This window comes from Thamnophis elegans, chromosome 9 (genome assembly GCF_009769535.1).
Source record: "Thamnophis elegans isolate rThaEle1 chromosome 9, rThaEle1.pri, whole genome shotgun sequence".
NCBI lineage: Eukaryota > Metazoa > Chordata > Lepidosauria > Squamata > Colubridae > Thamnophis > Thamnophis elegans.
Window position 1 is genome coordinate 23,413,152 of NC_045549.1, and position 288,358 is coordinate 23,701,509.

Here is a 288,358-nt window from a genome sequence, read left to right on the forward strand (position 1 = left end):
TACAGTCAGCATTCACAAGTTGGAAAGCCACATAAGTTATTAAAATGTATATAATACAAATAAAAAAGCATTTTCTAAAAGCCTTCAGCTCCAGAAATTTCAAGTTAACATAAATTATGGAGGACTGTCAAATTGGAGAAAAATGGGTAAAATTAATGTAAATTTAAAATAGACAATTGTTAAAATTTGCACCAGTACCTATCATCCTTGAATATCTAAATTTTGGATCCATGATAGATGTTTCCAAAATGCCAGAAAATAAGTAGGCTAATTACAGACTACAAAGAATTAATTAAAGATTATTTTGAAGGGTGGAAGCAAGTGATTCCATCTAGTGATAGGAAGGTAAGGACGCTAAATCTTTTTAATACCCTGGGTTCTATAATAACCATTGCCTCTGATTCCTCAGATACTGACAAGTTGGTCGTTGTAGCTAATATTAACAATTATCCTCTAGAAGAAAGATTTATTATGCTACTTTTGTGCTCAGTGGCGCCAGAGTTATGTTCTAAAAGTCAGGGAAAAAAAGAAGATAAAATTTCTCCCTAAAGAGAAAGGTGGAATCAGTGACTCATGCTAAAATCAGCTTATAGTGTTACTGCCAGGTAACTACATATTCACTAGAAAAACACGTCCTTTGATAGTTGAGGGAACATGCTTTGGAATACCTGGAGGATAAAAGGGATATCCATCTCTGTTTTGTCTAAGAATTATTTTTAATCTTACTTTTATATTTAGAAAAGAAAAAGAATCAGAGGTATTGAGGTAAGATGCATTGTATGCTTTGGGTTATCTAAGTACAGCCAGCACCATTTAGCTTTTGTATTGTTTAAGCAACAGGAATGAAATCACGGATTTTCCAGCTGCCTGCTTTAAACTTTTTAGGTCATTTAGAGTTAGGGTGGCATAACATTTAGAGCAGACTTAATAATCTAATATACTTCATTTAGCAAATTTCAGTAGATTTAGTCTAATAATGATAACATTTGAATCCTGCTCTGTTCTTTTTCTCCCCAGATCTGTTTGGAGATGAGATAGCATCTATATTTGTTTAGGCCTAGAAGAGGCCTAAGCAGTAAATCAACATTCAGTCAACAGCAGGCAGTAGTAAAACATGCTGAAACTTTTCCCAAACAGCTTTGCATTTTCTAAGTGTGTTCCTAAACCAATCCAAAGCTTTTAAAAATGAACTATTGAATGGGTATGAAATAGTTTTTCCTTGTCTTCATCCTATCTTAGCTTCCACAGGGATGGGATGTTGGTTGATAAAGGTGGACTGGACGAATGAAATCTGGGTTATTTTCTCCATTTCTCATACTTAACTGCTATAGTGAACATTCCCAATGTCCTTATAAAGCTTATTTTCTATTTAATTTTTATGAACCTGGCCTGAGGTTAAAAAAAAAAGCCAAGAGGGTAGTTTAGGCAGTTTTAATTATACATTTCAGTGGTGGGTTTCAAAAATTGTTAGAACTTCTTCTGTAGGTGTGGCCTGCTTTGTAGGAGTGGCTTGCCGGCCATGTGACCGGGTGGGCGTAGCCAACTTGTAAAATGTGGTGAAACTCACTTAACAACGCTCTTGCTTAGCAACCAAAATGTTGGCTCAGAAACTGGCATTTGAAGCACGCAAGTCTTAAAGCTGTCAAGTTACAAGACCCTTGCACCCCTAACCCTTTAGAAAAAAAAAACCAGGGGTGTTCAAACTTGACAGCTTTAAGACTTGTGGACTTCAACTCCCAGAATTCTTCCTCTCGCTCTTCATGATGTGTGGACGGGTGGGGGGAGGGAGCTGGAACTGGTTCTAAACGGCACTATAGATTTGTGGAACCTCTTCTATAGAAGAGGTTAGAACTAGCAGGAACCCATCCCTGATACATTTGTATCCCAACATTATTATATTGACAAATTTGAGTGAACATATCTAACACATCTTCCTTTCCCATTTTCCAGAAAACAATCCTGTGAGGTGGATTGGATTGAGAGTGTGTGACTGGCCCAAAGTCACCCAGCTTTCATGGCTAAGGCAGGACTTGAACTCAAACTCATGGTCTCCCTCTTTCTAGACTTAACCTTTACACTAAACAGGCTCAAACCCCCAAGACTCTGGAAGTGGACACATCTGAGTCAAATATATTTACATGGTGCAATAGGACAATTAACTAATATGTCTTTTATATCAGGGTCCCCAACCCTTGGGTGGTGGCCCACTACTGGGCCGTGGTCTATTGAGAGCTGGGCTGCACTTATGTGAGTAGAGGGTGCTTGCACTTTTGCGCAAATCTCCATTAGCGGCTGCACTCATAAAGAACCACCCCCCCCCCCCAATGCCAGCCATCAAATTGGCAAGGTTGGGGACTGCTGTTTTAAATAATGTCTTTATCTGAAAATGTAGATTCAGAATTGCTAATGCTTCGTGCAAAGTTAAAGAATGGATAATCTGAAAACTTCCCACGTTCAACTTCTCTTTGGAAACAGAATATTGACTATCAAAGTTTTGATGAAGAAAAAAAGTAAAAAGACTCAATTTATGGTAGATATTTGGCATTTTATTTTAATCTTTATTTTTTAATGAAATATTTAAACGTAAGTAATTTGTGCATGGGAAATAATGTTCACCATATCCAGTGGTACTCTTACGTGAGTGTCCCAAATTAATAAAATGGAAAGTTGCACCTGAAAAAAAAAACACCTGATGTGGGAGAAATAATCAATATAATGATGTTCCTTGAACCCTATTTTTTACACTGCCACTTAGATTTTTCAAATGATACATTATTTTGGATTGTAAAGGCTTTCTAATCTAATTATTACTAAGCACTGAAACATTGATTCTTTCATTCTTTCCATAAAATAAATAAAAACACACAATTTAAACTTGTTAAACACTTTTTAAAGGCAGTCTCTTAGTGAGAAAATTATTAGGTCAATTTCAATTTTTTGCACTGATGAGGATTCAGGGAACACACACACATACCAGTGGTTGGTTGCAGGCAGTGTACCAGGTACCGTTCTGGTACGGTGCTCCGGAGGGTCCACCCACCCACCTCAGCTCCTTACCTGTATTTGAGCTCTTCGGTGCTTCCACGCACAGAGCTTGCGTGATGCTTCATCAAGCAGCTGGAGCGTTGCGGAGGCATCACGGAGGTAAGGACGCATGTGTGCACTGTGTGTGTGTGCGGTGCGCATGCATGTGGGGGACGCTGAGTCCCGTTGCACCATATCGGTTGCAATGGGATCCGGAACCCACCACTGACACACACACATACACACACACTTTCCTCTCTTCTTGATTAGCAATGCTAATATTTACAGAAACAATATTTCAAATATAAGAGTTAAAAGTTTATTCTTTTACAAATAATTTTCAAGTCACGATATATTTAAATTTAACAGAATTAAGACTATGACTTATCATGACAACTGATGCACTATCACAGCTGTAACAAACAAGAGATGATTTAAGTTGTTTGGACATATTTCTATAAAAATATTTTGTTTAAAGATTCAACAAGCAGGTTCTGAAAGCAATTTCTGGTCTCCCTCTCCCCCCTTTACTTGATTTTAAATATTCCATGGTCTAGAAAAACTAGTTAAGTCAAACAAATTAATTCTTGAGGTGAAATAATTATATCTAAAATGTATCAGTCACTCAAATGATACTATTCATCCATGTAATTTCAAACTCATAATTTGAGTTAATAAGTGCAGATTTTATATATACAACGTTGTTTTTTCTCTTGCTGGATGGACAAATTTCAATTGATGATTTCCTAGAATTACATCATTTTAATGCTTTATAGCTTCTTCCAGTCAAAGTAAACTTCTGTAAAAAATAATAAATTGGAAAAAAAAACCACTGAACTGAAAAAACACTGTAAACAGACACAATATTTGAGTCATGAGCAGAATTAAAATGTTGCTGTATTCTTAAGAGTTTTTCAGAGAGCTAGAAGACACTTCAAGCTTTTCTGGTCATATTTGTGGAGAAGGAACTGTTAGAAGACCCGTTGGCTTGATTTTGTTAATGCCGCCATCCAGAATGCAAATTCTTGGATATTTTATTTTCACCAGATGAGCTGCGAACTGAAGTAGAAATATTTTACGTTAGAATGATGCATATATATATATTGTTTCAATACTCAACTTATGACTACAATTGAGCCCATTTTTGTTGCTAAGTGAGACAAGTGAATTTTGCCTCTTTTACAACCTTTCCTGCCAGTTGTTTTGTGAATTTTGTTAAGTGTTAATAGCACGGTTGTTAAGTGAATCTGGCATCCTCATTTACTTTAGCAATAGCAAGAGCAGTTAGACTTATATACCACTTCATAGGGCTTTCAGCCCTCTCTAAGTGGTTTACAGAGTCAGCATATTGCCCCCAACAACAATCCGGGTCCTCATTTTACCCACCTCGGAAGGATGGAAGGCTGAGTCAACCCTGAGCCGGTGAGATTTGAACAGCCGAACTGCAGAACTGCAGTCAGCTGAAGTAGCCTGCAGTGCTGCATTTAACCACTGCCCCATCTCGGCTCACTTGTGAGAAGATTGCAAAAGGTGATCACATGATCATGGGAAATTGCAACCATCTTAAATATGAATCAGTTGCTCATATTCATGATCATAAGTGGGGAAAATGATCATAACTCACTTTTTTCAGTGCCATTGTAACTTCGAACAGTGACGAAAGTAATAGCAATAGCAATAGCACTTTGACTTAGAAACCGCTTCATAGTGCTTTTACAGCCCTCTCTAAGCGGTTTACAGAGTCACCATATTGCCCTCAACAATCTGGGTCCTCATTTTACCCACCTTGGAAGGATGGAAGGCTGAGTCAACCTTGAGCCAGTGAGATTTGAACTACCGAACTGCAGCTAACATAGCAGTAAGCTGAAATAGTCTGCAGTACTGCACTCTAACCACTGTGCCACCTTAGCTCTTAACTAGTTATATGTGGAGAACTACCTACATGTAGCTATATAAGAAAGACTAGGGTCTAAGACTAAACTTATTAAAGCTTCTGCATTCTCCTATTATCAAAGAGCGATCTTTACTTACTAAATTATTTTCAAGTAATTTTTATGTTTGTTTTATATAGGAAATACTACAGGTTTACATACTTTTTTCAAACTGAACTGATTCAGTTTTAGCGATAGTCCTCCACCATCTTACTATCACCCCCTTTATCCATAAAGAGCACTTGTAGAGCAAGTGTGTTGAGTCACTTCCCACTTGAAAATTATCCTGAATGTTTAACGTTTGCATGTTAGGTCTGGGTAACTGAATTTGAAGATACATATTAATTTCTTTATTTGACTGATTTCTATTTATTCTATTAGAATATGTTAGTGCTTTTTTATATTTCTTTAATATTTATGTATGGATTTTATTTATTTATATCTCATCTTTATTATTTTTTAAATAACTCAAAACTGAACAAAACTATATTGTACTTCCCTCCTCCTATTTTCCTCACAACAACACTGTGACTGAGAGAGATTGATCCAAAGTCACCCAGCTGCTTTCATGTCTAAGGTGGGGACTTCTACATTCAGTTAAAAATAGGCCAACATCTTTATTTTCAGTGATAAATGTGTAAATTGCGAAACAACATAAATATTTTCTAGAGCAATGGGAATGCTACTGACTTTCAGATTTCACTTTGAGTCTTATAATTGCACTAAATATATATTCAATTGGTAGACAACATGTGTTATTACAGATATTTATAGAATTTTCATGAAGTATCTTTATAAAGTTAAAAGATAAACACCAAGCAGTACAAAAAGAAAGAAATTAAGAAAAAAGTGTTGAAAGCAATAGAAAGAAAAACAAGACAAAACAAAAATACTTAAGTGACTTCCAATATTCTTTAAAGCAGTTATAGACTTATTTGACATAGTTTTCTCCCTTCTAATTTAAATAACATGATTTTATTTTTGCCACATTAACCCCTCACCTATTTCACGAAAATAGTCTTAGTTTTTGCCTGAAAATCCTTCATTTGCTTAACCAAAGTATACTACAGAATGGAAAACCGATTCCTTGTAATTCTAGAATAAGCTCATGACGGAATATCTCCCATAACTATTTAATTAAGACATTACACAACAAATGCTTTATGCTTCCACTGTGATGCAACTACATGGATAACCATTTTAGAATTGGTCACACAACTCAGCTATGGTGTTAACTCATGTTAAATCATATTCTATAATATCGGTAGTATGTAATATTAAACAAAATCCCTATGCAGATCTGACAAAAGTAATACATGCTTGTTTAAACTAATAACAACAAAAATATTTTGACCTCAGCTGACAATTAAAAAGGAAAAGCAGTACAAAAACTACTGAAAATCTATGGTTTCTCGATCTGAAAACTAGAGATTAGTTTGCCTTAAACAATAAAGATATAATTTTGTAATGTTTCACAAGAAATATTTTTTGTGTTGAGCAAATACAAGATAACATCTATTGGTACATGATGAAAGCTAAAGGAAAAATCCTTTAAAGGTTTTCATGTAGGTCTTTGGGGACTGGAGATAGAGTACCATGATCTATATCTAGTTGTTACTTGTATAGGCAAGTAATACAGATATAACAGTCAGAGGTAATTGTTCTTAAAAGCTTTAGTGAAGAAGAAAGCCAAGGAATCTTGGCGTCCCTCTTCTCATTCAAGTGTGGCCAAATCATTACAGGATAAACACAGGACTTGTGCGGCCAATAGCAAGAAGAATCCCAGAAGATCACATTTGTGGGGATAGGGGTACAATACAGATAGGACAACCTTAGAGCTTAGAACAATTCTCTTGTTCTTTTGGTGAGGAGGTCATTCCTGTCCCCAAACCCTAAAACTATTTATGAAAGGTCTATTTGTATATATTGGGCATCAATATTTTAGGTCTATGATGTTCAACTATGCAGTTAGCAAGTTACATTAAGCCATAAATTGGTATTGCAGAGATAAGCAAGAAAGGCAACCGGTCATAGTAAGTAATGAGATAAATCACAGTACATATTTAATTCAGCAAATTTCTTTTGCTGTAGGCAATTCTGTTTGTTAATGGATGGACCATATTCCAACCTTTTGCTATTTTTGTGAGTCAATCAGAATTTAGCCACAATCCCTTGTTTTGCATGTATAATGCTGAAGTGAAACTGAATTTGGGGTTGTTCTTCCTTCTCCCGGTTGCTCAGGAGAAGAGAGGAAATGCAAGGCACTTAGATGAACATTTCCCTGATCATTCATATATATCATAGTTTAGTACAGCAAATCCAACCCAAGGCCTACTGGTTCCATTAGGCCCTGAACAGCTAGTAAAGTGACACCACAAGAACATAAACTTTTAACATTATATCATGGTTTAGCATGTCAGGACAAGGTGCCAGACACAGAAGTCCTCTCCAGAGCAGGCCTGCCATCAGTTCACACCTGCTGATGAAAGCCCAGACACTCTGGGCAGGCCATGTTGCAAGGATGCCAGACCATCGTATCCCTAAACAGATGCTCTCTGGTGAGCTGTCTCAAGGAAAGCAATTGCAGGGGGACAACAGAAATGATACAAAGACACATTGAAAGCCTCCTTCAAGTCCATGGAAAATGACACCACCTCCTGGGAAACTCTGACACAAGATCGATCAGCATGGCACACACTGATCCACCAAGGCTGCCAGACATCTGAGGACAGAAGAACAACCATAGCACAAGAGAAGCGAGCACTCCACAAAGCCAGAGCAGAAAATGTTGCAACAATGGTGCCCACACATGTCTGCCTGACATGTGGCAGAACATTTCATGCCCGTCTAGGCCTTACCAGGCACCTGCGGACACATCGTGGACAGCCCACAACCTGATAGATGTCAAGGTCTTCTTCGAACACTATGGACGAACATCATCATCAAAGGGACATCACAAGAACACAAACTTTTAACATTGTATCATGGTTTAGCATGTCCAACCCAAGGCCTACAGGCTCCATGAGGCCCTGAATAGTTAGTGAAGTGCACCACAAGATCGTAAACTTTTAACATTGTATGACTTTTAGTGATAGTTCTCATATTATATTTATATGCAGCCCAAGACAATTCCTCTTCACTTGATGTGGCCCAGGCAAGCCAAAAGGTTTGGCATGCCTGGCGTAGCATATCCCCCAAATACTAAGTTCTATTTACCCAAAAGGCAACTGCAGTTGCTGATGCCTCATAAAATCTATTGAATCTTGTGCTATGCTGTTGCTCTTTTGCATTGCCTAAGTAATTGATGGGGCTTTGACAAATGACCCTTTCAGAACTCCTGAGGAGATGATGAGCTATAACCGCCATCATGCTGGGAGACACATAGCAACAAAGCAGATGAGAATCTGTGACAACTGGTCAAATACGGTATTTGCTAGCTGGGTGGTCTGGAGAAGGAAGAAGAAATACTAAAGGTTTGATTTAAAAAAAAGAGACATAATTGAACATTTTGACAAAAAATGACAAGTCTTGCAAATACAATTCAGGAAAATATGAAGTTGGATGAACAGACATGAAAGAGTTTTGTATGCCTGTAGCTTTTTCATATTTTCATCTGGAAATGGGAAAACAATTACTACTAATATATATTAATGGAAATACCATTCCATAAAAAAGTAAACATAATAAATCAGATCAAAAAGAGAATTGAGACTTTTATGCATATACAACATTTCCCATTCAGATTTTGAGGGTGGGTGATGGGTAGGAAGTCACTTGCATTTTTATATCACCAAGTTTGCACATGGATGAAGGAATATATGCTTAAACACGAGAAACTGTCATCATAGGATGCATTTTTCACATTAAGATATTATCGGTATTTGTTATTATTTCTAATTTATTTTAATAGTTTTTATTCCAATGCATAATTAACTTTAACTTTTAATAGATTTATATGATATAAAAATCATTTATATAATGATTTATAGAATACTGGATATGATTTAAACAATGTAGAACCTAAAATCTGACATAAGGAAAACAACAGCAGTAAACAATATGTCTTTATTTCTATTCTATATTGAAAGGTAAATTAAAAACCAAAAAAGTTAAATGAAAACTAGGGCCAAAGGTAAATGTTCTCTACTGTTGCTAAGATATCTGATCGGCAGCCAAATTTCTGACAAGTTAAAGAGCAACAGAACATGTGAATAATCAGAGACTAAAATCAGAAATGATAGGTCATTTTCCAGTACTGTTTGATTTCTTACCTCCAAAGTCAGAACATAACTCTTACGGTGATTCTTTAACAAAACAAAAAGTTAAAGGATTATTTCTAGCACGTATTACCTCTGGCTGGAGGGGAAGAGAGAATCATTCCAAATATTTACACGTATTTCACTTTAAGTTTCATATATACCTCCCGTAGAGGGGAAGACCTTAGTTTTCCATTGCAAAATTATAGTAATAAAATGGAACTTTCCATTATAGGTGTGTTTCAAAGCAGAGGAATTTGAGTTTTGCATAAATAAAACGATTTCCCGAACCCATATTTAAATCATATCATCTTTGTAGACACAAAGGGACATAAAAATGATATCTTTCTCTTCAAACCCTCTAGATAAGCTAAATTACAGGTGGAGAAGAGAGGGAGAATTTTATCATCAAGTGTTCTAGCTTCTTCTTACAGTTACTTTTTTTTAATGAGCCCTTCCAATCATGTAGCTTTGGGGAAGAAATGTTGAAATAATATATTGCTTGCTAGGTTTTATTTCTCTAGAAAATGTAAGTATATTATGGCAGTCTATGAGACTGCAGGATGTAGTAAATGTATTTATCAACTCTGCATTCTATTATTAGCAGAAGAAATCAAATGCCTTAAATTAGTTTTCACTTGTAATTCATTAAATCCTGCAAATCCTTGTCTAGGGATTTATCTCTTAAGCTACCATGACATTCAAGCCTACCATGGGAAGTTATGAACAGAGAAAAATGAGTTGGTAGCTGCTGGGAAGGGAGTATACAGCTACTACTCTAAACTCCTAGTGCCAGAGATAGAATCAGAAAAGACATCAAAATTGTTTTAAAAAAGGATGTGCCCCTTTTGGCTTTTTAAAACTTCTGCATTATCTTTGGCACTGTATGTGACTAAACCTTCATATGGGTTCTACTGATGCATAAGGGAACAGCACCAAAATTTGGTTTCTTTTATTTCAAAGACAAAGTAGTAGCTCATTTATTTTTATGTTGCAGAGTTTATTAAGTTGTGTAAGCCATGTTGAGCAGTATTGAATGATGCTGAATTCAGTTAAATTGAATAGTTTATTTGGCCAGATGAAATTAGACACCCAAGGAATTTGCCTCCAGAAGCTTCAGCGTACATGCAAAGCAACAAAGTAATGTAATCATCATCATAATAATAATACCAATAAGAGGGTGGAGTAAAGAAGATAATACAACCATGCTAAATGTGTAAATACACATAGACTATAGACAGCACTATGACAATTAGGTCACAAGTCTATGAGCTGTGATGGTGCAGTGGTTAGAGTGCAGTACTGCAGGGTATTTCTGCTGACTGCTGATTGCCAGCAGTTCGGCAGTTCAAGTCCCACCGCTCATGGTTGACTCAGCCTTCCATCCTTCCGAGGTTGGGAAAATGAGGACCCAGATTGTTTGGGGCAATAGGCTGACTCTGTAAACGACTTAGACAGGGCTGTAAAAGCACTATGAAGCGGTATATAAGTCTAAGTGCTATTGCTATTCAGCAGAATGATGGCACGAGGGGAAAAAACAGTCCCTGTGTCTGTCATAGTTGTTTTGTCATGCAATGCCCTATAGTGCTGTCCCAAAGGAAGGAGTTGTAACAATTTGTCCAGGATGTGAGGGGTCTACAGATATCTTCTCACACCTCCTTCTGGCCTGTGCAATATACAGGTTTTCTATGGAGGCAGACTGGATGCAATTGTTTTTTCTGCAGTTTTAACCATCTGTTGGAATCGGTACTTGTCCTGTTTGGTTGATGTATCAAATCAGACATTTATTGACGTGGCCAATAAATTGAAGTAAACAGCAATTTTATTCATTATCAATATCATTATGTGTGTCTATATGTTTTCAAGTCAGGGTGGAGTCCTGGTGACTGCCTGGATTAGTTCCTGCAGTTTTCTTGGCAAATTGTTTCAGAAATGGTTTGCTATTGCCCCCATCTTATGGTTTAGAGAAAAACTGATTGGCCCAAGGTCAACCAGCTGGCTTTTGTTCCTAATGTGGAACTATAATTCATGGTTTCCTGGTTTCTACCCTGGAGCCTTGACCTCCTACATCAAATTGGCTCTTGCAACAACATTTATGCTTTGACCCAAATTAGCCGATTCTGTCAGGTGCACAGAGAAAACCAAAAGTACAATGGCTCAGCGTTAAAACAATGAACACAACACAATAGTTAAAGACTCCAAGTGGACTAGAATTATAAGCTGTAGCTGTGTTGCATTTATAACTGCAATTCAGTCTTTCCTAGTCCTGTCCTGGATTTTTTTGGTGTGTGTCTGTGCATCATTACGCTTATACAATAGTTTAGCTTTCCTACACCATACAGATGACTGTAAAACTGGTTTCACAGCTTTTCCCCATCTGAGGGTGAGGATGGGGATAACGCAAAATTTAAGGCTGAATGTAGACAACTATATGACTTCCAATTGCTTCCACAAGTTTGGAACTTTTGTTTTTACAAGTGAACTTAGAGGTGGAAAAGAAGCAACAAAAGAAATACTAATAGAGTTGACTATATGTGACATATTTATTTTTACATGCATAGTCAACATAGGATGCTTCCAAATTGGGCTTTCATCCTGCAATTATTATACCTCATGGATATGTTATAGAAGAATCTCTTCTATTTTAACCCTTCCCATCAGAGATGGGTTTCTGCCAGTTCGCCCCAGATCGGGTGAATGGGTAGTGGCAGCGGCAGGAGGCTCCCCCCACCCACCTGGATGCTTCTGCGCATGTGCAGAAGCACTGCATGAGTGCACGAGCGAACTGGTAGTAAAATAAATTGAAATCCACCACTGCTTCCCATGTCTTCTTATCTGTGACCCGTCAAAACCGCGGTCGACAAAACCGCGCTTGACGAAAGCGCGTACCTGACGTCATCAGCAGCGCGACGAAAAAAATTAAAAAATAAATAAAATTAAAATTAAAATAAAATTAAAGCAAGCCGATTCACATAAAGGTAAGGGTTAGGTTTAGGGTTAGGGTTAGGTTAAGGGTTAGGGTTAGGTTTAGGGTTACGTTAAGCGTTAGGGTTAGGTTTAGCATTAGGTTAAGGGTTACCGTTAGGTTTAGCGTTAGGTTAAGGGTTAGGTTTAGAGTTAGGTTTAGGGTTAGGTTAAGGGTTAGGTTTGGGGGGGTTAGGGTAAGGTTTTCGCTTTAATTTTAAATTTACCGCTCACAGCGCGATGTTTTTGTCGCGCTGTGATGACGTCACGTACACACTTTTGTCGAGCGCGCAATTGTCTACCGCGGTTTTGTGGTGGAACCCTTCTTATCACTTCTATTTCCACTTTCCCTCTGCCCGCTAAAAAAGAAAAGATCAGGAGAGCATATTTTGAACGGAAGCAACAGTAATCCTCTGTTTAGAAACATCCATAAAGAAAGAATGGCAGAATGAGAAAGAAACAAAAGTTAAAATAATAAAATCAAATTAATAACTTCTGCAATTGCAACTCTCCTCTTCTTAAAATCCAATTAATTTAAATTTCTAAAATATGAAATCAATCTAAGCAAATGGGGAAAGCTTGCAAGAACATTGTTATATACATTTACTTCTCTTTCCTGAATATGCCAATATCCTTTTTCATATATAATTCAGTTCAAAATACTTATATAGATGGTCTTAACTTACAACAGTTCATTTAGTAACCATTCAAAATTACAGTGGCACTGAAAAAAGTGACTTATGGCTATTTTTCGCACTTATCACCATTACATTTTGATGACTAGGTCATCAAAATTCAGATACTTGGCAACTGCCTCATATTTATGATTTTTGCAGTTTCTTGTTACTATGTGACCATCTTTTACGAAACAGAAAGCATTAAAAAGGTTTCTGAGATGTGGCTTGGAATTTAAAACAAGTGAAAGCAATCTAAAAGAGTACAACTCTACAAACATCAAGGTAATGAGTGAGATAAGTAGTAAGGAACAAACTATGACAAAAATGCACTATTTGTTCACTTGAGATAAAAGGAACATTCCCTAAATTCTCAACTGGTAAGGAATGTACCCCTTCCACTCTATAATTTCAAGTAGAAAAGGCAGGTATAAGAGTTCAGCTCACAAGCAGTTTAAAGTTCCTATTAATCTAGGTAGATGGCAAATGTGATAAGAAATAAACCTACCATACAGTACAGTCAAATATATATAATTTTAGATTTTGAGATCTACTTTATGGATTTATTTTCTTTCTTTAAAAGTAGACACATTTTCAAAATAATCACTCCTCTCTTGCGAAGCACAGATATCTCAACATTACTGAAGATTGCAATAAGTGCATTTTGTAACATTCATGCTATTTAGTTAGATAGAATGAAAAAGTCCACGAGTGTTTTTTAACAGGCTAAAAACACATCGTCACTATTATCAGAGGAGAGGGTTAACATATCTCCTTGTTGTCATTTCACTTACAATATACTTATGATGCTTGTATGACTATAATTGCAATACATATTAAACGATGGGAAAAAATAAAAAAGGCTGTTTATACCGTTTCTCATTTTAGCTTTCCATGATTTATTTTAACTCATGCAAATAATCAGACAAATTTCATTTTCAAAAATTATCCAAATTTTTTTAAACCTTTTACCAAATGCTTCCCGGGTTTCTTATCTGAGTAATAATGTTTTGGTAACTGCTTTAACTCATTGATCTGGCCAAGTGACAAGATTCATGACTTCACCTTGCCTATTTATGTGTCAACAGATAACCTATGTCCGAAACTTTACAAAGCTGTTTATCCCCTTGGGGACTTCTATACTTATATAAAAACAAATATTCCCTAACAACTAAATGTCGAATAATTAAAAAACGAGAACACATTTTGTGGAAGAACTGTGTAAACATCTGTACCACATTGTACAAAATTTGAAACATTTCTATTTCTTGTAGCATGTTCTTTTCCACTTTTTGGTTGATTTTCCTTACTGGTAAAAAAAACAACCACAAAAATAATTGTTTTGGTTTTCCCATGCTCAGCTATGAGACTATAATGTTCTATTTCCTAATTCTAACTCTGGGTTATCTCCACAATAACCTCTGTGAGACTGGGTTGGTTCCAGAGTTGGATTAGCTGATTTGGCATACACTAATGAACACTGCTATGGGTATCTACTGTGTAGTATTGTTGTTTTGGGCCACTCAGCCAATAACTTTCCACTGAAAATGTGCCTTAAAATGAATTTTCCAGTACTTATGATGTTTTGAAACAATCTTCTTTAGTTATCAGCCAAATGAATAGTTCCCACATGGAAAGGTCACCAAGCATATTTAAAAACCAATCCGTTTTATAGAAGGAAGAGATCCATGTTTAGGCCAGGAATGTGTCATCCTGCCTTATTTCATTATCAAAATTAAAAAAAAAAACCACATACATTTTGGGGAAGATGAAATCCCATAACTGTACTTCTAAAAATATAATACACTAGCAAGCATTCTGATGGGACAGTAAAATAATATAACCAAATTATTTTAAAATGATTCCTGTTACTGACTTAGAAACAGGTCATTCATTTTTACAGGGGAAAATAAATGAATGGTGATAAAAAGTTCACACTCCCTAAGTACTAACAGTTATAAAAACAGGACAAAGGTAAAGTTCATTTGTTTAATCCTCACTATATCTGGAATGGGCTTGAATTTAAGAACCTGTTGTTTCTAGAATCAAAGAACAAAATTTCTAAATGTCACTATCACCAGATTAATGAAATTAAAAACTGGCTACCTCTTTTAAAAGAAGAACATGTCTTATTGACAATCACATCAGAGAGAAGATGTGATTGCTAATATTATCAACCTGTTGAAACCGCTAAAAATAACAATTCCTTTTACCCAGTCATTCCTACAATTTCCTTATCATCATTTCAGGCAAGCAGAAACTATGTTGGAGTAAAATACTGCCTTTTTATTGTAATATGGGTTTGTCTCTTTAGCCTAGCCTTGCTATAAAACATTGCATATATTTTAGAGTATAAAACACCCTGGAATGGAATGAGTTAATTTGCCTGTTAATCAGATTCAGATATATTTCTCATGAGAAGTGAACCCGCCACTAATTTATTTGTTATTACATTATTAAACTTCCACAACTTATTGTAGATGATCAGAGTTATCGTAACCAGGCTGAAAGGATGATCTAGGCATTTTTACAAAAGCATTTGAACTCTCAATGTTTATGTAGGTATTACTTGATTTTTAAGGTGTCCACATAGTTAATGGTGGATTTGGGATATACAATTTTACCAGTGGTAGGATTCCAAATTTTTTTTTACTACCACTTCTGTGGGTGTGGCTTGATGGGCCTGGTAGGGGAAGGATACTGTAAAATCTCCATTTCCATCCCACTCCAGGGGAAGGTTATTGCAAAATTCCCATTTCCTCCCGATCAGCTGGAATTCGGGAGGCAGAGAATAGATGGGGGTGGGGCTAGTGGTGGGTTCCTACTGGTTCTCCGAACTACTCAAAATTTCCGCTACTGGTTATCCAGAACTGGTCAGAACACCACCTCTGATTTTTACATTTGTAAATTGTCTGTAAAATTGCAATTCAGGTAGTATTTGCCAAGCATTATTCTGAACAATATACATACTTTCTCCCTAAGCAACTTACCTGTGCTGCATTCTTTGACACATGTCCTACTATCACCACAACTCTCCCTTTAAAGCTCTGAAGTGTGGAAGTAGCAGGGCACTGGATGAATTCTCCTTCAGCAGTGAATGCTGACCCAAATGGGATATTGATACTTCCTGGTATATGCCCACGGTTAAAACTAGACAAAAAGATTTTTAGTTAAGGAAACTTAGAAGGAGGAGGAGCATAAGAACAAAACTAGAAACCTTATAAAGGCTCACAATTCAAAAAGAGCGTTGGTACCTATCTGATACGCTTCTTCTATTAGGGTGGAGATAGCATCCATGCATGGGTTGACACTGTCTGTGCTCTGATTGGACTGAGTCTGAATATTAATTAGCCAATGTACTATATGACCCACCCCTGTGAGTGTTACCACCCAGTTTCCGGCAAAGTAAATGAAGACACAGACTCCACGTGTTATCCCCAAAAAAACAATCTTTAGTGATACAGGTAAACAGAACAAAACCAAATGCATTCATCAACCATGAAAATACACCAACGGCAGGTAAAAGAGGTCGCCTCCAAAAAAGATAAGGGGCTGGATGCTATCTCCACCCTATTAGAAGAAGGTATCAGGTAGGTACCAACTCTCCTTCTCAATAAGGGTGGAGATAGCATCCATGCATGAAAACTCTGGAAGGATCCCTGTTTGCTTCTGATTCTCCTCTTAAAAACAGCATTTACATGTATTCTGGTTCATCAGGACAAAGATAGAAAAAGAAGCTATTTAGTGCCGTTATTCTGCAGTTATCAGTTATGGTTTTCATAGAATACCAGATAAGAGAAGCCCCAAGAAGACAAGTTCACCCAAAGTCTGCTTTAACCAGAATTATTTTTCTACAAATGATAAATAGAACAAAGGAAATTGTTATTCTAAAACAGGAATAAGGAACTCTGACATAAACCTGAGATTTGAGATTTCTTGTAGCAACCCACCTCTGATGTAACCCTAGAAATACTGACTTACAATAAATTCCGTGGATAATAATGGAGGTTTGTTTTCAATATTTATGCATAATATTCACTGTTAATATTATTAGGCTCTTTTTTATTATTATGTTAAGCAGAACAATCATGCTCTCCTCTGCATTCGTGCAAGAAATGTATTTTTTAAATACATATTACTAAATCTGATGTGTTTATAAAGTTTTTTTTAAATACCTACAGTTCAGCTTCATATTAAATGGCTATTAAAACAGGTTTTAATATTTTAATGAAGTTTTATTAATTGCATGCCATTTTGCATTATTATTCCTATCTGACTATAAAAACAAGAGTAGATTAATAATGCTTGGTGGAGCTAAACAAGTTCCAATTTCACCTACTGAGCACAAATGTTTGGTTTTCATGCTAAAAATCAAAGTAATGACTTTTCATTTAAGTTATTGCAACACTATGATAAATTCTAAAATCCCCTAGGAAGGCTTACAGCTAATCTAGGATTAATACTAGTTTGAATACCTCTTAAAACAACTTGCATAAGCAATTCCATTTGGATGACTGTCAAGATTATAACCATGAGAAGCATAACTGATACATTTTCTTGAGATCAACAAAAAGCTGACCCATCCCACTAGAAAAAAGATTTCATTAATTTCATCTAGCTCTGGGCTGTCAAACTCACGGCCCGCGGGCCAGATGTGTCACACGCTGGCCACGCCCATGCCCGGTTTAGCAAAGGGGGGAAAAGTCCTGATACATCACGTAACACCGCTGTGACAACGCAAGTTTGACACCCCTGATCTAGCTTGAGGTAATAATTACCTTTGACTTTGGACAACGATGGCAACATTTCAAATAAATCTACATCTTTATCATTGATAGTATAATAGTAATTAAAAGTAGGAGAGCCCTTTCTGGAAACTTTATAAATGCATCCTCTATAAAAAGAATATCATTTACGTTGGGTTTCGGCAATTGTTTTAGTATGTCATCATGCAGGCCTTTGAAATATTTACTCTAATCTTAAATAGCATCTTAACTATTCCAGAAGTGAGCTGACTATAAGTAGCAGAAATGGACCCAACAAAACTAGCTAATGTAGCTAATTTTACTAAGATCCTCAATCAAAGCATAAAACACTATTGGCATTTTTATAACATAATTAACAAACTCATTTTTTAAAGAGAAAACTGTGGACTATTACAAAAGCAAAATCACTTAAATGTTATGCTGTTATTTCACTTAAATGCTACCCTGTTACCCTATACCATGCCACCTTTTAACCTGAAGATTTTAACATTAAAAAAATCATTACAGCTTATAAAATAAATTTAGATTATTTTAGTTTAGCTTCCATAAGATTTTACATGGGAACCACCACTAAAATAAGAATAACTAGAAGCTCAAAGTTGCTAGATTTGGCCTAACTCTCCAATCAATTTGTTATTAATTATATTATTTCTAAACGTGCTGGATTGTTAGACGTAAATACGGGTATACCAAAAGTATGAAATGATGAGCACAACTAAACTCTAATCACAAAAGTCAGTGACAATGGCTCAAAAATAATGGCTAAATTATTTAACTGTGCAGTTTGCATAGAGGCACACCATAGCTGGGTTTCAAGTCTCTATATGAGCACTAGATGTAATAGTATGTTGGAAAGACACTGGCAGATAGGAGGAAGACCTACAGAGTAGGCAATGGTTAGGTACTATAAGAGCAGCTGAGATTGCAGAAGGAGTCGGGAAGTGGCAAACTTCTCAGGGGCCCAGTCTTTCCTTGAACTGTAAAGGCAAGGAGGTGGTGGTGGGGGGGTGTAGGAGACATACTTTAGACTTGTAAGACTTGTAAGATTCTCTTAATGACACCTTACAATAAAGATAGACCAAGTATTCCTCTTTCTGCTTCTTTTCTGGAGTACCTCAAAGAGACTAGATGAAAACACAGACATATAGGACAATTAGGCTCCCATCTAGTGGTTGACTAGATATGTGCAGTCTACATATGGTATCCTATAAAAACAGGTTTATGAGCTTTGGAATTGAAAGATTCTAATTGAATCTCTTTCTTCTTTTCCATGCAATTGCCTAAAATTTCATAATGCTTCATCACACTGAGTACTATTTAAACTGCTTGGAGTCTGTATAGATTGACGTTTCGCCTTCTGTTGTAGGTAAGCTTTTCATTTCAGTTGAATGAAGAAGCTTCTAGATAAAGCTTTTATTGTGAAATGACCTGCTTTTTCTTAATGGCATTTTATTTTAATTTCCACTGAATTAAGAGGCTTCCGGATGAAAGTTTTATTGTGAAATGACCTAATTGTCTCAATGGAATTTTATTCCAAAATATTTTTCTATTGCTTCTTCCATCTTTTTCCTCCAATAGATAGATAGATACCGAGTTTCCCCAAAAGTAAGACAGGGTCTTATTTTCTTTTGACCCCCCAAATAAGCGCTTGGCCTTATTTTTGGGGAAGGTTTTATTATTTTTGAGGTGCAGGAGGCGGTGAGTGTGGTCACCTCATGGCTGCTGTGTTGCAATATTTTCGGGGAGGGATTATATTCTGGGGAGGGCTTATTTTAGCACATGTGCTCAAAAGCCTCATTGGGCTTATTATCCGGGGAGGTCTTATTTTCAGGAAAACAGGATAGATGATAGATAGATAGATAGCTGCACAATACTTTTACATCAGTAAAATTAAATTACTCCTAAATCAGAAAATGTTTTAAATTCTGTTTAGACATATGCAAAATTATAATTAGGATTCTGGGCCTAAGAATCTGTAGGAGGGCCCTATTTTTGCGTTTGAACACAAAAGCAATTTTTCCCCACTACTGAAAACAGCACTTGGCTTTCAAATGAACTCCAGGGAATACATTCCAAAAAGTGGGAAGAGTTGGGAAAATTAATTAACATTTAATTTGGGTTAACTGAGCACTGCTGGTATGATTATTCCTTATATTTAATTAAATATAATTCATCAGAAAATAGGGAACTCTTGAGAGTTCCCAAGGATTGCAAGTTGTGGATTCTTGCTTTAAGTAGAACAGATTAACAGTTAATGAGAGAAAAACAAAGCAATCTCTGTGAACTGAGAAATGCTTTCTATGCTTGGGATATAGTTCTCCACTGACTATGGTACTAAACTCTCACAAGATACTGCTTCTTTTTGTAATACTTCCTATTTTGGGTATATTTTACTGATCTATTAAAAGCCAACCTCTGGGTTTAACAGCAAATCTTACAGATGAAATGTTATTAACTTTACACACCCGCTATCTTGGCAAGAAAAGCTGCCTGTTAATTTCAACAAAGAGTTTATTAGTAGCAGAACTGCTCACGTTTCTGCGACATTTTCTTAACATATCGTGCAGGCAAAATTAAAAGCTTTCCTTATAAACGAACCTGGCTTAAAAAGATTAAACTGCTGCCAGAGAAAAAGCTTCAGAAAACTAAATAATCAAAATAGATTTAACACGGTGAAGCTTGGCCTTGCAAACTTCAACAAGCACATGAAATTAATAAAGAAAGAGTAGTTACACTTGATCGCTGTTTCTTAAGTTAGATAGTAAAACATCTAACAGGGTTGGGTTTTGGCTTCTTTTCAAGTCATGGCAATTCTGTGTTCTCATAAAGGTGTGGCTAAGAAAAGGGTGTTTCAGTATAAAAGAAATTCAGTTCTAAATGTTTCTAAGTCGCTAGCACTGAAAATAAAATTATCAGTTCTAATTAATGATACCTGACAGAAGAAAGGACACAGGATTTTTCATTGGGTCTTACTGAAAAGCAGACATGTAGGCTTAGGGAAGATATGTTGAGTAATGGCAGCTATGTTGAATGAAGGAAAACTAAGTAACTTAATTTTAGAAAGATAATAGATAATCTATAACCTAGGGGAGAAATGAAAATAAATAGGATCATCACTTTTATTAATCGTTTCTTGGATAATATGAATTGCCCAAGAGTTTGGGCAAAGAGCCGAGGTGGCGCAGTGGTTAAATGCAGCACTGCAGGCTACTTCAGCAGTTCAGCAGTTTGGCTGTTCAAATCCCACCAGGCTCAAGGTTGACTCAGCCTTCCATCCTTCCAAGGTGGGTAAAATGAGGACCCGGATTGTTGTTGGGGGCAATATGCTGACTCTGTAAACCGCTTAGAGAGGGCTGAAAGCCCTATGAAGCGGTATATAAGTCTAACTATTGCTATTGCTAGTTTCATTAATCACTGTTGCGAGAGTGAAGGAAAGCAGACTTGTTAGCTATTTATACCTGGCACAGAAGGGAGCCTAAAATCTATTGGTAGTACTGTACGGACCTTGTCTTGAAACTTCCAAAACAATCCAGTTGTTAGACTTAGGGATGGAAAAGGCATCTTATTTGACATTCAGCCAAGGATTTCTACATTCATTTTTGCAAGCCACTATTTATGTATTTATTTCTCTATCACATTTACATAGGGTTTACACAGTGACTCTGGGCTACTGCTCGTCCCAATCTACCACACACAAGGTTAATAGTATGGAGATTAAAAAAAACAAAACAAGAAATACTTAATTTGGAGTTATTCCTGCTGTGGTCTGTTACGTTTTACTCTGTTGCAACTCGCTAGCACCACTGATACTAGGATAGTAATTTCTATGTCAGGCTGATAGGTCTATTTGGATTTTTTTGTCTGTTTGTTAAAAATGAACATAGTAAAGGTATATTGTCTTCTCCTTGATGTATGATTTTCTGGTTCCACCACAAATCCGCGAAGCCCTTATTCGCGGAGACATAAGCGCGAAGACTAATTCGCGCCATTCAAAGCGCTAAGGAAAAACGCGACCCTACTGCGATGACATAATCGCGGAGGGCAAATCCACGGATTCCCAAGCACTCAGTACCCTAACCCTAACCCTAACCCTAAAACAAACCCCTAAACATAATCCTAACCCTTACCTTAATTGAAATTGGCTTTCTGCCACGGCGCCGTTTTAAAGCGCCCTTCTGTTGCCGCGCTGTTGTTGCGGCGGCGATGATGCGTGGTGATGACGTCGCGGCTTTAGCGACGCGATTTTATTACCGCTATTTTGACGAGCGCGGTTTTGTCGTGCCACGTGATTTTCTAAGTGCTGATGTTTCCCCACCCCCGCATAATGGATTAAAGATAGTTTAGTCCTATGAATTCTGGTCAGTGATCTCCCTCCAATGAATGGAAGCTTTTCTCCCATTTCTCATAAAATACTTTCTCAAGCAGAAACTATGAGAAATGATTAAGCCACAACTTTCAGCAAAGAAGGATACTCCTCACTGTTCCGAATGTCAACAATCAGCAACTTTGGTTTGCTAGACTTTGTCTTCTTTGTTGGCGTTTTAGAATGGCCTGGTCCTGTCAGGTCACAGAGGTCAATCAAATCTTCAGCCGAGATCCGTGGTGACACTTCAGATTTCAGATCATTTAATTTGATAGAATCCCTAGACTTTTCGACAAAGAAAAGGAAGTGCAACAAAAGTTATTATTTGCATTGACCATTTCTATGAGTTTGTAAGGAAATATATTTCCACAACTATCTTGCAAGCTATTTGTCATGGCTGCCATTTTTCTCCAGTAGCCTTTTTCAGGAGGGGAGGCATGTCATGGCTGCCATTCTGCTTCTTGCTTCCCATCGCGTCTTACCAGCCTGACATTTGCAACAGGGGAGGAGAGAGACTGGAATGTGCATGGTTAAGGCGGTGTTGTGATTGGGATTAGTTCATGGGGCTCACAGGCCACATGGGGTCTGCAATACTCCCGAGTATGATCTGATCAAATAGAAATGCTACCTGTTTCCCAAAAATAAGACCTCCCCGAATAATAAGTCCAAATGGGCTTTGAGCGCATGCACTAAAATAAGCTTTCCCCTGAAAATAAGTCCTTGCCAAAAATATTACAACACAACAGCAGCCATGAGGTGACCATGCTCGCTGCCTCCTGCACCTCAAAAATAATAAAACCTCCCCGAAAATAAGACCAAGCGCTTATTTCAGGGGCAAAAGAAAATAAGACCCTGTCTCATTTTTGGGGAAACACAGTACTTGGAAATATTTAACAAAATAGAGATACAATAAAACATGGATATTACTAAATAATAATAATAATAATATATTTAGTTACCAACCAACATAAAGTTTGTGATGAACCTTGCATAAGTTTGGTGCCTTGGTTTAACTCAGGGGTTTCCAAACTTGGCAACATTAAGACTTGTGGACTTTAATTCCCAGAATCCCCTAGCCAGAGGCTGGGGAATTTTGGGAGTTGAAGTAACAAGTGATAAAATTGTCAAGCAGTGAAGATTGCTTGGCGCAGGCTAAAGAGATGTCTGCTATTAGCGGCAGCATTCAGGGAAGTGAAAAATCAGAGTAAGAAGTGAGACAACTGCTTTGTGCATTAATTTGATGGTAGGCCAGGAGAAAGAATGGTCGACACAATGACCCATGTATACACACAACCCATCCACACGCTCACATTTGGACCTACACCCACACAGACATACATAAATACTGAAAAAAATGAACACAACAATGTTTTTATATACTATTATATAAAGTTCCTATTTGATCTTAACATGTTGATGTATTAATTAAAAATGTATTTTTCTAAATCAATGTATAGTCCACAAAGTTTCTTATGTATGTTTAGTGGTTCCATTTTTATCTGAGTTTGACACCACTGTCTATATCCACGTGGCACGTGGAGGCATGTCATCTGGCATGTGCGGCATCACCGTTACTCTTCCGGGTTTCTGGTGTGCATGCATGCACAATGATCAGCTGGCCTTCGTCCGTGTGGCAGTGCCGGAAATTGGAGGAGCTGATCTTCTGTCTGAATGCGCATAGGCCAAAAGATTGTTGCATGCGCATCAGTAACCGGAAGACAACTTGACCACTGTGCATGCATGCGCTGGAAACTGGAAGTCAATTTTCCAGTGCCCGCATGCCCCCTGGGCAGTTCCACTTCCGGGTTGTGGAACAGATGAGCGTGTGCATGCTCCCTTTTGGCACTCGGTACCGAAAATATTTTGGGAGAGGACAATAATTCAGTAGAAGAAGATACCACTGAACAATAAAATTCTAAGACTAGGTTCTTGACATTTCAAAGTGAAAAAGCAACAAATCTTAAGTTTGTTGGTGATGCTAAAAAAATAGCAGGAAGACAATGAAAACAAAAAATGGGTTACTTGACCATATATTGGAACAAATGGTAGCTAAAACTCTGTGTAGAAGGTTCCTAGAGTGACTTCATTCTTTACTCCAATTGTAGAGAGGTACAATTTATATGTTATCATACTATAGAAGAAAAATGAGTGGGTATGTGACTTCATTCTTTACTCCAATTGTAGAGAGGTACAATTTATATGTTATCATACTATAGAAGAAAAATGAGTGGGTATGTGACTTTATTCTTTACTGCAATTGTAATGCAGAAAACAAAACTTTGAATAACTTGTTCACAGAAAGTATTCATAAACTCTGGAAAAAAAACTTATTTTTAGCTATAAGCAAATTTTGCAATAGTTACCTGAAAAATTGCAAGCTATTTAAAGTGCACTAAAGCCCTAATTAGTTCCCACTTAATAAGAAAGGAAACCACTTCAAGCATTTCTCATGAAGAGGTATGTGTTAGGATGGAGAAAGCCTCATAAAGAAACAAATATAAGAGAGTCCTGCTGCTGAAGCAGTATTTATTTTTCATCTGTATAACACCATCCACATTTGTTTTTCTCTGTGGTGGTAAGTCTAGGAGTTTACTTTAGGAAGCGATTAGCACACTGAGGAGAAATTCTGCTCGTGGCATGAAAGGTATTCTACATAATAAATCTAATACCACATTAGCAAAATTCAGAGTTGGTTTTTGATGTAAAAGGATTTGTGGATGATCACTGAAGATATTCAGCTGATAAGAATGTTATGTGTTAAAATCCTATTGCCTGTGGGCTTTGGTTATAATTCTGAGCATTTTGCTAGACTTGGAACTGTGGGACTGGCAAATGTGTACTTGCTTATGAGAAGAACGCAATATGAATTAAAACTTTCAGATTTTTTCCTAGTAATAAAGTATATCTATCTATATCTCCTTTTAAAAATGAAACTATTGCACCACTCAGATAATAACCTCAAAACAAGTGAGGCAGATTTTTATGAGAAAATAAGGGGCGGGGGACATGGAGATATTTCAGTGATTCTGAAAGATTTAGGGATACACACACACACACGTACACAAAAACACACATACATACATATTATGGAATATCTTCTGAATATATGCAATATTTGCTATGTAATTTCCATCAAAATTATAAAGTATGTTCCTCAAGCAAATCAATAATTTTAAACCATCATTAAATGCTGATGTTCATGTCTCTTAATACTGCATAAATAGAATAGATAGCAAATCAGTTCAAAGTTGAAAAAATGCACTACTTGAAACAATTTCTTTGTTTAAACTTAACTAAACTAAACTAGATTAGATGAGACTAAAATTAAACTAAACCTAAACTAAATTATTGATACAAAGGAGGAAAGAATGTTTAAGTCTTGTTAACATAATCATAATGAAGGTAAAGAAAAATTAGCATATTTATAAATTGATAGAGACAAAATTGACAAAAATGTTTCCATCAGATGCTCAGGTCATTCCCATAACAATATTTTTCCCAAAATGTATTTCCATTGGTTAATGAGATAACAAATATACCACTTCATACTAGTAACACATGAGCCTACTGGAATGACAAATGATGGACTGGCAATAATAAATTATACTGAAAATAAAATGTAGCCTTAAAAAACATTTTTCAAATTCTTCAGGAAGGGGAAATTAGCTCTTGGGGGGATGAAAAACTTACTTAGAAGCTCCATGATGAGACCCATATAATCTTGAACAACAAAAGCAGTAGAAAAATAGGGGTGGGGAGAAAACCTGGCACTAGATGAAATACTAATACTGGCACATTCTTCAGAAAACATTTTGGATTGAAATGATACTGAAATATAAATAAAGATCACATGACTGTAAGTCAGAAAATAGCTCAACAATTCAAAATGCTTAGTGAGTCGGGTAAAGCAAAGTACCACTTCCTAAAGCTATAGGTTATTAAAATACTTTGTGCATGTAAAACAGAGCTGTCCTTCAATTTGTAAACAGTTAGAAGCTAACATGAATAACACAGATATGTGGAAAAAGTGAATGTGTATTTAAAAAGTCAAAAGTCTGGCTATTGAGTTTAATTCAAGCAATTCCCCATTTCCCATCAATATTTTATTTCAGGGAAATTGAACCAGTGTTGGGTTCCTACCGGTTCAGCTGAACCGGTAGTGGTTTTGTATCCTGGGTCACTGGAACCAGCAGTGACCCAGGCCTGCCATGCTCCCGAATCGGTTCTCCGGGCAGTGCCATAGGCGCCATCTTGTTTTTAGCAGAACAATTTTTATTGCACTGTGCATGCCCATGCATGCGCACAGCGCACCCACGAGTGAACCAGGAGTAGTGCTTGCTGGAACCCACCCCCGAATGGAATGTGCATTATTATAGTCATGGCCCATGTTGTCTTTGGCAGGCTGCTAGTAATCAGTGTGACAAAACCACGGGGACAGGGGAAAAACACTACAATTGCTTAATTAAATGCAATTAGTTTTTACTATTCCCATGTATTTAACATTTTGTTTATATTTCATTGAAGCCAGAATTTGGTAACAATTTTAGAGTGGCCCTGAAAGTTGGACTCAAGACTCTGGATGGCTGGATAACCTTAAGTTCTCAAACTATCCACTCCTGGTTTAAACTGATTCTCCTCATCATAGGAGTTAACTAATTAATCAGACTGTGGGAATTAATTAATCAGATTGTGCTATGTTTATTAGAATTTAGTACCTTTGCTGCTATTTATTGCATATAAAGCAAAACAAGTGATGAGATGCTGCATGCACACAAACAATATGTACTAAGCTCCTTTAATTGTCATTTCTTGAACTCTGAATTCATACTTAGAGGATCAGCACTACACAATAACTCAGATTAGAATGTTTCAGAATTTAAGACTTTTCGGCAAGAATCTTGCTCATGCTGTGACATAGCATATGAGAAAGGTGAGATCTTTCCATCTGCCATAGAAGATCAAAATTGAGGTACTATCCTTAAATTCAAGCAAACAAAATGAATCTCTGTAGTCAGAGATGACTCATTAATCACACGACAGTAACCAGCTGTTCTTCACAGTAATTTCCATGGTCCATGTATGGGTGATTAACCTAATCGTACCTAAATGCAGGTAGCCTTGGATAATATAAGAATGTACTGCACTTCAGAGACAACATTCTGTCAGTCAAAATCTTGGCAGAATCACGGCAATAATGCCTAATGTTTGCAACCAGAATGATGGCTTAGTGAATCCCTGGAATAAATATATTCTTAAAATGCTACTGATACAACTACTGCTTGAATGGAATGTTCTGAAAGTGTTTTGCCAAATCGCAGACACTGTTATCTAATTGAATAAATATTGCAATGAAATTGGAAAGCCCTACTTCTGTCTAGCGTATACAATGAAGACGTTGTGGATATGAGAAAAAAGACACAAAAAAACAATCACCTTTTAAGAGCATGTAGAGAGTCCTATAGATGTGTCCTAAAAGAAAATGGGAAGGACCAGTTGCTGGTACACATAGAGCATCCTGGAGATAAATAAAACTATTTTCCCCTCAAAAATGGCACTAATTATTAGCAAAAGAACCAAACATTCAATCACCAACATTGATTGTTACCAATAATGCTACTGCAATCTATATTCCCCCACCATAGACTCTATGGTGGGGGGAATATAGATTGCATAGCTGCCCAATAATTCATAAAGTGTTACAAGCAGCAGAGAGACAACAAGAAGTTCCAATTTGAAACTGTGTGGTGGGCACATTCAGAAACAACTGTTAAAGCTTTTCAAAAACTGTTAATAGTTGGGTGAAGAGACAAAGTGGGAGGGAGACACACACACACAAACACTCATGGGGGGGAGGGGAAAGATGGATAGAATTGTGAAAAAAGCAGCTGCTGAAAGATAATACTTTGAAGACAAGAAAAAAAAGTTTCTTTTCCCTTATCATCAAGAACCTGGGAAGATCAGTGAAGAAAATGGATATTGTAAGCAAAATAGAAAATGTAAAACGTTGCTGCCTAGGCTTTCTGTGCTGGGGATTGTACTTACCAAAGAGGTAAAGGTCAGATATAAATAACACATGATAAATCTCAAAATGAGTAAACGTGGATGGAAAACTAAAATAGGAGGCTCCACCTGGCCAAAGACAAAAGAAAAATGCATGGCAGCATAGAAACACTGCCAGATTCACCAAACAATCAGTGCAAATTTCACCATGGCCATTAATCTTGGAAATGACCCTGGTGGTCAGCACCTTCAGGGGCCAAAGGTATATAAATGTGTACTTCTGCACAATTGGAAAGTACCTCCCAATGAGATGGCAGCAAGACTGCTTTTAATCTAATATTGTAAACATGAAGATATTTAACTGTTGAATGGGATAGTATTCAAATTATTTTACAAATGAACAAATAAATAAAGTCCCACCAGTAACAGATGAGGTAAGTATGTTACATCTTCACAGAGTAAAAATGTAGTAGTAGAACACATTGGCAAAATGCTGTTTTTATCACCAAATGAACAGACATTGGCAAATACACCAAATGCACAGTTCTGTAAGAAGGTTGAATAATAATACTAATTTTGTGCTATTTGATTTCTGAATTATGATGTCACTATTACAACGTCAATGAGGATCCTGACCTGCTCTAACTTGGGGAAGGTACAGCATATTAAACACTGCTGAGAATTCTAGCTGGTTGATATGACGTTTGTGAACCATGGAATAATGTAGTTTCTATAGCTTAACAATACCTCAACCATACTTCATGTTTTTGCAATCAGTGAAATAGATGGCATGGGGGCAAATAAAAAAAAGAAAGAAGAAAAGAAAAGTAAAAAGAAAAGGTAAGATAGCAGTGGAATAACTAGGCCTTGAGAGACTTCACATGACACCTTGAAAAGAGGCTAATGCCCAATTTGACAAGAATATGTACAATAAGCCTTGCATTAGTAGATAAGTGATGTGACATGAACATTTTCCAGAGTTATCTAAAAGATAAAATTATCGAAGTTCGAGAATTAACTTCCAGTTTGGCTGTAGGGCTGTTTTTTGCCCTCTGGAGCCTTCAGGGAAGCCTCCTGAAGGCAAAAAAACGGCCCTAAGGACAAACCGGAAGTCACTGTTCCCGAACTTCTGGCTTGCCCATAGGCCATAGGGTGAAAAAAGCGTGCGTGGGGTGTCTGTGTCACACTGGTCACATGCACATGTATGGGGGGAGGGTTCATGCATGCATGCACGCTGGGTCACACGCATAGCATTATGTGTGGGCACGCCCACACACAACCCCCCTGTGCTCCCCCCGCTTTTGGCATGTGATTAAAAAAAGGTTAGCCATCACTGACCTAGGCAATTTTGACAAGGATTTGATAGTCCCTTAGATAGGAGGCTTCTTAGTCTCACAAGAGAAGCAGAAAATGAATCTGATAACAAAATAATATCGAAAAGAGGGAGATGACCGTTATATGATAACAAAAAGTTATTATTCAATTAACCTTAATGCCTATTGTAAATGTGTTCTACATATTAATATACAAACTCAATCACTCTTGGAACTAACCTACTGGAACAGAATGATCATTTAGATTTTTGGAATAATTGTTAATGGAATGGTCTGGATTGCAACTGATGAAAATAATAATTTAATGGGATTCAATGGAAAAGATGGAATATAATTTATTCCTGCTGTAGGAAACTGTTGCTAGATTTGCCAGCAGTTCTCTTTCTGACTAGTTGTTGCTACCCAATGCCAATATGTTTGCCTATTGAATGTAACTTTTGCAAATTAATCTTCAGTATTATTGGTTTTAGAGCTTACTAAGTAATACATCTTCCATTGTAGGCTAACGTGTAAACCGGTATGCCAACTTTAAGATATTGAATGTATTTATCAGAAGTACAGGCTCCTGCCAAATACTCTACATACAGAATCTATATAAAACTATTTTCCATTTGAAATGCAAACTAAAGAAGGGCTGGGCTTTTTCCTTTACTCAAGCAACCCTGATATGATGGGATTTGGAGAGGAGGAATCAAACTCCTTCCTATACATTGTAAAAAATCTCTGTCCAATTCAAGGAAGTAACATTGACAAGAATTTCGTCCATGAATCCTTAGTCATTTTCTAAGAAACTCTGGGATGTGAAATGACATTGCTGCTGAACCTTGTATCACCTTGGTCTTCAAATAGGAAGAAGGGGTTGTTTTGGTTTCTCTGCCTGGTAAAGATCAAATATCCTCTGAAGGTAGAAGTTGGCTTGACCCAAACTCTTATTTCCTCAACAGCCACTACATAAATGTGTTTGCAAACTCACTCAGAATGTGTTTGATTTTGAAATCTTTCTTGTCATAGTCTTTTTATGATTATAATAACTATTCATAATTTTACAAGCAAATGATGTCCAACAAAAAATCAAGAGCCAAGATTTCCTTCATTTGGATATATAAATCAATTAAGAATGGAATATTCAGGATTTAAATAAATAATGTATGGTGTTACACATATATTAATTATATGACCTGCTAACACATTAAGTTTTAGAAGCACACAAACCATTTCAAATTCTAAATATTTTGGGTTTGGGGCAAATAGTTCCAGCGCAAATATTCTGATCCTCTTCCGACATTCCAGAAGTGTTCCAACCTTGATATGGACCAGCTGTTTCAAACTCAAAGCAGGTGTCCAAATGTTCTTCATACCACCATTTGGTTCCTTAAGTTTACATTTTGGTTCATTTTATTACACTCATTCACTATGATTAAGTATATCAACTCAACTCAATTCAACTCACTTAATGTTTGTATTTTTGCAAGAGGCAAAGTACAAGTGTAATTCCAACATTCTTGAAAAGATGACATATATAGATAGTGCCAAAACTTTATGCACTCCCTGGTTGAATCTTTGAGCTTATTATGTTTAATGATAGGCACACCCACTCATTTTTCTTCTATAGTATGATATCAAAATAGGAATAGGAATTAGTTATTAAGCTGTTAGACTATGAACATAATGTAACTAAGGTTCAAATCCATCTGTAGCAACAAAAATTTCATGGACAACATAAGCCATCACTATCTTTCAGGCTTGTGATTTGGAAGAAAGAGGATTTAAACCCTATGAATGAATAAATAAATGCAATTCTAAACAGACCTAAAATATTTAAACTTTCTATTCTGTTATAATGAAAGACAACTAAATAACTCACCAGGTCACTCCTGGATGTATCCTGATAGTCTGATGAGAAACAAGATATTAGACTTCTTGTAGAATTGCTTTCATTGGTTTGTTTAGGATGCTGGGCATATTGTCTGTATGTAGCACTTTTGGGAGTCCAGCAGAAAAGGTTAATTGATTCATGGACACACCGTTCAATATCAATTTCTGGAAATGAGACACCAATGAAAAAATGAAAGAAAAGAAGTGAGTATTCAAATAAGAACAAAAACTGTAGCTGACAAGCACATTTTAAAAGAACACATTATTCTAAAATAAATTCATTTTGTTTTTTTAACATACCTCGTAAATATGATAAAATAAGCATGAAACTTATTTCTCTTCTACTGCCATGTAACCAAGAGAAAAGAACAAGGTTTAAGATGAGGTATAGACTTTAAATTACAATATGTAATTACAGCTTCTGGGCATTCTGTAATGTTTTTAGGGTAAAATGTGGCAAAATCAGAAAAAAAAGGTTTAGGACAGGGGCCAGCAACCTCCAGTTCTGTAACCGCATGTGGCTCTTTCATCCCTATTGCGGCTCCCCGTTTTTGGTCAGGTCCACAATTGATAGGGCGTTCGGATAGGACAATAGAGGAAAAAGGATGCCGCGCGAGCAGGAGACTCTATGGTGGGGGAACCGGACTTCCGGTTAGCTCCAGAATTGAACAGGGGGCTTTTATTTAGGACCTTTGTAGCTCTTTGAGTGAAGAAGGTTGTCGACCTCTGGTTTAGGGGGAACTAAGTTAGAGAACTAAGAAATTGACAAAGAAATTGAAGTATGCTGTAAAGCAAAATTCTCTGAATTTTTAAGTCACCTAGAGTCACCTCCAGGAAGCATATAAATTGAATAAAGAAATAAAATTTGTAGTCAAGGTGGCTGGCTTTCACTACTTGATAAAATTGTGCAATAAAATTTGAAAATGAAAAATTGGAAAACTATAAACAATATAATATAATTAGCAACAAACGATGTTGTTATAATATTAGTAGGCCAAAAAGTACCAATATAAAAAAAGCCCTGAAGAGTGGATTAATTGTTGAGTATGAATGGTTAGAAGTTCTTACTGAAGTTTTGAAAATATTTATATAAATTGTAAAACCATGTTTCTGTCTCTTAATATTTATTTTTTTAAAACTTATGGCAATTTGTGTCTTATAATTTGGAGTAGTGTTGTGTCTTTTCTACAAAATTACTTTCCTGCAAAGTCACATATATTCCGTGTGTCTGAAATCAGGACAAAGACATATTAGAAGGACACCACCTTTTACGGTTGGGGAGAAGGTAGGATAAAAATGCTTAATAAAACCTTAGTAATCAACTTTCAACAAAATTTCTCCTTTACCAAATTCATAATTCATAGCAATCTAGCTTGAAAACATCGACAGGTTATTTATAAAAATTAAGGAAGTCTGGTTAATAAATTTACTTGCTGAAGATTTAATGATCTGCAGCAGTGGTGAGGTTCAATTTTTTTTTTACTACCGGTTCTGTGGGTGTGGCTTTGTGGTCCTGGCAGGGGAAGGATACTACAAAATCCCTATTCCCTCCCCACTCTCAAAATTTCCGCTACCGGTTCTCCAGAACCTGTCAGAACTGGCTGAATACCATCTCTGATCTGTAGTAAAAAAAAAAAAAACTACTGAATTTTCCAAAAACTTGTACTTGTATGCACTAGTAAGTTATTAGAGATAGGAGAAACTTGAACTGTGCATAGCAATCCATAATAATATATTAATTTTCAGAGGCTTTTCAAAGATAGTTGATAACACAAGGCAAACATAGATAGATAACAAAGGATACTTTTTTGAGAAAAAACAATCTTTCTGCAAAGACTGATCACAGGAAAAATAGTAATTTAAAACTGGCAAAATGTTATATGAATAGCACTGGAAAAAATGAACCATGCAGTCTCACATAAAGTAATCCACTTTAAAGCTTGCTCCTTTGAAATACAGGGGGAAATTTAGGAATGATCAATGGTTTGTCCATCTCAAAATTGGCTTTAAGAACTGGACTGACCCACAGCCTCAAACAGTTTATTTCCTAGGTTAGGTCACTCTCTATAGAACAGAAATAATACAGTGCTCCATAATAATAATAATAATAAAATGAACATATACATGACCTACAGCATAGCATATACATCCCATTGTTTTGGGATATTTAATTCATAATGTATCTGATTTTAAGCTGCGATCTGTCTGAAGAGATCCCATATATGCTCTATTATAAATCCAATTTTTTTTTCCAGTTTTGCAATTACTTTACTGCAAATACCTGTTTCTTTGGCTATACCTGTTTCTTTGGATGTATTGCAAAGGAAAACGAGTTTATAAAGCACTCTTCCCTTTGAAAATGATTATGATCTCCTCTGGATCAGAAGCTGCACACCAGACAGTCTGAGGAGCCAATGGGCAAACAGCCATTGGAACAGAATTGGGAGGCAATGAGGCTGAGCAGAAAGGGCTGACTAAGATAATGAGGGACCAGAGTCTGGCAGGATGCCTACCAGAGGAACATACTGGCAGCCACAGAAACCAAAACAAAGATGAGCTTCGTTGGGAGCAGATGACAACAAAAAATTCTAAACGAGTCTTTTGGACTGGATTTATAGAATAACTTAGGTAGTTCAAAGTTGGCCACTACTAATCAGATGATCTACATGAAATACAGTTCAAGGCATGGTTCAATGTGAAGGACTGAAGGAGAAATAATTCTCTCTCTCTCTCTCTCTTTCTCTCTCTCTCTCTCCCTCCCTCCCTCCTCCCTCTCTCTGTGAAGTTTTCTTGGAAGTAGTTTTCTATGTGTCTCTTTCTGAAGGTAAGTATGACTGACCCAAGGCCACCCAGCTAGCTTTCTGCCTAAGACAGGACTAGATCTCAAAGTTTTCCAGTTTGCAGAAAAAAAGCATTTAAGAAATTCACTAGAAATTGAGGTATAAGAAGTAACAGTATTGCTGCCAAAAGATTCTTAATCAGGTGCAGATGAAGAACCCATCACACTGTTTAAAGAAGTAGTTTAAATACTGCTTTGTGTCAACACCTAGAAAATAAAACTGTGGTGTGAAGATTGGGAAAGATCCCTATTCATATTCTAAAAAAGGGAAATATTTCCAAGATGATATGCAAACTATGAAACTATTGTAATAATTAAGAAAGAAGAACAGATACATACATAAACACAGAAATGATAGATGAACAAGCCAGTTTCATAAAAAAATAAGGGGAATGAGATTGTTTAATATCTTTAATAAGATGGATAATCGAGAGCAAGAGAACATAAGAAGGATTTTTATCTATGCATTATTGATTACAAGAGTTTTGGTTGGCAAGATCATACCTGAATGTAAAATATATTAAGGCATGTGTTTATTTTGATTCTTTCTTCTTAGGAATCATTATAATGGACAGAATGTAAGAACTGGATTTGAGAAAAACACACTGGTTGAAAACTAAATAAGGGAATGCGACACAATATGGATTTCCACCCATATCTGTTTAGCTTGTAAAGATTTTACAGCCACAATACAATGGCTGTATTGAAAGAGATGTCAGCTGAAATCAAAATTGAAGGACAAAACATCAACTGCCTGAACGTCTGTAGAGATTCTCAGTCATGCAGATCATGGTTGTCCCAAAGGGGCTTTTTTTAGGAGGCAACTGGACTTTCTTCTTCTTTTGAAGATGTTTGCTTCATATCCAATAAATTTCTTCAGCTCTGACAGGATAGTGGGGAATGGAAGGATTTATATTCCTTGCAGACAGCTGGTCATTTGCATCTTTTTGGAGCAGGGGTGTCAAACTTGCATTATCACAGCGTCGTCATGTGATGTATTGTGACTTTTCCCCGCTTTGCTAAATCAGGCGTGGGTGTGGCCAGCATATGACACATCTGGCTCGTGAGTTTGAGCTCTGTTTTAGAGGGTCCTTGAAACACTTGGAGGTTTATCTGGGTCCTCAGAGTAACCTGTTGCCTCCTGAAAAAGCATCTTTGGGACAACCATGACCTGAATGACTGATTGAAAAGTTAATCAGCATGGATTTATAAACATCATGCAGATCAGGTGGAAAACATGAATAATTACAAGAATTACCATATTTTTCAGAATATAAGATGCACCTACCCCCCTAAAAGAGGGTGAAAACTTGAGTGCGTCTTATACACTGAATGTAGCCCCATCCACCCACTGCCCCCAACCGTTTGGCTCCTGCCTCCCAGCAATTTTACCTCTTTGCAGCAAACGGGGACTTGCGGAGGCTTCAATAAGCTATAGCAATCCCTGCAGCCTGTAACAGCTGATGATCAGGAGAAACTAAAAGTGAAACTTCCTGTTTGCTCCACGTGGCAAATTGCTGGGAGGCAGATTTTTTTCTTCTTCTGCCAATCAGGCTGTTGGCTGCAAAGAGGTAAGTCAACAATTATAAATGCCTATAGCAGTAATGATGAACCTTTTTGGGCTCCCATGCCAAAAGTGGGGGGAGCGCAAGGGGGTCGTACGCAGATGTGCCATATGCATAATGCTATGCACGCAACCCCCATGCACATGCCCATATGCGCGCATGCCCATGCGTGCTCATCCTGCGCATGTGCGGGTGACACCCCCTTTTGGCCCGCAATAGACCTGTTTTTTGCCCTCCCCAGGCTCCAGAGACTTTCAAGGAGCCTGAGGAGGGCGAAAACAGCTTCCCCTGCTCTCCCGAGGCTCTTTGCTGTCTCCTGGACTGCACTGGTGGCCACTGAAGAGCCTGCTCTTGGAAATGGAGGCTGTGGCCGATGGGCTTGGCCCTGGACTCTTGCTCTGCCTGCCTGGGAGATGAAGCCCAGGGAGGAATATAACAGCCATTTTGGAGGGAATGGACTGAGCACCTTCCATTTATATCCACAGCAGCAGTGCCTGCCACTCCCTGTCGCCTTCGGAGGCAACAGAGACCGCTCCTCTTGGTGGGGTGGCTGAGCTGGCCCGCGCCGGGCCCCAAGCCTCGTGACCACTCCACCCAGTGCACAGACTTTGTTTCTATTGCGGCCTGCGAAGGCCTGCACTTTGGCTGGCCGACGCCTTGGGAGACCCATTTCCTGGCTCCATGTTCCCGACCTGGGTTATGAGACAACCCCTGGGCATTATCCTCCGCCCCCTACAATGCTATTGCCACTACCATCTCTGCCAGGCATGTTGCCTACGTCCATGCCACTGCCGCCTCAAGTCCCAGTAGTCATTCTGCCAGTTCCATCAGATGCACCAATAGCATCCGCAACCACCTCCCACACAGTGGCTTCTCCTTCTGGCTGCTCCAGCATCCCAGCCAGAAGCAGCACTGTGACCGCTGCCGAGGGCGAGGGGGCAGTGGTGGCAAGGATAGGCAAGGGCTTCCCTCCCTCCCCACCCAAGCGGGCTACTTGCAGGGCTCCAGCCGATGAGGATCCGCGGTCCGGAACGCTGCCGCTTCCAGCCGGGATATATTCTGCCAGGTCCTCGGCGGTGTCTTCATACAGGTAGCTTGCCTCCCCACCAGCAGCTCCTCCAGTGTCCTAGCTGGAAGCAGCAGTGCAACAGCCGCTGTTACAAGGGTGAAGGGTTGGCGGTGGTGTGAACAGGCGACCGCCACCCCTTTGTCCCTTCCCCAACAGTGGCTGTTGCACTTCCTCTTCCAGCCAGGATATTGGCGGAGTAGCTGCTGGCAGGGAGGTAAGCTACCTGCATAAAGAAGCCACCAAAAGCCTGGCAGAATATATCCCAGCTGGAAGTGGCAGCGCTCCGGACCACAGATCCTCAGCAGAGCTGTGGGTTGGAGCTGTGCAAGAAGCCTGCTCGGGGGGGGGGGGGGGAGGGAAGCCTGGGCCCATCTCTCCTTGCCATCACCACCCCTTCGCCCCTGGTAGCGGTGGCTGTTGCGCTGCCACTTCCAGCCAGGATATATTCTGCCAGGCCCTCACCGGTGTCCTGGTACCAGGGGCGAAGGGGTGGCAGTGGCGAGGACGGGCAGGCCTGGGCTTCCCTTCTTCCTCTCCAATTCAAGCAGGCTTCTTGTACAGCTACAGCCCGCGATTCTGAATGCTGCTGCTTCCAGCCAGGATATATTCTGCCAGGCCCTCAGTGGCGTCTTTATGTGGGTAGCTCGCCTCCCCATCAGCAGCTCCTCTGCCAGCATCCTCGCTGAAAGCGGAAGCGCAACAGCCGCTGTTGGGGAAGGGACAAAGGGGTGGAGGTCCCCCGTTCTCGCCATCGCCACCTCTTCGCCCCTGATAACAGCGACTGTTGCACAGCTGCTTCCAGCCGGGACGCTGGAAGAGCTGCTGGTGGGGAGGCGAGCTACCCTCATAAAGATGCTGCCGAAGGCCCGGCTTGCTGATGTGAGAGCAGCTGCGGTGCCTGCCCGGTCGCTCCTGCCTTCCCACTGTGACCGCAGCTGATGCTTTTCTGGGGTTGCATGGGGACCAGCTGGCTCTTCTGGGGCACCCAACCAGCCAGGCACTCCAGTCCATGGATCAATGTCAGTGCCATGGGCTGTAGCCGTGCAAGTAGCCTGCTCGGGTGGGGAGGGAGGGAAGCCCTTGCCCATCCTTGCCTCTGCCACCCCCTCACCCCAGGCGGCTGTCACAGGGCCACTTCTTGATGGTGTGGGAGTGGCTGCAGGGGCAGGCAGCCACTCCTGCTCTTCCCCTTGTGGCTGCTGCCACCACTGCTTTTCTGGGGTGCCCGAGCCAGCCAGGCACTTTGGACCGCAGATGAGACACGGTTGGAGGGCTGGGGCTACGCAGGCGGGGAGGAAGAAAAGCCCCGACCACAGTTATACTCCGCTAATAAGCGATGGCCAGGAGCCCCGCTCTGCGTCTTTTGGCATGCACGGTCGTTGCTCTTCCTGTTGCTGTTTTTTGCGTGTGCATGCGTGCCAGGAATCAGATCACCAAATGGTTGATGTGGATGTGCACCCTGGAAACAAAAAGATCATTTTCCTGGAGTGCGCATGCACACCGGGCGGTTCCACTTCTGCTTTCTGGCACACCAATGCCCGTGAAGACCAGCTGGCTGCTGCGCCCGAACCTGGAAGAGCAACTGGTGATGGCTCCACATGCCATAGGTTTGCCATCACGGGCCTATAGAATGTTCAAATTATTAGACTTATTTTTAAAAGATTGCTTTATTATTATTCTAGACAACTTAACAAAATGAAGAAGCTTTTTAAAATAAATGCTTGTTCTGAAGAGGCCCATGCTATTGTTTTAAAAAGTGCTATTCTTTTAAATAGCAGAGAATAACTATACTTCCAGAAAGCACATCAATTTTAACAGCATCTGTACAAGTATAGTCTGAAATATAACACTATAAACAGTGTATATTGTCTGTAATGTTTGTGGCAAGGAGGCAAATTGCTGAGAGGCAGAGGCAGATATTTCTCTCTTGTTTTCCCCCCCCAAAATCTAGGTGCATCTTATACTTCAGAGTGTCTTATACTCCTAAAAATATGGTATCAGCCTTAAGTTAAACGGCATCTTTTTTGCAGTTCATGGCATTAAAGAAACAGGTGTGTGAAAATAAATCACTTACTTTCTCTACCAAAGCCAAATTTTCTACCTCATACTTGGCTGCAAGCTATTCAATATTGGCAGCTATGAATAGCTTTTGTTTCATAATTCCCTTATATACCTTTGATGAAGTTTTGAGACCTGTTGTATAAACACATCTGCTTCTTGCTCCTAGTCAAACTCATCAGACATACGTAATTCCAAAATTCATAAGGATAAACAAAACTCTTCTACAAACATTCAGCTCTTATGTCTATCTGTGAAACAGAAATAGTAAAATCCTAATGTTCTGTGTTTATTTCTTTCATGAAGCACTGAGCTAGCTCCTTGATACATGTTCAGAAAACGTTAGCTCCATTCCCATTTGCTAATGGAACTGTTTACATATTTGAGCTATTTTTACTATCTGTACATGTCTTGATACTTCATGATGCAGTTGCTGCAATCTAAAGATGTTTTGGAACACATGGAGACACACCTCTTTGCCTTTCTACAAAGCAGTCATATCTTTTCATGGAACTATGCTACAGCTGTGAAAGACAGCTGCAGGTTTCTGGGAAGATATGAGTCACCCAGAGTTGGTTATAAAATGGGCATGGGGTATAAATATTTAACCAACCAACCAACCAACCAACCAGTGCTTTAAGGACCTGTAAACATATGCTAAATGCTTCAAATTACTTTTTTGAGTCTTTAAATTTTAAGTGCGCCACAGTCCTAATCTACATGTCTAGATCAAAGAAACAAATATTTTATTTTTTGGCCTATAAGACACTCCGCAGTATAAGATGCATCTTAGTTTTGGGGGAGGAAAATAAGAAAAAAAATTCTGCCTCTGCCTGCTAGCATCCATGGTATTCATCTGTTCTGTCAGTGTGTGAGAGAGTTGAGGACTGTTTGGAAACAAACATTATTTGCTGTGTCAGCAACAAGAAAGGAGACAGCAAGGAGCCAGGGCGTGGCTTGTTGTGTACTAAAGCTGCATGCTGTGCTGAATTCTGAAACTAAAACTGAAATTGAAACTTCTCTCCTCTGCTGAACTACCATGTTGGAAAACCTGCTTTTGGTATTGTATATTTACTTAATGTGTTATGTTATATATAAAGAGAAGTTATTGAATCCTGCTGAATGAGTTACACCTCCTTGCAGCAAAAAGCGAACAGCCAGGTCAGCTTCAGCATATTATTGCAGCCTGACTCAGCATGAGCAGCTGATTGGTGGGTTGATCGGCCTCCCGGAATACCGCCAATCAGCTGATCCAGGCTGCAGGGATTGCCACAGACCATTGCCTCCTCCGTGCCTTGCGTTTTTGGCTACATTCGATGTATAAGATGCACCCAACTTTTCACCCTCTTTTAGGGGGGGAAAAGTGCATCTTATATTCCAAAAAATATGGTAGTTTTAATCATCAACATTAGAAAGAAATACTTCATATTCAAAGGTAATCTCTTATTCCCTCTCTTTAATCGAATGAGCCACGGCAGGGCTTCCTTTTTCATAGGAAGCACCTGTGAAAAAAGTGACATTAGGAGAATATGTGTAATATTAGAATTGAGATTTACTAAAATGTCTCTCTTTTCTGGAAAACAACTACAACACAAACAAAACACTACCTTTTTTAAAAAGGTAGTGAGGTATTGTGGAAGGTCAGGTAACATGCTAATTAGGAAGTAGGGTTAAGGTTAGGGTTAAATTATCCATGCTGTAAGTAAAATATTTGCTGTTTTGCATAAAGAATTCCAGAGAAATATTTGATTCAGAAAAAAGTTCTTTTGTAACACTGTTTTAAAAAATATATAAGCTACATTTTATTAAATTCTGGGCTTTCTATGGAAAAAACACCACAAAACCTAATATTTATGTGTATACAGGTGAGTACGTGTGTGTACATGTCAATACAGCCATAGAAAGTGGATATCAGTTTGCAATCCCAGGATTACTTCAAATGCTGATGCAGTAAGCCTTTCAAGGGCTCACACTGTTCAGCTCAATACTTCCCTTGTTTGAAGCCTGCCTTTTTCTCACATCAAAGGAGAATCAGACTGAATGGCAATGATACAATTTTGATTACAGTGTGCATTTATTGCAACTGAATTTACCCTAGCTGCTGAACTTTGGTGACACAAGATACCGAGGACTTGCCCAAAGGCCTTCTTGAGGCCTTTTAAAAGGTAAAGGTTCCCCTCGCACATATGTGCTAGTCATTCCTCACTCCAGGGGGTAGTGCCATTTCAAAGCCAAAGAGCCAGCACTGTCCGAAGATGCCTCTGTGGTCATATGGCCGGCATGACTAAACACTGAAGGCGCACGGAACACTGTTACCTTCTCACCAAAGGTGGTTCCTATTTTTCTACTTGCATTTTTATGTGCTTTCGAACTGCTAGGTTGGCAGAAGCTGGGACAAGTAATGGGAGCTCACTCCATTACATGGTGCTAGCCGACCTTACTGATCGACAAGCTCAGTGTTTTAGCCACTGAGCCACCGCATCCCTAGCTTTTCCAGACCGCAAAATTAATATGGTCAGTCCTGGTTCAAATTGTATTTCTCATCTGGCCTTGCCAATGTCTAAAGTAAGTAGGAATTCTGAAAATTATATTTGTGCACACCTGGCAAGCAGCAGTTATTCTACACCGTGATCTGAAGTATATGCCACATCTCCTTTGAAGAGAGAATCTATGCAAACACTTAGGTATTTTTTTTTAATGACAGTTAAGGAGAAATCACTACAACCTACAACACAGACTACAACCTCAATTCAGTTACACATAAATTCACATAATGAACTAGTTCAGAACTCTACTTCAATTAAGAATGGTTCTTTAAAATCTTAGTTAGGAGCCGGTCCCAACCATTTAACAAAGATTCTTAGTTCTTAGATGGTTTTAAAACCTTTAGTTGAGATGCCAAGATTATTTAAATAAGATGTTAAAAAGTAAACCAGGGCTCACTGGAATTCTGGTTCTTTACCAAAAATAGAACTATTCCTAAAAGAGGCCCCTTAATGTCTGATTTTTTTTTCTGGACTATTATCTAGGGCATACTTCTAACCCAGTAATTTTCTCATGTAGTAATTTCAATTTGCCTTGCATGTTTCCTACAAACAAATCCAAGAACCTTCAACAGTCTATGTTCAGAAATTTCATAAGAAATTTGCAATCTGGTATGAACCATGGTTAACAAAATTACCCCAAAACATTACACAAACCACTCAGTTTGATGATGAGTTAGATTTCCATTGCTTGAGTGCCCTCCCTCCCTCCCTCCTTCCATTTATCTAGGAATGACTATGAGAGACAGGAGGGAGATCTCAGATTGGACATTCAACAGGTAAAAGATGTTTCAGCCCACAGAAGGGAAGATGGCATGGGAAACATTTCAGAAAAGACCTGCCCTAGATTTCCAGAGAGTAAAAAGAAAGGATGAGAGAAATACTTTCGGCCTTGCAAGATTCTTAATCGTACAATAAAGCTAGAGTTAGTACTCTTGGTTGTGCTTCTTGTCTGGACTACTTTGCAGAGCTAACAATTCTCACAGCAACTTATAGTGCCAGGATTATAGGTATCCCCAAACTCCTTTCATGCATTCCTTGGTGTCCTGTATTGGGGGGAAAATCAGCATTGTCTTTCCCTGGCATTTGAAGATAAGAAGCAGCATGAAAAGCATTCGTTCAGCCTGAAAATAGGCTTCATGTATCTCTATAAACAAAAAAAATGCTCACATAAAGAGGGCAAAAAGAAAATAATCACCCTGTTTAAGTATACAATACTATTTGCATCAGTATTCCACTCAATGTAGCATGGCTTTGTTTATCAAAGGGTTGCTTTTCCCTGCTGCATAGGATCAGATTCTATGGAGAGTTAACATATTGTCATGACTAGCAATCATGGATACATATAATTGATTCAGAAAATACACACTGCGAAAGTTTTAGCAGAACAGAAGCACTAAAATTGTAGAATTTATAATGGTCAGTAAAAAATTATGACTGTTAAAGTCTTTCCTCAAGAAATAGGATCTTGATCTTGCAGCATCCAAAGGTGAAAATGACTTGCAGACATGCTGTGCTTCTAAGATGGTAAGTGGAAGTACAGGGTGAAATGGAACTCAGAACTGTGGGAAGGGAAAGCAGATAATCCCAGCATCATGCTGCTCTCTTAAACTGCTTGGGAAGGCCTGGACCCAGTCAGATACGGATCAGCTGCTTCACAGACTTGAGGCTGGGCAGTGGAAGCTGTACTCTGAAGTGCTGCAATCTTCTCCAAATCATAAAACCAATTTTCTGGGAAGATTTATCTTTTTCAACTCCAAGTTCAAGAGAAAGCTGTGATTGTCATTTTATCACTGCATTTAATGTCAGAGCTTAAAATATCAATTGTGCTAATCAACCTAAACTCTGACAAAGTCACAATCTGCAGGAAGACTGACCCAATTCTGCCTGTTCAACACAGACTAAGGTAGGTAAGTAGAACTGTAAAACCCATATGACTCAAAATTGAATTACAAGAGGATGAATGGTCTTATATTTTGGCATATACGCAATTAATTCAGGTACCTCATATTATTTACATACATACGTATACACACACAAAAGTGCATAAAAAAGAACTGAAGTATACTGAAGTATATTTCCTGAAATGTACCTCTTTCAATTTAACAAAGGTTGCCTACAGCTAAGTAAAAATGTATCCAGTACAACATAATTACCTATTCACACTAATTCTTTCCTATTCAAATTCTAGAAATTAGGAATATCAGAACAAAGTCTAGCCAACAAAGGTATAAAACCGATAAAGATAATACTGTACCTGGTAAATCAGAAAACAGCAAAATGCACTCATTGAAGCCATTGGAGAGAAGACGATCCCTCAGCTGCTGTAGGATAGCCACTCCAATGCAGAATGGGAAGGAAGAATTTCCCAGTAGTAATGTATCCCACAGATGAAAGATTTTGTGCAAAGGAAAGACATCTGCAAGGCAGCCAGCAAAGAAATATCAATTGGGGGAGAATAAGTTTTCAAGTTTGTTTGTTTTTGTAAATAGGTAATCAGGCAACAAGCACAAGAGAGTACAAGACTTAAACAGATTTCTTTTTTCTTCTTCCTAGAATGCAGATGGCAAGAGGAGATTCCACAATGAGTATAAATGAGAAGAGCCTCTAAAGCAGGGGTCACCAAGCTTTCGGACCTCAGGGACCACTAAATTCATAATTTTAAATCCTGCAGAGCACTAATACGATCTGCCCAATGATTGGCTGGGTGAATGTGGCCAACTCGATATCACCCATGTCAAGGGATGCCTCGCCAGCCTCTGTCTGCCACTCCTCGACTGCCCGCCTGGGCTCCTTATTACCCCAACAGGAAGTAATTGCTGGAGCTAAGCAACACCATGAGAAGAATTGGCAAAACAGCCCAGTTCAAATTGGATCTGACTGAGAAAGAGGTTCAGCAGAAGCAACTCACTCAGGACTATGAGCATAAGCTTTCCAAGCAGAGGGAAGACTTGCGGGAGTGCAAGGCCAGGTACCAGCGCTTGGAGTTCCAGGTCATGATGCAGTCCCATTGGAACAAGGTTCTCTGGCTCTTTGCCACCAGTGGCACTTCCCCCCAGCCTTCGACCAGGAAGCCGAAGCAGACCGTAAGTCAGAATTTCTGCCCCCTCCAACCCACACAAAAAGACCCTGAAGGGGGAGACTCTCTGCAGCAACACAAACATTCACTGCACGTATCCAGCCCAGGAGCCGTAGTTTGAGGACCCCCAATTTAGTGCAATATAAAAAATGCAAATAATTTTTTGCGGACCATCAAAATTTTCTCGCGGACCACCAGCAGTTGGTGACCACTGCTCTAAAGCAGTTTCTATTGTGTATCTTATTTTAGATAGCAATGTATGGTACCATGCAAAAGAAGGGCCAAAGCATAAGGGTTTTAACAGGCATATTCATGAAAGCTATGGCCCAATCATATCTGAACTGCAAAATGTACTAAGGGATAGTTTTAGCAGGCAGCAAGGAAAAGAGGACTGAACAAACAAAACTTGGGTAAAAATTAAAAAACACAAAGCATAAGATAAAGAAGACAACATACTTTAAGAAAGACAGCAAATGTACATGTCTCAGGAAAATGTTGTAGGATTCTGTCGGTCATTGGGACCAGAGGTTTTGTCTTCTGAGCATTCGGATTTGTGCTCAGGGAACATCTCTCTACCAGAATGTGTCACAGAAGTTCCCTGAGGATGGGCTCCAGCACCAGACCGAAAGCTCAATGGTCCCAATGACCTACCATTCAGATTGAATCCTGCAACATACATTTCATCTATTCACCAAGTTTGAGTTTCAGTACAGTTCCATCAATGGCCAAAAAGGAGCATTTCATCTAGTTATTTATCATGTAGGCAAAAGCACATTATATCAATCTTTTTCTAGTAATTCTTAATGTGAAGTAGAGTAACACGAAAGAGCGTTGACAGGTAGGGCTGGGCAACTCTTTAGATCAGTAACTTGGAAAAGCTCCTTTTGGAATGGTCCCAAGAATGTGACAATAAGTATCCATCCAGGAGCACTTAGAGCTACCTCGTCTTCTCATGGGATCATGCAATGCCTTCTAAGGCTATCACCTTATCTTAAGAGAAGTCCTAGCTAATTTAAAGAGTTGCTTTTCCACATCTATTTAAGCTTCAGAGCATCTCTGTGAAATCTGGATTGAGAAACACTGCACAACCCATGTCACACTTCAATTTAGGCATGGCTATCAGTATCAGAAAATACCTGAATTACTATTTTTTGAATACTGAAGATTGTTAGATGGTCCTGCTATCTTCTTCCAATCCAGATACTTTGTTTAAAGTCAGTGCTACATTCAAGTAATGTGATTGTGTGTTTATTATTCTTTTTAATTTAAACTGATGCAAGGTTCTATCATTTCCTGATCTGGGCAATAATAATTATAATAATCAGTGGAATAGAGAAATCATTTGGAGGAATTAAATTTAATGTGAAAGACTTCCTTCCTAGTCCTCTGATATAGCTGGAATGAATTGTAAACCATATCTGCCCATTTCATCTAAACCAGTGACTTGCAGTTATTATCAGTTTTAAAAACCAATCTTGATACTGTTTGCTTATTTCATATGAAATCACAACATTGATGAAGAAAAAAAGCAGAAATACTAGCTTCTAAAATTCTTCTTTGGATAAAAATAAAGGGGAAAGTAGAAGTCATGGTTCAAACTCCTCAAGCACTATTTTTTAAATCTGGTACCCTCGGAACATGATGACATAAGCAAAACTGTCTGTTAATTCTGTATGTTGTAGCACAACAAAATACCCACTTCAATATTATTAATGAAATATATACTGCCACATACAGGCAGAAAGGTAGTGTGATCTGATAATCTCTCCACATGTTATTGGTTAAAATTAACATAACAAATAAATAGGGCCAAATAATTTTGTATTTATTTTAAAAATGATGTTCAATAATTTGAACCTCAATTCCTAGAGGAAGCCAAGAGGTTAATGTAGCACATTTCCTCTACAGCTGGTATTTTCTGAATTTAACTATACCATATTAGGCTAATTGTGATCAAGCCTCTGGGTAATGGTTACTTTATAATTAGGTATTTTAAATTTGAAATCATATCAGAATTCATAGTATGTGACAGTACTGTGTCATTTATAACAGTAGCTATTATAAAATTCACTTTTTATTTAGAAAAAATGCTTAGTTTAATGTCTAGACATACAAATCTCATGTTGTATGAGCCATATTCCACATATTTGTGGATGTCTGTAGGATAATATCTAAAGAATTGTACATAATTCATTATGTACAAGGAGCACAACACATTAACACAATTTTCAATATATATTTCTGAAGAACAAATTGAACATTTAACTGAACAGATAAAAGTAAGAATTTTGCGCAAAATGTGAATGGCAGATTGAGAAGCAAGAGGAGTATTCAGGGTGAAAATATATCATCCTGAAATGTATATATGACTGAAATAATTCTGTTTTGCACTAATATTGCTTTAAATGCACAGTTGTATTTATTCACTGGGTGAATAAAAAGCATCTTCAATGAGGGTTTAGTGTTTAATGATGATTATTGCCCTAAATTAGAGGCTGCCAAATAAAAATATTAAAAATTGCTTGCGATAAAGAAGCATATACTTGTAAATGAAAAATGAGAAAACATACTTACGTGTGAACATTGTAAGAAACCAAGGAATAGCATATAGCTATAACAACAACATGGGAGAAAAAAAAGAATATATTGTTAAGAGTAGATCATTGTAAATTTTCAATCACAGATTAGATTTGGAATTCTATAAATCTAACTTAGAACATGTATGAGAAGTTTAAATCAGTTTCAATCTCTATTATGATATCCCACCCAATCTAGAATTCAAAATTTTTGAACCAGAGTCTGATTATATTTTAGTGCTGCATATAAGATGGTCCTCACATAATGATCACTCATTCTGCAACTGTTTAAACTTAACTCTGGTGCTGAATTAATAAGTGTATTATTATAAATGCTTTTTCACAAATATTGTAATTATGATTTAAAAATTTATTCGCTTGAATTCGGAGTTTTTAAAATGAGCTTAAGCTTCAGAAGATCCATCCTATATCTAGATAGCCACTAACTGAGAAAAAGAGCTAATTCTGTTTATTCCATCCATCTTACTATTTCTACTTTCATCAACAATACTCTTTGGTATGGTGAGGACTTCCTACACTTTTCTTGGTGCACACTGCCCCCTACCTGTCCCACCAGGTATAAGCAAGTTAACAGCACTGCTCTCTTTTTTGCCACTTTGTTTAGAGAAAATTCCTCTATTCTCCACAACACAACCGGCAGTAATAAAGTGTGATCCATAATTAATAGAATACTTATATGCTTCTGCATTAGGATGTTCTATACACAACAATCCTGTGAATATTTTTTCCAAAATTGCTCAACGGAGAACAATTTGGGAATACAGAATAAAAATAAGTCTCATTTTATACCACTGTTTTCCTTCTGTATTTTTAATGGTTATATTTGATTTTTATTTTCAAGTGCAATGAGATCTCATAAAAGTCAAGAGGTAGTGCATGCCTGATCCTTAAATTAGGACTTCTTTCTTATAATTCCCAGGTCATTTTTAAAAAGAAAAGATTGGACACCCTGCCTAAGCAGGGGGCTGGACTAGAAGACAGACCTCCAAGGTCTCTTCCAACTTTGTTATTCACAGACAAAATTAAGTTGTAGGGAGCATACAGGGAACATCCTCTTCATGCAGGAGGAACCAACAAGATTAATCAGTGTTTCATATGACAGGATTAATTCTCAAGCATGAAAATAGTATTGCTAAGTGTATATACTTTGATGAATTCTGGAAATATTTTGTTGAAAATCCTATCAAATGGCACATCTTGCAGAATTTGACCGCTTGATAGCTGCTATCAGCATTTGGTTGATTCTTGCATTGAATTTGTTTTGGACCATGGTATGTGGATATAGATTATATCTATATTCGAGTTTTTCCCCGAATGCCATCTCTCTGCTTAACTAATTCCCAGAACACTGCCAATAATTTACTAAGATTGTATTACTATTATTCTTCTCTTCCATCCTAGTATCTATCTCTCCACACTTATGACTATAACCATATTGCTTGTATCTTTCAATTTATATTGTTTTTGTTTCCTAGTATGATTTGATAGCTTATTAGTAACCTTGATTATCACTAAGTGTTGTATCTTTTTATTCTTGATGAATGTATTTTATTTTCCTTATGTACGCTGAGACCATGTGAACCAAAGACAAATTCCTTGTGTGTCCAATCACACTTGTCCAATAAAGAATTCTATTCTATTCTATTCTATTCTATTCTATTCTATTCTGTTCTGTTCTGTCCTAGCCTATTATTAAACCTCCTGCTTTTTCTGCGTGTATTAAAATATATAAGCTGCAGTGGCGCACTGGTTAGAATGCAGTACTACTTCTGCTGATTACCGGCTGCCTGCAATTTGGCAGTTCAAATATCACCGGCTGAAGGTTGAGTCAGCCATCCATCCTTCCAAGGTATGTAAAATGAGGACCCAAATTGTTGGGGGGAAATATGCTGACTCTATAAACCGCTTAGAGATGGCTGTAAAGCTCTGTAAAGCAATATATAAGTCTAAATGCTATTGCTATAAAAAGCATTTGCACTTACATCTGGGATGAAACCTATTTCATTGAGGTGGTTACTCAGTTCAGGATCATGGAATGCAATCATCTGGGAGAATACCGTAAGATATTCTGGAAGAAAAATAAACAGTAAGATTATTCGGAAATGATTTCAGTAAGAATTCAGCCTCAAGGATTTTGCTTTATGGAATCACCGTTGCAGCAGAATTCCAGGAAAGAGTTAACAAACTCAAAATATTTACTCCTAAAATAATTCACAGCAGAGAAACAAAAGCACAACACCACCACAAGGAACACTATAAAAACTATGAATAGTAACACTATCAAAGTAAGAGATCAATGTGTAGCTTTATTAAGGAAATTCAAAACAAACTGTATGCTGCAATTCAGCAACTGCGGCTGTTTTAAGTTAGTAGTTAGATGCAGTTTTGGTATTTTAAAAAAAAATTGTGGCATGGTATTTTCCACTAGATATCAATGCAGATTATAAATTTAAAACTATAAAAGATAATAACATGTATATAGGTTTTTAAAGGCTTATTTTAAATGAGATTTATAGCAGAAAACCTACCTTGAATAACATGAGAATTATCCTTTAGAAAGAAATTATAGAGATATTTTGGTATAAAAGCAGACATGCAGGAATAGGCCAAAGCTAAAAAAAAGAACCAGAGAGTCAGCTTTTTATCCAACCATTACAATTGTTAGAATAAATTGAAAACAATGTTAATCTGTTCCTATTAAATAATTCTGTAAAACTTACAAATACAGGTATCCTTGAATTTACAACCATTCATTTAGTGATCATTCAAAGTTACTTCATCACTGAAAAAAGCGACCTATGACCATTTGAAACACTTGCAACTGTTGAAGCATCCTCACAGTCATGTGATCAAAATTCAGATTTGGCAACTTGCAAGTATTTATGATGGTTGCAGTGTACTGGGATCATGTGGTCAACTTTTGCAACCTTCTGACACAAAACATCAATGGGGAAGCCATAATTCTTAACAACTGTGTTACTATCAATCAATCAATCAATCAATCAATCAATCAATCAAACAAACAGAAGAGAGCTGGAAGTTAACAGTAACAGAGTTAGAAGTTACCTTGGAGGTCATCTAGTCCAACCCCCTGCTCAAGCATGAGATCTTATACCATTTCAGATAAATGACTGTCCAGCCTCTTCTTAAAAACCTCCAGCAACTATAACTTCTGTACTGTGCAAGCTGTTCCACTGGTTAATTGTCCTCACTGTTTGGAAGTTTCCCCTTAATTCCAGGTTGCTAACGTTGTAAAATTTCTAACTTAACACCTACAGTGATTTTACTTAATAATTGTGGCAATAAAAGTTGTAAAATGGGGCAAACATTCACTTAACAACTGTCTTGCTTAGCAATGGAAATTTTGGGCTCAGTTGGATTCGTAAGTCGAAGTCCACCTGTAATTTCAAAGATTAAGCAAACTTATAAATACCCTACAGTTGGATCCAGATTTAAATATATATAAAATAACAGAACATTTATACTCTTATCAGTAGAATTTAACAAATTTGTCTTAGTCTAGAGCCAAGTCCAGAAATCCATACTGGAATTGCAACAAATGTTTATGTAATACATAAACTACCATTCAGACCAAATATGAGAAAACAGCAATTAGCTGAAGTACAGATTTATCTGATTTATCTGTTCCTGTCCTTTATCTTCTGTCCTGTCCTGTCCTTCTCTTCTCTCTCTCTCTCTCTCTTTCTTTCTTTCTCTCTTTCTTTCTTTCCTTCCTGTCTGTCTTCAATATGGTCACCTATTCACTGAGTGATTCTGGGTAGCTAATTCAGAGTTAAAAACACCTGACTAACCTAAAGCTATCACACCTCACATGCTAAAAGGAGATCCAATAATACCTTGGCTCAATATTGGGAAAAGGACCAGGAATCTCAATTGGGGCAATCTGAATCTCAAGGGAAGTTCTCCCACACGGTGACAAAAATTTTCCTGACTTCCATAAGATGACCTTAGTTAACGAACTAACCCAGAGCATGCCAACCCTATTTGAATGTGTTAGGTGGGCAAGACAACTGGAAACAGACAGTCGTGCAGGTATCCCAGCCTTATGCCATGTATTGTGAGCAAACTCATGAATTGCTCTATAACAGAGCTGTCAAACTCACGGCCCGTGGGCTGGATGCGTCATGCCTACGCCTAGTTTAGTAAAGGGAAAAAAGTCCTGATACATCATGTGACGACACCATGACACCGCACGTTTGACACCCGTGCTCTATAATATGCATGAGCCTAGTGAAACGGAAACACAGAGCTAATCAGGATTTAATCACTGCATGCATGAATTCAACATTCATAAAGACAAAGCTTACCTTCATTGTTGAAATTCAGATACAGGAAAGGCGCACAAAGGGAATCAAGACCTACAAGGAGATATATTATGCAAAAATATTGCTATGAAAAAACAACAATCCACGGAGTTTAAGAATATCCAGAAGATAAAGATGCAATTATATAATCAAATATTTTGCAGAAGTTATTTACAGATATACCGTAGGCTACTTTCAAAACTATCATATGTGATGTAGTCACCAAGTAAATTGTTAAATAAATCCATGGGTTTGGAGGGGTGGCCATTTATGCCTACCTTCTGAAAAGCTTCATATATCAAATAAATCTAAAATCAGAAATTTGGAGCTCAGTCTGATCATACTTCCAAGAAAACTCAATGGTCTCTGTCATGAATACTAGAGCAGGTTCTTTGAAAAAAATATGTTTCATCCCAATAATCTGGATCATTCTTAGTTCTAAGCCGAAATGTGAGATATGGGGCCCTAGCCATGGGCTTGAGAACAGTTCTTCCAAGATATGCATAGAATCATATTCGGGTTATGTGGATAGAGTTATATTTCAATATTATTTTGTTTAGCCATTAAAATAGCACTACAGTTCTAACTAACAAAGAATACCTGCCAAATGTCCCCACTTATCAAGACATATGACTGAAACTCAGCATTCTTGGTGGTGGGGGGGGGGGAGAGATCTCCATTCCATAACGGCTCCCAACTCTTCCTGGAACAAGGGTAACTTCCACTCTGGGAAGCTCATGAAACCTCAGCTCTTCTTCAAGGCCTTTGGGATTTGATTGATGTGCAGCTTCTATCCCCAGAAATCTTATTATTCCTTAGCTTGATTGCATTCTTAACTGCAATTATATTCTATAATAGTTCTATTATACATTATTATTTTACTTTGAATGTTGTATGGACTTTGGCTGTTCCTCTTGTACACTGCTTAGAGTCAATTGACCAAGGTGGTCTATAAATCTATATACATCAATTATTAAACTTACTCACTGAAAGCAATGCAACCCCCCCCCCCCCTCTTTCTCTTAGAATGAATTAAGAGCAATTAGGAAAAATATATATAAAAAATATAATTGCTAGCCACAAGAGCCAGCTGAACTAACCTTGCCAGTATACAAGATCAGGATGAGAAACTACCCAGGCTTTCAAAACCCGCCTAAATTTTGCATGGCCTTCCGGCGATGACAGCAGTTCATCATACTGATGACAGCGAGGGATGTCAACTTCAATCTACAATGTAAGCAACAAGAAGGAGCATAGGACAAGCCATAAAAAGAGACTAGATGCCCAATCCCTCTGCATTTCTACAGTTCAAATTAGTGTGAAAGAAGGCTTATTCTAGGCACCAAATATCAGGCCTGGGAACATTTGGAAATGCCATTTTCTAATGAGTATAAATCCTTTAAATAGAAACACAAGGTAGGAAAATATAAATGAAAAGACTCACTACCCTGTTTTCCCGAAAATAAGACCTGCCTGGATAATAAGCCCTCCCTAAAATATTTAAACACATGCACAGCCGGTCCCCGCCATTTCCTGGGGGAGAAAGGGGGGAATATGCTCCACGCGCCCTGCATGTACCTGCCATCCACGTGGAATGGCCTCGTGGAGGCCACTCACGCAAACCCTAGCTACCACTACCCTTCTCTTAGTGGCGGCCACAAAAAGAGTGGCAGACCCAGCCACGGTAGGGCTGGCAAGAGTGTGCCAGAAACAGAACTGTCGACCCTCTCTGGATCAGCAGGCCAAAGTTAAGGGGCCTTCTGCACCTCAAAAATAATGTGACCTCCCTGAAAATAAGGCCAGGCGCTTATTTTGGGGGTCAATAGAAAATAAGACCCTGTCTTATTTTTGGAAAAACATGGTAAGTGTTCCTTGGATGCTAACTGGATGCTAACTGAATGCTGTAGTTTCATAGTTTACCTTGCAACAGTGCTCAACTCTTATTTTCCCATCAAGATCAATTTGTATTTCTAATCCTCATAGCAATGGACGTACAAAGGACCTAATAATGCTGTCCCAAACTCTCCATAAACTTGAAATATAATTACTAGGACATTTCCCTTGCCCCCAATTATAGATTGAATTGAAACAAGAGCATCTGAAGTAATAAAATCCTATTATATGCACTTGACAGAAGATCAAAAGGCAGAGTTCTGTCATAGGAGAAATATGGGAGTTTATTTGCCTTTCATGCATAATATTCAATTTTAAGATTAAAGTCATTACTATGGGGAAATAAAGACAACATGAAACCAAGTTTTTTTTCCTTTATGTTCTTACATATGGGGATGCAGATGGGGATAAGCTAGAAATAGATATAATTTCATGGCCATCACCATCATTAGTTTTATTACAGTCTTTCAACTAATAAGCTCAAGAATAAAACTTTGTAAATATATAATATATTGCAGGCATAGAGAAATATAAGTTCTCCATAAGTTTAACAAAAATCTGTTTTATTAATTCTATTCCTATAGGCTATAGCAGATCTTCCATAGCTAAATATTTAAAAAGTTACTGAATAAATGATACAACTCCAATGATTTGACTACATGTGATACTGTATTATAGAATGGGCTCTTACACAAAACATCTATAATACATGTCAACCTTCTGATTGTTTAAGAGGCGGTTATGGTGCTTCTCATTAGACACATTTTACACACAAGGTTCATTGATTACCACTCTTGATTCAGTTCAAAGTGCTGGTAATTATCTACGAAGTTGTTCATGGCTTGGGACCAGGTTACCTCCTAGTATTATCTCTCCATATTTATATCTCAGTCCTGTTAGATTTGACAGGACAAGTATTCTCCAGGTCCTGGTCATCAGGGTGTATCATCTGGAAGTGTTTCTTTTCAGTTTTGGCACTCATCTCTGGAACAAAAATCCGTCTAAAGACTAGACTTGTCTTGACCCTGCTAACTTTTCATAAATCCTTGAAGATTTGGTGTTGTTATGGAGTTTTGACTGGGTGGTTTAGCCTGTATAATGGTTTATTGTTGTGTTGGCTATTCTTTTTTCATTTTGGCTGCTGTATAAGTTTATTTATTAGTTAGGGGTGGCTATATTAATTTGAAAAGAAAGAAAGAAAGAAAAAAAGAAAGAGAAAGAGACAGAGAGAGGGAGGACTGGTTAGAGTACAAATGCACGGGTCATACCACGTAGTCCAAACTTTACCCATGTTTTCATTCCAAATATGTTAAACAGAGTAATAATAGTTCCGTTGTGATGGAATTTCTACAGTAGCAATGCTATTTTATTAATAAATAGTATTAAGTAGTATTTGGAAATAATTCAATGTGTCAGGCACAAAAAAATCAGAAAGCAAGATGGTTCAAATAACCCTCTCTACACGAATCTGAATTACTAATGGTCAAAGTAAATTGGAAGTAGATAAAAAGTCAACAGAATTCAAGTGGACTGGATTTGCATCTCTTGTGGGAGCGAAAAGACTTGAGACTGATGATGCACTTGACTCTTCCCTTGGGCTCAGCTCGGTTATCTCCTACACAATGATTCCAAAGGCTTATGACACTTACAAGTAACAAAAATCTTACCTGTCTGTCCGTAGGAATAGGAGTGTCCTTATCAATAGAATCATATTTTGCTTGAATATCTCCCTAAAATGAAGAAACTGTAAGTTTTAGTGTAACACTGCCAAACATTAGAAACATCTCAGAAACAACCTACAGCCTATGAAAACTACATAGCATCCCTGTAGCACACAGATCTATCAAAGCTCTACAGAACATCTTAATTAAAAAAAAAACCTTGTAGTCCAAGAAGAAAAAAACAGGAGTCATCTACAACATACAATGTAAAGACTACTAAGTAGCCACTATATAGGACAAACAGAGAGAAGGCCAGTAGTGCGTATTGATCAGCACAACTAGCAGTCAGACACCATGATGAAAACCTCCTTAATTTCACAATACATGGACCGAGTTAGTATAGTTTCAATTGACAAACTATGTGCAGCCTAGATCAAGATAATTTTTAAAATGCTAGATAATTCCTAGAAGCTTGTCACTCAAGATAAATCAGCCACCCACAGGCACATAGAGATAAACAATATGTACACATCATTCAAAATAGACAATTAAAAATGTTTTTTTTTAAAAGACCAGAACACTTCCACTCAATCAATCAACAGCCATATATAAGTGGGATTATCACCAGTTTTAACACCAAATAAATACAGTAGCAATAGCCTAATTAAGGAATTATCAACTGAGACAAAAAATCAAACAGTAAACAACCATCTACTCAAAGAAATACCAAGGAGAAGACAATTTGCCACCAACACTGACAGGGCAAGCAAATCTTTCGCATAGATGTTACCTAGTCAGGTAATGAAATGTCTGCAAGCAAAGCACCAAGCTCAGAGAGCACCAAGGACTCCACTGAAAGTATTAGTTAAGACTCTACTAAGAATTTTATTCATCCAGAGCTCAGATAGTACCTCACAGAAGAGATGTTAATCAGGAGTGCAAAACTGTAAATGTAGTTTAGATAAAAATTCAAAATGTCAGCTACTATCCCTACCTATGTTGTATCATTGCTACAGTCTCAGGCCAAAATTGCAGATTCTGCTTTTTCATTAATATTTTGTAGTCAGTTGTGATTTTATGTGTACAGGCTAATTTCCAATGTTTTGTAGAAGGTAGGGTTGGCATATTGCCTAGACAAGAGAACAAAAATCCTTGCATCTTTCTTACTCTTACCTCTACTCCAAGTAGTGCTGCCCAGGTTAAACCTCTCATTAGAGGTGGAATGTCAACTCTGGCTTCTTTCCAAATTTGATTTTTTTTATAAGGATAGGCCTAGAAATAACATATCGATCTTGTGTTAGTAATACTTCTATACTTTTAATAGGACCTAACATTTCAATGCTGTTAGCTTTTTGTATTTTATAATAATTTATATACATGCCGTGAAAGATTCTATAGATCAAATGTATTGATGGATATCAAAAGAAATACGAATATGGCTAACAAAATTCATGGCAAAATTCATCAAGGGAAATTAAATAGATAAAACCAAGATTATGATGGCATTTGAGGTTTTACTAAACTACACACCTTTAGTAGTCTGTCAAATAGGACAATCCTGTTTAGCTGATATTCAGTATCCCTCTCCCGAATAATAAGAGGAAGTTTGGCAGCAGCAGATAATTCGTTGTTACTATTTGAATGGGGTATATTTGACTGGCTGAAAAAACCCAGAGAAAATAGTTCTTAAAGTATTATCTCTAGACTTAAACAATAGAAGTAATCATAAAATAAACTAGGAATGAAATAATTGAAATCATCATCTTGTGTGGAAAACAAATCCAATTTTCTTTTTATGAACTAGAGCTTGATTAATTTATTATAAAATACCTTTGTATAAGAATATAATACAAATACACTATATTGACAAAAGTATTCGCTCACCTGCCTTTACTCACATATGAACTTACAGTATTTAACCTGTGATTATGTCTTCCCGACTGAATTGCTGTTAGTATTTTTTTCCCCTTTGGATTCATTGTTGAGTCACTGACACGGCATTAGTGCCCATAATGTGGCTAGATATTTTCTTAGTCTATTCCATGCTTCATTCATTTTTATTATCCTACAGATGCATATCAGCTATAACGTGACTTCTCCAAATTAATGACTTTTTAAATTATTCTTTGTGCTAATTATAGTTCATCTGGATTTTATCAGACTGATTTTCATTTATCTGTTCTGTATTAATATGAGTATTGGGTAGAGAATTTATAACAACATCCATTAGACATCAGTCAGCAGAGATCTGGAGCAGGTGGCATGTCCATATGGGAATGCATGGGGCAGGCAGAGGTTGAGGGGAGTAGGTAGTCCTGCAAGTAGCTCGGTTCTATGGTATCTAAAGCTTTAAAGGCAATAACCAGGAAACTTGCATTGCACCTGAACATCTATTGGGAGCCAATATAAGTTCATATGCAAGTAAAGGCAGGTGAGTGAATACTTTTGGCAATATAGTATACATTGTACTATGTAATGTTATAAAACATAATACAACTACAATTAATCACTGCTCATGGCTGACCTACAGGGATCAACAGATGCATTAATAAACTTTCAGAATTTCAATTTCTTCTAATCAGATTCATGTGACGCAGAAGCAGTAATGAATGAAGCCCTACTATAAAATATTTTACTGCTTCACAAGCCTGATTCTGGGAACAACATTAAGATACTTCTAGATTTCATATGAGTAAATGTGTATGTTGAAATTAACAAATTAATCTACACTGATTTGCAGTAGATCTACTTTAAACCACTCTGGAACCACTAAAGACTCTTACACATCTTATTAATTTTATCTCTAAGCTAGTATTTTGCTTCCAAAGGGTCACCAGTCTATTTCCTAGGAATCTGAGAGATTTCTATCCTCTCAAACAGAAAATTTGTTTTATATACTTACTCGTCTTCAAGCAATGGATAAAATGCTTCTCCACCAACATCTTTCAATCTCTAAAAATAATATAAATTTTCAATTAGAAAAATATCCATTTAACACAGCCAAGAATTAACAAAACAATGCTTTATTATTTATTTATTAAATTTATTTGCTGCCTGCCTTGTTTTGAAACTACTCTTTTAATACAGTAGTTTGATCTTGGTTCAAAAGGAGGGTTGGATTGTTTGTGGCAAACACAGCCAGTATGTATATGCAGCCTAGGTGGTTGAAGACGACTTCAGAACCTTTCCCAAAATTCTGGAGCTCATGCAAGGATCAGTGTAGCATATTTATTCCATGATACTATCAGTGCAAAAGAAGGAGACTTGAATGGGAAGATCTTGAATGGGAAGTACTTGTGTCTTGAAAAAATATAAATGTAGAAGGCAGGCTGGTTAGTCTGATATTGTTTATGAATAGTAGGAGGTTTAGGGTAGGGTTGGAGAGAAACACTTTGTTCTGGCCTAGGCTTTCCAAGAGCATGAAGCAAATACCTTGTCCTGACAAAAAAAAACCTTTTATTAATTTACTGTGAATTCTGCTCATTCACATTCGGCAAAGTCTTCCAAGGGAGGATTTATAGTCACAGACCTTATCTGGCTTGGAGAGCTGCCAGGCTGATATCTGCAAAACTTGGCAAGGAGTCTTGGCGAACCACGAACCAATTAAGCAAACTAATTGTCTCCTGCAAATGCCACTCCTCTTTTATTTCCTCTGGGAGGGGCTGTTCATCGTTCACCTGTGGCCTTACTCCCAAGTTGACACCTGTTCTTTAGCTGTTCCCTTCATCTGGCAACTCTGCGTGTGCGCACACTGGGAGCAGGCTCCAGATATTCATCTGCCTCACTGATGTCTGACTCTGAAGGTAGCTGATAGCTGGCATACGGCTCTGACCCCTCTCTGCCTCCAACACAGAGTCCTCATCAAAGCCTTCATCAGACTCCAGGACTGGCCCATGTTTCTCCCCCAACCTCCTCACTGTCCGAATCTGATGCCAGCTCTGCGGGCCACTGGTGGGCCATAACACACTTTTAGAAGGATTAGAATTTCAGCAGGCCCTCCATGCACTCCCTAAATATGCTGTGGATAAATATAGTTAAGATCTCAGGACTACGAAAGGAATGCAATGCAAAGATGAGTCTCGTTGTGCAAGGCAAAGACCATTCTAGTAATAATGGTTACAGAACTTAGTCAAACATACGTATTTAAAATAGATAAATGATCCATATTCTATTTCAAGGAATCATATCTTACATTCCTGAGCTGACAGAGTGATAGTGTCACAGTTGTATCATCCAAAAGGAAACTTCTGTCACGCCCTTGTCCAAAACTCTCCCCATCTTCGAACAAAAAACTAGGAGTAAAAAAAGAAAAGGAAAACAAATTTCAACAAAACAAGCAGTAGCTTACTTAGGTTTTTCCTTCCCCTCCGTTTCTAATAAAACTAGACTTTCATTATATTTGAAAGACTTGATCAGTCTGCAGTTTCGTATATTTAGGGATATATTTATATTTACTCTGCTTCTGCTTGTTAGTTAACATAATTTACAAATAAAAATAGTATATTTGAGAAGTTGAGGTGCTAGTCAAAATAAGTGCAGTTAATTTTGCAAATGCAAACAATGAAAAAGTAATACTGATACGCAAACCATTTTAAAGTGAAAAACTCTTGATTTTCACATCATGTGAAATTAGCTTTTGTTGTTACACGTCATCAAATAGATAGGTGGGTATTTGATTTCAAGTGGTTACTTACCTACAGGCATCTATATTTTAATTTTAATCAAATTGTTTAGCTGCATGATATTAAACAGGCAGCTAAGTAATTGACTGGGATGGGCGGCTATAGAAATGTAATTAAATAAATAAAATTAATACAATGAAATATTTAAGCTGAGGAATATTTTAACTGTGTGTGTGCGCAGAGAGCACCTCTGAAGACCTTTCTACAAATTCTCATTCATTTTGAAGGAAATAAAAAGTGCAAATGTAACGAATCAGGCAACTAGACCTTTAGACTATTGGCCCTTTTTCCTATTTAAAAGCCAGTTTCATGTTATCATTTCTATATTTCTTTCTTGCTTTTGTTCCCAAAAACAGAGTGTTCTCCTTCCCCTTCCGCCTGTATATCTTACATAGGAAGTGTGCAGATGGGAGGCTTGGAATGAATGATATCCTTGTTGACAAGCTCTTTCTCCAAGTCACCTCCAGCCAAACACCAGAGATAATACACTTCTTCAATTGTCCTTTCTGCTAGGTAATCAGAACTTTCCTCTATTAATAGAATTCAACAAAGACATCTGTTAAACACAATTATTGTATCAATTGTTCAGCAGCTTTCTTTTCCCTAGGTTGAAAATCATGTATTTTGAAAACTGAATGAAAAATTTTCAATTTTTTTTTTTCATTTTTTCATTTTTTTCATTTTCCCTTTATTTGTATGCCGCCCTTTTCCCTAGAGGGACTCAGGGCGGCTCACAGTTCAAAAAAAGGGGGGGGGGAAGGACAAACAGTTTCCAACATACAGACAATACAACATATTAAAAAACACAACAGCCACACAATTCGAGTGGGGTTAGAGTCTTAACCCCAGGCCAGCCGGGACAGCCAGATCTTTAGTGCGGCGCGGAAGGACTGGAGGGTGGTGAGGGTCCGAATCTCCACGGGGAGTTCGTTCCAGAGGGTCGGAGCAGCCACCGAGAAGGCTCTCCTCCGGGTAGTTGCCAGTCTACACTGGCTAGATGATGGAATTCGGAGGAGGCCTAATCTATGCGATCGTATCGGTCTAGTGGAGGTAATTGGCAGTAGGCGGTCTCTCAAGCACCCAGGTCCAGTACCATGAAGGGCTTTGTAGGTGATAAGTAGCACCTTGAATCGCACCCGGAGATCAACAGGCAGCCAGTGCAGCTCGCGGAGGATAGGTGTTACGTGGGTGAACCGAGGTGCACCCACGATCGCTCGCGCGGCCGCATTCTGGACCAGCTGAAGTCGCCGAATGCTCTTCAAGGGCAGCCCCATGTAGAGCACATTGCAGTATTCCAGCCTAGAGGTCACAAGGGCACGAGTGACTGTTGTGAGGGCCTCCCGGTTCAGGTAGGGACGCAACTGGTGCACCAGGCGAACCTGGGCAAATGCCCCCCTGGTCACAGCTGACAAATGATGTTCGAAAGTCAGCTGTGGGTCCAGGAGGACTCCCAAGTTGCGAACCCTGTCTGAGGGGCGTACAATTTGACCCCCCAGCCTGAGAGATGGGACACTTGGCCAGTTTGCGGGAGGGAAACACAGCAGCCACTCGGTCTTTTCTGGATTGAGCACAAGTTTGTTGACCCCCATCCAGTCTTTAACAGGCTCAAGACCCTGGCTCATCACATCCATCGCTTCGTTGAGTTGGCACGGGGCGGACAGATACAACTGTGTATCATCCGCATACTGGTGGTATTTTATCCCGTGCCGTCGAATGATCTCACCCAGCGGTTTCATGTAGATGTTGAAAAGAAGGGGGGACAGGACCGAACCCTGCGGCACCCCATACATTAGGGGCCTAGGGGTCGATCTCTGCCCCCTGACTAACACCGACTGTGACCTGTCCGAGAGGTAAGAGGAGAACCACTGTAAAACAGTGCCTCCCACCCCCACCTCCCGCAGTCGTCGCAGAAGGATACCATGGTCGATGGTATCGAAAGCCGCCGAGAGGTCAAGGAGCACCAGGATGGAGGCGTGGCCTCCATCCCTGGCTCTCCAGAGATCATCGGTCAACGCGACCAAAGCGGTTTCTGTGCTGCAGCCAGGTCTGAAGCCTGACTGGAATGGATCGAGATAACTGGCTTCCTCCAAGGACCGCTGGAGCTGAAAGGCCACCACCTTCTCAACAACCTTCCCCACAAAGGGGAGGTTGGAAACCGGACGATAGTTATTTAAAACGGCTGGATCCAAGGATGGTTTCTTCAGGAGGGGTCTCACCACCGCCGCCTTTAAAGCGGGGGGAAAGACCCCCTCCCATAGAGAGGCGGTAACAACCGCCTGGATCCAGCCTCGTGTCACCTCTCTGCTGTTTACAACCAGCCAGGAGGGGCACGGGTCCAGCACACATGTGGAGGCACCTACAGCTATCATCGCCTTGTCCACATCCTCAGGGGTAACAGCTTGAAACTCAATCCAGCGATGGCTTACCAGATTATCCCTTAGTGCCTCGGCTGGTTCTGCAGAATTGGAGTCCAGGTCCGCCCGGAACTGAGCAACCTTCTCTGCGAGGAATTGGACGTAATCCTCAGCCCTGCCCTGCAGCGGATCGCCCGTATCCCTCCTATTTAGGAGGGAACGGGTTATCCTAAACAGGGCGGCTGGGCGCGACTCAGCAGACGCAACCAGAGAGGCAATGTGTGTTCTCTTAGCCGTCCTAATTGCTCGAATGTATTCTCTGGTGCAGGTTGTTAAAAGTGCTCCATGCGTTATCAAATAAAAATATTATTTTATTCACAAAGCAGGGAAAATGTATAATAAAAGGAAACCAGCTGGGCAATCTATTGGCTGCTCCGTAGGAAGAATGTTAATGTTTCCATAACAATTTGTTAGCACTTCAATAAATACAAGAGACAGGACTCTGTTAAATACTTCATTTGTTCATAAAATGGGTTTTATCATCAGTCTCTTATTATATATAGCCGTGGTGGCGCAGTGGTTAGGAGTGCAGTACTGCAGGCTACTTCTGCTGACTGTCGGCTGCCTGCAATTTGGCAGTTCAAATCTCACCAGGCTCAACGTTGACTCAGCCGGAAATTCCATCCTTCCGAGGTGGGTAAAATGAAGACCCAAATTGTTGGGGGCAATATGGTGATTCTGTAAACCATTTAGAGAGGACTGTAAAGCTCTGTAAAGCGGTATATAAGTCTAAGTGCCATTGTTAGTGCTATATAAGGCAATATAATAGAATGCAGGATGAGTATTAAATTAATCCAAAATGTTTATGTCTGCTCCATAAACTATACTAAGAATAGTATTCTGCCCACTTCTCCAATCCAGTGTATTCAGAAAAATTCAACTTAAACCATCATTATCTTGAATTTAATGACTAATGCCCAGGATAGACAGGGACAGTAAGAACTATAGATCCCTGTGGAGGATGTCTGCCTAGATGCAATGCTTTAAGCATGTGTGCGCTACAAAATGTTTTTTACTTAATACATCTGAAAATCTATTAAAACAACAACTTACCAAACAGAATAGCAATAGCACTTAGATTTATATACCACTTTATAGTGCTTTAAAGCCCTCTCTAAGCGGTTTTACAGAGCCAGCATATTGCCCACAACAATTTAAGCCCTCATTTTACCCACCTCATAAGGCTGGAAGGCTGAGTCAACCTTATAGCTGTTGAGATTTGAACTGCCAAATTGAAGGCAGCTGGCAGTCAGCAAAGTAGCCTGCAGTACTGCACTCTAACTATTGCACCACCAAATAATGTAATTAACTATTAATTCATCTGAAGTAGCATTATTGAAAAAGTCACAACTCTTTCAGATCTCATTTCCCTATCTAGAATGTATTTAATTGAAAAGGCTGGGGACTGAACATATCACTCTGGAATCTGTTGGTAGTTATGTTTTTTCATGTATGCCACCAAGCAATCATTTTCCTTACAGTTGGCTGTAGTTGGCTAACTACATAGCAAATATTTCATTAAAATCTATAGCCAGGGATTTCCGCCCACAGAACTAGAAATGAAACATTCATGTTAGCATCTGAAATCTGGAAATTATCAGGATACAAAAGAGTTATTAGTTATAAAGGGTTATAGGTCAAAGAACTTTCAGGAGAAAGAGGACAATACTAATAAACATGGATAAAAAAGAGCATTTATTCTTATATCGACTTTATTATATTTACAAATAGCTAAAGGTGGTGAACTTATCCAACACTCTTTCCTGATAGACTTAGACTCAAAATAACTTTATTGTCACTTTGAGTGTATGCTAATCAGCATACATTAAAATGAAATTTTGTTGCATACAGATCTCAAAGGGCCTCCCTCCACCTCTAATATACACTACATAAACATGGCTAAATACATAAATAAATACATAAATAAATAAATAAATAAATAAATAAATAAATAAATAAATACATACATAAATAAATAAATAAATAAATAAATAAATAAATAAATAATGCATATACCCACATTATATGACATGGAGAAACAACACAGTCTAGTTCGGATGTACAAGGTGAGAAAAACGAATCTTACACGTTTATCATAAAGAAAGGGAAGAAAGCTGTTACAGAATCTGGTAGTCCTGCTACAAATACTTCGAAACCTCCTCCCCGAAGGGAGCAATAGAAACGGACCATGAAGTGTGTGCCTGGAGTCTCTAACAATGCTTTGAGCTCTAAGCACATAGTGCTTATAAGCAGTATTCTGAATGACAAGAAGCGAGCTTCCTACCATCTTCTCAGTTGTCCTTACCACTCTCTGTATGGACCTTCTATCTGAGGTACTGCAGTCACTTTCCCTACAACAGCAACCCTGTGAGATGAGTTGGGCTGAGAGGGAGTGACAAGCCCAAGGTCACCCAGATGGCTTTCATGGCTAAGGCGCGACTCATCATCTCCTGCTTTTTAGTCTGGTAACACTGATACTAGGGAAACAGCTGGGATCGCTTATCTTACCTTGAAATAGCTGATTAATATCCTCAGGAAGAGATAAATTAGCACATCTTAGATTAGGTGAGAAAAAACTGACAGGTGTATGGAAAGCTGGATATAAAGATGAGATTTCATTGAACACCGGATCATTCAACAATTTTCCAGGAGTAGGCCTGGTATATCAGAAAAAGGAAATAAAGGCAAAAGTATAAGAAAAATCCAAACAATGCATACTATATATACATTCATTCATACAGTCCTATGCACTTTTCCTCAGATGTAATATACATCTATATCTATCTATATACACACACACATACCCCTTATTTTTAACAAACTACACTTTCTGTTTTCACTGCATGTATTTAATTAGCAATTGAAGCAAATCCCCCAGCATTATATTTTGCAAACTCATAGTCAATCCTCAAGGACACATATTGAGCCATGTTCACAAGAATAATCCATTTGTGAATGCAGCATGGATCAAAATTAGACACATGACTCCTGCCTCAATGTCGCAGTAAATTAAAATTGATGGTATAATTTTACAACCCACCCCAACCCCCAATTCATGCTTTGCTGCCTCGTCATGGTTTGGCGCATATGTGTGCACTGCTACTGACGGTAATGAGTAAAAAAATGCCAGGAGCCCATTCCAAGTCTTCATCATATCAAAAGGGTCAGCCATAATGTGAAGGTCAGTCAGGCTGCTTAGCTAAATCAGGCAGACATTTATATTGGTCAGCAGTGATACAGGAAGAATTTGGGGGAAAGAAGATTACTTTTTGAGAACAGGAAAGAAATTTCATACTGTTTAAGAGAAGACCATGGTAAACTACTCCTGTACATTAAGAAAGCCACGCTGGAATAAAATATAAAATGACTGATGATCTAGGGGCAGATGTTGAGACCCTCAGTTTGGATGGCGCTTCACCTACTACTGAGGAAAGCTGAGGATCACTACTGTGATTATGATGTGTCTTGATTAAAGGCTTCAGGATACAATAATACAGGTAGTCCTCAAGTTATGACCACAATTTAGTCCAAATTTATGTTGCTAACTGAAACATTTGTTACGTGAGTTTGCCCAATTTTATGACTTTTCTTACCACAGTTGTTAAGTGAATCATTGCATTTGTTAAGTTAATAACATGGTTGTTAAGTGAATCTGGATTCCCCATTGACTTTGCTTGTCAGAAAGTCACAAAAGCTGATCACGTGACCCCGGGAAACTGCAACCGTCAGAAATATGAACCAGTTGCCAAGCATTTGAATTTTGATGACATAACCACGGGGATGCTTGCAATGGTCTCAAGTGTGACAAATGGTCATAAGTCACTTCTTTCAGTGCTGTTGTAGCTCTGAATTGTCACTAAATGAACTTTGTCAGTTGAGGACTACCTGCATAGTTGATGATGTTATCCATGCAGAAAAAGAAAAGCCAAATCACAAAGACAGAATAACAATTTTGCATGAATGCAGGGAAACTCAACACAGCAAAAGATGAAATGAATTGACCACATATTGACATTTCAGACATCATTAATTGGAGATGGATGGGGCCTGGACATTTTCAATCAGAGATCTTACTATTTATTACTGAGGACATGAAACACAAAGAAGATGTCAGCGTTCCAAGAAATGCATACATAGAAACCAGAACTCTGAGGCAGGCAAATTCCTCAAAGAACAATTTATTGGCTACATCATATTGGCACAACTGGTGAAAGCCGACTCAGAGTTTCCGCTGCTTTTCCCTTTCCCCCAAGTCACTGGTTACACTGTCCAATCAAGATGCTGGCTGGTTGCCTGGTTACTTCACTCCTCCCTTGGCCAGCCACCTATCAGCATGTCCTTGGTTTCCACAGAAAATTTTCTTGTTTTGACTATGAAACCCCATGTAGCTATTTCCCCATCTCCCTGTCCCTTCTTCTGCTTTGTGGCAACATGAAGCCTCCAAGATAGCTTCAGCCAGGTTCATTTCAAGGTTGAGAGAAGGAATAGCACTGTTTGCATAGTTAGTAGAGGTATAGTAAGAAAGCTTCTTGAATATAATACAGTCAAAGATCAAAGAATATAAATTAGCAATAAAGAAAACTATTTGTAGCTCAGGGATGAAATGGGGGTTCCTTGTTGCTCTCTGAGCTTGGTTGTTCTTCTTTCTTGGTTGTTTATTGTTTATGTTGGCAACACAACTTGCGACTCTACAATATATTTCTAGATGTTAACTAGAACTATAAAATGTGACTGAAGTCACGGTTGTTTGATATCTATTATTTGCTTTTTGTTCTACCCAAGTCTAAAATCTGCTTTATTTGTATCATAGTCCAAATATGGACAAAAAAGCTGCTAGACATAATGGACATACAGTTTTCAAAGTAGGCCTAGATATCTACAGTTTTCATTTTAGAAAATACAGAGCAACAAATTGTATATGTAACATTTGTAGTTTTGCTTATTTTCAGTCTAATTAATGTATTTGTAAGGTCACTTACCGTTTGGAAGGGTGGAATGTAAGACACTTCTTCAGTAGAGCTAAAATATTTTCAGGAACTTCCTAGTGCATAAAATATAAATTTCAATTTAGTCAACTCATTTATTGATATCAAATCTATACAGATTGTTTTATATGGTTTAACCAAACAATGGACATCTACAATAGCAATAAACATCCACAGTAAATATAAATAAATTAAAACCAATAACTAATCCAAGTTGCAAAACCTGAAGAAATTGTAATTGCCATGATGAAAAATATATAAATAATAGATTAAAAACTTAATAAAATAAGATCAATCAATGAATCAATATGGCTAATTAAAAGTTAAATAAATTAAGGATAGCAAATATTCAACTAAATGCTCTTTGAAAAGGTTCATGTTCCGTAACATTCAGACGCAGATAGAGCAAATCTTAATTCTAAAGAGACAATTTCAACAAGGCTGGAGTAACATCTGAGAAATGTTCCTCTGGCCTACAATTCACGTAGGGTATAGTTGTATGTTATATACAAACACTAAGCAAAACATGCCAAAATATAGGCACTTCCTTTCAAAATGAATTAAAGTGAAGTATTCTTCTGATTTACAACCAAGAACTGGGGTACAAATTATATCTGCTACACTTTAGGACTGAACAAAATCAACTAAATATACTGCAGCAGATTTTCAATCAATCTTTACTATGGCCGCAGTCCATTACCCAGCAATTTTTTTCATTACATGCCAATTCAGAAAAAGCAGAAACAGTTTAATATAGCAGATAGGAGTGAATATCCAGTAACTGTGGATATTCAGAGAGTAATCAATCTAAGGATCAAGTAGTTTCTTTAAAGGCGTTGTTATTAAATCTTTTGGTTTACGCTTCAAGAAAAAATCTACTATAATTATAAAAAACCCATATAATTATGAGTGATAATTAATCATTGTGGGTATAAGTAAGAAATTCTGACCTTCAGAATGTCCAAGCATCCATGCTCCTCAGCTAGTACTGTTATGATGTCATCAACACATCCTGTATGTGAGAATGAATTATTAATAATTCTCAAGAAAACAGCAAATATTTTTCATGTTTTTCAAGATTTATGACCACAGCATGAAATCTTGAACCTATAAAAGCTTCTTCTTACATTCATAGAAATAGTTTCCCCCCTCTTTTACTGGTATGCACGTAATGCTTCTCTTCTATCTGGTCTCTCAAAAGCAAAACACCCATCCAGAAATGTGTGGAACTGAGATGCACAAAGTGGATAATCTAGCCAATAGAAGGATGAGTAAGCATTTTTGCTTCTGATTTCTTTATTTGATTATTCAAAACTCTATGTAGGCACACCAAACTGGCTCTCTTGTATAAAAAAAATAACATTATTGCAATTATTCTATATTAGCTCTCATGTATACAAAGAAATAACATTATTGCAATTATGCTACACTAACCAAAAAGATACAACATAGTATTTTTAAAGTGTCCTCATTTTATATTTCAAGAACCATTTCACAATATTCTCTCTTAGAAAATGTTCATCTCTATGGAGAAAGCTGATACCCTGGATGTCAACAATTCACATAATAAATTCAATTCTAGTATCTGAGATCAAAATTATTTGATCACCTTAAGCACAACAATGAAAATCAACCTGTTTTTGTTTAATACACCAGGAATAGCCAACTTTTTCCATTTGTGGCAAATTCATAACTTTGAAAGAATATTCTGGGTTTTCAAACAAAATGACTGCTTTATGACATCTTCCGTACTTATAAAATGACTTTGGGCCATAATCAATAGCCAATATCAGTAAAAGGCATTTTACAAAAGGCAAATTGGTAACATTATTTTCTATTACTTCCTCTTTACCCATACTTTCTGCCATGTTTGTTTTTATATATTTTTTTCAGGGTACGTTAGCACACTTCCAAACAAAGCATTGGGCTGCTGCCACATTACTTTTACTTTTTGTCTGGGGGCCTAGTTTCATTATTGAAAATAAAGATGGTAGAAGTTGGTATTTTGCTCTGAAGCACAACAGCTTCCCACATCTTTAGGAAGAAAGAGTTGAGTAAAAATTTGGGTAAAGTTGCTCATATCAGTATTAAATATATATGTTCCAAAATATGGACGGTCTGATAAGCCTAAAAACTGTAGGGTGGCTCCTCTTTATTCAAAACGGTAAAAAAATAAATCAGTTGTAGCAAATTTAAGAAAAGGTTAATAAATATTACATTGGGTAAGGCCACACCTATTTCATTTTAGTTGTAACTTTACAGGTACTAAATGTAGCTATTATATACAGGCCCAGTGTTTGCAAAAGGGATGATAAAATATCAATCAATGTTCAGAAAAATGTTACAACACTTAAAAGAATAATGAAGGCATAGGTTGGTATACTCATTGAAACTATTTTGTAGATAGTCAACACTTATTCCACTCCAAAACCAATGAAAGTTGTCTCACTGTCCTAATAACCTGCAGTTAAGAGCAATGATACTCTGCTGCATTTATGGGTAGAGCTGACTGAATGCATTTCCAGTTTTCAGATACCACATTCCAGAGCTTGAATAATAACTCGGTACTCATTTGGGATTTTATGAGGCCTTCAATGATCTGCAGTTATTTGTTAGTTACTCACCAAGATTAAGTATCAGTTTTAGTCTCTCAGCTACATCCAAACTCTGAAACAGCTTTCTGCCCTAAAACCAACAATAAAAGGGGTGATTAATGAAGCATTATTATGAACCGCATAGTCATTGTGTGTACTTAAATCATGTATTAACTGAAACATCCGTGAGGATAATTGTTGTTTTTAAACAGACCCCAGTAAAAATGTGCATAGGCCTAAAAGATCCGTATGCCTATCTCAAGGTTATGCTGAATTTCCTCTGGTCCATACCACAGGAGAAGGGGGAAAGTGCAACAACTGCAATATTTTCTGGACATTAATTCTTGTCTGAATTTAAATGACTCAAAGAAAGTTCAAATATACCAAGCATGATCCCCAAATATCTTGAAAAAAGAGAGAGCATTTCTGAAGCTGGGGCTGCTCAGGTGTATTATCCTCACTAATACTTAATGACTTTGAAAGTCCTGATGAAGTTGAAAGTTGTGGTCCAACTATGGTTCCCTCAAAAGCATAAAAACACATGTCACATACCATACAAAGTTCAAATAATATAATACCAAGAGACCACACATCTGATTTAGGTCCAGAACGCAAGGACTTTTCACTCTGTATGTAATCACTGCATTTAATAATTCCTTGTGCAATTACTTCAGGGGCCAGATATGATGGGTACCTAAAAATGAATATCAATTTATTAAAATAATTAAAAACCAAAACAAAATAGTAAGAGGATGCTGAGACAAATTATTCCTGGTCACACAGATATTACCTTGAAAAAGAACATTATTTATGTACCGTATGGACACTGATTTTTATAATTTCTCAGACCCGCAACACTTTTTATTGTTTATTGACCCAGACAATTGGATAAGTTAACTTATTTTCAAACTATACTTCGAATTTTGTTAAACTGTTAAAAAATTATTATTCAGGAGCAGGTGATGACAAACAAACTTCACAACTCATTTGCCAATGCCTATATTTTTCTTTAATGAACAGTCATAACGATGACAGAAGAACTTTTTTTTAAAAAAATGTATTCTGTCATTGAAGTCAATTTGAAGGTCCAATAGGTTTTACCAGTAAGCCATGGAAATTGAGAATTGACTTGGTACCTAAAGTCAAAGTCTGCTTTTAAAGGTCTAAAATGCACTACTGAGTCCACTCTAAAGGACAACAAGTCTTTTTTCCCAAGTTACTTATAGTTTTCAGAGTGTTCCTTCTATTACACAATGTCCTAAGTTGCTATTTTCTCCTTTTTTATCACAATAATATTATTTCATCATTGTTAACATGATTTCATTAATGCAAGAACGTATGTGTATATCAGGGTCTGTCTGTCTGCCTTTATTTCTCTCTCACTCTTGTTGATGGCCCCATCAGAAACTGGTTTGGAGGAGGAAGATGAGCCGGAACTGAGGCCATCAGACAGGGGTGACACGAATCCCCAGAAGTGTCCAGAAAACCTGGGAGATAAGGAAGACACAGACATGGGCCTGTCTAGAATCAAGAGGAGCAGTCAACTGGATTGCTGACCTCTTGCACTAACAGAAGCAGGGGAGAATCGGCTGCTGATTTTTAGCCTCAATCAGTGGCAACAGACTGCGTCCAATGAGGAACAGCTGCCGTAAGAATAATAGAAAGTGACATTTCTATCATTCTAATGAGAAATGCCTTTACTGGTGATTTTATTCTATGCATACACAGTATTTCTTGAATATTGGAAGAGCAGTAAATGTCAATCTTAGTCAAACAATCTAGAAAATTACTCTTCTAACGTTCATATATGATTTATGGTTATTTTAAAACAATCAACTTACCCTATAGGAAAGTCAACATCTGCACCATAAGCAGTCATATGATAAAGGCCAAATTTTGACAACTTACTATGCCCCTGTTAAAAGAAAATAAACCATTTAACTATTCGATAATGTTTTTGTGCCTTGTACATTAGAAATAAACATCAATACAAATCTTTGAGGTTCCAATTCCTATGGACAAAACTTGAAAAAATATCTCCCAGTGGTTTAAAATTATCTTCTTTTGTAAAAAGAAATCCTTCTTGAGCATGCTTGTTCTTAAACAGGCACACAAAATGTTTTTTTTTTAACAACCCACTGTATAAAAAAAGTAGTTAACAACAGAAAATTTGGGCTAAATTGTGACTCATAAATTGAAGGCTACCTGTAAAGAAGCGAATGGGGTGGTGGTGAAATTAGAATTGTTCACATAACTGCTTCAGGCTTTTCCTCAGGCCTCTGCCCTCCATGTATAATACATAATAGAAGTCCAATAGTCAGACTCACCTCTCCGTCCATGAGGATATTATTAGGTGAGAGAGCTCGGTGGACTATTCCATGCTCATTGAGATACTGCAAGCCTTGTAGCACTTCAAAGGCGATGCATAATGTTCTGAAAGGACTGCAGTGAAAGATTGCCAGGTTAGAATTCTTGTGAGGCAGCACAATATTGTTGGATGATGTTTGCATACCCCATTCTCATACCACATAGACTGGGAGATTAAAAGAGTGAAATTCATCTCATACTGTGAAGATTGCTGTAAATTGCTTTCATCATGCCCTGGGCTTTGATTTTGTAGTCTTTTATTGTTATATTTAATATACTGTGAGTTAATTTGAGGAGGTATCTGACAACCAAAAGGCTTTTTATAGATAAAAGAAAAGAATTAAGTTGGCATTGTGATAGGTGACTAAACTGGAATTACAAATCTTAGATTTCTTTCTGGCTTGAAGACCTCATTGTCTCTGTAACTCAGAATGACACCAATAGCACAATTTTATTTCCTCAAATCAAAATTCAAGCTGAGCTCAGGGATTTAGTCCAATGTAAGTATTGTCAAAACTTATACAGGTGAAACTTGAAAAATTAAAATATCGTGCAAAAGTTCATTTATTCCAGTAATGCAACTTAAATGGTGAAACTAATATATGAGATAAGACTCGTTACATGCAAAGCAAGATAGTTCAAGCCGTGATTTGTCATAATTGTGATGATTATGGCTTACAGTTCATAAAAACCCCAAATCCACAATCTCAGAAAATTAGAATATTGTAAAATGGTGCAATATTCTAGGCTCAAAGTGTCCCACTCTAATCAGCTAATTAAGCCATAACACCTGCAAAGGGTTCCTGAGCCTTTAAATGGTCTCTCAGTCTGGTTCAGTAGGAATCACAATCATGGGAAAGACTGCTGACCTGAAAGTTGTGCAGAAAACTATCATTGACACCTTTCATAAGGAGGGAAAGCCTCAAAAGGTAATTGCAAAAGAAGTTAGATGTTCCCAAAGTGCTGTATCAAAGCACATTAATAGAAAGTTATGTGGAAGGGAAAAGTGTGGAAGAAAAAGGTGCACAAGCAGCAGGGATGACCGCAGCCTGGAGAGGATTGTTAGGAAAAGGCCATTAAAAAGTGTTAGGGACTTTCACAAGGAGTTGACTGAGGCTGGAGTCAGTGTATCAAGAGCCACCACACACACACGGATCCTGGACATGGGCTTCAAATGTCATATTCCTTTTGCCAAGCCGCTCCTGAACAACAAACGTCAGAAAAGTCTTACCTGGGCTAAAGAAAAACAGACCTGGCCTGTTGCTCAGTGATCCAACGTCCTCTTTTCTGATGAGAGCAACTTTTGCATCTCATTTGGAAACCAAGGACCCAGAGTATGGAGGAAGAATGGAGAGGCACACACTGCAAGATGCTTGAAGTCCAGTGTGAAGTTTCCACAGTCTGTGTTGATGTGGGGAGCCATGTCATCTGCTGGTGTTGGTCCACTGTGCTTCATTAAGTCCAGGGTCAATGCAGCCGTCTACCAGGAGATTTTGGAGCACTTCATACTTCTTTCCACAGACGAGCTTTATGGGGATGCTGACTTCATTTTCCAACAGAACTTGGCACCTGCCCACACTGCCCAAAGCACCAAAACCTGGTTCAATGACAGTGGGATTACTATGAGTGATTGGCCAGCAAACTCGCCTGGCCTGAACCCCATGGAGAATCTATGGGGCATTGCCAAGATAAAGATGAGAGACATGAGACTGAACAATGCAGAAGAGCTGAAGGCCACTATTGAAGTATCCTGGTCTTCCATAACACCCCAGCAGTTCCACAGGCTGATAGCTTCCATGCCACGCTGCATTGAGGCACTAATTGCTGCAAAAGGGGCCCAAACCAAGTACTGAGTATATATGCATGCTTATACTTTTCAGAGGTCCGATATTGTTCTATGTACAATCCTTGTTTTCTTGATTGCATGTAATATTCTAATTTTCTGAGATTGTGGGTTTGGGGTTTTCATTAGCTGTACGCCATAATCATCACAATTATGACAAATCATGGCTTGAACTATCTTGCTTTGCATGTAATGAGTCTTATCTCATATATTAGTTTCACCGTTTAAGTTGCTGAAATACATTACTGAAATAAATGAACTTTTGCACGATATTCTAATTTTTCGAGTTTCACCTGTATAATACAAGCAACTACATTTCACACAAAAAATTATGGCTACCTTCTTAAAACAGTTGGTTAATGGCCTCATAGAGCATGGAGTATGCTTCTCCAAAACCCATTTAATTAATAGTACAAGAATCCTACTTTACATGATAGTTTTAGCTGTCAGGCTGTCAACGCAATACAAAAAGCACTTCATTCTCCCACTTCCCACCATCACAATCAACCTAGGTGTGAGACTGATCCGAAGGATGACATGACCTGATCAAACATTGGTAGAGAATCCTCAGCAAAGAGGTAGAAATTTTATATGCTGGGGCATATACATTCACACATATACTATATTCTGTGTGTTGGCAGGTGAACTACACCATGCCTGAAGTCTTTTCTAACTCTGTAGTGAGAGCATTATTATACACTTAGGTAAAGATAAAGGTTTCCCCACACTTGCATGCTAGTTGTTTTCGACTCTAGGGGGCAGTGCTCATCTCCGTTTCTCAACAACGCTGTCCAAAGTCGTCTCCGTGGTCATGTGGCCAGCATGACTAAATGCCAAGGGGACATGGAGCGCTGTTACCTTCCCACCAAAGTGGTCCCTATTTTTCTATTTACATTTTTACGTGCTTTCGAACTGCTAGGTTGGCGGAAGCTGGGACAAGTAACGGGAGCTCATCCCATTACACGGCGCTAGGGATTTGAACTGCTGAACTGCCGACCTTCTGATCGACAAGCTCAGCATCTTAGCCACTGAGCCGCCGTGTCCCGATTATACACTTGGGATGCTTTATTTGATCCCCAGATTTATGAAATGTGTAAATGGGAAATTGTACACCACTGAGACACTAGAGGGCCTCCTTTGCATATATATTATCCACAAAAGATACTGTGAAAAGCCTAAACCAAGGCATTTCAGGAGTCAATATAGGCTTAATTCTATACACCCCACTGCTTAAATTACAAACATGACATTAACTGAGGATTTAATTATGAGCCAATAAAGGCATTATTAACATTCTCTTGGATCTGCCAAGTCTTCTATGGGCATCCAGATCTACCTTATGCTAGAATATGTGCAGGTTGTGGGACAAAATCACCATTTTTCATGTTGTTTTTGCACATGAGTCAAGAACTCTATCAATAATTACTGAGAGGAAAATAGGGAATGACATAAGCAGACAAGACGACTCTAAAGTTTCTTTTTTAAAAACTGCATGTGTTTGTTTGCCTAAGATCCAATGCTTAAAACAACTCTAATTAGATGCAGAGATGTTGCAGAGTTTTACAAGTAAGCTTAAAATCACACTACTTGAGTTATGAACTGTCCCACATACATCAATGGGCAATTGCTGGATACAAAGACTCAAAAAATAGATCTTTTTAATTATCAGCCCTACATCTCATTTTACACAAATACACTGAAGGTTTTCTCTCGTTCTTACCTCAAAAATATAGATTTAATTCTATGAAAAGTCAGTTCTACGTATAAAATCCAGATAGTGGTTGGCAAACGAAACATGAAAAGACAGATCCCCCAATTCTATAGCCAAAAGTTAATTTATTTTCCTTTTCCCCAATAAGAAATTTCAATAATGTGGAAAAAAGTAGGTTGCCTGATTTAAAAAAATAAGATTAATATGCTAAATAAATTCCTACTGCTTCTGGCCATTGAGGGGGAAAAATTAAGTAGATTTTGGACACTGAATTAGCAACAGACAATTCTCTACATTTAGGAATAGTTTTACTTATTTCCTACCTTCACTTTAATCTTTCAGTATAAAAAATATATGACTCCAATTTTAAGTATATGTGTTTAAACAAAATATACCTTTATGAGATGGTATATATCCTGTGGCCACCTGAAATTAACAGCCAGTGAAAAGAAAAAGAATCCTCTGTTTCCACATGGAGAATAATTCAAGCTTTTAAAACATGACCTCAAATAACCTAGGTAGGAGAAGAGGTAATAATACCCCATTCACTAAAGGAAATGGTAGTAAAGAAAAACAAAACTAGCTGTAAAGGAAAACAAAAATTTCTGTTAAAAATGCAGTGGTGAGTATTTCACCAACATTGCACAAATGTTGTGTGCAATGGGTGTTGACTTTTTGAATCCCTAAGGGTAATTCACAGTGAGCCTGTGTTTATTGGATTATTAATACAAAATTGTGATGGTGAGAACATCTTAAAAGTATTCATACCTGCTTCTTACTAACTTTAAACTTTTGTTGTAGAATATAGCAATAGCACTTAGACTTATATACTGCTTCATAGGGCTTTACGGCCCTCTCTAAGTGGTTTATAGAATCAAAATATTGCCCCAACAATCTGGGTCCTCATTTTACTGACCTCGGATGGCAGGATGGAAGGCTGAGTCAACCTTGAGCCTGGTGAGATTCGATCTGCCAAACTGTAGGCAGCTGATGAACAGCAAAAGTAGCCTGCAGTACTGCACTTTAACCACTGCGCCATCATGGCTCCTATATAGATATATTTAATTCCTATAATCCAAAATCGACCGGGGATCTAGAATATGCAAAAATGCCAAAGAACTGATATTTTGTACTGGAATCTCGATTTGGATCTGCCTGTTAGTTCAGAATACAAAAAGGCTTTTCTATATTCATATTCATATTTTTAATTTATTTTGTCCTCTTTTTCTCTTTGTGCATTGCAGGCCTTTGTAATTATGTATTACTGTGCTAGCAATTACTTGAAGTAAAGAAGCAATTATATTAATCAATAATAACTTGTCCATCTTGTTTTTGTTGTACTTGTTTTCCTGGATTTTAAACCGATGTCTCTCTAGTACTTCTTGAGGAAAGGGATCGTTGAACTAGTGACATTTCATAGACCAGGAAAACACTTTTTAAATTTGTTTTTCTTTCTGATTACAACCCTTTGAATTCCAAGAATCCTTTAAAAACTTTTTCCAAGCAGAAATGAAGACCTGCTTGACAATAAAAATTACTCTCTGGAAAGTGCTTCCAGATACTTAAAATACTTGGAATTGAATCATTTTGAATTTGGAATTGAGTTTCTTTGTGCTTTTTCAGCTGCAATTATTTTTAAAATAGCAATCCACTCATACTATCAGCTTTGTTTTTTCCCCCTAAAGAATTCCTAAGAGGAATTCTGTTTTTTCTTTCCTCAGAACTATATTTAATGTTGCATAAAATGACTTTCTGTACTATGCTCTAACTTAAAATTGCACAAAACATCAAATTTGTCTGAGGGTGTCCTGGACTGCTTCTCGTATTTTATCCTTTAAAGTGAGGCCAAATGTATTACATCAATTTAATAACATTTAAAACCATGGGCTAATGAAAAAGTGCTGATACAGCAGACCAATAGGGTTATACTCTCAGTTTCAATACAATGCTATTATAACAGAAGAAAAAAAGTGAGTATAAAGCCTACCTAACCTTTTGGAACAAACACAATAGGATATGATCAAGAAAAATAGCTGTTGAATAGTAAGATCTAAGGTAGGACAGTGGTTAAATATTTTGTTTTTTGTTACTAGCCAACGTAGTTCAAGAGAGACATTAACAATCTCATAAGCTGCTCATTTTCCTAACTGTGCTGGGTTACAACTCCTATCACAGGAATCTTCCGAGAGTGGGCGGCATACAAAATAAGTAAGTAAGTAAGTAAGTAAGTAAGTAAGTAAGTAAGTAAGTAAGTAAATAATAAACATTAAGCAAGAACAGCGTATAGCAAGAGGCTATATAAGGCCAAGAAACATCAATTCCCTCTTTTTGTCTTTTGCAACATTATAATTGCACAATGTCTCAGTAGTCCTAGGTTGGACTGGGCAGACTGGGAGGAAAGCATTTATTTTATCCAATCCCTTGTATTATAAATGCCCATAAGACCATTGTCCTTTGACAGAGGCAGTGAATCAGGGGTGGGTTCCTGCCAGGTTCTAACCTCTTCTATAGAAGAGGTTGCACAAATCTACAGTGCTGTTTAGAACCGGTTCCAGCTCCCTCCCCCCTCCTGTTCACACATCATCAAGATGAAGAGCGAGAGGAGGAATTCTGGGAGTTGAAGTCCACAAGTCTTAAAGCTGTCAAGTTTGAACACCCCTGGGGTTTTTTCCCTAAAGCGTTAGGGATGCAAGGGTCTTGTAACTTGACAGCTTTAAGACTTGTGTGCTTCAAATGCCAGAGTTTCTGAGCCAACATTTTGGTTGCTAAGCAAAAGCTTTGTTAAGTGAGTTTCACCACATTTTACAAGTTGGCCATGCCCACCCAGTCACATGGCTAGGAAACCACTCCCACCCAGTCACATGGCTGGCAAACCACTCCCACAAAGCAGGCCACACCTACAGAAGAGGTTCTAAAAAGTTTGAAACCCACCACTGCAGTGAATACATACCATTAGGAACTAAGAACACTAACAGTGTACTATAGCAGGTGAAAGATTTTTCCAAAGAAGCCTATAAACCAACTGAAAGAACACCCACCTCAAATTTAAGAAAAACTCCTGCCCCTAAGGAATGAGTAACATTAAAATAAAACCAGGGGTAGTATCAGAGTCCATCAAACAGTCCAAGTCATACACGTATAAGACAGTCAGTCATCAATGTCTTTCAGTTAAGGGATAATCCAAATAACATAGTCCAGTATCATATAATCAGTTCAGTACACAAAGTTTGCTAATAGTTGCAAAATGTACAATAGCTCACGGCACTCAGATCAGATCAGCCCAGCATCTAACGAACAGAGAACTAACAGTCATTCTGGCTCCCTCTTATGGCTGACTGAGGAAAACAGCAACCAATCACATTTTATAGTATGTTTAAAGAAACAAGTATAACATTATTATATGATTTTTATATTGCCAACCCAACTGTTAGAATTATATTCCCAACACTTATAAAAATGCACGTGAAGCCACAGTTAAAACATATTAAACTAGCATCAAACAGTGAATTCAGATCTTTCTCAAGATTAAAGAAATCATAGCTTCTGACACGAAACCTAGGTTAATCTTTCCCCCAGATGTTTAAGATCATGGATCAGCTCAGAGCACTTGTAAAACAATAGATGTGCTGTCCCAATACTACAACATCTTTTGCATCTTTAGTTTTGAATTTTTTTGTAGCTCTATTTCCGTTCCAAATATGTATTTATTAAAAAAAATAAAAGAATAATTAGGAAAAGGAGAGTTGGATCCCACATAAACAAATCATGACTAATGGGCTGGGTTTTTTCCCCCTTTCCTTTCTTATATTATGACCTCACTACAACAAATACTGTTTTGGAAATGAATTTCTGGAAAAGGAATAAAAAGAAATAAATTCTAAAAAGATTACATACCCCAAAATGTGATTTGTCATACTTGGTGAGATTTAAATGGTTTATTTTCTTCCTGTATGTAGGTAGGTAATGTTACTCTTTTTCATTACATCATGTTGTCTTGAACTCTAATTTATTTTCTCAGACTTTGATCATAGTTCTCCATGTCCATGTATTCAACACTTAAGATTTTATTAAGACAAATAACATGGATCCACGACTGAGAATGAAAACAAAAACAACACAATTGTCTCGTAAAGGGAGAATAGACATTTTTTGATCTGTATGTTGAGCAATCAAGTTCTCTCTGGCGAGATTAATTTGTCTCCGTCAATTATTAAAAACAACAAAATATTCCTTCCTCTTTCATTGAAGAGCATAAGCAGACTTTTTAATAAATAAAAATGATTAACTTTTCTGTGATCAACTCCTCTAGTGCTTGTTCATTTTCAGAACATACAATTAAGTGTACCAGTCCCAACATTACTTGGAGGTTCAATGCTCTAAATCGGGGTGTCAAACTTGATTTCATTGAGGACTGCATCAGGGTTGTTTTTTACCTCAGGGGGCTGGGGTGGGCGTGGCCAGGGTGGCAGTTGCCAATTCGTCACTCATGTCAGGGGCGCCTGAGGTGGCCTGAATGCTCTGCCAGTGAAAACGGGCTCCCAAGCTCCGTTTTCGACTACCACGGCCTTCTGCAACCCACTGTCAGTGAAAACGGCACTCAGGAGGGCTGCACAATCTCTATTTTTCACTGTCAGAAGCTCTGATCCTTCACTGTTTCGAGATCCAAAGTCCCTGTGGGCTGGATCCAGCCCCCAGGCCTTGAGTTTGACACCCCTGCTCTAAATGAAATCATCATAAACACAAGGCTTGAATCCATATCAGATTCTGATCCTGAATATATATCATGAGTATTCAGTTGCTAAAAAATACAGTATAGGTAGTCCTTGACTTACAACGCTTCATTTAGTGACCATTCAAAGTTACAATGGCACTGAAAAAATGACTTTTGATCAATTTTCACACTTATGACCATTATTGCATCCCCAAATCAATGGGGAAACCAGATTTGCTTAACAACTATGTTACTAATTTAAGAACTGCAGTGATTCACTTAACAACTGTGGTGAGAAAAGTTGCAAAATGGGGAAAACTCACTTAACAAAGTATTTAAAAAATCTTCCCTTATATAAAGGCTATGTCTCATTTGATTATGCAAGATAATACAACAGTAATGCTTTTACTGTAGAACAGAACAAAGATATCTAATTCAGAAAGTAGACAGTACTTCAATAAAAGCAAATCGCGTATATACTCGAGTATAAGCCGACCCGAATATAAGCCGAGGCACCTAATTTTACCCCCAAAAGCTGGAAAAGTTATTGACTCGAGTATAAGCCTAGGGTGGGAAATGCAGCAGCTACGGTAAATTTCAAAAATAAAAAATCAGTGTTATTTGAAACTCAAAGTTATGTTTATTCAAGGGACCCGCTTAATTAAAGTGTTCTATAATATCAGTATGACTTATAATACTGCAAGTCTGCAATATTAAAATACTTGTATAGGGGATCCCCGGGATCCCCCGAAGAGATCAAATCACAACCAGTATGCCACCTTCTTGGTATATTGTTTTTATTTTCACTGAGTTTTTAAAAATGAGCATTATTTCATCCTTTTTTTCTTTATGTTTGATTGGTATCTGCAATTTGTGTTAATTCTGTTCATACATATAATATAAATGAAAAACCCAGCTCTCTTAAAAAATATTTTAAGTTCTTTCTGGTGCTCCCTTTTAGAATTGGCCAACTAATATTTCTGTTCGCCCAACTAATGTCAGGCAGAGTTAACTGAAAAAGTAATTTTTCATGAAAGGACATTTTCCTAGGATTTTAATTGTTCTTACTGTCAGATTTCTCGTTATTTCCAGCTTGAGTCTCCTTCTGACAAGTTTCCATTGCTTCTTGTCCTGTCCTCAGGTGCTATTGCTGCCGCCGCCTCCTCCTCCTCCAACAGCACCAGCACATTTGCTGCCCAGCGCTGCGGCTGAGGTGAAGCCGCCAAAGCTCCCACTGGCGCCCCCGCAGCGTTGGGCGGATATCCGGCAGTGCTGTTGGAGGAGGAGGAGGCGAACCAGCCTGCCATCGCCGGCCACCGCTAGCCCCGCCGCTCTTCCCATCCCCTTCCAAGCCCCACAGTCCAGCGGATGGAGTAGAAGCAGCTCCGGGGCTTCGCTGCTGCTCCCCGCATTTTCTGCACGGGGATCCCTTGGAGAGGGGATTCCAGCCTGCCATCGCCACCGCTAGACCCGCCGCTCTTCCCACCCCCTTCCAAGCCCCACAGTCCAGCGGACGGAGCAGAAGCAGCTCCGGGGCTTCGCTGCTCCATCCGCTGGACTGTGGGGCTTGGAAGGGGGTGGGAAGAGCGGCGGGGCTAGCGGTGGCTGGCGATGGCAGGCTGGAATCCCCTCTCCAAGGGATCCCCGTGCAGAAAATGCGGGGAGCAGCAGCGAAGCCCCGGAGCTGCTTCTGCTCCGTCCGCTGGACTGTGGGGCTTGGAAGGGGTCGGGAAGAGCGGCGGGGCTAGCGGTGGCCGGCGATGGCAGGCTGGTTCGCCTCCTCCTCCTCCAACAGGCAATAGCACTGCCGGATCCAGTTGTAGACTCGAGTATAAGCCGAGGCGGCTTTTTTCAGCCCAAAAAGTGGGCTGAAAAACTCGGCTTATACTCGAGTATATACGGTAAAATCTACTCATCCGAATCAGATCATGTTTTCCACCAAGCTAGTAAAGAGCTAGTAAAGAGCTGCAGACATTGTCTGCTTCCGATCAAGGATTCTATGTATAACACATTATACCTCTGTTTTTCTCTGATGGTTCATTGGTTATGGTTTCAAAACCATAACCTCTGAAACATATGACAACTTTGTTTGAGTGAAGACATATTATGTTGACTTAGCTCACAAATTCAGAACTATCCACAAAGTAACACAGGTGCCAAAAGTCTGCATACTATTTTCCTAGATTTAAATTTCAAAGTTTCAAAAGGCAATTTTTAAAGCACCATATAAAGTGCCACATGAATGATGAAGAACAAAATAAAATATTCAAATCCTTGGAAAAAGATTCACATAAATGTTTGTGAAAATATAGCTATTCCTTATGTTAAAGGATGTCCAGCTGATGGACAACCTAAAGTTATGACTGAGCTGTTGATTCAAAGAGGTGGATGGCACTTTCCCTCATTATCCCAGCCAACAAACTATCAAAGCCACACAATGCCCCCATAAGCATCACAAAGTAGTGGGTGCATTTTTAACATACTTTGTAGCCTGTTTTCAGTGGTTTATGAAAACCTTGAGGAAGGAAAACATCATCCGTGATTTTATCTTGCAAATGCCCCTTCTGCTGAATTATCTTGCAAAATCAAATGAGAATAGAATTTATACAAAAGAAGTGGTTTATGTATTTATATATGAACGAAAAGATTAACAGTGCTGTAAATGTTAACCATCAAACATGATCTTTTCCCTCCTTAGCTAAACCTTTTAAGAGCCATACACATTGATATGCAAATTGTCTTCCTCTCTCAGACTGATATTAAATACTTCCAACTTACATGCAAATTCAAGTTAAAAGTAGCTTGAGGATAGCAACTAGTTCTTAGCAAAGGGACTGCTTGTATCATACTAATGGACAATATAAGTGGTAATAAAAATACATTCATTAATTCTGAAATGTATAATTCTACATACTCTTCATAATTCTCTTTGTCTCTCTCTCTCTTTCTCTCCCTCCCTCCTTCCCTCTTTATATTCATAAACATGCACACAGGCATACATATACAGTATGTGTGCACATATTTATATATCTGCAGTATGTCTATTTACACATACACACACATACAGCAGAATGCTGCTAAATTAGTATTATGCACTACATATTGGGTTAAGATTAATCAGTACTTAAGACTTTCCATGCACTTAAACTCAATTGGCCACCTAATGAGAAGGAAGGACTCAGTGGAGAAGAGACTAACGCTGGGAAATATTGAGGGCAAAAGAAGAAGGGGCAACAGAGAGAATGAGGTGGCTGGATGGAGTCACTGAAGCAGTAGGCGGAGGTTAAATGGACTTCAGAGGATAGTAGAGGACCGGAAGGCCTGGAGGAACATTGTCCATGGGGTCGCAATGGGTCGGATACTTCACGACTTCACAACTAACAATAAACTCAATACAAATTTCTAATTCAAAGAACCTATACTATTTTGTTTAAACATTTTTTCTTTTTTGCTGAACAACCACAATTTATCTTCACCTTCAAAGAGTCTTTAGAAAGGAAATAAGATGAGCATTCTACTGCCACGGTAGAAGTTTATAAATTAAGATGCTTTTTGAGACTATAGACTGCAACAATACACCCACCAAACTTGACCAAGAGAAACAGAACAATCCAATGGGCTTTATGGAAAAAGTCCTTGTCTATTCAAAAGTTCTTTTCTATTTAAAGGGGTAGACTTTGCTAACTAGGCATGCACAAAATTCCAGTTTTTCAAGTGGGACAGTACTACAATCTTTGTTTAATTGTTTTACACCACTGATTCATCATCAAATGTTCTAAAAATGATTTTAGACTATCTGAGACATCTAATTCTCGTTTAAAACTCTAAGCTGCTCTTCCAATTGTATCTCAATGAAATATTGTATATGCTCCAAGAAATAAACTCAAAATTAAAACACAGAGAGACAGGGAAAACAAATAAAATAGAAAAAAGAATAATCTTGCAAACTCATAATAGAAGAGGAAATATATAGAAATATACAAATACCTAGCTCATATGTAATGTATACAATGATCAATGACTTCATAAGCTTAACTGTGAAAAAAGGATCAGACAGCTGGAAAGCTGCTATTTTCCATTTTGCAAGGAAATATGGACTGTCCACTCTGGTATATCTTCAATTTCAACACAGCCTCACAAATTTCCTGCTGACTTGACATCAGCTTATGTTACAGGTGCAAAGGACATTTTTTCTGACAAGTGTAATGAATTAATCTATAAACCATAAGGACAGCTTCTCTCATTCCGTAAGAGTTTCAAAAATTAATTGCAAAACCATTCACATCAACTTTTGGCTGTTCTATCTTAAATTAATACAAACATGTATGAAGCATTGGAAAATCTGTTGCAAAGCTAATTCACCAAAATGGATTAAGGAACATAATGGACTATTTCCCTCTCTTAAATGATTTCTGCCTATTGTATTGAAAAAGCTTACAAAGGAAAACAATGTTCACTTTAATTAAATGCAATACATTTTTTTTCCTGGGCACATTGGAATTCTTCTTGAGGTAAAATATCATTTTTGTTATACTGAAGCCATGCCGCGTTACTGGCTTGAGTGTGGCACAGAAAAGATATTTTGTATGTATGTGCTGCTTAATGTGAATCTTAATAATTAGCATTAGGGCTTTCATATACGTTTCTTTGGTGGGGATTTTTTAAAACAGTTTTGAAAAATGTTTCTACATTTTAAGCTTTTTGAGGAACAATGGAAATAAAATATTGAAAATAAAAATTATATTGTTTATGTGTATATAGAAGAAGGGGACGACAGAGAATGAGGTGGCTGGATGGAATCACTGAAGCAGTAGGCATTAGCTTAAATGGACTCCAGAAGATGGTAGAGAACCGGAAGGCTTGGAAGAACATTGTCCATGGGGTCATGATATGTCGGACAAGACTTCACAACTAACAACAAAATGTGTATATATGCATATATAAGCAAGAATTTTCAAGCAAACCTTTGTTTGTATAGAATACTTTGAAATCAAGGGTATATTGGAGACTCTGTAACTTTGCTTTTACATAAAATAGTGTGATATTTTGATGCCAAAAATCTAAGGCCCAATTCAGGCGGGGAGGGGGGGGGAGTTCACTGTATTTAAAAGAGTTGGAACATTCTGTTCTGTTCATATTGTTTTAAAGGATTTCAGGCTCTATAGTTAAGAGAAAAGAGGGAAGACTATAAGTCTCCTGCATAAGATTGTATTTAGGATTTTTTTCAATAAATATAATAATCCAAACACAATAAATTTAAAAGCATAGAAATATTCTAAATAAATACAAGTAAAGAAAAATGTTTTTCTTTTAGGTTCCTTTTTTCACCATTACTTGCAATTTAGATACTTAAAACTCTTTATAATCAACACACAAAGGATCTTTGTAACGCACACAGAGTTCTACTGTAAATTCCAAGAAACTGTTTTTATATTTTTCAAAAACACAAATTTTAACCCCAATGCAAACAAAATATAGTGGGAGAAATGTCTGGCAGGTTCTATCATTTTCAATTTAAAAAACCACAACTTTTCTCCTTTTTCTGCAGAAGTAAATATCTGTTTTATTCTAAGCGTGTGTTAATCTGGCTGTCAGAAGGATAAACCAAAGCTGGAAGATGTCAGGTCTGAATCTATATAGACCTGTAAAGATTGTTAAGGTTTTAAAAGAAAATGTGTATCTGGACTTTTTCATTTAAAGTAGATAAACTTTCAGTTTGCATATTTCCTTGCCATGTTTTTTCTTGATATCATACCTTGCTGGTTTCCGGTCTCGAAGCAAATCTTCCAGGCTGTTTCTACAATGTTCAGCAACAACCACCAGCCTCTCTGATGGAAAATATAGGCATGAACAAAGACAGTTTTAGTATAATAATATGCATATAGACACCAAACACTTTTACTTTTAACATCTTGTCAAAATTAAAACCATATTATAACACACTGCATCATATAATATAAAGAAGATGACTACTTAGTTTAATGAGATATAACAGAATGAGGAATCCATAGTTCTGGGGTCATCAATAGAATCCAAAATGCCACCTATGATGCCATGAGGCACATTCCATTTTTTGTTTTGTTTTTTGTTTAACTGCAAACAAAATTAAAAAAAGAATCTGGAATTCCACAAAGTAAAAAACCTCCAAATTTACCTTTGCTTCCAAGAATGCTCTTGGATTCGAGATAGGCCCCATACAGATTATTAGGAAAAAAATACTGGGAATTGTAGTTCACTGCTAGCACTGAAATGTGTCTGTCTGCCTGGCAAAGATGAGCTGGTTGCTGAGGTGTAGTCTGAATCTGTATAAGATGCACCTTTTTTCCATCAAAAAAGAGGCTGAAAATCTGGGTGCGTCTTATACATTGAATACAACATTTTTTGCCTCTTGAAACCTGTCTCTTTCATCATAATGGCAGTGCATAGCCTTTAGGAGGCTTCCAGAGTGCTCCTGGGGGCTGGGAAAGGCAAAAACTTTTGCTCAATTTCCCCCCCCCCAGTCCCCAGGAGCACTCTATAAGCCCCCTAAAGGCTATGCATGCCCTTTTTTTGAAAAAAACCTGGCCAGTTTTCACACAAAAAACGGGCCATTTTTGGGAGGTCTGCAGAGTGCAAAAACTTTTTTTAAAAAAGTTGCCTCTTCAAAATCTTGTGCGTCTTATACTCCAGTGCATCTTATAATCTGAAAAATGTGGTACTTTGTGAATAGGCAAATCTCCCACCCCACAATTTTTTTTGTATGTCAACATGTTCAAATACAGGCAGTCCTTGACTTACCACAGTTCATTTAGTGAGCGTTCAAAGTTACAAAAGCACTGAAAAAAGTGACTTAGGACCATTTTTCACATTGACGACCATTGCAATATCCCCCTGGTCATATCAACAAAATTCAATTGACTCATAGTTATAATGTCCCATAGTCATGTGATCATCTTTTGCAATCTTCTGACAAGCAAAGTCAATGAGGAAGCCATATTCACTTAGCACCCATGTTATTAACTTAATACCATGTTTCCCCAAAAATAAAATAGGGTCTTATTTTCTTTTGACCCCCAAAATAAGCACTTGGCCTTATTTTGGGGGAGATCTATTATATTTGAGGTGCAGGAGGCCTCTTAACGTTGGCCCATGGCCCACGGATCATCTGATCAAGAGAGGGATGGAAGGCCTATCTCTGTTTCTGGCACACTCTTGCCAGCCCTAGCGTTGCTAGACCTGCTGCTCTTTTTGTGGCCACCACTAAGAGAAGGGGCAATGTAGCTAGGTTTTGCGGTAGAGCCTCTGTGCGTCCATTCTGTGTGGATGGCAGGTGCATGTGGAGCATGTTCTCCCCCCCCCGGAAATGGCGGGGACTGGCTGCGCATGGGTTTAGGAGAGGTCTTATTTTGGGGGGAGGGCTTATTTTCGTGGAAACAGGGTAATTGCAGTAATTCACCTAACAACTCTAGCAAGAAAGGTGATAAAATGAGGCAAACATCACTTAACAACTGTCTCACATAGCAACAGAAATTTTGGGCTCAGTGAAAGTGGAAGACTACCTGCATAAATACAGTTGATAACTCTTACCTGGTGAATACTGAAGTTAACATAAAGCTACCCTGTTTCCCTGAAAATAAGACCTCACCGCATAATAAACCTAATCAGGCTTTTGAGCACATGCGCTAAAATAAGCCATACCCCAAAATAAGCCCTCCCCAAAAATATTACACCACCACAGCAGTGACCACTCTCGCCACCTCCTGCACCTCAAAAATAATAAGACCTCCCCAAAAATAAGACCAAGTGCTTATTTCAGGGGTAAAAAAAAGACCCTGTCTTATTTTCAGGGAAACATGGTAGCAGTTATTATTAATAAACAGTAAATCCAGATGTAGTGTCACTTGTCAGATTTCATATACTTTTTTATCCATTTATTAATTTTGAAATATATATATATATAGCTATTTTTTATCCCAAAGGAGGATTTAAAGCCAATGCTTCATTAGCAGGGAAAGATCTATTAACAAACCTCATACCAGCTTAGCAGAAAATATTCCATTTACTACATTTTCTCTGTTTGAAGGAAATGAAGTATGTCAGTTCCTAAGTTTGAGATATTTTTCCCCTATTCCATATGTGTGCATCTTCCATCAAGCCCTAAAATACCCCTTTGTGACGTTCTTCTTAAAATTGCTTAATCCCAAGGATGAATACACAGCTTTTTCTCTCCTTTGGCAGAGATTTATTAGATCCTATGAACAAAAGGATTCCTAATCCTAATGACCGCAGAATGGTAGTCATATAAGTTTATGAAAAAACAATTAAGGAATTAAAAAAACCAATAGCATTATTTAACAGAATAACAGAATTGGAAGAGACCTTGCAAATCTTCCAGTCCAACTCCTGTTCAAGCAAGAAATCTTACATCATTTCAGACGAATGGCTGTCCAATCTCTTCTTAAAAACCTCCAGTGTTAGCTTTATTACTAAATACTTTGGGAGTTAAAGGGATAGCAATTTAGTGCTGAAATGAAGAATAATTCTTTAATTTCATATTATTGTTACAAATTGAAGATTGCTTGGTTATTATCTATCACTGAAATGTTTAGTTGACTAGGAAGATAGTTGTGATTTGAATGTCCCTGGATTGATTGTAGAATACTTACTTAACTGCCAGTACCAGTCCTGTTTCATCTAAATACAATCTTGGTGAAACAGCTTATAACAAGACTAGTGAACATAAGGGTTATGCCGTCTGCTATTCCTTTTCAATCTAAAATAAAAGACATTTTTTTCTTGCTGGAACCTCCTAATGAATTGTCTTTCTAAATCTGCAGCAATCCTGTCACACTTCATATAAGCCTGTATATAAGGATTCCCGTTTTAACAAACAAAATGCTTAGTTATATAGGATACTTTAGTTATATTAATTATACAACTAAAGCTAACTATAACACAACTGACACTGGTAAAAGAACAAAAAACTTACTTAAAAAGAAACTAAACCTATTATATTTTCCCAAAGAGCACTTTATGGTAGGAAACCAAGAAAACAATATACTGTAATCTATAATCAATTCAAAACATTATTTAGAAAACAGGAAAAAAACCTCAACCTTTGAGCCAACTTTATATATATAAATACACTATTCATAATAGACAATTCACACATAATATACAACTTCTAAACAACTGGAAAGCACACTATATAAATAGAATAAATGCAACTGGGGAAAACCCGAAGAGCTGTAATACATGCATACCAACATTCTGGTGGTGATTATATGTAAAGAGTTTCTCAAATTCTCCTGCCCTTCAGATTTGTGAATTTTAACTTCTAGAATTCTCAGCAGTAAGGATGTTTGTTGGGAATACTAGAGTTAATCCACATAATTATTGGCTATTCAGACAGGGACACTTGCGAAATAAATAAATAAAATTGCAGAATCATCTCACTGCCGAATTGTACATAGTGTTTGCCTGAAGTGGTAAATAAGAACCACAGCTTATATATCAGCTAAAAGCTGTAGAGCATTGTAATTCTAAAGCAGAAATTTCATACTTTTATAGTAACCCAGTCCAAAACTGTTAGATCGGGTAAAGGAAGGCACACAAAGGCTCCAGTAACAACAGCTCTTTATTGCAAGTCAGGTAAACATCCGGCTGGAGACGGGTCGGGCAGCATCCCCCTTTAAAGGGATCTGTCAGACCTCTTGACCAATGGGATTTGACCAATGGTGGAAACCTCTATCAGTGGGAGGGGGGATATCTAACAAAACCTCATTATTTTCCCATTAAGAACTTAGGACAAACTACCTACCTATATATATAAGAGATATATTAAAAATATTTGAAGTTTTAGGAGGTGGCACGTGTTTGACTTTGGATCCGAAGCTAAGCAAAGTTAGGTCTGGTTAGAAATTAAATGAAAGATCAGCTCAAAACAGAAATCTTCAAGACAGCATCTGAACTGCCTATTGGTTGTTTGGTTTTGTTAATGAATTTTATTCTAGGAATTTTATTTGGTTTGGGAACTGTTTGTGAATGTTTACTGGCATTATGTATTTATCTTGTTTGCAAAATTGCCAAGAGTGGTTCAAGAAGGCAACAGTACAGAAATGGGATAAATAAGTAGTCACTTACATTTACTATTACAATTGTTTTTAATTGTTTTATCACTAAAGTATAACACAAAACGAAGAATGGTAGAATCTGTAATGTTTCCTATGCTTCTTTCACCTCTTTTTTCCCCCCATTCATAGAAATATTTTAAGAATTCATCAACAAGTAACTGTTAAGCACTTCTTGAAATATAAAAAGTTCTCAATGTATATAGCATAATAGTGACATGAGTCAAAGCTCTTGGCTGATACATCTACTGATTATGGGTTTCAGGCCCCATCTCAATAATATTCTCCATTGTAACTACACCTTTTCTTTCCTTGTTCATATCTCAAAATGAAGAAAGATCAGTCTAGTACAAACCTATCCTTTTCTCTCTGCAACATTATCTAATATTGACTTTTAAGTTACACTTTAAAAAGTCATTGTGCACAAATTAACTCAAAATGTAAAAAAAGAAATTAAATGGGATATCATTCAGAGAATTAATAAAACTAAATTGCTAGTACTGTAGAAGGGCTAACACAGACTTCATCCCTATTATTCCTTAGTATGTCATACAAAGGATATATTCCTCAAGATGTGCTAGCAATGGAAAGAAAATCTTCTCTTTACATGAATAATAGGCAAGATTCCCAGGTGGTATTTCAGCCCATGGCAAAGGATTAAAATCATGCAATTCCAGGTGTCAATATCAAGTATAATTTTTACATAAATATTAATAGCATCAATGGCATACACACACATTTATCAATAGTTAATGTTGCTTGCTTGATCTCATTACATATGCTTAAATCACACCAGAAAAAAAGGAAGTTAAAGCTAACTTAACTCCATGCATTTAAATGAACTAAATGCACTAAGTACTTCAGAATGTAGGCTATTGCTTCTGGTTTACCACAAAATGTCCTCAATTTTCATTAAAATCATGTTAAGCTATAATGTGGTTTGTTTCATGTTATGTAGACTCAATGACTATGGATGTAAACCATGATTTATGGCATAGCGTGATTTGTGCATTCATCTAGAGCTTTCCATGACAATAACAGCCAATTTGCTATATACACAGGCAGGCATATTAAAATAAACCAAGGCTAATACGTAAAAGTAAAAACTCAGCAAGTCTAACATATATATCACAACCTTCTCTACAGTCAAAAGACAAGGCATATGAATTATGAGCTTACACCAACATTCTCTGATCTGGTGTCTTCCAGATATGCTGAATGACAGCTATCAATATCCAGACTACATGGGATTAATGGGAATTATAGTCAAGTTGTAGAGAGCCAACAGCAACCATGTCATGTTATGATATCATCATGAAAATGGTGCAATTGTGTAATGACATTATGACACCTGGTAGAAATATATCAGTCACCTAATGCAATTTCCCTCTACTTATGTTGAAGAAAGCAATGTTTCTTAAAAGACAAAATTTAAATTATAAAAAATTAATATGCTTCATTTCTTTTTCATATGAAGTGAAAAAGATGCAGTTTAAACTGCATCATTCAATGATTTCCAATATTCTGAAGTCTAAAAGGAACATATCAGGAGGTGTGAATGACAGTTGGCCCATCAAGCTTACTGTTATATGTGCTAGCAATAAATTCTATAATTTAAGAATTTAGGGAGTAGGAAGTGGGGAAGAATTGTTGAGAGCGCCTTCTGTCAAGCACATTTCTTTTCAAACTCCAACATCAAAAGAGAGATTTAAGGAATTAAAGTGAAAGCAAAACCCACTGATGAAATACAGGACCCAGGAAATAAATGCAATGAACGAAGTTCATACATTTAAAACCAAACAGAGCCCAGCAAAAAAAAAAAAAAAGCTTGAAAAGAAACAAAGGGGAGGAAGAGAAAAATATATAGACAGAGTGTGAAAAAGAAAAGGAAATAGCTCAAAATTATCAGTGTAATCTGAACTACAGGATAACAAAGCCCGTAAGGAAACAGCAGCTACACACATCTGTGTCTGTTATGTGTAACAATAGCGACAAGATTGAAATATGCTTCACCAGAGTCAGTGTGGAGGAAAGCAAACAACTGCCTTCGAGGAAAAGTAAATATAGAAGTCTTTGAAGTTCTAAAACTCTGAAGAACATGGACAAAATAATTACTGTAACAGTCTTCCAATCACACCCAAAAAATTATGGGGTTGAAAAGAACAACATACTTACCATGTTTTCCACGAGAAATATCCACGTACTGGCAAAGCCGGGGATGTGTAATTGTCTTAAGAATCTGAAAGCGCCCCAGGATCTTTATGGAATTTGGAGTCAAAGGTAGACCATTGCTCCCACAAACATCATTTGGAAGAGCTGAAGCAAAAAAGGTGAAAGCTCCTAATTCTGAATCCTTTAAGGGAAACATGTCAGAAGTCTAGAACATGGATGCCCCTGAAAGAGAAATGAAGAGGAATTGATAGAAATAGGTTGCATTCCTAGTTTTTATAACAGCCACTGAGGCAATATAAAAGCTGCTGAATTATTATTATCTGAATTATTAGAACCAAATAAAGATATTTATAAATCATGAGGTTACTTTAATTGAGATTTCTTTTATACCAGTCAGGCCACTCCAAATAGAAAAGCCTAAATCTGAGATTATTCAGGTAGCCTTTAGAAAGAAAATATATGGATTAAAGAAAAAATAAAGTGTTTTTTTCCGTCATTACTGGTTCTAAAAGAAATAAAAGATAAAAGTATTTCACTTGTAATGAAACCCAAAATATACCATTAATTTCCAGACTGAATAACTGTAAAAACAAATAGGAACGTATTAAAAACAATCTCAGATAAATTTGACATTAAAAAGAAAAGACAATATATTAGCATTATTTGAGATCTATCAGAAGGGTGTATATAAATTTTTTGCTTATACATTTTACTTATAAATCAAATGAAAGCTGCTTTGATAGTACTGTACTGTTTTTTTAATTGGGGGATTAAAGTTGCATAGCTGGGGGCACTGATACTTTAAACATGTATATAAAAACAGCTTTCTCAGTACTGGGATAGTAGTAGTTTCTATCCTAGTAGTGGGATAGAAACACTCACTTCACATGACTGGCTACTAGTCCCCTGTGTTTCAGACAGCTGAATTTTCCATACCCAAAGATATGCTGATAATTACACTGAAATATTTTACCCTGCAAAGCATAATCTATGACTGTACTATTGTCTACTATGTTACAGATATGTTCAGGTTCTGGGTGAAGACAATTCAGTATTAATACCTTATTTATCATTAGGATTAATTTAGCTGACATGTATGATGAGCTGAAGTGGGAGTAATCCATTGTATATCCACAAATATCTCCATCATGTCCTTGGTGAAGAGGATGAGTATCCCATAGAGAAAGGAACATATTGCTCTTTAGCCAACATAAGACTATGGCAGTGGTTCCCTGTTGTATCCTCTAAACCAGTGGTCACCAACTAGTGGTCTGTGAGAAAATTTTGGTGGTCTGTAGAATCTTTGCATGTTTTGCATTTTTATATTGCACTAAATCAGGGTTCCTCAAACTACAGCCCCTGGGCTGGATACAGCCCGCTGAAGCAAATACTCCCACTCGCTGATAGGATGGGGTCCTTCAGGCACTTAGCTTGGCTGCCTGTTTAGTAGCTCTAGCCCTTCCCTCCCTCCCTCTCTGGGAGTCCAGGTGCTTCAGTGAGTGGTGCGTGAAAGTTTGGCTGGGCTCCTCGAAAGACAGAGTTTGAAGGGGCTTATCTAGCGCCCAGGCTGGCTACAAGGGAAACATTCATTCTTGGCCGTATTTGAGATTCCTAGCTGTAATGGACAGCAAACCTAGGGTTGACCCTGGGCACTTCTCTCCACTAACAGGCAACCAAGCTAAGTGCCTATCTAGACACTAATTCATATTAGCCCTTTGTGGACACGCACCACTGGAAGATATGAGGGGTTCAGATACTGTTTATTGATCAATCTCTCCATGGAATGAAGCTTTTAGTTTCAAGACCCAAAGGAGACATTCATAGAAGTAATATTTTTACTATCCTCAACTAATATTTTAATACACATACATTTCATTATATGAAACAAAGGCTCCATTCAACAGGATCCATTTTATTTTTCAGCAAACATGATTTACAATTTAAAGTATTGGAGAATATATGATGGTGACAATGAAGCCTCTGGCATGTATTAGTTTCCTTGGAACGTTCTACAATATTTGTAATGAAAAGCAAATGAAATCAGCATAACTTGGACTAAAATCTTTCCCATGGATAAGAATTAGTACCTTTGTGGGCAAAATAAGTAGGCTTCATAAAAGCAAACCATGAGAGAAAGAAAACATTGAAAATAAAAGTATTGAAAAGCAGGATAAACAAAAAAACAAAAATGAAGCAGGGTAGTTGAAATTCCTAAAGCAATTGGAAAAAATAGTTAAGAAATGAAAAGGGCAGTGGAGAATAAATACAAATGGCACTGGAACTAAAGATGTGAAGGCCTGGTGGAGAAAAGCAGGAAATGTTTAATTCCTGTTGCATATTGAACAATGAAGTAACTCCTAATACAATATTTTCGTAACAAAAAAATAGAAAAGCTTGTCTAGTACAGTAAAAACTTTACTTTCACTCTCTGGGAATAAATAATAAAAACAAAGGATAAAAAGAAGTGAAAACTGCTAACGAGGAAAGTATTTTAAAGTCATAAGGAAGATCAGGCTTTTAATACAGCACATTATGTTTTCTGAGTTGTAGTTCATTCCTCATCAAACAAATGAAGTCATATATATATAATAATATATTATATATATAATAAAGTAGCTATATTTGTAAGGATGATTTAAAAATTGCATGAAATACTTTTGTATTTTGTATCCTTTAAAACATTCGTAAATTTTCCAATCTGATTTTAGATATGCCTAATTTAGAAGTGCATTCAAGGTGGATCACTCTTCAGGCAGATTTTTCTACAGCCTTTTTACTTCCTTGTGCATCTAATGATGCATTTCCATTTCCCTTACCCTTTACTATAGTTCTATTTCCCAAATCAATTAGGATTTGATTACTCTTTTAAACAGAATAGTGAATGATACAATCAACATTCACAATTAAGTGTATTTTTCCTATCCACTGCTTTGCTTTATGTTGGTCTGCAATTACCCATCACTTCAATCAACATGCCATGTAAAAATGGAAGAGTGTAATCTAACATAGCAAACAATCGATGGAAGAATAATCAAGCATATCAGATAGTACTGTGTTGCTCATAAGCAGCTCATAACAATGAATCTCTATCATTATCTGTCAACAAGGACCATTTATATGTCTGGTTTTAAAAGACTCGGCCAACAATTCTGTTTTTGCAGAATAATTGAAATCAGCAAATACAGTGGTTTCATTTCCCTTTTCAAATTGAACAGTTTACATGTGAATCATAGTTAAAAAAAAAACGGCCTTTCACTGGAGGGTTTTAAGAAGAGATTGGACAGTCACTTATCTGAAATGGTGTCCTGCTTGAGCAGGGGATTGGACTACTACAAGACCTCCAAGGTCCTTTCTAACTCTGTTATTCTGGTAATTAATCAGTGGAATGGCTTGCCACAAGAAGTTCTTGGCGCTCCAAACACTGGAGGCTCTTAAGAAGAAATTGGGACAATCATTTTGTCCGGAATGGTACAAGGTCTCCAACCTGAGCAAGGGGTTGGACTAGAAGACCTCCAAGGTCCCTTCCAATTTTGTTATTCTATTAAAAATTGATAAACGACTTGGGTTCACCCAACACACAATGCTTGCATCCAATGTGCTTGAGTAACCGTGCGAACAAAGCTATACTCTTACACCTCCGGGGGCCCGGCCCATGCAAGGAGACGCACGTAAAAACGCGGTCCCCGGCTCACACTCCCCCCTCTCCCCCCTCAAAAAATGCAAAAGCAACCCTCCCCACCAACCCTCCCGCCCAGCCTACCGATCCTTCTGCTCCCCCAGCTGATCCTCCTTCCTTCCTCCCGACTCCGCCCTCAAAAAGGCCTGGCTGGCCAAAGCGAGGAATGAGCGCGGTTGCGCACGCGCCGCGCATGGCATTCCTCGGCCTCCCCGTGGTCGGCGCCTGCGCGTAACCGTCTATCCCAGCTTCTGCTTGCAAAAGTAGGATAAAACGGGTAAGTGAGATGCGGTATGTGTTGGATTGGATGGGGGGGGGAGTGTTTAGATTAGCGAAGGGTGGCCGGGTGACCTTTTACCGTTAAGGATGGGGCGCGTGCCTGGATTTCTGGGGTTTTTTTTTTTTCTCCTAAGGGGTGTCGCTCAGCGGGGAGCTCTGATGGGGCCCGTCCATTGCTTTTGGGTACAAAGTCAGGCTTGTAGATTCGGGGGTGGCGGGGGGAGAGTGGAATTTCCTCTTGATAATAGCTGGGAAGAAACGAGTGGGTGGGTGGGCAGAGCCCGTAAAAGGAGTGTGTGGATGACAGGAATATCTATACGCAGTAATTCAAACTCTCGCTATTTATTTATTTATTTATTTATTTATTTATTTATTTATTTATTTATTTATTGTGTTGCTATTTCTTGGCATCTGTGGAACTGGGGAAACATAGGTATTCAGGGAATGTCTAAAAAAAGTCTGTGCTGTAAGGAGAGGAGAGGAGGAGTTGGAGAATGGGGGGGGGAGGTCGAAGCTGTCAAGAATCCCGCGAATGCCTTGAGAGAATAATAAATAGTAAGTTTTTGGTTCTGGGGGTGGGGGAGGGAGGAGTAGCGATATATTCCTGAACTTGTTGCTTCATTTTCTTCCTTGCCTTCTCTTGTTGCAGTTTTACCTCAGGTTTTTTTCCCCCCTCTCCCTGCTCAGGCCAACCCACACAGATAAGATGATATACAGATAAGGAGAAGGGAGGAAAGGAAAGTTTCATGCTAGGGCTTTCTGTTTTAAGATTTTTCTTCCGCTTTCCATACATGACCTTTGGAAGGAAAGTGGAGAAGTTTCTTGGATGACAAGCGAAACCTCTTCAAAAGAAAAACCAGAAAGTCCAATTGCCTCTTAGGAAAGCACCTTTGGGACTACCATGGAATGACTGGAAATCTCCATAGAAATTTAATGCTAGAAAGCACAGGATTCATTTAGATGGCCTTCAGTTCAGTACATTGGAAACTGGGTGTTTGTTTATTTTGGGGGGGGGGAAGACTTCTTACTACTTTGAGAGCTGCTTCTAGTTATTGGCCTAGATATGAAATAATAACCCTATACAAGAAGTTTTTTTTTCTTCAGGCAGCTGTAATGAACATACTATATGCATAGATTCAGTCATAAAAGCTCACCTTAAAGAGTGTTGCTCTTTTAAAATGTTAGAATATTCACCTTTTTAATGCAGCAACTCTGTTTCAACACGTTTAGGGTCCTATTTTATTTTAATAAAATAAAAAATATTTTAATAAAATATCTCTTAGCTTTAGAACTTTTGCTTTGGAAGTGTTCATTCATAACTCTTGGCTTGTGGCAATTGATGTTCTTGGTGACATAAGATAATTTGGTTTTCTGATAGCTGATTTTCCAGTTAGATGGCTGTAAACTTACTAAAATGAATGAATGTGCCTGTGTATGTATATTTACTTTATCTTTACTTCATTAATCTATTTACACCTGAACTTGCCTAATTCTATCCTATGTATACTAAATTCAATATGTGTGCCTTTAAGATCTCGTTTGCATTCTTTTTCTTTTGTCTGTACAGATGTCACTGTTCATTGCACTGGCTTACCACCCTTGGTCTTTAATGCAGCCTAATTCTTAAAGGAAAAAAGGATTGGTCAATATGATAGTGCACGTGCATTTTCAAGGCCTGTTTTAATGCTGTCAAGGGATATTTGCATGGTTAACTCTGCCTCTCCTAATATCAGGTGCTCACAAAAGACAAATTTGGTGGGGAAGAGGAAGTAGAGTTGAGGGTCGTATCTTCCACTGAACCTTTGAATGCAGTTTGAATCTCTTCTCTGGCAGTACCTGTTAAATGTGAGTGAAACTAACATTTGGTAGCCTAATACATTCTTTTGCATCAAATGGAAGGATATTTGTATTACTGTGAAGGAAATAAGATACGGATGTGCAAAATAAGGATCTAAGGCCAGTATATCATTATATGAACAGAGCTTTAATAAAAGATGGAAGAGGGTGCTGAAATCAGTGCTTGATTATTTTTTTATATTACCAGTAGTTCCTTCATCACTACCCTCTAAACTGTTTATCCAGTTCAGGAAAGTATTTTTCTCTCAGTAAGACATCTTCAAGCTAAGCTTCATATTGAAGGGAAGAAGTCAAAGACATTTTTGATAAATGGCTGAAGTCAGTTCTAATAATAGATGTCAGAGTGAGCTATATTTTATTAAATGTATTTATCAAATTTCTCTGCTGCTCATTTCTATACTTTTATAGAATATAGAAATATTAACTAAAATCTAATTTAATTCTCCTTATGAAAGTTTTACTATAAGTGATTCTAAGATTATTAAAGCTTTTCTCTTTTTATTTCTAGTCCTTCCACTATGTGGCTATAGTGAAATAGTTTAGTAGAATACTTTGAACATACACCTTCCTTATGTTCAATAAATGAGATCCTTGACAAATCAATTACTGTATTTTTCAGAGTATAAGACGCATCAAGATTTTGAAGAGGCAAATTAAAAAAAAGTTTTTGCACTCTGCAAACCTCCCCAAAATGGACCATTTTTCACAAAATAGGGCCTGTTTTTTTGTCAAAAAAGGGCATGCATAGCCTTTAGGAGGCTTATAGAGTGCTCCTGGGGGCTGGGCCAGTTTTTCACTCATTTCTGCCCTCCCCAGCCCCTAGGAGCACTCTGAAAGCCTCCTAAAGACTATGCACGACCATTTTGGTGAAGGGGGCAGGGTTTTGGGAGGCCAAAAATGCTGTATTCGGTGTATAAGATGAACTCAGGTTTTCATCCTCTTTTTTGAGGGAAAGAGGTGCGTCTTATATTCTGAAAAATATGGTACTTAGAGTTATGTGCTGGCTCGCTTGTCTTTTTTCCATTTAGTGTAAGTGCTTTGCTAATATTTGGAAGGGCATGAAAATAGGCTTTTTTTTTTTTTTAGAATTGCAGAGAATTTTGGAATTGCAGACATTTTGGAAAAAAAAACCTGAATATTTAATTTATAACACTCCTTGCACTATAAAATGCTTTGCAAAATGTATTATATATAATTTGGATTGCTTATATAGGTACTTTTTGCTCTATCGTTATGCTATTGATATTTTATTTGAGTTACTTTTTAATAGTAATATTAAAAATTATAAAAGAAAAATAATACTTAGATATACTGTAAAGAAAACTGTATAGTAAAAAAAAGAAATATTTAAAAATGACTTCATTATAACAAATATATTCAATTTTGATAACTTATTGTCTTCTCATTAAAGACAATGATCTTTTCTTCCCATATCTAAGCTCTTGCCTATAAACAAATCCTTAAAACGTTGTCAATTCAGTCCTAGAGCTAACGTATCCATTTTAACCTTGAATAAATGAACCACCTTAATATTGCTTCTTTTTACTTTTAGCAATCTTAATTTTTAGTCCCTTCAAATAATATTCTAGAACTTGATTTCCTTTTTTTTTCTTTGTCTTTTCTCACAATATTCTTTAAAGGATTAACTTGTTTGTATCTCCAATATAGAAAAACTATCCAGATCCCTCTCTCGGTTTATTTCTACATCCCTTTTAATTATTAAGACATGAGTGTCTTTCTTTTGCATGTCAAGTGTAGCATCTACAATTCTAATAGCTTGTCATTTTTAAATCCACTTTCAGTTCTGTCTCATTCTTGTATGGTAAAACTTGTTCCTTTCCATAACATCTTATCTATAGAGGGAGATAGTGATATCATCCACTGCGTTCATTGTTAAAAAATAAATATTTTTCTCCTTTCTGTAGTAGTACAATTTAAATATTCTTTAATTGTAATCTTTAGTTCCTTCCTTATAATGTCCCATCTTATCATGTTCTTAAGAATTAAAAAAAAATATTTTATTACAAAAAATTCTTATAATTAATTCCAATATCTCATTTTAAATCCATCTGGGCCCTTATTCTATTGACCCAAATCAATGTTCTAATCACCATTTTGATCCCATCAAAAAAAATTTAAGTCCTTAAATTTAAATTTATACAACCTCTTTGGCTAAGAGTTGAAGAAAATATATGTGGTGTTTTCAGACTTGTCGGTTTAATGGTTCCTAAAAGCTGAAAAGCAATAAACAAGCAATTTTTGAAAGTGCTTAGGAAGTAGAAAGAAGGAAGTTTGATCAAGATGTTGATTGGTTTAACCATTTAATCATGTCTGACTCTTGGCGACTTTATAGGCAACTGCTCTCCATGCTACCCCGTTACTAACTTATCAACTGCAGTGACTCACTTCACAACTGTGGCAAGAAGGGTCATAAAATGGGGCAAAACTCTCTTAACAAATGTTTTATTTAACAATAGAAAATTTGGGCTCAACTGTGGTCATAAGTCAAGGACTACTTGTACTTGGCGACCAACGGAGAAGAGATGGAAGAGAGATAGTGGGTCAGGGAAGTTGAAGAAGAGGCAATGCCTTACCTTACACAGACTATACTATAATCATTAAAATTAAGAATTTTTATAGATCAATTTATAACAAAAATATGATTTGTATAATACAGCTTCTGGGGTAGAAATGGTGAACTGAACTAAAGTGGAGCCAACAATCATGGTGGAATAAAGAACCCTTTGTAATTCCTCTCTGGAGAAGGAGATGATTCCACATCACCCACAAGTGTTTCAGATAGTTGCTTCTCATGAAGACACCAAGGCAGCAGTGTCCATTGATTACAATTCTGAGAGACAATGGAATAGTAATCTTGCTCAAACTAATGATTCCCAACATCATTAGTTTGAGCAAAATTACTAGTCCTTGACATTTCTAGGAAAAAGCAGTGGATGGGAATCAAACCTTAGGATACCCATTTTGCTACATGACATTCTGTCTGAATTAGCAGTTTTAATGTTAGTTTCTTGTTCTATGATATTTTCTTTGTATTCTTTCCATGGAGTTCAAAAATGACTTTTCTCTACATAAAGATGTAGTTGTTCACCCCTTCATTTCTTTTATTTTTAACTGTTCTGCATCTAAATACAGAAAGCTGTGAGGGCATTCTTTTTCATATTTTATATATCATTAAAACTATCAGGGTATATTCTCATCATCCTTTATTTTTCCCACCCCTATTTTTGTGCGAAAGTAATCCTATAAAAAAACAAATATTTTCCTCCTGAATTTTATAGAGTTCATATTCTTTGGGTAAGCATATTTTCGGGTAAGAATATTTGAAGACAATTTAGTAAGATCTTTGCAAGAAAACATTTTTTCCACTTAAAAAATATGGGTATGTTAAATCTATACCAGCTTAACATCATCTTTATCTTTTGGTTTTGTATTGTTTCTCTTCAAAAGTCAACATTTTATTATAAAAGAGTCATACTATTTTTCATTGTTTTTCTGCTGTTGATTCATGGAAAAGGTGTAAGCTTTAACGAAATATCAATGAAATAACAGTTGCTGGAATTGGCTATGTCTAGTTTAATGAAAAGAAGGACTAGGGAAGACATGATAGCAGTGTTCCAATATCTCAGGGGCTTTCACAAAGAAGAGGGAGTCAAGCTATTCTCCAAAGCACCTGAGAGCAGGACAAGAAGCAATGGGTGGAAACTAAACGAGAGAAGCAACTTAGGTTAGGTTTAGGTTTAGGTTTAGGTTTCATTTTATTTATATGCCACCCTATTCCCAGCGGGACTCAGGGCGGCGCACAAACCCAAGGAGGGAAAGGGGAACACAAAAACTACAAATACAGGCATTTAAAAACAACCAACAGCCACACAGATCGAGGGGGGAAGGGAACTCATCAACCCCAGGCCTGCTGACGCAGCCAGGTTTTAACGGCTTTTCGGAAGGCCTGGAGAGAGGTGAGGGTCCGAATCTCTGCGGGCAGTTTGTTCCAAAGGGCCGGAGCTGCCACAGAGAAGGCCCTCCCCCGGGTGGTAGCCAGATGACATTGGCTAGTAGACGGAACCCGGAGGAGGCCGGCCCTGTGTGATCTAATGGGTCTTTGGGAGGTAATTGGCAGCAGGCGGTCTCTCAAGTACCCAGGTCCAATACCATATAGGGCTTTATAAGTAACGACTAGCACATTGAAGCGTATCCGGAGACTGATCGGTAACCAGTGCAGCTCGCGGAGGATAGGTGTAACGTGGGTGTACCAAGGTGCACCCACGATCGTTCGCGTGGCTGCATTCTGGACAAGTTGAAGTCTCCAAATGCTCTTCAAGGGCAGCCCCATGTAGAGTGCATTGCAGTAGTCCAGTCTTGAGGTCACGAGGACGTGAGTGACTGTTGCGAGTGCCTCCCGGTTCAGGTAGGGACACAATTAGTGCACCAGGCGAACCTGGGCAAATGCCCCCCTGGTCACAGCCGACAAATGGTGTTCTAAGGTCAGCTGTGGGTCCAGGAGGACTCCCAAACCCTGCGAACCCTGTCTGAGGGGTGTAGAATTTCACCCCCCAGCCTGAGTGATGGAATACTAACCAAATTTTTGGGAGGGAAACACAACAGCCACTCGGTCTTGTCTGGATTGAGCGCAAGCTTGTTAACCCCCATCCAGACCCTGACAGTCTCCAGGCACTGGCACATCATGTCAACCGCTTCACTGAGTTGGCACGGGGCGGACAGATACAGCTGGGTATCGTCAGCATACTGATGGTATTTTATCCCGTGCCGCCGAATCATCTCACCCAACGGCTTCATGTAGATGTTAAACAGGAGGGGGGATAGGACCGAACCCTGTGGGACCCCATATTTCAGGGGCCTAGGGGTCGACCTCTGCCCCCCGACCAACACTGACTGCGACCTGTCCGAGAGGTAGGAGAACCACCAAAAAACGGTGTCTCCCACCCCCACCTCTCGTAACCGTCGCAGAAGGATACTGTGGTCGATGGTATCGAAGGCCGCTGAGAGGTCAAGAAGCACTAGGATGGAGGGATGGCCTCCATCCATGGCTCTCCAGAGGTCATCGGTCAGTGCGACCAAAGCGGTTTCCGTGCTGAATCCAGGCGTGAATCCAGACTGAAAGGGATCCAGATAATCGGCTTCATCCAAGGACCGTCGGAGCTGAGAGGCTACCACTTTCTCAACAACCTTCCCAATAAAGGGGAGGTTGGAGACTGGATGGTAGTTATTCAAAATGGCTGGATCCAGAGATGGCTTCTTCAGGAGGGGTCTCACCACTGCTGTCTTCAGTGCCGGCAGAAAGAAACCCTCCCGAAGGGAGGCATTCACCATCGCCTGGATCCAGGTCCGCATCACCTCCTTGCTGTTCGCGACCAGCCAGGAGGGGCACGGGTCCAGTGCACACGTGGCGGCACTCACCGCTCAGACTTAGAACTAAGGAGAAATTTCCTGACAGTTAGAACAATTAATCAGTAGAACAGCTTGCCTCCAGAAGTTGTGAATGCTCCAATGCTGGAAGTTTTAAAGAAGAGATTGGATAACAATTTGTCTGAATCGGTATAGGGCATGGGTATCAAACTCGCCGCATCATGTTGGTATCTCGTATTGCGACTTTTTTGCCTTCACAGAGCTGGGGTGGGCATGGCCTGCTCATGACAACAGTTGATAACTTGCAACTGTTGAAATATAAAAAGCCAAAAGCAAAGACCAGGCAATGGTTAAAAAATTTGAATTTGTGCCAAAGCTATAGAGAGTGCCAGAGCTATTAAATGTTTAGTGAAATGTTTTTGTGGAATACTAGATGTCTTCCTTTTGCATAGAGGTTCTACAGTGGGATAGTAACTACTTTTTGTAATGAGCTTCAAGTTCTTTAAATGTGCGTGATTGGATTCAGAGAGGTAATAAGGAGAATTCTGTTTACAGAAAGCTGCTTCTGGTGGAGGTAACTTTGCCAGTATTTTATGCTTTCTGCAGCCTTCAGTTCCCCAAAGACCCTGGAGCCAACTTATGCAGCTGTGGGTCACTTTATGAAAACTCTCTCTGTTGAACCTTTGTCTAAGTCCATTCCTGGTGTTGAAAAAGCCTAAAATCTTCATGGCTAAGATCCTTTTTTTTCTGTATAGTTAGCTAGACAGTTTAAGTATATACTGTATATATGGAGCAGGATTGCTGCTTGCTTATTTCTTGCTTATGGATTATCCATAGTCACCTGAGTAATTTCAAAAGGAGCAGACTGTTGTCTCAAATAATAGGAACATCCTAAAAATACTTCCTTCTTGTGAGTTAGAGAACTTTGGGATCAGAGAGTGTCTCTGCTGTTGAAGGGAAGGTAAAAGAATCAAAACAGGAATCTGTCCACAGAATCTTGGATATTGCCAGAATACTGGATTTGGTATGCCTTGTGTCTAATCCAAATTGATGTTTATCAAAAGAAACTTGAGACAGAGGGAGGGGGGAGGAAGAGAGGAGATTTCTGTTGATTGAAGGAAAAAGTAAAATGTCTTTCAGATTAAACTTGATCCCCAGTGAACTCCCTGTACATTTTCAAGTTGTTTTCTTGGCAGTAATATGGAAACAGTTTGCCATTGTTGTCTTGATGTTTTATTGACTTCTCCATGGTTCCAGGATTTCCTGGTGATTTCCCACACAGATGCTAACCAAATCCAGCTCTGGTTCAGATCAGAATTGAACAGGGGCTTGCCACCTGCTCTAGGAGACCTATGATGTATGATATATATATATATTTAACATCTATACTTAAGAGTCATTCTAAAGTAAATTGAAGATCCAATTCTGTGAATTTTATCGTCCCTGATTCCTAGGAAATTTGCCAAAAATATTGAAATGAATTGCCATTTTCAGATACTTCTGCAATTTTCATTAACCTACTAAAGTCATCTGGATATTGGGAACTTTACTTCTTAAATATGCTTGATATCGAGCAGTGTGTTAATAAAAGTCCTATTTATTCAGGGTTTTATATTCTATTAACTTAGAATGGACCTGTAGATAATAATACATGCTATCTTCAGCATATGTTAGACTAAGAGTTTGGTCAACCAAAGAAGTTTGCTTAATGATTAAGAATGCAGTGCCTACTGTGTATTCAGTTACAAGTTCTTGTAATTATTCATAAGTGAATTGATTGATTTACATTTATTGAATTTTTTCTGGCACCCATTATACAAAGGGCCTCAGAACAAATTGATAAATTAGTTAAATTAATCCTAAATAAACAGATAGAAGCAGTACTAAGGAATAGTGTGTATTTTTAATACCTTAGAGTGGATTAATAAGTGCTTTGTGAATGTAATGGTTGTAGAAGCATTCTGTATTTTTTCATGTTTGCCCATGTAAACAGTTAAATAAATAATTAAATTTTCTCGCTAGTTTTATTTATTCATTTTTCATTTGTAAAATTTATTGGCCAGCCATCTTACCACAGGATATATCTGTGCATTCACAATCGTAAAAAGATAAAAACAATACCAAACCTAAAAGACATAAATAAAATACTGTATAGATCCAAATACTGCCATACACAGCTCACTCATTTTAGTGAGTCTCAATTAAATAGTAATATTAACTGACACTATATATTTCTGTATGTTCTCCATTCCTGGACATTTCCCAGTCATATTCATCAATGATTATAATGGCATACAGGTGAATATTGGAATGGCAGAGCTAATAATGAATGTATTAATATATCCTACAGATTTTTGCAGTAAAATATAAAATCTTAATTCTGTAGTGGGGAAGAATCTGTAGTGGGGAAGAATCAGATCAGCTAGCCACATGAATTCAAATATTTCATGGATATTTAAGCAAAATCTGATTAAATTGAAGTGGGGTATAAGCTAATAAAAATAACTAGTTTATAGATTTGTTTGCTAGTCTCAGAGTTTGAATTTAGGGTTAAATTAACCAAAATAAACCATGAGAAGAGAAATGAAAGAGAGACCTACAGTAGTTGTAACTTTGGATCTGTGCCATGATTAATTATGTGTTATGATGAGACTAAATAAAAATATGCGTTATGGAAGGAAGAAAATAAGTGATATTCCTATGTTTGATGAAAATCAACAGAAGCATAGTAGTCTTGGAGAGAACATAACATGAGAAGACATTGTACAATGACCTTCCTTAACCTGAATCTTTTAAGATGCTGAGTTTTGAAAATATATCCAGAAAAAAAACTATGCTGGAAATGTCTGGAATAGAAGAAATTGTAGTGAAGCAATTGTTAGAAAAGAAGCAATCCTTATTTGCCTGTCATTCTTGCTATTGTTTACTCCACCAGAAATCTGTATAAGTCAAGTGCTTAGTATGGTCAATGAAAATTAGTAAAAGGGTAAAATTTGGCTTCAGAAGATGAATTTGATAGAATATTTCAGAAAGAACTGGTAAGAGAAATTGGTGTATGCAAGTGTGCGTATGTATAGCCTTACTAATAACTATTTCCGTTATTTCAAGATTCAAAATCTCAAACAGGTTTACAGCTTAGAAAACGCTTGCCATAGAACACAAAACTTTTTCACAAGGAAAACGATCCATCTTTTAAATGTTTGATTTCAGTTGACTCAGTTTGTCTTTTATGTCTTTAAAAGTGGAATGTATATTGTTATATATAGAAAAAACATGGTTATTACAGATGATAGATAAAATGTCCTTTTTATAACTAAAAAGTAAACTAAGTAAAGTAAAAGTAAAGACTATACATAGCAAAGTCAGTGTGACAAGTTAATGTGACCTTTGAGTTCTAGGGAAAAAAGTGAATATGTTATTAGTTACGTTCAATCTATTTATTCAAAACAAGGTTGGAAATAATTGCATTAATGACATGTTTATATTATCCTGTTTCTTTTATCTAGGATTTTAGTCCGATCCTTGATGAAAATGGCAGCCAACAATGCAGTTTTGAATAGACTGGAGCAGAAGGGCGCTGAAGCAGATCAAATTATTGAATACCTTAAGCAGCAAGTTGCTCTTCTGAAAGAAAAAGCCAGTAAGACATAACATTAAAATAGATTATTAATTATCCATTCTAAATCAGTTAGTAAAATCTAAAATTAATTATTTTTATTACCTATTTCAGGTAATAGCTTTTCTATAAAAGACTATAACAACACCTAATTTCCCACTGTCAAGGGGTATATTTGGCGGCACTCTTTTAAAGAAACTCTATAGTTATGGCTAATAGGTACCGGAATTAAAACTGTAAAAACAATAAGAAGGGAAATTATGGTTTTATAGTCAATAGAATCATAGAGTTGAAAGGATGATTTATGTTATTCAGTCCCACTCATTTAGTGGAGAAATCCAAATTATAGCATCCTAAATAGATAGTTGTCTAACCTCCGCTTGACTGCATGAAATGGTGAATTCACAGACTTTGTCTTGAACTGACTTTGCTGCTATGAATTCTTTTCTAACATTCAATCACAATCTGATTTCCCGTAGCTTACATCCATTCTTCTATCCTGTAACTTACATCCATGTATTCTGGAACAAGAAAGAAGAGGTCTTTACCTTCTATATGACACATTTAGTGATCTTTAAATAATGATATCATATTTATACTTCACTTATTTTTTCCTCAAGGCTAAACACACTCAACTTTTTCAATCTGTGTGAATAGACTGATAGCACCTTTGCCTCTTTGTTGCCTTTCCCTAAGTTGTTCCAATTTCTGTGAATAATGGTTAAACGTATTGTGTCGGAAATATCGAGTTAGATTGATGCTGAATTTAGTGGAATGACTATATTCTGTGAATCAGAAATTATCTTTCTCTTGATGCAGCCTTAAATTACATTTGACTTTTTTTTGCAGCCACATCATTGTCCTGGTTCCAACTTAGGTCTTTAAACTGCTTTAACAAGGATTTTTTTAAAAAACAAACCACCTATTACCACTAAACCAGATATTCCTGGTAATGATGCATTTGATTTTATGTCCCTAAGAAAAGAACTGCCATCTAGTCCACAATTAGAATTTTGCTCTTGTTTTGTTAGTTCAATACAAATTATTACATATCTAAGGGAGGCCTAGAGCTCCCAGGTTTCTGGTTTCTAGGCCAGCACCTTAACTATTACAGCAAACATCTACAGTATTTTTACCATCTTAAGGAAGTTACTGTATCTAATCAAACATGTGATAAGGTTAGCCCATATCTTGTTCTTGACAAATCTATTTAAGCTACTTTAATTATTACATTGTTTTCAATAACATATGATCTGTTTTAAAATCTTCCTAGTTATCAATATAGACTGATTGGTTTGAAGTTTGCTGATTTTCTTTTATTTACGATGGGACAATATTCACTCATTTCCAATCTGACACCTCATCAGTTTCTTAGTTTTTTCCTAAGGATTTGGTTAGTTTCTTTAGTATCCTAGAAACTTCATCTTGATCCTCAAAACTGAAACACATTCAGACCAAATACATATTCTGTAATCATATATCTATTTATTTCAAATTTCAATCCTGTTCCTTCTGATTAACTTTTTGTTAAACCGGTCTGAACTGTTTGAAAATCTGTAGGCCTTGTCCAGGTTACCGGTCAATATTTTGCTATTTTTATTGAGCAGTTGGGGTATGTATGTATGTATGTATATATCTATGTGTAATGTGTGTGTGTGTTTGTGTATGTGTGTGTGTAATCTTCACTAACATTCTTCAGTAACCTCAACTTATTCTGAGTTTTCCTGTCACCATTTGTGCACTGTTTCCTTGAGACTTGGCCTGGTTTCTATTTATTTTTGATTTTCTCTAACTTGATGGAATGTTAGAAATAAATTATATAAAGGGACTGTCAACAGATAACTCTCTGAATATTGAACATTTAGCTAGGCAAGGGAAGCTGGCAAATAGAAGACCCAACTAGAGACTGCTGAGAAAAATATTTCCCCCCTTCCTTCAACCCCCTACTGTTTTCCTATGGGAAAGGCTTTTGGGCAGCAGCTTGGAAATATTGTGGTTTTCCAATCTGAGCTGCCCCCCCCCCCCTCCACTTCTGGATATGCAACATCAGAATGGAGATGAGCAGTCCATTCTGTGCTTCCCAGTGTATGCACATGCATGCAACTCAGGGAAGAACAGTAATATACACATATATAGATACTGAAACTACAAATTTGATTAAATATAAATAAATACAGACAACTTTCTATGGCCATTGCTAGAAAAGCATTTGGGGAAAAAATCTGCATCCTTTTCTTTTTTTATTTGCAAGCCCCCACTTAGTATTTTTGTTTATATTTTGAATTTGCTTTTTCTGCTATTCTCCATATTTTTTTGCAACTTTACAGTTCCTGAAGAAGGGAATTTACTTTTTCACCTCCGTTGTTAGGACCTCCCATTTATCTGATTTTTTAAAAAGTTACATCAAGATACATGTCTGACTACTCTGAATTTTTTGCAAAATAAAACCAAAATTGTATGTTCAACAATATTATGGTTGCCATATGGATATTTTTTATATTCTATTGTTCAGGATTTTAAGCTTTTGTATTTAATGCATGTATACTAAAGCTTTGTCCTTTTCATGATCTAAGAGATTGTATGGCCTAGAGTCAATAAACAAGGTTTCTACTTACAAATATGAAATGAAACCTTTCAACAGTTTTCACATAGTTACGAGATAATATCTCCAGAATCTGTCATCTTTTTTCCACTCCTAGTTTCTTGTTATAGAACATTTAAACAATAAAGTGTTTAGCTATGCATTCCATTGGAATAGGCATATAACATTGTTCCAGCTTGTATTCCCACCAGAACCAAAGCACAACAGTTCATTTCTTAGAATATATGCCAAGGAAAAGAGGGAAGAAGTGTGAATTGAATAAGGAGTCCCTTTTGTATATGTTATGGCTTTAATTGGAAAACACAGCGTTCAGGGGGTATTACTGCAGGGTTTTAATAACAACACCGGGTGGTAAAATATCTGTTTTAATATTTAGAAAAGCTGGAGTGAGTGCTGATATAGGCATTCCATAGGATCTCTCTATAGACACCTGTTCCTTGTTCCATAAGCTTTAATGGAAATCACATGGAACTTTTTGATTGCATTTTCCATTATCGTGACTTTTGCTTATGTTTGTTTGTTTTTATATCATGACACTATTTTCAAATAAGATATTTGAGCACTCATAATAGATTCGTAAATGATTCTGGGAACTTTCATACTTGTAAATGTATCCAGTGTAACTCTGTATTTTTAATATAAATGTTTAATCCAAGTACATAAGGTACAAGTAATTAGGAGATTTCTCCATTGTCTTGAAGTTTTCAAAACAAGTGTTCTGTTACCAGTATATAGCTCCTAGCAGTGAAACTCAACCCTTTTTTTAACAATTCAGCAGTGATTCTAATGAGAGTTCTGCCTCTTATAGTCTTGCAGGCGTCTCTGAGGGAAGAGAAGAAACTACGTGTTGAAAATGCTAAACTTAAGAAAGAAATTGAAGTGCTAAAACAGGAATTGATCCAAGCAGAAATTCGAAATGGAGGTAAAAATATTGTGTTGTTTTATGCAAGCATACCTCATTTATAGGAGGACTATTTTTGTAGGGTCCAGTATTTTTTAAAAAAACATTAAAAAGAGCATTGAAGGGCAGCAGAATTGCATTTCTTTTGCTTAATGTGATCTGAATGAGAAGTAAAAAATCAGGAGGAAAAAGAAAGATATTTGCTACTGTGTTTTCTATGCTTCTTTGGCAAAAGAGATTTTGGTGACGGTTAAGAAATAGCCTGCATTATAGTATCTCAGACAGAAGTTATATTGGCAAACTTGAAATATTTGAATGTTTTGTTTGTTTTTAAAGACCAAGTTGATACAACTTTACTTGCAGATAAGGTTGAAAATGTTGAAAAAGGTTATGGTCAGGTCTGATCTTTTTTGTACAATACAGTAAACATCCATAAACATATGCAGTTTATAACTTCTATCCTTTGGTTCTTTTTAATGTATGGTTATATCTCAACTGTATTATTAACTCATTGTAATCAAACCATCTAAAAAAAATCTGGATTAAGATATCCACATGAACATCAGTGATTTCACACTTTAGTTTGTCTGTGTTTGGTTATGATCTTTGCAATTTTCTTTACCATTAATTATCATGATATGAAAAAAAATACCAGAAGGCTTAAAAAGTACATAGAAGAAAATATTTTTTCAATTAACAATGTACTTTTATTCCAACAGATTTCACAAAATAAGTTTAAATAAGTTTAAATTTCAGAATCAAGATGTTAATTAATTGGAATGAATATTTTGTGTTTAACTGTAGTGAAACAAGTATCTGTGCCACCTAGTGACTCGGCTTCTGCAGTTTCATTTTCCAAAGATCTCTCTCAAACATCATCTGCTGCCGAAGCTCTAACTGATCCTAAACAACAAATCAAGGGACCCAGTGAAGAAAAGAAGAAGAAAGACAAAACAGAAAAGAAAGGTAATATGTTATTGGAGACTTCGGCAGGCTCATTTTCTAACTCAACTCTACACGTTAGTACCCTTTGCTTTTCTCTCAACTGCTCTCAGGCTTGTAACTATCCTTTCCTCATTCTATAAATGGAAATTGGACTTTGTTTTGTCAGTTTGAAGATTTTTCATGCTTTTTGTTTACAACTATGCTTTGGAATTGTAGGGATTACTGGATAAACAGGAACAATGATTTATTTTTGATGCCATGTTTGTTGTTAGAGTAAATAATAGCTATGTTTTTTTTACCACTATGCTTTATATTACAGTTGTTGATGTAATTGCAATGTTTTTGGTTTTGATGTCATGAAAGTGTTCTTAATACTTTACATAAGGGAGTTTTTGTAATGAAAAAAGAAAAAAAATAGGTAGTTTTGTGAAGTGAATTGCATCAGGATTTATTAATTTGGTTTCCTTCCTTTTTGTAGGAGAAAAGAAAGAAAAAAAGCAGTCATCTGCAAACGATGATTCAAAGCCTTTAGATGTTTCTCGGCTTGATCTTCGTATTGGTTGTATTATGACAGCAAAGAAACACCCAGATGCTGATAGTCTTTATATTGAGGAAGTTGATGTTGGAGAAGCAAATCTAAGAACTGTTGTCAGCGGTTTGGTGAAACATGTTCCTTTAGAAGAGGTATAAATGAAATATCTCTGATGTCTTATTTGAGGCATTATCAACATTCTTATTTATTATTGTTCATCATTTATGTAAAACTATTTATAGTATGTTCCCGTTAAATTCTTAAATCTCAAAATCTTGAGATCTTGAAGTTGAGGCTTAGTGGTTTACTTAGTGAAACTTTTGATATCTTTTTAATAGTTTCCTTATCTCAAAAAAAATCTACTAGTTTGAAGATTCAAGTAGTCCTCTGAGATCTATGTAGCATACCCTACCATTAGTTCCCTACTTTTGTCTTCTAGATATTTGTAGTTGAAGCTTAGTCTGGTGATCAGTTGTAATACATTGAACATTGGTAAGGCCGGTAGGCAAGATTTTACATTTCTTCCTCAGTAACAAAAGTCATCTTCAGTAGTCCAGTTTGTACTTTTAGAAACGTTCCAAAACCCACATTGTTCAATTACAGTTGGAAAGGTTTTATATTTCTATGCCAGAAGTAAAGAAAACTAACAAGGATCTTAACCTTTATTGTTCATATAATGTCTGAATTTGTATCTGAATTTCTGTTATGCAGTCAGAATCCACCTTATAATATGCTGAGCAAATTATTCTTAATATTCATGGATCAGAAGAACGTATTTTTCATAGCATTCTACTAGTATTTGTTTTACTTATTGTTCTAATTTCTCACAGGTTTCTGTTGCGATCATTATCTAATGTGAAACATGCTTTAACTAATACCAAGCACACCATTACTTTATGGTGTAGCATGCTTGGCTTTTCTTATATAGTGAAGAATCTGCAACCTAAATCCAATATGGTCATTTCTGGAATATTGTTTCTTGTTAAAAAGGATGTGATCTAAACCACTCTGCATTTATATTGGTTAAAATGTTCAAGTGAAAAAAATACAAAAATAGAAACCTGGATATAAAGGAATGCTAGAAAATGAATTAAAAATAAAAATTAGTCAAAAGAATATATACATAGTGTACAATCATATACACAAACATACATATACACACACAGACAACATTTTCCCCCAGCTACAAGGTTTCTCTTCCAGTATTGTACCACATTGATTCTTGCTGCTATTACCATATATCATAATAAACTATCTTACATTTTTCACATATTTTCTCAGATAATATGTAATAAAATATTTGTGTTTTAATTCAAATGTTACAGAATTTTTTGGAATTTTTGGCATATTTTCATCCATTACTTTTGATTTTTTTTCATAATCATGTATGGTAAAATGCTGTTTTCAACATTTATTGTTACAAGATTTATATGTCTTGACAATTGTTGAGAGACTTATTAATCAGCTATAGATTTTGTATCAGTTTTTCCTCAAATTATAGCTTGATGCAAATTTTATTAATTTTTTTATCATATGTCTTCTCATTGAGCCATTGTTATGATTTTGTTGCATTTTGATCAGAATTCCCATGTACTAAAATTTAATTTCCTTGGACAAAACTGTTGATTGCATTGTCACTGGTGGAGTCAGTTGTCTTGTTTATTTTGTACTCTTCTTCCCTAGAGGTCGCCTCAGCCTCTTGCTTGGGCTGGGAAGCTCAGAAGAGTTGGGTCTCCATTCATGAATGAGACCATCTAGAAATTGTATGTTGGGAAATTGAAAACATGCCCTAAAAGAAGCCAATGGCAAAATGCTTCCATAGCAATTCCAAAAAACCTATATGTCCAAATGAAGTCACCAGGTGTCACATCAAAAAAAACCTTTTCTTTTCTCTCCTTCAAAACTGGGTTGGAACAGAAGCCTATAGAGTTTAAATGAATGTCTTGGAAGGCATATTATATGTGCAACCATTTCAATTTAATTTGTTCCAAACATTTGTTCTATCCTGACATTTGGGATTTGTAAATATGCATAACATATTTTATCCTGAGTGGTAAACCACTTGACATATTTGTTACATTTTCCTTAATTAATTTAAAATTCTTAATTTAACAATTAAAAGTTGACTTTTGATAACTAAAAATGGAAATCAAATAAAATACTGCTGCAACCATCATCCACCACATCAGGACACAATGCTAAAGTTTTTATTGCTTCTTATTGCATTAGTATGCTAGAGGACCATTAACCTTTAATTAGATATTTCTTGATTGTATTGTTGTATTAGTGAAAGAAAGAAAAATTTTATTTGTATATTTTGCTCCATGTTCTAAATGCATTAATCTTTTCTTACTACTTCATTTGGTAGAAACCTGAAAAGGCCTCCTTAAATTCCACTTTTTTCTTTTAACTTCTATATAGATGCAAAATCGGATGGCTGTATTTCTCTGCAACCTAAAACCAGTAAAAATGAGAGGAGTGGTGTCCCAAGGCATGCTGATGTGTGCTAGCACACCAGAAAAGGTGGAAATTATACTTCCTCCTAACGGAGTTGTTCCTGGAGAAAAAATTACATTTGAAGGTTTTTCAGGTAAACAGAAATGTCTTGAAGATTGAACAGAAATTGATGAGAATTTTTTTATATGAATTATGAAAACATTTATAATGTGGTTTTAAATGTTGCGTATCTGCTGTAATTTAAACAAAAATGAAAATAAGATTTTAGGAATGATTGTTCACTAATAGGTAATGCTATTAAGTAGGCAGAGAAAGAGAGAAGTAATACAGAGTACTATTGTGTACCAAGTTATTATGCATGTCTCAAAGAAAAATGTTTTAAGGAGTATGTTTTTTGCCAGCTATCTATCTAAAGTCGCACACTAGTTCATATCTTGTGTTTCATGAGGTTAGTATTGAATAATGTTGTTCTTTTGCTGCTCTCTTTTATCTACTTACTAAAGGTGTATGTTTAATTTTTGTGTTCTGGACCTTCTGCAATCCAATATGTAAATTGTGGATCATATATAAAATCCCCCACTCTTCAAAGGGAGAGTAGAATACATTTCTAAGGATGATAAAACTAGTAAAAATGTTTTCAATAATAAGAAATTTTGCTCAAATAACTTTAAAAAAATAATTGCTTCTCTAATAGATACAGGTATTCCTAGATTTACAGTAGTTCATTTAGTGACTGCTCAAAGTTACAATGGCACAGAAAAAAGGGACTGATATCATTTTTTCACACTTATGACCGTTGCAGCATTCCCATGGTCACCTTTTGTGACCTGTCAAGCAAAGTCAATGAGGAAAGCTAGTTTCACTTAACAACTGTGATATGAACATGCTACCAATTTAAGAACTGCGATGATTCACTTAATAACTCTGGGAAGAAAGTTTGTAAAATGGGTCAAAACTCACTTAACAAATGTCTTGCTTAGCAACATAAATTTTGGGCTTAATTGTGGTTGTAAGTTGAGGACTACCTGTACAGTATAGGCAAACAATGTTGTTTATCTAGATTAAATAAAAATTCTTTAATGCAGAATCAACCAAAAAGGAGAACACAGATGTCAAAACCACTTTGGAATTATCTATGAGATATTGTATGTGTTATTTTTCAGTATGATATGAAATTAAAAGTGGAAAAATAATACATGTCCTCTGATAAGATTAGATTTTTTTAGTTTTAAAATAGAAAGTTTGTAACTATTCCTTATTCCAGAATTAATTTTAGGGAAAGCAGTGTTCTCTTAGTTGCAGAAGTGGAAAAGGGGGAAAAAACTAAAATCCAGACTTAATATTATAAAAGTAGGTTTTCTTATTTTTTTACATGATAAAATATAGAAGTCTGCACATTGTATACTTGATAATTGGTGCAATGCCATCAAAGCCATTATTGGTTATTATATAGAATTGTAACTTGGAGGAAGTTATAATTCTATAAAAGGAAGAATGAAAATATACAGCTGGACAAGAGTGCTAACAGAATTTTATTAAGTCATAGTCTCTTGAGGCATTTCTGCAAGTTTCTTAACCAAAAAGTGGTAGCGCTAACTTTGAAATTGAGCTTGAGAGAAAAGTATAGGAGGGCAAGCCATGTTTGGTTATAATTAGTTGGGATTCCATAAAAATGAAGTTATATTTTAAGACAGATTTAAAAATCCGGCGGGGTAGGTAACCTCAGAACCTGAACCAATAGATTTCACAGCCACAAAACTTACTTTTCCTATCACGTAGCATATGGAGTAGTGGAAAAAAAGAGTTGCTTAAAGATATGATAGTATCCCTCAAAACGTACGTGTGTGTGTGTGTGTGTGTGTGTGTGTGTGTATGTTGTTGTTTCTTTGACCTCAATCTTTTATGCTGACAGTTTATGTTCTTGCAGTGAATTTTCATAAATTTTCATACTTATATTTATTTAAATGTTAGCAATGTTTGTAGGGGAATAATTTCATGCATCTTGTAGACTGGTATGTTTCAAGTAAGATAATACAGTTTGCTAGTATGTAGCTAGAATATTTATTGTCCTAGACCAGGGGTGTCAAACTCAAGGCTGGATCCAGCCCTCGGGGTGCTTAGATCTGACCTATGGGGTGCCCTGGAAACAGTGAAGGACTGACCTCCGGTGCTTTGCATCAAAAATGGAGCTCGGGAGGGCTGCCCATTAGCTTTGTTTTCACTGGAAAGGGTTGCAGAAGGCAGTTAGAGCCAAAAACAGAGCTCAGGAGCCCATTTTCGCTGGCAGAGCACGTGGACCACCACAAGCACCCGTGACATGAGTGATGGCAAGCTGGCCCTGTCTGCCTTGGCCACACAGACACCCCTGCCCAAGATCAAACACAACCTGATGCAGCCCTCAATGAAATCAAGTTTTACACTCCTGTCCTAGACAATCAAATCACCATCTCCAAAAGGCATAGCAGCAATTGTTAATTAACTCACTGGTAACTCCACTTGAAGATGGTTTTCTATGATCTTTTGGGCCTCCACACACTGTGCAGTACTGTGCGCACACAAATAGATTTGTCATAATCACCACTGAAATTATGCTTGATCAGATTCTAGAAACTTTCATCACATTTTCAGGAGGTTATAGAAAATGTCATACTACTTGCATATGATTGTTCCTTTTTTCTGCTTTTCTTCAACAAAACATTCTCTTTAAATAAAACATTGGGAGCTGCTGCTGGTTAGTGAATTTCCTTTTACAGATCATTATGGCCCTGTTGCAATTGGATATGTTTTTATAGTGGTTTTAGTCTGATGGATTGTTGTTTCCTTTTTTGTTATATTTTATTGCCATTTTGATTTATAAAGTGTCTTTTAAGAGTCCGATTTATAAGTCCAGTTTTTCATAAACAGACAGGAAGCAGGGGGAAATGCTGTATCCCTCCTTCTGTTGCACAAACTTAGCAAACTGCATTACATACATGATTGAGAGGCTGCCATGACAAATTAACTTTGTTATGAGAGATACAGAATTTGTGAATGGGATTCCTCTTTGATGGGAAATTTGAAATAACTGGATTTTTAATAGTTTCAAATGAAGGATTTATAACTTACCTCTGATAAGTTTAGTCTTTGGAGACTATATATCTTAGCTGCAAAATAGGAGACTGCTCTCTAAAGCACCAAAGAAAAATAATGCTCACAAATCTGGTAGCTATGAAATAAAGGCATCCCTATTTTTTTTAACAAGCTTCAATATACTAAAGATTGGAAAATAGCATTATATTTGGTCATTTCTCTAATTTCTCCACCTTATTATATAACATCTCTTGCAATGATGACAGAGTAGTAGTTTGCTTAGCAATATAATAAACTTTTATATTTAAATAAAAACCTATTGTTGCTGCATTTATATCACCGGAAATACTTTGTTTAGACTTGTCTTTCTGATAAGATGCTGAAGGAAGATTGTCCCATATTGGGTGGGAAATTGCTGTTTACTTACTAATGATTCTTTAGTCAGAGCAGCACTATAGATTGATGTTTATTAATAACAGTATTTTGAATGCTACACTTAAAAATATCATGTCTATCCCCAAGAATTCTCTCCATTTTTCTTATAGATGTCTTTCAAGAGAGACAGTCTCTCTTGAAGAAGACTTGTCTCTCTTGAAAAGAAAAGGATGAGAAGGGAGGGTTTTATGGAGCATACACCATGGTGTTCTGGTAATGTTTAAAAGTGGTGCCTGTGCTAATCTAATACAAGCTCGCCACAGATCCCTGGAGAGTTTGCCTGGGTATTCCAAAGCAAGTTTTAATAGAACCCAGAAGGTTGTTCTGTAATCAAATCCAGATTTTAATTTATTCTTGAAAACTAAATTCAGTTTTGTAATGTTTGCATTTTAAAGACTTGCCTGCTCTTTTGATTTGATATATATTTTCTTTTGCATAAAGAGGCTTTTATTTTATTTGAAAAGTTTTACCGTGAGGAGATGTCATTTTAATTGCCATTAAGTTACTTATTTTTTCTCCTCTAAAAGATAACCTGTTGGTCTGAGATTTATGGCTTATGCACTGAAACTTCTCATTTGTTCCCAGGCCACAAAGAAACCTGAAAAGTTGATTTCAAACCACCAGATAGTATAGTAGAAACCATTTTGATCCAAAATGGCCATGGCCATATTGCTATTGTTGCGTCCAGCTTCCTCTCTGACCTTTAAAATGTGCCATTTTAAAATTTCTAATGAAACATCAGAGTAGATCAGTACAAAGATGCACTAGTGTTTAATAGATAATCAGGATAAAAGTGAGATTTCTTTCTGTTCACTGGTAACTGGGTGGGCAGATAATATGCTCGTGTATAAACATCTGTCATTAGTTGATTTTTCTTTCTCAAAAACCATTTGTTAATTTGAATACCAATCTGTCAGGTGTGAAGAACCAGACCCACATATGTAGAGTACAAATTAGAGTGACTATTGCTCAACTCCTCTATTTCACAGGAATCTTCCCACAGCGGCAGGTTGCCTGTGGGGAACATTAGATAAAATCCAACAGCATTCAACAGGGAGTCAGACTTTGCCTTCTTGTACTTACATTACAACTGAAGAATTTGACCGCTCTTCCCATCCAGAATGGTTGTTCTCCAACATAATTCTATTATACTTGCTGTAATTTTTATCCTTTACAGGTGCTAAATTGTTTAAATCTTTGGGTTCCAGGAAAATATTAGGCTTGGAATTTATATAAAAAACAATATTCCTCCTGTATTGCAGCATATCTGTTCCTGCCTTTTAAAATAGCTTCAGTAACTATTGTTTCTAAATGAAATAATGGCTAGAAAGGTCTTTGATTGGGAAGTCGGCATTACTTTGAAGACTAGTACTTGCTAGCAAGTACTGCTTGGAAGAACCTATTAATATTTATGTGTAACTTCAGGATTTTTTGTAGATATTTGTTTGGTTATTTGTAGGAACAGAATGATAGGCCAGGTAGATCTTTGAGCGAGTTTTTCTTTGCTAGCCACCTGTTCTACAAATAAGAATAGGAAGTCACTAGCATTTCTCTGTCTGTTAACCTATATATCATCTAGTACATGACAGATGACTTAAGTTGTCTGTTGTTCTAATGGGCTATGAATAAAATTCAAATGTGTAGAATGCCTGGATTTAGTTTAGTTTAGGTACATAATATGTACCTAACACAAGGGCTTTCAGATGGTAGAAGAAGTCCTTGTTTTAGAAGATATACTTATAGTAAGTTCACAGATTGCTGTGTGAGCCCCGTACTAAGGAAATAAGGAATAAAGCATTACTGCTACTCTGCATGGTCTTGCACATTCCTGATGGGAAGCAGAACACCTAGCTCACTTAAATGGTTTTCATAATCTTACTCTTGGGCATTGTATTATTCTACTGTTGTGCTGTAACCTCAGGATTATTTACAGCAAAAAAGGCATAACTCTTATTATCCCATAACTAGGTTACATGTGGAAGGCTGCATTATTTTATTTTTAATCAGTTTGAACATACTTGAGTGATTTTTTAAAAAGGTGAGACAAAAGAAACCCAAAGTAATGTATCTTATATTGTAGATACTATTTGAAGATGATATAAAATTAGTTTGCCAGATCTAAGTACGGTTGATTATTAATTTTCATAGATACTGTTCATTGCTGCCGGCTGGAATTTTAAATCAGTTCTAAACCATTCTTTTATATATTGGCTAGAAGCCAAGTCAGTTTTAACTGTTGTTAATAATGTTTCTGCAGGTATATTGTAATAATTAGTTATAGAGAAGAAGGATGAGGAGAGGAAGTTCACAATGTTTTGACTTTTTTCAACTCATATTATTAGTTTAAGTTCAATTTTTCTCAACTAAGGTTTCACAAGAGATTGGGATGGATGGATGAACAAATATCTTTTTTAAACTTTGTCCACTGCACAGTCCTTTGTTCACTGCCCAGTCCTGGCACTACCGGGCCCTGGCCTATTTCCAACTAGGCTGCACAATTAAGTTATGCTGTGCACATATGTGTCTGTGCATCAGCCCTGCGTGCACATGCACATTGGCCTGCCCATCATGGTGGCCTGGTTCCCCTCTCCCCTCACCGGACCACCAAGCCACAAAGGTTGGGAACTGCTGATATAAATCGATTCCTTTATGTTGTGAAAGAATATGAGTTCAAATTCTTTGTTTCACTTTCTTATCTTCCTTTTTCCTTTTTTAAAAAGGAGAACCTGAGAAAGAACTTAATCCCAAGAAGAAAATATGGGAGCAGATCCAACCTGATCTTCAGACCAATGACCAATGTATTGCTACATACAAAGGAGTGCCATTTGAAGTGAAAGGGAAAGGTGTGTGCAGGGCTCCTTCGATGGCCAACAGTGGAATCAAATAAATGAAAGCAAGCTTGGAAAAGTTTGAGATAATTTTGAAGGGAAAAATATGAACATAAATAAATATTGCCTCACTGAAAACCATGTCTCATTTATTTTATTACAACCTTATTCCATACTGTATAGTATGATGTATAGAGTGATGTTATTAACCTGTTAGTATTAGTTAATTTTAATATATTTTAATGAAAATATTTTATGGCTATACAGCTTGATTAGTGCACACAATATAGGCATTTTAAAACCATCTTGAATATATGAATATATGAAATTTATATTTGATCCTGGATACACTGGGTGAAAATAAGTAGTTTTCAATAGTATACTTCAATCTGACACTATGTAAATTGAATCTGAAAAAATAACTCTGTACCCCAAAGCGTTCATCCCACTGGGTCTTGAACCCTGGCTGTCAGTCTCCAGCTGATGAGCTCAGCATCTTTAATCATTGAGTCATCATACCTCCAAAAGAGTGAATTATAAAAGCGCAAAGAATCCAGAATTTGGAAATAGTAAGTTATTTAAATGTATAGCATAGTTTATTTTACATGAAGGGTCTGGAAACCGTTTTGTTTTAGAAACTCCATAATTTTTCTTAAAGCTTTTAGGTTTTCATGTTTTAGAAACCTAGCGTGATTGTCAATAAAAATGCATTTTTGCTGAACTAACTGCATTACTTTATGTAGTGCGTCTGAGGCACTATGTAAATATTTGTCTATAGTAAATGATGATTTTTCAATTTGGTCTGCATGAGTAAATAAAATGACAGTGTAAGTTTTCCAGTTAGGCCCAAGGAGTTCCTGCAAAGGTTAAAAAGAAAAGACAATGGGTTAATTATTTTACATACATGATTTTATCTTTTTCAATATCTAAGCTAATCATTGTTTTGAATCTGCAATGGAATATTCCTACCTCCTGCCTCTTATTACTGGAAAATCCCAACCCTTTCAATGGAATGTTTGGGAAGTATAGGTTTGGTAAAAATGAGAATCCAAGTAATTCTGTGTGATTCTATCTAAACTTTTTCATGCAAAATTTGATTTAATTCATGATCACTTAATAATTGCCTAAATGAAACAATATGTTGGACAAGCTATATATATTACTCTGAACTCTACAGGAAAAAAAGATGCAATAAAACTAGATTAATAGAGTAAATATTTAAATTTATCATGCTTATTACTAGCTCCCCCTCCCTTACAATGAACATGCTGTCCTGTGGTCAAATTGAAGATTATAGTAAAAATATTGGCATCACTTTTTAAAATTCATAATATTTTAGTTGTAACTCCCAGCCCGGTGCAATTTCTATTGTAGTTTGATGTTAAGTTCTCTGAGCATTGAAGCCTGGTGTTGGGGCAATATACCATATTTTTTGGAATGTAAGACACATCTTTTTACCCCCCAAAAGAGGGTGAAAATCTGGGTGCGTCTTATACACTGAACACAGCATTTTTGACTTCCCGAAACCCAGCCCCTTCACAAAAATGGGCTTGCAGAGAGTTTGGGAGGCCTGCAAAGTGCCTGGGGAGGGCAAAAACAAGTGAAAAACAGGCCATTTATTGCTCATTCCCCCTCCCCCCAGTCCCCAGGACCACTCTACAAGCCTAAAGGCTATGCATGCCTCTTTTTGGGGGAAAAATGGGCCCGTTTTTGCAGAAAATAGCCAGGTTTTTTGCTTGTTTTTGCCTCCCCACAGCCCCTAGGAGCACTTTGCAGGCCTCTCAAACTCTCTGCATGCCCTGTTTTTCACAAAAAAAAGATGCATCAGAGGGTTTAGGAGGTCTGCAGAGTGCAAAAACTTTTTTTTTTAAATTTACCGCTTCAAAATCTTGGTGCGTCTTATACTCTGAAAAATATAGTGTTATTATGGACGTTACCTCAATCAGTTGTATGGTGGAAGTTTCCTCTTCTTCACACAGTACAACATCAGCTCTTAGAACCAAAAGTGCCAAGTGTAGACCTTGCTCTCCAAAGTGATGAGCTACCGCATCTTTGACGTCTTTCTGGATCTGCTCTTTGCTGAGGCTGCTGTGAGGATATCCAGGAGTGTCCAGCACATGGACTTGCACAGTTAGTGCTCTTCCTTGCTGACGCCCAAAATCTGAAATGTTACAGCTGCGGCCTAGGTGGCAGGATGTAGTCACAGAGCACGGGGAAAGAAAACTGGCAAAGTCTCTGCTGCCCAGAAGAGTGTTTCCTGCTGCACTTTTCCCACTTTGTGTTCTTCCAAGCAGGAGGAGATTGATCCTCATCTTGCTATTGTCAGACATCGTATTTCCCTCTCGAAATTCCTATGAGCTGAAAAGTGAATAGTAACATCATTTAGCAAAGGAAGCAGCACTATACAGACATTGCTACTATACATTGGAGCTAAGCTTAATTGGTTAGGAAGACCACTTGAAGAAGGAAGCTATTGAATTGCCATTAGTAGGAATTAAAACAATAACACTAGATGTCATTCCACAATCTTTGAGCAGATGTGTGGATCTCTTTGTTCAACATTACATTAGGTTTTTTAAAATATTTAACTTCGCCCATAAAGTTACTTGCCTACATTAAAATATCATTCCAAAAAAGTACCAAATGATTACAGTACTATATCTGGATCAATAAAATCTTCATTTTTAAAAATACCTACAACAGGAAATCTGATGTCAGCCTTTCAAGTACATTTTAGGGGAGTCTAGTATTTTTTAATGAATCAATTTTAATCTCAAATCCATGACAATTTTATCATTTTTAAGAACATGAAGAATAGCTTTAAAGTGAACTGGGCTATTCCAAAGATGAGCTAAAGAACTGAAGCCCCCAACAATGCCCACTTTAAAAATAAATATTGTCTTAATTTCATAGGGATGTTATGGGTTTTACTTATGTCACAGATTTCATCAAATAAGAGAGCATCTCATAAATGAAAATATTGCTAGTGTTGTGAACTGGGAAGATCATATAGAAGTTGGGAAAAAATCCCAACTTTTGGTTTAAAGTGATAATCCTGTTCTATAAGATTTTATAATAAAATGTTTCATCATCTATTTTTAGAATAGATTTTCTCCCAAAATAGTTAAATATTTACGAATCTTATTATTTAAATCCAATATTTGCCACAATATGATTCCAATATATTTTCACTGCCCACACTTCTGGAAATAAAATATTTTTCTTACTATATGTTGTTCCAAGAACTTGCCAAGACTGCAAGAGAAATAGATAACTTTCCAGCAGAGCTATAAAGAATAATATTCTACTATATTTTCATTCCATATAGTAATAGCTCATGAAATATGTGCTGAATTATATTTTTGCAAATAAGATGAATTAAACCCACCTTCCTCAAATGGCAATCTTAAATAGCTAAATAAAACTTTGGTGGTCCACTATTCCTAAGTCTCCTATTGATCTGAAAAAGATAGTGTATTTCCTTAGTATTAACATAGGAATACCTCTAAGAACACAAATTAAATCAGGAACAATATTCATTTTTATAGAAAAGTGCAACCATTCCTTCCCCTTATCTCCTCCTTTTCACTATATTTATATTATTCTAGGCAAAAGTATTCAGAATACTGGATTGCCAAAGTCAATGTGAAGTACCGGTATGTGTAGTCTTAAAAAAAAATGTGCAGCATCATTAAGCAGCAGAAGGCAAACTACCAAAATAAATGTGGCAGACACATTAGATATTCTATGGGATCATTCAACATCACAAAAATGCTTAGTGCAACCTGATCTAGTATGGTCTTTTGTCTTTTATTCTTGAAGAGCAATGAGGAATATATTGGAAGCTTCAAATTCTCAATTTAAACTACCTAGAAGTTCTTCCACTGAAAATAGAGATTATTTTAATTTAAATTTGTCATATGTATTGCTTATTGAGGACTTACTGGGCTGATGGTTAAGAAAGTCTACTATAAATTATACACACATAGTCACATATTCACATATGCATTCTACACACACACATCTGAAAGAAGCTAGCCCTTAATTCATAGCCACACAAGAAAACTTTCCTCCTGAACATACTCTTAGTAAATCTTAAACAAAACCCATGTTTAAAGCACTGCATTTAGGGAAAAATATCAATACTCAGATAGGAATAGGATCAAACAGCAATCTGATCCTCAGGTACCATCCAAAGCTTACTTACTCTATTGTGCCATGAAGTTTTGTTCTGCTTCTGTCTTGTCAACCTGTACTTTACTTTGAAGCAGATCTTGATAATGTACCACTGTGAGACAGGTACGGAGTCTTTATCAAAGTTAATGAGTTACAGAATGATCGTTATTAAGAAATGATATGAGTGTCCCATCTGTCACGTAATTTCTTGTCCTGAAATTGTTAGCCTGATCTTATCTGAAAGTAATTTTTCAGCCAGTATTTTCAATACTTTGATGGTTTGAAGAGCTGTTAACCTTAACAAAGGGAGTTTTTTCCTTTTTTCCTTCTTCTTGCTACTATTTTTAGTTATCTGTTTTTTAAGAATATATTCTACGTGAGTAATAATGTCTATTAATTTCCCCCCAAATCAGTGTACTAACTTACAATATATAAAATTAGACTAAAAACTGCAAATATAAGAAATAAAGAACCAAAATTATTCACTTTAACACTTTATAAACAGAATTTAATAAAGATTAAAATGGTTCTTAAAACAAACACAAATGCTTCAGTTGACTTGGCCCCAGGGGTGGGTTCCTACCAATTTTAACCTCTTCCATAGAAGAGGTTCCACAAATCTACCATGCCGTTTAAAACCGGTTCCAGCTCCCTCCTCCTGCCCGTCTGCACATCATCAAGATGAAGGCCGAGAGGAGGAATTCTGGGAGTTGAAGTCCACAAGTCTTAAAGCTGTCAAGTTTGAACACCCCTGGGGTGTTTTTCCCTAAAGTGTTAGGGGTGCAAAGGTCTTGTAACTTGACAGCTTTCAGACTTGCATGCTTCAAATGCCAGAGTTTCTGAGCCAACATTTTGGTTGCTAAGCAAGAGCGTTGTTAAATGAGTTTCACCACATTTTACAAGTTGGCCATGCCCACCCAGTCACATGGATGTCAAGCCACTCCCACCCGATCACATGGTTGGCAAGCCACTCCCACCTAGTCACATGGCCAGCAAGCCACTCCCACAAAGCAGGCCACACCTACAGAAGAGGTTCTAAAAAAATTTGAAACCCACCACTGCTTGGCCCCCTTAGTAAATAAATGCCACAAAAAATATTAAAAGTCATCTTTGTTGATGTATAGTCTATACTAACAGAATCTTGAAATTTTGACAGAAAGTTTGACCTTTCTTCCATTTTGTTTTTCATTCTCATGCTTTCCTGTTTTCCCAGGTAAGGTCATATTTTACTATTACTACATTTATGTCAGAAGGGCCTACCAAGGTGTTTCCAAGTTGAAAGGATTAGATGATGACATCAACATTGCCCAGGAGATGCTGGGGGTGGGGAGAGGGTGCCTTATTTCCTGTTATTTTTCCACCAAGTAAATGGTACCTATTTATTTACTTGCATTTGCATGCTTTCAAACTGCTAGGAAGGCAGGAGCTGGGACAAATTAACAGGAACTCATTCTGTGATGTGGCTTGTGCACTGAGTTTTGAACTGTCAAGTATTGACTTCTAAATGTTCTTCTGCCTCAGTATTCGAACCACATGAGCCTCAGCAGGCCCTATATTTTACCAATGATAACTATGTAACTTCTCTAAGATCTATACTCCTCTACATCAAATACATTCACACATATCTTCCACTGGCATAGACACTGACTAGACCATACTTTAGTGTTGGGGGTGGTAGGAGGGGAAAATATAGGCTGGTTTAGAAGCAAGAGTGGGGGATAAAAACACTAACCACTGATTTGGGCTACCCATCAATATTCTTATCCTATAACCATATTGTTGCGTCATATTGCTGTTCTCCCATTCTCCATATCTACTCATCTATCCCACAGGTCTCCACACACCTCACTTCCTAGCTTCACCTCAAAGAGTTGTCCCAACTGTGTCTTCAAAAGTGAAGCTGAGAAGAAGAGGGCATAATGCAGGGGAGAGAAGACTTCTTATATGATCTTCCTTAGCCATGCCACACAGTTTTTGCCGCTGAGGTTTTCTTTGAATTCCTGGCTGCTACTATTGCACATACAGGCTGGGCTACCACTATGGTCGCATGTGTAGGAACCCCAATTTTGCTTGAATCTGTCTTCCTGCTATGATATGTGAACCTCGGGCAGCAAATAGTGCAGTTGTTTCTCTAAGCACAAAGTGGCTGCTTTTCTAAGCAAGTACAAAGGGCAAACAATAAAATAAGCGGGGCAAGTAAAAATACCCCATTCCTGGATTTTTATAGCTTCTTTTATCTAAATTGTTGGAACAAGTGTGGGAGAACAGTAAATGAAAAGAATGAAGTGACTCTTTTGTCTCGGGATATTTTTTTAACAGGTGCCAGAAAGTTTCCTCTTCTGTGAAGATCTTGCATGCATAGATAATGTTATTTTTTTAACTTTGTGTAGATGTAGTTTTGATAAATAAAATACAAAATTGTTTAAAAGCACTTTCAATCATTTCTCAATTCATGGTCTCTTTTTGTTATGTTTTTATTTCACAGATACTAGGAGAATAACAATATAAATATATAAATAATTATACAAACTGTGAGTTTATAAAAATAGATGACATCAAATCCGAAAGTCTGGCAAACACTGTTGCCCAGGCTTGCATTGTTCCATCCATTCTATCTGACATAAAAATGAGCATGCTAGTACATTAACAACAGTGGATATTTGTTTGAATTTCTGTGCATTTATATTTATAAGAGACATGTGGTGCAGTGGTTAGAATGCAGTAATGCAGGCTACTTCTGATGACTGCTGGTTGCCAGAAATTCGGCAATTTGATTCTCATTGGCTCAAGGTTGAGATAGGTTGAGGCTCAAAGTTGAGGATTTCCATCCTTCCAAGGTGGGTAAAATGAGGACCCAGATTGTTGGGGCCAATATACTGAGTCTGCAAACCACTTAGAGAGGGCTGTAAAGCACTATGAAGTGGTATATAGTGGTATTGCTATATACAGGCTGCTCATTTCTCGAGGGACTGAAGATGGTTTGTATAATATACAATACAAACAATTCGCAATCTGAATACCTACCATCGAAACACATTGTGAATGAGAATATGTTTAAACTCTTTAAAAACAAGACATTGGGATTTTTCTTACCCAGAGTAGCTATATAAGCAAGTTTCTCCATTCGAAAGTCTACTGCTGAGCCTAGAAGGACAGAACATATCTCTTAAATATTAATTGGCGATAACATCCGACTCAAACCAATTGCTTCCATCCTAGCCATTGGCACAGAGGCCACTGATGTCATGAAACCTGATCAATAGTCTCCCAGGACAAAGGCTCCTAGGAATCTGCTTCCTATGAAAAATGAATGTGGATTCTGTAAGCCAAAAATAGTGATTTTCTTTTGAGTAAGTTAGTTTTTATGCACAGTCAGAATTTAATTGGTTTAATTGCTCAGTGTTGTGTGAACTCAGCGAATCCGTTGGGAAGACGGGTGTAACTGTTAGAACTATTCACTGTACTAGTTTGCTATTCCAGGTTACATTAATTTAAGACAGGCATTGTGAAATTACATGTTAAGCTATGCTGCTCCAACTCAGAACAATGGCAATTCTCCACAATGAGTATCATAACATGAAAGATGCTCTGGAAGATCTCTACATCTGGAAGATCTTATGACCGCATGAGTAGAAGGATTTAAGAAACTTTTCTTCCTGTGGGGATATGACAGGCCAAACATGAAGTTGATTTATGTTACTATACTCAAGATGCCTCCTTCAGGAAAGGAGTCTTCCCCAAGGTGGCAGCAAATGCCTATATCACAGGTATCAGTGCAACTATAATGAAATTTCTTTTGTTCCGTTTATAGTAAGTTTTGCACTGTTAAAAATTATGTGTACCTTAACACATAAAATGATTTCTGGAAAAAAAGTTTTTCAAAAGAACTTGAGAGCACCGTACTGGGAAAAATTCTTTGTCAAATGTAAGTCGTACATTTTTATGTACATGTTAATTTTCAAAAATTAATACATTTGTGAAATTTGGTTCTACTTATTTGTGGTAAAGGAGATCACAACTATAGAACTTAATCTCAGAGCGTCCAAGCTCCGGACTGACACAAGAGGAAAACGCTACGCCTGTGATGTAACAATCTGGGTCTATTTCTTCCATATTAACAGTTTTGACATTGGTCTGGCTACCTTCTTGATTATTGATATGTTATTGCTTTCATCTCATGTATGACTTTAGTACCTATTTTGTAAAAAAAAAAAAAAAAAAGACTTAAATAGCCTGCACTTTTTCTTTCCTTAATATATTTCTTAAATTTCTTGCATACATTGCTCATGACATTCAATAACAAAGTTCAGCTAAAAAGTATTTTCCTATACTTATATTGTTTTATGGTTGCATATATTTTCTACTCTCCAGCTACCGGTATGTCAGATGCAATTTCCATAACTCCAACCTAGAATTTGTAATCCAGGTTACCTAAAAGGCACCTGAAAGCCAATGGCTGATCCAGAAAACCAAAATGTTTTCAATGTATATAAACATCTTATTTATAACTCATGTTATTGCCACCCATAGTTTTATTCTTTTGAATTCTCGGTTCCCATACATTCCAGCTCCTTCACTGCAGACAAGCAGCCTGATTGAGCCGAGTGATAATGCCACAGTAAACAATTTAAGATGTGCTCTTGCAAGCCTCACACTGTCTGATGGGAAATAAGGAGACATGAATGGATGAACTAGCACTTGCAGATGGCACTCCATTTTATTGTTGTGAAATACTGATAGCATCCTATATTGGAAACAGAATATAGTGTGTGTGGGTGTTCACTCCTTTGAAATCCAAGTTTCAATGTTGTTCCACAAAAGGAAATGGGTGCCTTCCGAGAAGAAATATAATGTATTGGCCTTGGAAAAAGCCTGCAACTTCTGCTTTCATGGAACACTTCACAGCAGTTCCCCTTATGAGAAATCCAATGGCACTTTCTAAAGAAGTCTATAAGACAGCACAGTAGCCTATCATTGAATGTTGGCAAGAACAGTCAAAAGCCATAAAAACATACCTCGGGCCAGAGGTGGTATTCTGCCAGTTCTGACCGCTTCACCTGAACCGGTAGAGGAAATTGCGGGTAGCTCCACCCACCCGTCCCGGCTCTACGGCATCCTATTTAAGCCCATTTCTTTAGACAAAGTGCATGCGCGGAATGCAGAATGCAGGCACGGAATTGGCACTCACATTTGCGAACCGGTAGGGAAAGTAAGTGAATACCACTCCTGCCTAGGACTATCTTATATTCAAACTTGGTATATATAACTAAGTTCAATTTAATCGTTTTGATTTAAGATAGTGGTGCATGGTAATCATACTTAATGTTTGTCTGGAATGAGGGCAACAAAATGCAAAGCAATGGTGGGAAGTGAAGCAATGCCAGTTTCTTCAGCACAGATGCCGTACCTGTTTTTCTCCCTTTGGGGAGATCTTCTTTTCTTTATTGTTTTTTTTTTTAAAGGAAGTTACTTTAGGACCTTACACGTTGTTACTTTTCCCCCTCAGAACTGCAGGAAATGTTTGGCAGCAAGAGTTGTGGAGGACTTGAGGGACTGCAAATAAAAGCCAAGCTCCTGGTTTAAGATAAATAATACCAAAAGGAATTCTTTTGGAATTATAATGCCAATAATAAGATTAAAAAACAGAACTCTCTTTTGCAGGGAAAGAAACTTTTTTGGGGGAAATTGGGTAACAGATTTTGGCACAATCTAAAGGAATATATGACTCCAGAAGAGTTAGGCAATGACTTCAAGCTCTAGTGACCTCTTTGGCCTTTCTCCAAATTACAATTTTCTATCTTTTAAAAAATGGCCTTATCCAGATTCTTTTGGCTGAACCTTTTGCCATTTTATTAAACCTCAGGGGCCTTTCCTTCTCACAGCCTTCAGCTTTCGATCATTCTTTATTTCCTGCTGTTTTCTCATTGACAACCTTGCTAAAATATACTATTATATTTTCTTTGCAATCTAGAAAAAGCATTGTTTGCTAATAGTGATGATAGTTTGCATAATTTACTAAATAATTTGTTAAACCTGTAATGTTGCCTTTTGGGTTTATATTAAATTGTTGTGTAAATTGTCTGTGTGTGTCTCAGTATATTTCATGTACTCCCTAGTTGTGAGACCAGGGAAGATAATTGAGAGTCTCTTGATCAGATTTCCTAGCTGCCATACAGTATGGGTAGTCCTTGACTTATGACACAATTGGGACCAGAATTTCCATTGCAAGTTATTGTGATGCTAAAATGAGTCATCACAGGCCCAATTTTATGACCATTTTTACTTCAGTCATTCAATGAATCAAGCTTCCCCCAATTGACTTTTTGTCATAAACTAGCTGGGAAGATTGTAAATCTTGATCACGTGACTGCAGGTACAATGGGACAATCTGTTGCATCCAACTCACCATGGCCAGCTCTCCACAGCAAACTTGCTGTGGTCAATTCACTTGGCCAACTCACTTTGGGACAACTCACCACAGCCAACTTGCCATAGGACTGTTATGCAAATTGGACAAAATGTACCACAACTGTTCAATATTGTCCCTACTATATAAGCAAGGAATGTTGCATATTGTATGATTATAATCTTTTCTATCTTATCAAAATATGTGAAAACTTTGACTGCTCAAAACAATGATGTATGACAGGGAACATGGCACATGAATGCAAGAAGAGTAAATGTTAAAAAACTGATAAATAAAACAAAGGACCTGTTGTCTGCAAAACTATGAAATGGGGAAGGAAGTAATATGTAGTAATAAGAGCCAAGGTGGCGCAGTGGTTAGAGTGCGGTACTGCAGGCCACTTCAGCTGACTGTTATCTGCAGTTCGGCGGTTCAAATCTCACCGGCTCAAGGTTGACTCAGCCTTCCATCCTTCCAAGGTGGGTAAAATGAGGACCCGGATTGTTGTTGGGGGCAATATGCTGACTCTGTAAACCGCTTAGAGAGGGCTGAAAGCCCTATGAAGCGGTATATAAGTCTAACTATTGCTATATTGCTATGTCTCCTGGACTGATAAATAAATGCAAGGAAAAGAAGGTGTAGGTTTTATTATAAATGAAAGGACTACAATATATGTCAGAGAATATAAATTGGTATCATAGATGACAATTAAATGTTATACTCTAGTGAATGGTTATAATGGAAGAACCATCTATGACTTTGAGCTATATATTATGAAACTCTAAATCAATTTAAAACCCAGGGAAAATATTATTTTAATGGTGAGAGAATACAGAAAAAGTGATTGGGCCATTTGGAGAACTGAAAAATGAATGAGAATGGAAGCGTTTGGTAAGTATCTGCTTTGAATATGATCTGTTTGGTTTGAGCATAAGTCTATTCATATATATACATGGCAAAGGGATGAGTATAAATTGATTATTGTTTTAATGTTTTTGGATTAATGAAGGATACAAGGGTGATGAAAGGTTCTAAGTGTGAGAAAGAATATGTTTGAGTCAATCTTAAAAATGGATCTAGGGAAGAAATGGACAGGAAAGAAAAGGAAAGAAGTTAAAGAAACAAGTTTGAAAACACAATGATTGCAAGTAGAGTCCTGCATGTAAATGTATTAGAAGATATTAATGTCCCAAAGGAATAAATGGGAAGTTGGTGTAGAGGAAGAAGATGTGAAAGGAGTGCTTAGAGATTTGTATGGGAATAATGTGAGGCTGCATATGTACATGGTGTAATTGGAGAAATGTTAAAATATGGGTGTATTTATGAAGTAGCATGAATGTGAAGACTGCACCCATGCCTAATGATTGGACGAATGACACTATGCAAAGCGAAAGCAAAAATTGATTGCAAAAACTATAGGAAGATTATTTTGTTACCTGTACCTGGCAAAGCGTCTGGCAGAATTTAATTGAAAGAATATGAAAGGTGACAATGAGTAAAATGTAGAAAGTACAGAGTCAAATCACTATGTGCAAACCAAGTTTTTGTTCTTCAGCAGGACACTGAATGCATGGAAATGATGAGAAACTTTACTGTATGTGGATTTACAGAAAGCATATGAAAAAATGAGGTTTGAAATATGGTATGATTTACTATGAATATGAAGTTAAAAGTTAGTTGCTGAATTTGACAATAATGAGAAAGAAAGAAAGAGAGTAAAAGAGAAAGTAAGAGAAAGAGATCGAGATCGAGAGAGAGAAAAGGAAAGAAAGAAAAAAGGAAAAAGAAAGAAGATAGAAAGAATGAATGGAATATTTAGCCAATAATGTAATGCTGAGCAAGCAGTAAAGTATAAATATGTGATGTCCCTTGGTTATTATAAAGAATTCTTTTGGTGACATCACAGCCTCATTGATATAGGACATGGGTGTTCATGTACTTTGATGAGCAGACAATTCTGTATTATTGGCTGAGAGTCACAGTGAATTCAATTTGTGCTGAATGTTAGATCATATGAAGCAATGAAGTGTATGGATTTGAAATTACTAAATCAAAAGCCTAGGTAAAAAGAAAAGCAGTAGACTCAGAATGAATTGGTTATGAATGTGTGAGGATCGATTGAGTAACAAATATGAAAAAAGTACATTGAGGTGGTTTGAATGTATAAAGAAGGTGAATGAGGATCAAATTTAAAAGCAAATATACTGTATAAAGGAAGTGTCAAAGGGTTCAGAAGAAGTCTAAGGAGAGGAAGTCTCAAAGAGACGAATACTGATAAATTTATATTTAGATGGACTTTTTGAAATCTTTAAAAAAACAATGCTGAGAATTTTAATGGGTAAAAGGTAATTGTTGATCTGTGTATACTCATGATGAAAGCAAGAAAGGTTTGCAAGAATAATATAGCATAGAATGAATGGTCTTGCTCAGAGGTGGGTTGCTCTTGGTTTTACTACTGGTTGGTTGTGCATGCGTGCACAGTTCAATGTCAATTGTTCTTCGCCCATACGCAGAACAATTTACAGTGAACTGTGCATGTGCATGCACTACTAAACAACATGCTGGCAATGGCAGCGGTGACTGGGGAATCGTTTCGGGCATGTGGACAGCCTGGATTGCTGCCAGTTCTGCAACCCAGCCCAAAATACCACTACCGCAACCCACCTCTGGTCTTGCTATAAACTATATCCTGTCATTTTTCTGCTTTTAATTCATTGTGCTTACTACTTTTTACCATTTTTCCTGTGTATAATGCTGCTTACCCCAAAAATGAATAGTTTAATAGGTAGGTAGGTAGGTAAGTAGGTATTGAATTGTTTTATAAAGTGGCAGGAAGAATATTTGCTTATAGTAATTTAAATAGGAAAATAGAATAAATAAGCAAATATTCATTATAAAACTGACTTTCCTATCTTATAATACTTGATAGAAATTTAGGACATAATACTTGATTTAGTTTAAAATATTTTTTTATATTTAAAGCTTGCTAATGACCCCAGTACATTTTCCCTATGCATCATACAGTTCCAAACCACTGCAAATGTAATATATTAAAAATGCAATATGGAAATTACTTTGCAAACCAATGTGGATTTCTTTGGCAATGTAATAGTTGAAGATCTGCTATAGCTGGAATGTTAAAAAAAAACAAAAAACACCCTACAATTCATATACATTGGAGGGAGTGGATTAGTGGTCCAACAGCAAGTCTTGCAGTTCAAGACTCCTTGAGAGCATATGTCTAAATTCCAGCAAGTTCAACCTACTTTGCTGTGTTTAAGGAAAGCAGATAAATTGAGCAGCAATTTTTTTGTTCAGGTAACTGTGTCCCAGAAGACCAAACAACTTTTATTCCTGGATTTAACTGCATGTATCTATGGACATAGTTTGAAATCCAAGATTGCACCCTTAGTTCTGCATGGTTGAAAACAGATTCTGACTTGGTCTAGCCTAGATGACAGAGCATTGGCCAGGATTAATCCCTGTCTACTCATGAAGTTCAAGGAATCATTAGAGATAAAAAATATTCAGGAGGTAATTTTATCTTCTGTTTCTGGGACATATTTTTACATATAGTTATGGTGCTTAAAACTAAATCCCAATATGTTAATATATGTTATTTTGGAGGTATTGTTCAAACTTCCCAGGAGGTCCAAAGTTACAAGTATTCCAGGAAAATAAACATTTGGGTTAAGGAAATATTAACTGGCTACAACATGATGAGATCTGGTTGTATTATGTTGCTATCTCATAAACAGTCCCTTAACTTGTGCACATATTTTCCTGTATTAGTATGGTGACTAAGTGAGGCCTGAGAAAAGTATGGATACTTTAAGGAGTCACTTTATATGGATACTAGCTGGATATCTGTGCTTCGCTACGAAACTATGTGATCGGGCTTGATAGTTAAAGCTTGAAAATTAATGTAGAATGTGTAACTCCTTGGCATCAGGGCATGTTAATATATGGCAACTGGCAGTTGGAACAGAATTGTTTTCGGGTGGGGAGGAGAGTAGAATGTCTAAACTCTCAGCCCGCAGGTCGGATGAGTCACATGCTGGCCATACCCATGTCTTATATAATGAAGAGCATGTTAATATAAAGCAACTGACAATTGGAACAGAGTTTTTTTCAGGTGGGGTAGGGGAGTAGAATGTCTAATTCCTTAGCATCAACATGTGTTAATCTAATACTGTATAAGAAATACTGATGATCTGATGGTCATTTTGACAAATCCTTCTTAGCCAAGCAGAACATACATGCCGAATTTTCCCATTTCAGATCCAAACATGGAACACCTTTATGATATGTAGTTCAGTAGAATGGTTGAGATGCTATGAGATCAAGAAACTAAGAGAGTTTTCTCTTAAGCACAAAAGTTGGTTGGGTGATTATGGGCCACTCATATTTCCTCAACTCAACTCTTACGTTGCTGTGAGGAAAATAGAAGGGTGGAACTTCATGGCTTGTGACAACTTTGGACTTACTGTCAAAACCCAAAAGACTGAAGTCATGCACCAGCCTGCTCCTCATGCATCATATACAGAACCCAAAATCACAATCAAATGGAAGAAACTATAGGTAATGAATCAGTTTCATTATTTTGACTGTATCCTCGCCTCTCCTAAGCATTAATTATTATGCAGGAGATAACTACGGAATTACAAAGACAAGTTCTGCTTTTGTGCTCCCTTGTGTGGGAACATTGAAGAATCTGCTCATTAACAAAGTCTACAGAATTGTAGAACTTACCATACTTCTTTATGTCTATGAAATGTGCACTGGTATCGAAGGCATGGAAGATAGTTTGACCATTTCTAAATGATTTGTCTTTGCAGTTAGTTTGTTAGTACCAAACATTGAAGTTTTATCAGGCATCTCTACCATCAGTCCACACCATATTGATGAGAGCATAGACCAGGCTGATAGTCATATCACTCATGTACCAGATAAGCACATGCTCAAACAGCTCTTTTGGGGGAAATTATCTGCTGGAAGATGCTTGCTTGTAAAGCGGAAGAAACATTTCAAAGACACATTAAATGTCTCAGCGATGTTGCTTGATATAGATCTAACCACTTGGGAAAAGCTGGCGCAAAATTGAAGCAAAGCTGAATTGCTGAAACATAACGTAAGTATGAGCTGTGTGGGACCCAGAATATAGGCATTTGAAATATAATTTGGATGATGTTTAAGGCAGATAAATTATCACACAAACCAGAAATCAGAGAAATAAAAATAAATAAATGTATGTCCTGATCTGCATATTAGTAAGCGTCAGAGTTCTCAAAAAATGAAATCCAAAAGAATTTTTATTTCCTATCATATAACATTTTGCAGTATATTACTTTTCTTCTTTTCCATCATTTTCTTACAAATATTGAATATTAAGACATAAATCCCTTGGAAAGTTTAATTTTTAAATCTGTCTTGAATATTTGTACAAAACCTTCTCTCTTTCAATAATAATTTTTGGAAAGGAATGATCAACTTGTTCATTTGTCCCAAAACTGTTTTTAAAACCTGGTTCCAACATAAGAAATGAAAATCAAATAAATTGATAGGTTTTGTAAATAAGCAGGTAACATATTCTGAGCATTTATTGAGAAAAAGAGTGAGATACGGTAAGTTGATTTTTGACAATTTACTAGCCACAAGCAACTAGAATTTTTTTCCCTTAAGAAATGTCTTACAAAAATAAATTGATTGCTTCTATCCTTTCTGCTAGTCAGAATACTGCTCCATTTTCAGTGCAATCACTTTTCTAAAGAATGATAATAATACTTCATGCATATTGAAAGAATCCTGTAAGACACACTTATTCTTAAATAGAAAAAAAATAAAGTATATTGTTAATTGATTCACATAAATCATGAGAAACTTGGGGCCTGATTTCTACAGTAAGTCTCATATTGATTGCTAAAGGTTTGTATCTAAACCAAGAGTCATGGGTGCATCACGTGACATATTGGGACTTCCCCCCCTTTACTAAACAGGACGTGGGCATGGGTGTGGCCAGGACCTGATGTCCCAGGAGTTTGACAGCCCTAATCTAAACTAACTTTTGATGACGTTTTTGTGATTCAGGTAAAAAAGGTGAGACTTGTGAATACATATTTGTGGCTACAATCTTGACTCTTTTGACCCCTGTGTAGATGTCCCTGCTGTATTTGATTTTCTTATATTGCTACTGATGGGGACTCATTTTAAATTTAAATTCTACTCTAGCATAACATTTCCATTTCTGGAGATTTGCTCTCAACCAGCCTTCAGCTACATGCCTCTTACAACTGAAAACAAGCCAACCAGCTGCCTCACCTCTGCAAGATTTCCCTCCAGCAGTGAGTTTATTTCTGCTGTCTGAAGCCATGGAGATGCTGCTGAATAAGGACAGAAGGCACTAAGCAGCTTTCAATCACTGAGTTTTCCATTGAGGAGTGTAAAATCTTAGTAATGTGCCCTTGTGTATTACCTTTCACACACAAGTGCCTACCCTTGCAAGTGAGGTTATGGGTAGTATTGCCTTAAGCTTCACTGACTGAGCAATTGTTCGTGACTTATTAAACTTTAAGAAGCATACTTTGCCACATTTTGTTTTTAGAGGACTGAGTGCCTTTTATTTTATATCCTCATCAATCCATGCCCCTCTTTTAAGTCCGCTGAGAGAGATGTACAGATTTTTAAAGAAACATTTCCCGAGAGTCACGTTTTCATTCTCCCATTCTCATCACAGGATTTTTACCTCAGATTCACCAAATAGGAAACATGTGCTCAGAGCTTAATAATCCTGCTGCTATGAACAACGAATTCCAAAGATTTGGTGTACAGGGTTTGCTAACTGAAAGTTAAAAAAAAAAGATTATGTGGTCTTTCAATTTCAAGTTTTCTTTATGTTTTTGACAAGGCAGATGGAACAAGGGAAAATATTTTTATTTATTATTTATTTATCAAATTTGTATAGCTTCCTATCTCACAAAAAATAATCTTATTAACATCATCACATCACATCACAATACAACACTACACAACACAACACAACATGATTATCCTAGGCACAGAGGAGATAAAATGGCCATCTCAGCCTGTTTCTGGTTCCCTGGGAGCTCAAGGCCTGAAAATTTAACCAGGTCTTAAGGGACTTCCGGAATATCAAAAGGGATGGAACTGATCTGATTTTGTGGGGAATAATGATTCATAAGGCAGGCATGTGGCAAAGAAGACACACCTCTTGGGACATGTTTACATTATTGATACCTAGTTGATGGTACTCACAGCATAACATCTCTGCCAGATCTAATGGGTCAGGCTGATGCAACCAGGAAAAGGCTCAGTCCCTGAAGGTTTTAAAGATTAAAACCAACGCCTTGAATTGAACCTGAAGCAAACTGGCAACCAATGCAGCTCATGGAGCAGAGGTGTAGCATATGTTGCTCTAGGAGCACATATATAACAGCTTGTACCACTGCATTCTGTACCAGCTAAGCTTCCAGATACTCATCAAGGGCAGGCCCCTTAGGGCATATTGCAGTAGTCCAATCGGGAGGTGACTAGGGCCTGAGTGATTATGAATTGGCCCTGCTGATCCAGGAATAGGTTCAACTGCTACAACAGACAAAAGTCTACCCATGACTGCAACCTGCTCATCAAACAAGAGTCATGAGTCTAGAAGGACTCCTCCAGGTTGCATACTGAATTTGTCTATGGAAGAGTCACCCAATGTAGCACCAAAGATGGCATAGTCTTAGAGTCTGTGGGCCCCAAAATTCAGAGCCACTTAGTCTTGCCAGGGTTCAGCTGAAGCCTGTTGTTTCCCATCCAGACCTTTACAGTCTCAGAAACAGTGACCGAAATAGTTAATAACAGATGTTATCACTTTAAATGCCACAATGGAGTCATACTGAAGGTGTCTAATGGACTAAAAGAAGATTCTACAACACCCAGTGTGCACCTTGCTTCCTTCTTCAGCATCTTTGTCAATTCTAACATTAATGCTAATAGCTCTTATTTTACTCTGTTGCTTTTATTTATGGTAGGCTGCTTAGAGTCACCTCTAGGCAAACTTGGGGGCATACAAATTTTTAAATAAATAACCTAATTTAATGGCATTTTACAAAAGGACAAAGGATATATTCTATTCTAATCTCTCTATATAAAAATGGCTGTGTGTGTGTATGTTCCAGCATAACTCTGGAACGCCTTGAGCAATTTCAACCAAACGTGGTACACAGATGACTTACTCTCTGGAAACAAATACTGTGTGGATAAGACCCCTTGGTGTGTGTGTTCTATTAAGATAGAACCTGTTGTGCCTTAAAATGGCTTCTACTGTACATCACAGTGGAATTGCATGGTAACAGCTTCACAGTACTCCACAAGGGGGCTCCCTCTGGTAAGGGGGAAAATCCAACATTAATTATGTTTGGTCCGGACATTTGTGAAAGTCTAATACAGGATCGGAATAAACAAATACCTGGACAATGTTGGGTTAACAACTAGTTTTTAATAAAATGTAGTAGTTATTAATTGATTTTTATCTTTATACAAATGTTCAAATGGCTTTTACAAATACATAGACATGTAGTAGCAGCATTATAGTAAATAGAAGTTTAGTACATAAACCAGCAATTGTATATGAATTGTATATATGAACACTTGCCATGCATTTTAAGCTCCCTCCTTACATCATCGTTTCCGTACAACCCTACTCAAAGAGTATTGAAGAAACAAGGAATATACATCTGTGCAGAACTCTGTGAATGCAGAATATATGAGAAATATTATAATTCATTGTATGCAACTCTAATGTAATAAACTAAGAATATTTGTAGGATGAGCCATCTGTTGTTCTCTTCCACCCCCATCCCCAGTTCACAGAAATCATTATAAAGATTTATTTTATTATATTTCATTATTATGTTTCATTTTTGCTTCTCCTTCAGGAATTCAAGGCTGTATATATGGTACTCCCACCCCCAATTGTATTCCCTAAACAACAATACAATAGAGTAGATTAGGGTAAAACACATAACTGCACTCATGTCTCCCAGAGCGTTTCCTTCAATCATTAGTTTACCAATCAGTCTAACACCATATATTTTGCATTTATGGCTGAATTTACATGCTATGCTAAGCCCTGATTTATTTTAATTATGGTTACTGACTAAAGCCAGAATAAGCGATACACTATATATAGCTAACTGTACTTAGCCATAGTACTGCTTTAATGAATACAATTGTTATTTAGAAGCCAGATGTGCTTTGTTGGAAAAGTTAATGAATAGTTAATTGTTAATATGCCTATGTACAGTTTTTCTTAAGGAGCCATACATTCATGTGGGAAGTTGGAGGCAGAAAAAATGCCCCTGATTTGATTGTTCCCTCACAAAGCCATGGTCCTGACATTATACTATGAGAAAAGGCAAGATGTTAGAAATATGTAGAGGAAAATTAGATCAAATCAAATTGGATTATGCAGCAAATATCATTAATTGCATGTTAGTATACTGTAGCCTTTTTGTTTTATTAAGGGAGCTAGAAAAGCATTATCAGGCTTCAGATTTAAATCCAGACTAAGGGTTTCACACTGGTTATATAACCATCAATGTTTGTTATCTGGGTGCTATTTTTCATGAAAATGATATATGCAGTAAGCTGTACTTTTGAACAAGAGGTAATTTTTAATAGATCTGAAATGCATTGCATCTGACTTCCAGAAGAGAGCCACAATAGACAGATGTATTTATTTCTCCCAGTGGTGATTTAAAGCTCACTGGTGCCCTAAGCACTGACAAATCTTGGTGCCGCCTTCCTTTATACATACTGTACAAATCGTCATTGGTTTTTCTTTCTTTTTCAACTTTGTGGTGCCTCCTTTGGGTCTAGTGCCCTAAGTACGAGCTTAGTCTGCTTAATGTTTAATACACCACTGCAGTTCACCTCTTCACTATTCATGAGTCAGGGTAACCATCTTCTATACTGAAGGAGAACTGGATATGCTCCATGGTATGTATCCTCTTTTTGAGAAGATTCTACGGATCAATATCCAGCATAACAAGCAAACAAACAAATTTACTGTCCTAGTGAGGTTCCTCCTAGTCAGACATGATGAATATTGGCATTTTCCTGGATGTATATCAAGCAGTTTCTGCACTTTCTGAAGTTTCTCTGACAGCAACCCTTCACACATACTTCACTCCCCATTAAAGTTAATGGATATTTCCAAAACAATTTCAGATTCTATACACTTGTAGCTACAGGGAATTACTTGTATGCAGAATGTGTCAAGCTGGATATGAACTGGAGGAAGTGCTAGTATGTATGTACAGTATGTATGTAGGTATGAATGTAGGTATGAATGTAGGTATGAATGTATGTATATGTGTATGTATGTGTATGTGTATATGTGTGTGTGTGTGTGTATGTATATATATATATATATATACACATACCTTCAGGCTGGGTCTTTGGCTTAAAGTGTGATCGGAGCTGCCATCTTTCTATAAATCTTGGTGGGGGGGTGTGGAGTGCTTTGTTTCAGTAAGTGAAATAATTGGTTGGATGGTTGTATCATGATTGGTAGATTGGTGCTGATTGGTGCTGGCTGTGTGTCTATTGTTGTTTCGTGTTGTAACGGCCTGGGTGGTGGGTGGGGCTCATTTGTTGACTAAGGCTGGTTTCCAGATGTCTGGTAGGTGGGAGGTATCATCACATTTATTCATGTTGTGGGGGTGTTTCTCTATTTCGATAGCTTCCATAATTATTCTCTTGTTGAAGTGTTCAGTTTTGGAGATTAATTTGGTTCTTTCAAAATTAATTTCATGTCCTGTAGCTTTAAGGTGCCACTTTAGGCCCAAAACCCAGCCTGAAGATGGCGAATGAGACCTCACTGAAATGTTGCCAAGACAATATCAATCTTACACAGGAAAAGACCTGAATACAACAAGACCAGCATACCTACACCCGTGAAAATCTACGAAAACATTATATATATTGGAAACATTATATAGCACTGGAAATATGGAGGCTGATTGGAAAGATGGTTTAATGATGAACAGAACCACATAGGTTCTGGTTCAGCTGACCACATGGAGTTGAGAGTGGGGCTATTTATATCTTCTCTTGGGTTTTGAACTTGAACTTCCTGTTCCTGGGCAAGAACGTGTATTGTATTGGCTGTTGTCAGACTCCCATGGTGCGATGTACAAATCCTAGGGGTTTGTCCGAGTTACGTTTGGTTGAAGTTTGGTCTGCTGATGCAATGAAGGGGCTTGTTGGGCAATTCCTATTGTGGCTGAGGGCTAATCTTAACTTTTGTTCAAGAGCCGAGGTGGCGCAGTGGTTAAATGCAGCACTGCAGGCTACTTCAGCTGACTGCAGTTCTGCAGTTCGGCTGTTCAAATCTCACCGGCTCAAGGTTGACTCAGCCTTCCATCCTTCCGAGGTGGGTAAAATGAGGACCCGGATTGTTGTTGGGGGCAATATACTGACTCTGTAAACCGCTTACAGAGGGCTGAAAGCCCTATGAAGCGGTATAGAAGTCTAACTGCTATTGCTATTGCTACCTTGCTGCAGGGAATTTGATTTATGAATAGCGTTAACTATCTCTTTATCTCTAAAGTGCTGACATCTGCTGTAGGCTATTAAGGAAGGTGGGGACTGCTTTCCAAGAGCATGTTTCTCCATTTCTCATCCAAGCAAATATAATATTCTGCATTTTTAATATTTCTCAAAATATGTCATTTTTCTAGGAGTGGGGTAGGTACTAACTTTCTACAATAGGTCAACTCAGTTCTCATAATTTACAATATTGTGATAATTCATAGCTTTCTGGAATAAAGAATATATAATTTAAAAAACCCAAAATCTTTCCAAGGTGCTAACACTTGAAAAATATAAGTTTATTATGTGGAAGTTAAAAACTAATGCTGAATTAAGCCTACAAGTTTCTTTTTTAGAAATTGAATTCTTTAGCGATCCATTTTTATGGATAGGTTTGTGAATATAGGGGGAGGGGGGAGAAATTGCTTTGGCTTTATATCTAATAATGTAATTCCAAGATGCTGATATTTATTTATGTAACTTTATTTCCTGTCTTATTCCCAGGACTCAAAGCAGCATATTCATATAGGTTTCTCCTGACAACCCTGTGAGATCAGTTAGGTTTAGAGACAGTGACTAGTTCAAGGCTTTCCGATAAATTTAATGGTTGGTAAGTTACCTGAAATCTTGATCTCCCATGACAAGAGACAATTATGTTGACGAAATGACATTCAGAGATGTAATGTAAGTCATTTCTTCATAAAAGCTGATTCTGTTTAAATTAGTATTTATGAATTCTAATATGAAAAGTTCATCTGCCTTTATAGCTGTATACATACATACATACATACATACTTATGAGTACTATATGAGAAGTGAGAGGTGGCTGGGGCAGTAATGTGGTTTTATCTTTTCTTTTTAAATATGGCTTTATCTTAGTGATAGTTGTGCTCTTTCAGGAGCTCCAATAAAAATTAGATTGATTTAGAGATCTGCTCATTTAGAGAGCCCTTCCGTCCAGGATCTTGACTTTCAGTCAGATGTACAGTGGGAAAAATCAAAACGATCATCTTGCCTTTAACCCAGGAGCACTGAATATGTAAAAACAGGAGGAAAAACTGTACAACATTTTGGACTTGAACTGAGGAAGGTTGCAGGGTCCAATCTGGGTCAGTCACTGGGTTGGTCACTGGGACCAGAGGTTTAGTCTTCCGAGCTTTTGAACTCATGCTGGAACCCATCCTCATGGAACTTCTCTATATCAGAATGTATAGAAGGAAGTTCTGGGAGAATGGGCTCCATGGGTTTCAATTTTTTTTAGAACCTCTTCTGTAGGTGTGGCCTGTTTTGTGGGAGTGGCTTGCCAGCCATGTGACTGAGCGGGAGTAGATTGGCAGTCATGTGACTGGGTGGGTGTGGCCAATTTATAAAATGTGGTGAAACTCACTTAACAACACTCTTGCTTAGCAACCAAAATGTTGGCTCAAAAATTCTGGCATTTGAAGCACGCAAGTCTTAAAGCTGTCAAGTTACAAGACCCTTGCAACCCTAATCCTTTAGAAAAAAAATCCCAGGGGTGTTCAAACTTGACTGCTTTAAGACTTGTGGACTTCAACTCCCAGAATTCTTCCTCTTGCTCTTCATCTTGATGATGTGCGACGGGCAGGGGGAGGGAACTGGTTCTAAACGGCACTGTAGATTTGTGGAACCTCTTCTATAGAAGAGGTTAGATCTGGCAGGAACCCACCCCTGCTCTGGTCCCAGTGACTGGCTCGGATTGGACTCTGCAATGTTATCTTGGGACATGTATAATGAGCCAAGGTGATACAGTGGTTAGAGTGCAGTACTGCAGGCTACTTCAGCTGACTGCTAGCTGCAGTTCGGCAGTTCAAATCTCACCCGCTCAAGGTTGACTCAGCCTTCCATTCTTCCGAGGTGGGTAAAATGAGGACCCAGATTGTTGGGGGCAATATGCTGATTCTGTAAACTGCTTAGAGAGGGCTATAAAAACACTATGAAGTGGTATATAAGTCTAAGTGCTATTGCTATATTTGCCTTCATTTGTATAGAAGGTTTTAATGGGAAATTCCCTTTTTAAAAAATATTGCTACATCTCTAGATAGAGAAAGGAGCATATTTGTACTAATAGGAGTGAATAATACCATCTCTGATATAATAGACCTAGAGAGCAAATTAGAAAATTAGATAGTAGCCAAACATAACTTCTTTATGACCTATGGTTGAATGGTAGGTAGATTGATGATATCAAATAAAAAGGTTGTATGGGAAATCCATTTTGGGAAACCAAGTATTATTTCTGGACCACTTGGGCTTCCCAGTGTGAGGCCACTTACCAGATACTCTCAAGGGCACTGTTTTTCAACCTTGGCAATTTCAAAATATGTGGACTTTAATTACCAGAATTCCCCAGCTGACACTGAATTGAAGTCCACACATCTTAAAATGACCAAGGCTGAAAAAACACTGCTCTAGGAAATACTGCTTAAGCCATATCAAAATACACAACTACATGTGAAAGTAGCATAGTTTTCGCTTAAAATTCAGAATCTCTGTCTGTGGGCGTGGGTGTATATTTGTACACACACACACACACACACACACACACACACACACACAAACAAGCATTGTAAGTTGCTGTTTTCAGGAAAGGTTAATAACTGAATGATTCTGAATAGAGTTGATCTTTGCTTTCTCTTTAATTTTTCCTAGTTCTCAATTATCTGAATAGTATTGACCTACTGTTTTTCCTTCTTATTTAGCATCACCTCAGGATAAATGCAGATATGTTGACTAAGTGGTTCCCTAAATTCTTAGTAGTCAAAATGAACTTAGCATGCCCCTCCTTCTACATTCATAGAAGACTTAATAGAAGAGCAGACAATCTTTATTCATGGTTCACAGCAGCCTTCCCCAGCCTTATATTCCCCAATGTTTTGAGTTCAACTCACATAATTTTTATGTTTACAACAAATCTTAGGAGCTGAAGTCCAATAAAACAAGTACTCTATAGAGCAGGGATGGTAAGCTTTCCTCCCCGCATCCCTCAGGAAGTAATCTTATTGGCTGTTTCAGATAACATAATATTGTGGCCCACGAGCGGCCAGCAGAGCTGGCAGCAGATTTGGACAGTGAGGAGGTTGGGGAGGAACATGGGCCAGTCCTGGAGTCTGAGGAAGGCTGTGATGAGGGCTCTGTGTTGGAGCCAGTTATCAGATGCCTTCAGAATCAGACATCAGTGAGGCAGATGAACAGCTGGAGCCTATTCCCAATGTGCGCATGCACAGAGTTGCCACATGAAGGGAACAACTAAAGAATAGGGGTCGACTTGGGAGTAAGGTCACAGATGGACAATGAATGATTCCTCCCAGAAGAAATAAAAGAGGAGCAAAAGGGGAGTGGAGTTTGCAGGAGACAATTAGTTTGCTTAATTGATTTAATTCAATATTAATTGAATTATTTAGTTTGATTATTCCTCAAAATCTTTCTCTTGGTAAAATATATATATGCAGAAATGGTTGGAGCTACTGTATCTATGCTGGTCTGTCTAATGTATGCTGAATTTCTCTAATTTATACAGAAATTCCCTCATTCATTTCTTTTTCTTTCCATTCATAGCACTGTAGGTTCCATGAGAAAGGGGATTCATAAGCTGAATTCCATTACTTTGGATGGGGAGAGGCAACTGGAAATAAAACTGTAAGAAATAATTTCTTCCTGCATATTCTCTCCATCATCTTGTTCAAGATTCAAAGCGATTATAGTGCAATTTCCAGTTTTTCATACACAAAGAGGTTCATATGGAAACTATTGAGTTATTAGACCCTCATGTGGTTGTGGTTTAATTTCTTGTACACTTTGGTTTTTACCTCAGCTGCCTTTATAGCTTTCCTAATATCATTTTGATGTGTAGTTTGACAGTGTTTTTATATATTTTTTAACCACCTAGAGTTTTACAACAGGATGAAACAATATATAAATAAACGAATAAGCATTGTTATGTGATGGTCGTATCAGTTTGAATATCATTTGTAACAATGGTGGCTTATAGCCGACCGGGCTGTTCTGGAAAAGCTCAGTTATTATTAAGGAAACTAGCGGAATATTGTGGGAAAGCCAGTGAAACAGAAACTTCTCACTGTGACAGAGTCTTTTGAAAGAAGCCCAGCTTTTTTCCTCTCATCATAAAAGAGGACACCTGTTTTTTTGCTCTGTCAACTTTTCTTTGAAGGACAGCTCCCATGCCAAATCCCAAAGCTTTCCTGGGCTCCACCACCATTCACTCCCACTGCAGTGTTTTTGGCCTCCCATGGCTCCAGCGAACTCCTAACAGCAGGCACATTCCTTTCTAAAGCCAACCAAAACAAATAGCCCCACACCTACTAAACAAAGTCACCTCTCCTGTTGAGCCCACCACTGTCTCCCAGAGAATGAATGAATCACACATGACAGATGTTAGTCACATCACTCAAGGCCCTTTCGGAAGAAGTCCTAAGGGACCGTGGACAGGAGAAAACAGAATGCATCCCAGATGGAGGAATGTGATTAATTTTGGTTTCTGAGCAATGCCATTGTTAACCATAAATTTCATTTGCAATCTTATGTTTTCTTGTTGGCAAGTCTGCCTGTGCTCTCATTTATATTCTCTGGCACATACCTTGCCATTTGCCTTACTGGATGCTATCTGAGTACCCCACGAGCGAGGTTAACCTAAAGTGAAAGCCCTCAAGTCTCCAAATTCATCTGCAGATAATTTTTATTCATGTGTGATTTTATGACTGTGTATAAAACCACATCTTTTAAGTGTCTGAGTCTGTGTTATGTAAAAAACATATCAATTTTATAATGCATATTTTAAAATGGGGGTTGAAGGACTGGAGTCAGAATATTGAAAACCAGTATCATCTAAAAAGCTTTCAGAATAGCTATAATTTCTCTAACTAGCCTTGCAAAGCAAAGAGAAGACTTAGAGAATATTTGCAGCTCAAGGTTGAACTGTGGGATCCTTGGTTCTCTCTGAGCTTCATTGGTTTTTTTTTTGCAGACATTTCATTACCAAACTAGGTAATATCATCAGTGCTAGTACTGACCACTACCACTGATCATTAGCACTGATGATGATACTTAGTTTGGTAATGAAATGTCTGCCAGAAAACAACCAAGATCATAAAACATCACAGATCCTACAAACAAAAACACTTTAAATTATATTAGAATGCTTGGCAACACAATACATTCCTTTAGTGCATATGACCTGAGCAAAAATAGTCACTTTTGATAGGAGGAAGTCAGTTAATATCTGGAAGGTTATTTTCTGCAATAAGCTGAATACTTAGCTGACTCGACATTCTTAAGTGGCCTTTCAGATTTCACATCTATTGGTTGTGAATCTCCCCCATTTGTGGTAGACATACATACATGCATGCATGTAGGATAGGATGAAGAAATAAAAGGAAAAAGATTTAAAGAAAGAAAAAAGAAAAGAAAAATAAATTAGAATAAAAGATATGGCTTTCAATCTTTTTTACGGCAGTTACGGCAAGTTTATTTTCTGTTCTTTCCCTTTAAAATTTTGTATATATTCTCTCCTTCCCATATTCAACTGTTTTAACTAACAAGAGCAAACATGACCCAGGTCATTTTTAACCAACACAAAGTTTTATTTAAGAGCTGTGTTTTGGGACTAACTTCTCTACTGGCCTCCCAGAGACTGGCAAATTTTATACAGCAAATCCACCAAATATGTATTGTATTGATTTCTTGCCCACCACTCATTCCTCTTACACCAAGAAAGGTTTTTTTGACATGGGAATTCCAAGAGCACTGGTGGTTGTGAAATTTCCTTCATGAAGAACAAAGAAGATTTTTTTTTTCAAAGAACCCAATTCTACAACAGAAACCTCCCTTGGAGACTGATTTTCGTCTTTCCTCTTAGAGGAGAGGATTAGGAAAATCCCATGACCTTTTTGGATTTAATACTGCATAACTGTTCTGAATTGGAAATGGCCCCATTGTTAGTTAGTTAGTTAGTTTATTAGACTTGTATGCCGCCCTATTCCCAGGGGGACTCAGGGCGGCTAACAAACTAAAGGGGATGGGGTAGTACAAAAAGACAAACAAGACAAAAAGCAAAATACAAAAACAGATTAAAACACCACAACAGCCACAACAATTCGAGTGGGGTTGGGAACTCATCAGCTCCAGGCCTGCCGGAACAGCCAGGTCTTGACGGCTTTGCGGAAAGCCTGAAGCGTGGTAAGGGTCCGAATCTCCACGGGGAGATCGTTCCAGAGGGCCGGAGCAGCCACAGAGAAGGCCCTCCCCCGGGTGGTCGACAGTCGACACTGGCTAGCTGATGGAACCCGGAGGAGACCTAATCTGTGGGATCTAATTGGTCGCAGGGAGGTAATTGGCAGGAGGCGGTCTCTCAAGTACCCAGGTCCGATACCATGCAGGGCTTTAAAAGTAACGACTAGCACCTTGAATCGCATCCGGAGTCCAATAGGCAGCCAGTGCAGCTCGCGGAGGATAGGTGTAACGTGGGTGTACCGGGGTGCACCCACAATCGCTCGCGCGGCTGCATTCTGGATAAGCTGAAGTCTCCGAATGCTCTTCAAGGGCTGCCCCATGTAGAGCGTGTTATAGTCGTCCAGTCTTGAGGTCACAAGGGCGTGAGTGACTGTTCTGAGGGCCTCCTGGTTCAGGTAGAGATGCAATTGGTGCACCAGGCGGACCTGGGCAAATGTCCCCCTGGTCACAGCTGACAGATGGTGTTCTAAAGTCAGCTGTGGGTCCAGGAGGACTCCCAAATTGCGAACCCTGTCTGAGGGGCATATAATTTCACCCTCCAGCCTGAGAGATGGAATACAAGGCCAATTTTTGGGAGGGAAAAACACAAGCCACTCGGTCTTGTCAGGATTGAGTGCAAGCTTGTTTACACCCATCCAGACCCTAACAGCTTCCAGGCACTGACACATCACGTCAACCGCTTCACTGAGTTGGCACGGGGCGGACAGATACATCTGTGTATCGTTCGCATATTGGTAGTATTTTATCCCGTGCCGCTGAATGATCTCACCCAGTGGCTTCATGTAGATGTTAAACAGGAGGGGGGACAGGACCAAACCCTGCGGCACCCCATACTTAAGGGGCCTAGGGGTTGACCTCTGCCCTCCAACCAACACTGACTGCGACCTGTCCGAGAGGTAGGAAGAGAACCACCGAAGAACAGTGCCTCCCACTCCCACCTCTCACAACCGTCGCAGAAGGATACCATGGTCGATGGTATCGAAGGCCGCTGAGAGGTCAAGGAGCACTAGGACGGAGGCACGACCCCCGTCCCTGGCTCGCCAGAGATCATCGATCAGTGCGACCAAAGCAGTTTCCGTGCTGTAGCCAGGCCTGAAACCAGACTGAAAGGAGTCTAGATAATCGGTTTCATCCAAGGACCGCCGGAGCTGAGAGGCCACCACTTTTTCAACAACCTTCCCAACGAAGGGGAGGTTAGAGACTGGACGGTAGTTACTTAGAATGGCTGGATCCAAAGATGACTTCTTCAGGAGGGGTCTCACCACTGCCGCCTTTAGAAGGGGCGGGAAGGACCCCTCCCGAAGAGAGGCGGCAACTATCGTCTGGATCCAGCCCCGTGTCACCTCCCTGCTGTTCGCGATCAGCCAGGAGGGGCACGGGTCTAACACACAAGTGGAGGCACTCACAGCTCCCATGGCCTTGTCCACTTCCTCAGGTGTGACAAGTTGAAAATCAATCCATAAATTCCGCTCAAGACCCTCCCCCGGTACCTCGGCTGGCTCTGAGCAATTGGAGTCCAAGTCTGTCCGAAGCCGGGCAACTTTATCCATGAGAAATTGGACAAATTCCTCAGCTCTACCTTGTAAAGGGTCCCCCGCATCCCTCCCTTTCAAGAGGGAGCGGGCTATCCTGAACAAGGCGCATATGCCAATGTACAGTGGCAGTGGAAATTCCGATGTACAGTGGAAATACCTGCCCCAAGGAAAACATGAAGCAGAAAGGCCGAGAATACAGATGAAGTAGTTGATCATCTTGAAATAAATGGAGATATATGGCATCTCAGAGAGCATCCCTGTAGCCCTGAAGTTTAAAATAAAGGAACCCGACCATTGGGAATGAAGAAAAAACAAATATGAGTTCCATATAGAAAAAAAAGCAGAGAATACAAAGAAAGAAAGTGGCAAAGATGTTGGCTTAGAAACCAGGAACCCATGTGTTCTAGTCCTGTTTTAGGCATAAAAGCCAACTGGTTGACTTTGGGCCAGTCATTCTTTCTCAGTCAACCTACTTCACAGGCTTGTTTTTGTGGTGAAAATAGGAAAGAGTTTTATGTATATTTTTTCCCTTGAGTTACTTATAAAATAGTAAAGATGGAATAAAAAAACCCCTAATGAATAAATAAACAAGCAATTATTCAATTTGGTCCTAGATCTGTCTGTAACATGCACACATTTACATTTGCAAACTGCTAGGGAAGGTAAGTTGATTTCACCCCTGATCCTGCTGAACATATCTCTCAAAGGGCCACCTTTTCTTGTGGGTCCAGTCAGATTTCAGTAATGTCAGGTCAACCACCATCTGATTGATGATTAAATCACAAATGAGGAAGACCTTATTATAAACAAACCTGGCATTTAAAGGCAGCAGTGGAAAATCATGGGGCCTCTGAAGGTTGATGGCTTTCTAAACTTTGTTCTTTTCTAAACTTTGGCAAAATATATTGACAGATTTCTGAAAACTGAAACTTAATAGGATGGAAAATACCACAGTTACACATAGCAGAAACCACCTGTATCACCTGCTTGAAAACAATACAATTTTATTGGAATAACAAGATCGGGCAAAAACTCATTCAAATCAATTCTACTCCAACAAATTAATGATGACATGAAGGAATAATTTTAGAATGAAAACTAATAGATGAATTAGATTAAAACAATCCATCCATGCACCCTTATGTGCAAGAATGCCTCTGCTTCATCCAACGAGATACCCCACAATTAATTATGCCCCAGCAATGGCCCCAGCGTGTCTAGTCAATTCAATCATTTCCCAAACTACAAAATGCTCTTGGTAGGTCTTTCCCAGGGAAACACTTGGGATCATCTTGATTAAAGCATTCTGATATGGATTTGAAAAATGAATTGTGAGGTCTTTGAACCAGTGCGTCACATTAACTTTGGGAGGCAGAGAATCAGCTGTTAAGAGTTAGTAGTCAAAATCTCTGCCTCCATCTGGCTTGTTGCCTGCCACACGCTCATAGGGTAACAAAAGACAGACAGGACTTAAGACATACGGCTCAACTCAGAATATTATGGCAAGATTGGAGACGAAATAAAGTTTGGTGGTGGGTTTGGTTTTCTTTTGTTGAGGTAAGTGTAAATTACAACAGTATCTGTAATTTCTTTGTAGTTCTGTCCAAGTTTCCTTTTAATAAATAAGCAATTCCAAGAATGATGATTTAAGTAATATTACTCTAAGCTATCTTGGAATTGTTTCTTTTCATTAATTTTTTAGCAACAAAAAGTTTTATAAAAATGGCTAAAATGCCACATCAACTTTAGAACTCTGGTTGGCAATATCTTTTTCCATCTCTGAAATGCTAAGTATTTTTGATTAATTTTACCAAACAGCTTCTTAAAAAAATGTATTGTTTTTGGAAGAAATCTTCCCATATAATGTTGTTGACAATCAGCAAAGCCTTCCAAGAACAGCATCCTTTCTTAAAAGTTAATTACTGTAATCCTTGAAGAATCTATGCTTCTAGATCAAAGCAAAACAAGAAAGGACCTTTTCTTGCAGTTGATGAAACTTTTCCAGAATGATTCCACTGCCCGATAGAATAGAATTTACAAACAACGTTCAGTCACAAAGACCAAACTGTTCTTGTTATTTTTGAAAGTACTGCAATATGAAATGTCATGCGTTCAGCATATTCATGGAAATGTAATTGTAAACATATCCATATAGGGACTGGCAATACTGTTTCACTATTTCAGTAAATTGGCCACTTTACACAAATAATTGTGCTATTTTGTACATGATGTATATCATGGAAAGTCTTCTATTGTTGCATTTATGTTTAGCCTAATGTTGGGTAGTCAGGAGTGTGAACTAAATGGGGAGTGGACAATCAGTACCAGGATAGGCACCAGCTCATTGCACACAAAGCACAAAGTGAGAAGTGGGAATCGAAAACCTGGTGGCAGGAACAAGAAATAAGCTATATACTTGAGGACCAAATAATGAGAAACACACCAAAGCTCTCAAGAAAGGATCATTTGGAGCCCTCTAAACCTCATGCTATTCAAGCTGAATTGGACTCAAGGAAGGGCATGAGAATACTTCATTAAGGTTGGACCTTATATAATTAAAAGTAAGGTTCTACATTTAGGCAAGAAAAACCAAATGCACAGGTACGGTATAGGTGCTACCTTGCTCAATAGTAGTAACTGGGAGGGATCTTGGAGTCCTAGGGGACAACTATTTAAATATGAGATTAGAGGACTGGAGGCTAAAGCATATGAAGACTAGTTACAGGAACTGAGTATGTCTAGTTTAATGAAAAGAAGGACTAGGGGTGACATGATAGCAATATCCCAATGGTGGGATTCAAATTTTTTTACTACTGGTTCTCTGGGTGTGCCTTGGTGGGCATGACATGGCTTGGTGGCTGTGGTTTGGTGAGCATGGCAGGGGAAAGATACTGTACAATCGCCATTCCCACCTCACTCCAGGGGAATGATATTGCAAAATCTCCATTCCCTTCTGATCAGCTGGGACTCGGGAGGCAGAGAATAGATGGGGGTACGGCCAGTCAGAAGTGGTATTTACCGGTTCTCTGAACTACTCAAAATTTCCCCTACCGCTTCTCCAGAACTGGTCAGAACCTGCTGAATACCCCCTCTGCAATGTTCCAATATCTCAGGGGTTGCCACAAAGAAGAGGGAGTCAAGCTATTGTTCAAAGCACCTGAGGGCAGGACAAGAAGCAATGGGTGGAAACTACTCAAGGAGAGAAGTAACTTAGAACTAAGGAGAAATTTCCTGACAGTTCAGTGGGACAATTTGCTTCTAGAAGTTGTGAATGCTCCAACACTGGAAGTTTTTAAGAAAATGTTGGATAACAATTTGTCTGAAATGGTGTAGGGGGTTGGACTGGAAAACCTCCAAGGTCCCTTCCAACTCTGTTATTCTATATACACAGATAATTTTATCCTGTATACAATGACAGAATAACACAGAAATAAATGATGAGTTAAAACAGATAGATAATCTGCAATTCTATATTTTTCTTTTCTTTCTTTTTATTGTAACCCGCCTAGAATAGCCCCATCAAAAGACAGATGGCAAATAAATTTAACAAATAAATTAATGCTGTCCATTTTGTTTTCCTGACTTTAGTCATTTTCTGATTTTCTGGCTGGAAGTCGGTAGAAGGCAACATGTTTTAAAAAAAATTCCTGTGCAATAAAATCAACCTTAGTAAGTGTGAGACATTCTGAAAATAAAAGCAATCCCTATAAGAAAAAATAACTGCTATTTTTTGAGTGAAAAATTGTCCCGGAACATAAATTTTAAGAGCTGTTTTTGACAAGCAGTCCTTTTTTCAGAGTTGCAATGTAGACTTTAGAATGTTTGTTTGTTTAGAATGTTTATTATAATTTATAGGCCGCCCTTTTCCCTGAGGGGACTCAGGGCGGCTTACAAAACACGGGGAAGGGGGTACAAAGACAAAAAAAAAACATAAGACAATACATAATATTAAAAATAGAGCACAACATTCATTCATCATTCGGGAGGGGACGAACTAAGATTTTTTATCCCCAGGCCTGATGGGATAGCCAGATCTTAAGGGCCGTGCGGAAGGCCTGGGCGGTGGTGAGGGTGCGGATCTCCACGGGGAGATTGTTCCATAGCATCGGAACTGCAACTGAGAAGGCTCTCCTCCGCGTAGTCGCCAGTCGGCACTGACTGGTGGATGGAATTCGGAGGAGGCCTACCCTGTGCGATCTGATGGGACGCAGGGAGGTAATTGGCAGAAGGCGGTCTCTCAAATAGCCAGATCCACTACCATGGAGCGCTTTGTGAGTGGTAAGTAGGACCTTGAAGTGCACCCGGAGATCAACAGGTAGCCAGCGCAGCTCACGGAGGATCAGTGTTATGTGGGCGAACCGTGGTGCGCCCACGATCACTCGCGCGGCCGCATTCTGGACTAGCTGAAGTCGCCGGATGCTCTTCAAGGGCAGCCCCAGACTTTGCCAGTTACCTTCAGGGATATTTTACATTTCAGACTGATCTTTCAATTCATTAAAGCAAACTTCCTCAGCTAGGTAACTTTCAAATCTGCTGGACATCAAATCCCATAGTGCTCATAATTTGGACATATTTTCTATAGACAAATTTATGTTCCGGGACAATTTTTCACTCAAAAAATGGCAGTTATTTTTTCTTATAGAATCTATAGGTATTTTATATTCGAGATATAGTACTTATGACAGTACTAAGTTAGGGAAAATTAATGAACATTAACACTAACATTAAGTAGAGTGCAAGATTGGATAGGTTGTGTTTCCCAATTTTCAATGAAATCATCGATTCCTGTAGAATAATATGAATATAAAACTCAAAAGTGAATGTTTCTTCTTCATTCATAATGAACCAATGTTCTAAAAGGAGAAGGCTTTTAAGATAGAAAGTGTGGCTGGATCATTTTTCTTTTAAGAAATAGCAAGGTGTAACAAAATTTCCAGGAATGATCTGTTGGGAATTGACAGTAAATGAATGAAGGCAATGATCATTCTGCAGTGTTCTTCTTCAACATTTCATCCAGAGGTTTTATAAAGCAGTACTAACAAATAACCATGTTTCCCAATTTTCAGTGAAATCATCAGATTCTTGTAGAATAATATGAATATAAAACTCAAAAGTGAATGTTTCTCTCCCAAATGCTCCTGCCTACTATTTTTATTCAGACAATAGCAACTTAATGTATATATTGGACAATAGAGAAAAAAGGCCAATGCTTCCTGAGGTCTAGTTTGTTAAAACTCATAGCATTGCAGCTGTTATTTAGCTTCAATATAATTGTTAAGGGTAATCATTTATTTAAAGATTAATCTTAAGAATCTTTTCATAAACAAAATATTCCACTTATTATGATTCTTGAAACGTACACTGCAAAAAAGAAACAATCCCAGCTTGTGTTCTGTTTATTTGTCTTATTAACCAGAAAGAATAAAATAATGAGCAAAATAATATCTGATAGGAGAAGAAAATTTTCTAGAGGATGATAAATCAGTAGTGGTAATCAACAAACAGGTAAGATTTGGGGTAGTCCTGTCTGCATCAAAACAGATTTTACTAAATTGCTTGAACATACATGCACTCATGGACACATGGACACACAGACAGATACATTTTTATTTCTAGCATATCTTTGAGTCTATTCCAAGCTTTTCAGCTGCTTCATTTTTCTCTTTATCTGGGAAAGAAACATTAGAAGAATTTGATAATGTGTCTCCATTTGTTTTTATAATTTCACAGCAATAAAGCTCTCAATGTCACATAGGAGGGGATGTCACATAGAAGAAGATCAACTCATTGTTCTCATTATTCTAGAGTGCAGGTCATGAAATAGATTTCAGTTGAAAGATGGTTGAGCTGATCTTTCAGGTAGAAGGAATGGTTGAAGGAAACTTCCTATTACTAGCAGCAGTTTGATAGCAGGACTTTCTCTTCATGGACATCTAGCCAGACATTTATCTAGCAGGGAAGTTTTAATCTGAATTCTGCATTTCTTGGATTTGAGACAATGTCAAAAACAGCCTCTCCTATGATTCTAATTTTACAATGAAACATTTTTAAGATTGCTGTTGTTGTTGTTGAAGAATAGACCTTTAAAGATTTTTTTTTAAAAAAACCTTCAGATTTTTAATCAGAATATAGGAAACTCATATCTTTATGTCTATGTCCTATGTCAGTATAGGAAAATAAGTTACGTACTAGTGATCCATGATGCTATAGAACAGACAAGCTATGCACCTGTATTGCATTAATGCTATGGAATATTCTGTAAATACATCTCAAAATTTCCATGATGTAAAAATAAGTGCAGGCAGAACATTGTTGGGATTAAGCCCAAGCATCAGGTATCACTGGTATGTCATGGCTTCTTTAATTACCATTATGGTTATTTGTTCAAGCACAGTTACAAACAGCTTTTCTAAATAGCTGTTCAAATGAATCTATTTGGCACTTGTAAAAATAGACATGTCAATACCACAGGAAATTTCAAGGACTGAACAATGTTGTCTTTGTTTGCCTTCTTTAATTAAAACATGATGGATTCAGAAATGGAAATTTGGCAAACGCTGGCTTGATATGGTCAAATTGCTTTAAGATATGTTGAAATTTCCTACAAAAGCTGCTCTGGGATGGCCCATCCAATAGACGTACAGAATATTTTTCTGGATGCCAGGCCTGCAGGGAGTTACTGATCAGCCAACGCTAAGACACAGAGGGAGTGCGGAAGAAACATCCGCTGTAAAAGACACAGGGAAACCGAAACAAAGGATGAGTCCTGTGGACTAAAACCAACATGGAAATGGGAGGATACAGATTTCCTTAAGCTTTGCCCAGATTGTGGCAATTTTGAGAAAGTGTGTGTGTGTGTGTGTGTGTTTATCTTGGTATTATTTTCCAATTCAAAAGCAAGAAGAGAGAAAATAAGAAATACTTGCTTGCAAGGCCATCTCACCATCTTGATAGCACCTTTGAATTCCAATTTGTCCTTTCTGAACTATGATGGTCAGAGCGGGATATAATATTTCCCATGGGATCTATCCAAAGCAGAATAGAGTGGAACAATCCCTCTGTTCTGGAATATGTGATCTTACTAACACATCCCCAGATAGCATTTGCTTTTTAAGTCACTGGCTCTTCCTCAAATTGTGCTTTGCATTTTTTTCTATCCATGGGCAGACCTTTTCTTCCTGTCAAATTCCATCCTATTCTATTCAGCCCATTGCTATCTAGATCATTTTGAACAGTGAATAACATTTAGCAATCCCTCCTTGATTTATGTCATCTGAAAAGTTTTAAAATGTCACCTCAATTCTCTCACCTAGATCTTGGATAAAACTGTTCAACAAGCAGAAAGTCTAGAGAGAGCTTGGCATTGAACTAAATATGTATTTCCCTCCAAGCTGAAATGTACAACTGGTAGTGCAGTCAAAGTACAATGGTGAGTCCATCTAACAGCAGTGTCATATACTTCTTTGCAACCATTTTATGAAAGAGAACATAATGGCACACTTTGTCAAAGACTTTGCTAAGATTTAAGTGCACAATATCTATGGCATTATTAAGTTAGTAATGCTATTAACTATAGAGAAGAAGATTAGGTTAGGCTGACTTGATTATCTGGAACCCTTCCTGGCTCCTATTAATTCTGCCATACCTATCCAATATGCTATCCAAAGAACTTGTGCACAACAGATATCAAACTAACAGTTCTATAGATTTCTGACTTCTTGAAGAAGCATTTGATCTTCTAGACCAGGGGTGTCAAACTCATATGGTTTATTGATTAGAAACGAATGAGTTCATACAATATCCACTATTGGAACATACAGTCTGTCTGAAATATTAAATCAGAATGTTTTAGGCTGATGAATTCCAATGGACAAAACTTTTACAAAACTCTTTTGTTTTGCTGGGGCAAACACTAGAAACGCTAGAAACTCCAAGCAACTTCTTGTTTTTTTTTCTTTTTAAATTTATAGCCACAAGAATGGTTAAGGTGGCAGTTAAGGCAAAGTACTACCAACTAACCAGCTTAGACAAAAATGGCCCAATAAATTATTATTATTATTATTGTGTGGTTAATCTTTGGTGAGATTCACAGCCTTTGGGGCTGGTTGGTAGCTCAACAGCTCAAGTCCTAACTTGAGTTCCTAGGTCCTAGGAACTGTTAAGGTAACATTGGAGGATATAAGCTGTTCCAAGTAGGGTTGTTTTTTGTAGAATCAGAATGTTCAAGTCTGATAAATTTAGAATTTCCAAATAGCGAGGTAGCCCTTTGGGTATTGCTTCAAGGGCTCCAATTACAATCGGGACAACATCATCATCATCATCATCATCATCATCATCATCATCATCATCATCATCATCATTGCATGGTTAATCTTTGGTGAGATTCACAGCCTTTGGGGCTGGTTGGTAGCTCAACAGCTCGAGTCCTAACCAAGGACCCAGGAACTCTTAAGGTAATATCATCATCATCATCATCATCATCATCATCATCATCATCATCATTATCTTCTCATTATTGAATTTGCATTAAATCAATTAGTTTCCTCTTATATCACATTCCTTGAACTCACTTATTATTTCTTTGCATTGGACAAATGCTAATCGAAAATATTCTGAGGAAAGATTTGATGCTATGTTCTTAAAAAGCACCCAAACCACACAGCTAATTCTTCCCACTTCTCTTTTAAATAAATGACTTCTTCAAGTGCTAGAGAACTTGCTAACATAAAAGGAATTCCAATGTATTTTTAAGAAAATGTTTTAAAATAATATCATAGGTCCCTTGTAGCAAGGTTTTTGATGCTTTGTCTTAATTTGTAGGCATATTTCATTGTTACCACGTGTGTCTTAAATGTCTCCTGTTTTACTCCACAACTCCATGTTCTGATCACTACATCTGACTTAAACCTATCCAATATATGACCAGTCTCTTCTGTTGTGCTGGTCCGAACAAGGAAATTTAAAAACACAGATAGTCCTTGACTTATGACCACAATTAAGCTCAAAATTTATATTGTTAAGTAAGACATTTGTTAAGTGAGTTTTGCCCCATTTTATGATCTTTCTTGACACTTTTGTTAAGTAAATCGCTGCAGTTGATAAGTTAGTAACACCGTTGTTAAATGAAACAGGCTTCCCTATCCCCATAGGCTTTGCTTGTGAGGTCACAAAAGGTGATCACATGATCTTGGGACACAGCAATAGTCATAAGTATGAACCAGTTTGCCAAGCATCTGATCTTTGATCACATGAGCATGGGGATGCTATAAAGTTTGTAAGTGTGATCATAAATCACTTTTTTTCAACGCAGTTCTAACTTTGAATGGTCACCATATGAACTGTTGTAAGTCAAGGACTGCCTGTACTTCAACTGCAAGAGGCATGTCATTCCCATCACCCAAAATATCTAACAATGCTTTTAAAAATACTGCCTTTCATTCTACCCAAAACTCCAAGGTCATTTATTTGTTTCAAATGCTGACCATTTGTAAAGAACTGTATTGAACTGCAAACAATTTCTATTTGAAATGTTTTTCATACTCTAAGCAGCTACCAATATATGTGGTTCTGTATTTATAATGTTTGCATTTATCCTGATTTGTAATTATGTATTTTATTTGTTTAGATAGCCATATGTATATATTGTGTCAGTTCCAAGATTACTTAGGTTACAGTTCATGGAGCAGAGAAATTTTCACTGTAGTGCAGAGCTGATATACTGGCTGAATGCATTTTTGTTAAAACTGTATGCCCAATTAGTGGAACCAATTGTACCTACCAAATGAGATAGTGTTATTTGCATCAAATGTCAGACTGATGAACATATTGAAGAAAAAGGGAAGATCTGTGTGCTGTTAACAAGAATAAACCCATGGAATGGGGGATTACTTTATACTGATTATTTTTAGAATAGAATAGGAATTGAGAATAGAATAGAATAGAATTCTTTATTGGCCAAGTGTGATTGGACACACAAGGAATTTGTCTTTGGTACATATGCTCTCCGTGTACATAAAAGTCAAGATACATTTGTCAAGAATCATAACACTTAATGATAGTCCTAGGGTACAAATAAGCAATCAGGAAACAATCAATATCAATATAAATCGTAAGGATACAAGCAACAAAGTTACAGTTCTGCAGTCATAAGTGAGAGGAGATGGGTGATTGGATCGATGAGAAGACTAATAGTAATAGTAATGCAGCCTTAGTGAATGGATTGACGGTGGTGAGGGAATTATTTGTTTAGCAGAGTGATGGCGTTTTGGAAAAACTGTTCTTGTGTCTAGTTGTCTTGGTGTGCATGGCTCTGTAGCGTCGTTTTGAGGGTAGGTGTTGAAACAATTTATGTCTAGGATGCAATGGAGAATTATGCATATGGGTTCATGCTGGCCAGCAATTTGGAAATACAGTGATGGTATGGATACTATCGCTGTCAAAGTGACAGGTTAAAACAACATGCAATACATGCTATTCGGAAGAAACTTTTTACTAGGTTCACTGAGACTTATTTCATTTTAAATCTGTCTCAAGATTGCAATCCAAATTCTAACGAAGTGATATCACTTGAATTTTCCCATCATATCTAAAACTGTGGAGTTATGGTGTAATATCAGTTTATTAACTAAGATCTTCTAAGTTGTGGTAAAAGAACCTGCTAAAACTTTATATAAACTCACAATAATTTATGCAGACAGCAATTACAAGGGCTAAGAACTAAACAAGAAGACCAAATTATAAGGAATACTTATAGAAGAAATGGGAAAAGTCTAGCAAGAACTTTATGCTTGGAACTAGCAAGAGGCTTGCCGAAGTGCAAATACATCTTTGGCAAGTCTTCACTTTTTGAAGTAATTGCACTTATATGTTTGCCCTGATATAAGATTTTGTTTCTGCATATCTAGACATTATTTCTCCTCTGAAACTGGTTGGGTATCTTATGACTTTTCCTGTGGTTTCTTAAGAGAACTCCCAATTTATATATTCAAGCTGTGAATAGATAATGAATCTATATAGACAATCAATATTTGTTCAAATAGTCATTTGCCCAAATAGTCCTTTTATCTAAGGCAGAGCAACTCAGAATGCAGCTAGTTTGGGGTAACATATTAGAATGAATAAAGGGTGGTCAACTTAAATCTTTAGTAAAACGGTAAGGCGGTGACTTTATCAGTGTAAATATTAGGCTAAATGTAAATATTGTGCTAAGATCTATGCTAAAATCTATGGCCATCAAATGTGCTTTCTACATTTTTACCTTGCTAAGTTTGCTTTTATATTTTTTTTCCAAAAAAGGTGAATTTAAAATGTATACTTAGCTGAATTAATACATTCAGTAAATAAACAGAAGCTAACCATTTTCCAGATGGAGATTACATTTTTTAAAATATTAGTTCTTTTGAGGCAATTGAGGGTTTCATTGGATTCAATGATGACACAATCAAACTACCAACATGTGTGAGACCAGTATTTCCATATCTCCCACATTCCACTTTTGTGGATTTTCTGGGACTTTGGTTTCAAACAAAGGCTTATTTTCTGACAAAGAACAATGACAAATGATTTAGAATGTTAAGTATTATTTTTTTTTAGAAAGGATTACTTTTAGAAGGTTCAGTTAATAATTCTGCTATGCAGCTCCCCATCAGCTGAATATCTGGCAATCATGATATGCAGTTTTACTGCAGTAATCTAGCTTTAGCACGGCATAGTCAACCTGATTATTTTCCTGAGAGCAAAAATTAAATCTGGCATTCATACATTCTTTACCACACTTTCTGGGTGGTTTTCAGTGTAAGCATTATTGGCATAGTGCGCCAAACAATCTGGGTCTTCAGAATGATGAAAGGTTCAGTTAACCATAAGCCCCATCAGGATCAAACTCCAGGCTATGGATAGATTTTCCTTGCAATGCTGTGCTTTAACCACTGTGCCACCAGAATTCATTAATTTATTTGCATTGCAAGTTCTAATAGCACTGCCTACCTACAATTTTAGTCTAGAATAACAAGCATCTACTTCCTGACTGAATATGTCATCAACCAATCATAAACTTGTCTCTACTGAGGTCTAATTATTGTATCTCAGTTAGTATATTAATAATACAGATACCTGAATGATGTGAAAATAAAAATAGAATTCAATGTTACATGAATAGTTACTATAATAAGCTGATCCTATTAATCTCCAAAGATGTTCAATACGTAGATATTAAATAGCAAAGAACACAGATTATAACCATGTCATATCCAGCAATCTAAAGTATATGGTTATTATATGGTTAGGTTACCTAATACACAGATCTTCATTCCTAACCACGTTTACAGTAAAATGATAAAATAAGAATTAAGTTTAAAGCAAGCTTACATCCTTATATCTTTCGTTAAGAGATACAAGCACATAAGGGTGGATTTTACCCACCCAGAAAGTGTGGTAAAGAATGTATGAATGCCATTGCTTCATAATCATGTTTTGTCATTTGTGCCCATGGATGCTCATGCCAACAGTAAAATTAATTTTAAATTAACAATAATGCCAACTGCTGAGACTTATCTCCCAAACAATAAAACGATTACCAGAATATGTTTACTCCACATCCTATCCCAACAGCTAGAGCAGAATACTGTCTTTTGAAAACTATTGAATAAGAAGCTAGAGATTATTTTTTTTAAAAAAACTTTTCTTGCTTTTTTTTCTATAGTGAAAGTATTAAACAGATGAACCAAGGCAAATTCAGTCTTGAAACTGGGTTGAAGCCAAATTGAAATCAGTATAGATAATCCATTTCCTTGAAGAATGTCTTGAGTTGGACAGCTAATATGAAGAATGAAAGAGAGTATGTGTTGTATTATTCATCCTTGGATGAATAATTAAGTAATTCATCATGATGCCATGTTCTGTCTTTAGTTAAAATTTGGGCTCCTGGCAAAAGTACTGTATTTTGTCTGATTAATGTTTTTGTTTACACTTGAATATGAAAGAATTCAGAGTAGAAATAACAAGAAATTCCTGCTTTGATGAATAAATGTCATTTGATAGATTTTATGGATGAAAGACAAACTTCTTATTGTGTAACTCTGATAACATCAGTGGTGCTGTGTCATCAGTCAATTTTGTTCAAAGACTAAATGGTGTGGAAGACAGAAATATGATACTGTTCAACCCAAACTTGTAAATATAATAATGTCACTTATTGATTTCTATAGACTTATAATACATTTCAGCTGAAAAAATAAGAAATTGCCTATTTCTTCCAGCAGAGTTTACCCATTTATTTCAACCCATCAGGCTGTAAGTATTTTTTTAAAATCATTGTCCTTTCTACTAGATTGTGCTAAGCATCTATTATATAAAGTACCCATTGAATAAATAAAAAAGATCAAGGATTGTTACACACACACCCCTCAGACACAAAAAATAAAAACTGAGGGAGGAAATAGCTAATTTGCATTACATGATTTTTAAAAATTAACTGTTTACTTAATCTTCACTAATCCACATGGATTTGGGATTATGTAATACTCATGCTTGGAATTTAAGCAGTGGTTCTCAAAGAGGGACCCCTTTGGGGGTCGAACGGCCCTTTCACAGGGGTTGCCTAAGACCATTGGAAAGCACATATTTTTGAAAAAATACAGAAAACATAAAGTAATTTTATGGTTGGGGATCACCACAACATGAGGAACTGTATTTAAGGGTCGCGGCATTAGGAAGGTTGAGATCCACTGAACTAAAGGTAGGAACTTTATTTGTTGTGATGTAAGGGCAGGGGTGGATTCCGGCTTCTGTTACTGCCAGTTCGTTCAGGGACGCGCTTTGCATGCATGCCCTACACGTGCATGTGCAGTAGTAAAAAAATTGCTTATGCGCATGCGCATAAGCAAAAAAAAAAGACCGCAGCACCTATGGAGCCGCTGATATAACCAGTGTGGGGGCATAGCTGGTTAAGTTACTACCTACTCGGCCGAACTGGTAGGCTCCCACATCTGTGTAAGGGGCCTTGAATTTAGCAATGGTGAACAACAGAATTTACTTCGAAGAAATTAAAATAGGAAAATAGGAAGAAATAAAATAGAAATATATATTTTTTTTAAAAAAGGCAAGATAAATTGATACCACTGGTCGGGATTAGTTCCTACAGTTTTCTTTGTGCCTTTGTGCCTTCGAACAGTTACTAAATGAATTGTTGCAAATCAAGGACTACCTGTTATAAAAAATTATAGGCAATGCGAAGATAAAGTTGCCATCTCAGCAATGGAGAGCTAATGGAACGCTGTTACCTTCTCACAAAAGGATGTCCCTAATTGTCTACTTGCATTTTTACATGCTTTCAAACTGCTAGGTTGGCAGAAGCTGGGACAAGTAACAGGAGCTCACTCCATTACGCGGCACTAGGGATTTGAATCGCTGAACTGCCAACTTTCTGATCAACAAGCTCAGCGTCTTAGCCACGTGTCCCTGTATAAGTCACATGGTCCAAAATGAATAGGAAAATTATTTCCTTCTGAGAATGGTCTCTTTGTTGGCGCTTAAATACCCATTGTTGGGCTTTGCCCTTAGAAATTTTTGAAGAAAGTTATACCAGTTATCTTAGAAGATATAAAACAGGAAAAGGGATGCAAACTTCTATCCATGTTTGAAGAATTCAACTAAAACAGAAGACACCTTTTTCTGCATGATGGTACATAATGCAATAAATAGTATCCTTGAAAAAGAGGGAATTTAATATTTAATATTAACATTCACTATCCATCCAGCTTTCCCATTAAGCATAATTAGAATGGGACAAATAAGCAGGGGTGGTAAAACTATTAAAAACACAATAAAACTGCAGAATCAATTATAAGTGTCACTTTACTTGCTTCAGGAAGATTTTGTTTATCCCAGCCCCGTAATCTTGGCACTTAGACATCACTAAATTAAACATAGCTGGTCTTTATTTATTATACAGAAGATTCATTTTCAAATGCATTATCCATATTGGTAATATTATTATTATCATCACATAAACTATGTTTTAGGCTTTCCTATGTTTATTATATTGTTGGCCATGTAACCATAGGTCTTGTATGTCATTTGCAATTGAAATGGTTTCCTAAGTAAATAAATAAATCCTAACAAATCAAAATTGATATTCAAATGTATATCCTCTGCATGCTTCAAATTACCTTATATTCATTGGACATGGAATGTATAGTGGCAAAGAACTATTTTTCCACAAACAGAGCAGAAAGATAGAACAATTAAATGACACAGTACTGTTCTTATAATGAATTTTTGTTGTACACAATGAATTCTTTCCATAACATAATGATTGAAAGTCATTCCTACCATTCACTGAATATAACAAAATTCCGTATTAATAGGCTTGATTTTGAACTATGGTGCTGGAGAAGACTCCTGTGAGTTTCTTGGACTGCAAGACGATCAAACCAGTCAGTCCTAGAGGAGATCAGGCCTGACTGCTCTTTAGAAGGCCAGATCCTGAAGATGAAACTCAAATACTTTGGCCACCTAATGAGAAGGAAGGACTCACTGGAGAAAAGCCTAATACTAGGAAAGATTGAAGGCAAAAGAAGGAGGGAATGAGGTGGCTGGAGTCACCGAAGCAGTAGGTGTGAGCTTAAATGGACTCCAGAGGATGGTAGAGGACAGGAAGGCTTGGAGGAATGTTGTTCATGGGGTCGCGATGGATGTGACACAACTTCAAAACTAACAACAACAACAATGTAGCTCAACACAATATGTAAACTTTGTGACTTATTCATGGAATGACATTTAACCCAAATAATAATTTATTCAATGAGTGATGCCGATAGGTATAATCTGAACTAGTCTCTGTAATGGCTCTTTGCAGTATCATCCCTTCATGAAGTTTCAGATTGTTCATTTATCCCCAAAATGTATTATATGAAAATAACATAACAAAAAAGAGGAATGTTGTCCAAGGGGTCGCGATGCGTCAGACACAACTTCTCAACTAACAATAACAAGGCTTGATTTGTGATTAGTAATAAATACTTGATGTAGCTGTTATTCCATTCTGCTTTAAAAGAAATCATAACAAGAAATGTTCCTTCTATATCTCACCTGACTACAGTATGTCAAAGGGTTATCTATTTTGACAGCATCTATTTTTATCTAAGTGGTCAACTGTACAGCAAGTGTATAGAGAAACTTCTCTAATAGGGCTATTCCGTGCTGGAATAGGGATTACAAGGAGTGAGCCACATACATAATTAGGCTAGTAAATGGTTATATCAAGATAGTTCAAATGTATAGTAACTCTTCCAACAATTTTACCAAATAAAATTTTCCTCACATAGATTTATTTATTTTGTTTTTTTTTTAAAATCATGTTATTTAGCAGATGAATCTATTGCCTTGGGTATTTCTGGTGATTATTCCTAAGAGTAGGAGACACATTATATATACTAAAATCTATTCCAGGATATATTAATTGGCATTCTATGAGCTAAAATTACACCAACACAATTTTATCTGTTTCTTGTCATTCCTTTAACTGGGCAGCTGTAAACAGTTCGTTCGGAGTTTCAGCCATAAAGAAAAGGGCAAAATCTTCAAACTGCAAGAGAGACATGTGCTAACTATTAATGTTACATCTGTGTATGCTTTTCATTTTGCATGTATATAGAAAAATATGCAAATAAATATATGTATATGCAAAGCTCTTCTTGAGCACTAAATGACTATGATAAATGGTGCCAACTTTCTTAGGAGAACAATATTTGTTTTCTGTTTGTTTGTTTATTTGGTAAATCTACTCTAGCTCCCTAAACAAAGAGGTCCAACAATAACAAAGAACTGGTTTGTTTGCCTGGCTATTCTATATTTAAAAAATCCAGAAGGTCTAGCTGGCTTGCTTATGTGTCCTAACGTTAGTGTTAACTCTTAGTGACCACATATATACGGTATATTATCTGTAGAGCATTCTTCACTACTTTAATTGAATCTATCACCTTGTTGTTGCTGGTTGTCATTGTCTTCTTCTATTTCCTTCCAGTTTTTTCAGTATTATGGACTTCTCAAGGGAGATTTATCTTTTCAGAATATGGGCTTAGACTATTCTTTAACGGAGAGCTTACCTAATGTAATGGTATGTGGAAAACAGGATGAAGACATGCTACCAAGGGAAGAGTCAGATAATAGAATAGAATTCTTTATTGGCCAAGTGTCATTGGACACACAAGGAATTTGTCTTTGGTGCATATGCTCTCAGTGTACATAAAGAAAAATAAAATAGAATACACTCATCAAGAATCATAAGATACAACACTTAGTGATAGTCATAGGTTACTAATAAGCAATCAAATTATACTAGAAAACAAATAAAACAATATAAATTTTAAAGATACAAGCAACATGGTTATAGTCATAAGTGGAAAGAGATAGGTACTAGGAAAGAGATAGGTACTAGGAAGGAAGAGAAGAAAGTAGTAATACAGTCTTAGTAGATAATTTGATAGTGTTGTTTGGTTGTTAGTTGGGGATTAGTTGTTTAGCAGAGTGATGGCATTCAGGAAAAAAAACTGTCCTTGTGTCTAGTTGTTCTGGTGTGGAGTGCCCTATAGTGTCATTTTGAGGGTAGAAGTTGAAACAATTTATGTCCAGGATGTGAGGGGTCTGTAGTTATTTTCACAGTCCTCTTTTTGACTTGGGCAGTATACAGGTCCTCGACGGAAGGCAGGTTGGTAGCAATTGTTTTTTCTTCAGTTCTAATCATCCATTGAAGTCTGTGTCTGTCTTGTTTGGTTGCAGCGCCAAACCAGACAGTTATAGAGGTGCAGATGACAGACTCAATAATTCCTCTCTAGAACAGAATCAGCAGCTCTTTGGGCAGTTTGAGCTTTCTTAGTTGCTGTAGAAAGAACATACTTTGTTGTGCTTTTCTGATGACATTTTTGATGTTAGGTGTCCTTTTTAAGTCTTGATAGAACCTAGCATAGCCCACAGGTAGCTAATGGGCAGGGTAAGAGGTCGACTATGAAAAAAAGACAAAAATGTGCATCCATAGGTATGCATGTGCATTTTTATAATGTTTACAAAATATTTCAGTGCCCAATGATAAAGGATACATTTCTTTACAAATTGTGATTTAGTCCTGCAAGCATTATGGTTATATTTCAGTTAAAGGAATGACAAGAAAACAGATACAATTGTGTTAGTGTAATTTTAGCTCAGAGAATGCCAATTAATATTTCCTGGAATGGATTTCAGTATATATAATGTGTCTCCTACTCTTAGGAATAATTGCCAGAAATGACCACGGCAACAGAAACATCTTGTAAACGGTAAGGTTTTATTGTGTGTGTGTGTGTGTGTGTGTGTGTGTGTGTGTGTGTTTGTGTATGTATAATAAATCAATGTGAGGAAAATTTTATTTGGCATAATTGTTGGGAGAGTTATACTTGAACTATCTTAATATAGTCAAGTTACTAGCATAATTATGTGTCTCACTCTAGAGTAGGGACATCCTCCTTGTAGTTCCCAGATGCTTTGTTCAGCTACCAAAATATTTTTCTATTAGCCATACTTCCTGAGACTGATCAAGGTTGAAGCTCTAAAGACTTCTCTAAAGAGAATAATTTTATCTTAACATTCACTGGAATGTTTCTTGGTTAATCTGGGAGAAAGCTTCAAGAAATGAAATTGAATTGTCCCACAGTGAGTTGTCCTATGGCAAGTTAATTTGTGAACTAATTGCAGCTTCTGAATAGTTTTTAAAAGCAGCTTGATACTGGGTGGCAATAAGAGTAGGAGTTACTGCAGCTGAAGCTAGCATAGCATCCAGTGTGGAAGAAATTTTATTTATTTATTTGTCAACAAGTACAAGCAAACAAGTATAAAAAACACATGAAAAAATGGCACAAATAAATGGATATAAATAAGCAAAACATAACCATAAACACATAAAAAGAGTACATATAAATGGGACAGTAGGACAGGGATGGTAGGCACGCTGGTGCGTTTATGCATGCCCCCTTAGGGACCTCTAAGAAACAAGTAAGGTGCACGGTAGACAGCTTAAGGTAAAAGATATGGGGGTTAGAGGAACTAACAATAGGATCAGGTAGGGTATTCCACACATTTGCTACTCTATTGCTGAAATTGTTTTTCCTGCAATCAAGATTAGAGCGGATTACATTTAGTTTGTATCTATTGATAGCCCTTGTGTTATTGTGGTTGAAGTAAAAGTAGTCATTAACAGGTAGGACGTTATGGCAGATTATCTTGTGCACTAAGCTAGGTCAGAACGTAGATGGCGTAGTTCAAGATTATCCAGGCCTAAAATTTCAAGCCTGGTGGTATACAGAATTTTATTACGAGCAGAGGAGTTGAGTACTCTTCTTGTAAAATACCTCTGGTATTTTATACTTTCATGCTGAGCTTGGCCATCTGGAGTTAACACTAGTACTGATGGAAAGCTTCAGTGGACAAACAATATTTCTTGATTGTTTGGGCTCAATTCTTAAAGACCCTGCTAATCTCCAAGTATCAAACAAAGCTGTCAAGAGTTTTTGCCCTACAGCCTACGGAAACAATGTAAAGTTGAGTATAATTAGCACTGATGCTGCTGCATCTCAACTAATGATTACATGCAGAGCAAGGGGGAGTTAACTAACTCTTTCGCAGTCTCCTCATCCATATCTCAATAGAAGTAATCAATGAGAATAACCAACTCCTTTTCTGTCCTATACCCAGTTTCATCACTAATTAAAAAAGAGTCCAGACATTTGGATTTTTGATGAATGGGCACAGGAAGTTTTCAAGTTATTTACCTTTACAGAAGAATCAGAATGTTTTATTGAAGAGGAACAAAAAATTGAATAACTATGTAATTGGCTTGGTGGATTAAAAACAAATTTACAGGAAAAAGATGGAACCAATGGCTTTACAAATGAAATTGGAGGATAATTTAATAAAAATAACATACAAATAAATCCAAAGAGTGCCTTGCACTTTGTTTTTTTTAAACAATAGATTTATAGAAGTTGCCACACTGAAATTCCAAAAAGGAGTTGATAAAATGCCAATATTTTTTGAGAGAGAAGACAAAAATAATACGAGAAAGTAAATATTAGAACTGTATTTGAAGACTTTAAAGATTCTTGGGAGAAAAGAAAACACAAAATTAATTTATTTGATCAAGGTTAAAATAAGGGATTGCTGTTTTTGGTAATGTTTTAATAGTTTTTTGATTTGCACTGGATAGCAATAGCAATAGCAGTAGACTTATATACCGCTTCATAGGCCTTTCAGGCCTCTCCAAGCGGTTTACAGAGAGTCAGCATATTGCCCCCAACAATCTGGGTCCTCATTTTACCCACCTCGGAAGGATGGAAGGCTGAGTCAACCCTGAGCCGGTGAGATTTGAACCGCTGAACTGCTGATCTAGCAGTAGCCTGCAGTGCTGCATTTAACCACTGCGCCACCTTGGCTCTTGTCTTGAAATTTTTTATTAGAAGAGAAGAAATGGTGGGATATGCTTAAATAGAAATGAAGATGTAACATAAAGGAAGGATTCAAATTGTTTTAATAGATAAAATTTGTAATCGTTATTTCTGATAAGGGAATATTGCTGATTAATATGGAGATACAAGGTTTTAGATAATTGTTATAAAATGGGAGGGATACTAGAAGTTTTTTTGTTTTACTTTAGGAGATAGTGATATGTTGTGAATGTTGATTGCAATTGCTGGGGATGAAGAGAGAGGTTTCTTTTTCTCTTTTTTCATTTTTTCACTTTTAATTTATATATTTCTATTCTATGTACTAGTTGTACTAGTTTTATCTTTATAATATCTTCAATAAAATTCAACAAAATACCTTGCAAAATGTATCTCCTGTGAATCTATTTTATTATTGCAAGTTTACCTTTTGATGTTAATGGTAATGGCATGTAGTATAAAATGTCAGGAAAAATTAGTCCAAGTGGTTGTCATAGTAAAATAGTAAACAAATTTAGCTATTTGTCACTGCTCTTTGCCATAGGTTTAGTAAGGATGAGTAGAAATATCTCTCCTTCTCTCTCTCCCTCTCCCTCCTATCAGTGTGGATGTAGTTATAGATGTAGACCAGTTTGGGCCAGTTCAGCTGAACCGGTAGTGGTTTGGCGACCTAGGTCGGTGGAATTGGCAGCGACCCAAGCCTGCCATGCCCCAAAACAGTTCCCGGATCAGTGCCATTGGCACCATCATCTTGTTTTTCAGTTCTGTGCATGTGCAGATAATTCTAATTGTACTATGCATGTGCGTGCAGCATGCATCAAACGAGTGCATGTGCACAAAGCATGCACACAAGTGAACTGGCAGTAGTTCCGGCTGGAACCCACCCCTTTGAAGAAGTCTTTATATAAATGTATGTATAAAGATACATACACTGAAGCTCAGATAAGTTCCACAATATGTGTAAGCATGTTTGTGTATGTGTATCCATGTTGTGGAATTTATCTTACCTTCAGTCCTTAATTCATAAAAACTATAATTCACCTGATTAAATAATGTTCATACACACACATACACTACACACATATATAAATATTCTTTTTAAATTTGTTTTTATTACAGAATTATGAAATGTAAGCAAAATACACAGCAGTAACAGCATTACAGATTGAATGAAAAACGTATGGGAAAATATCAATAAAATTTACACCAAGCGGCAATCTGAGGCGAAACTGGGACAAAATGTTCTACAGATTATTTATAGTTCTGTCAACAATTGCCAAGATGAATAAATGTTGGCAATGCCAAGTCAAAGAAATAATGTTTCTATCATATGTAGTGATGTTAAAAAAGCCCAAAATATTGCAAAAGAAATACACCAAACGTCAGAAAATTCTGAAAAAATAATTTGAATTAAACGACAAATATTTTATGATAAGCATAGAAAACATAAATGAAAAGAATTATAGTTATTAAGACATAGTGACAGCAGCAAAAATCAATGTGGTGCAACAGCATAAATGAGAAATCTTTTTATCAATACAGGATTAGGAATCTAAAATGGAAGGCTATATGACAATTCACAGAAACCTTAGGAAATTTAGGTTACACTTATATACAATATATATCACATGGCAAGGAACATTAAGACCCTTAAAATAGTTTTTGAATTAAGAAAACTTTTAAATTCCATTACTAATAATTAAAATTATGCAAACACAAAGAAGCAATAATGTCCAAAATAATGTATGAAAAAAATATCCAAGTAGCAATTAGAGGTTCAAGGAATAGGGGGCTGCCAGAATGCTATTTTTATTTATTTTACATATTGTTTTCTCTCAAATTTTTAGAGTGGTGTTTGTTTGTATGTCTACTTTTCTTGTGTGTGTGTGTGTGTGTGTGTGTGTGTTCTATGTTTTAGAAAAAGGAGGAGGAGGAGATGATTTAAACATGTATGAACTCATGTATGAAGAAATGGACAATGAGCTTATCACACAGACATGACTATTGGCCTGTATAGTTTTAAAAGAGGGATAAAAAGTCTTGGAAACATGCTGAAGCAGGATATCAGTTTCAATGAAGCAATGGAGTAAGAAGGCTATGCCTCCATCTTTCTATTTGCAAGGATCTGAGAAACAAATTCTGGGATTAGGATATGTTAGCCTGACCTAGCTGAATTGTGGCTCTATGACTTTAGTTAAATCTCTTTGACTTATTTACTAACACAATATTCTCAGCGTCCATTGAATATTTTGATGTAAATTCATTTTTGTTTACACTATTTAATGAAAAAGATAAACATATGATCAATAATGCTGTTAACCCACAACTTTGGAGATTTATCTAAATATAAAATCAATGTCCAAAATAATTACAAAATATTTATCTCAAGACCTAGAAAATTTCTTGCAGGGAGAATCTGGTTGTAAGACCCAGTTAATAAAATAACCTGATTTATATTGTGGACAAATAATAATCAAGAAACATATTAAAATAACTGTGTTACATTAGTCAAGAAATCAAATCAAAATAAGCCTCAAAAGATGGAGAAATTTAAAGTGTTCTTTACTTGAACCAATTGTAATCATCAGAATCAATGTAGTGTTCAAGAAAAAATGATATCAATTTCAGTCTCAGAGAAAAAATGTAAGAATGGCAAGAAATCAACAGCAAATGTATACAGAGCAGGAAGGAACGTAGAAATAAATTTAAAATTTTACACGATCCAAAAGGCGGGGCACATCTTGCTTTTCTAAATTTTATGGATCCAAATTTTAGAAAATGCCTCACATTCTTCCATTTTAGTCTCCCTATTCTTTTACAGGTAAATTAACAGAGTGAATAAAATTCCGGATGGAGCAGACCTAGCTAATGAGTGTTGGAAGAAATGTCTATCTGGGTTCAGTTCCAAGTGGGGAGAAAGACACTGGAAACATGGAGGTTGATTGGAAAGAGGGTTTTAATGCTGAACAGGACCACATGGGTTTGAATTCTGGGTAGCTGACCACATGGAAGAGAGGGAGGGCGGGAGGGAGGGAGGGAGAGAGAGAGAGAGATAGAGGGAGAGAGGGAGGTATTGAGATTTAAACCCTTTCTTGGGCTTTGAATTTAAGCTTATCCTACTGGTGCTATGCAGTCATAACTGATGTTGTCTGTGTCCCAGGCTTGGTTGAATCTTGCTGGGTGATGAAATGAAGTGCAATTTTCCATTGTGGCTGAATGGCTTTGCCCTGAAGGATAATACCATCATCATGGAGTTACGGTCTTTTGTTTTGTAGATAGACTGGCCCAGTCTTTTGTCTTGTAGATAAGCTGGCAATAAAATATCTGTTGGTGGCAGGGAGCAGGGAGCAGGGAGCAGGGAGCTGGGATCTTTTGCTTGTTTCCTTTAAGATTTTTATTTCTCTTTTAGGGTAAATATTCTGCCTTTTCAGTATTTCCTAGAATATTTCATTCTTCTAGGAGAGAGGTGGGTGCTAACTTTCTACATGGGTTTCATAGATGTTTGTGGTATAAGAATATGAAAGAAAACAAAAACCTAAAAGGACAAGTTTGACAAAGTTTGATAAAGCATGGAATTCCATCACCAAAATAATAAGCTCAATGATTCGATTGTTATGTTCTCCTTGAAAAGTTTGCATGTTGGAAACAATTACAGTAAGAAAAATGTAATTTAATGTAATGTAATGAAATAAATATATAAAGAACATTATAATTTACTGAGACTGTGCTCATGGCTGTAAGGATGAATTTTGCCTAAGTTTGGAAGAAAGATAGAATACGTACAACGTCTGATTGAGAAATAAAACCATACAACAATGACAAAAACAAGAGTTTCTGTCCACAGAGAAGATTAACCTAATTCAAGCACGTATGGTTTCCATACATACAACCCATCATGCAGCAAGGCAAATACAAACAGAGTACAGTTTTTAAGGGGGTTTAAATGTTTATAAACACTGCAAATCAATTGGAGTATAGAGAAGGGAAAAATTAGAGGCTAAATACCTATCTGCATTTCCCAAGCAGCTCTCTTCTTTCTTTTTCTTTCTTTTCTCTTTATTATCTACAAATAATACTATAGTAGCAACTTAAAAATTCTTCAACTAGAAAAAATGGTAACCTTGCAGATTGCCATTTATAGAATCAGTTATTTGCAGCAGGACAACCTATTTTCAAGAAGTATATGTAGCATTATCATGTTGACTAATCTGTAATGATTGCATTATATGTTCTGCAAGGTGCTGTGCAGATTTTTTTAAAAAAAGAATTTCAGCCAAAATACATCGTACAGAGAAGGAAAAGGAAACAATATTAATGTTTTACTTGGAAAAAAAATGGTATCGGTATAAATCAAAACTCCTTTGGTGAATATTGAATATGATTGAGTATGATTTCATTCAAGTCAAAGTATCAAGACATAGTATCATCTATGTTTGAGTTGGGCAGCTATATAAATTTGTTTAATAAATAAGTAAATAAGCCAAGCGTTATTTAGTTTAGCAGAATTTCTCTAGTTCCATGCACAGATCCTTCTTATCTCTGTTCAATTCTGCATTTCACAAAAAGGGCCAAGGGTGGATTGCGTATCTTCTGCATGTGAAACATGTGTTCTGCTACTGAATTATGGTCCCTACACTAGTACAAGCACCTTTTCCAACTCAAAACATCTGTCTCACAGCTAGTCAGCTTTAGATGTTTGCAGTATTTATAGTGAGCACAGGAGACATCTGGAGAAAAGTCGTTTTTGTATCAACAACTCACCATGTTCTCAGTAGGCTAAAGACACCCAAAATAGGATAATAATTTACATATCAGATTCTTATTAAGTTCTTTCTCTAATCTTTTTGGCCAATATAGGACAGACATTACATCTGGGCTTTTAATATAAGATTTAATTTTTTCTCCTTTTTGAATTTTAGTTATTTTTAATTTTTAATTGTGCATTAAACTGTTTGTATGTATATGTATTGCTGTGCACATTTTATACAATACAAGTTGAATGACACCTGTGAATGTTCAAAAACTAAAGCAAGTAACCTTTCTTTCTATCTACAAGAATTTTAATAGTTTTTTTTTATTTGATGGAAATCCCAGAGGAAAAATATGTTTGTCACTCATTTCACATGACCACACCAATGCAAGGCCCTAACCTTAACCCTAACCTTAACAGACAAAGAGAATAAGCGGTGGCTAATGTATTATCCCAGTTTTGGGGTAGGAGAAACAAATTCTGACTGGCCCAAAGTAATAATATTTGGATTCTTGTGTTAAAGAAATGACCGTTTTATAAATAATCCATGTAGAGATGGAAATGGGATTATCAGAAAGTTGTGGTTGATCCCAGTTTCAGAAACTTATAATTCTTTAAGTTTTCTATGTAAAATAATAGAAAAATGAATAAGAATTAAACAACTTCATGAATGAATTCCTTAAATAAGACAATGTATAGTAGCGGAAAAGAATTTAAGAAAAGCAATTATTGAAAACAGATACAGTGATCATCTGGAAATCTCTACAAAAAAGGTTCAAGAAGTGTTTATTGATTAGGCATGTGTGCTCAAATAGAAGGGTGCCATCAACACATCAGATGTCAAATCTACAGAAAGGTAGAAAAATGTTTTTTTTAAGTGTAGAACTCTTTAAAAGTAATAGAAAAACACATGAACTCCAGAATACTAAAACTTTAAACATCAAACAAGAAGCAGATGTATCTTCATCAGATGAAAGGGAATTGTGGACTTAAAGCAGACCAAGCGAAAACGCAGAAGCAGAGAGGCTCAGAGATGCTTCAGAGAAGTCTTTGTGTCATAACAAGTCTTAGATCACATCAGGTTGTAGCAAGAGTCAACATTAGCAGCAACCACAATACTATTAGATAACAGTGTACTACCGTATTTTTAAAATAGGATTTCATGTCCAGGAAAATTTTCAAATTTTCTATGATTGGATACTTGCTGAAAAACTGTTTCATGATATATGGAAGGAAACTAAAACTTAAAACCGATGCCATTTTTGTATCAGTTGTAAGAAAAGCTGCAAATGAAGTCTGATTTCTATGGTATTTATTTATTTATTCATTTATATATATTTCACATTTCTTAATTGCCCATCTCCCTCAGAGAGGGGCTGTCTGGGTAGTGTACAATATCATCAAATACTTATTTGATTTATGTAAGTTACCCATTCAAAATGAGGCAAAGTGACACACAAAATGAGAATAAAAGTAAAATGTTGAACTACAAAATATGATAAATCTAACATAATAGATAGAATTATCTAATGGTATTCTGGATTCGGGATTAAAGCTGGACTCACAATCTATTCCATTCCTTTAACATTTCATGCAAAATATTAAATATTAATTTATGCTCATTAGTTGGTTTGGAGTCATTTCATTCCTGAACTAAATGTGCCATACTGGTCAGAGAAGAACAAACCAGGCATGTCACAAATTACGTCTCCAAGGGACTAAAATATGTTCTTGTATCTATTTATGTGGTGTTACAATTTAATTGCTCTATTTATTTATTTGAATGAAGCAAAGCTATCTTTTCTTACTCTTCTAGGGGGAATTATAGTTGTTTGTGAATCTGGGGCAACTGAAAATGTAGGGTTTATTATTGATATGAAGTAATTCTAAACTTATTTTTAAATATGTTGAAGGTCCAAACTATATCTTGGCTAATGGTACTTTGAAATATTATCCCTGCAGTGATGGGTTCTGGATTCAGTTCCAATCGGTAGGGTTGGAATGGCCCCAGCATCACTCATGTGGATGCACGTGGTGCGCATGCACATGCGTGGCATGCACATGTGTCGTACTTGCCTGTGATGTTTCTGCAAGCCTCCATGGTGCTCCAGCTGCTCAGTGGAGCATCACACATGTGCCGTATGCGCCATGCACGTGTGCGGAAGTGCCAAAAGCTTAAAGCACAGGTAAGTAGCACGGGCAGGTGGGCCCTCCAGAGCACTGTACCGGAACGGTATCCAGCACTATGGGCAGGATCCGGTACACCCATACCGGGGCGTACCTCCTGCAACTCACCACTGTATCCCTGGCATCCTTCATCCCCAATTCTTATCTAGAAAATATCTGGACTGCCGGGCCAAAGAGTATGCATAGTTTGTACACCTTCTATGCACCTCACATTTATTGTGATTTTACTTTATATGATGGCCAGGCCATGATCTGAAAATGTTTACAATGCTGGACTTTTTATATACTATGTATACAAAGAGCTATGGTGATGCAGTGGTTAGAGTGCAGTACTGCATGCTACTTCTGTTGATCACTGGCTGCTAGCAGTTTGGCAAATCGAATCTCACCAGGCTCAAGGTTGACGCAGCCTTCCATCCTTCTGAGGTGGGTAAAATGAGAACCCAGATTGTTGGGGGGCAATATACTGACTCTGTAAACTGCTTAGAGAGGGCTGTAAAGCACTGTGAAGCAGTATATAAGTCCAAGTGCTATTGCTATATGTATAAATGCATCAGTGGTGGGTTTCAAAAAATTTTGGAACCTCTTCTGTAGGTGTGGCCTACTTTCCGGGTCCACTGGTGGAACCTCTTCTAACCGGTTCGATAGATTTGACGAACCGGTTCTACCGAACTGGTGCGAACCTGTAGGAACCCACCTCTGAAATGCATGTGGCAGAGACAGAATTAAGATAGAAGGAGAGACTCAAATCCATGTTGCTGCTGCTGCTACTCTAATTATTCCTTTTGCTGGAGAAAATAAAGGAACTAGTTGCTTCCTTCCTAAAAATGGCTTCCCTTTCTGACCAAACAAAAGGAAGGGTTTGATTCATCTCTCCCCACAGCGGCCTCTCTTCAATTCACATGGAGAATGTATTTTGTAAATTGTATTCACTGATGGTTGCATACAGTAATTGCAGGAATATTTCAGCCTAGGAAATAGAAGAAAATTGGTCTTCATCTCTAATTTAAAGTGAAATAGACAGGAAATACCTTATTTTAAGCTTAAAATGTGCATACAGATTTTCAGAAGGGAACCCTAAGACCTTAATATGATCCACATTAAAAAAAATGCTTAGTAGTTTAATCAGCTTTTTCCCATATGGTTTTAAGATAGTTCCCAATAATGTACATATGAGCAAATGTACTTTTTTTTGATTAAATAGACTTTTAAAAACATTTTCTTTCTTTCTATCTTTTCCCAAAAAGTAAGATGGTTATTGGAACATGAAAAAATTAATTCAAAGAGACACTGCCAGGTTCAAATAACAACTCTAGTTTTTGATATTTTGCTCAGAAATATAAGACTTAGGACTTTTCCTAGCTTCAGCTGTGGTGGTAGTCATGTCTTCAAGCAGAATGTTCCCTTAAGTAAAAACTAATGGCATGAAGGTATGGGCTTTATTAAAAACATAATCCCTAATGATCAATTTGGATAAATAAAGCTTCTGTAATTATTTACAAGAGAGGCATTGCAAAGGCCTTAAGTATTCTATTTTTTTATAGACATCATATTTAGTATTGAATGAATCATGGAATAAGTTCTGTCATGTTTTGAGTTCTTCAGAAGACATATGGATATTTTATACTATGAGGGAAACCATTTAAGTGCATGTCCCTGCTGAGAACAAGTCAAAATTACCGTCTTTGCCATAAGAAAAGGGTAGAGCTGGTCATTGACTAGGATCAAAAGTTCCATTGCTAAGCAAGGCATTACTAAGTGAGTTGCACCAGATTTTATGACCATTTTTGGTATGGTTGCTAAGTGAACCAATGTACTTTTTAAATGTTTATATGGTTGTTGCAAGATGCCTCTCAAGGAGTCTCATAGGTTCAGTTCATCTATTCCAAATAATGGAACTCACACTCAAACAACACAGCTCCGAATTCTTCCAAACTCCTGTCCTTTTTTTATACTTGTGCAGATAAGTTCAAAATTGTTTATGGACATGCACTGTTCCTCCTATAGACCAGTGGTCAGCAACCTTAAATACTCAAAGAACCACAAACATCCTAACCAGAAGCCCCCCATTCAATTCTGAAGCCGACCAGAAGTCCAGTCCCCCCAACATAGAGTCTCCTCCTAGCATGGCATCCTTTTTCCTCTACCTGTCCTAACCGAAATACCTATCAATTGTGGAGCTGACTGGCATCAGAGAGCCGCAGCAGAGGGATGAAGGAATCGCATGCGGCTTCAGTGTCATGGGTTTCTGACTATTTTGATTCTGGGCACCTTGTTAATTTATACCTTCTATTCTGCTGGTTCACTGAAACGTATTCCAAGGTTGGATTGGTGGGAGCTCTAATTTTTTTTAAAAAAAAATTGCTGTAAGCACAAGCATAATATTTGTAACAGTACATCAGCTTCTGTTTTAAAAAAATCCTTAATTTCCACCTTCATCCTTCTGACATTTGGCTTATAATAAACAGAATATTATAATGTTTTCTAATTTATGTTTCCTATCGCATGGCATCAGATCTCAGGAGGGGCAAAATCTTCCTCCTATTAAGTAACAAAGTCAGAGGTGGTTATTCTGCTGGTTCAGACCGGTTCACCTGAACCAGTAGCAGAAATTGCGGGTGAGCTGGCCCACCTGCCCCGGGTCTATGCCGTCCCATTTAGGCACTTTTTTTAGCCAAAGCACATGCGCGGAAGGCTCAGTATATGTGCTCACACTCACATTTGTGAACCAGTAGGGAAAGTAAGTGAATACCACCCCTGAATAAAGTCCAGTCTTTAAGGCAGAAGGAATACAGGACCCAATTTTAAAATATAGGTAAGAGACAATTGAGAGCTGAGGTGGCACAGTGGTTAGGGTACAGTACTGCAGGCCCCTTCAGCTGCCTGTTATCTGCAGTTCAGCGGTTCTAATCTCACCGGCTCAAGGTTGATTCAGCCTTCCATCTTTCCGAGGTGGGTGAAATGAGGACCCAGACTGTGGGGGCGATATGCTGACTCTGTAAACCGCTTAGAGAGGGCTGAAAGCCCTATGAAGCGGTATATAAGTCTAACTGCTATTGCTAATTAAAGACAATCATGTTTATAATATCCTTTTGCAGTCTTTGCCTTTGATTCACCCCAAAAAGATCATGCTTTCAGAAACTGGAGAAACTTAAATCCTCTTTTGATCAAATGGACCTTAAAACTGTGTACTGTACAGTTGATGGCGGTGAATAAAAACAAACTTTCTGAGAGGAACAATCTATCTATAGATCTTAGCTGCTTTGGGGGCTCAGCTTCAAAATGTGACAATCTGGGAAATCAAGACAGTTGGTAACTATGGTTGTGTTTTATCCCTTTCCATTAATCATACAAATAAGAAAAGGTGGAACTACTTTATAGTTGCTTATCAGCCATGAACACCTGGACCATAGCTTGCCTATTTCCTCCCATGTCTCCCTATTTCAGCAAAGCATTTTGTGTTTCTATCTAAATAAAAGAAATTATGTCTAAATATACCCATCTAAATAGTGTAACAAATACAATTTTTCATGGTAATTAGACCTTTTTTGTCATTTTTGGAGATAAAGTTGTTTTTTAGGAACTATTCTTAGCTCAATCTTTTCCCTTATGCTTTTGCCAAGTATTTGAATTTTCACATTTTGCAGTCTAAAGTATCAAAATTAAGAGAAGTGGAGAGGGTCCTGTATGGTTTTCAAATAGGTAGCACTGGCTTGCTGGCTTATAATTTGTGAAGAAATCATTGTTTTCCATGGATTTTGGTTTTCCACAATTAAGATTATGTCTATTCTAGTGTATTGTAGACTGAGGGCCCAGATTGTTGGGGCAATATGGGACAATACTCTGTAAACCGCTTACAGAGAGCTATAAAGCACTGTGAAGTGGTATATAAGTCTAAGTGCTATTGCTATTGCTATATAAAGCTACAAATGAAGATTAAATAATGTCACTGAATCATATCACTAGCTACCATATGTGAACTGCCAAACAAAAAAAATACAGATGATTCATAGATAGTAGAAAGAGTTACAGAGAATTTTTGTAGCCATGTTATGAAAATCTACGAGTAATAATAATAATACTTTATTGTCAGTGCACAATATATGTACAATGATATTGGTTGAGCTCCCTCAGTACATCCCCCAGCAACACAATACAACTCACAGTGAAGACAAAAAAATCCCTAACCCAATAAATCATATTAACCAACACCCAGTCCTATTGCACCTGTGTGAACATGTTACATGTTGCGCCGGCCCTGAAAACACTTCCATTTCTCAGTCACTGAAATATCTATAGTTGCCGGAATATATGATTCTGGTGAAAATGGAATCACCTATCAGTCCTTTGAGGTAGACTAGTCTTGGACAACAAAGTTATAAATAATAAAACTATTTTTTGTTTACTGTTGCCACAACAGAATCTTGCAAATCTGAATATGCGTCCCTGGTTTTAGTCTAAGGAAATAGGGAGGATCAAATCTGAAACACTTTCTGGAACAATATTCCTGCTTTATGCCTAGATTTCTCTTGTCTCAATGTTGTCTTGGCTGCAGTTTTTCCTCCTGTCCCTCAAGGCTATTGTATTACAAAGGTTGATGCTAGTTATGAACATATTTATGAAACAGAGCCACCTGGTCCCAGGGCCATCAAGTCATAATAAACAGCAAGGAGAAATAGAAAATACGTTTGCCAAACAAATGGTATGAAGACTAAGATTCTCTCTCTCTCTCTCTCTCTCTCTCTCTCTCTCTGTGTGTGTGTGTGTGTAGGTTTTTGATGAATAATTCAATTAGGTGACCTTTTATAGAAATTGGCAGATCATTTAGATGGTCCTTCAAACTGTGCAAGCCAACAATAGTTTTATTTGAAAAAGAAAAAGTGGAAGAACAATAGTAAAGTTTATGTTATAAAACTATGACAATGTTAATGCATTCCATGAATTATTTTCACCAAAAACAGTCTTACACTAGAGACAGGTTGTTCTTTCAGGGAATACACACATAAACACACAAACACACATATACACATATGTATTCCATTTTTGCCTGTTAGTTGACAGCCAAAATGACCGACAATAAGTGAAAATGAATCCATAATAACATAATATAATAGCATAATTATTTTGAAAACAATTGTCTTGTGGATAATTGTCAGGAACGTCTGGCTGTCCAGGTGTTACTGGTGTTACTGGTGAGACATGCTGTAACTAAAGTTTTCTATCCTTGCTCTGCTATAGTTCTAAGAATATATGCATAACATTTCTGACTTTCAGAAATGTCACCCAGATTTGCAACCCATTCGGGTGTGATGTTTGAATTTAGAAAAAAAAGTAGAAAGAGGGTGAAGAAGGGCACAGAAGTAGTGCCCATTGACAACCAAGGCCAATTGTAACAGGAAATACTGAAAAGAAAAGAACATTTTTTTTCTCATAAACTACTGTGGTCCTGGGGAAAATCCTGTACTAAGCCTACTTAATTAAAAGAGTTTAGTTAGACAAAAGTTTCCACTGAATGGAAACTTTTTGTTTAAGCTGAAATTGCCTCATAGGTCAACTTTTCTTTCAGACTACAAATGGAAAGGGTAAACTTAGCCTTCTCTTCCTACATTTTGTTTTAAGTATTATTATTCCAGGAAAAGGTTGAGAGATAAAAATTTGGTACAGATGGGTAGGTTTTGTAGGAAGGTGTGTGTATGTGTATGTGTGTAGACATGTAGGTAAATATGCCATTTCCTGGAAAAGCAGGAAAGCACATAAAATTAACTGTGCATAAAATAGGGACCACCTTGGTGAGATGGTAACATCGTTCTTCGGCCTTGAGTCATGCCAGCCACATGACTATGGAGTTGTCATCAGACAGCACTGGTTCTTCGGCTTAGAAATGGAAATTAGCATCATCCCTAGGGTTGGGAACGACTAGCACATATGTGTGAGGGGAATCTTTACCTATGTGGAAGAATCAAGGTAAGTTTGTGGCTCTGTGTATGCATGCATGTGAGAGTGACCATAAATAATTCAAAGGTAAAGGTAAAGGTTCCCCTCACACATATGTGTTAGTCGTTCCCAACCCTAGGGGATGATGCTAATCTCCATTTCTAAGCCGAAGAACCAGTGCTGTCTGATGACAATTCCATAGTCATGTGGCTGGCATGACTCAAGGCCGAAGAACGATGTTACCATCTCACCAAGGTGGTCTCTATTTTTTCTACTTGCATTTTTACATGCTTTTGAACTGCTAGGTTGGCAGAATCTGGGGCAAGTAACAGGAGCTCACTCTGTTACATGACTCCAGTGATTCAAACTGCCGAACTGCTGACCTTTCTGATCAACAAGCTCAGCCTCTTAGCCACGGAGCCACCACGTCCCTATATCTTAGATAAGGAGAAAAAAATATATGATTTCATTTATTTGCTATAATTTTTAGGCAATGATTGTCCTTCAAGCCAACTCATGAAAAGGAAGGAAAAGGTAGAGATTGATTTAAAGATGGAAAAATTCAAGATGTCCCCAAAATGATTCAAAAGTAATTAAAAAAAAAATGAGCTGAAGGCCACATTGAGCTTCGAATGGCAGGTTGGAAACATGCTAATAAAATGTACCAGGGAGAGGCAAAAACTGAGCAGGCTTTATTTATAGACATAACCTTTATTTATTTATCTGCAAATATAATTGAATTAGATACATTGGTATAATTACCATGTATTTAATATTTTTGTTTTCTATCATATTTAAAAATGAAGGAGAAGAGGGTGGAAGGAAGAGAAAGAGAAGGAGAGATAGTAGGAAAGGAAGAGGAAGAGTGGAGGAGAGGTAAAGGAAGAAGAAAGAGGTAAGCAGAGGTGAGAGGAAGGAAGAGAAAGAGAAGGAGAGAGGGCAGGAAGGGGAAGAGAGAGGGTAAGAGTAGGGGAGAGGTAAGGGAATAAAGAAGGGGAAGGAGAGGAGGAAGGAAGGAAGAAAGTAGAGAAGGGAGGGAGGGAGAAAAGAAAGGGAAAATAAGGTGGTGTTACAATAGGCGCTATGGGATGGTAAACAATCAACCCAAATTGTATATTATAATCTTTTAAATGGAATAACAAAAGTATAAGAATGGCAAAGGAAAAGAATAACTATGTGAATGTATACCTATAATTGTATGTAAAAGAATAAATGACAGTAGAATATAAAACACAATATGGGTAAACAATATTTTGGTATAAATAGCTAAGTATAAATAAATATAGAATTGTACATAAAAATGGATAACGAATAAGGAGACCATAAATGCAAGATAGAAATGTATAGAAGGGAAAACACTAACTGTAAAGAAGCCGATATGGAACTGCTGTATGATATATGATGGAACTTCTTGTTCCTATATTGTGTTAAGTCATGTGTTTGTTTTTGTTGATGTGTTTATGTGTTTAAAATAAAAAATTTAAAAAATGAAGTCTCTGAAAATTGGTTTTGTGGACCACATTAGATCTATACCTTTTATGTTTTCCATCTCTGATGTTAAGATAATATTAAGGTTATCACATTTATTTCTCCTCCCTCCCCCCTAAAATTTACTATACAACATTTTCTCTCTCTATCTCAGGAGAAATAATATCTTATGACAAAAATAAGATGTAACTAGGTGTGAAGAGGGCATTTTTCCGAAATGCATGCAGATTTTTGAAGATCAAAGCTTCCTAAATAACCTTAATGTTTCACAATCTTTTCAGCTGATAGCCTCATCTGGAAATTTTTAACAATGCATTATGGATGCTTTTATTAAAGGTTTAGGTTTAGGTTTAGGTTTATTGACATTTGTATGCTGCCCACTCCCTAGGGACTCTGGGCGGCTTACAGACAAGATTTTATTAAAATCACTGGCACAGTAGAAATGCTAGTTTCAAAAAAAAGAAGCTCAAGTATCATACTGCCCACTTAGTCAACTGACCAATTTGCAGTTCTTTGTTCTTCTTGGTGACACAAGGGAGAAGTGTTTCTCTGTGTGTTAGCTTGGGAAAAATTGGAAAATATTTTCCCTGTAATGCTTCAGAGTTTCATTCATGTTTTCCTATCTCATTTAGGTTCTACTCTTTGATAATATAGAAGCACCATTTCTATATGATTGATTGACTGTATGCAATCAAATTGTTCTCAATTCATAATGAGTAAGGTAAAGGTTCCCCCACACATGTGCACTAGTTGTTTCCAGTTCTAGGGGCGGTGCTCACCTCTGTTTCTAAGCTGAAGAGACAGTGGTGTTTGAAGACATCTCCGTGGTCATATGGTGGCCTGACTAAACACTGAAGGCGCATGGAGCGCTGTTACCCACCAAAGTGGTCCCTATTTTTCTATTTGCAATTTTTTACATGCTTTCAAACTGCTAATTTGACAGAAGCTGGGACAGGTAATGAGAGCTCACTTTGTTATGCGGTGCCAGGGATTCGAACCGCTGAACTGCCGACCTTCTGATTGACAAGTTCAGTTTCTTAGCCACTGAGCCACTGTGCGCCTAACATAATATGTACATACAGTAGATATATTTTCTTCATGATGACTTTTTCCTAACCTAGTCTTTCAGATCTTCCAGAAGTGCCTCCATTACCACTATAACTGAATCACCTACTTTGCTGAGGCTCACCCTCTTCTCTTTCATTCCACTTTTATCAGCATTAGAACCTTCTCCAGAAAGCTAGGTCTTCATATAATGTGGTGACCATTTGTTCCTTAAGTGAGTATTTTGGATTCATTTGTTCAACGATCCATCAGCTTGTTTTCTTGGCTGTCCAGAATATTTTCAGGAGTGTTGTCAATATTCCCATTCACCTTTCACTTCCATAGAGTGTCACATGGCTTGCACGATTCTAATCTTTACGTGCTTTTGTAAAGCCATTTTCATCCTGTTCGATATAGTTGAAAATATTCATTCTACCTCCAGCTCTTTCAAAAACTATCAATTGGCCTCTCCTCCTTTCCTTTCTTCTGATCTTTTCTTCTTTCCCTCTTTTTCTGCCAGCTACCATATTTGTCCCATTGCAAAATCATAGCTGAATGTTTGCCGAACATAGCACATAATAAATTTGATGGGTAAATATAATTTAAATTATTCATGTCTTATTTTTAACTTTGATCTCATAAACCAACTTTAGTTTCCTTTGTTTTATTTCTAACAGGATTAATCTTTAATTCAATCAAATATTATTGTAGCATTTAATTTCTCTTAATTTTTCTTTATCCTATTGCACAGATTTCTTCAAGATTTTAACAAGCCTCTTTTGTAGATCCAAAAGAAATCATTTACTTGGTTTATCATTTTAATACTGTATCTCTTTTAATTTTTAAAACTTCAGACATTTTTTTATATGTAGTAAAGCTTCTTTTTTCAATCATTGTCTTGCCATTTGCAATTCTACTTTCATATTTTTCCTGTCTTGTTGGATAAGTTTGTTCCACACCTGTCATTCCTTCAATAAATGTATTACTATTCTTCTTCTCTTCCTTCCTAGTACCTTTCTCTTCCCACATGACTATAACCATGTTGCTTGTATTGTTCTGCCCCAGCGATGCAGATGGCTCAGGGCATGCAGTTAAACTTCACGCTTAGGACGTTCTTTTGATCAAGTTTATTATCAGGCATCCTTAATAGCAAAACTTATAGTTCAATGTTAAGATTCTTCTGACTTTCCATGATCTGTCCCATCACGTAGTGTAAAAAGACATTAATTTTCTCTAACCCATGCAGCAGTGCAAGCTGCTTTCTTCTGGTAGACAAAAGCCGATTAAGAGAGTGACCAGTAATAAATCCCAGGCACTGCCCAATCAGGGAGCACAGATGTGGTCACATGTTATGGAACTACATTTCCCACAAGGCAGTTCTGCTTACATTTCCCATAAGGTAGTTACATTTCCCATGAGGTATTTTCTTAAAGGAGACAGCTCTTAATTCCTACATTAGCTTTATACTGTTGGGACAGCACACTCCCCACCTGGAATTATAAATTCCACTATCAACTAACTTTTAACTAAAGGCAAACAAGGCATGGCATAAACAATGCAAACTTGACTAACTAACTAACAGAAACATAACATCAACATGCAAACCTAGCTAACTAATTAACTGAGTTACACAAAGGCATAGCATCAAACAGTGCAAACGATGATGTAAACACAAAACATGCAAAGCTTGAGGTTCAACCTTCTAGTTCAATCTTTTGTAGCAGCAGTACCAGGTCGCTGATTGGTCTGGTGTAGAGCTTCTTGGTGGAAGTCTGCTGATCGTGACCCGACTCCAGCGGCTTCACAACTTGAACCTTTACCTGATGAAGTAGTCCATCATTGCTGGTTAGGACTTGGTGCACAAGTCCTATTGGCCATGAGTTCCGAGGTGCGTCCTTGTCTTTCAGCAAGACAAGGTCTCCTTCTTCAAGGTTGGGTTGTTTGTGCTGCAACTTGCGGCGATCTTGCAGGGAGGTTTAGTACTCCTGCTTCCAGTGCTTCCAGAATGTGTTGTCAAGCAGTTGTACTTGTCTCCATTGTTGCTTATGCATCTCCTTAGGAACAAAATTCCCTGCTGGTGGTGGCCAGCCACCTGTTTTCTGGGTCAGCAAGGTGGGCTGGGGTGAGAATAATTGGGTTTTCAGGATCCATAAAAACTGGTCCCAAAGGTCGAGAGTTGATAATAGCTGCCACCTCTGCCATGAGGGTGGTAAGGATCTCGTGTGTTAGTGTACCACACATGTATCATTACAATTTATTTTTTTTATTTGTTCCTAGTACAATTTGACTGCTTATTAGTAACCTATGACTATTACTAAGTGTTTTATCTTATGATTCTTTATGAATTTTTAATTTTGCTCTAGGTACACTGAGAGCATATGTACCAAAGACAAATTCTTTGTGTGTCCAAAGACATTGGCCACACTTGGCCAATGAAGAATTCTATTCTGTTCCACTCCGTTCCATTCCATTCCATTCTATTCTATTCTATTTTATCCTACATTATTCTGCTGATGAGTTAGCATTATTCTGTCAATGCAAAAGTGCCATTAAACATAACCCATTCTGAAACCTACTCATTCAAATCTATAACAAGGAAATAAGACATTTTTAGAGGCTATACAACAAATCCATAGCACTGGAGTTTCTCCTTCTGAAACAAATGTTACAAATATTGCACTCTTCCAGTTTGGGAAAATATTCCAGTGTAAAATGAATCTCATTCTCAGGAGGAGACATTGTAAATATTTCATGTAGTCAACTATGTTTTTCTCAGTTTCATTTCTATCTTTTTTAATTGCATCCTTTGAACTACCAGAAACTATTCTTCACTTTGTTTTTTAAACATTTCACATGCTCGCCGAATGATTTGTCATTCTTTAGTTGTGCTAAGAACATTTCCTTCCTTTCATCTTTCTCCATAAGTCACCACAGCCTACGAAGCCCCATAGAAATACAAAGCTTGATGAATAAATCCTGTAGTGAGTGTGACTGATATGGCAGGATTGTGGTGGTTCAGAAGAAACTGCCAAAACAAGAGAAGAAGGAAGGTTTATTAAAGAGTCTTTTCTTACATTCTGCTTTTCTCTCTACCATCCAAACTGTAAATCTTTATGTTTTGAAAATATTGATTGGGAGAGACTGCTTGTGAATGGGAAGGGATTTCTTTTTCTAATATTGTAAACATGTTAAATTTTGAACCATTTTTGTAATACACACACCATAAAAGTTGTTCTTGGTGTTTTCCCACAAGTGCAGATCCACTTTTTGTTTTTAATTAACTGAGTATTAATAATTTAGTTGAGATAGCTGTGGTCTGAAAAAAAATCTCTGTCCTAAATCCCTCTGTCAGCTTTTGTGCCTAAGGTTGGACTAGAACTCACAATCTCCTGGTTTTGTAGCCTGGTGCTTAACTACTAGATCAAACTGGGTCTCCAATGTGCATTGGACAATGTGTGCTAATAATCCCAGAAAGAAATATTACGTTCAAAAACCATGATTCATTGTTATTTAATGTAGATGTCTGATAATGCCTTTTTTCCCCATTTAGGACAGATTTCTTCAACTGAATGTTTATATTGTTCATTATTTTTCTGTTTCAGCATTTGCATCTCTGGAAGCATTGATAACATTACTTCTGCAATATCAACACACACAAATACACATTTCAGGTCTTCCAATTGAGTTGCTTCTTGCTCATTGTTTTTTTGCAATGTTTTAGAAATCTTGAGTTAAGATTTTAAAACTCTTAGGATTGCATTTATTGTTTTATTCAAGCAAATGTGCAGTTTGTCATTGATAAAAGCATGAAAAAATACATTGCAAAAAGAGGCTTACACTTGCATGCAGTGGTTAATGTGAATAACAACAAGCAATGCATCCATATTTTTCTGTTTTACAGTATTTTATATGAAATTTTCTTACTGTTAGCTTTTAGCTAACCTACGGAATTACTTTCCCAGAACTTGTTTGCCTATTGATGGATGTTATTGCTAGCTGCCTTTCTTTTTATGCAAAGCAGTAACAAATCAGGAGGGAAGATATAGTATATCAATTGGAGGAACGAAAACTGGATGCTTATTGTATACACAGAATTGGACGGAGTTCATGAATAAAAGGGAGCAGCAATACAGGTAGTCCTCGATTTATGACCACAATCAATCCCATATTGCTAAGTGAGACATTTGTTAAATGAGTTTTGCCCCATGTTACGACCTTTTTTGTCACATTTGTTAAATGAATCACTGCAGTTGTTAAATTAATAGCACAGTTGTTAAGTGAATCTGGCTTCCCCATTCACTTTGCTTGTCAGAAGGTCATAAAAGACTAAAATTAACCTTTTTAACTGAATTTGGAACCAAGAGAGCTATGATTATCAGCAATGTAGAAATCTTACACTTTGCTTTACAAGGAGCACAATTGTGCTTTTTCTGTTTCATTCTTATTATCCTTTTGAAGATTTATTAACAGAAGCAACTATAAATATTATTTATCAGCTATAAATAATATTTTGAAGTGCTATAACTATGATGCCCAGTATTCAGAGTGGGCTTTTATATAGGCAACCACCTTTATTTCATGAGCATGACTAAACGCTAAAAGGGCACGGAATGCTGTTGCCTTTCCACCAAAGTTGTTCCTATTTTTTAACATGCATTTTTACATGCTTTCGAACTGGTAGGTTGGCAGAAGCTGGGAAAATAATCAGAGCTCCCTCCGTTATGCGGTGCTAGGGATTCGAACCACCAAACTGCTGACCTTCTGATCGAAAAGCTCAGCATCTTAGACACTGAGCCATCGCATCCCACATGACCACAGAGATGTCTTCAGACTGCGCTGGCTCTTTGGCTTTGAAACGGAGGTGAGCACCGCTCCCTAGAATTGGTAACGACTAGCACATATGTGCGAGGAAAGGGAAACATTTCATGAGCATAAAATAACATGAATTCAGGACTGATCCTAGTATTCATTTAAGTAGAAAATAAGAATGATTGACAAAACAAATCTGAAGAGTTTTGTCTACGTTTTCACAACAAACTTCTCCAACAAAATACAATACCAATTCTCTTCCCAAACATTAAATTAGATTTTGATAGACTTAATGGAATAGCAATAGCACTTAGACTTATATACCGCTTCCCAGCCCTTTACAGCCCTCTCTAAGTGGTTTACAGAGTCAGCATATTGCCCCCAATAATTTGGGTCCTCGGTCTACAATACACTAGAATAGACATAACCTTAATTGGGGAGAACCAAAATCCATGGAAAACAATGATTTCTTCACAAATTATAAGCCAGGAAGCCAGTGCTACCTACCTATTTGAAAACCACACAGGACTCTCTCCACTTCTCTTAATTTTGATACTTTAAACTGCAAAATGTGAAAATTCAAAAACTTGGCAAAAGCATAAGGGAGGATTGAGCTATTTGACTTTGGTGAGTTACCCACCTCGGAAGGGTAGAACGCTGAGTCAATCTTGAGCCTGGTGTGATTTGAACTGCCAAATTGCAGGCAGCCGGCTGTCTCGAACAAATACACATCTATATATATATGTAGATCTATTTAGCTCCAAATTATAAAAATACAGAATGGGTTAGCTCACTAAAAATGAGGACTGGGAGAAATTCTTAAGTTTTTTAAAAAAATAATAAACTTTAACAAAACAGAAATAATTTGCATAGTCTGAGGAGGTTAAATAAGGGAAAGAATAAGGTTGATTGAATGCAGATTAATTAACTAAATATGTTTTGCTGTTTGGAGCCTCTGATCATTAGATTAGAGCAATCTTTTTTAGCTTGTTTCCCGAATGGCTTTTTGATTAGGAGAAGTTGAAGTCCAACACATCTGGAGGGCATGAAGTTGGACAAAGATGGATTAGAGAAAAGAACATTCTCTCCTCATTGTTGAGTATTATGTGTACTTTGATATCCAGATACCCAGAAGCAAATGCAAAGACCACAAGGGGAGGCATCCAAATACAGCACACAAGTTCCTCTAAGCAAGTCTTTCTTTGTGTGGTATTATGGGGGAAAATGCAACCAACAGCAGTGGGGTGGATGAACAAGTTGTAGTAATCAATACAAACATTCCAAGAAAATACAAAACATCAGGCTATTTGCCCATAGGCCAAAAATCTGTTAGCACAAGTAATTAACGTAACCTTTTAAAAAAATTAACGGGGCTTGTGCTAATGGAGCTGCTTGATGAACTTGTGCCAGTCTGTTTAATTGATCTGACCTTCTTTAATCTGGATGAGCACTTCATTTACATTCCTTTGATGTGTGTGTGCGTGCATGTATAATTTTGCACATCTCTAGCCATATTTCTTTCTCTCTTTCTTTGTTGGATTGATTTCTATAGATGCTCATTTCAACAAGTGAATCTTGATGGCATACCTCGTGAAACATTCAAAACAATTAAAACAATTGTTGTTGTTAGTTGCAAGGTCGTGTCCAACTCATTGTGACCCCTTGGACAACATTCCTTCCTCTACCATCCTCTGGAGTCCATTTAAGCTCCCGCTTACTGCTTCATGACTCCATCCAGCCACATTATTCTCTGTCAACCCCTGCTTCTTTTGCCCTCCATCTTTCCCAGCATTAGGCTCTTCTCCAGTAAGTCCTTTCTTCTCATTAGGTGGCCAAAGTATTTGAGTTTCATCTTCAGGATCTGGCCTTCTAAAGAGCAGTCAGGGTTGATTTCCTCTGACCGGTTGGATCGCCTTGCAGTCCAAGGGACTCGCAGGAATCTTCTCCAGCACCATAGTTCAAAGGCCTCAATTCTTTGGCGCTCACCCTTTCTTATGGTCCAACTTTCATAGCCATAGATTGCAACTGGGAAAACCATAGCCTTGACAATACGCACTTTTTAAAACAATTGCAATGGTACAATATATATCTATATCTATATGTAGGTCTCTAATCATAACTAGAGACCTACATACTAACACCCGCAAAAACCTCAGAAAACACACACACACACACACACACACACACACACATCCAAGTAAAACCCTTAAAATGGATATTAATACAGCCAAGAAATGGAGCCCTTAACACATTTGGAGCCTCAGACTCAAGCACAGTACTCAAAATCTCTAAGAAGTCCGGGAAGGTGTAATAAAATGTCTTCTTTAAATTTTGGGTTTTAATTTCCAGAGTCCTAGACATCGTGAGAACCAAGTTGTGAAAGCAGTTCTGCAGCTCTTACAGGCTTTCAACTACCTGTCTTCTGCAAAAGAAAATGAATTTCTGATGCATACAATACAACACATTTACCCATGCCTACAAATACTATGCTAGAAATAGATGTTAGCATTAAGAGGCAAATGCTACAGGATTGTCAACTTTGTGTGAAGCTTTTTATTGCTTCCCAAAATAATTTGGAAAACAGTATAACTTGTTTTTCTCCTTCGCTTGCCAGTAGTTAGCAAGATGTGCAGTAGAGATGGGCAGGTATACAATGAGGTGTCACGATTCAGTTATAATTTATAAAATTAAAGGAAACCATCTAAGGAATAAACAGTTATAAGTAATTTTGCTTAAGTGTGGTGGGAACAAATAAGGTCAGCATATGGCTGCTCTTTTGAATTGGATGCAGAACCTGAGAATAATGTTAAAATATTCACTGAGTAGTAATTTCCTCAACCAGATGTTCTGTAGATGTTTGTGGACTACTGTACATATACAGATGGAACCATGGCATTTTCTTCATGTTTTAGCTTCAAGTAACTTTAGTTTAACAGAAGAAAATCTAATGTAAGTTAATGAATTAATATATTTTAAAATATTATGAATAGTAATATAATTAATGTTGAAAAATTCATACATCTATGATGGCATTTTGAAAAGTTTTACAGGTACCACGTCCTCTAAATCTAACTTCAAGTTTCTTTGTCATATACTTTTAATGTTTGTTCTTAAGCTTTTGATTTTATGCCACTCAAGATGTATTAAATGGATGAAAAAATATATGTCCAGCACATTGATAGATATGCAGAACTATTTTTTTGTGGGGAAGAATTAAAGATGGAAAGATATTGAAAACTGATTTAAGGATATTCTTCATTTTTTATTAAATATGCCTGCACTCTGAAACTGTGTTCAGTATTTTGGCTATAAATCTATGCATCAGGGAATAAAACCCATTTAACTTAATGTGGTCTTACATATGAGTAAAATGTATTGAGATGAACATCTGCTAAAACTTTCTATTCCCCTTCAGCAATACTACAGCAAAGTTTCTGATCCATTTGATATGTTTGCATATTCAGAGTTTCCATTTGTTGCATAAAAGAATGCTGCTAACACTGGTGAATTTCATTTTATTGTTTTAAGAGCAATTTATCCATCCTTTTGAATTGTTCATAGTTTACAATATGCGTGCAACCACAACTAAACTGTTCCTGATTTCACTTGAAGACATTTGGCTTCGTAGGTGTGCTTGAATACCTAAAAGCTGATTATTATGGGATGATATTGCAAAAGGGGCAAAGCAAAAAGCTTTGAGAAAAAAAATTGAATCTTTTTCTGCATATACAGATAAACCCCAAACGTGCGTGCTATCTATATGGTAGAGCCCCCAAGACATGTCTAATATGATTAAGTTTTCTCTGTTGCAAATTTTTATTCACCAGAAATAAAGCATTTTCCCCAGTAAAGGGTATCATTTGTGGAACTCTTAGAACATTCAGACTTTGCATAATGCTCCTCTCTTTCTCTCCTATGTAACATCAAAACAAATGGATGTTTTCTCTAGCCTTCTTCATAATTTCTTTTTTATTTTATGAACAAGAATAAAATGTAAACCAGAAAAAAAAGTACATCTAACACTAACAGCAACAAAAAAGGAAAAATTGTGTACAATAAAGGAAACTAATAACCCAAATATCAAATAAATTTAACATTAAACATATAGAATCTACGCCAGTTGGATAATGGAAAAAAAATAAGAAAAGCTGGTAATTTATCCTCCTCTAAACAGTTATAAGCTTTCTCACCCTGTTTTCACAAAAATACTATATTAGCAATAGCAATAGCAGTTAGACTTATATACCGCTTCATAGGGCTTTCAGCCCTCTCTAAGCAGTTTACAGATTCAGCATATCGCCCCCACAATCTGGGTCCTCATTTCACCCACCTCGGAAGGATGGAAGGATGAGTCAACCTTGAGCCGGTGAGATTAGAACCGCTGAACTGCAGATAACAGTCAGCTGAAGTGGCCTGCAGTACTGCACCCTAACCACTGCGCCACCTCGGCTCTTATAGTTTATATTAAATAAACTAATACTCCAGGTGAGGGGATTTCTATCTGATAATCAAATTGACCCAACATCTGATCATAGTATAGTAATTAAAAAAAAAAAACAGTCAACAAGTTATCCCAAACCCTTCTTCATAATTTCATTTTTATCTTCCACAGAACTAATTCATGCAAATGACTTCAGTTTTGTTCCTGAGCCCACCCAAGGCTTATCTATACATTTTTAAAATCTTTTGGAGAACAACAGATGTACTCATTTGCTCCACTCTCCTCATTTATTCCAATGCATTGTGATTGGGAAGGGAAGGGATACCACTACTGTTGCCTCATTTGCCTTTCCCTCTTTCCTGGCAGTGCTTAGAATGTGGCAGGTGGTTGCAATGTATTAGCTTGTTGTTCTGTGTTGTTATTGCTTGATTAAGCATTCCTATGGTCTTAACAATGTTAAATGGGTGAACCTGCATGTGTTAATTCTTGCAGGCTCTCTAGAGATAAATTCTTTCAGGAATCTCAGTAAAGCAAGCAGTAGGACTCTTGATCAATAGGAAAGAAGCAATGGGAGTAAAGAACAAGCGTGTGGCTTTCATTAAACAAGAGCCAATCCTGGTACAGGAGTTCAAACAGACATGTGTTAGCAACTGGTCATCTAGCACTGTGATGGCGAGCCTATGGCAAGCATGCCAGAAGTGGCACACAGTGCTATCTTTCCGGGTTCCAGCGTGCACTTGTGTGTTGGCCATCTGGTCTTGCTCTTCCAGTTTCCAGCAACACCCCCCCCTGTATGTGCCGAAAAGGTTCGCCAACCCTGATCTAGCATGAGTATGTAAGTTCCACAATACTTGCAAGGATCTTCCTGTGTATATGACTTAGTAGCAACTAAAAAAATCTTCAGAATGCAAGTAGATTTCTTTTTAACAAATGGACTAAGGTAAGGTCTGTATTGTTTTTTTCCCTAAATATTTTCTTATTCATGAACAATCAGAACAAACAGAACAAATAATGATTTGACTCAGATTACCTGGGTGTAGACGTTTTTACCCAGATGGAAAAGACCAGGAGTGCAGAGTGAGAGACAGTGCAGAATTATTGTTTATTATTAACTAAATTAATTTACCGCTTATCTCATTATCTATATGACACGGAGTGATTTTCAAGTAAAATAAGCCAACTCAAAGGGTTTATTTGTCCTGGGCATGTTTTTAAAGCATTCTGTTTCTATGATTTTGGTAGTGGAGTTATTCTAAACACACGATCAGAAGATTGTAGGGGCTTCAAGGCCACTCATGTCTTACAGTCTTCTAGAACGCAGCTAAGCTGATTTTATGAACAAATTATGACTACTTAATTGCTTCAAAATTGTCTATATTTGAATCTGGCCAAATCCAGTTACTCGATTCTTTTTCTCCCTTTGTAATAGCACCAAGAGTGGCTGCATGCTTTGTAGGGAACACAGGGGATTAAGTTTTAGTATATTGGATGTAGGAGTAGCTTTGAAAGCCTGGACTGGGACCATTTCAGGTTTGTCAGTAGCCCACAGCTGTCTCAACAACAGCTGGCAATCACAGACACTAGCATTGCATATATCCTTTGGAGTCTTAGAAGAGCCCTCCCAGAAGACCAGGAAAGCAGAACTCTCTGGCAGCCAGTAAAAAAAAAAAAGAGGGCCATCTGGGTTTGTGCAGAAGAAGATGCTGCTGGCAGAGACAGCTGAAACACTGGGGAGAAATTTACAACTACACTGATGATCAGTTGTTTGTCAATGCAAGGCTTTGTTTCTATAGCACAGTTTCTGTAGGCCAGTGGTGGGATTCAACCGGTTTGCACGTGCAGTTCATTTGAAAACAGCTCAAAAACTTACCTTCTTTCTACTGCAGTTTCGGTGAGTAAAACAGCTGAGGCGCGGCAATCCACTCTGCCACGCCTATCAGCTGGGCTTCAAACAAAGGGAATATAGGTCTGTATAGCGCAGGGGCGGGCAGGGGGGTCCATCTGATCGTCGGAGTGAACTGGTTCGCTTTCAGCTGATCAACGGAGCTACCAGTTTGCCCGAACTAGTCTGAACTGGCTGAATCTTACCCCTGCTGTAGGCATAGCAGCAGGGGACTTGGTGTTCCTTGCTCAGACAGCAGCAGCAATGGTAACAGTGACATATATGCCCCAGATTGGCCTTTTAGTAATGGAATGACAATGCAGGTAGCCAGATGAGGTCTACTTCATGTTTCTTCAAGATTATGGCTATATGGGAGCCAGCATTCCGTAGCAGCAGTAGCTGGAGCATACCAATAAGTCCTGTGAAAGGACCAACCTACATCCTCTGATTTCCTATAGTCCACGGGTGTCAAACTCGTGGCTTCACATTGCTGTCATGTGATGTTTTGTGACGTTTTTCCCCTTCATGGAGCTGGAGTGGGCAGGGGCCTGTGCATGATGCATCTGACCCATGCTTGACCTAGGTTTGACACCCCTGCTATGGTAGTCCACCGCAGCAGCTTTTTGGGTTGATGAGTTTTTAGATAAGGAGCAGGGGTGGGTTTCAGGTGGTTCGCGGCGGTCCCCGCGAACCGGTTGGTCGGCGAACCCGGAAGTAAGTAACTTCCGGGAACGCCAAAGGATCCACCCGCCCGCCCGCGTTTCTTACCCGGTTTTGACGAGTTCTGCGCTTCCACGCATGCGCAGAACGCATACAGTGCCTGCGCCATCCTCCAGGAGCAGCTGGAGCATCGCACAGGTGCTAGTACGCATGCGTGCACTGCGCGCGTGCACGAGGACGCCGCCGGCCCCGTTCCAACCGAACCGGTTGGAATGGGGCGAGAAACCCACCCCTGATAAGGAGGCATGGATAAGTTAACTGAGGTATTATGTTTTGTTTTTCCTTGAATAAGAAATGTGGATGGCAATGCTAATTTACCTATGCTCTACGGGAGTGTGGTTTTAAGATTGCACCCAATTACCCAGGTGAAGTTGGTATGAATGATATGTTGTTGGGTGATCTACTGACCACAAGGGGGGAGTAGGGTGTAAATAGAGACCTAAAGTTCTACTCTGTGTCACCTCTTTGTCTAGCACACTGCCTGTGCTTTGTCAAACAGATTGTTAAGCTAACATTCCTCTCTTCTGCTGTTCTTTCCAGGCACACATGCACAAAACACATGCTCTTTGATTTTTCTTCTACTAGGATGCAGCAAGCTAGGTGCTTGGGTCTGCTTATTCCCATGAACTATTTCCTACAAATAGACTTCCTTTCTGTTGCAATTATAAAACCTGCTTCACTAATCCTTGGCCAGGTTAGAATCCATTCTCAGGAGCACACACAAACATACAAAGCTCTTCAGTTGTATTTTATTCTGGATTATGATGACTTTACCAAACACCTTTTTTAAAAAGTAAAGACTATATCTTTGTTTTACTTGCATAACAATTTAGAATTGGTCATTCAATAACAAGCTAAATGAATTCTGTGGATCTCAATTTGTTTTCAGAATTCACCAAGATATTATATGGCACTGAATGTTGTTCCAGCAACACCACAAATGCTAAGATTGGAAGCCCTAAAAAATGTGATTCCTGGGGGTTATTACAATTAGTAATGAATCTTAACTCTTAAAAAATACACAGTACAAGGAGTCTAGTGCTTGCAGAGTTGTTAAAGCAACCATTCAGGTGCCAGATTCTAGGGTATAATGAAGGCTACCATTGGTGCAATTTTCACCTGCATATAGAAAAGGTTTGTACTTTGACAGTAGAAAGGAATGACAATTCTCTCCAAACGTATTCTGAACTTTTCACAAAGTTTAGTGAATCTGGATTCTGTTCTAACTTGAACAGTATAATACAGAGGTTCTCAACCTTTTCTTTACCATGGTCCCCCTTTTGTAGCTATGGACAATGGCTAGAGACCTCCAAGTCTAAACTCAAGATTTAAATCTTAACATTTCTTCAAGCTTCCGTGGACCCCCTGTGATGACACCGTGGCCTCTAAGGGTCCATGGACCACAGGTTGAGAACCACCAGTATAATACATACATTCATATAACAAGCCACTTGACAATTTATATAATAATATCCACACCAAGAACAAAATGTAATACTATCACTACATTTTATATAGCTAAGACAAGAAGGCATAATTCCTGCTGCTGGGATGAAGGTAACCAAATATGTGTCCTCCATAATATTCAGAAACTCATGTGTTTACAAAATTATATGCACTTCCATTATTGCATGGTATAATTTAGATTTAGCATTCTATGGTGCATACTACTGTATTTTCAACTTTCTCTCAATAAACCATTCTGCTGTTTTGTTTTGCTATTTTTTTATTGTGTGTATGTGTTTAATGCACATTGCCTTATAAGAATTATATTTATTTTTAAAAGGTTTTGGTTATGTACGTATGTATGTATGTATGTATGTATGTATGTATGTATGTATCTATCTATCTATCTATCTATCTATCTATCTATCTATCTATCTATCTATCATCTATCTATCTATCTATCTATCTACCTACCTACCTACCTACCTACCTACCTACCTACCTACCTACCTACTGCCTGCCTGCCTGCCTGCCTGCGTGCGTATATATATATATATATATATATATATATATATATATATATATATATATATATATATATATATATATAATGTAAATTTAATTTCACTATTTATGGTCTCTTGAGCTCCTCAAACATAAACATTTGTTTTTAAAACAACTATTATCTGGCTATTATCAGTTGCAATTACACATGAAATATTAAATTGCTCAGACACACAGTAAAAAAAAAAAAATCACCCAATAAAATCTTCTTTTATGTCTTGAAAACTAAGTTCATAAGAGGCCTGTTGAAAATCTCTTTCATAGCATAATCCCAGATAAAATTACTCAGAAGTAAGACTCATTTTTTCCCCCAAAGACGTACTCTCTAATGAGTCCAGCACACTCATAAATTTCTATGGTAGTTTTCACTTTTCATATTTTAAACAGAATCCTTCAAAATCCCCAATTAATCATTTCATTGTTGAACTGGCATTTACTAGACCAGCAGTTTGTAAGACAATTTTCTTCCTATTAAGGAGAACATTGACCAAATATGTAACTGTGGTTTTGAGGCCTATTTCCAGTTCCATAAATGGATTGCTTCAGAAACCAAATGGACTTGTGAATGAAGTCTTCTATCCAGTTGCTTAACTTTAGGTCTGAAACACCAATTAAAAATTGGCACAGTCTGGAAATACAAGTCTTTTTAATGTCCCTGAAAGCTAATCTGCTATTGTAGTCATCTTGAGGCCTCAAAGAATTGTTAAAGAATAAGTTAATTCATTGTGGTTTTGGTTATTGGGACTGTACTATTATAAACAAGTGTAGGCTATTGATGCAACATTTTCCACACACAGCAAACACCAAACTTTTAACTCTGTATATCCAATTTGCTTTTATATTTCACTAAGCCAAGGAAACAAATGGCAGAAATCAGAGGCCTAAATATTACAATTTTTTTTTTAATAATAATGCTTTTCTTTCCTCTTGTTCATGAATTTGAATCGTGTAAGGAGAAGCACCAATGTAACCCCATTGGTTCTTTTCATCTGTTGGTTCTGCAACCCAACAAGAGAGACACGGAGTTCAGAGAATAATCAGAACTGCAGAAAAAACAATTAGTGCCAACCTGCCTTCCATTGAGGACCTGTACACTCTCAAAAAGAGGGCTGTGAAAATATTTACAGAGTCCTCGCATCCTGGACATAAATTGTTTCAACTAGACACAAGAACAGTTTTCCCCCAAATGCCATTACTCTGCTAAACAAATAATTCCCTCACCACTGTCAAACCATTCACTAAGGCTATATTACTATTACTATTAGTCTTCTCATTGTTCCTATCATCCATCTCCTCCCACTTATGACTGCAGGACTGTAACTTGTTCCTTGTAGCCTTACGATTTATATTAATATTGATTGTTTCCTGATTGCTTATTTGTATCCTATGACTATCGTTAAATGTTGTACCTTATTATTCTTGATGAATGTATCTTGTCTTTTTATGTACATTGAGAGGATATGCACCAAAGACAAATTCCTTATGTGTCCAATCACACTTGGCCAATAAATTATTCTATTCTATTCTATTCTATTCTATTCTATTCTATTCTATTCTATTCTATTCTATTCTATCCTCATTGCTCAATGTGTTTGAAGTAGTAAGGCAAAAGCACAGGTTTTCATTTATACAGACAAACATAAGCAGATTTGTAGTCCTTTCAACAGTGAATGGGTTAACAGAGAGATTACATCTACATGGGAAATTATAAGAGTTTACTCTTATAAAGTCTACAGTATACTGGCCACAGTACTGGCTCTGACAAATTACTTAAAGACATAGTATAGCTCTCATACTATAAAAATATGCAGCTGTGTCTTTCAAATTAGTATAACAAGGATAAATAGAAATATAAAGGACAGGTAAACTGTCGGAAGAACTATGAAAGGAAAAATGATTTGTTTAAAAAAGAAGATACATTGCTCAAATGAAAAATATCAAACGGGGTTTAACAAACCAAACACAGGTTTGAAATAAGCCAAGCCAAGAAAGAGTTTAAAGGCTATTAAGTAATAATAGAGATGTCATTTCAAACAGGAAATTTGCTTGAGAGTGAACAGATTTAAAGATGCTGGATAATTTATTTCCAACAGTTTTCATTAAAGGTACTTTGGAGAAATTCAGACCTGATCAACTGTTTGGAAATAAAAAATCTGTCGAAATACAACCGGAAAAGAAAAGAACAAAACTTGTCATTAAAAAAAAAATACTGTATGTATTTATTACATTTATACTTTTTGGTTTCATTAAAACTTTTAGCTCATTTTTAATAGTAATTTCATTTATGTAATTTTTCTTTTCTTAGAATCAATTTTTAAATAAATTGGAGATAGGATAACATTGATTATTTATTTATTGATAAAATTATGTAATGTTTTGGATGAATAAGTGCTACATCTAACACACACTTTTAAAATAAATAATATACGTTTCTTTTACTTTTATCAATGAGATTAGTCTCCTCAATTCTTTCTCAAAATTTAAAATATTATTTATGATTTCGATAGGAAAATGAAAAGGTTAATTAGAATGGAATTAGAACCCTTATTTATAAATGACTTCAAGACATAATTTAGTATGAATAATAATAAATAGGAATAAATTATATAGACTGATTTATAGTTAAGGCACCAGGCTAGAAGTCAAGAAATTGTGAGTTTTAGTTCCATCTTAACCCATGAAATCCAGCCAGTCACTCATCCAATATCATCATAAAGGCTATAGAAACACATGGTGTTCAAGACTTAAAGGACATTTTATGGGCTAGAAAACAGGTAAAGAGAAGCTTAAGAGCTAAACCTGTTCTTCACTTGATATAGTTCCCCTCAGGATCGTCTACTGCACTATTTCTGTCATGTTGGTGGAAATCCTTCTCTTCCTTCCTTGCTTGCATGTCCTTGGCTCTATAACACAGAAAAGATTTGGCTTCCCTGTCTGTTAACAGAGAACAAGGAACTGGAACAGACTTTCTGAACTTTCTTGTAGTATATTTCCAACAGTCTGCCCTATGGCTAACCTTTATGTCTGAAGCTTTTAGTATGCCTAACTCTCTTTCTGGCAAATCTCTTGGTTAAAAAGTATGGTCAGGTGGCTTCCTGGCTGGAACTGATGTTGTTAATTGGACACACAGAACAGAAATGAGTTTTCAGGATGATTTCATTCCACTTTTGCCCTGTATTCAATCTGTATACCCCTGGCCTCCAGAAGCATTGTTCTGCTGAGAGTAAAACATCCTACTTACCTATGAAAAGGTTTATTTGCAGCCCAAAGGTTTCTGGTGGGCATCTCCTGAGAGCCAATTGTGTGATTGTGTTGCATTCTGAAGAAATACAGCATGCTGCTATTCAAAGTCAATTTATTCCAACATTAAGCTGTTTTTTCCCTTACTAGGAAGGATAGAAACAAGCACTCAAAATCCTCTTGTAATCTTGCTCTTTCTGGTTAATATCTGGATTCCACTCATTTTAAGTGCTTTTATTTCATCTTAAGATTCGGTCATTGTTTTTCATCTTAAAACCAACTTGAGTAGAGAACTATCTTCATATCTCCGGATAGAAGTCAAAGCAATGAGACACTTGCACACAGTGAAACAAGGCAAACATTAGTTTAAGCAGCAACTGTTTTGTAAAATAAAGCTCTGGTGCAACCATTCTGTATCCAACAGATTGTGGCTCAGTGGCTAAGATACTGAGCTTATTGATCAGAAAGGTCAGCAGTTCGGCGATTTGAATCCCTAGTGCCATGTAATGGAGTGAACTCCTGTTACTTGTCCCAGCTTTTGCCAACCTAGCAGTTGGAAAGCATGTAAAAAATGCAAGTGGAAAAATAGGAACCACCTTTGGTGGGAAGGTAATCGTGTTCCATGCACCTTCGCCGTTTAGTCATGGTGGCCACCTGACCATGGAGACATCTTCGGACAGTGCTGGCTCTTCGGCTTTGAAACAGAAATGAGAACTGCCCCCTAGAGTCAGGAACGACTAGCACATATGTGCGAGGGGAACCTTCACCTTTACTTAATGTAGTTAGTTTTCCTCCAAGTCAGGGTGTCAAACTTGTGGCCTGCGGGCTGGAGGTGTCACATGCTAGCCCCGCCCCCTCCCAGTTTAGCAAAGGGGAAAAAATTCCTGATACGTCATGTGACACCACCATGATGACGTGAGTTTGACATCCCTGCTCCAAGTATTCCATGCTTGGAAGTTTAGGTTTCTGTAAGCATTCAATTTTAGTTCCTGTTAAGAAAAATGCTTTCAAGAGGTTTATTTATCTGAAAGATCTCATTTCTCTTCCCAATTCTCTTTTTACATCTAACAATTTGTATCCACTTACACATTACCTGAAAAAAATGACATAGGATTATGGTTTTGTTAAATAAGGGAAGTGTAATACAGGTGAGGAAAGTAAGGAAAGGTGATATGTCAAAAACTTAGGTTTTTGGCAGAATTAACCTTGCTGGACAATTTCAGATTCAAATTTCCCTACTGTCTCTTTTCCTTTCACCTGCCTTTGGGCAGGACTTTTTTTTCAGATAAAAACACTTTCAATCAAGCCTTGTCACCGCTGAACATATAGCCAAATCTACATTGTGAAGTTCTCCAAGAGGGAAAAAAGACAAAGGGCAAATCCATACTTTCTGCTTGATCCATCGCTAGTACTGTCTAGCCACTCATCAATGTTTGAGTGCAGAAACACTTTCTCCTATCCAGCCCATTGCAAATGCATGCCCACCAGTGGTGGGTTCCTACTGGTTCAGAACGGTTCTGATGAACTGGTAGTAGTTTGGTGGACTGGGTTGCTGGAACCAGCAGTGACTCAGACCCCAAACCGGTTCTCCAGGCAGTGCTGCAGGGTGCCGCAATCTTGTTTTTTTGCTTCTGCACATGTGCAGAACAATTTTTATTGCACTGCGCATTTGTGCATAGCACACATTAAATGTGTGTGTGCATAACACACCCATGAGCAAACCGGTAGGAGTGCCTGCCAGAAACAACCCCTGATGCCCATCCATGACTTCCAACTTTCTCACCTGAACTGTCTTAAGCTGTTCAGCAGGGGTGTCAAACTCAAGGCTTGTAGGCCAGTTACAGCCCATGGGGTGCTTAGATCTGGCCTTTGGTGCCTCTGCCAGCAACAATGGAACTTGGGAAAGCCTGTTTTTGACTGTGACAGTCTCCTGTAGCCCTGTACTGCAGCATCCATGTCAGTGGTGGGTTACAACCGGCACGCCCTGGTATGGGCGTACTGGTGCCTGCTGGGAACACAAGGTACCATTCTGGTACAGTGCTCCAGGGGGCCCACCTGCCTGCCCATGCTCCTTACCAGTATTTGAAGTTTTCGGGGCTTCCGTGTACACGCACGGAGCGTACGGTGCCTGCACAATGCTCCGCCAAGCAGCTAGAGTGTCACGGGCAGTAAGTACCATACCAGTTGCAGCGGGATCCGGAACCCACCACTGATCCATATATGGAAATATCTGAGAAAAGAAATGATTGGTTGAGGAATGAGTGAGAAAGGAATAATTCCTAAAGGAGAAGGCAGACATTGCTAGATTGTCCATAATAAAGTCAGCCAACAATGCTTCCTTTCCTTGCTGGATGCAAAGGACAAGTCAAGAATGACCAATCAGATATTGCAATGGTCTTAGCCAACCCATTTCAACTCAGACTGGAATTTATGAAATTGCTTCAGAAATAGCTAGGAGTGCTGTTCTGACCTCCTCCTCTGTCCAGTAACAAATGCCGAGATAAGCTTAACTGGAATTCTACAGCACTTTATTAGCAGGAAACATAAATCTTGGTGGCTGAAAGCCCAAGCATAAACAGATAAGAACCTTGGCAGCAACTCAGACTTCGACAGAGACAGATAACAGCTCCTCCAGTGTTAAGAATGAAGTTGAATCCTGCAAATCAGACTCCTCCCCGAGTCCCTCCTTAAATACAATCTTGAGAGGAGCCTAATTACAACCAGCTGAGTCCAATTATCTTTTGTAACTGTGGAGCTGTTTTCTCCGTCGATCTGCCCGGCGTTGCCAGGCATCCAGGACCACCTCGTTTATCTCCTTGTCACTACTCCAAGCCTGACGTCATGAGCACACTCCCTTCGGCTCTCACCACTGCTCTATGCCTCAGGCGCCTCTTGGTGGCCAACCAGCCTCTCTGCGCCCTGCTCGGAGTCGGAACCTTATCCAGGGTCCTCCACCTCTTCCAGAGCCGACTCATAAGGCCCCTCACTGTCAGAGTCTGTTTGTAGCCCCAACGGCTCCTGCTGGGCCACAACAGAGTGCTATGGGAAACAAGCTGTCAGCCCTGAAGCCATTTGGGGGACATCTTCAGGGCTGCCACAGAAAGGCCGGGTGGCGTTGTGGGAACATGAGGGGGGAGTTAGAGATAGCTGGGGGATGTCTAGTCAAAATAGCATTCTTTCCTATGGGAGCCAAGGATGTTACTCTACTAGGTGTTGGAAGGGTGTGAACAGAAGCCAGCCGGAGTTGAGATTGCGACCTGATTGGACCATTTGATGGACATGTGACCTGGGGGCAAGAACTTTGGGTTTTGATTTGGATGGGGAAAATCCTGGCTCCTTCAGAGTCAGGTTTTTACCAGTTGTGCCAATATGATATCCCAAGTAAAATTATGCTTTGAGGAAACTCTAGACCTCAGAGTTTTGATTGCTTTGCGGGTTGTTACTTGGAACCTTTACACAAGCAGCTTAGGCTACATTGTGGGATGATTGAAATGAACTAGGTAATTTAGATTCTTCCTTTCTCCTCTCCATTATTCTGCCTGTCCCAGGTAGGGAAAGCAAATAGGCAACAACAGCAAAAAAGCAACTGAGCCAAAAGGCTTCAGAGATTGATGACAGATCTCATCTCTGCATCGTACATGGGAACAAGATACGTATTTTCAGTCCAACTTTTTAATAACTTTCCCATAACTGTAGTCAATGTTAGACGAGCTAACCCTTTTTCAGACCTTGTTAAATGATTGGATCCACAATTTTTCCCCTACTGTATTTATATTTAAATCACCCATTCCACTCCCCAGGGAAAAACAGTTGGCCCTTATAATGTGGAGCTTCATAGAAATGAAAACATGCTTGATCATCTAGTGCTTGAGGATATAAACTGGCCTAGTTTTGGAGATTCTTTTGAGTTGTGTTTATTTGTGGTCTTCTTTCTTATTTTTATTTATTTACTTATTTATTTATAAAAGTTTATATGGCCAACTGACTCACTCTCAGTCACTCCAGGAGGTCTACAAAGAAAAAATTCAATATTAAAACAATAAAAAACAATACTCCCCCTTCCCAAATCCCATGGCAACAACAAGCAACCTACAAATTAAACCAATTGATCGGCTCCATCCGACTCTGTGATCTCCAGAACTGTTGACAAAACCAGGTTTCAATGTCTTGCAAAAGGGTGTCAAAGTGGATCCAGGTAATTGTCTGGCACCTGGACTCAAGTCCTTGTAGTTTTCTTGAAATGGTTTGCAATTGCCTGTTTCCTAGGGCTTTCCTAGAGTCATTGGCCCAAAGTTTCCCAGTTAACTTTGTGTCTAAAACAGGACTAGAACTCACAGTCTCCCAGTTTCTAGCCTAATGTCTTAACCATACCAGACTGGGTCTTTTACTACACTTATCAACTAGCTATACTGTCTTCTGACTAGAAAAGGACAGGAACATTATATCCAGGGCAATTATTCTTCAATAGAAGATTAATCCTATCTTAACTTCACTGAAGAACATCAGTGGGATTAATTTTTAACCCATTTGACTAATGACTCTCCCTTGTTCTCTCCTTTGATGTTATGCTTGTTTCTATACAACGGCATATAATATGAGTTCTGCTTAAGCTAATGAAAGGTTCTGTGCTAGATTTGCACATTTTCATATTTCCAAAACTGTACATGTTTATGATAGACATTTTTTGTAGCTGTGGCCAGATTTCTACTGCTTATTGTTTTTCCTTTTTTGGTGTTTCCATTGTGAAAGATCAGCTTGCCATCAGTTCCTTCTCTCATCATTGAATCTTTGTTTTAATTTAATAGTGTCTTCTCTTTTTGAACATTTCCAAACAAATTTCCTGTTGTTTATGGATGGTCTATGAGTAGAGTATGGTTTCTCAAAGAGCTCACCAGTACTCAGAATTGGGATTAAGTGGAACTCTTCTCTCCCCCCTTTCATTTGTGTGGGTATGAAATGAAAGTGGCCACCCCATTTTACAGACTTACAGCTGTGTGAAAAAGTCCTGCACGCTTTACGGTTTACGGTTTATGACATTTTTTGGATAGGCCATTGATTTTATGATATTTTATGCTAACTGCTATGAAAATATTGTTATATTTAAATAAATACTGGTGGTTTTTAAGTGAAATGCATAAGCTTTTTGCAATTTGGTGCTGTTTGGATGGGGGTTGTGAATTTTCTTGCATGCTTACAATGCATGCTTACAATGACTATGAAAACAGATTAACTGATGCATACCCAGTAGCATACGTGTTGCAATTACTAAGGCCGATGCTAGTGTTTTGTTAACATTTTTATTGTTTGTGGCCCTGAAAAGCTTCCCTGAAGCCTCCAGAGCGCAAAAACCTGGCCCTATGGGCAAACTGGAAGTTTGAGAACGGACTTCCGGTTTGCTCGTAGGGTTAGTTTAAGCCCTGCGGAGCCTTCAGGGGCATTCAGGAAGCTTCCCTATGCTCGTAGGTCATTTTTAGTCCTCTGGAGCCTTCAGGGAAGCCTCCTGAAGGTCCCTGAAGACTCCGCAGGGCCACCGGGAGGGGCAGGGGAGGCTGTTTTCGCCCTCCCCAGGCTCCTACAAAGCCTCTGGAGCCTGGGGAGGGCAAAAAAAGTATGCAAAAAATGTGGGGGAGCACCTGTCATGCATGCATGTGCACTGGGTGTGTGTGTCATGCATTACATTATGGGTGTGGCAAGCCCGCACATGTCCCACCTGCGCTCCCCCCGCTTATGGCACATGAGCCAAAAAAGGTTCGCCATCGCTGCCCTATACTCATATAATAATTTTAGCATTTTATATCTATGCATTTGTGTCTTAAGGATGGATGTATAACTGTGTTTGGGGACCAGAGCAGTTTTGCACATGCAGAAACCTAAGTCCATTCTATCCAGTGTTCCTATGCATCTGCTTTTTAAAATTACATTTTTATTTGCAATTTCCACTAAGATAATAAACCTAACTTAACCCCTAACATAACTTTGATCTGTGAAGACAATCATCTCTAGGGATAAAATGTGATTATATTTCCACACACAATATTGTGTTTTTCTTGGCATCAAGTTAGTAGATCTGTAAAATCAAGGATTTTTGCCTTGGGATTTGCATTGCTTGCCTAATGGGTATAAACATAGACCACCAGGGATAATTTATTTTACAAGAAATCCTTAGAGGATGCAAAGCCACAAAATAGAAGGGCTTTTAAAAAATTTGCTCCAGAACATATTAATTTTCCAGTTCTGATTCTGGTTTTATTAAATATTTTGTATTCATGACAGTGTTTACAATCAATGCTTTATGAATGGGGAAGGAGGCTTGATCCAAACGTTGAACATTGAGAGGTTTTTTTTAAAATTAGAAATACTTTTTAGTACAAAGGAAATTAAAAAAAATACTACATTCATCTGGAACACTGATCTTTTATAACTATATCCAGTTCAATAATGCAGAGTCGGGAAGTGCACTCTTAGCATTTCTGGAAAAAAGAGGTAACCTTAATTTCCTCCCAGGCCTAACAGTTCTATAAACTTTGTGTTAGGTGTTGGTTGTGTTAGCTTATTTTAATCATTTAATATCAGAAACACAATTGTTTTTAATGACTTTGGAATAAAACTCTCTAAATACTTATCAAGCACCTAAAACAAGAGTTAGCAATTTTGATAGAAATGCCTCCCTCCCACAATGCTTGCCTAAGTTCATGAGACTGGCAAACTGGAATTTTTATTATCCCATACTTGACATCACATGTTTTCCCCTAACATCTTAGAAAACAAAAATCTGGCTTTAACCATCAATTTGATTGCATGATTGACTTTTGAGATCACTTTTTTAAATGTTTGTGAATCTTCTTGGCTACTATTTCTATGTTATTGACATTGTTTTTAATTCTGTTTTTCATTTTTTATTCTATTTTAATTGTGAGCCACCCATAATCATGTATATGGCAGCCAATAAATTTACCAAATAAATGAATAAACTTTCTTTCTTACATGATTTTCTTTTTTTAAAAAAAGTTTTCTATTGTTTTTTTAAATGTACCTTCTCAGGGCACAGGTATTATCTAGGCATAATGCAAAAACTGGCATGGTATTGTTAGAACCTCATCTATTTCAATTTTGTTGTTCAGTCACTAAGTTGGGTCTGACTCTTCATAACCCCATGTGCAATAGCACACCAGGTCCCCTTTCTTCTGCGTAATAGTTCAATGCATTTCTTTAATATGTAAAATTTATGACTTTGGCTTGCTAGCAATAATTAGAACACCATAAAAACATAGAACAACAAAAGCAAAAGCACCCATGTGATCAACAGCTGAAGTACAACAAAACACCAACACAAATTAATACAACAAGTTCACAGACTTTGACCACATATCTGATCCCCAATCTGGCTAACAAAGCCAGGTCTTTAAGGCTTAAGTAAAGGTTCCGCTCGCACATATGTGCTAAACATTCCCAACTCTAGGGGGCGTTGCTCATGTCCGTTTCAAAGCTGAAGAGCCAGCACTGTCCAAAGACATCTCCATGGTCATGTAGCCGGCATGACTAAACGTCGAAAACACACAAAACGCTGTTACTTTCCCACCAAAGGTGGTTCCTATTTTTCTACTTGCATTTTTACATGCTTTTGAACTGCTAGGTAGACAGAAGCAGGGACAAGTAATAGGAGCTCATTCCACTATATGGCGCTAGGGATTCGAACCGCCGAACTGCTGACCTTTTGATCAACAAGCTCAGCATCTTAGCCACTGAGCCATCATGTCCCTTTAAGACTTAGCAGAAGCCAATCTAATCTTTGGAGAAAAGATGTTAGGAAGGGTGAACAAATGACATATATAATCCACTTATTCAGTCTCTAAAATGTTGTTTATTATTCACCCTGTTTGCAAAGCTCTTGCCAAATTTTTGTAGCATCAGGTAGAGCCAAGTAAACTGAACTTAATAAAACTGACATTCTATGTCTTCTGTTAGCTAGATCTTGCTTAGTTTGAGTTACCCATACCCCAATCTTTGCCAATACAAACAAATGCTTCAACTGCTCATCATGTTTAGTAAGGAACTAAGATTCCATCAGCAAGACATCTTGTATATTACCTAGAATAGTCTGACTTCTATGCTGTGAGTCTGTCAAAGTCCTAATAGTAGAGATAATAACTATGAATTTATTATATCCTAAATAGCTTTTGGCTTTCCTCAGAGTCTTGTCATAATAAGCTAGAAATATCTACTCATTAATAGTTATAAAGTAGTTCTTACTATTTAATATAAAGCCAACTTTATGTTGGTTCCTAGAATCACTTCCTAAATCATTTCGGGAATGACTGTAAACTTTTCTTGAGACTAATAACTCTTTGAAAGAAACTTAGCTTCCTTCCAATCTTATCCTGGAGCTCTTTCAAGGCAAGGTATTTAAAGCCATTTTTTAGACATGTTTGAGAAAACTAAAAAAAAAACACACTCCAATCTTCCTCACACCCTTCCTTCCTTCCTTCCTTCCTTCCTTCCTCCTTCCTTCCTTCCTTCTTTCCTTCCTTCCTTCCTTCCTAATGTAATTTTTTTCTGATTTATTGTATTGTATCTTGTTATGATAAGGAAAGCCCATATGTCATAAGCATTTCAACCTAACAGGGGTGTCAGAAAGTCTGGTTTTGTGAAGAAAAAAGAAGTTGTCAGTTTGACCAATATTAAAATCTCATCCAGGCTCAGAAGCTAGGGAAGCTAAGGCAACAAAGGCAAGAGAGATAGAAAAAGTAAGACTGCAAAATGGGAACTGAAATGAATAAGATCCAGAGGTTTGGGGAAAGAATCGCTGGAAACAATAAAAGGAGGCAAGTGAAGTTTAATGAGAAATGCCTGGAGGTTTGAGTGGAAGGAATGAAATACAAACTTGTTTCTTTTGATAATCCTCAGTGAGGTTGAAATGTTTGGTGGAATATATGCTATGAAACAGAGTTTGTTGTCTTTTCTACTCAACAACAACAAAAATACACTAGAATTGAAAGTAGGATTTTCTGCTGCTTGTTTTTCTGAAACATCTGAACCAACTATATCAGAAACACAATTGTTTTTAATGGCTTTGGACTAAAACTCTCTAAATACTTATTAAGCACCTAAAACAAGAGTTAGCAATTTTGATAGAAATGCCTCCCTCCCACAATTTTTGCCTAAGTTCATGAGACCAGCAAACTGGAATTTTTATTATCTCATTCTTGACATCACATGTTTTCCCCTAAGATCTTAGAAAACAAAAATCTGGCTTTAACCATCAATTTGATTGCATGATTGACTTTTGAGATCACTTTTTTAAATGTTTGTGAATCTTCTTGTCTACTATTTCTATGTTATTGATGTTGTTTTTAATTCTGATTGTCTTTCATTTTTTATTCTATTTTAATTGTGAGCCACCCCTAATCATGTATATGGGATAGGCGGCCAATAAATTTACCAAATAAATGAATAAACTTTCTTTCTTACATGATTTTCTTTTTCTAAAAAAAGTTTTCAATTATTTTTTTTAAATGTACCTTCTCAGGACACAGGTATTATCTAGGCATAATGCAGAAACTGGCATGGTATTGTTAGAACCTCATCTATTTCAATTTTGTTGTTCAGTCACTAAATTGGGTCTGATTCTTCATAACCCCATGTGCAATAGCACACCGGGTCCCCTTTCTTCTGCATAATATTTCAATGCATTTCTTTAATATGTAAAATTCATGACTTTGGCTAGCTAGCAATAATTTGAACAACATTAAAACATAGAACAAAAGCAAAAGCACCCATGTAATCAACAGCTGAAGTACAACAAAACACCAATACAAATTAATACAACAATTTCACAGAACTTGACACATATCTGACCCCCAAACTGGCTAACAAGGACTGGACAAAATACAAAGTAGTAGATAATTGAATACAATGCAACACACATAAAGCATTGTATACAATTATACACTGCTTTATGTGTGTATAACTTAGCAATAGACTGTTGCTCTGAGTCAACTCCCCTCCTATGCTTAAGGGCTTTACATCACATGTTTCCTTCCCTGACATCTCTTTACTCTTCCAAGAGGGGCTTCCTCTCCTTCCAGTGGTAATTCCACAACATCGTCACTCCATATACAATTGGTGCAGCTACTTAAATACTATTGATATACTCAGCCCTTAAAAGAAGTCTGAAAGTTTGTAAAGTGGCATATAATCTTTGCCTCCTCCAAATATTTTGCATTAGCTGGCCGCCTCATTGTGGTCGCTCTTGTTTAGGTTGTTATTGAGGTTGATGTATGAATTGCACCACAATTCAATGCAATTTTTTTGTGGCTCTGGTTGTTGGCTTCTTTACCTGTAATAATTGTATATGGAGTGACGATGTGGTGGAATCACCACTGGAAGGAGAGGAAGCCCCTCTTGGAAGAGTAAAGAGATGTCAGGGGAGGAAACATGTGATGTAAAGCCCTTAAGTGTATATCTCCCTTTTCCCAGGGGAAAGCAGGCATTCTGGTGAGATTCTTGTAATACGGGTGATTGAAAATAAAATATCTTACTTGGCCTATTCATGAGTGGTTTTGGTTGCTTGTGTCACAGGTGTTATGTCTACCTTACATGCAGCTCCATCATTCCTCTCTATTGTAGTTGGTTCCTGTATCACATCGCCACTTTAGGATTCATCTCTATTGTTCCTGTGATGCATTTCCTGTTTCTGTATTACTCACTCTCTAGCAAAATGGTTTCTGCATAGTGATGGCCTGTAGTGCGCTTAGTTACTCTACATGAGATAGCTTACACCTGATAGAAGCTGCCGAAGAATTTCAGGACATTCCTTAAATGCCAGAGTATGGTTCAACTCCTCATCTCCTCCCAAAGTTTCCAGAGTTGTAAAATTTTACTGTTATTATTTGTTTTTAGATAATAAAAATATTATCTTGTATGACATAGAATGTCAGGGAACTCTACACATGCTAGGCACAATGCAGTCCTAGATAGCTAATTTATTTCATTTGGTACTTGCAGGCCTAAACTTGGCTGACTTTGTACCAATGAGCTAGTTACGTTTGGGTTGCTGGCTCTTCCAGGCTGCTACACTGGTCTCGTCTCGTGTTGTCATGACTTATGTCCAGCTGTGTCAACCATTGGCTTCTGCTCTCCACACACATGAATGCAGCTAGGTTTTTCCCACTGATCTATTAATGCTTGCTTTCAAACTGCTGGGTGGGCAGGGACTGAGCAACTGGAGCTTGCTTCATCCCATGGAGTTGGATTCAAATTGTTGGACTGCAGACCATTTCTAGATGGCAGTTCCAGTATCATTAAGCCACTGCCTACTACATCCCCCAACTTTTACTGTCATTTGGGAGAACGGATGAGTTGGGGAAGTGGGATGGAAAGCATTTGCCTGGCTGCATTTGCTCTTCCCAAATGAAGACAACAACATAGTTAAATTCCTTCACAATATAGGCAGCTCAAAATAATTGAATAATATTACAAGATCACAGGCATACTTTCTGAATCAGTAACTGTGGCCAAATATATCACAGCATTCATGACTATTTTTAATTTAAAACATCACATCTTCTGCAGAAACTATAAAAGTTATCTCTTCCCAGTGTAAAGAATATTCAGAATGATTTTACTTCTTACTGTTCCATTGATTGCTTGTCTTATTTGTATTATTTTTTAATAACTTTTTTATTTTATTTTTAATTTTCAAAACAAACATTCTTCTTTACATGCTGTTGAAAGTGTATCAGTTGGTTACAAAAAGACTTTCGTGCATCTCTTCCACAGTCAACAAACATAATTCATATTAACTCAAGTATTTTAACTCAGATATTTATACATATTACCATCATCATATCTCCATTTTCATTTGACTATAATTATTTAAACGTCCTTCATCATAAAATATATCAAGATTTAACACATAACCACATACTGGCCTTTCATTTACTATTTCTAAAATCTTCCATTGGCACTGAATCCTTATGTCCTATTCTAGCTAAACATCCATAATATTTAATAACAAAATTTTCTAATCCTCCTTTCCAAATCACTGTTTACAATTTACATCCATTCCTTATGTTATACCCATATCTATATGTACATTGTTATCCTTATCCCTCCTTTATTTAACTATATCTTGTATCATAACATTTCCCCCCTAATAATCAAAGCTTTAACTGTATCTAACTTATTTTTTTTAATTAACCTTTATATATAATCCAAAGGGATTTCTAATCTTCCGTTCATGGGTACCATTCAATATTCATATTGAATTATTACTCTTCATGACACTACACATTGTATACAATAGTAACATTACCAATTATTTATTTGACTATCTCTATTGTCACTAAATTCACTAAGTTTAACTAGTTTTAAAATATATTCTTCCATCTATCAACCTGTATCTTTCCAGTAGCAAAACAATCTCATATCTTCTGCCATTTGTGGTGTCAATCCTCTAATCATCTCCTTAATCAACTTTGTATGGACTCCTCTTAGCAACTCCTTGCTTATAAAATCTCTCATGTAATCTCGATGCCCTTCTTCTGTTTATCTTGCTTGTCAGTGGTGTTATCCATGATATTGCTAATAAATTTTCTCTCTTTAAGTCCATAAATTATTTTGCTTTTTCTTCTTCTGTATCTTGCCATCTGGGATAAATTTCACCTCCATTTAGTTCCTCTTTCAGTATTCCATTCTTTCCATTTTCAGAGACAAACAATCACCATAAATATCAGCAAATTTAATTCCTTTATATTCATTTTCCACTTCAGTTTTTGGGGTTTTAACCACCACATTTTCCACTTGATAAACATCCTCAACTTCTTCATCATATTTTGCTGTTAGATGCTCTAAGTCTTCCAGCTTCTTCTCTATCCTCTCATATGTATTTGATAGTTTCTGTATTTCTGACAATATCTTTTGCAGACTTAAGATTCCTTTCTGCTGTTGAAATTGTGCCATTATCCCCCACTAACAAACACAGCTGCTCTGGCTTGGAAGGTTAATAAAATTAAGCATAGATTCACAATAACGTTTTGTTTTCACTTTTTTTCTAGTTAAAGATATACTTCAAAGGGACATATGTATGTTTTCCTTCTTATCACTCTCTATAACCAAACAGTGAGACCTTGTAGTGCCAAGCCAACATAATAAGTGAGAGAAAAAAGAATGTTTTGTTTCCAATACACAAACCTTCCAGTCTCCGAGCAGCAGTATTATGTTGCAATTTTCCTTGTTTCTTTTTGTATCTTTTTTGTACTTCAAGTTAAAAAAAAGTCCGATTCTTAAATGAGTTAGGAGAGCACCCAAGTAATGAAATAGGAAAATTTTAGTCCATAGGTTACAGAGAATAATAAAAGAAAAAAATAGAAGAAGAAAACTTAATCCATTTGTTTTAAAAGGCTTACATAAATCCCATCCATGAAGATAGCATTTAAAAAGTAAGATAACCCCCTGTCCAAAACCATTCCAAATTTAATTCCGCCACTTATTTCTTCTGTTCTTCAATTTAAATTAATTTTAAGTTTTTTAATAGGCAGTCTCTTTTAAAAATGGTAAAAGTTCCTCACCAGCTGGAAACACTTTCTCTTTCCGTATCCTTCCGTTTTGGAACCACCCTGACTTTGTCAGCCTTGGCTGGATTTTTTGTCGCTGGCTTGAAGAACTTCTCTTGCATCGATCAGGGACTTTGTGATGTCCCTGAGGTCAGCAAGATGTATTCTTCCTGTTCACCGTCTCTTTGGGATGGTTTAGGTCCGATTGGACCACCCAGCGGCAAAAGTATCAGCTGCGGTCCCAGAGCATCGAGACCGCACGTCCGTATCATTGTGACATTGGCTCCTCCTCTCATCTTATTTGTATTATTGTTGTTTCAGATTAACCACCTTTGTCACTAGTTAAATGCAGCAGAGAATGATTCCCCCCCCCACATGTGACTAGGCTGAACGTACATATCATAGACAATTCCAGATGGTGATTCACATCTGCAGATTTAATAGATCTTACCTCATAACTCTGATGCTATTGCTAAGAATGTGCAATTGCACCTGGTCACAAATTTCTCTTCTTTCATTTGCATGGGTTTTTTTTTGCAAATGGAGAATTTTTTATTCATAAGCAAAGAATGTCATCGCAAAGGTGGACTTCTTTAGATTTTTTTATTGGATAATTTTTGAGCCCTAATAAGCTGAGAGATCTCTGTTCACATATGCCCAGAGGAAAGTAGCATTCAGTTTGGTTGGCTTTTCTCTGTAAGTGCTATAAATCTATCTATCTATATAAAAGCTAAATACCACTCACTCATCATGAAATCTCCAGAACTGTAAAGCCTACAAACTTGAAATCTGGCACATATGTTCCTCTTGGCTTCTAGGTGCTTGCTAAGAAAGGATTTTTCAAAATGACCATCAGATCATCAGTATTTCCTGTACAGTATTATATTAACACATGTCGATGCTAAGGAGTTAGACGTTCTACTCCCCCTCCCCACCTGAAACGAACTCTGTTCCAACTGCCAGTTGCCTTATATGGGCATGGCCCAGAGTTGCTGCTGGCATTACTGTTGGTTTGGTGTGCGTGCAATTTTGCGCATATGCATTTGACCATAAATGCAATATTGTTCTGTGCATATGCAGAAGCAAAAAACAAGATGGGGGCGCCTGCAGGAGAATCAGTTGGGAGGCGTGGCAGGCTTGGGTTACTGCCGGTTCCAGTGATCTAAGCTGCCAAACTACTGATTCGGCCGAACTGGTCCAAACAGTAGGAACCCACCACTAGCATGGCCAGTGTGTGACTCATCCTGCCTGCAGTCTGGCCTCATCACATGGTTTTGTAGCATGGGTATTCATGATAGTTCATATATACAAATGCTCCTAGCATCATGGTAACTTTACAATCAGAACAGCCCATTCCAGCCCTGTATCTATTTCAAATGTAAAATGAGAACAGTTGGTCTATGAAAAGCCTCACTGTCTGAAAGTGCCCTTAACACATTATTGTAAACACAATGCTTTTCCACAGTGAAGTTCATGCACTAACCTCATGACCTCATGACTGAACTCCACTTTATGTAGGGTAGTTTTTATATGAATGTACAGTATAGTGTTGTAGGAATTATAGAGTAATGAATACTCAGACTTCAAGTGTTTGTTACAGGGGTGGGTTTCTCGCCCCGTTCCAACCGGTTCGGTTGGAACGTGGCCGGCGGTGTCCTCGTGCACACGCGTGGTGCACGCATGCGTATTAGCGTCTGTGCGACGCTCCAGCTGCTCCTTGACGATCGCGCAGGCGCTGTATGTGTCCTGCGCATGCATGGAAGCGCATAACTCATCAAAACCGGGTAAGGACCGCAGGCGGGCGGGCGCCCCCTTCGCCGTTCCCGGAAGTTACTTACTTCCAGGTTCGGCGACCAACCGGTTCGCAGGGACCGCCGCGAACCGGTTGAAACCCACCCTTGGTTTGTTATCAAAAGTGCTTCCACGTGTTTAGCTTTACACAGAGATTTGTATTTGTGTAATCAAGAACTCACTTTCTCAATTTTCTCCAACATATACCCTATAAAGACATGAATATATAAGTAAATCAGTCTCTTGCCTAAATAAATTTCTTGTATAAACCAATCATAAGAGTATCATCTTTTAAACTTTAAATTGGAATATGTAAATATCCTAAACAGTAATTCAAAACCTAGAAACACTTTTATGCAGAGCTCATTTGAGTGACAATGCTGTAGTGACTGGTGTTATAATTTATTTTAGACTAATTCAGAGAACAATCAGACCAAATTTCTTTTTACTTATGTCTTTATTCTTTAATTTATTTGGATTAGATTGAAAAACTGTGTAAAATTTAAACTATTGATTTTTTATATATATAATGTACTGAATCTTAAAAAAACTTTTTAATCATTTCTGAACTTTGCACTTTAAGATTTTCCTCTTACAGAAAGTATAATTGAAAATTCACCCTTTTCTTTTTTATATGCACTTTAACCTGAGTATTTTATATGCATAATTGTTCTGAGCCAAACCAAATGTTAATCTCAACCAGGATTCTGTTTCAATTTCAAAAACTAATCAATCTGTTTCTTACATGGAGGAAAAGAAGGTGATAATATTTTTAACTCCAAATGTGTTTTTGTTGTTAAAAGAATAAACCAAACCTAAAATACTATAGCTATAGAAATGATTACATCACCAAAATTTGCATGTTGTTCTGCCATCTTTCAAAGTATAAAACTGGCAAGCTGTATCTAAGCTTAGAATGGAATTTGAATTCAAAAGATTCAGAGAAAAGTTAAACATCAATATTTTACATATGTTTATCCAAAAGCATATCCTAAATTTGTGTGAATGGATTTGCAAAATTGCAAAATTGCTTAGGGTCCTGTAGAACAGAATTTTCTTTCAGCTAAAAAATGATGTACACTGTAAGAGATGTCCCAGGTTTGCTCTCTCATACTGTCTTTGTGTGTTTGTGTGTGTGTGTGTGTGTGTAGCATATTTTTCGGAGTATAAGATGCACCTTTTTCCCTCAAAAAAGAGGATAAAAATCTGGGTGCATCTTATACACTGAATACGCATTTTTGGCCTCCCAAAATCTTGCTCCCTTCACCAAAATGGCCATACATAGCCTTAAGGAGGCTTTGGAGTGTTCCAGGAGCTGGGGAGGGCAAAAATTACTGAAAAACTGGCCTTTTTAAACTCGTTTTTGCCCCCCCCAGCCCCCAGGAGCACTCTACAAGCCTCCCCCCCTTTTTTTTTTTTACAAAAACGGGCCTATTTTCGCAAAAAATGGGCCATTTTTTGGAGGTCTGCCAAACTTTTTTTTTTTAATTTGCCTCTTCAAAATCTTGGTACGCCTTATACTCTGATGCATCGTATACTCTGAAAAATACAGTATGTATATGTGTATACACACACACATACATATAATCATACATATACATTGTATACTAGAGAAAATTAGATTACAGAACTTAGATTCAAAAAATTTTCATAAGGAAGAGAACATCTGGAAAAGTAACAGGTGTTATTAAATGTCAGGGATTTTTACCACCACCCCCACATATATATTAGATGCAGTTGTGTGCTGAAGATCTGTTTATGAAGAATAGTTGTGAATGAAAGAACACATGTGGATATCCAGGAAAAAGATATCCTAGTACACTGCCTGACTAATGCAGATAGGAAAACATATAGAATGTATATTGTTCAATGATTTACCAATTGTTTTACCAATTTTGTCAACTCAAACAGCTGTCCAGTTGTATTACCCTTGCAAAGGCATGCATGCCCTATCAATTAATACTGTATAAGGAGATACTGCACTGAGCAAAAATAGCCCAGAAAAGTGATTGTGTAAAATGTTGGGTCTCTTCCAACTGCCCAGTAGTTAACAAACAACATGTTTTTTTAAAAACTGCAAAGTGATGTGCACAACATCTTAAGTGTGGCACATTATAACATCTTGAATATCACACACATGCACACACTGTGGGTTTTTTAAAAATTATTTCAGAATATTGTACAATGCAGAGCATTTACTTTGCTTCAGATATATTTATATTCTGTCAATCCTTTCCCCCCCACACATACTTAGAGTCACTTTGTAATAAAATATATTCTCTCTATACCACTCACTCACTCACACACACGTACACACACTTAAATGTGTTTGTGTGTGTTTGTGTGTGTGTGTGTGTGTTGATACTTGGTTTAAATAATCTTTGCTGTTAGAAACCGTATAGGACCATGATAGCAAAACTATGGCATACGTGCCTGAAGTGGCATGCGGAGGCATGTCACCTGGCATGCACGGTGTCACCCGTTCCTCTTCCGGGTTTCTGGCACTCATGCACACATGACGATCAGCTGGCCTTTGTGCGGGCGGCAGTGCTGGAAACTGGAAGAGCTGGTTTTCCATTTTTCAGCGTAAGCATGTACACCAGCCAGCCGATCGTTGCATGTGCTTGCACGCCATTAACTGGAAGACTAGTTGGCCAGTGCGCATGCGGCACACTCAGTGCCAAAGAGGTTCCCCATCACTGATATAGGAAATAATGTTCTTTGTTTCTGCTTATTCTCCTGCTCTGACTCCTCTCTTTCTCTCTCTTTCTCTCTCTTTCTCTCTCTTTCTCTCCCTCCCCCTATCCATCCATCCATATCTAGATCTATCTATCTATCTATCTATCTATCTATCTATCTATCTATCTATCTATCTATCTTTCTATCATCTACCTACCTACCTACCTACCTATCATCCATCCATCCATCCATCCATTTATCTATCTATCTATGAATGAAAATAACTCTTAGATTAGTTAACCTGGGCTAAATTTGGATCCAGATAGTAATACTTTTTGAAAAGAAAAAATAAATGAAACCCCCAAACATTGCTACTGAACAGAAAAGGGCAAAGAACAAGATTCTATGTCATGATCTTAAATTACAAAAAGGTCAGTTTGAATTGAATGCTTGGAGAAACCTTTTATGAATAGGAAGGGTTGGAGAAAGGAATCGTTCATGCAGGAAAGAAAAAGCTCTTCCAGATAGGAAGCTTCAATCAGAGATGGCCTAGTGGACTAGTAATTATGTAGTAATTATGTCCTGATTTTATATGCCAGTTCAGTGGTGGGTTGCAAATCCTATTCCAACTGGTACAGTTGGAACGGGGCTGGTGTCATCCTCATGGATGAGTGCAGCACGTGCATGCATTTTAGCGCCTCCGCGATGCTCCAGCTGCTCCGTGGAGCGGCGCATGGACGCTGTACGTACCATGTGCCTGCGTGGAAGCACAGAAGCCTTTAAACACCGGTAAGGCGTTTGGGCGGGCCGATGGGCCCCCCTGGAGCACCGTACTGGAATGGTATCTGGTACTCCGGGCTGGCTCCGGTACGCCCATACGCCAAAGAATTTAAAAGAGGAAACCCTCTCCACACAGCCCCCCTCGATATACAGTGGGGCAGGCTCCTCTCTGTGCTTCCGGAAATCTAGCATCATCTCCTTTGTCTTACTAGTATTTAGATGTAAGTTGTTTTTTGAGCACCATGTGGATAATGCTAGGGGAAATTACAGAATATATGTTTAAAATATGATTAACAAAATTTTCCTTCTGAGAAATGAAGAACTTCCTTAGAGAGACTGTTTTAATTCGATTTAATTTTGAGTTTGAGGTGGCTGTTTTGCAGTAAGTCTTTAAATCTGGTCTTTAGGGAAATGTTTGATTGTGGTATGTCTCAAAAATGTTCTGATTATAACAGCAGATAAAAGGTGAAAGAGTTATAATATTGAAAGAGAAACCAGAGAATCTGTCAGATGATGACCTGACTCTCAAACCATGCTAAATGATTATTTAACTTGTCAATTAAGAGTGTTTGTATTGTGATAAATTAGCCATAAGCTAATGTTTATTTTTTGCTGTATTTAATTAATATGTTTATCCCATTGCATAGGGATATGCAATTTTAGATTTATTTCAGATTTGTGTGTGTCTGTATCTTTTAAAAGGTTTTCTAACTTTTAAAATTACTAATTGTAATTTATTTTATGCTAGTGTATATAATGACCGCACGTATGAAAGTATGGCAAGATGATTGGTCAACTATTTTGATCTTTTGACCTGAAAATTAATTTAGGGTTTAACAATCATTTATGAGTCTATGCAGGCATTATTTTGGTGTTGATGACCCCGTCATTTTCCTGCCAGTTAGGTGAGTGAAAGTGACCATCAGTTAAGACAGAAAAAGCAAAGCACTCAACTGTGTTAATTCCAAGGAGAAAATAAGTGAAGCATCACATTTTCAGAAACTTGGCCAAGTAACACACATTAAATCTGACTGTGTCCCAGTGTTCTCCCAAGAGGCTTCCTGTACAGATGTTATTAGGGCATTTAATAGCACCAGGAAAAATATATAAGAATAAAACCTGCTTTTCTTTGAATTAAATCGAAGATGGGCCAGGAGACTTAGGTTTAAGATGTCCATGACACATGTTCCTCAAGCAATTGTTAATAGCACTTGTTTAAAATTTTTATGAACTATGAAAGTAGTTGGGAGAGACTGCACAGCCAGGGAAAGGTCATATCCTAAGTACATTGTTGGAATACTATTGGGAAGTTTGCAGTGACGTGTGGACCTCCTTTGACATTTCCTGCTGTAGCTTTTAACATCTGTGTTAGATCCCTTTCTCCTCTTTACTCTTCCCCTTAGGTACATACCGAGTTCTATGCATGCAGGCATTTCAGTCACCAAATGAGTATCTTAATATATATTCCTTAAATTCAGAGCCATAAATCATTGGATTTAGAAAGATTGGGGAAAATGATTAGACTGGATTATTGGGATTGTACTCTTCCTCTACTGTCCTCTTCCAGCCCTCACTCTTTCTGTCTTGATTATGGACATACTGTAGCAAAAAAACCCCTATTCTTATGATATATTGCTGCATTTAGAGCAGGGTGTCAAAGTGGTGGGCCGGATATGTTATGTGCAAGCCATGTCCACCCCAGCTCTGCGAATGGTAAAACATCATTTGACGGCAACGTAATGCGGCGAGTTTGACAGCTATGATTCAGGCATGAAATCCTCTTGCGTTCGCTATTGATTTGGAACCAGGAGTGTGCACAGCGCTTCTGTGCATATGCAGAAACTTCTGTCCATGCGCAGAGCATCAGTGATGACGTCTGGGCAGGTGGACAGAGCCTCCCGCCCCCACCACTATCGGTTCACCTGAACTGAGCTGAACTGGCAGAATATCACCTCTGCATTGATTGACAGATTTATGACTTCTAATTTCTATAGATGTCATTTGTGATTGTGCTTGAAAACCATTGGGAAGTAGCCACTGTACAGCTCATAATGAAACTCTCCCAGGGTGATGACATAACATACAGGCTGCTAGGTACCCCCCACTCCCCATCCCTAAAAATGGGCTGCCAAGGTTCAAACTTTAAGTGGGGCAACACAACAATGACAGTTTGGGAGGAACCTGATCATGCAAGATGTTAAAACTTGGTGTGAGGTTATGGAATGCTTCAAACTCTTTTAAAAATGAAGCTATACTTTATTTAGATTTACACTGCATTTTAATAAAATGGTATAGTTGTGCCATTGCCAAAAAGACTCTTCTGCAATAACTCTGATATGTTGTAAATATATTTTGTTTGTGGAAATAGATTCATTTTATTCTACTATTTACAGTGGTGGGTTTCAAAAATTTTTAGAACCTCTTTTGTAGGTGTGACCTATTTTGTGAGAGTGCCTTGCCAACCATGTGACCGGGTGGGAGTGGCTTGCCAGCCATGTGACTGGGTGGGTGTGGCCAACTTGTAAAATGTGGTGAAACTCACTTAATGCTCTTGCTTAGCAACCAAAATGTTGGCTCAGAAACTCTGACATTTGAAGCACACAAGTCTTAAATCTGTCAAGTTACAAGGCCCTTGCATCCCTAACCCTTTAGAAAAAAATTCCCAAGGGTGTTCAAACTTCACAGCTTTAAGACTTGTGGACTTCAACTCCCAGAATTCCTCCTCTCGCTCTTCATCTTGATGATGTGCGGATGGGCAGGGGGAGGGAACTGGAACTGTAGATTTGTGGAACCTCTTCTATAGAAAAGGTTAGAACTGGCAGGAATCCACCCCTGACTATTTAGTACTATCTTTTGCACACATAGCGATTACTAGTGATCTTCCCAAATTCATATTCTCTAGATGTGCTACATTACAAATGTCATCATTCTCTTCTGGCTGATTTTCGGAGTAGCTTCATTACAAGAAGCAGATCACTGTAGCCATTTGATTGAAAACTGCCTTTCCCTTTTTCCCACCCATTGTTCAAAGATAGTGAAGGTAGAAAGGAAAAAAAAAACCAGTGACTACAATATGTTGTTGCACCACAGTGATTTTTCTACTGTGTATCTCTGGTGATACTGAAACTGCATGTCACCCTGAATTATCTTTCCCTCAAAACAGCATATCCATTCTTCCAGGTAAAATTCAGTTTACTTTACCATCTATGAGCTTGCTTCAATCATCGCTAATGATGAAAAGGGAAGGTGAAGAAGAAGAAGAGTTATGTTCCTTACATTTTCATTTGGAAGCTATTATACAGGAAGTGTCAGATCTAGACAAGAAGGGTTTCCTCTCAGTGTTCCATGTTCAAGCAGTGCCAAAATATGCTGTTATATGATACACCTGTCCAAAGACAGCCCTTTCTCTGCACAGCTGCAGCATCACAAGCCACCAACACGGCGTTTGAGATTGTCAAGTGGGAATAGGGTTCATGCACAAGAATGGATTCATTTGGGCTTGCTCTACACTGATTTAGCAATTCCAGACACAAACCCATCTGTCAGCAAACAGTCAGGGATAGTTGATGAATGCTGCTTGGAGAAGTGATACTGCTGTTGTACCAATATGCCATGTTTGGCTTGGTTTTTAGAGAAAAAGAGAATCTGAAAAGCAACCTCAATTGAAGAAGCACTAAGATATTTAAGATAAGAAGGGTTCTGACTGAAAAAAAGACCTTCTACTCTCTTCATTGTCTAAGGATGTCTTTTTTAAAATTTCATTTTGCAGCTTTTTTTTCGCACTGACGGGTCTTCCATCTTTCTCTAGAACTCATGCAGTCGAGTGTGGAAGAACAATTTCTTAACTATCTGTAGGAATGGATTCGTGTCTGTTGTCGATGGAGATTCTCAGTCATCCAGGTCATGGTTATGCATGACTGGTTGTCCATGGTGCTTTTTCAAGAGGCAAGTGGACTTTCTTGTTTTTCTTTGAAGACTTTTCACTTCTCATCCAAGAAGCTTGAATTCTGGGGAAGACAAAGAGCTAAAGAAGCTTCCTGGATGAGAAATGTAACATCTTCAAAGAAAAACAAGAAAGTCCACTTGCCTCTTGAAAAAGCACCTTTGGGACATTTGTGTCTGTTGCAGAGAAGAATATACTTCATTTTCCTGAAAAAGCAGGTTTTTAAAAAACTAAAACCAGAACTACCTTATTTCTAGGATATTTGGCCATTGGATCTTATGAACCATTGATGGAACAGGCTGATGTGAAGGCAATCATACATTCCAGTCGTGAAATTCACTTTTTTACTACTGGTTCTGTGGGTGTGGCTTGGTGGGTGTGGCTTGGTGGGCGTGGCAGGGGAAGGATATTGCAAAATTCCATTTCTACCCCACTCTGGGGCCAGCCAAAGGTGGCATTTGCCGATTCTCCGAACTACTCAAAATTTCTACTACCGGTTCTCCAGAACTTGTCAACCTGCTGCATTTCACCCCTGTTACATTCCTACTCCATATTATCTTCACAGTGGCATAGTTTGTGAGTTTCATAACTTGCAATCTTTTCTTAGTGTGTTCATAGTATTTCTTGCTACAACTACATCCTTGGGCCTCCTCCTTAGGATGTATTCCAGCCTCAATTTCTTTCTCAAGCTGAACAGTTAGCAAAGTCTCTAATACACTTTGACAAAGAGTTTCCGCTATTGTTTTTAACATGGTGCCATTGCCTTCTCAAGCCATTTCTGAAAACAGGAACAAGGAAACATTTTTTTGGGTGAGATCCTGCTGCACAGCAAGCCACCTTCTGGCAAGGGTTTAAAATTAATTTCTCTAGAGTTAGATAAAATTAATAACATTTGTATGTCTTTGTCACCATCTATAAACATCCTAGCTGCTTGAATAACCCTATTTCTGGAAAGTGACATACATATAGATGATTTATGAAGAATAAAATTGTTTTGCAAGGGTGAAAAAAAGAAAACAAAAAAGATTGTTTCATAGTTTAGCATTCCTTGAAACTTAAATTTCAGGCTTGGCACTGTTTTCATTAAAGTTGGCAGGGGTTTTGCCATCAACTTCAACAAAATTAAGCAAATATTTTTGAAATCCTGGCCAGATGGTGGAAAGAATTATGGGCTGGGATCCAAAGAGCTATGTACAGAATCCTATACATTTAAGAGAACTTCAGAGATCTCCTAATCAGAATCTTTGAAAACTTGAAAATCTGGAATAGAGAATATCTTCAAGATTACCTTCTACTTTTAGAATAAAAAATCTGTAGTTGTACAAACCTATTCAAGGAAGAACTGAGACAGAAGAACTGAGAAATTTTGGGCTTGGACAAACTGGAACTGCGCCTGTGGAATGATCTAAACACAGTACACAAAATTGTCTGCTACAACATCTTGCCTGTCAATGACTTCTTCAGCTTCAACCACAATAATACACGGGCAAGCAATCCATACAAACTGAAGGTAAACCGGTTCAAACTTGATTGCATAAAATACGACTTCAGCAAAAGCGTGGTGAATGCCTGGAATGTTCTACTGACTCCGTTGTTACAGCCTCAAACCCTCACAGCTTCAATCTCAGACTGTCTACCTCACCCCATTCTTAAGAGGTCTGTAAAGGGGGCGTGCATAAGGGTCCCTGTCTTACTGTCCCCATTTATCTGTATTTACTTCATTTGTTCATGTTTATGTTCATACCTATACTTGTTATCTTGTACATGTTTGACAAACAAACAAACAAATATTACAGTGAAAATAAAGCCCCATGCAATGCTAGGTCTCCGATAGTGAAAACTCATATTTTTTTTGTTGACTGCCTTGATGTCATAATATGTTTTATTTCATGTTGCTATCTTTAGTACTATTGAATGTTCCTGGACTTTGACTGTAATAAGGAGAAGGACAATATTATGTTAGAAATTTAAAAGAGTAAGGGAATGTGCATATTTTCCCATATTTGTTCATAAGCTTGGTAATATGATTTGGCAATGTTTAATATGATTTAATGGCATGAACATGAGTTTGAATTGTGTGTGGCAAAATAAGATTCCTCTTTTTAGATGGAAAATTTGTGCCACCCCAGATTCTTGCAAGGATGATCTGTGTTTGGTCTCTGCTTATGAACTGATTCTTTACTGTTGTAAGCAAAAGGCAGATCAGACGAAAGGCAAAGATTATTCAATGTGTCAAAACTTTAATGATGAGTTCCAAAACACTGCTGTTTTCTATATATTACAACATGATCTTGTTTCTTTGCTTTCTCTGTTTTCGGAGGGAGTATATTTCTTTTCATTCCTGGATACCATAGCAATTTCCATAATCACACTTAATCTCTTTTATTATGCTTTGTTTCATTATAATTAACATTGATGTAGAATTCATCCTAACTGCCTAAGATCATTTTGAGTTTTAGAAAGTGATATCCTCCCAGCACCAAAAGAACCACCCTAATTATAGTGTTCAGTGGCTGAAGATTTGTTTCCTAAGTAAATATAAAGATTTCAAAATTGCATTTCTAATTTTAGTGTACATTGCCATGGACTGAAAGAGGAGGAAGAGAAAAATATAAAAAGAAATATCCCAATGTGAGTATAAACTCATCATTGCAGAGGAAATATTTCATTCTGTGGTGACTGACAGGGAATGATATGGAAGAGATCTTTAATAATAATATGTGTCTCTGTATTTTAAAAGGATTTTGTACAAAATAATAATTTTATTTGGCTCAGACATTTTTTTTTTTTTTTGCTTTTTCACAAATCGACTAGGCACGATAAAATGTCCCTTCATGTTTTGTTTTTTTACATAGCAGGCAGTGAATTAAAATTTATTATCAGGCAATCCCAATCCTCCTCTTTCCTTTGCATTTTGGATAATCTTATATTAAAGATTTCTCAACATACAAAGACTTAACCTCTGTTATTCAAATCTGGATATCTTTTTGCAACTATTTAAATGATACATCAGTTCTCAGAACAGGTAACTATCATGTTTTGATTATTGTACAGAGTAATTTCTCATAAGATCGACAACTATATAAATTTGATTAAAAAAATAAATAGCCTGGAATAATAACAATGTTTTAAGTAACACATTCCTTTTTACCAGAGACATTCTTCCCAATAATGACAATTTTATTTTTTCCCAATGTAAATCCATACTTTCAGTCCATATTTTTACATAGTTATTTTGAAGTAGCAAACAATTCATGTTATGATAATACCAAATATTTCTTTTTTTTCTCAATCTCAAAACCAGTTTTTACAAAAAATCTCTCTTGTGTCTTAACCATCATATTAGTATTCTTATCTTTTCCTTATTAATTATAAGTCCAGCAAATGTACCATATTTTCTTTGTTTTTCAGTTAACATATCTAATTTTTCTAAGGGGTTAAAACCAAATTATGCCCTTATGTTTTTAAAAAAATTACTCCAGCAATTCTCTAATCTTCTTATGTCTGTTTCTTTTTTGCAAAAGTAATAAAGTTTTGCCTAGTGACTTTTGTTCTGAAGATTGTTATTAAAATCTTCTCAAACTATTGTCCATAAGCAATGTTTGAAAGTTGGCAGCTAATGATATTATATATATATATATATATATATATATATATATATATATATATATATATATATATATATATATATATATGTGTATGTATGTATGTATGTATGTATGTATGTATGTATGTATGTTAAGGTGACCAGATTTTCAGATTGGAAAAGAGGGACACCCTTGACCGGGGGGGGGGGGGGCTTGATTAAATTTTTTTTTTTTGTCAAAAGGTCACCCCAGGACACTGAAACCAGCATAAATACGAATCTGTTGCCAAACAAAATTTTGATCACGTGATCATGAGGATGCTGCAATGGTCGCTAAGTGTGAAAAATGGTCGCAACGGTCGCTAAGTGTGAAAAATGGTCATCAGTCACTTTTTTCAATGCCATTGTAACTTTGGTCACTAAATGTTTTCCCCCTCCTCGAGACTCCTCACTTCTTCCTTCATTCCTCTTGCTTATCTACCTTCACCTTATCTGTCTTCTGCTCTTTCCCTCTCTTCCTTCCTTCCTCCCTCCTTCCATCCTCTTCTTTCCTCACTCACTCCCTTCCTCCTTTTTTCTCTTCCTTCCTCCTTCCATTCTTTATACGATATAAAATTCAATGAGGGTGAAACACACCAAATCTGGCAAAGCTGCCTTGCACCAACCTGGCCTGCCCATAGAATAGCAGCCACTTGGAGACACATAAACCTGGTCTGAACATATTGCATCACAAAGATTTGCAAAGATCACATTTGCAAAAAGGAACATTTCTTGTAGTAAATACATTTTATAAACAATTTAAAAGTAAAAATCCCCCCAAAATAATAAAAAAGGTATTCTATAAATAAAAGAAATCCTTAAAAACCATTGTTAAGTATTACACCAGCAATAATTTATACTGTCACCATTTCAAACTATCATCAGAAATACGAATCTGTTGCCAAACATCAACATTTTGATCGCGTAACCATGACGATGCCACAACGGTCTCTAAGTGTGAAAATGGTCGCTAAGTGTGAAAAATGGTCATCAGTCACTTTTTTCAATGCCATTGTAACTTTGGTCACTAAACAGCCATGTTCCTGACTTAACAACCACCATGATTCACTTAACGTGGCAATAAAAGGTCGCAAAATGAGGCAAAAATCATTTAACAAACGTCTCCCTTAGCAACAGAAATTGGGGGATCAATCCTGGTCGTAAGTCGAGGATTACCGGTAGCCAATTGCAAAAGGCAACTTTACTTGGAACAGGTGAGATTGTGCCCGGATCCCTTTCATGCCAACATCCCATCCTGTCCATGGGGAGAACTCCACAGGCGGACAAAAGCCCCAATCCCCTCTCAACCTCCAGCTGACTCTGCCATCCGCCATAACCACACATGCCCCTCAAAGGCAAAACTCAGGGGGCTGAATTCTACAGGGGGAGGAGTAAAGGGGGGATTTGAGGGGCAGCCCAAAGCACCATCTGTCTAAATTTGCATCAGGCAGGCAGTAACATTTTCATAGACCATGATCAGAGGAGCAGCTGATCCTATGGAGAGACTCCTCCTGCATTCAGTCCCAGGCCTACAAGTGGAAGTACCCTTCCTTCCTTCCTTCCTCCTTTCACCTTCCTTCCCTCCCTCCCTCCCTCCCTCCCTCTTTCTTCCTTCTAGCCTTCCTTCCTTTCCATTCTTTCTCCTTCCTTCCTTCCTCTTGCCTATCTGCCTTCTGTCTTTCTGCACTTTAGATCTCTCTTCCTCCTTCCTTCCTCTTTCCATCCTTTCACCAAAAATCAGGATGTTTTATTAGCATCAGCATCATTCTGCTGAAAATGCCAGATTCTGTGGTACTTCTGGATGAGATTTAGAAAATTACAGAGACATGAGGAACCATTATATAATTTCACTTGGCAAAACTCTGATTAAAATAATAGCAACAAAATGTAAGGTTTTTTAATTTTAAAACTCTAGCAAAACATAGATTTATTTCCAGTTTAGTTAATTAATGCCATTATAAACAGGAATGCAATTGATTAAATAAAAATGACTTTTTCTTTTATTAAGAATACTTATTCTACACTAAACTAGAAAATATTTCATAGGCCCTTCAACAAGTTTGTTACAAATTTTCAGGATTGCATGCATTCTTGAAACTGATACCATGTAATGTTAAAAAGCAGATCACTAACTAAGTACACTAAAAACCATGTTTAATTATTTGCTACTTGAGGCCAATAGCAATGATGAAGAAATTTCTCTCATCCTCAGTGACAATATTTTTAGGGCCAAAAAATAAAACTCTGTATATTGGATCTGTTGAATGGAGAAAGGCCTGCCCCCCCCTCCCCCAAATGAGACACCTTCCACGATAATAGGAGAGGACAGCCTGGAGACAGCAATCACAAGGCAGAACGTAGCTAAGAGAACGGGGCAGCTAAGAGAACGGGGCGGGGGTTGGGAGAAGGCATGGGACTGGCTGGGGAAGGAGGGAGGGAGGGAGGGAGGGGGAGAACATGAGTGTGTGTATCCCTCCTTCCTTCAGCCCAACACTCTTGCTGGCATTCTGGCCAGACGAGAGGGACTGCAGAGGGTCTAGGGCAGCGAGTCATTCAATCAATGGGAAACTTGCCTCTTGGAAGGAATGACCGGTTTGGCTCCCACTTTCAACAATCAAACAGAGAAGCGAAGAGGCAGGAGAGACGAAGCGGGAGCCAAGCCGAGCTAGAGTGTTGGAAGGAGGGATACACACACTCGCGTTCTCCCCCTCCCTCCCTCCCTCCCTCTCTCTCTCTCTCAAATGGCAAATCGCTGCTGGGAGCCCGGTCTCATTTGGGGGAGGGGGAGGAAGCAAGCCTTTTTCCATTTCAAGGAGCTGCCGCTCCTCCCCCCCACCTCTTAGAAGTCCAGCCAGCTGCCCGCCAAGCTCTCCACGGAGACTCACCCAGAGTTTTCACCGCGATTTGCCTGGTGAGGGGAGGCGGCAGGTTGATGCAGACCAAATCCACAGTATAATAAATACAAGTATAATAAATACTTGTATTTATTATACTTGTATTTACTTCCTCCTCCTTCTCCTTGCTGCGATCTGGATGCCCGACGCACCTTCCTTTCCTCCACGTTCAGCCCTTTCGTGTGGAGCCTCAAGATTACGAGCAATGCAGGGTTGCTAAGTTAAGGGCGTCCGGTCCCAACTGGGAGCAGTCGCTGGCTCTGCTCACGCCCGCGGGCCCCTGCCCTGCTGCGTCCAGCGCGTCTTCAACAGCATGACCCGGCATCCCAAGCGGAGTCCCCCACCCACGCATAAGCTGCATTGCCCACACGTGCGGGGATTCAAAGTATCCAGCCGGATTTCTTGAATCCCCGCGTGTGTGGGCAACGCAGCTAGGCAGGCTCTGCTTGGGAGGACCAGGCTATGGAGGGCATAGCATGGTCATCTCAAGCGAAGCTCCCCTCCCCCGCATAGCTGCATTGCCCACACGCGCGGTGATTCAAAGTATCCAGCCGGATTTCTTGAATCCCCGCGTGTGTGGGCAACGCAGCTAGGCAGGCTCTGCTTGGGAGGACCAGGCTATGGAGGGCATAGCATGGTCATCTCAAGCGAAGCTCCCCTCCCCCGCATAGCTGCATTGCCCACACGCGCGGGGATTCAAAGTATCCAGCCGGATTTCTTGAATCCCCGCGTGTGTGGGCAACGCAGCTAGGCAGGCTCTGCTTGGGAGGACCAGGCTATGGAGGGCATAGCATGGTCATCTCAAGCGAAGCTCCCCTCCCCCGCATAGCTGCATTGCCCACACGCGCGGGGATTCAAAGTATCCTGCCGGATTTCTTGAATCCCCGCGTGTGTGGGCAACGCAGCTAGGCAGGCTCTGCTTGGGAGGACCAGGCTATGGAGGGCATAGCATGGTCATCTCAAGCGAAGCTCCCCTCCCCCGCATAGCTGCATTGCCCACACGCGCGGGGATTCAAAGTATCCTGCCGGATTTCTTGAATCCCCGCGTGTGTGGGCAACGCAGCTAGGCGGGCTCTGCTTGGGAGGACCAGGCTATGGAAGGCATAGCATGGTCATCTCAAGCGAAGCTCCCCTCCCCCGCCTAGCTGCGTTGCCCACATGCGCGGGGATTCAAAGTATCCAGCCGGATTTCTTGAATCCCCGCGCATGTGGGCAACGCAGCTAGGTGGGCGGGCAACCCGCTTGCTGTTGAAGACACGCTGGACGCGGCAGGGCAGGGGCCCGCGGCCGGGAGCGGCTTCTGGTGGCTACCGGGCGGCGATCTCACACCATCCGCTCGCGGCTCTTAATACTCACCAGTCAGCGCAGCTGCAACCTCTTTCGTCTTTTGGTGAAAGGAAATGGAGACTCGCGCAGGCGTGCTGAAAATTTCCCATCCCAGCCAGCTCACTGATTGGCTGGAGTCCAGGCCAATCCAATCAGTGAGCGGCAGGCTGGGCTGGCTTAAATTTGTAGGTAGGTAAAAGCACACTTTTTTTGGCGCTCGCAGCTCCCACCCATCAGCTGCTAGCTTGCTGGGCTGGCTCACCGGTAGGATAGAGAACAAAACGATGAGCCAGCCCAGCAAGCTAGCAGCTGATGGGTGGGAGCTGCGAGCGCCAAAAAAAGCGTGCCTTTTAAAAAGGCGGGCGGGACGCGGGAAAATGCATTGAAAAGCGGGGGTGTCCCGCCAAAAGCGGGACGTCTGGTCACCTTAATGTATGTATGTATGTATGTATGTATGTATGTATGTATATGTATATGTATACGTATACACACACACACACACACACACACACACAGACACCATGTTATCAAAATTCCAAAATAAGAATGCTTTAAAAGCATTAAATTAGAAATTTTGAGATAAAAACCTAAGCATTTAAAGATAATCATTTCATATTTGCAATCATTTGGAGTTCTTTAGAGTAATTGTGAATTTGAACGTTACTTATTTCAAGAGTTCACTCTGAAACTGAAAAATTGTCGACATTTCTAAGGCTTTATAAAAAAAAGTGCATTTTTGCTAAAGGAATAGTTGAAGGGATATTACAATGAAGTTTTCATTTATGTAACTTAACAGAATTAAGAAAAACTGTTTCTGGACTTTTAGACATTTAAAATAGACATTTAAAATAGTTGGAAAGCAAATACCGTACCCGGGTAAGGGTTTTTTTTTTTTTTGAGTCATTCCCTTTTCTACTGACAATAACTGAGAATAAAGAGATGAAACTTATCAAAATTAGCTATTATAAATATGGATCATTTCATGAGATACCTTTACAATGCCCGCAGCTGGGATGAATTCCTCACATGTGAAGAAATATCAGATGAGGTTAATCTTTCAGTAAACGGTTAATTATTAGGTTATTTCTCATGTAACATGAACAGCCCCAGCTTATTTTATTCTAAAACACTTAATTTATTCCTGCCATGATGCACTAAAGTAGTGTATTTGCTGGTTTGATAACTTCTGAATCACATTGCCACTTCCTTAAATTATGCTAACAGGGTCATAAGTGAGAAGTCAAAGGGCTCAAACTATGCTAGAAAGGAGAATATTTCAGGCCTTTTCAGAAGTATGTTTATATATTTCTAAGATATTCAAATCTCTCCATGCTGCAGATGTTAACTTTTCAGTCAAACGAAGTTACTGAGAGTTTTGTTTGTTCTAAGTCAGTGTTTCTCAACCTTGGCAACTTGAAGATGTCCAGACTTCAACTCCCAGAATTCCCCAGCCAGCATTCGCATTCGCTGGCTGGGGAATTCTGGGAGTTGAAATCCGGACATCTTCAAGTTGCCAAGGTTGAGAAACACTGTTCTAAGTGAAGTGAGTTTCTCCTCATTTTTGTTCTTCCCTTTGCAGAGCTGCTCAAGCTATATTATTCTGAATTTTCCAGCATTTTTTGTTAGAAAACCCCTTCAGATTTTCCTACACAACTCACATGCTCAATAGATTTCAAATAATTCTGAAGTCCTTGTCCACTGATCTTTAATTAGTAATTGGGTCTTTGTCTTTTTCTTTGAATAAAAAACCTCTATGTGGCTGCAAGCAAAATAAAAAACCGGTGTCTGTGGTCTGAGAAAAGATACATAACAGTCATTATTTTTTACCATGTGCATACTTCTACATAACACAATTGTATGCATCTTTGTGACCATAAGGTTGCTTAACCAAGCAAATTAAAAGTGAAATATCATGTTTCATTTTTATTGTTATCATGTGGTAGTGTGATGTTGAGACTCTAGAAAGAGTGCAGAAAAGAGCAACAAAGATGATTAGGGGATTGGAAGCTAAAACATATGAAGAACGGTTGCAGGAACTGGGTATGTCTAGAAAAGAAGGACTAGGGAAGACATGATAGCAGTCTTCCAATATCTAATCAGTGGAACAGTTTGCCTCCAGAAGTTGTCAATGCTCCAACATTGGAAGTTTTAAAGAAGAGATTGGATAACCCTTTGTCTGAAGTGGTATACTCCTGCCTGAGCAGGAGGTTGAACTAGAAGACCTCCAAGGTCCCTTCCAACTCTTATTATTCTATTCTATTCTATTCTATTCTATTCTATTCTATTCTATTCTATTCTATTCTATTCTATTCTATTCTATTCTATTCTATAATCATTTTCAAATTCTCATATATATCTTGTCTGAGAATTCATGGCCATTAATATTTCTGTTTGGGTTTTAGGACATTTACATAAACCATTCATTGACCTTTGTGGCATACATTTGTCACACTCCCTAATTTTTTTTGTAAATCTTGGTGGTTATAACTGCAGAGAATTAAATCTGACTTCTTGTTAATCCTGAGAGTGTCATAAAATTGTAATGCTGTTATTATTTAATGTGTTCTATACATCAAGAATAGTTTTTTCTCTGTTTCCCCCCTTTTTCCATAGCCCTAGAGCCTTTTTAAATAAGAGGTTAAAGGATGCATGTCCCCCTTGAGGTATCTCTATGTTGCTTAAATAAACTTGTGTGGTGGCACAGAATGAGTTCAAGAGCAACTTTTGGGGAATCCCCAAATGATACACTTTCAAATGGTGTCATATGATTGGCTGTTCAATAGCCAGACGTCTGTTTCTCTCATAATCTTCCATTAATGTACATTTCTTAATTTCACCATGGTAATTTTCATAGAAACTATGCAGTTTTTTCCTTCTGTAACAATGGCTAGCTGGGATCTCCTTTCGGTTACATTCCATTGGTTTGCTCACTTCCCCATAACATATTTAGATAAAATATGCAGAGGAGACAATTTTTTGCTGATCGTTGTGTGGTCAAAATCTCCATCCAAATTCGATTTCTATTTTTCTGAGAAAAGGGGGACATGTTGTCAGGGACAATTCCTATTTTTAAAATATTTTCCTAGAAAGCCATAGAGCCTGTGAATTTTAGAGCTGGTTTGTTTTTCTTTACTGTGAGCACATTTCCAGAAAAAAAAGACAGGGCTGCAGTATTTTACAGAGGTCGACTTCTTGTTGAAAATCTTTATAAAGGATCTTTAAAACAAAATTGAATTGAATTGAATTGAATTTTTTAATATTTGTATGCCGCCCTTCTCCGGGAGGACTCAGGGCGGCGAACAATTCAAAAAGGGGAAAAGATAATTAAAATAAGCAAGAGTCACGCAACCATACAAGTCGAGAGGGGAGGGAACTCAACAACCCCAGGCCTGCCGGCAAAGCCAGGTTTTGACAGCTTTTCGGAAGGCCTGGAGAGAGCTGAGGGTCCAAATCCCTGCAGGGAGTTCATTCCAGAGGGCTGGAGCTGCCACAGAGAAGGCCCTCCCCCGGGTAGTAGCCAGATGGCATTGGCTAGTAGATGGAACCCGGAGGAGGCCAACCCTGTGTGATCTAATGGTTCTGTGGGAGGTAATTGGCAGCAGGCGGTCTCTCAAGTACCCAGATCCAATACCATGAAGGGCTTTATAAGTTACGACTAGCACCTTGAAGCATATCCGGAGACTGATCGGTAACCAGTGCAGCTCACGGAGAATAGGTGTAACGTGGGTGTACCGAGGTGCACCCACAATCGCTCGCGCGGCTGCATTCTGGATGAGTTGAAGTCTCCAAATACTCTTCAAGGGCTGCCCCATGTAGAGCGCATTGCATTAGGGGTGGAGGAGGTGAGCCTGATGGATGCTAAGGGAATTATCCACAGACACATGATGCCTACAGATCGTGGAGATTTGCAGATCATACTAACACAGATTTGCAGGAGAGAGCATTTAGGCCATCAAGTTCAATTCCCTGTTCATACTGTATGGGAATCCATATCAAACCATCCCAGAGAGTTAGCCTCCATATGTTAACATAATGCCAAGAAAAGTCTTCCATCAAACAGTTAGTATGTTTTTCTTTTTATTTATTTTGAATACAATTAATCATCCCTCCCCCTCCCCTCTCCCCTTCTCCTCCATCATTTATTTTCCTGACACCAGCTCTACAGTTGTGATCTGCCTCTCTGTATCTGTTTTCTATTCTCTGTTCTATTCCTGTAGCTACTTGTTTTTCAGAGCTTTTTCCATAAACAAATTGGTTTGGTTTGATTTCCGCAATATTTGCCCTCACTAAAATGGTTTGCAGCTATGACTTTAATACCTTTTTTTAAAGGAATTTTCATCCATCTTGAGCTCCCATTCACATTGTTTTCTCCTGCTAAAGGATCTTATTTATTATTCTTATGAAAATGTGTTTTTCTGAAGTCCAAGATACATGTCTGACTACACTCATTTTTTAGTTTTAAAGATTCCAGCATTACATTATGATTTTCCTCCAGAGTTTCTGCCTCTTTCACTCCCTCAGTTACTGTATAAACCTGAAGTCAAGGATAATAGATTCTTCTGTGATTTGGCCCATCCTCTGAAGGAGAAACTTATCAGCGAGACAAATCAGGAATTTCCTGAAAGGACCATGCTTGGCAGAGGTTTTTCTCTCTCTATAGTAGTCCTTTGGGTTCAAAGAAGATTCATTTATACAGTTCCTCTTTGGAAGGAGTTCCTCAGTCCCAGTCTAAAAGCAGAGTCTAGAATGGGGAGGTGGAAGTCTACCATAGTAGAAACTGTGGATGCTATTTTGTGATGTTGCTCATGTTTTTTAATTAGTTTTTGGAAGCACCTGTCCTCAAAGCTAGAGGAGATTTCATAGCACAGGGCTCCAGCATGTTCTGTTAACTAGAGTAGCTTATAGTTTTGTAGTGGAAGTCATAGTGGTGTGACTTTCGTAGGATCTTTGTAGCACTTGTATGTTTGATTTTGGGGTGTCTTCTCAGACTCCAGTACATTATAGAACAACTGGGGAAGGCATTCATTCATTCATTCATTCATTCATTCATTCATTCATTCATTCATTCATTCATTCATATTAGAGCTGGAAGAGACCTTGGAGGTCTTCTAGTCCAACCCCCTGCTCAAGTAGGAGGCCCTATAACATTCTAATAATTTCTAATAATGTGTCTGCTAATAGTTATTCATTTTAATAATGTTTCCCACCTATCTCATCTAGTACTATTGGATGTCATCCTTGCACAGGGGGCCATGCTAATATTCTCTGTATTGTTCAAATTTTAGTATATGTGCTGTGAAAGTGTAGATTGTAGGGGTGACACAGAAATATAATTTTATCATATTTTATCTATATCTTAAATTATTGTATTTTATTCCAATTTCATTTTAAACTGCATTTTATCCAATTCCATTTTAAATTGCTTTTATCAAATTTTAGTAATAATTTGGTTCTGGAACCCTGCATTTTGATATGGCCCAAGAGCTAATAAATAGAATAGAATAGAATAGAAATAAGAAAATAAAAGAACGGTTGCAGGAACTGGGTATGTCTAGTATAATGAAAAGAAGGACTAGGAGAGACATGATAGCAGTATTCCAATATCTCAGGGGTTGCTACAAAGAAGAGGGAATCAAACTATTCTCCAAGGCACCTGAGGGTAGAAAAAGAAGCAATGGGTGGAAACTAATCAAGGAGAGAAGCAACTTAGAACTAAGGATAAATTTCCTTACAGTTAGAACAATTAATCAGTGGAACAGCTTGCCTCCAGAAGTTGTGAATGCCCCAACATTGGAAGTCTTCAAGAAGATATTGGATAACCATTTGTCTGAAATGGTATAGGGTTTCCTGCCTAGGACTAGAAGTTGGACTAGAAAACCTCCAAGATCCCTTCCAACTGTGCTATTATATTGTATTGTAAAAGAAAATAATAAAATAAAATACATATTATTGCATGCCTCTGGAAAAGGATCATCCACTTCTATGGATGATAAACTCCCACCATGGTATTGTTTTCATTCACTCCTCCACTTATTTTAATCCTCATGTTCTCTACAGTGTTACGAAATACAGCAAGCTATAGTGAATTCCTCTGTGCATTTAAATATACAGTACCAGTCCTTTTCATTGCTTCTCTTGAAGTAACAATGTTTGCTCCCACTCTCCTCTGTGCCATTTAAGGGATTTATCAAATCATTTCTCCATCATACTCATTATATTATATTTATCTTTATATATTAAAAGCTCAAGCTTATCATGTTTAATACCCTTATTCTTAGTCTTTCTTTGAGCATTAGTCTATAGTTTAATAGAGACCATGAACTTTATGGTACATTTTTATAGTAATTTTTAAGTACATTTCAGCAATACACTCATTTCCCAAAGGGTAGAAGTCATTATCTGAAGTTTTAACCACCCTCCATGGGTTAAGTTTAAGGCCTAATCAACTTGGTCACCTTTGGCCAAACACATTTTTAACAGTCCTTTTGAAAGCTATTTTGCTTTATGCTAACAGTTCATTCTTCAGAAAACCCTGAAGCCACATTTAACTCATTGACACCTTTTGTGGCTACTTTTGTGGTCTTGCTATACTTTCTACTCTGCTTCAATGGGTTGGAAACTTGCCCTTAATGTCTGAGCCTTGTTTTGTGATTGATCAAGTGTGTGGTTAAAAAAGAGGGAGAGACATGGAGAGAGAGCACTTTGATCATGAGTACAACCTGCAAAGCATATTCACACCTGTAATTTGAATTTTTAAATGTCCCTTTCCCCCCACCCCCTCAATAGCACCCTTGGTTGTAAGGGCATTAAACTTTTGCTCATTGTGAGTTTCCAATGACAAACATACTTTTATGCAATTGAAGGATTTCTTTTTCTTAGTGTAAATAATTTTGCAGAGATAAACTTCCTAACAGGGAGGACAGTTCCCCAGTGGAACTGTTTGCCTTCAAAAGTTGTGGGTGCTCCATCAATGGAGGCTTTCAGGAAAAGACTGGACAGCCACCTGTCTGAAATGACATAGGGCCTCCTGCTTGAGCATGGGGTTGAACTAGAAGACCTTCAATGTCCCTGCCAGCTCTATACTGATTTATTGAATTCCTGAAACAGGTTAAGAGCATAGCAGTCATGGGATAAATAAAAATAAAGGCAAAGTTCCATCAGCAGGGTGAAGTTTGTATATGTTCTTTTCATTTTAAAACTACCAATTCTATGAATAAAGTCTTATCTAGTTTGGCACTATATAAATATTCTTTTAGTTTAATTCTTCATTCTGATGGCACTTAAGCATAAATGGTGATGTATTCATCACTCTATAAATGTCATATATGAAAGGAAAGCAGTAGCTATAGGAGAAGAGTCAAAGCTAATTAATAGTGGTCTACTAATTTAATTCTATGCAAATCTAGCTTAATATCACCTACACTGCATATAAGGAATTTAACTAAAACTCCATATAGGGAATTTAACATGAGTACAACATACAAAGCTTGCAAATAACTACAACAATGTGACATTAAGAAGAACCAGCTTAGACTATGTGATGAATCCTCATGTAGACTTTACTTTTACGCCGACATCATCGGCAAAGCATTGTAATTGTACTCTTATTGGTATAGCTGCTCATTGACTAAAACTGAAAATCACTGGAGAGCTGGAAGACATTCACTTAGATGGGACAGGATTAGTTTTAAGTGATTTCAGCTGATGGGTACCTTCCAAGTCTAACTTTGCAATAAGGTTTGTATTATTTCTAAATTCTGTCAAGAAGGTACTTGTCTTCCTCATTTAATATCTAAGAGAGAACAGAGTCAAATGATCCCTCAAAATGGAACAGCCCATTATTTTTCCAATAATGGTTAAAAAGTTTGACTAGGGTTGACACAGCTTGATGAATATAGGTATTACTTTGTACTGACACACATTCTTGCTTTGAAGCCAACATTAGTACACATGCGTAAATCATTTATTCACAAATGTAATGATTGGCAAGAGGGAGTCAGCATTATAATTGAAAGGTAGGAGAGAAAAGTATTAACAATTACAGATCAGATGTGTCAAAACTTGCATTCTAATCTAAAAATGAATAAACTAAAAGTGGTGAATTTTTAGAGTTGGGCATATATTGTTGTTAGTTGCGAACTCGTGTTCGACCCATCGTGACCTCATGAATAATGTTCCTCCGGGCCTTTCTGTTCTGTACCATCCTCTGGAGTCCATTTAAACTCACTCCTACTGCTTCAGTGACTCCATCCAGCCACATCATTGTCTGTCATTCCATTCTTCTTTTGCCCTCAGTCTTTCCCAGCATTAGGCACATATTAGAGTAGCACAATTCAGCCCTATGACGTCCATTACAATTCTCCATTAAGAATTGTAATCCATCCCATATAGGGATCAACAGATTGGGGAAAGGCTGTTATCATATCACCAGAATACTTCATATTCACAAAGTATAGTCAATAATAAAAAGGAATTCTAAACATTGTATGAATTATGGTTTTTATTCGGGTCATTATGTTCTTTACATTTGTATCTCCATTTTCTTCAGTGGAACTCGTGAGAATGAAACTTTTATTTATTTATATTCTCGATAACAGCCTTCTGGGAATCTGAGGGTTCAAATAATCTGCTTTATATAAAGCCATCTGAAGCTGTTGTGCAATCATTTTCTCAACCCCATTCCTCCAAAGTAGAAAGTTAGATCATATGCCCCAATGGTGGGGTCTGGCAATGATTTATTTAAGAGGCAGAGGCACAATTCCCTCACTCAATGAATTAACCATAACTAAAAGCCACTAACATGATTTGACCATAACAAGGGATATACTAAAAGCTTTCTCAATTTCAGATTACAATGTAGGGAACATAACTGGACCCACTGATCCAACAGGAAGACCAGATCTAGAATTTCACCACCATCCCATGTTGGATGCTGAATGTTGTATGATAGGCCCATGGCTGTCATGATGGCCATGAACTCTTGAGTTATCTCAGACCTATTCCTAATGAAGGCAGATTGAAGTCCCCCAGAACCATAAACCTGGTAACCTAAAAACAGAATCAAGGAGGTCAGGCTGAGAGATATCTTTTAGGCATGGATACTGCACAAAAGAGACAATCCCAATTGATCTCTAGAGCCCAACTTAATGAGAAGGGTCTCATGTCTTGTGATCTGTGGGGCAGAGCCCCTGCAAATTCTAAAGTATTCTTTTTATCATCAACAATTAAATCACTGATGGGAAAGACCTTGTTTTAAACTGACCTGGCATTCAGTAGCATTCTTTTGGCATTCTTCCAGTGTGTTCCACATGTTTCTCTAGATTTCCTTCCTTCCTTCCTTCCTTCCTTCCTTCCTTCCTTCCTTCCTTCCTTCCTTCCTTCCTTCCTTCCTTCCTTCCTTCCTCCCTCCCTCCCTCCCTCCCTCCCTCCCCTCCCCTCCCTCTCTCTCTCTCTCTCTCTCTCTCTCTTTCTTTCTTTGTTGGTTTTCACCTAGCCTGTTTCTTTCTTGTGGCTACAGTCAAAGGACATACTGGCAATGTTAAACCTCATAAGTCATTCTGTAAGTCCAACACAGTTCAATTCAGCTGGATTCCTACCATCTCAAAGAACAAAGGAACAAATTATGTGCATGTTGGCCATTTTTGAAATTTAAAATGCCATTAAGAGTGAGATCTTCAGCTTTTATCCAATTTACCATATATCTGAAGGCTTAGCCAGCACTATTATTATATAAAAGAATGGATAAAATTGAGAACAGGACTTTGTGATTGTTAACAAAACATGACCCATGCACACACAAGCTACAGATTGCCAATGCCAGCAAGAATTCTTTTTGTATTTTTTTATTGCCTAATTAACTGTGTCAGGAGTTCAAAAACAATTAGGAATTTGAAAGAACAAGGAGAAGCGGGGGAGAGGGCATTGCCTAATTCCTCAGTACATAAATATTTCCATGTTATGCTGCAGGACTTCATCAAACTTAAAAGGGCACTTCAAGGTAGTTTTCAAAATGTTTTAAAATCTTTCCCATTCAAAAGCTCTATTTTGCTGTGTGTAATCATTCTTTGGAAGTTTGATGTTTCGTCCTGACATTTAAAATGATCTGTTTGATTTTCCGTGCCATTACAATGCATTTCTTTCACCCTGGCCCAAGTGCGTTCCATCTAGAATGAACTTATAAATGGCCAAAAATAGAGGGAAACAACCTACGTATGTCTACATCTTACAGGACAAGGGTGAGCCTAGACAATGCATTGAAGTCTATTTCCTCTTAATATTCCTTTTTGTTCCCCCTACCATTTTCTCAAAGAAACTATCAAGAATTAAAGAACAGCAAGACTAAAAGTAGACATGAAGTCTAGTTCATTATACTGGCTATTTTCAGAAGGCTGTCTTTTAAATAGTATCTTTAAAGCTAATACTTTTTAATTAAAAAATTCAGATCGATTATGTTGCACATATTATTTTTTAACAAACAAGATAGCTAAGCATTTGCTTCCAACTTTAACTTAAAAGCTGCATAAGAACACCAGCAGTTGGCTGTTTACACACTGTCTTCCTTCCTGGAATGACCAAGTGCCATGCACTAGACCTCTACTGAATCTTAATAGTTTATAGAACTAATTTAGCTGCACTTATCAGATTTACAGAAGCATTGCATGAAGAACTAAGCACACTGCCAGAATTTCTATCTTATGAAAGACAGAAGCATTGTATCCAGTATTGTGATGTTTAATTATTCACATTACATAGATACATCCTTCAGAGATATCTCTGACTTGGCATTGTTGTGTATTAGACTGCAGCAAGTGTTCCATGTATTGTGTATATAAATAATGGCTGCATTTTTTCTTCTTGAATGTATACCTTTATTATTACCAGGGCATCAGAAAGGGAAACATTGCAAGTTTACAACAGACAGATAATATTCAGAAGAAGCTCACTCAGATTCCTTCTGAATTCACTGTAGTATAAGAAGAGGAATATGTACGGCACCATCAAACTTGCAAGATTGAGGTCAGTCCTACTGGATAGACTGACCAAGAAATCACAATAAGGTTAAATACTTTTTTTGAGATTGATTATAACAACAGAATCTTGCAAGTCTACTTATGTTCCTTCCCATAAAAATCCTGACAGTCTCTAGGCAATGGAACAAGATTTCAGGGTTAGATTTTAAATTAAAATGAGTCATCTCTCCCTGTTCCAGTCATTGTTCCCCTACTTCGCTCCAGCACCAATCTTAGTTGTTCCTTGATTGTCCCAGCTTCGTAGCAGCCATCTTTCGGTTGCCTCTTCTCCTTGCTGTGGCTGAAAGAGAAAAAGACCCCCAGGTCAGACCGGAGAGCTGCAACTCTCTGCAACCTTACAGGGAGCTCCTCTTTTGGAGCCACTGATGGAGAAAACTCATCATGGGAGCATGGAGACCCGCCCGCATGTCTGATCCTGCCGCAATGTCAACTAGAAGTCCTATATTACATCTTCGTAGACAATATGGAAACTTCAATTGGTTCGAATTCCAAATGATCTGCTGGCAGGCTGGCATTCATCACCATGAACATATATTCATATGGAAGCTTTGCAATCCATTTATATGGAAGTGATGCAATCCAACGTGCTTGTAACATGTAAGGGCCTGTCTACCTAGAGCTTTCTATTAGAGTTGGTTGTCAAAATTAATTAATATAATCAATTCAAATAAGGACATACTACTTAGATGACTAACTCATAAACATTATTGCATTGAAGCCTGTTAATTCTGCTGTGCTTACTTTTAGGGCTCGCTAAATTTTCTTATTTCTTAATTATGGAAGGAAGATTTAAGATATTTGTCTAGCTACTTCCATGTTAAAATTGATTCTCTCCATTTGACTTGATTCATCATAGTATCTTTCCTTTTCCATTTCAACATTCTTATTCAGGAAGGAAAGGCTCCTTCCTAAGACGTTTGCTAGGCCCATGTCCAAATGCCTCCCACTGGGGAACTTAAATCTTTTCCACTGAGTTCCATTAATAATCTTTCCATTCAATGTTTTAGTATAGCATTTGCAGTAGTGCCGATGACACAAGCTGTTTTTTCAGTTCAGTTTTACAATTTACATGAAAAAATCAGCTTGTCCCTAGCAGAAATGTTTTATTTCATTAAAAAAATTCCATCACACACACACACACACACAAACATACACACAAAGAAATGCACACACACACTCACTCACACACACACACACATATTTTAAGAACAAATGTCTTCAGTCAACAGAAGAAGACTGACCTTATGAATAAATTAGGGGAAGGACTCAGAGTAAAGAGAGATATTGCATAACTCGCAGTTCATTTTCCCCTGCGTAGCGCTAAATCTAGAATTAATTGTACTAAAATAAAAAACAGTGGGAATAAATAATCACAAATTAATGTCTTTTTTTAGTGTCCAATTTTATTTTTACCTTGTTGAAAGCTGCTTAGTGTCACCTGATGATGAGATGTGTGGCATAAAAATTTAATAATTAAAAATAAATAAAATAATTTTTATTACAGATTTCAGTGGATTCCCCCCTCCCATTTATTGTTTTATTTATTTAATATAGCTGATAACCCGGCATTGCCTGGGTATTTATTTATAGGGGGGAAATGTCTGGACCAAACATAATTTTTAATGTTGGCTTTTCCCCCTTACTAGGGGGAGCCCTCTTGTGGAGTACTGTGAAGCTGTTATGATGGCAACTCCCCTGAACTGTACAGTAGAAGCCATTTTAAGACATAACAGGCTGTATCTTAACAGAACACACACTCTGAGGTGTGTTAGGGTTATCTTATCCCCACACAGTATTTATTTCCAGAGCGTAAGTCATCTGTGTACCAAGTTTAGTTGAAATTGCTTGAGGCATTCCAGAGTTATGCTGGAACACACACACACACACACAGAGAGAGAGAGAGAGAGAGAGACAGAGACAGAGACAGAGACACAGAGAGAGAGACAGAGACAGAGACAGAGAGACATTTATATATTGGTAGATAGAAGATTTAAATGGCCACTCATCTTGCAAATACAATTCTGGGCAGCTGACAACATGTAATATAGGGTGACCAGACGTACCGATTTCAGCGTGACAAGCACGCTTTATAACAATTTTTCCCGTGTCCCTCCGCCTTTTAAAAAAGTCCCGATTTTCTGGCTTCATGTTGAAAGCCCAGTGGATTTGCTTAAGAAATCCTAACCGGGGCAAGACAAAAGACACCCTGTCTAATCCCCCTCTCTCTCTGTCTCAGTTCTTTCATTGAAGATATTAAAATGTTAAAGCAACAAAACGGATCCCCCCCGTGCCGCGCCGCGTTGCGTTTACCTCATTTTATAAGAAAAAAATGATCTAGTACCATAGAGCTGCAGGAAATGGCTAGAGAGGTCGCCAGTGTTACTTCCTGGATTTTCCGGAGGGGAGGGGCATGGAGGTTGGAGGACTGCTCAAAATGGTGGGAAAGTTTCAATTTGCTCAGTTCTTTGTATTAACATCTATATCATTTTGGATTGACTTGGAGTTTCTGCCTGCTGGTAAGTGTGCTGGGTTTTTTTCTTTTATTTTTTAATGCATTTTAAAATAATGTAGGTTTTTAAAAATGTGCAGCTGCTGTTTTTTTATTCAAAACAATATGTGATGTACCATGGAAAAATCATTAAAAAAAAACCTGAAAGAACAAAAGGGTTTTTTTGGGGGTATTTTCCTGATCAAAACTATAATTGTTTCTGCATGACAGCCTTAATCACAAATAGCCAACTACACTTCATTCTAAATAGTTTTATTTCCTTTATTGTATGTGATTACTCAAGTCCAAAAACTGAGTTAATTGGTTAAACTCAGCTCCACAATTTACTAAATATACAGTTACAGGAATTTCATGTATAGTATGCTGTCTCTTAGGGTTTATTGAACATAGGAGAATAATATGAGAGGGATTTGATGTAAAATAAGCTCTTTTAATGAATTCAAAATCAACGCAGCAGACAAGACATGGGAGTGAACATAATACACACTTTAACAATATTTTTTTCTTTTAGCCATCAAATACTGCAGCAAGTGTGTCAGTAATAATAGCAAGACAGGCATAGGATTTTCCAGCCAGGTTAATTTTACTTTTTTATGGTTTTGATGTTGTATTTAATTTTATCTGTATTACAAACTTATGAAGGCTGTGCAACATTTTGAGGTGATATAGAGTATGTAAAGGCATGAATACAGTAGAACCTCTGGTCACAACCATAATTCGTTCCATAACTTTGGTCGCAAACTGATTTGGTCATGAATCAATTTTGGAATTTTGGAAATTTGGCGCTTACAAAAAAAATGGTGCAGAAGGGGAAATCAGCAGCGGGGGGGAGGGGGAGAATGTGAATATTTTGGTCAGAAGCGTTCGTGACCAGAGGTTCTACTATATAACATCTTCACTTAAGACTTAAGATTCACTTAAGATATAACATCTTCACTTAAGATTCACTTAAGAACTGTGGCAAGAAAGGTGGTATAGTGACCAAAGTTACAATGGATGATGACCATTTTTCACACTTAGCGATCATTTTCACACTTAGCAACCATTGCAGCATCCTCATGGTGACGTGATCAAAATTTTGATGTTTGGCAACAGATTCGTATTTATGATGGTTTCAGTGTCCTGGGGTCATGTAATTGCCTTTTGTGACCTTTTGACAAAGTCAAATGGGGAAACCAGATTCACTTATGTTATTAACTTATCAGCTGCAGTTATTTACTTAAGAACTGTGGCCAGAAAGGTGGTATAGTGACCAAAGTTACAATGGCATTGAAAAAAGTGACTGATGACCATTTTTCACACTTAGCGACCATTTTCACACTTAGCGACCGTTGCAGCATCCTCATGGTCACGCAATCAAAATTTTGATGTTTGGCAACAGATTCGTATTTATGATGGTTTCAGTGTCCTGGGGTCATATAATCACCTTTTGACAAAGTCAAATGGGGAAACCAGATTCACTTATGTTACTAACTTATCAGCTGCATTTATTCACTTAAGAACTGTGGCAAGAAAGGTGATATAGTGACCAAAGTTACAATGGCATTGAAAAAAGTGACTGATGACCATTTTTCACACTTAGCGACCATTTTCACACTTAGCGACCGTTGCAGCATCCTCATGGTCACGTGATCAAAATTTTGATATTTGGCAACAGTTACAATTTATATTTGCAAATTGTAGTTATGTTGAAATAAAAAAAACATTACAATACTATTTTTGCGTTGTATGAAAATTTTTGTTGCTCCGTATAAAAATTTTAATCAACCCCCACCCCCCCGGTCAAAGGTGTCCCTCTTTACCAATCTGAAAATCTGGTCACCTTAATGTAATAACAACTGCCTATTTCAGCTTTCTTCCTTTCTTTTGCTACTTCTTTAAAAAACAATCAGCACTGAATCCTAAGAAAAGGCTTTCCTTAAAAATAGATGACATATTCTTTAAATCAAGACATAGACATATCAAGGTCATTTTGTAGCAGCAGTGAAAATTACTTGCTGTGACTTTTTTCCAGTATAGTTCTCCTTTCTTTTCACCATCTCTCTATCTAATCTGCAGCTCTAGGAATTTTAAGTGTGGTTTCATCCAAGCAGTAACCAGATCTGATCCTACTTAATTTTCTGTGATCAGCCAAATCAGCTAGATGCTGCCACCTACCTCAGCTTTTTCATCCTAGATATAAATATATTCTCTGCACTCCATTAAAAATGGTGTATTAAGAATTGGGCTCACTAAGAAAGAAAATTTAAATAGAGATGTCCATATAGAAAGCATGCATTTCATCAACATAAATTTACATAAGATTTGAAAAAGCTGAAAATGGAAATGCATTGCTTGGAACCACGGAAGGAAATACTCCTGTGTTTTCTGCTGGCTCAGAATCGAATGCTAACGCTTTAGAAAAATGTTGATGCTGAGAGAGATGATATAAAAACATTAAACTTCAAAAGAAGAACTGGTTGGTTTTAAGAATTTTTTAAATATTGTATTGTCAAGCTTATCTTAATTAGTTGCCAGGATTCTATAAATTTCCATACAGGAGTCTTTTGCACTCCTCTTTGGAGACACTAGAGACAGGAGTAGACTTCCTAATTTAATTTAAATTAAATTTAAGAATTTATTCTTAAAATGTTTCTACCAGTTCTTTGATGAAAGAGTTTGCTTTGAAACTGTTTCAATGGATAGGATAGAATAGAATAGAACAACAGAGTTGGAAGGGACCTTGGAGGTCTTCTAGTCCAACCTCCTGCTCAGGCAGGAAACCCTACACCACTTCAGACAAATGGTTATCCAACATCTTCTTAAAAACTTCCAGTGTTGGAGCATTCACCACTTCTGGAGGCAAATTGTTCCACTGATTAATTGTTCTGTCAGGAAATTTCCCCTCAGTTCTAAGTTGATTTTCTCCTTGATTAGTTTCCACCCATTGCTTCTTGTCCTGCCCTCAGATGCTTTGGAGAATAGCTTGACCCCCTCTTCTTTGTGGCAGCCCTGAAATATTGGAACACTGCTATCATGTTACCCCTAGTCCTTCTTTTCATAAGACTAGACATATCCAGTTCCAGCAAGTTGTTCATATGTTTTAGCCTCCAGTCCCCTAATCATCTTTGTTGCTCTTATTAATAAATTACTTATAAATAATTTCAGAGAAATTTTTATGAGTGGATGTACCATGCATTTATTTCATTTTGCATTTGCCGATAGGTGTGAGTGATTGTTCTCCTTTTCTTTGTACAATCAACTCTTCCATATATTCTTTTGTCTATCTGGGCTGTCACAATTCAGTTAAGCTTCAAGTTTAGATCTCCTTCCATGGATTCTTTCAGTACAATGCTATAGTTCTTGCTAATAAAGAGCTTGACAAACTATAGGATTGACAGATTGATTTGTTTGTTTGTGGGCTTATTTATTTAAAATGGTCATCCATCGCACCAGGCAACTCTGAGTGGCTAACACCTGAAAACATCCATATAATACATATCAAAAATAAACATCTAAGAGTTTACCAAGCAAGTAGCAAAAAATAGCATCTAAGGATAAATCTATAAATGACAATTTAACACAGCTAATGAGCTTAGTACCTCCAGATCAGTGATGGGTTGCAGGCGGTATGCCCCAGTACGGGCGTACCGGAGCCTGCCCGGAGCACCGGATACCATTCTGGTATGGTACTCCGGAGGGCCTACCAAACCGCCCAAGCTCCTTACCAGTCTTTTAAGTCTTTGGTGCTTCCGCGCATGTGCATGGCGCATACAGCGCCTGCGTGATGCTCCACTGAGCAGCTGGAGCATCGCGGAGGTGCTAAGACGCATGTGTGCACTGTGCACATCCATGTGGATGCCGCCGGGCCCGTTCTAACCATACTGGTTGGAATGGGATCCAGAACCTACCACTGCTCCAGATCCCCATATTTGGGAGAAAGATCAGACTTCATGAATTTATGATAGGGCAGTAGAATCGAGACCAATCTCAGTTGGAATTGTGTTCCACAGGGCACCTGCTACAATCAAGAAAGCACATTTTATGCATCCTGACAAATCACCTGTTCAGTAAATGTTACCCACTGGAAAACTTCCTAGATTTGATGGGATAGTAAATCATTAAAGTGAGGTGGTCCCTCAAATATACAAGCTCAATGCCATTTTTCTGTCCATACTTTTGTTCGGAGACTGTAGAAGAAGGAGAAACAGGCCAAGTGAGTTGTCTTCTAATGAGCTAAGTCCTTTCTCGGCAAATGGTAATTTCATGAAATGAGTAGAAAGAATTAATGCTGAATCTTGTTGATACTTTGGGACTTGAGCATTTTCTAGTGCCCATAGGGCCTGGTACACTTTCCTCTGCCCTACCTACTTAAGAGATACTCTTTATCAAAATAAGGTAGAGTTCATTCTTCTTCAGCGCAAGAGTTTAAATCGGATTATTGCCAAGAGAAGTCCATATAAGATCTATTAAGAAAGCAATCAGAACACAAATACTACAAATGGCAAGAGATATAAGATTGCACTACTATTGGAAGGATACAGGATGACGTCATGAAATGTAATAATAAAAACAAAGTTAAATTTAGTTAAATTTAGAATATTACATATAAAATGAAGCAATAATAGTTATAGTCAAATAAATGATTAACAATGATAATAATGCACATATATGCACTAGATTGATAATATGAAATTTTATACAAATTGTAAGTGAGGACAATGGACAGGATGCTCAAAAGTTTTGTAACTAAAGATAAACAATTTTATATAGAATATAATATAAAGATGTAATATTATTGGATTATTTTGGATGATGTAATGAAATGCCATAATATAAATTTATTTTAAATTTAGAATATCTCACATAAAAGGATGTAATAATAATTATAGTCAAATGAATGTTTAACAATGATAACAATTGTATACATATATGTTAGATTGATGATATGAGATTCTATATAAATTGCAAGTGAAGACTATTGTGAGGAAGCACAAAAGCTTTGTAACATACAGTAATTGACATACTGTATGTAACTGGAGAATGATTTTTATGTTTTGTGTGTGCTTATGTTTGTTTGTTTTAAAATAAAAAATATATTAAAAAAGAGTTTAAATCAGATTACGTTCTTTAAAAAGAAACAAAATGAAACACGAATGATTTAAAGGGGCTTTTTCTCCCATCCTACACCTTTGATAGACAACAATATTAAGGGCTTGACAAAGCACACTGAAATGAAATCAAAATCTCACGCAGTGAATATGCAATTCCCTCTTCTGCAGATTTTGCCTGCTGCAGCTGCAATCATATGCTTAACCTCAGAGGCTGAAAGGTTCTTCAGAACTGGAGAAACTTCACCTTTGGCTTCACAGGGGATTTCTAAGCACTTTCTTGGCAGCTGGCCACCTCCAGGTGACCTGCATTGAAATATAGCAGGCAGACGGTTCTCTGTGCTTATGCAAATATTCCCTCCTTCATAATTGGTATATTGTTCTGATTCCAATTTAACATATTTAAATATTTCTGATTCATAATATTTCAATTAGAATAAATGTATTTGCATGAGAATATATAAACATAAGCACGTGCTTCTTTTTCTTTTCATTGTATGAACTGGATAATTTCTAAGTGAGTACAAACTTTTTGAGGAATACTTCCATAATTTGCTTGAAATCATAAGGGGAATGCATTATTGTAGCACAAGCATTAATGAACTGGAATATATTGTACTAGTTATATGGAATCAAGTCCACTAAGACTTACAGCATAATAAATGTGTTAGTTTTAAAAGTCCTATTAAGTTTTCATTGTAAAAATAACTCCTTGTCTAGTGGTCAATATTCTGGTTCAATTAGCTACATTGTATACTTTCAGTGCATTGCTTAATAGATGATAGTCATATTTCAGTACTCAACTGCTTTAAAATTCATTGAATATGGTACTCAGAAGCATTTTGCTGCAAAAAATTTGCATGACCTAACAAATGCGCGGACGACAAAAGCGCGCCGACAAAACCGTGCGCTAAAACCGTGATGTCATCAATGCAACATCATCAACGCGGCTACAACAGCGCGCTGACAGAAGCGCGATTTAAGTTAAGGTAAGAGTTAGGTTTAGGTTTAGGTTTAGGGTTAGGGTTAGGGTTAGGGTTAGTTTTAGGTTTAGGTTTAGGTTTAGGGTTAGGGTTAGGGTTAGGGTTAGGGTTAGATTTACAGCGTGCTTCTGTCGCCGCGCTGTTGTTGCCGCGCTTCAGCGCACATTCATCAGTGCGCTTTAGAACTCGCGGTTTTGTCACCGCGGTTTAGTCGGGCGTGCTTTTGTCGTTCGCCCTTTTGTTGGTGAACCAAAAATTTGTCCTGGTACTGATTGTTTGTTTAATACTCAATGTGCAAGCTGGACCTTGTTGGTGTCGGCTGCCTGCGATTTGTTACCCTTTCCAAAACGAAGTGTCATGTGTTATGCAATGTGTACTGCCTGCCAAAAATGGAAAGAGGCCTCATCATTTCTTACATAATTGTATAATTATTTGTTTGATTCAAAGCTAATAAATCACAGAGTAATTACAAATCAAGAACTGAGTACAGATTTTTCAAAATCTACCTTCTCCTCTTCTCATCCTAGGTGTGCAAGAAACAATCAGACCTTTGATTAATATTGTATTTGGACAACTGCTGAAGCCCAAACAACTATCTTGATCATCCATAAACACATTTTCCTGGGCATGTTAAAAGTTTTGAAATTATTTTAATGTGGTTGGTTGTTTTGCTTTCCCTCCAATGTAATATGTTAAATTTTGGTCTAAATTTTGTAGAGAAGAGACCCATTATAAGTAGTAGTTAAGCCCTTGGCTAGAAACTGTGAGACCACAAGTCATAGACCCATTTTAGGCACAAAACTAGCTGGTGAACTTGGAGCAATCGTTCTCACTCAACCCTAGGAATAAGATAATGGCAAACCACTTTTAAAAATCTTGCCAGGAATATTAGTCACTAGAAGTGAATACTGACTTAAAATACAAATATATACTTATAGGAAAATCAAATTGGTGCCTAGGAATCAATTGGCATAGTATCCTTATCACAAGTAGATTAGCATCCAGAGACATCTTTGCTCAGATATGACTTTCATAAATTCCATTTGGTTAAGAGAAGTGAAGAAACAATTTACTGTGCTAGACTTGATTGAGCAGAGACTTGAACCAAACTGACTTTTCGGTCTTGTCTCTTTAAAAGAAAGATTAAAATAATTTTCTATGACAAATTCCAACATCTAGCTAAGATCCCAGAGAACTTGTATGGAGCTACTTGGAGAGACAATTAAAATATTTGGCACTTTGAAGTCTTTGCCGGAGCAAAATGACCTCTAGACCACTTAATGCCTCTGCTCAATTCTAGATATAAATCCTTTTCATTCTATCCTACAGGGGCAACAACCTTGGGTTGCAAGCAGAGGTAGGTTGTTACTGTTTTGGCCTGATTTGACTGAACAGGTAGTGGCGGTGGTGGGAGGCTCCACCCACCTACCTGGACACTTCTGCGCATGCGCAGAAGTGTTGCATGCATGCACATGCACAAGTGAACTGGTAGTAAACTGGTTAGCAACCCAACACTCATTGCAAGGCAGACAATTTAACTTCCAATGTGGTTCTCAAAGTACACAATATGGGAAATATAACTATTAAATTATCCTAAAGAACAAATCCTCTTGATTGCAAATATTAGAGTTAAAATTTTCTAGGGATCCAAGAAAACAACCAAGTAGTCATGATTGACAAGAGAAAGATAGGGAAATATCAAATATATTATAGCAGAATTCATTTTGACTGCCCTACCACTGCCGTTTTTTTAAGCCATTTGTCTGAGATAGTATAGGATCTCCTGCTTAAGCAGGGGTTGGACTAGAAGACCTCCAAGGACTCTTCCAACTCTATTATTTGTTAACTATTATCCTATGTAGTGTACATCAGTAATATACATAAGACAGAATAATGTGTGTGTGCCAATGGTGGGATTCAAAAATGTTTACTACCAGTTCTGTGGGTGTGGCTTGGTGGGCATGGTGTGGCTTGGTGGGCATGGCAGGGGAAGGTTATTCTATAATTTTCATTCTCTCCCCACTCCAGAGGAAGGATATCTCCATTTCCTCCCAATCAGCTGGGACTCAGGAGGCAGAGAATAGATGGGGGCGGGGCCAGCCAGAGGTGGTATTTACCAATTCTCCGAACTATTCAAAATTTTCGCTACCGGTTCTCCAGAACTGGTCAGAACCTGCTGAATACCACCTCTGGTGTGTGTGTGTATTTGTGTGTGTTTGTGTGTGTAAAATTAAAGGATTCTTCTTTGTAAAGCAAAGAAAATTATTGAAACGAGCTCACACAAACTCAGGTTGTTAAACCCCATTTAAGGGCTAATGGCTTAAGATCTTTTCCTTCATTTCTTGGTTATTGAGCTACAGAAAGGAACATCACAGCCCTTCCCCCCCCTGCCCCAAGCAATGACAATGCCTGTCTTACTCAGAACTTGGCAAGAAATGGATATTTAAATGGTGTAAAGTACTGTAGCATATATTTCCTTTGGTTTCATTTACAGTTGGCTGCATGCATTATTAGGATTGCATGCCACAATTATGTGGTCAGTATGATATGCAATGTTTCCACTACAACAGACATCGTGATACTATCCAGGTACACTGGCTCTGAGGTTGCGGGTTAGTCTGCTAACCCTCGGCCTGTTAATCTTTTCAAAGATTTCTGCAGCATGTCAAATGTGAAATGCCATTGCTGCCATGACAGATCAAACTTCTTACACACAGTCCTTGGAGTTATTTTCTTTCTTTGTTACTAGGATATTATTTACATTAAAAAAAAGTTTCATGTAGGTTGTAGCTTTGGGACATTGGAAAAACTTCTTAGCATCACTCAGCACACATAACTAAACCATCTGTTCTGAAGCTTCAGATAATTGAGTCTAATGAATTATCTATGGATTTCAGCCATTCCTGGTTAATTAAAATTACCACTTTTCCAAATCTATTCCTCACCCCCTACCCATTCAAATTATTCTCTTTCAACCACTGTTTAGAAAAACTGCTGGCTTGTTTCAGCTCTGAAACTAATTACTAAAGATTCATTATCCCTAGTTACTTTGACTAACCAATACATCCTCAGTAAAAATGTAAATTAACCTCATATTTCTCTGAGTGGGTTATGATGAGCAGTAAGAATGAAGTAAATGTTTCTCTGTCTTTCCTCTGTCTGTAACACATGTTTTAATTAGGCTCTGCTCACATCACTTTTCTGAAATAAAAAGGATAATCAATCCATCTCTGCCTTAGGGAAGCAAAACAAGAGCTATTAACGGGATGTGGAATTAAGAAGATCAGATGCATAGTAATAGCCGAAAAATGCAAGGTTACAAAGACTGGAGATAAAGTCAATGTTGGATTTTTAAGGAACTATCTCAGAATCCACTTCAAAGAAAAATGAAATAGATTTCAGCCCAGCTTTTCCTAACTTGGCCTGGCCTTCCAAAGTACTTGGAGGACACTAAGCCCTGGAAAGGCTATTCTGGCTTACATTGGTTAAACAATGAAACACAGGATGCACACATAATTTAATTACACAGAACGGAGAAGGTAAGTATAAAAATCTTGCAGCCCACTGTTTTATAACTCTTTAAAATTTGTGGGCTTCTGTAAGACCGTACATAGGAAGAAAATGACAAAATATACATCATGCAAATGCAAACTACTTGATTACCTGAATTTTAATCTGTGCAAGAATGAAGGTCAGGTTCTGCACTACGTTCCAGCATCACACAGTTCATCACTGTTTCATCACTGTGGTTTATATTGGATATCTATGACTCCCATTTTAGTTTCTTTGGGGTAAAAGAGCTATCTTCAATTTCTTTTCTCTCATATTGCATAGACGTGGTTGTGTCAAATCAGAAGAATCCTTAAAACTCTCATTGGCAACAAGTGAACTTTAATAATTACCAACCAAGTCATGTGCCTCCAAATTAGGTAGGGTTTGGTCACCATTCCCTAAATTCATCCACATGCCAACTGCACATAGGAAAGGATTGTATGTTATTACTAATTCATGAAAGGGGCAAAATTGATAGGAGAAAACTGTTATCAAGCTTTGCATTGTTTATATTATTATAACATTTACAATCAATCCTTTGCTGCTATTTTAAACTTCATTATGAATTTTATATGGAAATCATTCAGGTCCTTGGAATGCATTCATCAGTTATGCTTATTATTCCGGTTGGACATTACATTGAGGTTTAAAATAGGTTTGTTGTGAATGGTTATATTTATTTCAACCTTATGCTCCTAGTTATTAATGTTCTTCCAGCTAGCATAGTTATCATTATTATAGGATGACTGTCATATTTTAAACACTAGGTTAATGAAGAATAAATAGTTCTTCAGGATCATTTGGGTTTTGGTAATATTTATGAACTTTGAGGATTAGAAGTTTCAGAGTAATAGATTTCTAGATATAGTTCCAGGTTCTGTCTCTGTATCCAGTATGCATGGAGGACAGAATTTTAATCTAATAGTATAGAAAAGTGATGGCTAAACTTTTTGTTGTTGGATGCCAAAAATGTGAGGGTGTGCTCCAGCACTCATAATGCAAAGCATGCTCCTTGATGCACATGCACGCACAACACACTCCCCCGCTTCTCCCCACACGTGCCACACTGCTCACCTCAAAGCTGAGTTGATATTTCCTCCCGGGGAGGCCATTTTTGCCCTCCACAGGCTCCATGAAAGCCTTTGGAGCATAGGAAGGGTGAAAACAGCCTCCCCCGGCCCACTGAAAGGCTGAAAATCAGTTGGTCGGTGCATGTATGTGCACTGAAACTGATGGCTCATGTGCCAGCAGATATGGCTCAGTGGCCACCTGTGGCATGTGTGCCATAAGTTCGCTCTCACGGGTATGGAATAATAGAAGTCCACAAATATATTTTTGGTTTATCCATAGAAAACTGTCCATTGTATATGAAGAGTCACAATTATTGCAAAGAATCATCACTACAATCATGACTAGTAAACTTATTATAGCAATGCCTTTTCACAAATCTAGGGAATTCTGGAATATATTCTGGAATATATCTCTTGAGTCTGAAAAAAATCTGATCTATTCAAATGTGAATCAGGCTTTCCAAAATTTAGAGTTCTTATACATTGCCAAAAAAGGAATGTCATTATTAAAACAAGAATAAGACAGATGGGTTTTCCATATACTTGTGTATGTGTGTTTGTCCATGTGTGTGTTTATTCATTCATTCAGGACAGAAACTTACATTGACTATAAACTTTGGAAACTACGTATATAGGGGTTCCTACATTTTTTCTCTGTGACCTAGTGGTTGTCTGGATTTTCACATTCTAGATCAGTAGCACCCTTAAGGTGGAAAGATAATTTTAGATATGCTGAGAAGACAGATGTAGCACCAGAGGAGTTTTTCTATAAATGCTGACTTTTGGGAGAATTGTCTTAACTTCAGGATTGTTTTCGTTTTGAATAAATATAAGCACACCATGTACCCATCTACAACATCGAGATGTCCTACTGCCTCAAGCTGTTTCCATACAAATCCGGATCCCTCTATGGAGAAATGCTTTATTTTTATTTGCTAATTGAAAGGCTTATGTTTTAAGAATCATCTCTTAGATGATAGTGCAGCTGACTAGGCCAGTGGCCTAGTTTTGTTACGCTTTATGGTACATTGGGTCCAAGGTAGTTGTAACTGCCTTGGTTACAGTTGTTGTGGAAAAGAATCTTTACGCTGACAAAACTGACTCGAACACTCAGCAGGTATGGATTAGAAATGAGAACTCTCTAGTCAATTAACAAGGAACTTACTAGACAACCGCTGAGTAGCAGCTGGTGAACAATAGGCACATAGAAAATAATAGTTGCTAGATTCCTGTGAGTCTCTTGGACTGCAAATCAATCAAACCGGTCAGTCCTAGAGGAGATCAACCCTGACTGCTCTTTAGAGGACCAGATCATGAAGATGAAACTCAAATACTTTGATCACCTAATGAGAAGGAAAGACTCACTGGAGATGAGCCTACTGCTGGGAAAGATTGAGGGCAAAAGAAGGGGATGACAGAGAATGAGGTGGCTGGATGGAGTCATTGAAGCAGTAGGTTTGAGCTTAAATGGACTCCAGAGGATGGTAGAGGACAGGAAGGCTTGGAGGAATGCTGTTCATGGGGTCACAATGGGTCAGACATGACTTTGCAACTAACAACAACAAAAGCATAGTTGAGAAATTAGTAGTTCAAACTCTGTCCCTCTCAAATGTCTCATTAATCTCTAAACTTTTCTTTTGGATGGAAAGTAGGACGCCTTCCTACTTTCTTTAAGACAACTAGTAGGACTAATATGTAGTTGTCATGTTCAGATAGTCCTCATCTTACAAGGGTTCGTTTAGTGATTGTTCAAAGTTACAGTGGCACTGAAAATGTGACTTATGACAATTTTTCAGGGTTACCGACTTTGCAGCATCCCCATGAGCATGCAATCAAAATTCAGATGCCTGGCAACTGGTTCATACTTATGACTAGTCAAGTGATCACCTTTTGCAACCTTCTGATAAGCAAAGTCAATGGGGAAGCCAGATTCACTTAGCAACTAAGAAAAAACAGAAAGTCCACTTGCCTCTTGAAAAAAGCACCTTTGGGACAACCATGACCTGGATGGCTGAGAATCTCCATAGAAAACCAGGTTACTAACATATCAACTGTAGTGATTCACTTAGCAACAGTGGCAAGAAAGGTCATAAAATGGGGGAAAACTCACTTAACAAATGTTTCACTTAACAATAGAAATTTTCGGCTCAATTGTGGTCATAAGTCAAGGACTACCTGTAATAGACCCTGGATGTTAGTCCTGCCAAAAACAAAAAAATGAATTTATTAACTGAATTAGTAGGTGGATAGATACCTTGTGTTGTGCAAACACAGTTATGAAGTAGGCTTGTATGGAACTTAAAGGGCTGAAGCTCAAAGTAGAATGGGACAAGATTCCAGTGAGAGAGAAGAATTAGCCAGAAGAATAATTTTTGGCCAAAAAGTTAGTGGTAGTGAAGAAGGTTCAAACAGAGAGCAACCTCTCTGTAAAGACCTAAAAACCTAAGGTCAAACAAAGCCAAGTGTCAAAGTTTAAAAAAAACAAAAACAAAATTGGAGCAAAGGATAAGATAAATGATATTGGGAAGGTGTACAGCACTACCATTTTTATTTAAGAAATGAAACTGGTTTAAGATTAATTCAAGATTAGTATATTTAATTGATGTAATTGGTAGAAAAAAAGTGCAGGTTGTTTTTGTTTCAATTCCAGACAGGGAAGCCTTTATTTAAGAAACAATGTTGTGCCTTGTGTTTGTGCATATGATTGTGAAAGTCCAATACTCACTGTGTATCTTTTTAAAAATGTGAAATGGAGATAAATAACTAGGGAGTAGAAGTTAAATTTTAAATTCAATTTTTTTCAATGGACCTTCAAAAATCAGTTTTTGGATTTTTAAAGAAGACAATGGGTACTTTAATTACCTTGCTGGTTGTCTTGTTAATCATTTTTCCAAATAGCAAATTTTTAATAAATCAAGATTAATATTCCTACAAATTCCATTATACTGGAATAGGCTAAGAAGCTACTTGGTTAACTCTCTAAAATATTTGCTATATGGAAATGCAAAGCCTAACAGCATGGAGACAGGTGTCTCTTTGCTTTGACTTATTCCAAACTTTTATAGGCTTTATTATTAGCTTCATCTGAATTATTCAGAATTCTAATGGATGTTAGAATTCAGTTCTGCCTTGAAATGAGCTTTTCAGGGGAAAAAAATCCTTATATAACTGAGCATTGGACTTTAACTGGAAACCCATTGAGTGATCATCATAAAATCTCCACCTCTTAGCTTTATCTACTTTGCAAAATTATGGATTATCTTAAAAAACACCAACTATGTAATCCTCACTTATGCCACAGGAGTTCTTTCAACTTTCTCATGTTTGACATTTCTGTGCACTCAAAATACTGTAGGACTTTCAACCATCCCCCCCTTTTTTTCTCTGAAGAAGACATTACAGAATCCAAAATAATTATTGGTTTTTGGTAACTGGATGGCTTGATTAACTGCATTTTAAGACATGTTTATTCTTTCTATTCCTTTTCCTGTTTCATGCATTATGTATCCTTGTGGTATTATTTCTCTGTGATGTCCTGCTGAAAGGATACCATGGAATCTAGCTGTATGCCGTCAAACTCATTTTCTCCCCAGAGGGCCATGGGGTCTGACATACAATTTTGGTTTGGGGGAAGGATTTCGGCATGCCTTGAATTTCTCCCACCACATGCACAGGTGGCCAACACATTGGATGAAAAGTGTCCAGCCACAAGACTGGGTTCAATTAGGAATCTCAGAAAGCCAACAGGCTCATGCCATAGATCAAGTCACTAAGTAGGCTACTTGCCAGGGCAAGCTGAGAAGTGCTTGATGCAAAACCTATTATTCCTGGAAAGCCATTATTACACATTTCTACACCACTGAAGGCCTGGTGGAGAGGCGGGCCTTTTATGAGGAATGGAAATACAGACCTCACATGTGGAATGGGCAATCTTAAATGTGTGGTGTTATATATTGGATTGGCGCTTTTCATTTGAGGCAATAACTTTATTTAAATGTTTTGGCTGCCCTATGTAGTCTCATTTGCTGAGCTTTGATGGGAAAAAAACTAGCGGAGAAAAAAATATGAGAAGGATTTGGTGACGAACAGATAAAATAAAACTTCTGCCTTTGTTCTCTGGAAGAGGCAATGTATTATTTTCCAATGTCAGTTTTTTTCTTTTAATTTATAAATAATATAGATGACTGTATGTGTGTGGGGGGGAGAGGGGGAGAGAATAAAAGAATATAAAATATCTAGAAAATTGGAAAATCCATTTTGGCATTCAATGGTGTGTTTTATGTTTTCTGTGGATTGTTTAAGGGGATTCCTGAAAAAGGTGAAGTCAAATACATCCAGATCTTGCAAGTTAAAAAACAGACAGAAATATGCATGCTATGACAATTATTTGAAACATAAAATAAGATTCTTTAAAAAAAAACACCAGTACAGCAATCCTAAAAGTGAGGTCTAATGGAAGTTAATTTTAATTCTAAATAGAGACATGGCAAGACTGTCTACTTTATTTTTGTCCATGCAAAATATCATTTTCCCCTTTATAATGTTAATGTCATGTAATTTTTAAAATTAATTTGCCTTTATTGTTTGCTAAGGCCTTTCTTCCATTCTGTTGGCTTGCAAACAATAGTGAAATGGGTTGTGTTGATTTGTTGCCATATTAGGACTTTTATTGAAGCTGGAAACCACTGTCATTTCACAGATTCATCACAGCTGTTCATTGTACAGCACAAGTCTCCATGCAAACATTTCTACCTTTTTGTTTCAGATTTAAATTGGGACATTGACTTTCTAGAACAGATTTATTTTATTTATTAAATTCCAGCATTAAATGTACAACAATGAGAAAGACTGTTGGTTATAACACGGATGTGGCGAATTTAGGTTTTCACTGTGTTTAACTCTATAAATGAATGACTCTCATACTGAGAATTCTGCTCATTTATGTTTACTCATAGATGTTCATACACATTACACCATTGAGAAATGAGTTTGCATGCAACTTTGATAATTATTATCTCCGTTATTATACTTTGTGGGGCTACTGTATATAAAGTTTAAATTATATGACTTGCATCTAAAAATTGCATATATAAATTCCTTATATGACTCTTCTATATTACTTCTCTGGTATGTTATATACTACCATCAGATTGTAATTATGTCAATGTAATTTAAAATATAATAAGTTCTGAATGAGGAATTATATAAACCTGTATTCAAAATTTCTAGTCTTTCTCCAGATATTTCAGTTGCTACTTTGCAGATGAATTGCTGGACCATGGAAGTTGGTCTTGGAAGTCCATCAGGTCTGACACATTGATAACAGTATTTGCTATTAGCATGTACAGTAATAGAATAAACTTATACCTGTATTTCTTTCATGACAAGCATCAAGACATTTATATGAAAAAGACTGGGCTGATGTTGCATCAATATGCCTTTACACAATCAATCTTAGATTGGTGATGAAGCTGGAAGTATTAGGATAGCCTTTGTTTTTATAAGTCTGAAATCTACGATATGATGAATCAGTTCCCTCAATCACAATGATACCATTTTAGCAATCTAACCAAAGTACTGAAGATACGTTATAGAACACGGGTGTCAAAGTTGATTGTGTCACATCATGATGATGTATTGTGATGTTTTTTGCTTTTGCAGAACCGGGGATGGGTGTGGCCTGCACATTATGCATGCGCCCTGCGGGCTGCCCATTTGACGTTCCTGTTATATATTAAACTCGGACAGCATCTGTTCACCTTGATCTACAAGTAGTGTGTAGACATGTCCCTCCTGAAGAAAAACGCAAGAATTAAAAATATTATAGCAACAAGGAAATATGCTTACATTTTGAAGACTTCTATGCAAACCTCATATGAAAAGGCCTCAGAACAGATAGTTATTATCTATCCAATCTTTTTGCTGCACTAATGGGAAAAATGCAATGCAGTACAACACATCAAAAAAAAAAAAGCAAATCCTTTCCCCCTGCATGTAAACATCTTCACACTATCCCATTTCATTACTACAAGAATGTTATTACATGACTATCAATGATTTCCCCTTTGTTTCCTAAGGTAAACCACACAGCTGCCTTAGCAATTTTAAGAACTCTTGGGAACTATTCTGATGAGTTCTTCTAGAAAAAAAAGTATAAGACTAGCCTGTCAGCTGCTGGAAATTTGCATCTTTAATGCTAATGTCAATAGAGAAATCCTGATGTATCCCAGCTAGAAATCTGAACCCTATTTATTAGTATATAATTGTCTTTTGGATACAGATATCTTTTCAGGAAATACAACACTGCTTTATGTTCAGCAGTTCCTATGACTTTCACACTTAGTGTTATTGTGGGACACATTCATCAAGCATTTTTCTGCTAAAAGGCAGTCAAGGAGAAACTATCTAATGCTATATATTATTGTAATAATGTAGTTGGCTTCCATGAGCTGCACAGTGGCCTAGAAGTGGAGCTGTTGTCACCTCACAATCAGGAGGCTGTGAGTTCGATCCTAGGTAGCAGCAGATATTATTCTCTCTGGATGCAATGACTTTTGTCTGCTGGGAACGCAGAGTAGGCATCAGAAAGGGCATCTGGCCAGTAAAGTAAACACTCTTATATAATTTTTATTGTTTTATCAAGTTATAAAAAAAAATAAAAAAAATTAAGGGAAGAAAAAAGAAAGCAGGAAAGAAAATATGAGATCCAAGGGAAGAAAGAAACATGTGTTGGCATCTGACTCTTTTTAGCACAGTACAAGATAACAGCATTACAACCTCAACTTTTTACTTTTACAGATTGGTATAGAACTAGCCATTTCTATAACAACAAATCTATCTAATCGGCAAAACCATTTGTTTCATCACAAGCACAAAATCCAATCAGTCGCCCGACTCCACTCTGATGCAAAGAATTACAGGATCATTAAAAGAAAAAAAAAGGTAATTGGCTTACATATGAGATATGTTACATGGAACCTACATGTACTGAAATGCTTCTAGGAGCTGTAGTGACTGTTGACAACATCTACCATAGTGATCTCAGGGGAAAGTATTTTATCCAATTCTCAATGAGATTTCGCTTCACTTTATCCCCATATTTTCAATTCATCCCCACATTTTCTCACTTTCCAGCAAAGGACCTCTTCCAGGAGCTGTGGAAAATAACAAGTGATATTTAGGTTTATATAGCTATGACTAATCCTAGAGTTATTCATGATACTCATGCCTTATAAGGCTTTGAAAGAGCATAGAGTTCATATAATCAATCTTAACTCCAACGTCTGCAGTATTTTACAAACAAAATCCAAAATACTAACACTACAAGGAAAATATAATATTCAAATAAATTCTAATCCATTTTAATAGCTCCCTGTTATTGCACAGAATATATTTTTGTAACTTTTTTATTAGCAAAGATAGAAAAAAGTGTTAATGATTTGTGCAGAAAAGATAAAAAATGTGACTGATCGCTGGTTTTTTTTTTTTTAACCTTTCTACTGGTATCATTGTCAGTACTGAATAAAACTAAATTATTACAAGGTTTTCTGACACTTTCTAAGATTTGGATGCTTGACATCTGTTTTAGTTACTTGATGGAATGTTGGTTTAGTAGACTAAGAAAAAAATTAGAAAGCAAGAGAATTTTTTTGAAGAATATATTGGTTACTGGAAGAGTAGACACACTTGCTTATGGGAGTAGGAAATATGATGATGTTATTTCCAGACAAATAGGTCCATCAGCCACAGGTGAGGGCTGGGTTTTGAAAAATGAGAATGGACTTCTGAGACTGTACAAAATTTTCTGCTCACATGTGTGTTACAGGGGGAAAATTGTTCTTCGCTGGACAGGTTACTCACCAGATGTGCCTTAGTACATCATCTGTACTACTGAGAAACCAAAATACATCTGGTGATTAAAACATCTTTATATAGTTGCATGATTTATTCAAAAAGTATGTTTGCAGCTTTAGAAAGCTGGAGAATTCAATAACTGCTAGAATTTCAGTCGTGATAACATACATAATTGAACGTTAGACAAAAGTGCTGTTATTTGCTATAGGAATAGTTTTGAGGTCATTACATAGAGCATAACTTTCTATTTACATTCTGCTGTTTAGGTATTTTCCTAACAGTCAGGGGATTTAAATAAACCTGCAACCTCTGTGGATTATAGTTATGCACTGTTTTATACATACTGGAGAATTATAAGCCTGCAGGCTGAGATAACTGCACAATAAACATATTTTATGAAATAATAACTTTAACACATGTTGGTCTGAGAAAAAGAGAGAAATCCTGAGTTTGAGAGAGAAATTCTGTTCTTCTATATAGCTTTCACCTTAGACAACTTCCCACATGAATTACAAAATTGATTTATTATATCTGAAAGTTGAAAGAGGGGAAAAAAACTCAGACCTTTTAGAAGTGTCCTTGGTATAGCTTTTTTTCCATGTAACTGACCGAAGATCTGGACACTTATATGAATAAATTGAGACAACCTACAATATATCAGTCCAAAATCCCTTATACTGTAACTCTTTTTCATTCTAAACTCAGCTTTGATAGTGCTTAGTGCAAAAATTCTGTCTCTTCTCTAATTAACTATGTTTTCTATCAGGGGGCACTTCTGTGGCTATTATTTTAGTAGAAATTGGTGATAAGTGGACTGTGCATAGTTTCAGATTTGAAATGCAAATATTTATTCAGACAGTGCTCAGATGTGCTACTGGCAATTACTAGGAATACCTTTAAACAATAATATCTTTTCTGAGTTCACCTGGCTGATCTCTGCAGCTGACACATGATATCTGGTAAAAAAGAACACCTCATATTTGTTTGAGCAGTATGAACAGGGGCTGTGGGCATGGCACATCTTGCTCTTTCAAACTAGATCTCTACACAGATATGCCCCTGTTCATTGTTTTAAAATTGTGTTTAATGTCCCAAGTGTAAACATTCCTTGAATAGAATAGAATAGAATAGAATTCTTTATTGACCAAGTGTGATTGGACACACAAGGAATTTGTCTTTGGTGCATATGCTCTTCAGTGCACATAAAAGACAAGATACATTCATCAAGAATCATAAAGTATAATACTTAATTAGTATCATATGGTAAAAATAAGCAATCAGGAAACAATCAATATAAATAGTACAGATACAAGCAACAAGTTACAGTCATGCAGTCATAGGTGGGAGGAGATGAGTGATAGGAATGATGAGAAGACTAATAGTAATAGTAATAGTAATAGTAATGCAGTCTTAGTTTGACAGTGGTGGGGGAATCCAAACCAATACTTAAAAATTTGGATATAAAAACCCCAAACTTTAAAACTCAGTACTTGGATTTATTTTACCTTCAATTTTGATATTTTTTCAAAAAGGAGTGATGAACCTAGTAACTGTTGCTCTTAATTTACAATGAGAAGTTTATTTATTTAATATTATTAGAAATCTACTCATGTCCTTACCGTTTCCAACTGTGGGGTCATTATCAGTTACTGGTTACGATGAAAGGAAATACTTCACCTCAGCTGTGGAACATCCAGCATCTGTTACACTTTAGCTATTATCTTTGGCCAGGGAGTTATAACTGATCTCACAATTGAGACAGGAAACATGCAATAGAAACACATTAACCCTGCCATAGCCATTTCTGGTGTGTTGTCTATACACATCATAGTATATAAATTATACCAATAATTGAGCCTCAATCTTGATTTGGTGATCTGGAACAAAGCCTGATTTTTCCATGGCCTTATTCAATATGGAGAGCCAATTTTCATCAAGCTTAGAAAACACCACTAACTGATTTATCTAACAGATCTAGATAAAATTTCAGGGAATATAAACATGTTTAAGTGTGTGTGGGGGGGGGGGAGAGGGAGAGAAGGAGAGAGAAGGAGAAGGAGAAGGATAGCAGAACCAGTGAAATGGTGAAAAGGGAGATCAGCCTAGAATTTTATTTTATTTATTAAATTTGTTGCCACCCATCTTGCTGCGAGGTGACTCTACAAATCCCTATGCAGCCACAAGAGAATTAAATTTAACCCCCCTGGGTGCCATTGAAATGTATTTGAATCTAGCAGGTGCCAACCTTCAGTTAAAAAGATTCCTGTGAATTGGCTTTTAGCAGTAAATCAGTTTAATTAAACTTTCACATGTAGACTTGGTCTTTTCTGTCTTACAGAGGAAGAAGGCATTATCCTGTCATCACAATCAGAGAAAATAGGTAAAATGGCTGTGGAACAAAAGTTGAAGGACCTGGCCTATACTTCCTTAGAAATTCTCAAATCAATATTCAGGTAATATGTAAGGCACTGTGTGACATTACACTCGTATAGAAACATACTAACTCAGTCAACTTCTAATACTAATACTAATCCCACTCTACTATCCCATTGGAAGACCCTATGACTAAACAGCCCTGTAAAATGTGAAGTTAAGGCTGCCAGTTCAAAAGCTAATCCTAATCTAGTCTGTCCTCCTCATGTTGGAATGTTGTTTACATGTTGGGGGAATTTTTAAACCATTAAGAAAGCTCTGAAGAATTGCAATAGCCATCTTTTCTCCTCCACCACACCTTCCATTCGTGTGATATTTAGACAAGCATGACAGACAGATTGCAGATTAATTTTGAAAAACAGCTAGCAAAAATGAAAAATATGCCCTTTATCATTCCAGCCTGTGGAATTAGAGTTGCCACAGAACTGAAATATGATCAGGACAATTGAACACATAGCAATTATATTTTAAATTAACAATATGGATTTATAATAAATAAATGAATATTGATCCAATATTTGATACATCTTCTTATGCATCTTATGAAGATCCCAAATAATTATAACTGTTTAACAAGCTAAATTACTAATTCTTAGAAAACCATTTTCCTTTCTGAGAATAGATTTTTTTGAGGTAACTTCAATATGAAGTCAAAAATGAATAATTTAGTTGGCAACTAGGCATATTATGCACAGCTTTGGATAATATTAGTAGTGCTTAACATTCTGTGGTGTGTGTTTGTATCAATGTACAAGATAAAATGCAACCTATAAAGTGACAAAGTTTTATATACAAACTTATCACATTTTATGTTCTGTGATACTATATGAATCATGTAATGTTTCTCTTATTTCACTATGTAAACATGAAAAATGTATACTTTCTCCATGTATGTATTATTTGTAAGCTGTATGGCATTGTTTTAGCACAAGTGACTCCACCTTGGACAGGACATCTGAAGAGGCATAATGATTATGTTTTACTCTACTAGATAGAGATGATGAAGCTTTGTGGTCTCAGAAAATTATTTATCATTGTTATTCTACAGTTTGCACTGTGGTATAATCCTGTTTAGTATAGATTTTTGACTATAATAATACATAAATGCACACATTAATTATAAAAAGACTAAATGTATGTCAGAAAGTATTATAATATAAGAACCAAGGATGAGCTCTGAGGAAAAATGTGCAACGTTCTAAATGGATGGAATCCATAGAGAGATTTTTTTGGGTGAAATAAATAAAATAAATGGGGATGAGCTGAGAGGGTAGAGAAAAAGATATTGGAATACTCAGAGACTCAAGAAGCAATGAGAATGTGGCTGATAGGTATTTAGAAAAAGACATGTTGGTTTCAAATAATGTGATCTTTAACATATGTAAATGTTTGAAAGATTAGTAAATTAAAAAATAATTGATTAACTTGATTATGTTGAAAGATGTAGATAAAAGGTGTAAAAGAAGTAGGACTACAATATTCCCAATGAGATCCAAAAGGTTCTCCAGGAAAGTAACAATGTTGTCTCAATCCCCATACATGAGCTTGAATTCTGACTGAAAAAAGAAGTGAAAAATTGCAAATTTTACATAAATGTTAAAAAAAACTTAAATCAAATAGCTACCTGTTCTGACCCCACTCTTCATACACCAAAGCACGCCAAGACAAAGATACTTCAAGGATTTATTAACACAGAGACTAGACCTTGGCAGCAATCCAGCACAGACTGACCTTGGCAGCAACCCAACCTGCCAAGATAGCCACGATAGCTTCTCCAGCTCTAGTAAATACGTTGATTCCTGCGACGAGCTTGTGGAAAGCCATTCCTTTTATAGTCTTGAGAGGAGCCTAATTACCACCAGCTGAGTTCAATTATCTCCTGTAACTACGTAACTGTTCTTTACGTCTATTAGCCCTCCGTTGCCGGGCATCCAGGATCAACTCCCTTGTCTCCTCCCCGCTGCTCCAATGCATGACATCAGAATCACACTCCCTTGTCTCTTCCCCACTGCTCCAAGGCTTGACTTCGGGAGCATGCTCCCTTTGGCTCTCATCACTGCTCCAGACCTCAGGTGCCGCCTGGTAGCCAACCAGCCTCTCTGCTCCCTGCTCAGAGTCGGAACCCTGTCCAGGGTCCTCCACATCTTCCAGAGCCGACTCATAGGGCCCCTCGCTCTCAGAGTCTGGTGGCAGCTCCAACGGCTCCTGCTGGGCCACAACAGATAGCTATAGCACTTAGACTTATGTACCACTTCACAGTTCATTACAGCCTCTCTAAGCGGTTTACAGAGTCAGCATATTGCCCCCAACAATCTGGGTCCTCTTTTTATAAGTCTAAGTGCTATTACTATTGTTCCAAAGGTGCTTTTCAAAAGGCAACTGGATCTTCAAGGTTGTTTTTTCCTTGAAAATGATTCGCTCCTCATCCAACAAGCTTTTTCAGTTTTGGCTGAAGAAGCTTCTTGGAGGAGAAATGAAATATTTTCAAGGAAAAAAACAACAACCCCAAGTTACTCCAGTTGTCTTTTGAAAAACACCTTTGGGACAAGCATGACCTGGATGATTGAGAATATCCATTGACATAATGCTATTGTTATAAACTACTTTGCAATCTCTAAAAGCTCAATAAACCTCAGATTTTATTTAACACTGGTTTAAATGCAGTGAGATTGGCTTTTGTATTTACAGCTTCCAGACTTCTTGTCTGCACAGGATTAGTGCCAAATGAAACCATTTTTTTAAAAAAATCTTGCGTTGATGATCTGTAATGTTTCATCACCTTTTAAACTAATACAATGAAAATATTGAACAGATCAACCTTAATCTAGAAAGCACATATGGTGAATAAATGCATGGAATTTCTAAAATTAGATCCTTGGCTGAAAGGTTTTACCAACTTTTGTTATCTTTAGCTAGAGAATAAGGTATATTAAATAATATTCTACTTTATTATACTATACATTAGAAAAATCAATTTATAAATCCAATATTACATAGATTTGTATCTATACTGCAGAAAGTCGAGTTGTTACTTTCTTATTCCCCCTTTTTGATTCCCTGCATCCCCAATTTCTCCTTTTCTGTTATTTTGTATTTTATCTCTCTTTGAAAGTTAATAAAGTATTTTTTTAAAAAAAATCAAGTCCCAAAAAGTTCTGCATAAAGTAATCCCTGGATTGATGAAATGAAAATTTGACACTTGTTTCTGTTTATTAGGGAAATGGCATTAAAATACAAAAAGATAGAAAACAACATTTGAAAGAAATAGCAATTACCAAGAATGCTGAAAAGTGGAATATTCAAAAAGTAAATTTTCCAAAATGTCTTTTAAAAAATAGCAAACACGCTCTCTCACAAACACTTTCTTTCTTTCTTTCTTTCTTTCTTTCTTTCTTTCTTTCTTTCTTTCTTTCTCTCTCTCTTTCTTTCTTTCCCTGTTTCTTTCTCTCTGTATCCTTCTCTGCCTCTCTGTCTCTCTGTCTCTCTCTGTTTCTGTGTCACTGTCTCAGTGGTAGGTTTCAAATATTTTTAGAAACTATTCTGTAGGTGTGGCCTGTTTTGTGGGAATGGCTTGGTGGTCATGTGACCAGGTGGGAGTAGCTTGGCAGTCATGTGACTGGTGGGAGTGCCAAGTCGATGTCACTGAATGAATGATCAGAGAATGATCTATAAAAAGAAGATATAAAAAAGGAAATTTATTATTTTGTGTACTTATTAATTAAATAAGAATATAATAAGTACACAAAACAATAAAACAGCTACTTACAGAAGAAATATGGCTGTCCTTCCTGGCCTTCAACATTATTGACCACCTTACACACACACTTCCAGCCCCTCTGTCTCTTCCCTCTTCTTGGATTCACTCAAAGTTTTAAAAACGCACAGCACACACTCTTCTAGCCCCTCTGCCTCTTCCCTCTTCCTGGATTCATTCAGACATTTTTAAAACCCACAGCCTGTGCACACACATACACTTCCAGCCCATCTGCTTCTTCCCTCTTCCTGGATTCACCCAGACATTTTTAAAACTCACATCCTGTGCACACACAAGACATTTTTAAAACCGACAGCCTGCACACACAGACACACTTCCAGCCCCTCTGCATCTTCCCTCTTCCTGGATTCACTTGAAGTTTTTAAAACCCACAGCCTGTGCACATGGACACACTTCCAGCCCCTCTGCATCTTCCCTCTTCCTGGATTCACTCAAAGTTTTAAAAACTCACAGCCTGTGCACACACAAGACGTTTTTAAAACCCACAGCCTGTGCACACGGACACACTTCCAGCCCCTCTGCATCTTCCCTCTTCCTGGATTCACTCAAAGTTTTAAAAACTCACAGCCTGTGCACACACAAGACGTTTTTAAAACCCACAGCCTGTGCACACGGACACACTTCCAGCCCTTCTGTTGAAACCCACCTCTGTCTCTGTCTCTGTCTCTGTCTCTGTCACTGTCTCTGTCTCTGTCTGTCTGTCTCTCTCTTTCTCTCTCTCTCTCTCTCTCTCACACACACACACACAGACAGACACACACATACATACAGTAATAGGCTGTAATACAGTGAGACTTCTTTCACTAAAATAACTTTGCTTAAGAATTAAGCATGTTTGTGCAAATTATACCTCTGTCAACAAAAGCAAATCCTATGGAATTTTTGCTGCTGATAGTGAGATTTTATTGCTTATTTTTCAGGGGAGCGGGCAAGGCTAATCAGGGGTCTTCATATATGCAAGGAATGTATTAAGATTTTAATACATTTAACAATTCCCTGTATAGCCAAATAGCACATTAATGTAAGCAATAATACTGTAATTAAATCCTGCTATGAGAGATGGAAACATCATTTTTCTTCTTCTTTTAAACTTTAGGAATTTAGCAACCTCCAGTAATCACACTGATATATGCTAGGATCCTATATTCTCTCAGAGAGAGAAATCAAGGGAATAACAACAGATGCGAGGCTGGGTATCCGTCTCATGTGAAATTAAAAACAACACGGACAGTTATGAGTGGAGAAGATTTGAATTCAGAAAGTGTTCGAAGATCTTGTTGAAATTAGTCTTAAGCCTCATGTGGGGGAATGGGAGATGAAACCTTTTCTATAAATCATCCCAATACTTAATTTGATATTAAACATGAACCTTAATATGTGCTATATAATCTGATTTAATACACCTGAGGCTTGTTAAAATGATGCAAGCCAAAGTAGATACTTGGACAAGCATGAGCTATTTATATGAAAGGCAAAAAAATCCACCTTAATTTGAAATTGTCTTGGAATTCTAATATTACGAAGTCAATCCAATAAGAAACAGTGTTAAGGTGGACAAGTTTACTTAAAGCAGCAGTGGCATTGAAATAGGCTTTCAGGCATGGGCAAATTCTCAAGCTGTGCTGTATGTTGTTCCTGAAAGAATAGCTGAAGGATCCCAATGTCCATGACTAACAGATCAACATTCATTTATTTCTATGATATTTGAGAAATTATAGACCCATGATGGCGAACCTATGGCATGCGTGCCACAGGTGGCATGTGGAGCCATGTCTGAGGGCATGCGAGGCGTTACCCTATGTCAGCTCCAGGGCACATGCGTGCACTAGCCAGCTCATTTTCGGTCTTCTGTAGGGCATGGTGAGGCCATTTTCGCCCTCCCCATGCTTCAGGAAAGCCTCCTAAAGCCTGTGGATGGAGAAAAATGGGCCCAATGGAATTCAGGAGGCTTTCATGGAGCCTGCGTAGCATGAAAAATGGACCTACCAGGCCCACCAAAAGTCAGAAACTGTGCCATTTCCAGCTTCCGGAGGGCCTCCGGGGGAAGGGGGAGGCTGTTTTCACCCTCCCCAGCTCTAAGAAAGCCTCTGAGGCCTGGGGAGGGTGAAAAATGGGCCCAACGGAAGTCAGGAAACATGCTGTTTCCTGATTCCAGAGGGTCTGGGGGGCCGGGGAGGTTGTTTTTGCCCTCCCCAGGCTCCAAGAAAGCCATGCACACACCCGTGGGGGCAGCAGGGGGGGATCCGTGTGCCTGCGCAAGTGGGCACAAAACGGGGGACATTTAATTAGTGTGTGGGTAGCTTAAGAGGGAGGCTAAACAGAAACCTAACATGTTCATAAGAAGAAACATTTTGGGAGGGAGGGAGACACTTAAGAAAGAACAAAATAGAACAAGTCAATGTACATTCCATGATGAGAGAATGTTAATTTATTTGGAAAAGAATATCATGGCTGAAGCAAATATGTAGGTTTTCAGTTATGTCTCAGTGTCTTTTGCTTTGTTAGCTGTTCCTTCATTTCATGAGTTATAGTTGATTGAAATCAGCTGATTTAACACAGCCAGACTTTATCTACTTATACTGCTATTTTTACATACTATACTTCTGGGTTTTGAATGAATAAATTTATGCTGGTAAACTAAAGGCAAAAATCTGGGAGACTATGAGTTCTAGTCTCACCTTAGGTATGAAGTTATCTGACTGACTTTAGACCAATGATTCTCTTTCAGCCAGAGGAAGGAAGCAGTGGCAAAACATTGATGAAACAAAAATAACAAGGAATTGCAAGGAATTGTCCAGGAAGTGGCCAGGAGTCAGTACTGACTTGAAGGGACACACTCACCCACACCAGTGGAGACTTATATTAAAGAATGTGAAATGAATTTCCCATGAGATATTAATTCAACAACAAGAAAAGGTTTAATTCAAGTGTTTAGAGAATATTAAGTAAAGGTTAGTTACAATCATTTAAAGCTTGATGTGAATTGTAGAAGGTAGAGTAGAGCAAAAAAAAAAAAGATGTCACTTAAGCCTAAAACTAGTTTCATTTCAGATTGACTGTAGTAAGAAAATCTCATAAGTCTAACGTGCTTCTCTAGTCTCCTTTATCTTCATTTGAATTCAGGGCTTGTCTATCTGAGACAGTTTTGTACCCTTCCTTCCTCATCTGGCCTTCTGCATATGTATTGTCTTGGCACGGGATCTTCTCTCTGTCATTCTCTTTATTCTTTACAGTTGTAAAATATATCATGGCAGTACCAAATTTATTAATATTCTTTGCTATGTTACAATCAGTAGATTTACCCAGGTTAAAAGCCTGTCCTAAGTGTGGATCCTTCACTAGGTTTGACACAAGGTAATAAGCACAATTTTGTTTTTGAATGCTGGAGGCGTATTTTTCCTTCTCATTTTGGATAAGCAGATTTTTAAAAAAGGTTTGAAATTCATTTATTATTTATTTAAACATTTGTATAGCTACCCATTTCAAAACCTCACTCTTGGAGGCTTACAACTCAAGAGTACAAACAATAATAGCAAAGAAGACAGTAAAGCCAAAATTTCATTTGTGGAGCCCATCACACACTTATCTTGTTCTGATCCTATCATATTCCAACACCTATGAGAAGAGCCAGATATTGAGTGTTCTCAAAGGTGAGGCCAATCAGCTCTCCAGCAATATTGATGTTCTACAGAACAAGGGCTGCAACAGAAAAGACAACTTCCGAGGATCCACAAGGTGGCAATATTTAAGGGAAGATACCTGGAGCATGTCTACTTTCTATGCTCTGGTGGGATTGGCAGATATCTTCAGGAAATGCCACCGATATTTTGGTCCTGTAGGGCTTTAAAGATGAAAAATGGTGCCTTGAGTTTTACCTAGGAAGAAACTAAATGACCTAGGCTTCCCCAAAAAGCACATGGGAGAGTCCTGGTCCCGACAAAACCCCTTTTATTAAATGAATGTGAATTCTCATTCACATTCAGCAAGGCCTGTCTTTCAAAGGAATATTTATGGCTACAGACCTTATCCCTCTTGCAAAGGTACCATGTAAATATTTTCCAAATAAGGTGCTGTGCAAGGAAAGACTGGGCACAGAATCTCTGAGATTCATGGACAGATCTTCCACTCCTGAAAGGAATCTAACGACCGAATGAACAAATTGTTTTCTGCAAAAGCCCACTCCCCTTTCCTCTTTTATGTCCTATGGGGGACACCAATCACCTTCCACCTGTGACTTTACTCCTAAATCTACCCTGATTTCTGAGTTGTTCCTTTCTTCTGGCAGCTCTGCACATGTGCACACTAGGAACAGGCTTTAGCTGTTTTTCTGCTTCACTGTTATCTAGCTCCGTAAGCACCTGCCAGATGGCCTCAGCCTCATCTCTGCGTCTAATGCAGAGACCTCGTTCCAGCCTTCTCCAGCCTCCAGGACTGGCCTATGCTCCTCCCCAACCTCCTCACTGTCTGACTCTGCTGCCAGCTCCACTGGCAGGCCACAACACTAAGAGCCAATGCAGCTTGTGCAACAGGAACATAATATGGACAAACTTGGGTCAAATACTGCACACTGCTGTATTCTCGACCAGTTATAATTTCCCATGATTCTTCAGTGTAGAGTGCATTGCAGTAATCCAAATGATAAGTGACCATGAACAAGACCTCCCAGTGCAGAAAAGAATATAAAATAATAAAGTTGCAATAAAGTAAAGTTGCATAAAGCAAGCAAAATCTGTACAACACCACATCAGTTATACTCATAGCAAAATGATGATTCAATATTGAACTGAGTTATATTTGTTTTGGATCATTTTGAAGCAATTCTCAATCCTCGTTATTCAATCACGATGCACATATTATTTTATTATGTTTTACTGCTGTGATTTCCACATTGGGTTCCTAAAGTTCTTGAGAGTTTCTTGAAAATTAGCCAGATATTCCTTCATGAGAAATCACTAAGAGTGGATAGATCAGAAGAAAGCTTGATCTGTGTTCTGACTTTTGTGACTCTTCTTCTGCAGTTCTGTCTAAATATTTATTTAAACCCTATGTTACACTTTTCTGTCAAGCAGGATCAACAAGGTGGGATTTATAGGTACAAAAGAGTGTTGGATACATTTCAATACATTCTCTTAGTTCACAGGAGAAAACAAGAAGCTGTGTTTAGTGCGGATATAGATTTAGAAGGCCTGAATCTCTCTTTTGAAACAGATATGCCCAGAGATTGCTGGCGAATAATAGGCTTCTTGACATAACCATCAAATAAGGTGACCCATCAGTTTAAAGTTTAAAGGTGATGGTAGAATGCTGACTGACTCTACCCACTACCAGGAGTTCAATCCTGACTGTTCAAGGTTGACTCAGACTACTACTACTACTACTACTACTACTACTACTACTACTACTACTACTACCCCTTCTTCTTCTTCTTCTTTTTTCTTCTTCTCCTTCTTCCCCTTCCCCGTCTCCTTCCTCTTCCTCTTCCTCTTCTCCATCTTCTTTCTTCTTCTTCTTCCCCTTCCCTTCCCCTACCTCTTCCCCTTCTCCATCTTCTTTTTTCTTCTTCTTCCTCTTCCCCTTCCTCTTCTCCTTTTCCATCTTCTTCCCCTTTCCTTCCCCTTCTCCTTCCTCTTCCCCTTCTTCTCCATCTTCTTTTTTCCTCCTCCTCCTCCTCCTCCTCCTCCTCCTCCTCCTCCTCCTCTTCTTCTTCTTCTTCTTCCTTCTCCCCATTGAGCATGACTTTGCATGGTCAGCTGCATATCCAGGGCACAGGCCTGTGGCTTCCATATCTTTGTTGACGGTGTCTTGCCATCTCTGTTTTGGGCACCCATGAGGTCACTGGCCATTGATTTCTAGTTGGTAGGCAGTCTTGGCAACAGTGGAAGTTGCTGCTCTCAGGACATGTTCATCAATGGAACACCTTCTGAGGTCAGTCAAATGAGACCCAGATTGTTGGGGCAATATAATGATACTATAAACCACTTAGAAAGGGCTGTAAAAAACTATAAAGCATTATATACTAAACCTAAGTCCTATTGCTGTTATACTCACTGTCCATTCCCCTTTTGGGATGACAAGATAAACATTCATTATTTTGGGCTTCATTCATTTTTTCAGTGTTCAATGTATATCAGGGGTGTCAAACTCAATTTCAGGGTGGGAATGGCCAGGGTGGGCATGGCCAGCTCGACATCACTCATGTCAGGGGTGCCTGTGGTGACCTGAGCACTCTGCCATGAAAATGGACTGCCAAGCTCCATTTTTGGCTGCGACGGCTTCCTGCAATCATCTGCCAGTGAAAATGGGACTCAGGAGGGCCCCTCGCAGCCCCCACAAGCTCCATTTTTGTTGGCAGAGGCACTGTGGGCTGGTCCTTTGCTGTTTCCAGTATGGCCCCATGGGCCAGATCTAAGCATCCCATGAGCAGGATCTGGCCCCTGGGCCTTGAGTTTGACACCCCTGATCTATACCCTGTCTTTTTCTGTGAGCTATAGGTAGTTCTCAACTTGCAACCATTCATTTAGTGACTGTTTGAAGTTACTACAGTCCTGAAAAAAAGTGACTTATGACTGTTTTTCTCACTTACAAATGCTTGGCAACTAAATCATATTTATGACCGTCGCAGTGTCCTGGAGTCATGTAATCAACTTTAGCAACCTTGTGACAAGCAAAGTCAATGGGCAAGCCAGATTCACTTAACAACTAACTTACTAACTTAACAACTGCAATGATTCACTTAACAACTGTAGACAGAAAGGTCGTAAAATGGAGCAAAACTCACTTAACAAATGTCTTGCTTAGCAACATAAATTTGGGCTCAGTAATGGTTGTAAGTTTAGGTCTACCTGTATTTATCTCTGAAGCACTATATTTTATCATTTTAACATGCTAATTGTGTTAAGTAACATACGAGTATGGGGAACAAGCAGTAGTCCTGATACAATTGAGTCTAGCCAATGGTAAGGGCATTCTTACTAAGGAAGGCACATTTGCCAACATAAATTATGATTTCCCTCCTGGCATCAGAAAAAAACATATGATGATCAGAAGCAGCCAAGTGCTGCTCCATACTGCAAGGGGAAGTTAGTACGTCCAGTTCAGTGTCATGCCAAAACCGGAACCCCAGAAAGGTGAATAGAAGGGTGAAAGATTATTTTTAAAAGCAGATTTTAAAAGTCTGCATTGGGTCCATCAGGTTTCAGGAGGCTATTCATTAAACAGTTTGAAAGTTGTTGCCCCATCCTCATGTTTGCCATCTTTGCTCTAAAGAAGTCTGGAGGAATATTTCAAAATTGTTAGTAAACTCTTAAAACTAGCTAATAGGAACTTGGCCAATTTACATTTATCTAAAGACCCTATCCCTCTTGTTTAATGCAGCTGTGCCAAAAATGAACAGGCCAAATGTAATTTAGTTCTTTAGTAATTTAGTTTTTTGAACTCTGTCCTCAAATTTCATCGTTGTGTTGTAAATATTCTCAACTCTTCTCTCCACTCTTTCTATGTTTTGTTCTATAATTACAAATCTCTTGTCAATTCTCTCTGTGATTATTAGAACTTTTTGAATTTCTAACATAATTATTTGCAATGTTAACCCATTTTCTTCTTCATGTTGCACCATTTTTCCAGGTTGTAAACACTGCCACTAAATCATCCAAAGCTTATTGCTAAATTTCAAACAAATTCACTATAATCTTTCAAGTCCAGGCTTTCTCTTTACTCCAGTCCAGCTACTGATAATACTCCGAAAGAGCACCTGTATAAACAAATCATGCTCTTCCCACTATTCTTTCTAGTAAACCAAGTCAAGGACTTTGAGATATAAAATATAAGTCAAGTGTTCATAGGAATTAGTGTTTCCAAACCTCCAGCCTCTAGGTGGCAGTGTTACTTCTTTTTCTTTTAGCCCTTTCTTTGTTCCGAGTTTGGGAGGAAAAATTTTTAAAAGGTGAAATCTACCCAAACATTACAAAAAGAAAGAGATTCTTTCCACAAATACAAAAAAATGAGGAAAAATAGAAGAAGAAGGAAAAAGAGACCATTCCAATTTAAAAAATAAGAGGCATTTGTAAGAATTCCATCCAAAAAAAAGAAAAGAAAGTTAAGGAAAGAAAGATAACACATTAATTTTAATACAGGGTTAATATGCCGCTTGCTCTCTTCTGTCTTCAATTTTAATTTTGCTCTAAGTCTTTTTGGGTTTTCTCTTCTCCAAGTAGTAAAATTTATCTCACCAATTTCGACACTCTCTCTTTCCTGCTCTGCTTCCATATCAGGGGTCTGTCCCAATATTGTGCAGCTTCAATGGCTGCTTCTCTTGTAGCCGGAGGAAAGAGCTTCTCCTGGATCAATCAGAGGCTTTGCGATGCCCCTGAGATCAGCAGGACATGCCCTTCTCTATCACTGTCTCTTCGGGATGGTTTAGGTCCAAAAGGACCATCCAGCAACAGAGATACCAACAGCAATCCTGGAGCCCCAAGATTGCATGTCGTGTTGTAGCAATGTCAGCCCCGCCTCTCAAAAGTTTTTAAACTTTAAGACACCAATAGAATACAAAATATATAAATATATATAAAATTTGGCAGTACAATGTTTGAATAATGTTATTTACTTACAATCTTTTTTTCTATTTTAATAAACACTAAAACATTATTGTGTATTAATAAACATCAATCACTGATGGTATTAGTTCCTGTGCTGGTATTCTGCAATTACTATTCACATCTGGCTGTTATGAAAATAAATTTAACTCCAACTGTTTATTCTACTCCCTAGAAAGGATAAATTATGATGTCACTCACATATTTAGTAAACAACAAATGTTTCTTGTTGCTGTCATAATATGTAAAAATAATTTTAGCTTAATATTTTCCATGACTTTTACCACTGCTAAATGGTTATTTGCTGTAAAATACTGAATTATTTTTAGAAAGGCTTGCAGCAAGATATACATGAAGCAAAAAAAAGGAATTACATAAGTTGCATCCTAAAAGGAACAGAAATGAAATGGCGACTCTATCTGTCCGTCCATCCCTGCCTCCCTCTCTTCCCCCTCCCTCTCTCCCTCCCTCCATCCTTCCATCCATCCATCCATCCATCCATCCATCCATCCATCCATCCATCCATCATCTATTCTCTCTTCCTCTCTCCCTCTCTCTCTCTCTTTTGTCCACCTCTGTTGCTTTCAACAGTAGCACCTTCCCTTTGACTTGCAACCACGTGATCTGTGACTGAATCTTTCATTATTTGTATACCATAATCAAAGTTTAAAAAATGAGAAATTCATATTGATATATGTTTGTGCAAAATGAGTTTAATTAATAACATCTTTTTAGAGAAACTAATGTCTTTAGTAAAATGTCTTAAATGCTTTTATATAAGTAATCCGGGTAAGATAGTTCAGAGAAATGGAAAGTGATTCCAGCTATTATGTTTGGATACTATAAAGTATATTTTCATAGTGAAATATTAATTCATTTGTTAAGTTATAACCACAACCCAAATCAACTCCAGTTTTTTCATCTTGATATTAGGGTTACCTCCATGAGAGAAATGTACAGGAACTTTCCTTTAAGTTAGTTTCAGAGATTTGCCAGTGGAAATCAGTAAAGACAAATGAACATTAAATTTAAACATTGTAATCCTGAGATGAACAAGACAGAGTCTTATGATAAAGAATGACACCTTTTTGTTGAAGAACAAGCGCCATTTTGGATTATATTCCGGTTGTGTTAACAGAGGTAAGGGAATCAAACTTAATCACATTTCCAGAGAAGTTCACTTTACTTTTCAGAAACAAACTTCAGTCGGCATTGCATTGTTCTTAGACTATACCTTTAAAACTCTGAGTCAATAATGTGGTACAAGCACAGCAGAGGTGGTATTCAGCTGGTTCTGACAGGTTCTGGAGAACCGGTAGCGGAAATTTTGAGTAGTTCAGAGAACCGGCAAAAAGACTCCCACTGCCCTCCAGCTGATCTTCTTTTGTTGCCCTGAACAGGGGAATGGAGCTGGAAAGCAGGTTAGTGGGGTGGGGAGGGAATGGGGATTTTGTAGTATACTTCCCCTGCCATGCCCACAAAGCCACACCCACAAAGCCACACCCACAATGCCAAACCCACAAAGCCATGCCATGCCCACAAAGCCATGCCCACATAACCATTAGTAAAAAAAAAATTGAATCCCAACACTGAAGCACAGATATAATTTTATCATCTATAATTTTATCATCTTTCTCCAAATGATAGCAACAGATATTTGGGTTAAACACTGTCATGGCTGATGAAAATGCATGCTAGGGTCTATGTCAGGAGAGGCAAATGAAAAATAAAAAGACCTTGTTGCATTATTACTAGGCAGAGCAATTTGGTATTGTATTCAAATTATGTAGAACCAAAAATGGGTTCACCTTGTCAGAAGTTGTTAAAATATTAACTGTAAGAACTGTATGCAATAGATGGCAATGGTGATTCTGACTCATGTGTTGTCATTTTTCAAAAACTTGTAAACAGTATTTTGCATTATGGTATACATTTTGTTGCCATAGAAGCACACAAACTGTTGTCCTAGTTATCCTAGGAAACACAGAAACAGTTTCTGACAATGTCTGTCATTGTAGCTCCTTTCAGACCATTCAGTTCTCGGATTTTGTTAGGAAAAAACCCAGCATGTTTTGCCAGATAATAAATAAGCTACAGAACTTCAGATTGATTTTTTAACTGGACAGCAAAGAACATTCAGCAGTTCCAAGTCATATAGATACAGACAATGAATGGGAGGTATGTAGTTCTAGCATCCTTTTCCAAACAGAAAAGCCAAGGATGCACACTTCCTTCGTTATTTACATCCACAAGCATGCCTATTGTTTGGTCCACCCATCCAGATCCTATTAGTTCATATCAATGGGCATAGTCTCACAAACAAATTATCTAAGACTGCAGAGTTAAAAGGGGCTTGATTAATGCATTTCAGTGTTTGAAGTCTTTCAACTTTCCACCCCTTAAAGCATCCATACAACTAAAGAGGAATCATCGGAGGAATATCAATAGTGAGCCCGTGGCACTTGAACAGTTGCTTTTTCTAAAACACTGAAGCTAGATATCCTGATTTTTTTTTGTATTCATTGGGTTCATACTTCCAATTGATTCTCCATCCAATTAGTTGGCTTGGCTGTGCATGCCATCCCAGTGTTCAGAAAGTTCCCTGAATTACAGTGTTGCGTACAGGCTGAGGAAGAGCTACAGTCATGATCTAATTCTTGTGGATTTGTTGGGTGTGGTACCAGTCCCTGACTGGAGTTTTCAATGGACTTGGCATTCTGTGTCAACAGCATTGAGCCCAGCACATCTGTGTTTTCTGGCATTGGATGGTTGACTTATTTCTAGTAGTTGATTACATCCATTTGGGAAGAATAAGAAATGTGCTCATTAGAGCAGGAACTCCAAAATGGTGCCAAACTAAATCATCCAATTAACTTTGCATCATTTAACAATTGCTTTGCAACTAACTTGTTTTCCTACTAGGCAGAATGGTAATTATTAACTCTGCACTGAAGTGTCCCTTTAATTCAATGGGATTTCATTCATGCATTACATCATTCTACACCCAACATACTTACATTTTTCTTTATATGTTTATCTTTGAATTAAACATGGAGATGAAATACTTGCTAAAGTTTAAAAGGAACATTAAAGCAATTCAAAATGATTTATGTCACTTAAATAGGATGTTTAAAATAATCAAATTACAGTGAAGTCAGTTTCTTAAATCTGAAGAAGTCTAAAATGTTACAGTTACCAATAGCTTCTAGAAATCTAGTGAATAAATAAACAATTTATAGTAGTTATATTTAATTTCCTGACTTTCAGAATAAAACAGGAAGGATTTACAGGTAATAAAAGCAATCATGAGTTTTAAAATTATAGTAAATATATTTTAAATGCAAGCAATAAACTTTTAAGTCTGTTTCTAGGGGACAGCTACTAGTAATAGCTCTTGGGAGTAAGTAAAAAATCTAGTCAAATAGGGATAGTATTCAGTAGATAGGAAATACATCCTATTTATGTGGAGAAGGAAAATAGAATGTTAAGTTTAAATGAAAATTGCATTCTGCATTGATAAGAGGTTGGGTGACAATGTTAATTATTGAAAAAAAAAACTCTGCTAATTTGTGTCTATGAAGGCAGATCAAATTTGTCCAGATCATTTCTATTGGATAATAAAAGAATTATCTCTGTGCCCAATACATGTATGTGTGTGCTTGTGTGTTTTCAATAAACAGAAAAAAGGCAAATAAATATTGGATTTATGATGAATCAGGAATAACTAAGTCTGTTCATTGGGAATACTATACTTTTTTTTTTACTTGAACACTGTTAACTGGCATCATTACATTCTCACAAGTGATCCAAGTTCAGCTCCTTTTGAATTCTGTTGACTCTTATTTAGCATCTATTTAGTGCTGACCATTAGTTGACTAGATTCTTGTGCACAGACTTGAGCAATAAATCTTCTTAACCAGAACTTAGTACAAGGTCTTGATTCTTTGGACCTGACAGAATGACCTCTTAATTAATTCTTTTAAATCATTTTCAAAAATAACAAGAAGCTACAGGCAATAATTTTATGAATGATGGTTCTTTGTCAAACTTTTTAAAAGATTAATGATATGACATACATGAAACAAAATAGGTGTCCCCTAGCACTTTACCTATATGATTTTATGAGTATTTCCTCAAATATACATCGCTGTAGATTTCTAGATTCACATGGAATAAAAATAGTTCACTTGTTATACTATTTCACAAGAGCTGATTATTCAAATGCATTTTATCTTTCCTGCATGTCATACCTTCTTCTTTGTCATTTGTTAGGTGCTTTCCTTTCAATTGTTTAATCTTTTTATCTCTTTGTTTCCGTCCCAAATCAATAAAAAGTGTTTTTTCCAAAGCTTATTTTAGTTGTAACTCTAATAACTAACTATCCACTGCAATAGTCCATGAAAATCTGTTAATTTGTCCTTTATTTTCCTTTTACATTGGCAAAATCAGGCAAAACATAAAATTTATCCATAATAAAATCAAATCTCTTGGTCCGTGTTTCTTCCATCTTAGGATAAAGGACTAGATTTTCAGTATGGGGTGCTGTTCACTTTGTCAGAATTCAGTACTATAGGGAAATAAATCTTTGTGATTACTACTGTATAGGCTGTATAGACTTCCACTATGCTCAAAATGTAGTGTATGATAGAAATTTTTCATTGACAAAACTGCTGCTTTCTGTTTCCCTTGTTTTTGAGAGAGAACCCTAGGCGAATGTGGTCTCTTTGCATTTTGGAGTTCATATATCATGTAACGCTAACCCTCGTAAGGGTCCCTGGAGTCTGGGTTCTCCTGGCCCTCTTCGTAAGGCTGCCAGTCCACCCTGGTCTCTCTTTGATGCACCTCTACTTGCCAGGGTCATGTGATAGGGTGGTGGTCAGCCTCCTCTCAGCAGGCAGGTCATGTGATGGGGTGGTATTCAAGTGGCTGATTGGAGCTTCTTCCTCTTTCTTTCATTTCATTTCATTTCATTTATTATATTTATATGCTGCCCTTTTCCCCCGAAGGGGACTCAGGGCGGCTAACAAATCAAATCAGGGAAGGGGGGGGGGGTACAGACAAAAAATAAAAAATAAACGATACATAACAATACATAATTTAAAAACACACAACAGTCATACCATTCAAGACGGGGGCAACAGCTCTTTAGCCCCAGGCCTGTCGGAACAGCCAGGTTTTAACGGCTTTGCGGAAGGCCTGGAGGATGGTGAGGGTTCGAATCTCCATGGGGAGTTCGTTCCAAAGGGTCGGAGCAGCCACAGAGAAGGCTCTCCTCCGGGTAGTCGCCAGTCGACACTGGCCGGTGGATGGAATTCGGAGGAGGCCCAATCTGTGGGATCTAATCGGTCTAGCGGAGGTGATTGGCAACAGGCGGTCTCTCAAGTACCCTGGTCCAATACCATGAAGGGCTTTATAAGTGACGACTAGCGCCTTGAAGCGTATCCAGAGACCAATAGGCAGCCAGTGCAGCTCGCGAAGGATAGGTGTTACGTGGGTGAACCGAGGTGCACCCACGATCGCTCGCGTGGCTGCATTCTGGACAAGCTGAAGTCTCCGAATGCTCTTCAAAGGCTGCCCCATGTAGAGCACGTTGCAGTAGTCCAGTCTAGAGGTCACAAGGGCACGAGTGACTGTTGTGAGGGCTTCCCGGTTCAGGTAGGGACGCAACTGGTGCACCAGGCAAACCTGGGCAAATGCCCCCCTGGTCACAGCCGACAAGTGGTGTTCAAAAGTCAGCTGTGGGTCCAGGAGGACTCCCAAATTGCGAACCCTGTCTGAGGGGCATACTGTTTGACCCCCCAGCCTGAGAGATGGAAAACTTGGCCAATTAGTAGGAGGGAAACACACCAGCCACTCGGTCTTATACGGATTGAGAACAAGCTTGTTTCTTCACTCTCTCTTGAACTGCCTGCTGGGATCTCCTTCCACTGCCTCTGCTCCTTTGTTGTTTTCTCTGCTTGCCTCCTTTCACTCAAAACTATTGTCTTCCTGAGGTTTGCCTCACAGAAGCCTCTGCTATCCTATCCCCTTATGACTCTCAGGCTTGGCCCACAGAAGCCTCTGCTATCCTATCCCCTTATGCCCTTTTCCCCCTTGCTCTCACCTTCTCTCTCCCTTCTTCCCACTCTTTTTTTCTTTCTCCTCTTCCCCTCAGCCAAAACCCCTTCTTCCTTCTCTTGCACTCCTCCTGTCTCCTCCTCTTCCTCCCAAACCCTCCTTTTATTCCCTCCTCCCCCCTGCTACACTCATATACTATGTTACAATAATAAGATATTAATTCATCTTTTCCACAACTGTGGAACCAGATATTTAGCTCAGGTAGATGTCATGTCTTCATGCCTTGGACATTTCAGTGTGGGTAGTGAGAGATTTTGAGGCATTTGGCATTCCTCATTTTTCATTTAACTTTTAATCAGAAGAGACCAGAAGAATGGTGGCTTATTCCACCATTCTTTGTATCCCAAATGATCCTTCTTTTTCCCTGCTCTAGAAAACACTTAGACTGCAGAATCATAGGATAGGCATTTATTGAAAGAGCAATAGCTTTGTTAGCCTATCATAAGCTTCAAGGGTCTTTACATTATGCTGAGATCACATTTTCTTATAGTTTATAGAATCAGTTTAAGCAACAGTGGCCACTTAAAGTTATGTTTAAGCTATTTCTGATGTATCCTCTGCTTCACTTGTCTTGCTTTTGCTTACAATAATTAAATTTTGACTGAGAATGCTTATAGATTCTGAATAAATACTCTACATAATTAAGATGATCGGAAAATCTCATAATACTTTGTTAATGTTTAAATAATATCACAACTTATTAAAATGCCACTCTTTAGTATATAACTATTAAATATTAACTATTAAAAGTATTTTTAAAAAATACTTCAGATTAAATAATTGTGAGATCTGTCTTAATATCTCCATGATGATGTGATG

The 288,358-nt window shown here is 37.5% G+C and overlaps 3 protein-coding genes and 1 pseudogene across 6 annotated transcripts; 1 reads left to right on the forward strand and 3 right to left on the reverse strand.

The window, feature by feature from the left end:
- Positions 1–3,320: 3,320 nt before the first annotated feature.
- On the reverse strand, positions 3,321–96,245 carry TBCK (TBC1 domain containing kinase). 2 transcript variants are annotated; one of them, XM_032223823.1, is made up of 26 exons: positions 96,165–96,242; positions 92,408–92,626; positions 85,879–85,951; positions 71,819–71,933; positions 71,333–71,406; positions 70,044–70,185; positions 69,522–69,582; positions 67,848–67,909; positions 66,892–66,953; positions 64,421–64,569; positions 59,890–60,028; positions 59,009–59,108; positions 57,719–57,768; positions 56,347–56,476; positions 55,990–56,088; positions 54,823–54,885; positions 52,363–52,489; positions 51,266–51,316; positions 49,466–49,549; positions 48,920–49,005; positions 46,915–46,951; positions 43,519–43,680; positions 31,177–31,352; positions 22,088–22,263; positions 15,840–15,999; positions 3,321–4,083 (listed from the first exon to the last, which is right to left on the reverse strand). In XM_032223823.1, exons 2-26 carry the CDS (start codon positions 92,598–92,600, stop codon positions 3,973–3,975), a joined length of 2,682 nt encoding a protein of 893 aa, XP_032079714.1. In that variant the 5' UTR covers positions 92,601–92,626; positions 96,165–96,242; the 3' UTR covers positions 3,321–3,972. The 2 variants fall into 2 exon arrangements, with proteins under 2 accessions (XP_032079714.1, XP_032079715.1); XM_032223824.1 differs by lacking the exons at positions 3,321–4,083; positions 15,840–15,999; positions 22,088–22,263; positions 31,177–31,352 and adding an exon at positions 35,425–35,587 and having other exon boundaries at positions 96,165–96,245.
- Positions 96,246–96,273: 28 nt separating this feature from the next.
- On the forward strand, positions 96,274–121,124 carry AIMP1 (aminoacyl tRNA synthetase complex interacting multifunctional protein 1). 2 transcript variants are annotated; one of them, XM_032223825.1, is made up of 8 exons: positions 96,274–96,357; positions 98,093–98,204; positions 107,108–107,241; positions 110,628–110,741; positions 111,525–111,686; positions 112,144–112,349; positions 114,619–114,787; positions 120,879–121,124. In XM_032223825.1, coding segments are annotated over exons 2-8 (954 nt in total). In that variant the 5' UTR covers positions 96,274–96,357; positions 98,093–98,202; the 3' UTR covers positions 121,046–121,124. The 2 variants fall into 2 exon arrangements, with proteins under 2 accessions (XP_032079716.1, XP_032079718.1); XM_032223827.1 differs by lacking the exon at positions 98,093–98,204.
- A 99-nt stretch (positions 121,125–121,223) lies between these two features.
- On the reverse strand, positions 121,224–125,259 carry GIMD1 (GIMAP family P-loop NTPase domain containing 1). 2 transcript variants are annotated; one of them, XM_032223828.1, is made up of 3 exons: positions 125,194–125,259; positions 122,924–123,344; positions 121,224–121,843 (listed from the first exon to the last, which is right to left on the reverse strand). In XM_032223828.1, exons 2-3 carry the CDS (start codon positions 123,314–123,316, stop codon positions 121,583–121,585), a joined length of 654 nt encoding a protein of 217 aa, XP_032079719.1. In that variant the 5' UTR covers positions 123,317–123,344; positions 125,194–125,259; the 3' UTR covers positions 121,224–121,582. The 2 variants fall into 2 exon arrangements, with proteins under 2 accessions (XP_032079719.1, XP_032079720.1); XM_032223829.1 differs by having other exon boundaries at positions 122,924–123,337; positions 125,194–125,251.
- A 114,465-nt stretch (positions 125,260–239,724) lies between these two features.
- LOC116513603 lies at positions 239,725–239,837 on the reverse strand (annotated as a pseudogene).
- Positions 239,838–288,358: the final 48,521 nt, after the last annotated feature.

What these genes read in the sequence shown, in the direction of transcription:
- TBCK (XM_032223823.1), bottom strand. Translation starts at nt 92,600, where the DNA reads ATGTTTCCCTTAAAGGATTCAGAATTAGGAGCTTTCACCTTTTTTGCT. An exon ending in ACATTCCACCCTTCCAAACG is followed by an intron (nt 64,570 to 66,891) that starts GTAAGTGACCTT and finishes CTGATATACCAG; the next exon opens with GCCTACTCCTGGAAAATTGT. An exon ending in TAATTCTCATGTTATTCAAG is followed by an intron (nt 49,006 to 49,465) that starts GTAGGTTTTCTG and finishes TTTTTCTTCCAG; the next exon opens with AATATCTTACGGTATTCTCC.
- AIMP1 (XM_032223825.1), top strand. An exon ending in AGCAGAAATTCGAAATGGAG is followed by an intron (nt 110,742 to 111,524) that starts GTAAAAATATTG and finishes GTTTAACTGTAG; the next exon opens with TGAAACAAGTATCTGTGCCA. An exon ending in AGACAAAACAGAAAAGAAAG is followed by an intron (nt 111,687 to 112,143) that starts GTAATATGTTAT and finishes TCCTTTTTGTAG; the next exon opens with GAGAAAAGAAAGAAAAAAAG.
- GIMD1 (XM_032223828.1), bottom strand. Translation starts at nt 123,316, where the DNA reads ATGTCTGACAATAGCAAGATGAGGATCAATCTCCTCCTGCTTGGAAGA. An exon ending in CCACCATACAACTGATTGAG is followed by an intron (nt 121,844 to 122,923) that starts GTAACGTCCATA and finishes TAACCTTTGCAG; the next exon opens with GAACTCCTTGGGCCTAACTG.